The following is a 249,543-nucleotide window of genomic DNA, read 5'->3' on the forward strand; positions in this document are numbered from 1 at the left end:
TGACTTTCAGAGAACATTTCCTTGGCTTCATCTGGGTTCCAGGATCATGGTTCCTTCAAGGAAAAATGTAAGCTGCACCACAGGTCCCCTTTCTGTGGGACTCCATACCCAGGTCAGACATCAGACTCCTCAGAGGGCCAGCCATTCTCCCAATATGCATTGCCCTCTGTCCCTGCAGCTCACAGGCGCGTCCCTTCCACTTTTCCCTGTTCTAGAATTTCTGGCTCTGTGGAGCCTCCTTTCAAGGGAAGATAACTCCAACAAGGGGAATGGAGGGAGTTAGTCTTTGTTCCTTAGAAAAGGACAAATCCATCCATGGGTGATAGCTTGTGCTTTAAAGAGAGAACATTATGTTTTTACTGGAGAATGAGAAAATGAACTCCTCGGATGTCCACACAGGGTGTTTCCAGAGGGCACTGGTCAGCCAGGCCCTGGTGGTTAGTGAAGAGTTCTCTACAGATGAGGAGCTGCTTCAGAAATGGAAGCAGGGTGGCTCTCTGAAGCCTGTATTTAACTTCTCCCCTCTCAACCTGCTTCCCCCAGCTTCCATTCATACTCACGTCGGGGGCCCTGGGTTAGGGGTAGGGGGATCACCTGGATAATTCTGATGGAGCTCAGATCCCACCTTCTACAGAAAGGCAGACCTGTGATTAGTGCAAGAAACACCCTGTACTCCCTGAACACAACAATGTCACTGGCTTAGCACAGAGCGTGCCAGACTCCAAATGTCAATTCGATGCTGTGATTCCTAAAAATCAGTCCGACTTAATGACACAGTGTGAACACAGTCTAACTGCCAGATGTACAGCCCCAGCCTTAGACACACAGGCTGAACCCTAGTAGAGAGGCCAACCTACAGATTGATACATTTGCCCCAAGGACAGAGTCTGAGGGCCCTTAGACATACAGTGTCAGAAATGATTAGGAGATTGCACGGATGCTAGATTCCCGGCTGTGCCCCTTGACGAGCTAGATTAGTGCTAGTTATTTAACCGCTGAGCCTCAGTTTTCTGATATGTAAAGGGAAAATAATAAAGGTACCTACCTCATAGAGTTGTTGAAAGGATTTAATGAGTTAATATACATCACATAGGTAGGATGGGGCCTGGCATACGGTAAGTACAAAGTAAGTATTTGCCGTTATTATTTTTAACCTCTCAGTTTCAGGGTCCACATTGGAAAATGGGGATATTAACAATACCAATAAGGAGGCTGGGGGAATTAGCCTGTGGGACAATGAATATAAGGAACATGGCACGGAGCCTCCTCCACAGCACATACTCAGTAAACGTCAACCATCATCCTGTTGCTTCTGCCTGGGACCCCAGTCCTGCAGTATTTAACATTTCAGAAGCTCTAAGTGGGCACTCCTTCCTGAGTCTCTCTAAATGTTCGCAAACCTGAAGTTCTGGTCCCAGAGCCTTTCTCTTCTCTCCCCAGGTCACCTCTTCCAGTCTCAAGCTTTCTTTCTCCCTTTCTTTTTTCTTTTCTTTTCTCTTCTCTTCTCTTTCCTTCTTTTCTTTTCTTTTCTTTCTTTCCTTTCTTTCCTGACGAGTCTTGCTCTGTCACCCAGGCTGGACTGCAGTGGTGCGATCTCATCTCACTACAACCTCTGCCTCCTGGATTCAAGTGATTCACCTGCCTCAGTCTCCTGAGTAGCTGGGACCACCAGTGTGCGCCACCACGCCAAGCTAATTTTTGTATTTTTAGTAGAGGTGGGGGTTTCTCATATTGGCCAGGCTGGTCTCAAACTGCTGACCTCAGGTGATCCGTCCACCTTGGCCTCCCAAAGTGCTGGGATTACAGGTATGAGCCAGGGCACCCGGCCCCAGGCTCAGCCTTTAGATGCCATCTACAAGGCCCACCTCCTGAAAGTGTAGCTCTTACCCTGCCTGACCTCCCCATGAAAGCCCAACTTGACACTTGAGTTGGCTGTCTCTGTGACATCTCAAGCTCAATATGCCCCCAATAGAAAACTTGATCCCACCACAGCCCACCTTCCCCTCCTCTGCCACATCAGTTATTGATGCCACAGTTCACCCAGGTGCTCAGGCCCAGAGCCTGTGACTCTTCCTTGCTCCTCTCCTGGCGCCAGCCCTCACCTCCCACTCTTCCCCTTGCTCATTTGGCTTTGCCCACAGTGACATCTTTGCCAAATCTATCCCTATCAGAGGCCTTTGCACTTGTCACTCCCCTTGCAGGGAACAGTTTCCCCCAAATACCTGCACACCCACATTTACCAAAGCCCTTCCCTGACCATCCTGTGTAGATAGCAACATGGCCATTGCCCCTACCCCTTACTCAGCTTGATTTTCTTCATAGCATCACCACTACCTATTTGTTTGTTTGTTTATTCACTGTATTTGCCCGTCTGTCCTCCTTCACCAGACTGTAAGCTCCATGAAGACAGAGATTTTTTTTCTTCTTCGATTCCGAATCTCTACTGTCTAGAGCAGTACCTGGCACATAGTGAGTCCTCAGTAAACATTATCTGAAGAAATGCGCCTCCCTCCTATACCTCACTTACCAATTAGCAGCTTGGGGAAGTTGGAAGTCTCGATGTTGTGATAGTAGACCACAGAGGTGACAGCAGCCATGAACGCCATCCCGGCTGGCATGTACAGGTGGAGGTGGCGGGATTCGGTCACCCTGAGATGGGAGAGAGAAATAGACAGGATGGGGATGTTCTAAGTACTGCAACAGAGCAGCCCAGGCCTTGAATTCCGAAGGCTGAACACTGAACTTTTATAGCATCACTGTATAGGCTGCAGGGCCCTTTAGTTAATGGGCATATTTGGAGTATAGGCCGGGCAGAGCTGCCAGTACGTGGAGTAGAACTGGATATTTGGAGGTCTTACTGTGTGCTGAGCCCTAAGCACAAGGGTCGCTGGGATCTCTTGAGCAGTGCAGGGGCCTGTATGCCACAACTCACCCAGTGACAGTCCCATTTAACATGAACAGCATACGTCAGCATTGGCACCCTCCCCGGGGCTGTGATAACAAACTGATGAGAGTCAATATTTATGGAACATTTACCCTGTGCCAGGCACTGTTCTAAGCATGCGATATATATTAACCCACTTAATCTTCATTAAACCCCATCAAGTGGGTACTCTTAGTCTCCCATTTTATGGTTGAGGAAACTGAGGCATGAAGAGGCATTTCCAAGGTCCTGATTTTGTCTTCTCCCTCAGGATGGGGAATGCAGCAGTCAATATCAGCTCATATTCTTTTCACTTTAACTCACAGAGGCCTCTAGGTGGGTGGACCCTGGTCTGGGGGTAAGACCCAGAGGCAGCCAGAGCCTCCTCCCAGGCCTCAGTCTTCCCCGTGCCTGGTGAAGAGGGTCACCTTACTTAGTCATGATCATGCCCTTCCACAGCTCTCTCCTGCAGACAGCAAAACCCACTCTGCTCAGCCTAGAACGAAAGGCCCAGGCTATGTGGCCTCCAGCCACTTTACCAGAGCTGCCCAGCCTGCCCTTTCTGCTCCAGCCCTGTGGGACTCATTCCATTCCCAGATGGCCTGCTACAGCCTGATGCCTCAGTGCTGCTGTTGCCCACCAGGCTACTTCTATCCAGTGTGCCAAGGGTCCCTGCCCTTGAAACGCTGATGGTAGGGAGGAGGCTGCCATGCTCAGAGCTAACTCTTGGAGTCAGCAGGCTAGGGAAGTGATACCGCCAATGGACAGAGGCTGAGAGAGGACAAAGGAGAGGGTGGGCAACCAAGGACAGCTTCCTAGAGGAGGTGGCACCAGGTTGGACTTTGAAGGATATATAAGAGTTCAACAGAGAAGAAGGAAGGACATGAGGAGAGCCATCCTGTGACCCCAGTGGGTCTGGTGGGACTGAGGTGCAAGTGTAAAGGCAATGTGGGCTCTCCACCAAAGAGCATCTTCCCCTTATTCTGTGCCAGGAGGACCACAGGTTTGCTCCAGCAGCAATGTACCCAGCCCCAGGGGGAATGGATGGCGATTGGTTTAAGAAGTCATGCAATTCCATACCCCTTTGCCGGTGTTGGTCCACATATTCTGGCCAGTGAGATGTCAAGGAAAGAATAATCTCCCTCATAAAGGAGAAGCATGTCGGGAGAATGCCCTGTCTGCTCATGCTAAGCAATTCCCGGAGCTAGGCAGCCACCTTGTGACCATGGGGAAGATAGGCTGACACACAGAGGATGGTGTGGAAAGACGGGAAGAGGCTGTGTCCCTGAAAACATCAATGAGCACCAAACCAACTTGAAAAGGCAAACTCCACATTTCTTGTTTAATGAAATGGTAAATATTGATATTCTTTAGTGGATATTCTCCACAAAAGGTCTTCAAAGTAATATAGAAAGTACAAGAGAGACAAGGCTAGAGAGCAATCATGAATGGCAACACTGGGCACAGCCAACACCCTTTCCGGGGATCTTCAAAACTCTTGCCTCTTTACTCCTTGAAAAGATTTTGAAACACCCTCTACTCTCTCACACATTTTTAAGCTGACATCTAAACATGTTTTATCATATGTTGATATAAGTGCTTTTTTTTTTTTTTGCAATAGGAGGGAGAAATGCTAAAATTTTATAAGATGAAATAAGATGAGGATTAAACATAATTGAACTAAATATTTCATGGCACGGTTTCATAGAATAGTTTTTAGCTGCTTTGTTAAATAATACAAACTGAGTTAGTTAAGAAATTAGGTAAAGTTTTATATATGGGCTTTATCCAGTGTATGGTGGTCTGGGAAAATATTGTAGTTATTTTAAAAAATCTTCTTCACTAACTTATCCTGCTTTGATTGTTCTGAATTCAGAGCATCACGCACAGAAATAATACCCAAAGGAAGAGGAGAAGTGCTACAGGTTTAAGATGGCTTAATTATTCACTAAATGAGGCTCACTCTAAATCAAATCAGGGCAGCCTTAATCAGCCTCCACTCCCACCTGCCCCCTAAATTTCCAGACAGCTCTGAAAACCCAGGCTGGATTAGACTAGGGGTATCACAAGGGTCTGTGACTTCTCCTGTCTGCTCTTTTCCTGCCCTCACTCAAGCTTGCCATCCCTGGGGGTAGGAGCTCACAAAGACCAAATGACAATTACTCAGCTCAAGCTGATCTGTGCCCTGGGGGGAGATGGCCCTTTGCACTGAGCTAAAGCAGAGCAGCCACACACAGGAGGGGCTGCTGACAGCCAGCAGGAAGGCGTCCCTGGACTCATTCATTCCAGTTTCCTACATCCTGGGAATACACAGTCTGCCCAGTGCTCTGCCATGTCCCGGCTCTGCACCCTGTCCGTGCTCAAAGTTCATCCTCCACAGCCCCATGAGGCAGCCAAGCCAGGGACTATGATGCTTGTTTCACAAGGCCAGAGAGCAGTCATGAATGGTCACACTGGGAACAGCCACCACTCTGCCCACGGGTCTTCAAAACTCTTGCCTCTTTACTCCTTGAAATAATTTTGAAACACCTTATACTTTCTCACACATTTTTAAGTTGGCATCTAAAATGTTTTATCGTATATTTATAAATGCTTATGCGGCCCAGAAAGCCCAAATGACTTGTCCAAAGTCCCATAGCTGGTACACAGCAGAAGTGCTTTCTAAAGACCCAGGTCTTCCTTCTCCAAGGGCGGGGTGTCTTCCTCTGTCACCATCTGGTGAGTATTTAACATCTGAGGGCTCGCTGTGGCATTTGTGCTACTTTGGAAGGGGTGTAGGGGTGGGGGTGGAGGCGGACTTGTCACCTGCTTGTGTAGCAGTATGCCTTCTGGTCTTCTTGCTGGTCTGGGGACTTTGATAAGCAGGGAGAACTGCTGCCTCCAAGGCAAGCAGGTATTACAGAGATCACTGCTGAAGCCAGGATGCAGGGACACTGGGGGAGGGAAGGTGGGGAACGGGAGGGAGGATGAGGGAGCCTATCCCCTGCCATCCAACTACAGGAGCCAGGCAGTGCTGCAGGAGTGCAGTCTGGATAGTCTGATTGCAGCTCAGGGGGTGCTGGACCTCAGATACTCAAGCCAAATATCCCTCTCCTCCATCACTCCCTCTCCTGGCAGTCTCTCATTCTTGCTGCTTACTGGATTCTTCCTTAGTGAGATGGCTGCTCCAGCTCCTCTTCTGTCCTCGACTGTGGACACACCATTTCTGTCTGCAGTTATCGCTCACCTAGACTACTGCAATCAATGCTAAGTGACACTTCTATTATACCTCTAGCTTCTCCCTGCCTCCAGCCTGCGCTGAACACCTCTTCAGGTTCTCACCTAAAAGTGTTATGCTGATGACATCCCTCTTCTTTTCCAAACTGCTGACCAAATCCAACCCAAACATGCAGTCTGGGATTCACAGTCCTCCTGAGATGCCCCAACCTGGGTTCCCAGCCTCAGCCTCCATCGCTCCCCAGCCTGTGTTTAATGCTCCAGCCCCTGCGCTGCTCCCTAGCCCTACCTGCTTTTCTCTTTGGTGCCTTTTCTCTTCCCTCAGGCACCACAAGCTCTCTCTCTCCTTCCCCCTCTGTGTGTCAGAAACCTAGTCACCCTTCCAGACTCCGCTCCAAAGCCCTCTCAACCACGGAACTTGCCCAACTCTGCCTTCCTCTTGCCTCCCAGAGTAATTATTTGTAACACAGTTTCATTTATTTTCCTAAGGACCCAATAAATGTTTATGGACTGAATAATGTTTATGTTTATCACATGCCTTGCACTGTGAATACAAAGATGAACAAGACTCAGATTCTAACTCTTAGGCCTTTCTGACTCAGAAGACAGTTTTGCAAATAGACATAAACTTTAACATACAGTATGATCCGTGCTGTACCAGAGGTGGGAGGAGTGTGCTGTGAGACCCAAAGGGAAGGTAGGCATAGGGAATGAGGCCAGAGACAGGTGGGGCTGACTGTGAAGACCTTGGATGGTGGGCTGAGGATCTGAGACCACATCTTCGAAACAGCTGAGAATCAAGGAAAGGTCTTATGCAAGAGTGGGTGGCATGCTTAGATTTTTTTTTTTTTTTCCAAGAAGGTAACTCCAGCAGCTTGTAGAAGAGACCTGGCATTTTCCACTGGAATTGTGGCATTCTAATACGCTCTAGCATTATTTCACTGGGACTTAGCATGCAGATCCATGCTCCCTCCACTCTCCTGGACTGATGGCAGGGCCTGGGACTCACTTGTGTCCAAGCCCAGCTCAGAGAGGTTGGCACATAGGAGACATTGAGTTGCTGGATGTAGTAACAAAAGATATGGGCTTGTGGAATGCAGGTGAGCTAGCGTCTCCTTCGGCCTTTCAGGAAGTACCCTGTAGCAGATTCACTTTCCTGAGTCCTCAGACAGTCACTCACCCATCAGACAGGATGCCCTCTGCAATCTCACACACCAGGACGAAGAGCAGCATGAAAGTCAGGATCCACCGCAGGTTGTGCCCAGGGAAATGAAGCCACGTGCTGTGATGGATGTGCACCTTGGAGCTCTGACTGCCCCATCCTGCAGGGAAAGACAGTCAGAGGCAGGATGCCTGCCCACTTGGAGGAGGAGGAGGGTGCATGAACCCCAGAAGGTTGCTTGGGCATTGGGACCATGGTGGGGGTGACACCTACACATGAGAATCCCCAAGGTTGGTGCACACAAACTAAACGTCCAACTCATTCAGCCTGGTCCTATGCTGGTACCTCCCCCCACCACACCTTTTTTTCTTTTTGAGAGAGGGTCTTGCTCTGTTGCCTCTGCTGGAGTGCAGTGCCACGACCCCTGCTCACTGCAGCCTTGATCTCCTAGGCTAAAGTGATCCTCCAGCCTCCTGAGTAGCTGGGACTACAGGCGCACATCACCATGTTCAGCTAATTTTTAATTTTTTGTAGAAAGAAGGGGATCTCATTATGTTGCCCAAGCTGGTCTCAAACTCCTGGACTCAAGCAATCTTCCTGTCACAGCCCACCAAAGTGCTGGAATTACAGCCGTGAGCCCCTGTGCCCTGCCAAGGTACCCCATTATACACGCTAACTTCTTGTGTGACAAGTCATCAGGTTAATAAACCATTTGGTTGAGAACAGAAGTGAAAATGCTGTTCTTTTTTTTATTTTTGATGCACATACGAGCACATATTTTGTATGTTTTCTTTCTATTTCTGTCTAACTGTGTTTGTTAATAACTAGCAACTCTGCTTCTGCAGCAACCTCTTGTAAATCTAATTTTGTGACAATCTTTCCTTTCTTCCCCAAAGCTGTACATGAATTTTAAGATTTGCTTTTTTTCTTAAAGTGAATGAGCACGTTTTGGGGAGGCAGGGGACACCCTATGAGTTGATAGACTTGACTGGTCTGGAAGAGCCAAGGTCTTGGAGAGAGATGGGGGCGGGGGGACCTCAGTGGAGAGTCACGCACGATTGTCCCAGCCGTGGCCCCCAACTTTGCAAGCAGGGGCGCCGGGGTCGCTGGGTCGGCAAGTCTGAGCTACTTTGCGCAGAGCCTGAGAAGCTGCGCTCTGGAGACACATGCCTGGGTGGGGTGGCGGGGGAAGGGAATCCAAGTCCCTAGCTCTCGCCTCTCCTCGCCCAGGGCGCGGGCCCGGGACTGTCAAAGATCACGGACCACTGCGCGGCTCAGCCCGGTGAAAGCATAGTGGTTAGCGGGGCCTCCATCCCAGGCTCCGAAGCACAGGCTTCCCTCCTCCCTAGGCCCAGCTGCGGCTGAGTGGGAGGGTGCCTTGCGGGAGGGGTGACCCGGCTCCCTAAGCTGCGCCACGGAGGATGAGGCCCGACCCCTCTCCACTTCCCCACTGCGTGCAGAGACCTCCTCTTTCCCTTTCCCCCATCCCAGCTCTTGGCCCTGCAGAAGCAAAACTTGGCGATCCCGTGGGTCACAAACGTCAGCTGTGTTTGGCGCGGGATCGGAGGCACCGGGGGAGTGAAGGGATGAGCTGGTGTGCGAATGCAGGGACCGGCGGGCAGGACACAGGACAGGGGACCCCGGGAACGAGGCTGTCATGGGCCGGAAGGGGACGCCGAGCGGTGCGGCGCGCAGCGCCTCCTCCTCCTCCCTCCCTGCTCTCCCGTCCCCTCCTCCGCTGCTCGCCGCGCGCACTCACCGATGAAGAGGATGGGGAAGGTGATGAAGAGTAGGAAAACATGCGGCACCACGTTGAGCGCGTCCACAAAGCAGCCGTTGTTGAGGACGCCCTGGTCCACCCGGTAGGCGGCCGAGTGGTTCTCGCTGCCGCAGAAGGCCAGGGGCATGGCGGCGCGGGCTCGGGCTCCGCTGGCTCCGCGCGCCTCCCGAGCCTCTGTCCCTCGCAGCTCCGCCGCCCGGCCCAGCCGTCAGGCCCCCGCCCTCCCGGGCCCCGCCCCGCCCCGCCGGCCTCCCTCTCCCGCACCCCGCCCTGCACCACCACCTGCGGGACCGTGGGGACGGCTAGGAGCCCGACCCGCCCTGCCACGCCTGCGCCCGCCTTCCAGATATGGAGGCGCGTGCTCGCAGATGTTGCCTGGGTCGCTTCGTGAGTGCCCCGATGCGCGCGTGCGCTGGGGGCGAGGGGAAGGGCAGGCGGAGATGGGGAGTGGGGTGTGGGCACACTGGAGTCTGGGTAGGAAAGGAGGGTGGGGTGTGCAGAAGAGAGAAGGGTCCACATGGCCTGGAGTGGGCGGGTTCAGGGTCCCGAGCGTGAGTTCACCTGGGCGTGGTGCGGTGGATGTAGAGAGCCGAGGGACGGGGGGCAGAGTGGCGCAAGTCTCCACCCTACATGGACGAGAAAAGTGGGGCAGAATGTTACCTTGTGTTGGTGGTGGTGGGGGGTGGGGCTTGGGCGTTTTCAAAAGTGGTCCCAGGTGGGGCAATCCTAGGTACTACTTTACAGCTTATCTGGCACTTTCACACGAGGATCTCCCAGCACTCTTGCTAAGTACAGGTTCTAATCACTTCCATTTTTCTGATGAGGAAAACCAAGCTGCGAGGGAGCTGAAGGGAGGCCAGTAACATGACTTCCCCAAGGTCTCAGTTCCAGCAAGCAGGGAAGCATAGCTCGACCCCAGCTGCTCAGGTCCCCCGTCCCCACCCCCATCATTTGTACTCATGCCTCTGGTACATGACAACCCTACAGCGACTGGCAGACCAGTGGGTAGAATGGGTGACGGCCCCAGGCTGAAAAAGAGGAGCTTTAGAAACGCATCTGGCCAGACGGATGCGAGGCAGTGGAGGGAGACTGAAATTCTTAACCTGACCTGGAACAGGCTTAACATTTGGAGGACACCATGAAATTGTACAGACAACGTTATGCCTTCCTATACGTTCTGGAGAGATTCTCATGAGACTGTGCCCCAAAGAAGTTTATATCGTATGTAGAAAGAACAGAAAATGGGATTAGGGGGTTAGATTTAAGAAGAACTTTCCTAGAGAGCGTATGAAGCATAAATGAGCAAGTTCCCAGGAAGGGTCAGGGGAACACCAAAGGAAGACCCCTTCAGCTCCTTTGCCTACAAGCTTCACTGAGACTGCCCTGAGGCTGCTGAACCTGGTGAGCCCCTCCAGCACGCTTCAGCAAGGCCGAGACTCTGCCCAGGCCCTGAGGCAGAGGGCAGATGGGGTTAGGTGAACAGCCTTGGGAGAGCAGGGTCCAGGGTCTGAAAGCCTCAGTCTCTGACTTTGGAGAATTTCTCTGAAGCCAAAAGATGTTTCTTGCAGCATCAGCCAAAATAGTGAAAACTTGGTGGCAGTAAATATCCTGCACCAGGGACAGGGGTTAATTAACCTGGGAAAATGCAGCCGCTGGAACGGTGCTAGCTGAGTCTGTGTAGTCAATAGAAAAAGTTTACGAGATAGTGTCAGGTGAAAAACGGCAAACAAAATTGTGCTTCCCATGATTATAGCCGTATGAAATATGTATGGTTGCGTGAAGCCTGCAGGGAAAGGTCAGACTTGGAAATATGGTAAGGCAGTGCTCAGTATGTATTAGCTGCCGTCGCTGTGCTTATCATCATTCCTTTTCTTTAAAAATGAGACAGCTGAGGTTCAGAGAGATGAGATGACAGGCCCATGGTCACCCAGCAAGATTTTTTCTTTTAGTTTATTTTTCTTGCTTTCAAGTTTTTTTAAAAATATATTTTCTGCAATGTTGTTATTTTGTTTTGTAGTTACAATATCAGTTTTTCACACTTTCAGCAATGCTATCTTTCTTCTTAGCAGTAATAATATATTCACTTTCAAAGAACGGGGTTCCTAGTCCTGGCTCTACCACTACTAGTTGTGTGATTTGGGGGCAAGTTACCATTCTGCACTTCAGTTTCCTTATTTCTAAGTGGAAAAGATAATAATATGGACCCCAGAGGATTAAGATGAGATCATGGGTGTGAATGTGCTTTGCAAGTTGGGGAGATGGTCCCAGCTGCTTCATCCCCTGGGTGACCACACACGACAGCCCCTCGATCAATCAGGGTTATTTAATGGCCTCTCCCTCACCCCACATTGCCTGGTGCAACCCTCACACTTGCTTATTCCGGGTCATTTAAAATAAACAACAAGTCTGGTATTAAGGGAGCATCACCTGGGACTAAGAAAGTGTTAAGTCTGGAGTCTTGGGGACCCGTGTTTGCCATCTCCAGCACAAACTTACTTGTGACTGTGGACAAATTCCATCTTTCCCTGCACCTAGCTCTACATTGAGGACATGCACCACACTGCCCACTGTGTGGGTGGGAGAATTACTCTGAAAAGTGTGGAGTCAGGTGTGCACGGGGGCATGAAAGGACTTCCTTTGTAATATATGGGTTGTAATCCTGGAATCAGCCCAAATGCTCATCAATATGGGGCTGGTTCAAACAGACAAAACCCAAACAGACAAAAACCAGATATTGTCTGTACTATGGGATACTATGGAGCAAGCGCAGAGAATAGAGTTATGCTTACTGGCAGGGGAAGATGTCCAAGACACAGACGCAGAGCAGTGTGTCGCATACAAAATCATTTATGTCTGTAACAGGGTTACGCTTGCCTCTGTGGGGGAGGTGCTGGGTCTCTGGTGCTTCCCCACCTCCAGCGATGCCTCCTGCTTCTCTTGCTAGGGGCTGGAAGAAGGTCAGACTCTGGGAGCTTGCTTTGAGCAAGGGTAACCCCCCTCTGAGAATTCCCAGCCATTCTCCTGGCAAAATGAAAACTAGGGCTGGATTTCCGGGATTGGATTCTCACACTCACCGGCTACTGGGTGGGTGTGGCCTCAGACAGGGTGTAGCAAAGGGACTGGCGCAGAGTTTCAGAAAAGTCCTTTCCAGATCCCTTGAGCCAGGGGGGTTAAGGCTGCAATGAGACATGATCAGGCCACTGCCCTCCAGCCTGGGCAACAGAGCGAGACCCTGTCTCAAAAAAAAAAAAAAAAAAAATGTCCCTTCCAGCTCTGATGTTGTTCTGGCCTTAGTGCCTTTGTTTCTGTCTGGCTGACTAGGTGTGCCAGTGTCCCAGTGACCTTGGCAGAGAGGGTCATTACAATGACAATGGTGACATAATGGAGTGGGGTGATAGTTTAAGAAATGAACCCTTTCAAAAATCACAATCAACAGTGGGCTGGTTAAAAACAGACAAAAGCAAAACTCATGGTGTGATCTATACTATGGAATAGTGGGGAACAAGTACAGAGCCTAAGTTCAGGCGACCATCACTGACTGGGAAAGATGGGTCCTTTTCCATCTCCTTCAGGTGCTCAAAGCCTGTGTCCACAGGGGAACGTGGAAAACTGTAGAACCGGTAAAAGAGAGGACTGATGTAGAGACAAAATGTCTTAACTGAAACCTGGGAGGGAGAAGTGATCTCCTGTCTCATCTCCATCCTGCCCCATGTCAGGAGGAGGGAAGTAGAGAAGTTCTTTTGAGAGGGAGCTTGTGCCCAGCCTCCCTGCCTGTCTGTTGTAGGGGTGGCTGGGGGACAGCCACCAGAAAGGACAGGCTGTGTGTAGACTGTGTCAGAAAATCCATACAGGGGCTTTTTAGGTTTTTAAGAATTACTTTTCTGTAGAGATGGGGGTCTTACTGTGTTGCCCAGGCTGGTCTCGAGCTCCTGGCCTCAAGGGATCCCCTCCCCTGCACCTTGGCCTCTCAGAGTGTTGGGATTACAAGTGTGAGCCACTGTGCCTGGCTCACATACAAGGGTTGTTTTGAAGAAAAGTCTTCTTGTCCCAGGGCAGGGCCTCTAGATGACAGAGGCAGGGGACCCTCAGCCATATTTGAATGGGAAGGGTAAGGCAGGAACAAGATGAACCCTCCCCAGTCTCTTGGCACCACATAATTGGGGAGGTGGGGAAGGAAATCCAAGAAGGCCCAAGGTTAATGTTTTCTGCCAGCCTAGTGGGATGGAGACTTGATATAGAAATTACATAACGTTCTTGTTCTTGCCCACTTAAGTTTTGGTCCAAGATCACCCTCACCACAGTAACATAACTCAGAAGGATAACTCCCACGGATGTCCTGGTTGCTCTATACCCTTGAGGCCACTTAAGGTCAAACTCAGCATCTCCTTGCATCCTCTAAAAGAGCCAACTCCCAGTCCATTGATTTTAAAAAATGAAATCTTTACTGAGCTCTTTACAGAGAGCTGGAAGAGGTGTAATTCACACAACTCACAGCAGAAACTTAGTAAAATCCCCCATTTCTCCTGTACCCCCAGTGGTCTTCTCCTTTGTGTGTATCTCATATCTCCTCTTCCTTTCTTCCACACAGTATCTTTTTTAAAAAAACATGCCCCTTGTGACCCAGAGCAAGTCAGTATTTGCCTTCAGCTTGCTTACCCACTTAGGGCTTCTCAAGCAAGCCTTGCTCCCCTCCCAAGCTGCTGGTCATCCCCAAACCTGCTCTCTTTCTGGGAAGATTATTGAGGGGGCAGGGGTGATAAGATTTTCTCCTTTTTGTTTCACCAACAGTTGTTGAGTGCTTAGTACATGCCAACCACTTTACGTGTTTTAAATCTCACAGTAACCCTGCCTAGTAGTTACAACTATCGGGAGAACTGAGGCTCAGAGAGGTTAAGTCCCATTCCCTAGTCACACAGCTGGGGGAGTTGGTGGAGAAAAGAGACAAACTCAGCGAGGCCTGGCTTCAAAGCCTGTGCTGTTAACCACTTCCCAAAGGGATCCTGGGGGTACCAAGGATTTTTCTGCCTCTGAGACTTTGACTCCTGAGGAGGGAGTGCAAGGCCCAAAGAACAGACCTTTGGGGAAACCTGTGTATCTGTGCCTTTTGCCTATTCTCTGTGTTAGAACCCGAAAGAAAGGCCTAGTTCTGTCACTGGCATCCGTCCGGAGTCAGATGAGAAGATTCGAGGGTGAGGGGGCCCTGCTTCCTGGGGCCTTACCCCCGTGGGTGAAGCAGGCACACAAATGACCCTGCAGTGATTTGCTTTGGAGACAGCTGCCACTGCTGACGGAAGGAAATGTGTGTGAACAGCATGGGGACAGCTCTGGGTCTGACCCAATGCTGTGGAATCCCATAAGGTGTGCTGACTGAACCTGCTCCCTGCCCAGGGCCACACTGCTGCAGACTGTCCCTCAGGGTTCAGCCAAAGAGGACTCCGCTCTCTGGCCCAGCCAGGACCTTGACAGATGCCTCTGGCTGGCACAGCACGGCCTCAGCGGTCTGGGCCTGGAGGGTCCTGCTAGAGCTGGGGCTGAGGCCAGGTGATGCGAGGGCACTGCTCAGTAACTTCCCATTTCCTGTATGTTCCTCCCCTCTCCACAGAGGGACTTCAGCTCCTGTCCCCTGAGCAGAGCCTGCCTAAACCCAAACTCTGTAGTGGGGAGGTTTAGGTCCTGGCGTTATCCCTGACCAGCTGTGTGACCTTGGGCCAGTCAGCCTCCCCGAGCCTCAGCTGTCAAATAGGAAGAATAACCTCTCTCTTATGGAGAGTGTGTGTGAGAAAACCTGGCACACAGGAGACACTCGAGTCAAGCTTTTCCACTTTCAGGTCAGCCGAGGGCTTCTTGTCTGAAATCCCAAGATACTCACGGATTTTTTTTTTTTAAATAATTGATTGAGTTCCTGCCTAGTGCCAAGTCATTTATTACATTGTCTGGTTTAGTCACCATCTCTCTTTAAAGCAGGTAGTATGCTTGCTATTACCAAGTTGAGAATAAGGCAGAGAGAAAACCTTGGTTGCCCAAGGTCATCCAGCAAAGAAGGTGGCAGAGTCCAGGTTCCTATAGGGGCAGCCTTCTGAGATACAGGGATGGGCTTAGGCAGGGGTGGGATAAATGAAGAAGACAAAAGCGGGAGTGGAAGCTATCCATTTGGAAGGGGGTGTGATGTGGTGGGAGTCGGGACTTGTCTGGATGCAGTGTCTGCAGAGCAAGCCCCCTGTTCTTATTTATTTATTAATTATTATTATTTTTTTAATCTTTGTGGATACAGAGTAGGTGGATATATTTATGAGGTACATGAGATCTTTTGATAATGTATAATAATCACATCAGAAGAAAGGGGGTATCCATCACCTCAAGCATTTATCTTTTCTTTGTGTTATAAATAATCCAGTTATACTCTTTGAATTATTTTATTTTATTTTTTGAGACAGAGTCTCACTCTGTCACCCAGGCTGGAGTGCGGTGGCACGATCTCAGCTCATTGCAACTTTTGCCTCCTGGATTTAAGTGATTCTCCTGTCTCAGCCTCCCGAGTAGCTGGGATTACAGGCCCACACCACCACATCCGGCTAATTTTTTGTATTTTTAGTAGAGATGGGGTTTCACCATGTTGGCCAGGCTGGTCTTGAACTCTGACCTCAGGTGATGCACCTGCCTCGGCCTCCCAAATTGCTGGGATTACAGGTGTGAACCACTGTGCCTGGGCCCTCTTTGAGTTATTTTAAAATGTACCAATAAATTATTGCTGATTGTCACCCTGTTGTGCTATCTAAATACTAGATCCTATTCATTCTATCTAACTATAATTTTGTACCCATTAACCATTCCTCCCTTACCCCCCTCCTCCACCCTTCCTAGCTTCTGGTACTTCTACTCTCTATCTTGATGACTTCAATTGTTTTCATTTTTAGCTCTCACAAATAAGTGAGAGCAAGTGAAATTTGTTTTTCTGTGCCTGGCTTATTTTGCTTAACATAATGATCTCCAGTTCCACCCATGTTGTTGCAAATGACAGGATCTCATTTTTTATGGCTGTATAGTACTCCACTGTGTATAAGTACCACATTTTCTTTATCCATTCATCTGTGGATGGACACTTAGGTTGCTTCCATATCTTGGCTACTGTGAACAGTGTTGCAACAAACATGGTAGTGCAGGTATCTCTTCAATATACTGATGTCCTTTCTTTTGGGTATATATACAGCAGTGAAATTGCTGGACCACAGGGTAGCTCTAGTTTTAGTTTTTTGAGGAACCTTCAAACTGTTCTCCATAGTGCTTGTACGAATGTACATTCCCACCAACAGTGTCCGAGGGTTCCTTTTTCTCCATGTCCTCTCCAGCATTTGTTATTGCCTGTCTTTTGGATATAAGCCATTTTAACTGGGGTAAGATAATATCTCATTGTAGTTTTGATTTGCATTTCTCTGATGATCAATCCCCTGTTCTTAGACTTGGCTGGTTGAGTGCATGTCCATACATAATGTATATAGCTGACTTCCTTGTTGCAATGGACTGAGTGTTTATGTACCCCCCACTCCCAAATCCTAATCCCCAAGGTGATGATGTTAGGGGGTGGGGCCATCCAGAGATGATTACATCATGAGGGCAGAGTCCTCATGAATGGGATTAGTACCCTTATGAAAGAGGCCCCAGAGACCTCATTTGCCCCTTCCACCACATGAGTTTGCAGTGAGAAGACGGCCACCTATGAGGAGGCGGGTCCTTACTAGACACCAATTCTGTTAGTGCCTTGATCTTGAACTTCCTAGCATCCAGAACTAGGAGGAATAAATGTCTGTTGTTTATAAGTCACCCAATCTATGGTATTTTGTTAGAGCAGCACAAACAAACTAAACCACTTGTTCACTGATGAAAACTTGCTGTATAAATGGAGGCAAGTGTGGCTACATGTGAGACTGTGATTCTGTAGAAGACCCTTCTCTGGTACTTGGCCAGAGAAAAACCTCTCCACTCAGGGCAATCAGAAACCTGAAATGGAGAGAGAGTGTGAGAGAGAGAGTTAGGAGTGAGACAAACATGGAGACAGACTCACAGCCAGTACCTAGCATTTACCTGCTGTAAGATGACATTGCCAAAGTGTCTCCTCATGCCCCATGTTGAGCCAAAAGCTGTTTTTTAGCTAAAATTTGTACACTAAAATTTCAAATTGGTGAATATATTAAATTTGCAGATTGTTTTTATCCAGTGTGTCATTGAGGAGGTAATTATTTAATGATGCGAGTGCTCTGAGGCTTGGGCAGAGGACAGAGACTACAGAAGTTCTGTTTAGAGGAGCAACCCCAGTGGTTTGGAGAGAAGCATCACCTTTTCCACTGAAGCCAGAGAAATCATGTAAAATTCCTCTGCTGCCCCAGAGACTGGTTCCCTGGTGGGATGGAGTAGGGGAGGAGGGTGTTGAGGTGTTGCTCATTCCCCTAACTGGGGAAATAACCTGGCTCAGTCAGTGGCTGCACCAATGTGTAACTGAGACAGTCAGTAATAGGCATTTATTAAGCACCTGCCATGACAGCTGGGTTCCTCTGTAAGTCTACTTACAGATGCTAAGTTTTATGTTATGTGTGTGTATTGTACCACAATTTTTTTAAAGGATAAAAAAATTCTTATCTCCCCAAGGGGGCCAAAAGGTTACAGCAAGGGCTAGGTCCCCAGACTAAGGTCCCAAGGTGCCAGGAAGACTAGAATGCTCTCTCCCTACCTAAATCTCGAGGCATTTCTTTATTTTAATTTTTGTGGGTACATAGGAGGTGTATATATTTATGGGGTATGGGAGATGCTTTGATACTGAAATGCAATGTGAAATAATCGCATCATGTAAAATGGGGTATCCATGGCTCTCAAGCATTTATCCTTTGAGTTACAATCCATTATACTCTTTTAATGTACAATTAAATTATTGACTATAGTCACCCTGTTGTGCTGTCAAATACCAGGTGTTATTCATTCTTTCTAACTACTTTTTTGTGTGTGTGTACCTATTAACCACCTCCATCTCCCTCCACAGCCTCCCATTACTCTTCCCAGTCTCTGGTAACCATCCGTCTACTCTCTTATCTCCATGAGTTCAATTGTTTTGATTTTTAGATCCCACCAACAAGTGAGAACCTGTGATGTTTGTCTTTCTGTGCCTGGCTTATTTCCCTTAACATAATGGCCTCCAGTTCCATTCATGTTGCAAATGACAGGATCTCATTCTTTTTTATTGCTGAATAGTACTCCATTGTGTATATGAACCACCTTTTTTTCTTCATCTGTGGATGGACACTTAGGTTGCTTCCAAATCTTGACTATTGTGAGAGTGCTGCAGCAAACACCGGAGTGTAGATATATCTGATATATCTTACAGATACTAATTTCTTGGTTTTTTTTTTTTTTTTTTTTTTTCTTTTTTGAGACGGAATCTCACTCTGTCGCCAAGCTGGAGTGCAGTGGCGCGATCTCGGCTCACTGCAACCTCCGCCTCCCGGGTTCAAGTGATTCTTCTGCCTCAGTCTCCCGTGTAGCTGGGAATACAGACATGCGCCATCACACTCAGCTAATTTTGTGTGTGTGTGTGTGTTTTTAGTAGAGAAGGGTGGTGGCCAGGATGGTCTCGATCTCTTTTTTCTTTTTTTTTTTTTGAGACGGAGTCTCGCTCTGTCGCCCAGGCTGGAGTGCAGTGGCGCGATCTCCGCTCACGGCAAGCTCCGCCTCCCGGGTTTACGCCATTCTCCTGCCTCAGCCTCCCGAGTAGCTGGGACTACAGGCGCCGGCCACCTGGCTAATTTTTTGTAATTTTTAGTAGAGACGGGGTTTCACTGTGTTAACCAGGATGGTCTGGATCTCCTGACCTCGTGATCCGCCCGCCTTGGCCTCCCAGAGTGCTGGGATTACAGGCGTGAGCCACGGTGCCTGGCCACAAATTTCCTTTCTTTTGGATATATACCCAGCAGTGGGATTGCTGGATCATATGCTAGCTGTATTTTTAGTTTTTTGAGGAAACCTCCAAACTGTTCTCCATAGAGGCTGTACTAATTGATATTCCCACCAACAGTGTATGAGGGTTCTCTTTTCTTCACATCCTCGCCAGCATTTTTTTCCCTAAGTATTTACATTCAAAAAAGTTAGAGTGAAGATCCAAGATTTTTTCTATTCCTTCTCAAAGAAGCAAAGGTTTTTATATTTTTCCCTTCACCTTTCAGGAGAGGAGGCAGGGACGGCTGTCTAACTTCTGTATATAAATGGAGAAAACCATTGTTTTTGGTCTCTCACCAAGTATCCTGCCACTGAGGGAGGAGATTTTTTCCTGTAGGGTTTCAACACATCATGCAGGGATAAGGTCTGGGTCAAGAGAAGCTGACACACTTATTTACTGTAAGATAACTGACAAGAAATCTGTCTGTTCTACCTCCTGTATGCACTGAGGATAAAATTACTAAAGATGAATACTAAAACCTCAACTTGTACTTATGTGCGTGCCCACATGCACGCTTTCAGCTGGTGGTCTATTGGGGGTCCCTAGAGAAAGGAAAAGAGCTTAGAGGACTTCCAGCAGAGAGGAGAAATTGCTACAGGTATAAGTGCTACAGGAGTAAGTGCTGGGGCACAGTAAGGAACAACCCTATGCCTCAGAGCCTCCCCTTAGGAAGCTCCATCCTCAGGAGTGAGATGTGCCCCAAGCTGCTCTTTCTATAGCATTCATCCCAGATTTTAAGTTAATATTAATTTCAGGGCCAAGAACTATTTCTAAGCAGTTTATCTGTATTTCCGTTGATCCTCACAATTCCATGAAATAAATTCTATTTATACCTCCTTTATAGTTGAAGAAACCAAAATGAGATTTAACAAATGTGACTAAGGTCAGATTTCAGTTCTCACCCCCGGACATTTGGGGAGCAAGTACTGGAACCCTCATATCTTAGCCTTGGGGGTCCTGTGGTCATACAAGATCACATACCATTTTTCACTCCCAACTGTTGGCCAACTACCCAGCCCTGACAGCTGGGAGTTGGTGAGGGTTCCACATACCAAGGGAATGAACCCCTGGTGTCTTGGCCACAGGCCCCTTTCCGTGTAGGTCGCAGGGAGAGGAAAGGAGAAGAACAGGTGAAAAGGAGGAGAAAGGGCACTTCTGGGGACAAGGGTTCTCAGGGAACACCCCTCTGTGTCTGCCTTAGATCTGTTTCTCCTTCTTCGGCAACAGCCCCCAATTTTCCTTTTGGAACCCACCCTTCCCCTTTACCTAGTCCATGTGGTACTGGATGGGCTTACTCTAAACCCTGGCTACATGGGTGGGTGTGTGACCCAGGTCTGGCTAATCAGGGATGGCTACACCCCCATGTTGAACTAATCAGAGTAAATCCTCAGGATTTAGCTGGAACTATTAGGAAAAAGCGTGCTTTTCTCCCTGGGGTTGCACTACTTGGTAGAATACGTTTAGAATAGCAGAGGCCATCTTGGCATCATGTGAAAAGAGCCCATCTGGGAATGAAGCCAAACAGAGGAGTCCAGAGACAGCACACTGGTTAATCTTATGTGTCAATTTGGCTGGGCCACAGTACCCAGATATTTGGTCAAACACATCTAGAGATTGCTGTGAAGGCATTTTCTAGATAAGATTAACATTTAAATCAGTAGACTTATCCTCCATCATGTGGGTGGGCCTCATCCAATCAGCTGACAGCTTTAAAAGAAAAAAGGCTGATGTCCTCCTAGGAAGACAGCATTCTGCCAATGCACTGGCTTTGGCCCGGAGCTGCAATATCAGCTCTTCCCTTGCCTCCAGCTTGCTGGCCTGCCTTGCAGGGTTTGGCCCTGCTGGCCTCCACGATTGTGTGAGCCAATTCCTTAAAATAAAAATCTCTCTCTTGCTTCAATTTCTCTGGAGACCCCTGACTAACACAGATGGCCAGAATAGATACATCATTTTAATATCTTGATCCAGCCAAACCTGACATCATATACTCCTGGGTTTTTCATTTAACTGGTCCTCTTCAATTGGGTTTCTGTCACTTGGAACCCAAAGGGTCCATTTCAAGAGGGTGTGCTCACATTGACTGAAATCTCGTCTATGCGGGGCTCAGTGCCCTCCTTGGACAGGTGACCTAGGCCTTAAAGCGTGCATAGGAGTTCACATAGGCATGAGGAGGACAGGGTAGAGTGAACACGTGCAAAGACACAGAGAAGTGATGGAGCATGGCAGGCCAAGGAAACCAGAGAGGTTGATGTGGCAGAAGCAGAGGAAGTTATTTGGCAAGAACCGGGGCTGGAGAAATGCTCTGGGGGCCAGAGGATATAGAACTTTGAATGCCAGGCTGAGGGGCACACGAAATCAGATTCTGTACATCCTTCCTTTCTCATCTACTTGAAGCAGTATAGCACTGTGGTTAATGACATGGATTCTGGAGCAGCCCTGCTTGGTCTATACTACTTACTATTTAACCTCAGGTATGTTACTTAATGCCTTGGTGCCTCGGTTTCCCCAATGAAGATAACAGCATTGTCTACCTCAAAGGATTCCATGTAATGACTAAATGAGTCACCACACATTTAGAGTTCAGCATAGTGCTTAACAAGTAGTAAGCACCTAGTAGTTAGTAACAATCTTATTCCTACGAAGGCCAGTGGCAGGTTCCTGGGCTGCAAACCCCAGGCCCCAGAAAGACAATTGCAGCCCTCTACCCTCTCCCTGCATCAGGCAGCCCCACCTGCCTTCCCCAGGTGGCTGCTCTTGCCCGCTGTAGTTCTCACAGAGCCATGGCCAGCCTGGCCTCCAGAGAGCTGGAATTGTCATTGCAGCGACTGGAAAGAACAGGGCTCTCAGCTCTGGAAACAGATTCTTATCCACATCTTGGTCTTGGGAATTAGGCTGGAACTGGGTGAGAACAAGCTTCCCAGCCACACAGGCCCAAAGAGAGTCACAGAAGCACAGAGGCCATAAACTCAGCCCTTTCCCCTCTGACTCCCAGATACGGAGGCGAGAGGCTCAAAGCCAGCTCGGCAAACCCTGGGGACTAGCTGTGGAAAGCAACTTCAATGAGATGCGTAGAATGCCAAAAGTTCAGAGTCAAAGGGCATCCTCGGATTCCCAGGCTTTTTAGGTTTGTGCTTCCACTGGGTGGTGCAGAGAAAGGGCACCTCTGCCACCAACTTAGGGGGATCCTAACAAATCATTCCCTCCTTGGGTTCAATTTTCCTGAGCATCCAGTGATGGGGGGTTGCGGGTCTAGGGTGGCAAACAAGGCTCATCTTGTAGGCCAGATTTGATGAGTGGTAAGTGGCTGCCTCGCTGGCTGGTTAGACAGTGCTGGCCCATGGGCTGTCCTTGCCCTAGTTTTAGCCCTAAAATGCTCAGTCTTGGTCACTGAAGTGAATCCTGATGTCTGGTCTAGTCCTCCCACGGACTCCGGCCCCAGCAGTTTTCCTGCAGCTCCCAAAGCGAGTCAGGAGCTGATTTAGATTCTCTATACAAATTCTTTGGCTCTTTCCCTTCTTACCTGGTAAATGTGAGTGTCTGCTGGAGAGAACTATGCACTCTGGGTTCAATGTGGGACAACTTTCTAATGAGAGTTCATTTCCTTGATGACAATGAAGAAAGCGTCATAAAAAAGGAAGCTGAAGCCCATCATAGCCTACACACTTTGCCAGCCCTAGGTGACCTCCTGGCTTAGGGCTATGCCATCTACCTTCCCCACCTCCTCTCAGTCCCCCTTTCTGCCCTGCCCAGTGCTCATCCTCCCTGCCCTTCTCCTCTAATCAGGAGCTCAAAGCCTCTTTATCGTCTCACTCACCAAGTCCCGATAAGCGCTGATAAACTCATTCACTCCAGCAGCAGGTGAGTTTCTAATGGTAAGATTCCAGGCACTGACCAGCTGAAGGCCTCAGTAGAAGTTTTTGCAGGTCACAAGAGGAGGTGGCCACCACCTAACAGCAGAACATTCACTGTTCTTCAGTGGTGGGGAGAAGTGTTCTGCCAACAGTCTGGAATTTGAGACATTCCGATGGGAGCTGCCTTGCCCTCTAGAGCATATGGTGGAAATGGGAGCGCATAGTCTCTGGGACCAGAGTGCCTGGCTGGAATCACAGCTCTACTACTTCCTCACCGTGTGACCTGGGGCAAGTGACCTCACCTCTTTGTATATCAACTGTCTCTTAATAAAATGAGGTTGTTGATGATAATAGTATCTGCCTTATGGAGTTGTTGATGAGATGTATGAGCTGAGTGCTTAGAATAATACCTGGCACTTAGTCAATGCCATCTGAGTGTGGGCTGCTATCACCAGGCCCCTGAGAGGGCCAGGCATGAAGCCCAGGTGTTGCAGTTTGAAAGGGCAAACAAGGGTCTAGCCTACACCAGGCACATGGGTGTCAGCAAAGAGGAGCTCCCTCCTCTTACCTGGGTTTCAGAATTTTCTCCAGAGCCAGGTTAGGTGCTAGACAGGAAAACACAGGGAACTCGTCTGTGTGGCTGCTGTCTCTGAGTGCCAGCAATTTGAAGGTCACTGTGGCTTTGTCTTCATCAAGCACATCAGAAAGCCTGGCAGTTTCTCTGCTCCCTCTCTCTGTCCCTACCCACTGATTTCTTTCAGTCCCACATGGTAGTCACTGCATTTTGGTCTGAGCCACTCTCCCCTGCCATGATTCTGGGAGGTGTTGGAAGTCTGTCTGTTTTATCACCAAGTCCTCGGGATCCAGCTTGGTTTGCATCCATTGTGGGATGAGGTGGGGGATTCAGCTGAACATAGTGCTGAACCTGGGGGATGGGCAGTGGGTGTGTCCTCGAGGGGCTCTCTGCAGTGTCCTACCTCAGGAAGGGGTTTCCTGTGGTCCCCTTACACAGAGGCACTCTCCCTCAGACTGCCTTCTCTTGGGACCCCAGTCCACCTCCTTTCCATACCCAGGGTTTGGTGGGGGACGAGGGACGTCGTAGTCATCCTCTGGTAGGGGTGGTGATCATGACTTGCTGCCCACGGTCCTTGCTGCCTCAGCAGCCATGTTGGGTGGGATGTGACCCCACCCCCGGCCACAGTTGATTGGACCTGTGACTGGTCCCTAACTCAAGGGTCGCCCACTCAGGTGATTTGGCCTGATCAGATTCTACTACAGGAATGTGGAATGGGGAAACAGAGATGGGGTCAGGCGAGTCTTGCTGACACAGCCCCACTCTCTTCCTCAGAGTTAGCAGCCCTGGTTCCTGTCACCAGAAGAATTTTGATGTTCCGCCTGCTGGGCCCTCGAAGCCTTCCTGCCTCAAGCCCTTGCATCTCCTACGAGCTTCTGTGGGATGCACTTTCACGGAGGGAGTGGACCCTGCCATCTCCCTCCCTCACATGTTGTCGTGGTGACCTCAGGAGAAGCATTGGTGGCCGTGATGTTCTTGAAAGAAGCTGGGGCACCCCATATCTTGAGGTGACCCTTCAGGGCTCCTGCCTTCAGCTCTGCTTTCTGGAATTGAGCAAAATCCCTGCCACACAGACTTCATCTCCTACCATCTCTGCTGAGAAGACACTGAAGCCCAGTCCAGCCCATCTCCTGCTTTCTCAACCCTCTGCTCCGAGCCAGCCCTGGCCATCTGATCACATCCTTCATGTCAGACCCAGATCACAGCACTGGGATCTGTCTATCACCCTTGAATAGGGGCCACAAACCTTATGGTTTTTTGATTTGCAGCCTTGAATCTGCTGCCCAAATCCATACTCACTCCTATAAGCTGGAAAAGAAATGTTTATTTTATTAATGAGCTCAGAGTAAGGTATGCAGTGACAATCCTATCAGCAATTAGAGCAGAGGCCAGAGGAGAGGGATGGAGAGAGAGAGACTCCAGTGGGGTCTTATTAGGGTTCAAGGAAGGAGTCCCCCAGGGCTGGGAGAGACCGAATTCACTGGGCCAGAGGAAAGGAATGAGAGTTTGGATCCCTGAGATCTTCTCCCAAACGGCTGGCTGCTCCCTCTCCTCCATGTTGGCCTTCATTAGAGTGGCCCAAGCTGTTCCTTATCTGGCTCTGGTTCAGGGCCAAAGGGAGTTTGAGATTCCTGGGTGCTAGGTTCAGGTCCCAGGGATGCCGTCTGGTGTGTGCAGTATGGCCTCTCTCAAGGCTGGTCTCAAGGCTTTGTGTTCAGGAGGTGGGGCCGGAGCTCACTGTTTTCTAGGGGTGAATTTGGTTTCCCCTTTTGGACTTCAGAAGAAGGTCCTGTAGGGAAGCAGAAACATCCCAGGTGGGTGCAGGCCTTGTGGGTACACACTCAGCCCAGCCAGAGCAAGGCTCTACAACGGGGAGCACCCACCCTGGCAGTATGAGGCTCTGCCAACCTTTGGAGACCCCTCTGGGTGCAGGCCCCAAGTGGCTACACACCAGCCACAGCCACAGCACACAGGAGGCCAGGGAGAAAGCGGGAGGGACACCTGGGATGGAGGGAGGAGGAGACTAGGAGGAACAGGGACAACAGTCCCTTGCAAAAGGCAAGTGACAGAAAACATAGGGCCACGCAGGCCACCCCAGAAGCCATGGTCTAGCTGGCCATCTGTCTTGGGAGCATGAGGCCCTAATGTTTTAGGAAAGTTGTAACAGAAAAGTCAAGTCCAGGCTTGGATCTGCCCCAGATGCTGCCATCTGTGGCTTCAGGCCACACCAAACACCAGTTTCACAGCCACCTGCCAGCTCTGTCCACGGGCACATCCCTATCACAGGGGGAGAAACACATCCCACAGCTGGGCTCCGCGGTATATCCCACAGATAGAGCCCACAGCCAAGTAAGGGAAAAGGCAGAGAAGACAGTTTGTTCTGAGCACGGCTCAGGCCATGACAGGGCACAACAGGACAAGAGCAACTCTAATCCACCAACCCTGGTTCTTTGGACCAGCCTTCAAAACCTCTTAATAGCCCTGGTTCTGGCCAAGTGTGGGGGCCAGGGTGGAGCAGGAGCTCCCAGCCGGTTGGCATTCACAGGAAGGGGAATTTTCACATTCTGTTGAGGACATCTCTTGGGGGCAATTCCAGCCAAGCTTCCTGTGGGTTCCTTCAGCCCCACATGCCTGGTTCGAGGGCATTCTCCCACAGAGAATGGTGCCCAGGGCTTCATCCTGCTCATTTGGGTGCTGCTTGGGACCCAAAGCAGGTCCCAGGGCCGTGATGAGTCAGGACACCTGCGTCCCAAGCAAGTACTACAGACTGGGCTCTGTAGAGGGAGGGGAGGGCTTTGAGTCTGAGGAATTCCACTGTGGCCAATAGCAGACCCTGGGCAGCACTTCAGGGATGGCGCCTTGTGTACTCTCCAGACACCAGTCCAAAGAACCTGCTGACAGCGTGGGCAGCAGATGGCCACTGCACACAGCAGGGACAGACAGGGCCCTCTGGCCCGCCTGCCTATTCACCGTGGGCTCCAGCTGCAGGAGGAACCCGTGTCTGTGCACGGCAGCACGGTCTTCAAGGAGCTTTCGGACCGGCTGGGGGCTTTCTGCTGCGGAGGAGGGAAGAGAGGCACTATACACACAGAGCAGAGCAAGAAACACAAAACAGGCTTGGTTACTCCCAGGCAGAGCTCCCTGGGGCCTCTCCTTTCACTGGGCTCCTGCCTCGGGTTCTGCCTAGCCCTTGGGTTCCAGAATTAGGAGCTCCTGGACCCTGGTTTCTCCAAGACACGTGTAGAGCTCAGACTCGGCTGGCCACGGGGAGCAAGCAGGCCCAGCCATGACAGGGAGGCAGGGCATGGCCAGTGAGTGGGTGAGTGGTGGGTGGGTGAGGGCTAGGGAGGTGATGGGATGAGGTGAGGATGGAGTTGAGACACCACACAGAGGCAGAGAAACAGAGAAAGGCAGACAGATAAGAATGGATGCAGAACGACAAGGACAGAGGAGCAGGGACTCAGAGACAGGGATGGAGAGAAACAGGAAGAAAGAATAGGAGACAGTAAGAGAGAAAGGGGACTGGGATGAAGGGGAAAGAGGGGGGCCGATAAGAGGTTGACAGGAAGGAAGGAGAGGGCAAAAGACAGAAAGACAGAGAGGGAGGAGAGGAGAAGACAGAGAGATCCACAGGACAGAGACAGACACACAGGGAATCACAGAGAGACAGACTAGGCCAAAGCTCCCTGGAGATCCCACAAGGTGGGGACAAAAGCCTGTGGCCCTGGCTGCCTAGAGGCACAGTATGAGTGAATGCAGTAAGACATCAGGAAGACCTTCCAGAGAGTGAAGGATGAACACAGACACCTTCTAACCATCTACTAATGGGGTAGGGGATAGAGTTCTGAGTGGGGAATAACAATCCTGAGTCTTTGTCCCAACATCACTGCTTACTCGGTCTAAGACCTCATGCCTCAGTTCTCCAGAGTAGAGAAGAATTTGGACAAGACTGCCCGGGAGGCAGCTCAGACCCTGCTTAAGGACAATGACTAAGCTCTAGTCCTGGAGTTTTCTAGGAGCTCTGGCTATGAGAAGCTGTGTGCTTGGGCCATTCCTTCAGGCTGGGAGAAGGCTGGGGGTGGGCTGGAGAAAGGTGGCTGAGATTCTGGAGAAGGAAGAGGAGGTTTCAGGCTAGGTGGCTGCACATACTTACAGCTCATCATCATACTCCTTTGGGGGGCAGACGGCAACCACAAGGTCGATCCAGTCCTGTGGGGAGAAGCCGTGTGACTCTGGGGCACACTCAGTTGGATGGTGTGTCTGCTCCCGCACTCCGTCCCCATTTCTGGGCCCCATGGTCCAGGATCAGCCAGCCTGCACCTTCTTCCCATGGGCACACATGGGCCCCACTGTGGACTGCCATGGTCTGAGGATGTTTCTAGTCTCTGAGGCTTCGGGACTATAGAGGCCAGGGCTGCAAGGTGCTCGAATGACACTCAGCTCCCAAATGTCGATCTATGGACCGGGGACAGGCAGCAACCTCAGAATCACTTGGGGGAACTTCTTAAAAGTGTAGACTTACAGACTTGGCCCCTAGAAGTCAGGGGTGAGTCCTGGGAAATAGTACTTTTAACAACCTCTCTAGGTAATTCCGATGCACTTTCTGATGCACAACCAAGTGGGGTACTTCTGGCCCAGCTTTTTGATCCTAACACCTGAATCCCTTTTACTGCCATCCTTGCCCCTCATTCCCTCCTTGGCTTGGATGTATCTCCTGAAAAGTATCAGAAATATTACTGGGCCCCTCTACCATGAGCTAGTTCCTAATATTGAGCTGAAATCTCTCTCTCTCCCCGTCAGGACTTCCCTCCATCCAATCCAGGTCTTCCCTCAAGAATCAGAGAGAACACTTCTGCTCCCTCTGCCCTAATGCAGACCTTCAGATAATCAAAGATAGTCATCATGTTACCCGTGAGTCTTCTCTTCTCCACATCCCATCCTGTGGGTCCCAGGACCATCTGGTTAGCTTCCTCGGCACTGAACTTAATACCTCAGGCTCGGCTGCCTGCATACAGTTGCACAGGTTTTGCATTGCACAACGTGAGCAGGCACCATTCACACTACAGTCTGTAAAAGGGCACCCCCTCAGGCTGTGCAGTGCACAGCCTGGGCAACCTTATGCAGTGGCTCTGACCCAGGTGGGTGTCTAATGATCGCAGAGCAGATTCCCACCAGACCCTCCTTCATCCTGGGTTCTCTGCTTTTGTTAATGCTTTCTGGTAGCCCCTAGAATTCTCTTGATTCTTGTTCAATGTGCACTTAGAAAATACCTTAAGTGTTTTTCTTGGGTGACCTGTCATGCCCTGGCTTCTGGAGTCTGTTTGAGCCACTGGCTTTTTGGTTCCAAGGTCAGAAATTGACATTTATTTTTCTGAATCCCATCTTGTCAGATTTAAACCACTGGCTGGATGGGGTATGTGGGTGTCACCAAAGTGTTGCCTGGACCCCAGATGCCTGCCCTGGGATGCGGCATCTGATTGTGAGGCCTAGCTGCAGAGCCCAGGGTTTGAGGCAGGCAGGTGAGGGAGGAAAGGACGGAGGGGGCTTATTCTTACCCCACCCTGATTCCAGGCCTTCTGCAGGGCAGCCTCAGCCTCCGCCAGGGTGTAGTCTGTCACAGTCTTGCCGTTGACTGCCATGATCTCGTCCCCTTTCACAATGCCACCTGCAGGCAGATGAGGCTGATTGGCCAACAGGGCTGTATGTGACCCATGCCTGGCCCAGGGCTTGGCAAAGAGGGGTCATTGCCGGACCGCAGAAGAGACCTGAACCTGGGTTCTGAAAGGTCATGTGGACTCAGAAAGCATGAGGGGAAACTAGCTACCTGCTTAGTGGCTAGTCAAAGGGCATTTCATCCCTATCCCATCTACATCCCCTTACCCCAGCTCTGGAGAACCGGGACATCATTGATGATGAGCCTCTGTTACCACAGAGGGAGACAGACCTGCATTTCCAGCACAGTAAGAGGCCTGAGTCAATTCTGCCAGCCGGCCCTCCCCGTTGCCCAGTCACGCTGGCCTCTTCAGGTCCCTGAGCTGCCACTGCTGTCTCCTGCGGCAGAGACTTCATGTCGCTGTTCCCCACCTTGCTTTCTCTTCTTCTAGGTCTGAGAGGAAATGTCAGAAGGGGCTTCTCTGACCCCCACTCAGTCAAATGTAGATCTTGCCTGTTTTCTCATAGCATCCCAGTCTTTTCTTATTTGGCATTTTCCACAATTTGTAATCATTAATCTGTTTGTTTACTTGTTTACTGATGGTCTCTCCCACCATGCTGTCAGCTCCATGTGGGCAGGGATTGTCTTTCTGGTTCACCATAGTATCCCCAGCACTTAATATAATGCCCGACACAAAATAGGATCTCAGTAGATATTTGCTGAATAAATGAATGCTGTAATAAGGTGCTCTTGGAAGAGATGCCTGGGATCTAATACTTATGGGGAAAGCTGAGTTATAAGCTGAACAGAGCTACCCACTGCAGGATTTGTCAGTCTTTAATGTGCTAACATGCACTGCGGCTTTCCAACAGGTAGACAGATTGTGTGTCGTTTTCCACACCTCTTCGACATCAGAGCCCTTTTTGGAGGAATTTCTCCTGGTCCTGATGTCCACAGAACATTCTCCAGGTCACATTGAAATAGATCACCCAGGAGACTTGTGGGCATGAAGGCCCACAGAAATGTGGTGTATGATACTGACAATGGCGGCCATGGCGGCTTAAAACACGTGCTCCTAGGAAAGTCATCAGTGGCTGGTTATGTTCAAAGCGGTGCAAGACCAAACCACAGAAAGCAGTTGCCTCTGTGCAGGGCAAGGGGGGATGGGTGACTTTCACCTTTTCATTTTGTACAAATCCAAGACAGAGTCTCAGGGGTAATAAGGCAGTGGTTGGGTTAGGGCTTTGTAAGTGGGAAGGACCCAGGAGAGTCACCCATCCATCCTGGTCTCCTCTCTCTGCTAGACACAGCAGGCAGGTATCACAGAAATGTCACCAGGTGACAAAAGAGATGAAGACAGAAGAAGAAGGGGGGGCCTGGGTGAGCACTGATGGGTTGGGGCAGCTGCCCAGCTGGGCAGGACCCCCTTCTATGACTGAAATGAAAGCTTAGAGTGTGAAGTCACTGAGGGTATGGGTGCTGAGTTGGACTTGTACCCAGGGCTCCCAATGCCCATACTTCACCTTAGTAACCCACAGAGGCCTGGTTGCCAGCCCCCAAGGGCCTTTTCCCCTGTTTCCTGCCCCTTACCTCTTACCACCTCCATTCTACCTCCTACAGCTTGTGGTACAGCCTGGCTCCAGCCTAGGACTGCCTGGAAGGGATTTGCTCATAGGATCCCCCACTCTGGCCTGGGAAGGTAAGAGGCCTGGGGCTCCTCCTCCAAGGGCACCTACATCTCCACAAACGGCCACAAAGGACTCAGGAGCTTCCTTGACACGGAAGAAGAAATCACCAATGGAGGGGTTTCAGACACTGACAGGTGAAGAGGGTGATGGTTTGAAGCAAGAGACTGTGCCTGGGTTCTGCAAAGGTTTCACTCATCAGCAGAGGGTGTTTTTGTAGATAAGGGAAAAAGAACAAAACAAAGTGAGAAGAAAGACACAGGGTATGGGGGCCTCTGGCCCTCTGGGAAGGGACAAGGCTGCAGAAGACCTCTGACAGAGGTGGCACTTGTGCTGGACAGTAAAGCAAAATGACCAAACTGCCTGAATTAAATCCTGCCTCTGCCTTCTCCTGGCTGTGGGTCCATGAACAAATACTTTAACCTCTCTGAGCCTCAGTTTCCTCAGCTGTAAAATAAGAATCATAACAGAACCTGCTTTCAGGGTTGTTGTGAGGATTAAGTGAGTTAATATCCATGAAACGCTCAGACACAGGGCTGTGAGCCAAATGAACATTTTCTGGCACAAATAGCTTCTGGCTAGTTCTGGCCAAATGTTTGGCTCTTACCACCACTGAAAGGACAGGTAAGGTTTTAGGGGTTTCCATGTACTGCTCCTCTTCCTCAAAAGCCCTTTCTCTCCTTCGTGAGGCTGACATTGACTGACGTTCAGCTCACAGTTCACCCTTCTGAGGAGTGCTCCTGGCCTCCCACTTCCTCTTGGTGGGTTAGGGGCCCCTCAGAGTCCCCACAGCTTCCCTCCGCTCTGAGTTCCCCGTCAGCCCTTAGCAGACCATGCTGTGACTTTCAGTATGTGGCAATTCTGAGCCTGTCTCCAACCCTGGCTGGGGACTGCTGAGGGCATGGTAGCATCTGGCTTGGCTGTGTACTCACAGGTCCCGGCACCATCCCATATCCCCAGGGATTGGACAGGCAGTCGGATGAATGGACCTGAGTGGGAGGGCGTCTCTCCAGCACCATCAGCCCACTCCAAGTGGTCACCTGTTTGCTTTCCTGGAGGGCCCCGTCTAATCTCTGTTCCAGGAACAGAAAGCTGTTCCTGGAAATCAGTCACAAGATGGTGGAGGGAGGCTGCGGACACCAAGAGGAAAGTATCATCCCCACACCTGGGTGTGGCTGGTCCCCACTCACCGTGCCGCTCAGCAGCTCCCCCCTCGTACACAGCAGAAACGACCACCTTCCCAATGGGGGAGTCCACACCGCCTTCCAGGGCCAGGTCTAAGGATCCCTCCTGGTTAGAGGAAAACAGACCTTAGGGAGCCAAGCAGACAGCAGCCTGTGGACCCCTGGGCACCAAGGAGTCTCTTGACAGAGCCACAGTAAGAGCGGGAGAAGCCATGGGGCCACCGGCAGTGCCATCACGAGAAAACGTGGCCTCGGTGCCAAGTGGGGCCTGGGTATGTGGCCCTACAACAGAGGGGCATCTCCATAAGAGAGGGGAGGACAGTGGGGACCTGAGAGGCCACCCAGGAGTGACCTTGAGATTAGAAGTAGGGAACCAAGGCAGGAGGGGCAGGCGCAGAGAGGGATGGCGGCCCACCGGCCTCCACATGCCCAGGTACCTTCTTAATGCGTAGGAGCCGGACGTCCTTCCCCATGATCTGCTCTGGGGTGAACTACAGGGAAAAAGACAGTGGGAAGCTTTGAGCTGGCCTGAAGGATGGTGCTGGGGGTAGGGCTGGAAGAGGAATCCAGGCACCTATGGGACATGGGCCCCACAGAGCACATGGGCAAGGGGACCGTGCCCAGCCCCACCCATACTGGTCTTCAACTGGGGGTTCCAGGCCCCATGGGGACAGTGGACACACACACGTGTATGTGCACCATACAGTTCACACTGGAATGCCCTTTGGAAGGAACCTTCGTGGGAAGAGTAGCTGGGGCATCATTGGGCTCCTCTGTGCCCCACCTCATCCCAGGACCCCAGGGCCCGGAATGCACCACTATCAAACACTCTAACCCCACCCTGCCCTGTTCCTGGGGTTTCTCCCCCAGGAGAGAAGAGTCATCTCTTACCATGGAGTAGGGGTCGAAGCCTTCCTCATATTTCCGGAAATCCTGGAAGCAAAGGGAGGGCCTTAGGGCAACAGAGCAGAGGCCCTTGAGGGTCAGGGCCAAGGAGGAGGAGGGTGAATGGTCAGAATCCAAGGGTCAGAAGTGAGGGGCAGGGCCGGGGAAGGCGGGGCCAGGGTGGGGGATGCAGACAGGAGGCTGGCAGCCCCAGCAGCCAGGGCACTCCTGTGCAGGGACAAGCAGGAGGCTGAGGAAGACTTTAGAGGATCTCGACCCTGCCCTGCTTCAGCAGCACAAGCGTCAGGGGCTGCAGGGGCACCAGTGACCTCTAGATGGTCTGGAGAGGCAGCATCTGCCTTGCTGAAAGTCTCAGCCCAGCCTCAAGTCCTTTAGGCCCCACCTCATCTCTTCCAAGTCTCCACTGGAGCAGGCCCAGACCCTGGGGGATGAAGCCCAGGGTGTCTCCACCCAGTGCTCTGACCCCACAGGAGGGGACCATGCAGCTCAAGAGAAGGCTGTTCCTGGAAATCAGCCACAAGATGGTGGAGGGAGGCCGTGGACACCAAGAGGAAAGCAGGTGGTGTCAAGAAGCTGTGCTTGCCTGGGGCTTGGCAGTGTTCTCCTGTAATGCTCACCTAGAAGGCAAGAGGCCTCCCCAGATTCTGGGGAGCGCAGGTTGGCCCTTTAGCTAGGGGAGAAGGGAGGACACACAGCTCAGGGGACCTGGCTTGATGGGGGATGCTGTGGGGACAATGGCTCCAGGCTGTAGAAACAAGACAGTGAGGTGGCACCTGAACACATAGTGAGGTAGTGCCTGAACTAGGTGGCCTTCCTTGGGAGTCATACACAGTGAATGGGAGCCAGGGGCACCCCCAGGCTGAGGGGCCAGGATGCTAAGCACAAGGGCAGCGGAGCCACAGCTGGTTCCCATGGAAGGTGGGAGCGGAGGAGAGCCCCATGGCAGGCCTCGCTGTCTGAGTGGAGGCACCCGCAGCATGCAGGTCCCTAGACCACACCAAGTGTCCCCTGGGGCCCATGGTCTGCATGGCGGGGAGGCCACAGACTCCTCCATCCTCAGAATGCACCAACTAAGTTCCAGGCACAAGACGAGCACCAAATATCAGCAGACAGATCCCTAAGCATCTGCCTGGCATCCCTCCTCACTTGCCTTAATCACCCAGGCTCAACCCCAAGAGGCCATGAGCTTAGCTCAGCTTGGAGGCTACATCCAGGTCAGTGTGTGGGCAGCAGACAGAGGAGGGGGCACAGCGAATGCACGGGCAAGAGGGATCATTGGGCAGGGTGTGGAGTCGATGCTCTGTGACTTTGAGGGCCCTACTTGCTCTGGCTGTTTCTCCTGGAAGGCTGAGCACTGCTGGCTCTGGCCTCCTTGCTCCATGATCCTGAGAACAAGCTCTCAGGGATGAGCCAGATGGCAGGTACTTGTGTTTTGTGTGAATTTAGATCAGAGACTCATAAGTCACAGCAGCTGGTCAGCCCTTAAAGAGGCAGCCCAGCCCCGCATTCAACAGAGGAAGAAACTGAGGCCCAGAGAGGTGATATTCATGCCCAAGGTCACCCAGTCAGTGGGCAGGGGAGCAAGGGTTTGACTCCAACTCTGGAGCCTAGACTCTGCACTTCCCTGCCTCTCTCCCTGGGAGGGCTGTTTGTGCCCTAAACCGCCAGGTCCTGGAAGGCCTCTTTTGTGACGACAGTGCTTTAAGGCAGGATGGCGCAGTGTTTAAGAGCACAGGCTGTAGAGACCAACCTCCTGGATTCAAATCCAGGGATTGACATTAGCTGTGCCATTGTGGGCACATTTTCAAATCTCTCTGCTTCAGTTTCTCATAGAGAAAATGGGTATGAGAATAGCACTTACCACCCAGGGTTGCTGGAAAGATTAAATCGACAAATCCCTGGGCTGGGAGCAGCCTCTTTTGCTGACACCTGTGTCTCACTGCACAGTTGATACCGTCCCTCTGCTCCCTGCCTGTAGTCAAATCAGCCTGTGGTCTGATGGTGGGTTATCAGTGAGGAGGCTGGAGAAGCCTGGGCTGGCTGCAAGATCTCCCTCTGTCCTGGGGTTTCTTTCATTGGTGATGAAACAGCCAATCCAATGGTTGGCTCTGTGGAGGTACCCCGGGAGGCAGGTGGGTAGGTGGCTGCCTGCCTAATGCCGCTCAGAGGACCAGCAAGGACTTCTATGCCCCTGTGCATAGGAGTACCCTAGGCACAGGGAGGACCTCAGCTACCATCTCTTCCCTGACGCTGGTTCAGTGTCAGGCAGGGTTGGTGAAGCTGTGATCTGCCCGGAGGAGAAGAGGGGAAGGTACAGGGAGACACCTAAGCAGCCCCTTCCCTCTCTCCTAGGGCTGGAGCGAGGGCCCATCTTAGCCTCTGTGGGCCTCGGAGGGTTCCTCCTGCCCTGCTCCTCTCTGGACAAACAGCAGCAGAAGAGGTGAGTGCCCAGGGATCCTGCTGCTTTCTCAGCTCATGCATGGGGTCTTACAAGCCCTGGGTCCCCATCTGATATGAAATCCTCCCCAACCCCTGCACAAGAAATGGAGGACACAGCTCTGGCCTGACGCTTGGTGGCAGATGGGGCCGCTGTGGACCTGACCAGGTACTCCCAGAGACAAAGAAGTGGCACAGAGTGGGAGGGATGCGGGGTGGTGGGGAGACCCCCAGACACACAGTAGGTATCAGTTTACTTGTCTGAATGCTGTCTGATAAACCACCATCCTCTTCAACATCTCCTGTGGCTGCCAGAGGAAAAAAAAAGTTCCACACTGGATGTTACCAATAGGTCTTGTCTGCCCCCTGGTGCCAGGCCTCGGGCCTGCCAGCCTGGGGCTGCCCTGCCAATGTCCTCCCCGAGCAGACAGTCTGGCTTATGTTAAGGGCCTGCTCAATGCCCACAGATGCTACCCAGTTGTCGTCAAGCAGACACCACCCCTTGACATTAGCCAGAGACCATGACATGGATGCATCTGCAGGCTGTCCCAGGAGCAAAAACTTAGCTCTCTGGGGAGCTGACGGGACAGCTAAGGCCCAAAATAAATATCTCAGCTGTCCTGCCTTGACATTTGGATAGAGTTTCCTTGAAAGGGAAGTTAAAATTTTGACATGACTATCTTCTCACTGTGCATGGGAGGCCAGCCAGTGGTTGGCACCTCTGGGAGGTGCACACGAATCCCAGCTCCCTTAGCTGTCAGTAACTGAGGCTGGTGGACATTTCCCACTTCCCCAGGACCACACCTCAGACTCCCAGTCCCAGTGAGAGGTAAGAAGTAAGTTGGAGAAGGGGAGCGAACCTGCTCTGGCCAGTTCTCCATCCGAGGGTGTTTCTTGCCAGGCCACAACAGGCCTTAGGGCAGGGGCCAGGGCACCTGGAATCTCTGTAGGTTTTGGCATGATGGCAATGAGGGCAAGAGTGTGGGCTTTGGAGCATGAAAGGCATGAGGGTAAGTATTAAGTCCAGGCTCTGCCTGGGGCACCTGGTCCCCCTCTGGTAACCTCTCTAAATCTCCCTTTCCTCGAGTGTTAAACAGGATGATCACAGGAACCATTCCACAGTTCTGCTGTGAGAATTAATTGAGGCCTTGCTGAGCCTGGCACATAGTAGGCTCCTTCACAGGTCTTAGTGAATATTATTACTTTTAGACAGAGCTCCAGGCTGTTCCATCAAGTGGGAAACAGAAATTCCATTGGTCATGCCAACATCCACTTACACCCATGTGGCCTCATCTCTTGGCCAATAAGAAGGTTAAGAGATGGCATCTGTGATCTGCATTTTTGTCCCACCTCACTTGCCCTCCACTCCAGAGACAGCAGAGCCCAGGGGAGGTAGCCCTGGTCTGCTCCTCTAGAGACAACCTGGAGGGGACTCAAGGGGCTTACCAGAACTTCAGATTTCACAGCTGGCCTGTAGATGAAATTGGGCTCCTGGTGGACCATGACAGGTTTGGAGATGGTGGACACGCCAGGGCCTCGTGGAGGCTGTGGGCTTGGGCAAAATGTCTACAGGAGTTAGTTTAACAGGGACCTAGGTGAGGTCATGGTGGGGTGGCCAAGGCCAGCCATGCTACTTCTACACACATGCAAATCTACACCCATGCACATGCGAAGCCAGCCTGGTTCATTCAACCTGCTGGAGGTCCTGGGGCTGTGATCTTCGCAGAGAGATGAGAAGTCCATTGGCCACAGTGTGGGCTGAGACCACAGAAACTACTGAGTGGCTCTAAGAAATCAGATGCTTGAGCTAAAGCCTGGCTTGGGGTTGCCTGCAGCCAGTGTCACCCAGGAGACACACTTTCAGACCCCTCTCTCAGTGGTCATGGGTGCTATCCAGTGTCCCTTGTCTTTAAGGGCTGTCTCTTTGGCCACAGCTCCAGTCCCTGGACCACAGTGTGAAGCATCTGCTGTTCCTAGTGGGTAGGCACATAGTCTCTAGAGGCCATGGGGTGAGGACCAGTAAGAGTGGCATCCAGGGGAGCTGATGCAACCTGTCTGCTTGGCTCTAACCCACTTGATCTCCTTGGGCAATATGTATCAAATCAGTTCACAACCCTGCCCCAAGCCCTCCCAAGAGTCCCCATCCACTACTGAGCTCATTGGCCTGACCCCCAAGGCCTTTCATGAGCTTCTCTATCTTCCTTTTCAGCCTCATCTCTCACTCCTCACCACCCTCCTCACACTGCCTAGCTTTAACCTCAAAAAAATGCCAGGCTTTCTTGCCTTGAGGCCTTTACATGTGCTCTTTCCTTCTTCCGCTTCACCTCCCAGGTCTTAGGTTGGGCATCACTGCCTTCTGGAAGCCTCCCTTGAGCTTTCCTCTCCTCCACCCCTCTTCCTTATTATAGCACCTGTGCTTCCTCCATCTCCACCCTGATGGTGTGGTAGGTGCCTACTTTTCTTTGTTCCCCACCAGACTGTCTTGAGAAGGGAGACTGCAGCTGTCTATCTAGCAGGGGCTCCCAGTGCCCTGCATAGTGCCTTGGCATATAGTAGATGCTCAATAAGCATGTGCTGAATGAATAAATGAATGATTAAATAGTATGGTGAGCACATGGGACAGTGCCTGTGGATAGATCTGGCCCTGAAAACCCCCCTATGGCAGGTGCTGGTGTGCAGGCACAAGTGTCAAGCCAACACAGGCGTTTGTTTCCATGACTTGGGGCCTGCTGGTGGCTGGGCCGACTGTGTGGGCGTGTGGTCACTCACACTTCCTGCTGCAGCACTGATGACACCTTGCCAGGGGCATGCAGGGAAGAAGAGGGTGGGTGGTACAAGGGTGAGAGGTGGGCCAGATGAAGCCAACCAAACAACAATCCCCTGGCCTTTGAGGCTGGGACAACCCTGGCTTTGATGTCGCTTACGACATTTACGGTCCAGTTCTTCAGAGGCTCCTTATGTTGGGGGCTTTTTGCCTTCCCTGGGCTCTGATCAGGAACTAACAGTGGGAACTTCGTGATGCCTTGAAGAATCTGAGAAATCTGAACTCCGTCTTGAATCTTGACCCTGACTCAAAGTTTTGCTGAGACTAACTGAGATTGCTAAGATCCCAGGTTTGTAGCTTCACCCAAATTTTCTTGTACTCTGGACTATCAATAACCATAGTTAATGTCTACTGAACATGCACGATGTGCCTGCCTCTCTTGCCATTCTTAACTTAGAATGTGTTCATATATTAACTTATTTGATTCGAATAGGTAGCTGCCGTTAACATTCCTATTTTTGGACAGGGATGCCCAGGCTCAGATAGATGAAGTAGCATGTGTTCAAAGTCATCTAGCTAGTAAGTGGCAGAGCCAGGATTCAAACCCAGGCAGTCCGACTCCCTGCTACTCCAACTTGCCATATTTATGTTCCCTGCACTTACAATGCCCTTGCTCCCATCCTCCACATGTTGCCACCCCTCAAGGCTCAGCTCGTAAGCCCTCTACTCCACAGAGGTGTCTTCAACCTTCAGTTAGAATGAATCCCTCCCATAGCGCATGGCTTTTGCATATTTTATAGCAGAAGCTTGCCTGGGCAGCAGCTCATCCTTCAGATGGCAAAGTCCTGGAAAGCACAGGCATGTCAATTTCCTCCATATCCTCTTCAGCACTGCTCCCCTCTTCCCCTCACAGAGAGAGGCCCCAGGCAGGTACTTAATCAATGTGGAATCAAATTTGTTGAGGAAAAGCCTGCTCATCTTGATGGAGGCCACTTACAGAGAAAAATGTGCAAGGCTAACTCAGCCCTAGAAACCAGCTCCTGGCTGGGCTCTAGGGGAAGATGTCCCCAGAAAAGGCAGATTTCTTCCTATCGAAGCTGCAGGGCTCACAATCCCAACCAGAGGTCCGGAAAGGGTCCCTCTGAGAGTCTCCCGCTGGAAGCTGCAGCCTTGCTGGCATCTGGCACTTTCTTCACTCCCACCTTCCTTGTAAGCTCTCCTGAGTGCTCTGAGATACTTGTCCCATTCTCCATGCAGGAACTCAAATCCATGCAGGGACGGTTAATAAAAACCACTGGTCAGGTGCTATTGACTATGCCCTCCCTCAGCAACCCTGCTACCGTCAGCTGACATGAGATGCTTTTGCACTGACTCAAGCCTGGCCTCATGGCTACGGGAGCGGAATAATATTTTGCTTTTCCCTTCATGGGATCCAAGCTCCGTGTCTTCCTCAGAGATTGCATGTTTCAAAATAGTCTTTGGATTACGAATAATTAATAAGAAATATGTCTTTTTCAGAAAGACACTGTTCATCTTCCTAACATCCAAGAAAAACATTCCTATTCTTTTAATAGTAAATTATTTCTAGGAACTCTCTCTTCATTTTTTCTATAGCGGGAAATTGGCCAGAAATTTCTGGGTGTTACACTTCAAGCAGTGCAGTTGGCCAGTACTGTAGAAAACGGCACTGGAGTGTCCTAACACTGCATTTGATGGTACAGCGTTACCCGTGCCCTGCTTCCTCCTCCCCTCCCTTTTCTCCTGCTAGATCAGGAGTCATTTCCCACATTCAAGGCTTTCTGGGATACTATCAGGAAAGGACTGGATGTGACAGAGTGCTGGCTATTCATTAACATAGCCTTCCAAGTCCTGCATTGAAAGTTACCAGCCTACACTAGCAAAGAAGAGCCAAGAGAGAGCAATGAATATCAAATGGACACACTGTTGCTTACCCCAAAGGTCCCAGGTCATTCATCATACAATATAGCACTTCAAAATCAGTGGGAACCATATACATGCAGGATGTCCACACATGCACACGGAGGGGACATTCCTGGAAAATGGGGTGAGATGATGTTTCTTTCTGTCTCCACTCCCAGGAGCAGTGGAGGACATGGGAAACAGCAGTTCTCCCCACTCTTCCTACTTCCAAACATAGCATGCAGAACAGGGAGAGTACCTTTGGGGTGGGTGGGAAGCTCCGTTCAGGGACAGGGGAGTTGGTGGGCTTCCCACTGTGGTTCTTTGCCTCCCAGTCCTCCACTGGATTGCCTGTGTCCCCAGTGCGGAAGGGGTGGTTGCCCAATGCTTCTTCCAGTGCCGAGGGCAGTGGGCGGGTGGGAGTGAGGTCTTGGGTGGGAATGGATGGAGGGGGAGGGATGGGAATGGGGGGTGGAGTGCGCTGCACCCATGGGGAAGACGAGGCACTCACATGGCCAGATGAGGGAAGGACAGGGGGCGCTGGGACCTTGTGGGGTGGGTTGGAGGGTGGAGGGTGGGGCATCACAGGCAAGGCAGAGGAAGTCTTAGGGGGATAGTAGAACATGTCCAAAGGGATGTCGTCCAGGTCAGTGGTGTGCAGGTGCAGTCCGCCTGCGAAGCGTCTCAAGGGTGGGGCCAGGGGAGACACAGAAGGCAGAGGAGGTGGGGGCCCTGTGGTCATCTGGGGGGATTGCAAGGAAGTTCTGTAATTGTGACTCTGATTAGCGCTCCACTTTGCAATACATCGAGCACTATGCTCTTCTACTCTGTTTCTCTTGCTACTGGAGACCCACTACCTTTAAACCAGCACAATGGGGTGCCAGTCCTCTGCCACCTGGATGCCCAGCTGAGCCTATACTAGGCTGCTGGTAGAGAGTACCCAAATGCAGGAGAGCCCCAAGTTATGCCATCTGTGGGTGGTAAGGTGTTCACATAGTTCATCCTCTAAACTGGACTGCCCTTGAGAGTGTAAGGGGGACTCTTAGTGATGATGCCAGGACAACAGGCTTAACTGGGACTATCTCGGATGAGCTGGTACTTAGTGTCACTCTGGGAGTATACCCAGAAATACAGACATATCTCTCCTCCCCAAGAGGGGAGTGGGCTGATAGGGGTGGGCCTGGACAGTGGATGGGCACCTGTGAGGCTAGTGGCATTTGCTAGTTGCCATCTCACCTCCCACTGTCCCCCAGTGAATCATTCTGAAGGCAGCAGGAGGGTCTGTGTGGAAAGAAGGGCTCTGTTACCTCTGAAATCTCATTATCAGCAGAGGAAATCTGCTCGAGGCGTGTTTGACAGAGCCTCTCCACCCAATATTGAATCTTTTCCGATTCTTCAAGGTCTTCCCGCTCTGTCTCAGACACCTGGGACCCAGGATCGGCGCAGAAAGGAGAGGACAAAGGGCACATTTGAATAACATGTGGACAGAAATAGCATGAAAGCACTCCTTTAAAAACTCCAGAGTACTGTGAGGTGCATCAGCTATCTAGAAAGAGACCTGGGCTTGTTCCAACTGGCCCTCAAGGAGGTGGCAAGGGAGAAGAGAGTGGCGGGGTGTCAAGTTCACTAAGCAGAACTTGTAGGCAAAATCAGAAAAGGGGCTTATGTATTGTGAGGGATTAGCTGGATCCCGGATCCCCATGAACCCTGAGGCTCTTATGATTTTCCCAGAATGGTGTTTTTTAGCCTCCCCCAGCACATTCCAAGAGTTTAACTTGACTCTTTTTTTTCCTGCTCCATTCTGCCTTGCCCTCAGAAGCACAATCTTATTTTTAATTTTGTAGCTAATTTGTTCATAATGTCAGACCTAATGAATTTCACATTTTCCAGGACTTCTCTGGTTTTATAATCTAATCAAATTGGCATTCTGATTCATGGATGCGTTAAAGAGAAGCAGAAACAATGATACCTCCTACAGCCGGGGAGTTAAGGTTACCCATCTCACCTAGCATAGGAATTATTCATGGTGGAAGGTTGCTTTGGACATGTCTTCAGGGGAACAGCCTCAGATATATTCCCAGGATGATGAGGTCGAGCCTCAGACACACCCTATGTTGATGGGAGCAGCCTTAGACTCATAGCCTGATTAATTGGGAGATAGCCTCAGACCTACCAGCTGCACAAAGGGGTTAGTCTCAGACCCATATTCTCAGAGCCAAGCTAAGTTGGGTGGGGGGGTCTGGTCTTACAATAACCTGGGAAGGGAGGCCAGAATGATTCAGATTTGTAGACAGGTCAGTGGAAGCATAACTTCAAAGCTATAAGCAAGGCAGAAGGGTTAGCCTCAGACCATACTCTGAGTAGCCTCAGAGCCATACCTAAGATGGAGAGGCCTAGCCTTAGACTCTGGTGGGGTAAAGTGAAGGGGACAGACTCAAGCCTCTAAGCCAGGTGTATCAAGGGCTAACCTGAGACCTACCATCTGGTCAGAAAGGCTAGCCTCAGACTCACACCTCCCGAGCAAGGAGGCTGGTTTCAATTCCTAAGCCAGGAGCTAACCTCAGATGGCCCTGAGCAGGTGGCACGATCTCTCTCTCCAGGCTGGGGAGCAGGGAAGGGCTCACTCCACCCTGGTACGCCATTTGGGGAGAACAGCTCCAGCTGGTCCTCTGGGAGCACATGGGAAACGACCACATTGTGTCCTAGGGATGCTTGCCTGGCCTGCAGGCAGGACACGTACCTCCTGGGCCAGCCGGTTGATCTTTAGCTGCTTTTCCTTCTCCAGCATTTCCTCTTTCTCTTTGTAAAGCTTTTGCTCAAACTCCAGTTCTTTCTTATTCTTTCTCAAGTCCTGCAGGCTGTCATACTTGGCTTTCTTCTTATCTTTTCCTTTCTGAGTAGATGTGGCATTGTTTATATGACAAGGATTACAAATAGTGTCGACAGCACGGCACACAGGGCATCCAGTCCTCAGATAACACAGCCATCTCATGGTGAGCCCCTCCCCCAGCTCTGTCTCACCATACTGGACATCAGACCTCAGGTTTAGGACAGGAAGGCCACTGTTACCTACTGCAGAGTGGGAGACACATTCTCTTTACCAGCCAGAAAGACTGGCTTATTAGTTCACTAACTAACTGTGTGACCTTGGCTAAGTTCCTTAACCTCTCTGGGCCTGATTTGCCTCATCTCCAAAATGGTAAAAATACCTCCCCCACAAGCTTGCCACCCAGTGCCAATGAAATAGCATCTATGAAAGAACTTTGTAAAAGTTTTATATAAATAAAAATATAAAATAAAAATAAATAAGTGCTATATAAATAAAGGACATTGTGTTGATTTTCCAGTATCTGGCACATGCCTTCTGCATCATCTCATGTTCAGATTCACAGATGCATCCTGGGAGATTCCAGAGAAAATCTGGGAGGGCTGGCAAGCCTCATCTGTAGAGGTCCTGTCCTAAGCTAGAGGTGGTGGGAGTCACACTCAGACCTGGAGGCTCAGAGCCAGGGACATCAGATTTTACTCGCATGCTTAAACTCTGAACTGTTTCACCCTGGAGAGTCTAGACCCACAGTGTCCTCTGAACTGGGCCCCTTTACTGAGGGCTAGCTGGAAACTGCAGGACTGGGAGGCAGAGGACGGAGAGAATGGCTTAACTGCTTTATACTCACCATCAGGGTTCTAGAGGATTTGGGGAGGGACATGAAAGGCAAATAGACTCCTTATTTTTCCTGTAGGAATTAGACCCACCGAGCCTGCATTCCTGGCTGCTTCTCTCATGGGGTTGCAGGGAAGCCAGGGACTAAGGCAGGAAGAGAATGATCATTTATGAACTGCCTATGTGCCAAGGGATTTACACCAATGATCTCCTATGTAGGTTTATCCTCATTCTTTGGTGAAGGGGCTGAGGCTCAGAGAGGTAAAGTCCCTTGTTCAATGTCAGACATCTTGTAAGTGATGGTGCCAGGATTTGGACCCGAGTCTTCGAGGCCCCAGTTTTTCTATGGTGCCCTGATGAGCTGGGGCAAGGGAAACACGTCAGGAGGGAGGGTCAGCCCCCATCATGCACAGCGTGGAGGACACAGCGAACACTCAGGAGAGGGGCAGCAGAGACAGCCCACACCCTGGGCAATTTCTGGGGCAAAGAGGAAACTCCCTGTTCACTGAGCTCACTCACGGCCCCAACGAGCCTTCTGGGGATCTGCTCTTGAATTTCCTGAATCATCGTAGCCTCCAAGGCCAGGAATGAGGAACTGAGCTCCCTAGCAACGGACACACAACATTCATCCACAGCTGGAGGGACTTGGTGGGCCATTATGGACCTCTGAGGACTCTTCCTAGCTCCTCTTCTAAAGACACACACCTCCGTGCACTGCTAATGTGCTCTGGAAATGGTCACCTCTGGGACCCACCTCCAGAGCAGTGTATGAGCCTCTCGAGAAAATGGTTCTCACTGCTTCAGAGTGCTGTTTGGTTCCTTGCCTACCTTGTTCACTAAACTCAGTTGACAGATGAATCCCTGCCATCGTAGTAGAGATTCAGACAGCAATTTCCCAAGAGAAGACAGAAACATGGCCTAATGGTAGCTTGCTAGAGTAAGAGCCTGGCCTCCTCCAGGACCACCATGAGGAGAATGGCCATTCTGTTGCTTTTAAAAAGGAAAACTACCAGTGCTAAGATTATAGAGTCAGGGCTTCTGGGCGGGGTAGTAGTCAGTTTCTGTCTCATGCCCAAGAAAGTCACATCTGTACAGATGCAGAGGGCAGGTTGCCCCATGGCATTTCCCACTGATCTCAGACTAGCCCCCCACACGTTACTTAGCTGTGTGTGAATCTGCCTTCCCTGCCAGACGGTGGGCTCCTGCAAGTAGGGCTGGTCTGTATGAGTGACTTAAGCAATTCTGATGAAAGGGCTTAGTCAGAATCATGAATCCTTCAGGCCCCGGCATAAATTCTGTGGGGCCAAAGGCCTGGGAATCTTGAGCCCTAGAGGGATTTACTGCCAAGGTGGAAATAGAAGACACTGAATTTTTATATTATTATTATTATTTTCTTGAAACAGGGTCCCGCTCTGTCACCCAGGCTGGAGTGCAGTGGTGCAATCTTGGCTCACTGCAGCCTCCACCTCCAGGGTTCAAGTGATTCTCCTGCCTCAGCCTCCCGAGTAGCTAGGATTACAGGCATGTGCCACCACACCCGGCTAATTTTTGAATTTTTAACAGAGACAGGGTTTCACCCTGTTGGCCAGGCTGGTCTTGAACTCCCAACCTCAGGTGATTCACCTGTCTCAGCCTCCCACAGTGCTGGGATTACAGGCATGAGCTGAATCTTTCTATTTTTTAATAAGGGGAATTTATGCACAGATGATCATGGCCATAGATGCCCACTTGCATTTCCTGGGGACTTGGCGTTCCAGCTGCTGGGAGACAAAGAGTCTGTCACGGCTCTAGAAAAAATGATGATGGGTTTTCAGAGCCAGGACGAGGGGCATGGTTCTGTTGTCCTTTCAGCTGTCAGTTACATCCATGGCCTGTCAGTTACATCCATGGCCTGTCAGTTACAACATTCCTTTTGGTCCAGACTGAGAGGGGAGGCAGATGGGGCGACTGTGCTATTGATTTTACCCAGAAGCAATTTTTCTTTTTTTTTGGAAGTGAAAATGAAAACCAAAATGCCAGCTGTTTCTGGAATAAGTAGATTAAGGAATAGGGGAAAGGCAGCCCTAATTCTTTATCAACAGCACTTTCAAGGACATGATTTCTGATGGGAGGTGGTATATGGGGAAGATTCTAGTTCTTTTACGTTTACATGTTATTAGTGTCTGAAAAAGATTTGACATATCTGTCTCCTTTATTTTTTTGGGGGGGTAAAATTCTACGTGTGCATGTGTGTGTGTGTGTTTGTGTGTGTGTTTTGTCCTCTCTAGCTGAGTTCTAGTAGAGGCAGTATATAGAGAAGAATTAGAAATCTAACCCAATGAGGCATCCTAAGCCACCGAAGTCAGCCTGTCAAGTGAAACAGATAGTCTTATGAGACCAAGGCCTTTCTGAGACCAGGACAATGTGGGAAGGAATTCCCTGAGGAACTCTGTTCCAAGTTTATTCAGTGCTGTACAAATCATGATCTATTTTCCTAGATACAGGCATTTACCTCTGTCAGGAAAAATATTACTGTTTGTTATTTTAATAGCAATGTGCTGGAGGAAGGGGGTAGATTTTCCTGGCACAGTTAATATTCCCATTTTACAGGCAGGGAGAAGTTATTTATCCTCAAGGTCACTCAGCTGCCAGTGCTCTGGTTTCTGGGGGACTGACATCTTGCCAGAAAGCACTGGTCAAGTGATAACATCCAATTTAGCTCACCCAGATTTATGCTGTTGCCTGACTTCCAAATACCAAGTCATCTCGAATGTCCAATTACAGACGTTAACAGCAATGTTTTCACAATCAAATGTCAATGTGATTTAGAAAGACAAGGACAAGAGAGTTTTACAAGGCCTGGAGATATTGTAATAAGATTTAGAGAGAAAATTAAAGGTCCTAGAGATTGGAAAAATGCATTATCCTGGGCACGTGCAGAGATATTCCTAGGAGAGGGCTGTGCTTGGAGTGGGTCTCTGTCCTGACCTGAGGCAGCAAATCTCCACCTCGTCAGGCAGGCTGCATCTGGCACAGCCGGTCTCATAACATGCACTAGGTACACCCACCCTGATAATTCGCTCTGTCTGACCCCAAGCTTCTGGCCTTGGTCTCTAGTTCTACTTGACAGAGAAATAAGGAGAAGTTTCCTGCCCCTTTCCTGTGCCCATCAGGGCCGGCGCTGATGCACACAGTGCCAGATGGTACTTGGGTAGGTCTCACACCATGGATCCTTCTCCCGATGTTGCCTTTGCAATGGCACCCTGCCATTTGATGTCAGCCTGACACAGAGATGCAGATGGGGTTAGCCTTCCAAGTGAACAGGCCAAGTCACACCATTTAGTGTTGACAGGACAAGGAATGTTTGGGAAAAGCCAAAACCCACAGCAAACTCAGCAGCACACCAGCATAGCACCCAACCCTGTCCTACCTTCCGGATGGTTGGGAATTTGCCATCGTAACGATAAAACCACCCAAAAGCTATAAGAACACAGATAACAAAATGATGAGACACAGTTCAGCTCAGCCAGAGCATCCACGGGCAGCAGATGGGAGCTGGGTTCCCAAGCAATGCATGGCTTTGTGAGATGAACAGCACTGGCCGCTCCAACAGCGAAACTGCACCCTTTGTCCAGCTCTGCTTACCTGGCCTCGCGTTGGTTGCAGAATAGGCCTAAGACCACCTGAGAAAAGCCCCAGTTCCCAGGCCCTGGGTCACTCACAAATGCCTCTCCCCAGGACACTGGCTTCAGAAGTCAGGGCCAGAACATCAAAGAGAAAACCCCTTGTGGAAGGACGAGCTTTTCCAAATCACAGTCTTCACATACAAAGCCTTGTTGAAAGAGAACAAGGCCTTTTCTAACCCATGTCTGGTCCCTCCATACAAGAAATGGCTCAAGACAAAAGGGAGCCTGGGTGTCTGCCTAGAACTGTTGTTCGACACAACAAAACTGGCTTGTCTCATAGTGCAGGCCAAGTCCTCCACTTTCAACATTGAAAGAGAAGGCAGTGGCTGGGACAGCTCTGGGAAGGACAGCTCCAGCAGGAGTGGGCAGGAGATGTGCCCCCAGAAAACATATCCTCATCCAGGCCAGATAACCAGTGCACCAGCCCCCTTCCTTCCCTAGGCCACAGCTCCACAGAGTAATAACCCCAGTCTGAAGCTCCCTGGGGCCAAGAGCGATGGCTGAATTACCCACCCCGGACCAGCCTGAGTGCTGGAACAGGATGCTGAAAACCCCCTGCTGGACCAGACACTACCTCCTTAGTTGCTGGATTTGGGAGTGGTCTAGGGGGTCCTGGGGGAGGGGCCAGAGCAGCAGAGGGGGAATTTGGCAATATCTAAATATTCGAGCCAGCAGTTCAGTGGTACCGGTGTGCGACAGCTGATCTACCACCCTCGGCGTTGAGTCCTGTCCTCTATGCTTTGTGTACAGTGCTTGGGCCAAGCTAGGGCTTAGAGGAGCTTTACAGACTCTAGTGGCCCCCATACATGCTGGTCCCCTGAAGCTGGGTGTCTGCACTGTGGTCAGGAGGAGGCGGGCAGGGCAAGCAGAGCAGCCAGGCCAGGGAGCAAAGCGGGGGCGCGAACCTGCTCTCCCTGCTCCTCCGTGCCTCCATCCGGGTCATCTGTGGGCTCGAGCTCAGGCTCCACTCCCTGATCTACCGGGGAAAAGAGGAGGAAGCTGGTGAACCAAAAGGGACTTGGGAGACCAAGAGGCTGGAGAAGCTTCTCAGGAGTGTGGAGACCTGTGATCAGCTTCCTCCAGGGGAGTTGTGAGGTCAGGGGCAGGGACAGAGTTCAGGAGCGCAGAGCAAAGGTTTTTTGCTCTGAGATGGTGTATACAGTGCTTTCAACCTTAGTAGCTTTAGTTTATCTGTCTGTACAAAGGGCTAACAACAGGAAACTCAGATCTGAGGGCACCGTGAGAACCATTTTGTAGGATGTTGGGCTGAAGGCTGGGAAGTGCAGCGAGGAGGATGGGAATATCTGAGAATCGCACACATTTGAGGGCAAGGGGCTGCAATGGGAGAAAGACCCTCCTGCCTTCTGCTTATCACCCTTGCCTTGGAGCTCTGGGTCCCCAGGGGATGTCTGAACAGTGTGGGCAGCAGATGGAGGCTGAAGGTCCTGAGGAGGTGGGGACATCCCAAAAGGTAAAAGGGGCACCTGCAGTTAGGAAGACCTGAATTTTGACATAATGTGGAGAGAAGAGCAGACCCTCCATTCCAGTGTTTCCAGCTTGGACTCTGGCCTCCCTAGGACTCTGGAAGGTAGTGCACCAGTTTGCTTGTGAGCTGCTTTTTAATATTTTAAAAGCTTAACCGAACTTGCCCATTGGCCTATGCAAAGCCTGTTAAGTTCTTTGTCTCTTGGCTCAAATTACATTTACCCAACAGTGGAACCCTGATGCTCCCTTACTAACAAGGGCTACTTAATAAAACAATGGAACACAAATGATTATTTAATAGTTTGCCAGGAAAATAACCTCAACCTCCAAATCATGGGGTCTCTTGTGGTGGAGGTGAGGGAGATAGTTGATGGGGCCTTGGATAGGGAGAGAAGGTTGGAGATCTCTTAAACATCTCCCTCTTTCAAGAATCCCTCAGCTACTGGATCCTTAGCCAAGGTTGCCCCCTCAACTCCCATGTAACCACCTATTGCCTAAGCTAAGGGAAGGTCTGTTAGGAGCCTCCGTGGTGGTGTCCCGGCCTTCAGGGCTTGGCAAAATGTTGGGGGTCTGCTGGATCAGCCATGGGTAGGTGGGCTGCAGCAATTTTAAGAGCCCCCTGGGGCAGGTTGGGGGGCAGTCAGTCCCAGGCACATCATTAGGATGAGTGACTTCATTTTCTAGGTAAGGGATGCCCCATGTTCTTTTATTTTAAAAAACTGTAGGGCCCGGGGTCAGGCGCGGTGGCTCTTGCCTGTAATTCCAGCACTTTGGGAGGCGGAGATGGGCAGATCACCTGAGGTCGGGAGTTCAAGAGCAGCCTGACCAACATGGTGAAACCCCCTCTCTACTAAAAATACAAAATTAGCCGGGCATGGTGGCTCATGCCTGTAGTCCCAGCTACTTGGGAGGCTGAGGCAGAATTGCTTGAACCTGGGAAGCAGAGGTTGCGGTGAGCTGAGACCATGCCATTGTACTCCAGCCTGGGCAACAAGAGCGAAACTCCGTCTCAAGAAAAAAAAAAAAAAAAAAAAAAAAGCAGGGCCCACCCCTTGCAGGCATAGAAACCTGAGTCAGGTATAACCCATTGCAAACTGGGTCCCTGAGTTGAAGGGTGGTTGGGTAGGAGCTGGCTGGGGCCCAGACCTGCTAGACCATGCTAGCCCCCAGAGAACAGGGAGTGAGGCAGGAGGTGAGCTGGTTCAGGGACCTCACTGCATTTCCTGCCTTAGGTCCAAATGAGAATTAAATTGCTGGCGCATACGGAGACAGATAGAGGCAGCAGCTGTCCCAGCTCAGCAGGCAGGCGGGGGTCATCCATCCTGTGCTTTGTGGAGCTGCCTAGGATTACATTTACCTTGAGCAAATGCAAAATTCTTCGTCTTTTTATTCAAGGAGCTTGATTTGGTTAAAAAGCACTAAATAAATAACCAGCTAGTGAAAGGGTTATTATTTTCTTTTGTTCCTGAGAGGGTGTGTTTGCTGTGAAGCTGAGGCCGAGTTTCTTGGAAGGTACCAAATTGACTAGGATTACTTCCATGAGAAGCAATTAAAATCGATTTCTCTCCTGAAGCTCCTGTTTCACTCATAAGAGCAAATTAGCTGCCCGTCTAAAACAGGGATCATTCATTGGGAGCTTAGCTCTGGCTACATCCTCAACTGATACTGAATGTCATGGGGGAGGCCGATGAGAGGGTGCTTTGTCCTTCGGAAAGGACCAGGAGATGACACTGCCCTGCTGCCAGGAAGAAATGTGTTGGGAGCTGCTTGCCTGTACCAGGGAGGGGTGAAATGGAACCATCCAGATACCCTGCACCTCTTCCTTGGTGCAAATGGCCTGTGTTGGCAGGTTGACATTCCCATAGGTCTCAGATGTGACCCAAAGTTGGGGACAGAGCTGTTGAGACCCCATCACAGCATGCCAAATGACTGCCCCACAGCAGAGATGGGGAACCTGGGCTCTTGAGTCCAGATTCGCCCCTAGCTGGAGGTTCCCAGGTCAGCTGAGCACAATCAGCTGGAGTAAGACCTGTCCTGTGTCAACTATAAGTCAAAACAGCTGGAAGGCAGGAGTAAGGACCCAACCAGCAATCCTGGACTTGTGGTTGTCATGACCTCCGTTTTCCTCTGGCAGTGTGGGCTGCCTTTTAAAGAGGCATCTGGAAACCGGGGTTGAGAAGGTGGTCAGGGAGCAGGTGGTAGAGGCCTAGACTGAAACTGGAGGTGAGGATGTGGGACAGATGAAGAGAGGAGATGGTAAGGTGAATATGAGCTGAGGCTCCAGAATAGCACAGCCGCAGCCCACAGCTGGGTGTCTGGGAGAAGCTTCCTAGTCCTGTTCCTGCCTCCATCCTTGGAGTGGCGTGACAGTGGTCCACGTACAGGGATATAGGGGCTGGAGATACTTAGTAAGCTTCTCCCACAGTTATGAATCAACCTTGGACCATCAGAGCCCTTCTCTGATGTGAGCTCCTTCCTCTCTTTTTTGCTGCTGGCTTCACCCCAGTCCCTGTTCAGAACAAAGTAGGAGGAGGACCCGACACCCAAAACACTAGGACGGTAATCCCATGAGCTAGCCCACTTTTGCCATGGCCCTTATTCCCTCTTCAGCAGCCTGAGAGCCTGCCCGCATCAGTGTTGTGTGGGACCTGGGAGCTGGGTATGTGGAGCTGGCCTGTGAACAAGCGGAGCAGACAGATCCCTCCTACCTTGATGCTGGGGCAGATGGTCTCTGACCCACAGCTGCCCCTCCATAAAGGAACCGCAGCCCAGAGCACCAAGGGCTATCCACCTGGGGGTGGTGGTGAGGGGAGGGAGGGCCAGCATTTCTGTCTAGTCCCCTTAGCCTCTCCCCCGGCTCATGAAACTTACACTTTGGCTTGCGAAGGGGTACTGGGTGCACCTCAGCAGTGATGGTTTTAGGCAAGAGTAGCTGTTCCTTTGAGCCCCAGTCTTCTTCCCATTGCTTCTTAAACTTCTCTTCCTCCTCCACAATCCTGAAATGAGACCCCCATGCCTGTTACCGGAGTCAGAACCTTCATAGGCCCATCTCTTGCATTTCGGAGAGCCCCAACGAGCCCAGGGGAAGCCCTTGGTTCTAGCTGTGGTGAATCAAGCAAAGTCCCGGAGCTTGTATTCTAAATTGAGTGTGAACTCCACCTTGGCAATTATATGAGACTATGTTCCAGTTACTATAATATGACAGGCTTTACTACAAATAAAGGAGGACCCACCAGGGGATAGAGAACCAGGTAAACTGGTTCTCGAGGCAGCCTCTGGCTGACCACACTCCCCCGAGCATACTAATGTTCATGCACAGACACGCATGAGGCCGAGGTACTCACTGTTCCATCTCCTTCCGGTATCTCTCATTTTCTTCTGCTGCCTTCTGGGCAATTTCTTTTCTCCTTCTGAAACACAAATGCAGACTGGCATGTTTGGCCCTATGCAAGAGAAATGAACTCTTCCTTACTGTGAATTCTTGCTTTGAGAAACACTTCGAAATGATTTTTCTCCAGGCTCCCTTCCTAGGAGGCCTGGACAAGCTTTGGTTTTGGGGGACGTTATCTAACAAAGTCTAGGCCCCGTGCTCTTGTATGGTTTTGTCTGGCATGGCTGAGCAGAGACGCTGGGCTGTGGGAGCAGGGAAGCAGATCCACGTGAAGGCCACACTTCATGCTCCCTCCTCCAAATACTTAGGTAAGGTGACCGATGACAGGCGGGGCCTGGACTGACCCCAGGAGCAAAGCAGGGGCTCCTAGTCAGGCGGAATACTCCCAGCTAACTCTGTGATGGGGGAGATGGGGACAGCCTTTCCTCTTTCCTTTTCAAAATACATTGATTGATTGAGACAAAGTCTCACTTTGCACCCAGGAGTTCAGTGGTGCGATCTCGGCTCACTGCAACCTCTGCCTCCCACGTTCAAGTGATGCTCATGCCTCAGCCTCCTGAGAAGCTGGGATTACAGTCGCATGCCACCATGTCCAGCTAATTTTTTTGTGTTTTTAGTAGAGACACGATTTCACCATGTTGGCCAGGCTGGTCTCGAACTCCTGACCTCGAATGATCTGCCGGCCTTGACCTCCCAAAGTGCTGGGATTACAGGGTGTGAGCCACCACGTCTAGCCATGAAATACTTTTAAATGCCTAGAATGTATTTGGGTTTGGATCTTGACAGTAGTTTTTGATTTATGAATTGCTCACCCCATTTATTCTCTTAGGTCATCATTTCAATCGTCCTGGACAGGGACGAGCTTTATCACTATAGGCAGGGCAGCCCTGTGGGGACTTGCCAGATTGCCTGGGGGTGATCCCAGCTTGGCCACGTGTGACTTTGGACACAAGTGGCTTCACCTCTCTGAGTGTCAGTCTCCACACCTGTAAAATGGGGTTAATACTCTCTACCTCTACCTCCCAGGGCTATTGTGGGAATTAAGAAACATAAACAAGGCCCTAATACAACGCCAGCCTTATAGAGGTACTTGACAAATGTTAGCTAGTAGCTAATCCTAGCTAGCTAGAGCCTACTGCTAGTAGGATGCTTATTTTCCACATTCTTGGAATCTTGGAAGTCAGGGGTCTCTGCTCAGCAAGGAGGAAGGGGCCAAGGATGGATACACTGACCCACCACCAAACTCATCTGGTCTGAGGACTGGCCTCCAGGGAGGAGGAGGAAATTAGCTGGGGACACAGCAGGCAGGACACAAGCTAGGTGGGGTTGTATGGTGGGGCAGGGCATCCAGGGCTGGCTGCACTCACTGCCGCTCCATCTCCTGCTGCTCCTGGAGGATCTTGTTGGACTCCATCGCCAGCCGCTTCTGCATGAGGAGCTCCTGCCGCTGCAGCTCACGCTGCCGCGCCTCTGCCAGCCGCTCCCGGTCTGTCATGAACAGCTCCCGGCCCTCGTGGGAGAAAAGAGGCCCCTTGCTCAGCCCCTGGGGATCCCCTGCCACACCCTTGGGGGCCGAGATGCAGGTGGTCTTCTCAGCACCATCAGGCACAGTGGCTCCCGCAATCCCTGACCCAAACTTCTTGCTGGGCAGAAGTCCTCTCCCTCCGTCTGCTCTGTCAGAGCTTCAGGGAAGGAGACCTGCCACCCTGGGAGTGTGTGGCAGAGATCAAAGGTCAGAGGGGCTGGGGATGAGGGTCAAGGGGCTCCCACCAGCTCATTCTGGACTTACAACTCCAGCTACGATGGAGATGGTCAGGCTGCGGCTACTCTTCAGCACGTTCACAGCCTGTGGGGACAGAAGGACAGTGGATCGAGGCCTGACAGACCAGAGCAGTCCAGGCAGAGAGCACAGAAGGCCCCAGGCTTCAGGGTGGTGGGGGTGAGAAGTGGGGTGTGGAGATGACAAAGGCCAGCAGGTGAAGACCCCTACATCTCACCTCCTTGTGGTCCAGGTTAGAGAAGTCGATGCCATTCACTTCGACAATCTGGTCCCCTGTCTGGTGGGGAAGTGGAAAAAGATGAGTGTGTTTACGCTATCTGTACACTCGTTCATCTGCAGGACGGGCGCCCCCAGGGGTTCTGGGTCAGATGCTGGGTCTTCAAGTGGCTGTACCTCAGTTCCTCCTGATGAATGGAGCAGTTGGAAAGCTCTGGTGGAGCTCTGGGAGGGCTTAAAGCTGACCCTGGCACTCCCCTACTTCATAACTACCTTATCAACTATCAAATATTATACCATTACATGTTCTTTTTTTGGCTAAATTTGATGACACTTGCTTTAGAAATCACAGTTTGTAGATGCGGAAACTTTTGAGCTTCTCATTTAGCAGAGGCTGTGTTGAATCATCATAACAGAATAGCTAACATTCACTGATCACTTACAGTGTGCTTGGCACAGTTCTAGTATACATATTAATTACTTTAACCCACACAACAACCTTGGAAGAAAGGCTTTATTATCCCCATCTTATAGGTAAGGAAACTGAAGCACAGAGACATGAAGTAACTTGTCCAGAGAAGAGGTTAAGGGTTCCTGCTTTGGGATGAGACCACCTAGGTTTGAATTCCAGTCCTACCATGCTAGGTACACGATTTCAGAAGAATTATATACTTTCTCTGGGTCTCAGTTTCCTCATATGTAAAGTGGGGATAATGGTGGCACTTAATCCTCAGCGTTCTTGTGAAGTGTAAAGGGCGTGGAACAATGTCTGATGCAAGTGGACCCTGAAGGTCCGCTCTTTGATTATCATTATGACATTCCCAAGCTCACGACCAACAACCATCAGAGCTATGGAAGGCTGCAGAAGGGTCAAATGTCCCCACTCTGTGAAGCCTTCTCTGCAGGGTGGGTAGGGCTCCTCCTGATCAGTGACCGCCGAAAGAGGGCCATGTGGAAAGGCACCTGCCCCTGTCACCGCGGGATCACAGTCTGACCCAGTTTCCAGTGGGCCCCCACTGGGGCCGGCCCAGCGTCACTCACCTCCAATCCCACCTCAGCAGACAGGGAGCCAGGTTTCACGTGGCTGATGAAGATGCCAGGCTTCTGGATGGGGCCGCTGGAAATGCTGTGGGCGGTGGGAAATGTGTGCTTAAGATACAGGTCACTCATGAACTCAGGAATGAAGGCCCTCGGCTGCCTACCTCTTCAGCCTCTGTCTCCCCGTCCAGCCTGATTTCTACTGCTACCCTGGGCAACAGCCACAGAAAACTCCTTGTAATTCTTCCTACCCAATCTCTCACCTAATATACCTCATATGTTGTTTCTTTTTTCTTTCTAACGCTTTCCTGTCCATTCCTTAAGAACCAAATGCTATCCCTTCTATAAGGTTTTCAGCAGATCCTCTTTTTTAAAAAATTTATTTTTTAGAGACAGGGTCTTGCTCTGTCACCCAGGTTGGAGTGCAGTGGTGTGATCATAGCTCTCCACAGCCTCCAACTCCTGGGCTCAAGCAATCCTCCCACCTCAACCTCTTGACTAGCTACGACTACAGGTGCACACCACCATGCCTGGCTCAGATCCCTTATTCTATCCCAAGACCAAGCTATTTGCTCGGTTCTCAGTGCTCCTATGACATTTACGGCAGGGATGGCACATGTACTGTTATTACTCCCTCCTAGATTGGTGGCAGAAATCACTCACTGATCACAGCACTCTTTCCCACAAGCCTGGATATAGCTTTAGAATCCTTTTCAAAGCAGCACTCCAGGGAGCTCCTACTAATTGATTAGAGATGGCACCTATTTGCCATCCCGGACACAGAATGTAGTTCCATTTGAGTCCCTATCACCCTATATTATAACTGTTTATGTGGTTGGCTTCTAGATTAGGCTCTTGTCTCCCAGAAGGGAGGGACTTTTTATCACTTATGCTTGGCACAAAACATGGAATAAATGTGAATGAAGGGAAAGAAGAGGAATAACTCAAATCATAACAGCTAGTATTTACCAACTGCTTACTGTTTAGCAGGTACTAAGCTTGGTACTTTACTTTCTCCACAATCACCCTGTGATGTGGGAATTATTATCGTCAATTTATAGAGGGAGAAACTGAGGCTGCAAGTGGTTAAGTAACTGGCCCAAGGTTCCAGAGCTCTTAAGTGGGAAAGCAGGGCTGGAACTGGGATCTGAGTAACGGTGGAACCTGCACGCTTGAGCCCCGTGTGGCCCAGTATCTGTTTGGATTCCCCGTCTGCCTCTTAAGGAAGCCAACAAGGTAATAAGTGATAAGAGAACTGTGACAGAGATGACCAGCTGAACAGGCTCCTTTTGCAGTGACTCAAGGACCTACAAGGTAACATGATTCTGCCTCTAGGCCTCAATTTCTTCATCCGTAAACTGGGATCTATTAGAGATGCCCCTCAGTCCCTACAGGCCTGTCGTGAAATTCAGAGGGGAAATCAGGCACCAGGAAGTGTCATCACCAAGGCTAGGTGCGGTGCTTCATGCCTCTAATCCCAGCACTCCGGGAGGCTGAGGTGGGAGGATCATTTGAGCCCAGGAATTTGAGACCAGCCTTGACAACATAACAAAACTCCTTCTCTACAAAAAAATTAAAAGTTAGCTGGGTGTCATGGTGTGTTTCTGTAGACCCAGCTACTCAGGAGGCTGAGGTGGGAGGATTGCTTGAGCTGGAGAGGTCGAGGCTACAGTGAGCTATGATCACACCATTGCACTCCAGCCCAGATGACAGAGCCAGACCCTCTCTCTAACAAAAAAATACCATCACCCATGGACAAGTCACACCCCTGGTGGGCAAGGTTTCCTCAGAAGCAGCAGTGAGGAAGGGGAGGGTAATAGGGGCCTGCTGGGGTGCACTGGCCACGAATGACCCCGGGGCATGCCCACCACCCACCTGCAGCCAAGGCCCCGGGAGCCCACCAGGCTGATGAAGACCTTCTTCTCCTTGTTTTCCCGATTTCCGGCGGAGCCCAGGCTGCCTCGCCCCCCCTGAAAGGGAGATAGAAGCAGAATCTCTGAGTGTCCACATGCGTGCAAGCGGCCTCTTGAGCTCGTGGGATCTGCAGGGCGAGGACTGCTGAACTCACACCAGCCAGATCATCATTCTGTCCCTGGGGATGTGTCTGCACCAGCCTGGCCTGGCTGAGGGCCACTGCCCCACAGCAGTGTGCTGGCTGCCCTGGGGGCCCGTGTGAAGTCCCTGAGAGTGCATCTCTAGAGCAAGCCCTCCCTTTAGGACTGGCCGCCCATCCTTGAAGATGACCCCACCCAAACCCCATCACAGGAGGTCTGGCCCTTACCCCAGATTCTGACACAAACTGATCCACATACTGCCACTTGAGGGGCTCATCAGGAGAGCTGATGGGAAGGGAAAATAGATGGAAGGGTGGTTAGCGAGAGACGTTTGAGGAACCAGGCCCCAAATCCAGATCCACCATGTCTACAACCTCCAACCTCCACTGGCCCAGGAGCAGGGCTGGCATGGTGAGTGCTGGACCCCAGGGCTGTACCAGGACCCCGGGCCCACAGGGAAGAGTCGGCTTGCAGAGGAGGGGCCTCTCACCTCTTCACCGGGATCAGGCCAATGTCTGTGGGAGAAAGGCACAGGGGTTAGGACAGCTCCTCCACCCTCCCTCCCTCCCACCATCATGGAGCCCTGTCCTGCTCTAGTCTCACTCACGTCTCACTTTGATGGACACAGTTTTCTTGGTTCGGATGAGGTTGATGACCTCCTCATGGGTACAGGAGGAGATGGAATATCCATTGATCCGGACGATCTCGTCCCCTACCTTGACCACAGAGAGAGGCAGGGAGCACTGGCTGGAGGGAGCATCAGGCAGTGGGGCAGACTCACCACCAGATGCTCCCAGACTGCTATCCGGAAAAGGGAAGGGTGGCCATGCCATCCCCTGGAATAAGCCTTGATCTCAACCAACCCACCCTCCATCAGCCTGGGGGATCCCAGGTTCAGGTGGCATGTCCAAGCAGTCTTGCCGCCCCATTTTACAGATGGAGAGACCAGGGCACAGCAGGTGTGCAGCAGAGCTGGGAGAAGATCTCAGAACTCTCTGCACCCTCACCCTGGTGCCCCTTTCACTCCACTGGGGCACCATCAGATTCTGGATTCTATGCAAAGGGTGACCTTTCACTCAGCTTTAAGCTATTCTTACCGGGACTTTGTCCCAACCCGCCCCTAGGAAGTTGGCTCCCTTTTTCTGCTAATTGCTACAACACTGTAACTGAGTCAGGGTGGGGACCTTCTGTGACTCCTGACCCAAGCTCACATCACCGACACACACACACACACACACGATTTTTTTTTCCCCACCATATGGAAACTTGATGAACATTTTAACTCTGCCGTGGCCCTGACCTCTCAATTCCTATTTTGGGAGCAAGCAAAGAACAGTGGATGAGCACAGGGCTTTGGCATCAGATGTGCTGGGTTCAAATCCCTTCTTTTATTATTATTAGCTATGTGACCTTGAGCAAGTCTCTTGAACTCTCTGAACCTGTTTTCCTCGTCTGTAAAATGAGGAATACCAAGGTTGCTGTGAGAATTAAGTGAACTTGTGCATGTAAAGCCAGCTAGTGCCTGGCACACAGTAAGCACTCAATACATGAGTGTTATTGTTATCATGAGTTAGTCCTGATCCCTGAATACTCAGCTCAGATCTCTCTTTTCAGGGCTTAGGACACAGCGGATTGTGAGATAGGGACTCGGCCCTGGGCAGCCAGCCCTGGATACAGCGCCGTGGTGAGGTTGCCCCCTGCTGGACACTGCTGGCTCCTCCAGGCACCCTGGCCCTGGGATCAATTCTGGAGCTCCTCATTTAATAACCACAGAGCAGGAGGGACTCTCAGATGTCAGCTGAAACTGAGGCCCAAGGAAGTGAGGTTTTGTCCAAGGTCACACAGCCAGTAGCTGCAAAACAGAGACTGGCTCCTGGAGAGGTTCCTGTCTGAGGCCAGTGCAGGTCAGCTGGGGACTTAACTCAAAACACACATGCTCACCCTTTGGAGACTTGCTGGCATACGTGAGGGACGAAAGCTGGACTCCCTGTGGACCGAGATAGGTAGGGGCTGGGTGGACATACAGCCTCCGAGGGGTCCTCTAGGGTAACTCCTGCCTTCTACAGCACTCCCACAGAGTCACTTTCTCACTGTTCCAAGGAACGCTTCCTTCCCACTCTGGGACACAGACCCCAGTCTTCTCAGGGACCTGACAGGAGTGGCCAAGGGCTCAAAATGGCACCAGAGTGGGGGCACACTAAAGAACCCTCTAGGTTTCTGGGAACATCTAATTCAAGGACAGTGGCCAGACTAACTCCTTCCACCTATTTTTCACGATAACCCTGCAGGTCAGGAATTTGTATCTCTGTTAATCAGATGAGAAAACGGAGACTCAGAGAGGTAAAGTGACTTGCTCAAGGTTACCCCACTAGTAAACAGTGTCGTGGGGTTTGAAGTCAGGTCTCCCTGATAGACAAGTGGTGTTTCCTAGGTGTCTGGAAGCAGAAAAGACGGGCACCCTGCCAAGCCTGGCTGCAATTCCCTGCATCCTGCCCTCTCTGGATCCTTGCCACCTGTCAGAGCCCTCAAGTCCCACACAAAGGCAGGCATTACACTGTCCATGTTATGACAGGGACAACCAAGGCACACAGAATAATTTTCTAGGCCTGGAATATACAGCAAGTTATATGGTACACGCTGCCCTGTGCAAGGCAGAGGACGTAGGTCAAGTTAGGATATTCTTGAAAAAACAAAAAACAAAAAACAAAAAAAACCCTCAAGTATCTCCAGCAGGGGATAAGGGCAGAGGGGTGGATCCCCAGGACTAGGTCCTGTGGGAGGGTCCAAGTCCACCACTGGGGACCCAGCCTCACGGGTCAAATCAGCACAGGTCTTTAGCCCAGCCAGGCTGTATCTGAACCTGCCCTCCCCTGCCTTCCAGCATCTTCTCCCAGCTGCCCTCAGGCATGAGATCTCCTCAGAAACATGAACCCCAGACAGGTCAATGGATGCAGCCGTTTTTCCCCAAGCTCCTCTGAGTGAAGTTCCCTGTCTTATTCCTAAAGGGAATTTGCCCAGAACCTCAGTCGGAATGATTCCCACACGGCCCCTGGCTCAGGTTGCAGGATCAACTTTCCTTCCCCTCTTGCCGTGTGTGAAACCCTGTAAAGGGCCCTTTGTGCAAGGGCCACGATGATATAACGATCTGAGGGACAGCAGCACAAAGGAGAGATGAACCCGTCAGCTAGAGAAAGGGCCGATAATTCATAAGCCTGAGAAAGATCCAGGAAGGTAAAACTCTAGGTCTCATTAAAATACCCCAACGCCCCCAGTCATCGAGGCAGCATTGAGAACTGCTTGTCCTGGGAGAGCTCGCCCTGGAAAAAAGGCGGCCTCAGCTGACGCCAAGAGAGGAGCTCATTATGTGTTTTCTCTGGCTGGGTTTCTGAGCTGGAAAATGTGCCGCAGAGGAAAGAAATAATGAAGGGGCTGAAATTTCAGACACCACCAGCGAGCCGTGAGACAGGGATTTAGAACAAAGCAGTGTCTGTCAGCTCCCTGTTTCCACCCCCTACGCCCCAGTGTCTTGTACCATTAGCTTTTGAGCCCCTTGAAGCCCCAGCTTGGCAGCCCGGATTGGGGTGTTGATAACAAACCCACTGGAAGCTCTTGGTGACAGTGGGAGGGCCTCCTTTATCTCAACACACAAAAACACGGCCCTGGGCTCAGGTAGGAGTGAGACCTGGAGGTCTGCCCATCTCTGCTCAGGCCCTGAGGTGTGGGGACCCCAAAGGAGAGGCACCTGGGTTGCTGAAGAGAGATTTCTGGGCTTGGCCGTCAGGAGACCCAGTTTCTAATCCTGGCTTTGCCACTTACTGGTCTCTCAACCTCTATCGATAATTCTGTAAAATGGGAAAGATCCATTCAATGCATATAGCAAGGACTGCTTGTGAGAATGTGACCTGGCACATTCCAGGCATTTCTTAAATCTCCCTCTGTCTGTTCACTTACCAGACTCACAGCATTTGTGTGCCAGGCCCTGCTATAAGCACTTTCTACTATTAATTCATTTACTCATACAACCTGACGAGGTAGACAGTACTATCAGCAACTCATTTTATAGATGAGGAAATTGAGGTACAGGGTTAAGTCATTCCACCAAGTCACACAGCCTAATGAAGAGAAAAGCCAGAATTGAACCCGGCTAGCCCTGCTTCAGAGTCTGTGCTCTTTGGCATCACACTGCACCAGGCTTTCTTTCCCCCTGCTGGTAAAAGGCAACATGTCCAAAACTTCATGTGCCGGTGTCACCATGTTCCTCTCTTGGGGAGTAGGGGAGGTGGGGGGAAGTGCAGCGGCAGCAGTTGGAAGGAGGCAGCAGTTGGAAGGAGGCAGCAGCTGGAAGGAGGCAGCAGCCAGGTTTCCAGCTTCACTCAAGAAAACAGGCAATTGCCTGCGGCCTGATTTCTATGAGTCTAAGAACACCCGTCAGGATGCGCCAGCGTCTTCCTCACCCAAAGGCTCGGAAAAGTGGGTGACCACATTGTGCCACACAGCCTAGTGGATGAGTGAGGGGGAGGCAGGAGGTCTGAGGCCCTCGCTTCCCCTCCCTCTGGACTCTGCTTGCTCACCTGGAGCCCGACACTGTCTGCCTGACCGCCTTTGATGAGGTGGGAGATGAAGAGCCCACAGCCAAACTCCAGGCCACCACGCACGCTCAAGCCGAGGCCTTCGGGGTGCAGACGGTCCAGACGCACCTCCTTCAGCTTCCTGCCACACAGGAGAGGTCGGTGATGGTGCAGCCTGGCTGCCAGCACTGCCCCGCCCACTAGCGAGGAACTCTGTCCATCCCAGGGTGACCTCTCCACCCCCTGCCTCCAGCCTGGTGGCTTCCGCTGCACCTGGAGCGCCGGGGGGTCAGCTGATCATATTCCACCTGGTGCTTCAGTGGGATCAGGGGCCGAATGGCATCAAACAGAGGCAGGCGGCTGGGTTCATTGATGACCAGCTTCAGGTCTCCCACGAGCACGGCCACGTCCATGGTCCTGTGGAGATGCCGGGAATGCCTGGAGCCTCACCCCTGGCCATGACCTCAGGGACCCAGGGATTCCAAGAGGAAGCCATTTCAGCCACTGGGCCCAGGCTTAGGAATGGAGGAGACCACTCCTGAAAAGCCCAGAGCCCCTCACACTGGGCCAGTGCCTGAGAAGGCTTTGTTCTCTCATAAAAATGCCCCCAGGAAACCAGCCCGCTAGGGATTGTTGACCCATTTTGCAGATGAAATGAAGCCAGGATTTCAAACTCAGCGTGCCTATCTCTGATGTTGGGATCTTTCCAGAGGGGAAAGTTCTATGTGAGATGCTAAGGACTCCTCACATACTCATCATCTCCACTTGTATCTACTGCTAAGCTCTATCAGTTTCACCTCACCACAGTTCACGTGCCTCCTCCCTCACGCTGTTCAGACCTTCGACTCCAGCTGCCTGCCCACATACTCACTGTCATTTCATCTTTTCTCAGTGTAAGGCACTCCCTGGCTTAAAACCCTTTGATGGCTCCTTACTGCCCAGAGGACAAAGTCCACTCTTTTCAGCATGCTCAGGGCCCTCCATGACCTGTACCGTGGAGCTTCTCCAGCCTTGTGGCTATTTACGATCTCTGTGTCCTCCCAAGTCCTACTCCCCCAGGTTACTTATCCCCATTCACACCCTTGCTTTCATGCCGCCACACTTCGGCTAATGCTGATCCCTCATTCTGGAATGCCCTTCTCTGATATTCCACCTACCCAAATCTTTTTCTTTTATTATTTTTTTGAGACAGGGTCTTGCTGTCTTGCCCAGGCTGGAGTGCAGTGATGCGATCATGGCTCACTGCAGCCTTGACTTCCTGGGTTCAGGTGATCTTCCCACCTCAGCCTCCTAAGTAGCTGGGACTACAGGCATGCACCACCATACCCAGCTAATTTTTTGTATTTTTTTGTAGAGATGGGATTTTACCATGTTGCCCAGGCTGGTCTCTAATTCCTGGGCTCAAGTAATCCTCCTGCCTCAGCTTCCCAAAGTTCTGGGATTACAAGCATGAGCCACCGTGCCTGGCCCCAAATCTTTCTTATCCTTCAAAGCCTTGCTCAAGCCTTCCTGGTCCTTTCTCTTCCCTCTCAGTTGGAAAGGAAAACTCCTTTCTTCACATTTCTGCTTTTACCTCTACTTAGCAGTTATTTGATATAACTTAATTAGAGTTCTTTGTATTTGTAGGGTATATTCATCTCCCCTCACCAGACCACAAGTTACTCAAGGAAAGAAAGAGGATCTAATTCATTTCCAGATTTTGCATAGTGCCCAGCAGTGGCAGGAGCTTATAAAGTATACAAAATGAATCAAAAAGCAAGTGGGTGATCAGAGACATCTGATGCAAGGGCTGTGGCCAGTTGGCATTTCTTGTTCTGTTCCAACAATCACTCTCTATTGAATCTATCTGGCTACTAGACAGCCTATTCCATCAGACTGTAAGCAACCTGAGAACAGAGACCAATCCGTCTTGCTCACAAGTATACCCCAGCCCCTAGTACAAAGCCAAGTACAAAGTACTTGTATAAATAGTTGCTGAAATGAGTGAATGCTATGTCCATTTGATTTCCAGGAGCAGTCAGCATCCACCCTCTGAGCTCCTCTGTCTCAGAACAACCCATCCCAGGACTCCTTGAAGACAGAGGAACCCGAGTGGTCCACAGGAGCTGGACCCAGCACACTTACTGGTGGTACATTCGCAGCACATCATAGAGATAGTCCTTCTCTGCATCATTTTCAATCAGAAAATCCACCTGAAAAATCCAACAGGAGAATCACAGTTCCAGGCTCAGCACCCTCCATAGCAGACCCCAGGGAGGAGAGGTCACCCCCAGCGGCCTCCCTAGCATCTTTTCAGGGCTGGAGTTGTGAGGAGAGGAGAGAAGCCACAGGCCAGACTGCCCCTCTGACCCCAATGCATCAGACCTATGCAGACCACCCCAACGTGGCCACAGGAGTACTGCTGCCCCTCCAGATGTGGCCAGGCACCCCTCGTCCCCAGGTAGGGCAATATGTGCACACACGGGGATGCACACACATATGTACATATGTGAATCCCCATGTGACACGACACGCTGCCATGGCAGTGCTGCTGCTCACCCCCATGGCTGTGTCATCTGTGGCCAGAAGAAGCCCACTGTCTTACCTGATGGTGGCTGTAGTGCCGGATAAATGCTTTCAGGAAGGATTTGGGCCACTCGCTCAGATAGCACATGCCACCCGCCAGAAGCCCCTTACCACCGAATTCTTCTGTAACATCAATGCCAGGAGACCTTCACTCTGTCTTGTCCTGACCTTAGTTGGGTTGCCCTGAGTTCTGTCCACTAGTCAGTTTCCTGGCCACTCCTTCCACCTTCCCAGGCCCCTGCACAAGCCCTGCAGGGGGAGTCAGGTTACATCATTTCAACTTTGTTGACGTCAATGGCTGGGACTCTAAGGTCAGGTTCAGGAGTTGTGTCATTAGCACTTCCATCCCAGTAGGAGGCCCTGAACTCCACTCCCTGAGTTACCTCAGTGTGAATCTCTACCCTGTATCTTTGGGTCTCTCTTCAGCCCCAGAATGGGTAACAGAGCAAGATGGAAGCTTGAGGGGTCACTGGGTCCCTCTCTCCTCCAGCCTCCAGGCCCAGGGCCTCAGCCCTTCATAGAGAGGCTGCTGCTGGAAGTTGCATGCTCTCCACTGACTGGTCCTCAGAAGAGGGCCAGAGCAGCGTTACCTCTTTCTGTGGGTATCCCAAGGGTTCTGAAAGACCAGGGCAGTCTGTCTGTCCCACCACAGAGGGGACATGCTGGGCCTAGCCCTTGGGATTTCTGGCCTGAACAGGCGCTACAGAATGCAAATTTCTGGCCTGGATCTGGCAGTACTTCCTTCCCTATAAAATCAGGCTGAGCATTTCATTAAAGGTGAGAATAACTTAGGAGGCTTGACTCACAGCTTGGGTTTCAGTTGCTACAGAAGTTCAGCCCACCTGCTCCAAAAGGGCACCCTTGCTTTCTCGCTACCTCAGTGCAAGGAGTTCCCAGCTAGGGCTAGGCGCGGTGGCTCACGCCTATAATCCCAGCACTTTGGAAGGCCGAGGTGGGTGGATCACCTGAGGTCAAGAGTTTGAGACCAGCCTGGCTAACATGGTGAAACCCTGTCTCTATTAAAATACAAAAATTAGCTGGGCGTGGTGGTGTGCCCCTGTAATCCCAGCTACTTGGGAGACCAAGGCAGGAGAATCACTTGAACTCGGGAGACAGAGATTGCAGTGAGCCAAGATAGCGCCACTGCACTCCAGCCTGGGTGACAGAGTGAAACTCTGTCTCAAAAAAAAAAAAAAAAATGGAGCTCCTAGCTAGTTGACAGGAGATGGAAGCATCTGCTTGAGTGGGTGGTACTAAATCTTAGGGTGGGAGGCTGGCCTCTTGCATGCACCACCTCTGAAAGCCCATCTCTCTACATAGCATGGATTCTCTCACCCACTCTGCTTAGGCCTGTGGGGTGGGGGTGGCTCCCTGAGACAGGCCTGGGCTGCCCACACTGGACTGTGATGGAGGAGTCTGAACACTCCTAGCAGCAGGGGCCAGAAATATCTTTATAAATTCAATCATGTCGCTTGCTTGTTCAATAGTTTCTTGTACCCCAAACCAAACCTAAATCCAAACTCCTTACCTTGACTTATCAAAGCCAAATCTCCTTTCCTACCAGTCTTCCTGGCTACAAAGGCCTCCTTTCAGTTCTTTCCACAAGCCGAACGCTCTCCAGCCTCAGGGCCTTGGCGTGTGCTGTTCCCTCTGCCTGGATTGCTTCCCCCACTTCCCTGCCTGGCTGCCTCCTTTCCAGAGAGGTCTTCCCTGCTCACCTACCCAGACAGAACCCACTCCTGCACCCCGGAGATATTTCAATTCCATCAAAGATCGATGACGATTTGTAATTTAAGGTTTATTTTCTCTGTGAATTGTTTCCTCTGTCTCCTTTGCTGGACAGAAAAATCCCATGAGGAGAAAGATGAGGTCTATTTTGTTATAAATTCCTCGTGCCTAACACATAGTAAGCACTCAATAAAGAAGTACTGAATGAATTTCTCTGCCTGCCTCCTGGTGTGCTCACATGGTTCAGGTGGGAGGGAGGTAACCATGGGAACAGCAGGGGAAGGGAAATGATGTTGCCCCCATAATCCCCCATGCGGTGGCACCAGGAACTTTTCATGGGCTTTATTCCATTTGTTTATCACATTGGGGCCAATATTCTCACATCATGTTGCAGTTGAGGGAACTGAGGATCAGAGACGTTAAGTCAACTCACCCAGTGTCCCACAGCTAATAAGCAGAGCCGGGATGTGAACCCAAGTCTGACTCCAAAGCCCATGTTCTTTCTGCTATGCCACGACCATTGATTGTGACTCAGGCCTGGTAGGGGAAAATAACTCCCAAGGTCCCTTTAGGCCAAAATTTCAAACCCTTTGCTTTCAAGAACTCCTTTCCTATCTCTAAGCCCCATCTCTCTCCTCTGTACTGTTAAGAAAATACCTTTGGGTTGGTCTATAATGAGTGAGAAAATGAGACATCTTTTGAATGACTCTTTGAACCCAAGTGTTCTACTTTCTAAGGGGAGCATAAAAATCCCATCTGCTTTGGCTGGAGTGAGGACACCTTGACCAAAGACTTCTAGCCCAATTCTAACCCCGGGTAGTGACACAAGAAAGAAGACGGGAGAGGGAATCTCTTACTGACTGAGGCCTTAGGACTGAAGTTCTCTCCTATCCCTCTGCAGAAATGTACCCTACTGTAGCATTAGATTTCAGTAGTGAGGAACTGTCCTCCTTAGACCATGTTTATTGTGCATTAGGTGGAAAATTGAGGTAGAAGAGTAAGGTAACTTGCAATGTTAGGGTCTAGGGTTCTGTTTTTCTCCCTTCCCTGGGGCAAGTACAGATCATTTGGAGACGGTCTTGGTGGAAAGGAGCCTGTGTCTGCAGGTCCCAGGCTCCTGGCCCTTGTCAGCAGCCCTCCAGCACTGACCACAGCTCCCAGAGGTCTCATCCTACCTGTCTCCCGAGACAGCTGCAGAGCTCAGCTCTTCACCCTCATGTCTACCCACTGTCACTGGTTAGGTCAGTCAAACCCTGTCCTCAGTTCTGCCCTTGCTCATTTCTCCAGGGTCACCTCCACCACATCCCAAGTGGGACTCAGCTGCAGTGGAACAGATCCTTCCCCTGATACACTGAAATCTCCTTGTCCTCACTCAGAACATTCCATCTACCACCATGTCTGACTTGTCCATTTGAACAATTCTCTATAGACCATAACAGCTAACAGGGAAAATAGATCTGGTTTATGTAGAATACTCTTTACATATGAATCTAAGTGATAAATCATCAAAAACTTGAAAACTAGTTACACAGGAGATCCTGCAAAGGGAGGGATCATTCTCCACCCAGAAATATCTTAGAGAGACTCAGAGAGAACCGCACTGCTTTGTTCTCTGACCACACTTGAATGAAAACACACACTCGCACCTCACTCTTCAGGCAAAAGGCACCAAGAAAGAAAACTGAGAAAGATGGAAGCTTCTCTAAAGCCTGAACGTGCAGTAACAATACCACCATTACTTAAATTACTTTTTCTTTGTAATCTTCCCTGTGGTCCAAATCAAATTACTTTTCCAATATTAAAAAATTACATAGTGTCCTCTCTTCTGGAATGCTGCCAGCACCAACCCGGGGGTCAGCTTTGGGGAGCCCCTGCTCTAGGGTGCTTTGTACCATTCTCCCAGTACCCTGCGCTCAGGTACATACAAAGCGCCAGGCACACAGTAGGTCGGTCTCCCACACTCCTTTCTTCCTTCCTTCCAAACATGTTCTTCGTTTCCCTGTGGAACCCAGAACCATGTCATGCACACAGGTGCACGGTGCCCAGTGGCGTCTGTTGATGAAACGTGAACTCTATTTGCTCTGGTCTAGAGCCTTTTTTCTGACCTGTTGGCCCAGGCCTGGGTCACCACCTTTCCATTGGTCCTCAGCACATATATTCTGGGTCTGCCTCCCCTTAGTTCACTTCCAATTCATCACAAAAATGTATGTCCCAGCGATTCCATCTATCCACAATGGATGGCTTCCCTCCTCTCATGTGAACCCTGCCTTCATTTCAGATGAGGCCCAAGTCCCCTCTTCTAGAGTCCAGAGCTTCCTCACCTGCCTCCCAGCCTAAGGCTCTTCCTGTCTGGCTCACTTATCCCAGCCAGCCTCTCCCTACTGACTGTTCACTGCCTGAGGAACTTTACGTGTATTATCTTTAATCTCCTAACAACCCTCTGAGGTGAACGTTATCATCCCCATTTTACAGATGAGGAAATAGAGGCTCAGAGAAGTGACAGAACTGAGACTCCAACCTACGCCTGCTGGCTCCAAAACCTCTGCTGTTTTTCAAACCACCACATGGTATCCATTTACCAAATATAACTCCTTTGTTTTGCACTTGTCCATTACACATTTATTGAACACCTACTATGGGAAAGACACCAGTCTTCTTTCTCCGACTAGATTTAGAAAGCCTTTCCTTTTCTCGGATCTCTCTTGATATTGAGCACAGAAGCCCTAAAGGAGCTCACCATCTACAAATAGCTGTTGGGGATCTCTATTATCATCCCTGCTCCCCCGACCCCCGCCGCAGGCCCTGCCTAGATGAGCATTCGAAGACTGATGTTCCTCTGGCACTGTGCTATCGGTCTGTATGGGAGGAGGGGACAGGGAGCTTCTCCACCCTCACAATCTTCAGGCCGCTTGTCTAGGATATTGGAGGCAAAACCTGGGTTTGGCCATGTGGTGCCCTCCAGTCTCATCCCCCAGTATTCCCCCATATGGACTGACGCTTCAGGATGGCTGCAGAGGGGAACCATGGGACATTTAACTCAGGCAAATTCAACTTTAGGTATGCACCCAGCCAAACAGGGAGAAAGAGAGTCAGAACAAATTAAATAATGCATGTTGTTCCACTTGATGAAGTCTCCTTGGGCTGTAGTGGGGATTAAATGAGTGAGTAAATGTAAAGTATGTATAACAATGCCTGGGACATTTCAAGGTCTCCAAAATGTGTGCTAGATCTTTTCCTTTCATGCCTCCAGCCATCTCTATCTTGCCCTTTGTCCAGGGGGCTCTGTCTGGGCTCCCCTCCCCTCTGGTTTCCTGCTTTGTTCAGCCATCAGGAGGTACAAGCAGGAGATGAGAGGAATGGGGAGACAGGAACTGAGGCTCTTAGTCCCTGGGGGCTGGCTGCTGGGCCACAGTTAGGCAAGTTCCTCCGCCCAAGGCTGCAGCTCCTGTCTGGGCCTCTCTGGCAGTCCTGGTTCTCACCTGTTCTGGTAACCTTCCCTCTCCTGGCCCCTTCAGGGGTGCTGGCCTCCTGGATCTGGCCCCAGGGTGCAGCCTGTTGGGTCATTTAATCCTGCCCTTTTCTGCAGAAACTCTTCATAAAGATTTCTTGGCTTCCCCCTTGGACGAGCCACCTGCTCCCTGCTGCCACCCTGGTTAACCATTAACAGTGGTGGTACTAGCAGTATTTCTTTTCTGTGGACTCCTCCTCTACCTTTAAGATTCACTTCAAATGTCACCTCTTCTTGGTCAAGTCTTTCTTTAGGCTCCCCTACAAAGCTGGCCACATCTTTCTCTGTGCACACAAACAACTCTTTGTCCCCATGGGACACACTAAGCTGTGCTGAACTTTCTCCTTTTACCCCCCTGTCTCCCCACAAGCCTGTGTGTGGCCCAGACGCAGGCCTGGGTTGTGAGTGTGGTGGTGGAGCCAAAGAACCCCTTCCCCAACTGGGTCTGCACCGCTCTGTGCCTCAGTTTCCTTATCTGTAAAATGGGTACAAACATCTCTTTTTAAAATGGGATTTAATCACTAAGAGAGGCTAATAATTGTTTTTTAGTATTAATTTAATGAGTTAATAATTATGAAGAGTTTAGAACAGTGCCTGGCAAGTAGTAAGTCCTGTGTTTGTTACATAAAACTAAGTGTGAATAAGTGGATATAAATTCCATATCCACAGCAGTGGGTAGCTAGTGGCCCTCTGTAGATGTTAGTGGGATGAATAGATCCAGCCACACTTCTTCCCAGGCCTTCAGAGTGTGCATCCCAGTGGTACCAGGCTTTAGTTAACTCTTGTTTTCTTATTATCCATCTTCTCTTCTCTTCTCTTCTCTTCTCTTCTCTTCTCTTCTCTTCTCTTCTCTTTCTTTCTCTCTCTTTTCTTTTTCTTTTTTTTGAGACCAGGTCTCACTCTGTCACCCAAGCTGGAGTGCAGTGGTGTGACCACAGCTGACTGCAATCTCAGCCTCCAGACTCAATTGATTCTCCTGCTTCAGCCCCTCAAGTAGCTGGGACTACAGGTGCACAACACCACACTTAGTCAATTTTTGTATTTTTTGTAGAGATAGGGTATGGCTATGTTACCCAGGCTAGTCTCAAACTCCTGGGTTCAAGTAATCCTCCCACCTCAGCCTCCCAAAATGCTGGGATTATAGGTGTGAGCCACTGCACCTGACTTCTTTTCTTTTTCTGGAACCACTTTATTGAGGTATGCCTGACATGTAAAATGCTGTATATATTTAGTGTATACAACCTGATGAGTTTGGGGATAGACGTGCACGTGTGAAAGCATCACCACCATCAAGGCCATAAACAGTGCCCTTCATCTTTTCAGAGGCTCTTGACCTGTCAGCTAGTTTGTAGTATTTTGCCCAGTGCCTGGCACAGCAATCATGCCCTGCTTCTTCTTGTTCTCCTTCCTCACTTGCCGCTCCTTCTCCTCCAAAAGTTGTGGTGCCCCAGGCTCTGTCCTGGGTCTCCTCTCCATCTGCACCATCTCTCTAAGTGAACTCATCCGTCTCAGGGGTTTAAATACCACTTACACCCCCAAGGACCTACTGATGTTTATCTCCAGGCCAGACCTACAGCCTTCTCAGTCACCTCTAGTAGGTGTCTCAAACTTACAGCATTCAAAGTGGAAAGTTAGGTTTCCACCACCTCCTGCTCTGTCTCCACCAACCTGCTGCTTCTCCCCCAAATGTGAATTCACCCTTGATGCCTCTCTTCCTACACTCACAGCCAGTCCATCAGCAAAAACATGTATCCTGAATCTGACGCATTCTCACCCGAGTCCAAGCCCCTGCCTCTGGCCTGGGGTCCTGCAGGAGCCTCCTGACTGAGGTCCCCCTTCTACTCTTGGGCCCCTCAGTGGATTCTCTACAGGGCAGCCAGAAAATTCCTTTTAAATGTAAATCATTCACACTATAAGAAAATCCCAACCTAACCATGGCCTATCAGGCCCCTATCACCCCTCTGACCCATTTCTCACCATTCTCTACAAATGATTCCTCTGGGACACGCTGTCCTACTTGCTGTTCCATACAGGCAGGCATCTGCTGGCCTCAGCGCCTTCGCACTTGCTGCTTCCACTTTGGGGAACGCTCTTCTACATGTATCCCCGTGGCTCCTCTCCTCACTTATTCCAGGTCTCTGCTCAGACGTCACCTCTTCAGAGAGGCCTTCCTGACTGCCCACCTTGTTACTTATTATCTCTCTCCCCATCTTAGTTTATTTCTTCATATAATTTATCACTACCTGGCATTACACGATACTTTTGTCGATTTCCTTTTAACTGTCTGTCCTCCCCACTAGAATGTACTGTCTAAGAGAGCAAGGGCATTGTTTTGTTTTTCAGTGCTTAGAGTACTGCCTGGCATATATTGAGAACTCAGTCAATATTTATTGCCTATGTGAATGAATGAATGATTAGCAAATTCCTAGAGAGTGGTGGCTGTTTCTGATCTTCTTATTCATCCCACCAGGTCGTCCAATGCCTGGCCTCAGGCAGAGTACACAGCTATGCTCATAAATGTGTGACTGCTGAAGAGGCAATAAATACTTTTAAGCAAATGAGTAACCAAGTTCCTGCCATGTGCTGGTGCTGCGAACAGAGGAGCAGTCTCCTTTTGAAAGCTGCTTCTCTGAGGGAGAAAACAGTCTCTGACCAAGCCCTGCTCCCCCAAATCCTGGCCCAAGGTTGCTACTAGTTATTGGAAGGGCATGCAAGTGCTCCTGGCAACCTTGGGGTAACTTCACAAATCAAAAGGAGTTAATGCCTGGAGTCTGTTGGCTCATACTGGACACTCTGCAGGTGTCAGTTGGAAACAGTGTGGTTACTGTGGGCCCAGAGCAGCCAGTACTTTAATTGCTAGTTAGTCTTGTCTGTCTTGTGAGGTAAGTACCACAAACTCCATCTCACAGCTGAAGAAACTAAAACTCAGGGAGAGCGAGTGGCTTGGCCAAGGTCTTCCTGACAGTAACAGGGCTAAGATATGGTCCTAGTTCTGCTAACTCCAGATAATAAACAACAGTGGACATTTATTGAGGGCTCCCTAAGTGCTAGGGTCTGTTTAAGCTCCCCATACACATGTAGATCTCATTCAACATTCATGATAACCTTATTAGTTAAATATTGCTATCTCTTTTCACAAATAAGAGCACTGAGGCACAGAGAGATTAAGTGAGTTGCTCAAGGTCACACAGCATTTTCCATTATAACACACTACCTTAAATATTACCTCCAACAACCAAGGATTTAGATCATAAACCATTTCCTCCAAAACACTAAGGAAGGTACCCCTACAAAGCAAACAACAGCAAGCTGTAAATTTCTCCCGGCATATCTGAGTGCCTCCTCTCTATCCCCTGCTGCTTCATCCTCTCTCCCAGTTCCTGGATGATCCCCAACCTGGGAGGGGAAGGCTGTGGCTGTCTCCAAGGCAGCAAGGCACAAAGTCCAGCCTGGGCCTTGCCTAGCACATGGCGCCTGCCCTGCCGGCACACAGGGATATTAATAAGTAATGACTCTTGTGATGAGGAAGAGTAGGGCAGAGGAAACATGGAGGTCGGAGGCCCTTTGAAGCCTGTGGGACCTGGGGAAGAGGAACAGGGCAAACCCAGGGTCTGCATCAGACACCAGGGACCCAGGAGACGATTCTTGCAAAAGAGACAGAGTAGGTACCCCACAGAGTGAAGGCAGAAGACCTGACATTATTTCAGGCCAGGGGCAGGAAAGTGAAATTCAACCCTGAGTCTTGGGTTGGGGGACGGAAGGTTGAGCTCCTTCAAACTGGGTTGCCTGAAATCTACACTCACAATATGTCCTTAGCGGCTGAAATTTCTTCCGACATGTCTCTTTGCAACAGGATGTACCGGTGAATGCTGTCTCAAGCTCCCCTTGGCATTCGCCAGCCCCTAAATTCCTACTGAACTTCCAGCTATCGCCCACCCCTGGGAGCAGGACCAGGGATGCCCAAGACCTTGTTTTCAGGAGCCTTCTGCCAGTTTGAGCTGTCCCTTTGTGCCCCTACAAAAGCTTGGCCCCAACAGGCAGCACCCAGACATGGGTAATTACCAGAGTAGGGTCTGCTTCCCACCTACACCACCAGCAATTTGAGGGCACAGACTGGGTATCGCTGAGAGGATGCTCAAAACATGATTATTAAATGAATAATTGACCCTGGGCCCTTGGCCCCAAGCCCCTGCGGCCCCTACACTGGCTGGCTCCTTGGGCTTCCATCGGCCTCTCTATGGGAAGGAAGGGGTTAAAGACCCTGACCTTCCCTACCTGAGCTCAGTCTTCAGACCAGGAAGAGGTTTGGCTTGGTCTAAAGACACCGCCCCCCTGGGGTCTTTGGGAGAGCCTTGGGTCACACAGTTGTTAATAGTTACCTGCCCCTCAGGCAGGGCCTATGGGGAGATCCAGATTCCACCCCCACTCCCCCAACCCTCCGCGGCTTCATCCCCAGACTCAGAGGCATCCTAAGGCCTGGTGAAGAGGTCGGCTGGATATCTTTGATGACCCTCTCTGGTCTCAGGGCCTCAGCAGATTCTGCATAGCTTTGTGAATTGTTCTGGAAATGCCCTGTGTAAAATCCAGCCGCTTCCAGTGATGGTCCTTTCGGATCCCAGACCACCAGTGAAGCCCCTCACTGGGACACGCCAGGGTGGACCCGGCTCTGCCTGAAGGATCTGGCTGGCCAGAGCCCAGCTCCCACGCCCTCAATACCTCCTCCCTTCCTCCCCACCGCACCCGGGTTAGCACCAGCTCCTCAGCTACTTCTCAGGCCCTAAGAAACGCCCTTAGGCAGGCAGGGCTGAAATGCTTCTAACTTATGTTCTGAGGTCAAAAGGCAGAGAGAGAGACGTCTAGTTTGCCTTCTCCCAACACTCACCTCTCAGATACTGCCCCAGACTCTCTCCACATGCCTCATCAGCCCTGAGCTGGGGGCACTAGGAAGGAGAGGGACTTGCCCACAAAGGGGGCACCTCAGAGAAGCGGCCAAGACTGGAAGGAATTCAACCCCCCGAGACGTCCCCGCCCCTAGAAGGCAGAGGGAGAAAGCTTGGCAGAAGATCGATCTGTTTAGCAGTACCTGAGCCCGGAGTCCCCGTGTTCCCTCCCTCACTTTACTGGGGATCCCTGCTGCCAGTCAAACGACCTTCGGGTGTCCCAGCCCACCCAGAGCCATCAGGTGGGGCCGGAAAAGGGAGGGGCAGTGCCGGGGTGTCCACCCCTTACCCACCGCGCCCAGGACTCCGGGGTCCCAGAAGCCTGGGGCGCCCCGCAGCTCTGACCTTATGCCGGAATTCTCGGGCCACTTTTCGGTCCATGGCTGGGCCAGGTCCAGCTGTGTCGTTGAACGACCGGTTCCTTCGGGTGCCCGGCTGCCAGGAGCTGGAAGGAACCGCGACCGCGACCCGGCCAGCCGCCCTCGGAGCTGGGGACACGGCCTGAGCGCGGAGGGGCGGGGCCGGGCCGTTGTGGGGCGGGGCCGCTGCAAGGCTGGAGTTGCCGGTGCTCAATCGTCGCCTCCCCCTGAAGCCTGGGAGCAAATGGGCCCAGTGTGCCTATGGGCCTGTGGTGGCAGTAGCTGGGCTTCAAGCTGGTATTTCTCTTGACGTGGTACCTGATCACATGCGTTTGAGGAAAAAGATCGTGGAGATGTAGGGAGGAGGTTTGGGACTTTTTGTGATGACTGGAATAGAGAGATCCGGAAACTATTCACACGGGTGGGCAGGGGGCGGGGCAATCTAGTCCGTTTTCTCTGGATACTCCGGAGGGCTCATGGCCCTCCTGGACTGTCAGCCCTTGCTACGCCTTCACCTTCAACGTACCTTCTGTCCTAGCTTCCTCCTGCACTTTTCCACCAGGGAGAAATCAATCCTTGCTCTGTGAATTCCTTGGGGGCAGGGCCGGGTTTTACTGTGGGCCGCAGGGGTCTGAACCAGTGGGTATGGGAATGGCCCTCTCAAGTGATTTCCCCTCCCACCTTCCCTAACACCTCCACCCCCAACAAAACAAGACAAAACAAAACCCAAACCCAACACACTCCCATATCCATCGAAGCCTGGCGGAGCCTGGCAGTGACATTTTGATCTATGGCTGACCTTCACCCAGGGCCCAGACCCTCTGGTTCATTTCATTCAATTTGGTCAACATTTGCTTAACTCCTAGGTCTGGTGCTGGGTGCAAAGACAAGGATGAACCAGGCCTGGAAAGGAATGAAAGGAAAGAGGGGCTAGGAGAGGGGTGATAAAAACGTGTAAATCAGGGGCTGTTAAGTATGGGGCTTGTGCCTGAACTTAACCCAGGGAGGCACCTGCGCCCTTTGCACCCTGTCAAGCGCAGGGGCAGGGAGGTGGACAGCAGCTTACATCAGGTAACCACTTACAATTGTAACTTTGGGGCACCTAAACACCCCTCTGCATCCCTTTCCCCAATAGCTGAAGTTTTACAAGCACACTATTTTTGTTTGGGCTAAATTATTGCCTAGTTTAAGATGTAAATCCCTCTTGAAGAAGAGCCTTAAAATATGATCTGTTTTCTCACCTTAGTATTAACTATTAAGTCAGTGATAAAAGGGAAAGATTTGTGGGATTTTTGAATGGTCCAGAAAAGGCCACACAAAATGCATTGCCCTCTGACTTACTTCATTGATTCTCTACATTGAAAAAGAATGTCATATGGCTGTTTATTTTGTATTTAGAATCCTGGCAGAGGTGAGTGAATGTTCTTACCCAGGAGAATGCTGTTCACCTGCCACCCCAATCCTTATTTTACATTGGTCATCACCCCCACAGACTCCCTCCACCTTAAAATGCCCCCCGCTTTGTTTTGAGAATAGCATTGAGACCTGGTTCTCCTTTCCATGAATTTTTTTTTTTCAAGCTTCCTTGGAGACAATCAGCTTTTGCCTATTCCTTAACCAGTGTTCCTTAAGGCTGCATCCTTAGCTCTTTCCTCTTCATCTTCCTATCTGTGCCCCTAGCTTCCTCCTGTGTGAAGATAGCTATGTGTGCTTTCTTTACCACTATATGCCTAGAACAATGCATGACATGGAATCAATGCCAAACAAATTTGTTGAGTGAACGAATGAATGAATGAATGCATCTCAAATCTATGCCCTTGCCTAGGAGTCTACTGGGGCCAATACCACCACCACCACCACCAACACCATCATCCTATGTAAGACCTGGCATTTAGTTGGTGTTCCCTAAGTGCTGATGAAGTGAACGATGTACAGGTTCCCCAGGTGCTCAGTCCCATGTTTTCACCATTTTAAAATTCCTTCTGGGCAGACAGTGGACCTTGTTCACACATATAAAGTTGTTTTGTCAAAGTTTGGCCTTGATGGTGGCAACAACATAGGAGTATGAAACACATTTATTATTCAGTCGTCATTTCCTGAGCTAGGGCAGGAGATGGTGCTGGGCATTCAGAGGACTAAGGCATGATTCATTCCTTAGAGGTGCTCAAAACTGGTCATAGGATAGGGATGTGGAGACCCAGGTGGAAGTTGAGGTGGGGCATGGTGGGACATAGGCTAGGACTCCACAGGCTCTGCTATTGACCACTGACCCCTGAGTGGCATGTCCCAGGGCCGCAGCATGGCCCTCTGTAAAAGGAGAGGATAGGGTCAGACTCATACCCGCATCTTGGGTCTCTGGTATTGGGCTTCCAGGACCCAGGTAAGGGGAGCTGGAGTTTGCACAGGCTACCTCTTTGCTCCCCTAGAGAATTTAGGGCTGAATAATTTGAATCCAACCTCCCCTGGGGAGGCGTAGCCACAGGCCAAGAAGAGCAGAGGCTGGGTTATGGACAGGAGCCTAAATTATGGTAATAAGCTGGGCACTCCTGTCACTCTATAGTTCGGGGAGGAGCTGAGAGCCTGGGAGGAGGGGCTGAGGGAGCTCTGGGGCATGAGAGCAAGAGGGACCTCAGCTGCAGAGTGGAGGTGTGACCCTGCCTTGGCCCGGGGAGGCACCTTGGGAGGCTGGCCCTGCGCTCAAGTCCCCTGATCCCCTCGCGTCCCTATGGGAGTCCTGGCGTCTGTGCTCTGCTGGCTACTTTGTGTCTGGCTGCCCTGGGGTGAGCCGGCAGCCGAGTCCCTGCGGGTGCAGCGTCTCGGTGAGAGGGTTGTGGACTCAGGGAGGTTGGGGGCTTGAGGAATGAGAAATGTTAAAGGAATGAGGAATGGGCCGGGGCAGGTTGGAGAGAGGGAGGAAAGAGAGGTTTGAGGGACAGCAGAGGGACCCCCAGGAGGAGCGGTCAGGGTAGGAGGGACCCCGAAGCCAACAGAGGCAGGCCTATGACCTTGAGGGGAGATTCTCAAGCGAGGCTGGGTGGAAGAGACCTGAGATGGGGAACTAGAGAGTGCTAGGGGCCAAAGAGTGAGAGGAAAGGGGGAGATCCTGGCTGGAGAAGGGTCATCAGGAAGGGAGAGGAAGGATTTGAGAAGGCTGCAGGGAGGGAGAGTGGGGGAATGCCCAGTAGTGTGGGAGAGGCTTTCTAGCAGTGCGGCCAGATGATGGGAGGCCCCAACAAAGAGAAGCACAATTTGAGTGGAGAATAATCCCCCTACCCAGCCGCAGCACCCGCTCCATGGGGCAGTGCAGAGCCGCAGCCAGAGCCAGTCGGGGAACCCAGGTGAGTAGGTTGAGCTGTGGCGGCCCCACCCACAGCTCCCATCTGTATTTCTGGCATCAGCCACCCCAGGGCTTTAGCACTTAAGGTGGGATAGGCCTGGGGACTGCAGGGAGGCATAATCCATCCTAGCTCGTGATCCATGCCAGACTTGTTTTGCCTCCAGCAGCAGCCACCAGGAGGTGACCCTTGCCATGGGAGACACCATTACAGTGATGGGAGGCCAGGTAAGGGGGGTCTGGGGAGGGGGCTTCATTGGGCAGGAGCTCACGTCTGTCTGGATTTGAGGCTGGCAGGGAGCTCTGTAGATTACAGGAGGGGTCTCTGGAGTTGTTCAGAAGGAAAGAAACAGGTTCCTGGTATGTGTCTGAGGTGTGCAAGTTCATAAATCCCTTCTATTCTTTTTAATCTCTTGGGGGTCTGTAGCCCACTCTTTTTTTATTTTTTTATTTTTTTATTTTGGGAGAGGTGGGCACCAGGGCTCTTTCAGGAGAGAGCTGAGCTCTCCCTTCTGGCAGGTAAAACTAGAAAGATGAACGTTTAGAAGTATGGAGGTGTCTTTTCCCTGACTGACCTGCGAAGGCCCTCAACCGTGTCAGAGGCCCCTCTCCATACCCTGAGCAGAGCCTCAGGAATGCAGGCAAGACGAAAACTAGGCCACCTGGTGGAAGGTGCAAGGAAGGTTTGGTTGAGAAGCAGAGTCCTGAACTCTTATCCTTTGAGCCTTTTTATTTCCTTTTTTTTTTTTCTTGAGTCGGGGTCTTGCTCTGTGACACAGGCTGGAGTGCAGTGGCATAATCATAGCTCGCTGCAGCTTCGACTTCCTGGGTTCAAGTGATCCTCTTGCCTCAGTTACTTGAGTAGCCAGGACTATAGGTGTGTGCCACCAGGCCTGGTTGACTTTCAGTATTTTGGGTAGAGACAGAGTCTCACTATGTTGCCCAGGCTGGTCTTGAACTCCTGGCCTCAAGTGATCCTTCTGTGTCAGCCTCCCAAAGTGCTGGGATTAGGCATGAGCCACTGAGCCCGGCCTCTATCTTTTGAGTCTTGACCATTCCATTGCCCATCTTCCCAGGGTCCTCTGTGTTTGTGGAAGAGGCGGCAGTTTTGTTTTCTCCCTTTGGCAAACTTCTTTGGTCTCTGGATCAGGTGACTCAGGTCTACTTTCTAATCCTGGCCCACATTTGTCTCCCTCTTTCTATAACTACAGATGGACTATAAATTCCACCCACCTGCAGTTAGGTCTCCCAAAGCAACTGAGCCTCCGCTCAAGTGCCCCAGCCCCAGTGGTCAGCTCTGGGGAGCCCCTTGAGCCAGCAGGTTGGGGAGAATCGTTTATAACAGCAATGAGTCCCAACTCCTGCCCTTTGGAAATAGACATGAAGGCCCCAAGATGGAGTGAGGGGGGATGGTTTGGGCGTGCTTCTTCTCTGATGTGGATTTCCTGGGTCTTTTACTTCTTCTTTGCCCACTCTTCAGGCCCTAAGATTTAGAATCACAGTCAAATACCATTTGAGTTGGAAGGTAATGGAGTCATTTTTTTGTAGGTAGGGAAACTGAGGTGGGTGGATGACTTGCGGGGGCCTCACAATGAGCTGGTGGAGCAGTCTCCTGGCAGAGCCAGGCCGCACACACAGGACTTCAGGAATCCCTGTGTTTTAGTGGGGGAGATGACCCTTCTCCAACACTTCAGTTCCCGGCAGGCATCCTCCCGTGCTGGTTTCCAGGGTAGGCATCCCCCCTTTTCCTTGGGGAAGGGTCATAAGTGAGTGGATGAGGCAACCTGGGGAGGTTTCTCACACTGCTCCTTAGAGCAACAAGGAATTAAAATGGCCTCCCTCTAAGGTGACAGGAGTTGGGGGGTGGGGGACTGAGGCCCATGTACCAGGGATACTTCAACGGCTCCTGTTTGGAATGCCCTCTTCAAGAAGTGGGGGTAGGCCGCAGACCAGTAGGCAGCCAATCTTCACTTCAGTGCTGTCCTGCTTCTACAGAGCTCAACCATTTTCTACAGAATTCTTGTAGACAGGGGTCCATGAACTTGGGTGGGGAAAAATAAAAACCCATTGTTACTTACAGAAACCTCAATCCAACTGAAATTCAGCATCCCTTTCAGTTATTATTATAGTCTACAAACCACAAGAGTATTTGCAGTGTTTTTGACTGTCACCAATAGACATCACAGATATTTTCCAACCACTTATAGTTGTTGCTATCTCAAGATATCATTTATGTTCATTATTACTTCAAAATTTTGGCAGGGATAAGGCCCACTGCTAGATCTTTTATTTAATGAGTTATTAAAGAAGCACAAATATTACTAAATTACACATTTTATAAAATATTTTCATAAAATGACATGCGATATAAGTGATTTCCTTTGTAATCTTATCCTTTATTTTGTGTTTTTAAAAGCATTATCCTGAGAAGGTGTCCACATAGGTTCACTGGATTATCAAAGGGGTTCATGGCATGAAAATGATTAAGAGTACCTGATTGATTAGCCCCTGAAGGCTAATCATTTGGACAGGATTTAAGGAATCCTTTAGAAAATGGCTTTGACTCTTTGCATCTGGGGTTGTCTCATCCTCATAACTCATTTATCTGAGAGGCCACATCTGAAGTGGGAGTGCAGACTGAAGACACGAAGACTGAGTTTAATTACAGCTCTCTGGTGGCTACAGGATGTGGGTTATTTCCTGTGACCCTGCCCTCTCCTATTTCCTATCGTCTCTGAGGGCCCTGTAAGATAGGTTAGTACCCGGGTGGGAAGCCTGACTCCTGGGGCTGGGCCTGGGTCGGCTGGGTAAGGATTGCTAGGGAGAATCCAGGAACCAGTGACCAATGTAGGTGAAGACACCGAAATCTGGCTAAGATGTCAGAAAGATCTTGAAGATGAAGGGTGTGAGCGTCAGGGACGAGGTGGCCAGGCTGTGCCTGCCAGGGTAGGGTCAAGAGCTGAGGTTAGCTCTAGGCAACAAGGGTCTGAATATTTCCTACGTTCAAGTCCTTTGCCGGATGACAACGAGGGAGGATGACATGTGAGGTAAGTACCTACAGTGAGATTTGTGGCTTGCTGGCCCTGTGAACAAGCACATGAGCTCCACGAGGGCAGGGACTCTGCCCTGTTCACTGCACCTAACACGATGCTTGGCACATGGTTCTGGGGATGTCGTACAAATGAGGCTGAGCCTCTGAGGGAGGAGGAGCCAACTGTGCCCAGGATGCCTGTACCAGGTGACATCAGACACCTTGGACTGGAGTTCCCAAGGGCCAGTGTCTAAGTCATCTAGCCATGTGGTGACTGAACACCCATGTTGTTAGACAGTCCTGATTTCAGGCGGTTTATGTCTGGAGGACCATGCTCTGGGAGTTCTGTCTGGAAAATAGGGCTTCTTAGCCATACTTGGCCTGTCTCCTCCTTAGACCTGAGGTGTCAGGGCAGGAGTCCTGACTGGGAGCTGAGTTGTGAGGACAGGGGGTGTTGGTCTGTGGGAACTGAGTTGTGAGGACAGGGGGTGTTGGTCTGTGGGAACTGAGTTGTGAGGACAGCGGGTGTTGGTCATGGGAACTGAGTTGCTGTGGCAAGGGACAGCGGGTGTTGGTCTGGGAACTGGGATTTGGGGACAGGGGGTGTTGGTCTGTGGGAGCTGGGAGTTGTGAGGACAGACGGGGTGTTGGTCTGTGGAGCTGGGGTTGGCAAGGACAGCGGGTGTTGTCTGTAGGAGCTGAGTTGCCTTCTTGAGACAGGTGTTGGTCTGTAGGAACTGAGTATAGGGACATGGAGTATTAGTCTGTAGAGAACTGAGATTGTGAGACAGAGGAGTATTGGTCTGTATAGGAACTAAGGTGGCTGAGAAGGAGACAAGAAATTGGTGGTAGTCTGTAGGAACTAAGTTGTAAGGAGACAGAAATTGTTATTGGTCTGTAGGAACTGAAGTTGCTTGAATATGAGTATTTAGTCCTATAGGGAACTGAGAGTGTGAGACAGCAGGTGGTGTTAGTCTGTAGGAACTGAGATTTGTAAGGGACAGCTTGAATTGTTTATCTGTATGGAACTGAGGTGGCAAGGGGCAGCTGGAGTGTGGTCTGTAGGGAGACAAGTTGTAAGGACAAGTGAGTATTGTCTATAGGAACTGGGATTTGCTTGAGACAGAAATTGTTAGTCTATGGGAACTGAGGGGGTTGTGCATAGGGAGACAGAGGTATTTAGTCTATGGGAAACTTAGTTGTAGACAGCAGGTATTAGTCCTGAAACTGAGAGTGTAGAGATAGCAGGTATTTAGTCTGTAGGAAACTGGGGTGTTGGTTGAGACAGGTATTGGTCTATAGGGAAGATTTGTAAGAGACAAAGTGTTAGTCTATAGGGAGAACTGAGTGTAGGGGACTCTTGAGAGTATTTAGTCTGAACTAAGATTTATGAGACAACAGGTGTTAGTCCTGTAAAGGAGCAAGTTCTTGAGACAGAGGTATTAGTCTATGGAGAACTAGGGGTGTAAGGACAAGAGGTATTGAATGTAGGAAACTGTAAAGTTGCTTGGCAAGGAGACAAGGCAGGTATTGGCTCTATATATAGGAACTTGAGTATGGGACAGGTATTGGTCTATGGAACTGATTACCTCAGGAACCAAGCAGGTATTAGTCTATAGGAACTGGGGTGTGAGACAATAATTGTTAGTCTGTAGGAACTGGGGTGCTTGAGACAGTAGAATTGCCTACAGTCTGTAGGAACTGAGTTGTGAGGACAGTGGGTGTTGGTCTGTGGGAACTGAGTTGTGAGGACAGCGGGTGTTGGTCTGTGGGAGCTGAGTTGTGAGGACAGGGGGTGTTGGTCTGTAGGCTGCTGGTTTTGCTGTTCTTGGAAGAGCCCCAAAGGAAGTTTGGGGTGGGGGTGGCTGTGAGGGTGAGATGTTCACCTGACCTGGGGTGAGGGGCTGCCTTTGTTCCTTAGCTCTGCCTCATGCTCCTTATCCAGACAAGGGGATGGTGTGTGAGGCTGTGGAGGACACAAGGGTTTACTGGGAGAAAGGGAAGAAGAGGAGGCTGGCAGGTATTGGGGCACGGAGGGGAGGGGATGTATTCTAGCTACAGGCCTCATGGTCTGCCACAGAGATGCCACTTGGGAAGGTAAGAGCTGAGCCTTTGTTCCTCTGAGCCCAGGGCAGGCCTAAACCTTCTCCTCTGCCCGTCGAGGGGCCAGGCGAGGAGTGGCTGGGGCACTGAGGGTCAGGGGCTCCTCCCTCTAGAAGATGAACAAGGAGGGCTGTGGTCACCAGGAACCCTGCCCGGGAACCCGACCTGAGGTCAGCCCTCGATGTGTTCTCTTCCTCCTGTCTTCACAAGCAGGCTGAAGCCCCAGACTCTGTGGCCATGTCTTCCTGGGAAAGGCGGCTCCATCGGGCCAAGTGTGCACCATCCTGTAAGTGGCACCTTCATTGTGGCCCATGGGTGGGCCCTGGCAGAGGCCTGAAAGGGCAGAGGGCAGTGGGGCTTCCCTCAGGCCTCCATGACCCCTTTTTCCTGCTTGGCGTCTCCTTCCACCCACCCTGGCCCCGGCCACCATGCCATTCTGCATTCTCCTCCCTGCCTGAGGAGAGTTTCCTCTCTAGAGTCCGGTTCCTATGACCATGGCCCAGGACTCCCCTCTCACAGGCTGATTCCAGTGAGACTGTGCTTCATTATTTAGTGGTCGTTTCCCCCTCCATCTCACCCTGGTTCTGTGGCTTCTTTCTACTTCCTGTGGCATTGCCCTTCATCTTGTGTTTTCTGTAGACCCTACTCCCTGTCATGTGTCCATGGCCCACCTCACCTGTCCTAGGTCTGTGGCCTCTCCTCCCACCTGTCCTGTGTCTGTTCCTACCTCCTTCACCTGTCCTGTGTCCCTCACCTGTCCTGTGTCCCCCACCTGTCCTGTGTCCCTCACCTGTCCTGTGTCCCTCACCTGTCCTGTGTCCCTCACCTGTCCTGTGTCTCCCACCTGTCCTGTGTCCCTCACCTGTCCTGTGTCTCCCACCTGTCCTGTGTCCCCCACCTGTCCTCTCACATCATGGCTCCTTCCCTCGCCGCCCTCTGCTCTGCTTTTGTCTTCTCTTCATCTATGGTTGTTCTTGCTACAGGCCTCTCCTCTGTTGCCTGGTTATCCCCGTGGCCTCTTCCCTGAGTGTGTGGAGTGAGGAGGAGCAGCAGCTGCAGATCTCTGGGCAGTACCCCTGCTCACCCCACATGCTCCCCATTCTCAGTTCCGCCTGCCTGGCTTGCTAACCAGGAACAGCTCTAGGAACTGAAGGCCCAGGTGCAGCTGGCCTGGGGCCCACTTGATGCACATCGAAGGCAGATGCCCTGCAACCCCACCCCGCCTGCCTGCCAGGGAGTGGGCAGGGCTGTGGTCTGAGGCACCAGCTTGTGGGTGCCTCAGACCACAGCAACATTGAGGAATGTTGGGGCTGGGGCTGCCTATCATGGGGGTCTGGGTCCTGTGAAGCCTGAGAGGGCTGCCTCCCTGGGTTCTGGCAATCTCAGCTTGATGGGGCAATGCCTCTGTGTCCCCTATGCAGACTTGTTCTCCTGCTTCAATGGAGGCGAGTGTGTGCACCCGGCCTTCTGTGACTGCAGACGCTTCAATGCCACTGGACCACGCTGCCAGATGGGTGGGTCTGGGCTCCACCCCACCCCTGGGAAGGGACCACGGGTGCAAGGAAAGCTAGGGGGAAAAGGGGCAGCACTTCCAGGGCTGGAACCCACTGGCCTCTGGCTTGGTGCCCACTGTAGCTACACAGAGAGGTTCTCTTTTCTCTCCCTCAGTGTACAATGCTGGCCCTGAGAGGGACAGCATTTGCCGGGCGTGGGGGCAGCACCACGTGGAGACATTTGATGGGCTCTACTACTACCTGTCTGGGAAGGGCAGCTACACGCTGGTGGGGCGCCATGAGCCTGAGGGACAGAGCTTCTCCATCCAGGTGAGGCTTCCCCTGCCATGTCTGTTCAGGAAGGCTTCCCTAGGCTCTGAAGGCTGCGCTGGCCTGGGCTCTACTTGTCATAGTTAGAGAGACTGGCACCTTCCTCCTTGCATCGCCCCCCAGCTCCCACCCAGGCAGTCTGCACCTGGAAGGACCTAGGGGCTCCACAGCTCTTCCTCACCCACTCACTCTGGCCATTCATTCATTGAGCCACTCATTCATCAAGCATTTACTAAGTGCATACTGTACTCTCTTCTGGCATAAGGTTTGGTGGTGGGAGGCCCTGTAGACAACAACACAGATATAGTCTTTGTCCTCACAGAACTTATAGTCTAATGAAGAAAGACATCAAATCAGATGACTCATTTCAAGTGCAACTGAATGCTACCGAGGAGAAATGCCAAATGCTAAATGAACAAGTCCTGAAAACCCAATCTTGTTTATTGGGAAGGATGGTGACCTGGGAAAGCTTCCTGGAGAAAGTGACTTTTTTTTTTTTTTTTTTTTGGAGATGGAGTCTCGCTCTGTCACCCAGGCTGGAGTGCAGTGGCGCGATCTCGGCTCACTGCACGCTCCGCCTCCCGGGTTCACACCATTCTCCTGCCTCAGCCTCCCGAGTAGCTGGGACTACAGGCGCCCATCACCACGCCCCGCTAATTTCTTTTTGTATTTTTAGTAGAGACAGGGTTTCACTATGTTGATCTCCTGACCTCGTGATCCACCCTACTCAGCCTCCCAAAGTGCTGGGATTACAGTCGTGAGCCACCGTGCCTGGCAAAAGTGACATTTAAGTGGAATCTAAGGAATGAATTGGAGTTAGCCAAGTGAAGAGTAGGAGAGTGTGGGCAGACTTGAGAACATTCTGGGGAAAAACATCATTGGGTGCTAAGAAAGAAGAGTGCCTCAGAAAAATGAGGGAGGTCCTGGATGACTCAGTTTAGAGTCACCTCCTCTAAGAAGCCCTCCTGGATCTCCTGACCTTCCAAGCCGGCTGAGGAGCTCCTCACTGGGTAACTCATAGTTCCACATTATGACCCTGTCATTGTATTTCTCTTACAAAGGTCTGGTTTTGTGTTGATTTTCTCTACCAGCTTTGAGCTTTCTAGGCCAGGGGCCATGTCTTTCTGTGCCTGGATTGGTGCTCAGTAAAGGTTTGTGAAGTAAGGGAACACATGTGTGAAAGCCACTGTCAGGCAGGCCTGATTTTCATGCCTAGTCCGTGTGCTAAACCGGGAGCCACCTTCAGCCACAGCTCAATACCCCTCCACCTGGAGGAAAGTCTCTTTGGAGAACCAGCTCTGTTGGAGGGCACCTTGGTCAGTACTGAGTTAGGGTCAAGGGGTTGGGGGTATGGGGAGACCCCAGTGTTCAGTGTCTCCCCTCTGCTAGCCATTTGTGAGCCTTCTGTCTCAGGCGTGGACCTATGAGCCTGCCCTAGGGACCATGCCCTGGATGGGTGGGGAACTGCCACCAATTTTCCTTTCTCTGCCTCGGCCTATCACATAGCAGGGATTTTCATGATCCATCATGTGACAATTACTTAGACTAATGGATTGCCACACATTCATGGGTTACAAAATCAACTTAACGAATCACAACCATCATTAAAAAAATGAGGCAAGTAAAATAGAAAATATTGTAAGAATGCATTATGCATGATAGGGATTAGTATTATTTTGTAAAACTTTTAGTTATATGTGTATTTCTTATTGTGGGTCGTGGTCACAAAAGCTTGAAAACCCTTTAGTTAGACCATGGGGTAGCTTTCGCAGTTCCCACTTGTAGTTGAAGTGGCTCCAGCCTGCTTAATCACATTGAACAGTAATCTGGTGGAAGATGCGTTCCTGGGAAGGGTTTCCACACTTGGCAGGGATAAGCCCTGGGAAACTCTTCCCTCTACCCCACCCTGTCCTTTAGGTCTATGGCCTTTGAAGTCTGGGTTCTGTCTGAACGGGGGCAGAGGAGATGTGTGTGTGTGTGTGTGTGCGCGCATATGTGTGTGTGTGACAGCAGCTCAGGAGTGAGATGTGTGCCTATAGGTGTAGGGGAAAGCTACAATCTGTACCTGCCAGGGGCATGGGGAAAGGGGAGTGTGTGTACAGTGTGCACACTGAGAGTGTCATGTGAGAAATTTATGGAGTGTGTATAGATGTGTGTGTTTGTGTTCTGTATGAGTGTGAGATGGTGGAGTACGTCTGTTGGGCTTCAATCTGATGGGATATCCTGGGTAGAAAAAACAAAAAAGTTCAGAAATAGGCATAGAGAGATGGAATGATTGACTGGGAAGAGCCCTGGGATCTGAGCCATCCAGATCTGGGCTAGAATCCTGGCTCTGTGATTTCCTAGTTCTCTGTGTGTGTGGCCCTAGTTACTTCACCTCTATGTGAATCCATTGCCTCCCCTCTGTGATATATAGGGACTGAGCAAAATCACAGAGGAAAGGTGGTTGATATGCAGGGGACAGGCCATCAGCATTAATGGAAACTCAACAAGGTGTGAATCTCAGGGTCAGGCCGGTAGCAGAAGCCTGCAAACCAGCCTCTGAACTCCCTACTCAGGTGCACAATGACCCGCAGTGCGGCTCTTCCCCCTACACCTGCTCCAAGGCTGTCAGCCTCTTCTTTGCGGGTGAGCAGGAGATCCATCTGGCCAAGGAAGTCACCCATGGAGGTGCAAGGTAACTCTAACACCTTCCACATCGAGTTGTCCTATCTCTGACACTGGTGGTGGTGGATGGGTGAGCATCCGCTCTTCTCAAGCCCAAAGGAAATTGCTTTCTGGGGACAAACAGCAATTTCCACCATCAGGGCGGAAGCATACGGGCAGGTCACTGGGTTTCTTGCCAGTGGGGTCTGCAGAATGATTTTTTTTTCCCTGGAACTCTCAGATCTTGCGGATTTCCAGACAGCAGGCTTTCAGGAAAATAGAGTTTTCCAGCGAGTTGAGAGTTTGTCATGATAAGCACGCTTACTTTTCCCTCCCCAAATCTTCCCAAATGGATCATGCAATTTCTACCTTCTATCAGCAGATTCTGAGCACACTTTTACCCATTTCTGATGACACAGGGTCATTGTGAATGTCAGTTATCTTGCTGGGCCATCAGGGATGACTGGGGGACCACCAGAGGAGTGGGAACCCCTTGCTCCCACACTAAATTGCCACAACTGTGGTCCTTTGTGAAATCTTTCTTGCATCTCTTCCTCACTGTTCTTTCCTTTCCTTGATGTCCACTGTCACTTCTTGTTGCTGTCATGGGGTCTTCCTGTAATGACACTTCTCCCTGTCCTCATCTCCTGCTTCAGATCTGGAAACTGGATAACCAACCAATTGTTCTGGGGCTGAGTGTAAAATTGATGGCCTATAGGTTTATCCTGTGAATGAAGAGTTGGTAAATGGGTCTTGTGGCTAGTTAGACACTACTTCTGTTTCCCTTTCCTGATATTTTGCTGAGTTGAAGGTTGCCAAACTCCAGATTGGCTAGCGGTCCCTGTACCAGAAAAACTGGGAAAGTGGTCAAGCCTGCTGGAGCCCACCATCTTTTCTTGCACTCCTAGTTTTCCTCCTCTCTTGGCTTCTGTTTTCACTTGGTTCCTGCTCCCCACCAAAAAAATAAAGCAGATGTTTGCTTATATTCTGTCCTGTCTGGGAGAAAGGAACTTGGAGTCACTCACTCTAAGATTTATTCCTGCCTGGGAAATTGCCATTTTAAAAAACGTCTAAAGACAAAGGAATCCATGTCTACTGGTATACTTCCAGGCACCTGGGAATTCTGGGAATTCATGGGGAGGGGAAGTGGGAGCATTGGATCAAGGGTTAGGGACTGGGTGTTCCTTCGGTGAAGAGACTGGGTTAGTGGAGGTGTTGTGGATACCCTGAAGCTCTGGGATGTGCCCTGCAGGGTCCAACTGCCTCATGTAATGGGGAGCGTGCGTCTGCAGCGGCTTGCTGGCTACGTCATCGTGCGGCATCAGTCAGCCTTCACGCTGGCCTGGGACGGTGCCTCAGCTGTCTACATCAAGATGAGTCCAGAGTTCCTGGGCTGGACCCATGGGCTGTGTGGGAACAACAATGCTGACCCCCAGGATGATCTGGTGACCAGCTATGGTGAGGCGCAGACAGGTGGCCTCTGAGAGGTGTTAGTGGGGATTGGGGGACAGGTCAGGCTGGGAGGAGTTGGAGGGGACTTGGAACAGAGCCCTGGGGTCATGGTCATGGTATTAAAGACCCCGTGGAAGCCCAAGGGCCCCTTCCTAACAAACGTGTGTCCTTGGGCATGTTCTTAAACTACTGTCAACCTCAGGTTCCTCATCTGCAAAAATAGTCATAATAAGAATTCCCACTAGGGTTGTGTAGGTATCTAATGGACACTTTGCAGGTGGGATTGACCCTGCAACGTGGGGGATGGGGTGGGTAGGCAGGGAGCAGAGGGCTAGAGACAGCCAGGGAGAGAATTGGCCCAGCTAAAGACACCTATGGAGGAGTGGTAGGAAGTGAGTGAAGCGTTCAGGGCCAAATCATGGTGGCTCTGGCCAGAAGGGTCGTGACCCCTTTTGAACACCTACACCATACTAAACACTTTACATGCATCATCTCAAGTAGTCCTTGCATCAATCTCACTGGGGGATTATGTTCCCTATGGCAAATATGAGGCTCAGAGACACACAGGAACTTGTTCAGGCTAACACACCAGTTCTCTTTCCAGTGCGTGGTGCTGCATCCCCTGAGTTTGGAGCCATAGGGAGCTACTACAGGTTCCTGAGCATTCTTGGCTATTACTACCAAATAGCTTTTTCAGGAGAATGGCTCAGTTGGGAAAGCCTGATTGGGATGGGAGCTCAGGAGACCGGATTCTTCAAAACTCCTTACCCATCCCTTGGGATCTGCTTTCCCTTAGAGCCTTCTGTCCCTCCTGTACACCTAACCCCATCGCTGCCCCACCATGATGTCAGTTCCCTCCTCCAGGGAAGCTGACTGACGACGTGGTTGAGTTTGTGCACAGCTGGCAGGAGCAGGCCCCTAACCAGCCTCCAGGGCCCACAACCTCCTCCCTGCCTCGCCCACCGTGCCTGCAGCAGAACCCAGGAACCATGCAGGTCTGGAGCTTGGGGAAAGACTCCGCCACCCTAGAGCCTGACGTGCTCTCCAATTCTTCAAAAGCCACTGGCTGTGGGACCTGACTGGCTGGTGCCCTTGGCCCTATCCCTCTCTTCGCTGCCCTCCTCTCCCTTTTTCTCCAGTTCGAGTTGGGGTTCTCTGTGGGGCTGTGTGTGGCTTTGCCAGCCCCCAGCCCTGGCTCCTGGTCCCTTGCTCTAGGGCGTGTATGAGCAGTGTGAGGCTCTACTGCGGCCCCCGTTTGATGCCTGCCATGCCTATGTCAGCCCTCTGCCCTTCACAGCCAGTTGTACCAGTGATCTCTGCCAGTGAGTAGGGGTGGTGTGGGCTATGGGGAACCCTCTTGTATTGGGGTGAGTGCTCAGCACATGGGCCACCAAGCTGGGTGATCCCAGACACTGCCAGATCTGCTTCCCAAGGCTCTGAAATTCTTATCTGCCTAAGTGGGACAGAGTCACCCCATTCAACTGAAGCCTGGAAATGGGGCCAGACCCCATTAGGATCACACAACAAGTTAGTGGCAATGCTGGGACTAGAATCCAGGATTTGTGGCTCAAGTCTAGGCATCTGTTCACCTAGATGCCTTCCTGGGCAGCCTTTCCGAGTTGGGTGGAGAGGAGAGGTGCCCTGAAGCCCTGGCAGTCTCTATGGGATGGTGGCGGGCTGGTGGCACTTTGGGTTTTGTTCCAGTGAGACCCTTGGTTTCTCTGCACAGATCAATAGGCGATGAAGCCACCTGGTGCCGGGCACTTGCAGAGTATGCCCGGGCGTGTGCCCAGGCAGGGCGGCCCCTGCAGGGCTGGAGGACCCAGCTCCAGCAATGCAGTAGGTGCAGCCCAGTAGTGGGGCAGGGAGGGCTTCAGGCTGTGGGTGGCATTCCCAGGCCTCAGCTCAATGTCTTGTCCTGCTCAGAATCACAGTTGTCAGAACTCTCGGCCCCAAGGTTTTATTACCATGTGACAGATGAAAAAACTGAGGCTCAGAGTGGGAGGGACTAGCCTGGGTGATTCTCAGAGCCTCCCCTTGTAATTCCTTCTCCTTGTCAACTTCCTGGGCACCCAGTGCTCCCTCTGGGACTAGGGAGTCATGAAAATCAAAGCCCTGCCTCCCATCCCCACCACACAGCCTTGGGTAGGAGCTGGGTCCTGGCAGAGCTGGGGCCAGTAACTGACAAACCATGGACTCCCTCCTTCCCAAGCTGTGCACTGCAAGGAGAAGGCCTTTACCTACAATGAGTGCATCGCCTGCTGCCCTGCCTCCTGCCAGCCCCGGGCATCCTGCGTGGACAGTGAGATCGCCTGTGTGGATGGCTGCTATTGCCCCAATGGTATGCTAGGGGCAGACGTAGGTGCCTGGCACCATCTTTCTGGCCTGGCACAGATGGGCATCAAACAGGAGTTCAGAAGATGCCTGTTTGTGGAAGGAAGGAAGGAAAGGAGGGAGGGAGGAAGGGAGGAAGGAAGAAAGGGAAGAAGGAAGGAAGGAAGGAAGGAAGGAAGGAAGGAAGGAAGGGAGAGAGGGAGGGAGGGAGGAAGGAAGGAAGGAAGGGAGAGAGGGAGGGAGGGAGGAAGGAAGGAAGGAAGGGAGAGAGGGAGGGAGGGAGAAAGGAAGGAAGAAAAAGAAGGAAGGAAGGAAAGGAAAGGGAAGGGAAGGGAAGAGGGGAGCAAACAACAAATGAATAAATGATTTAAGGGAAGTGAGGGTGGGGATAGAACTGCAGCCTCTTGAGAGATTCGTCAAGACATTTGATTTCATAGGGATATTTAAATTAATCAGAACTGCGCTTCTTAAGGTGTGTATGAGAACAGGTCATTGGTTTATATATACATATACATTGGTTTAAGCATTGCTCTATATATGGGGACTGTATCTGTTTTTCAGTATATAAATTTGCAGCACATCTACAGTGTGCAACTCACTTGGCTAGGAGGATGGTTGAGATAAAAAATATAAAGATAAAAGCATTGACTTTGGGAACCAGAATCTGGTTTCAGAGATATGACACTCATATAACCAGTCTAGGGTATGATGTGGTGAAGGCCAGCTCAGGGGTTCAGACAAGAAGAATTACAGGAATTCAGAATGGGGAGAGGTTGTCAGGGAAGTCATTCCTGGAGGAGGTGGTGCCTGGTACCTAAGCTGTTTTCGATGTGGTGACAGGCTTTTGAGAGGTGGTAAAGAGAAGCTTGTGTGCAGGTTGGCAATGGGGTTGTGGGCAGTTCTCTGAGCAAAGGTCTAGAGGTGGGATTCTTTCATCAGGTGCTCACTTCTGGCCTGAGCCAAGGATTTATGGAGGAGAAAGTTTGGAAGTGGGTTCGGAGATGAAAGAAGTTAGACAAGGGGATCTTTATCGCAGGCCCTGGGGAGCCACAAATGGTTTGTGAACAGGGGCAGAGGTGAGTTAATTGGCCCTTTGCTGTCACTCTAGGGCTCATCTTCGAGGATGGGGGCTGCGTGGCACCAGCTGAGTGTCCCTGTGAGTTTCATGGGACTCTGTACCCACCTGGCTCTGTGGTGAAGGAAGACTGCAATGCTTGGTCTGTGTCTGCTGCTGGGAAGTGGGATGTGGGGCATGGCCACTGACGCTTTCCACGAGGGCTGCCCATCTGGGGTCTAGGAGTGCTAATGGCTGGCGTCAGGGCACTCACTCAGTACCTTTGAGTCCCAGGGGAATCTCGTGAGATCCAATCCATGGGGGAAATCTCTACCACCCATTTTAGAGATGGGAAGACTGAGGGCTGTGGGCCCTGCAGTTTCCCAGCATCTCGCCCAGGCCTCGAGGGGTGACCTTTTGCCTCCACGGTCTCTGTGTTTTAGCACATGCACCGCAGGCAAGTGGGAGTGCAGCACAGCTGTCTGCCCAGGTATGTCTGACCCCCACCTTGTACTAGACTCCCTTCCACCAGTCTGGTTTTGGGCAAGGAATCTCTGGGGGCCAGACTTGCTGTGGGTGGGGGTGTCACTCAGTTTCATTGGCTAAGCCCGGGCCCCTGTTTCCTCAGAATCACTTTGCCTAATTAAGGTCTGGCTCCAGCCCCTGCCAGGAAGGGTTTTCCAGAAGGAGAAGGCTTTTCCATGGGTTCCGTATATCTAAGGACCTTCCTGAGCTAGGAGGACTTGGACTAAGGCTGGTCCTCAAGGCCAGGCCCTGGTCTCCCCTCCGAGGGAGATCCCCAGGGCAGGGCTGTGCCTGTCTTCAGAGAGTTCTCTGGGAACAGGCCTGCGTCTCCCACTGCCCAGGGCTCTCAGAGGCCAGGCCTCATTCCTTACACTGCTCTTATTCTGGAGGGCGGGGTGCTGTGTCCTCCTCATGCTTGGAGCTTGCAGGGCAGAGTTCCCCTGGGGCAGCTCCCGTGGGTCAATGGTCTTTCTTTACCTCTCAGCTGAGTGCTCAGTGACTGGTGACATTCACTTCACAACCTTTGACGGCCGCCGGTACACGTTCCCCGCCACGTGTCAGTACATCCTGGCCAAGAGCCGCTCTTCGGGCACCTTCACCGTGACATTGCAGAACGCCCCATGTGGCCTGGTAAGAGCTGGGGTTCCCCAGGCCCGATCCACCCAGCTACTCCTGCCTACTGCCCCCGAGAGAGACTGGGACTTAGGACAGGGCTCAGGTCTTCCCACGGCCCATACCTTCTGCCTCTTCTCTCTGGGAAGAAGACTGGGTTCCAGCCCAAGCACCTCTGCTGACTGAGTCACTTCCCTTTCCCGGGCCTCAGTGGGTTTTTGGCTTTTGTTTTAGGATTTTACTACCTAAATATATATATTATATTCATGTGTATATATATGTACATATGAAAGTGTAACACTGGCACTACTTTTAAATCAATTAATTTATGAAACAAATCTCTTGTAGAATACCTGCTGGCATTGAAACAGTAAGTGGAGCTTGCAGTGAGCCGAGATCACACCACTGCACTCCAGCCTGGGCAACAGAGTGAGACTCCGTCTCAAACAACAACAACAACAAAACACACACACACACACACACACACACACACAAAGAAATGTAACGGTTATCTACAAAAAGTTAGTTTTGGTGGTTGGTTTCCTTCCATACTTTACGTGTCTTCACACACAAAGAAAATTAATTTTCAAACATTTTACATTCCACAATTTTTTAAAAAGTACACCATTTTGCACTGCTATGGTCTTTATAAAGGACTTGACTTAAAATTTCAAATAAAAAAGAATGAAGTTTCTAGGATAACTCTGTGTCTTTAAAGAGCACCCTTATACCGAACAATTTGAACTGGCATGCAGGCAATTTCTTTTGTTGTTGCACACTTGTATTAGGAAAATTACACCCATTTTACAAAAAAAAAAAATCCCAAAATATTTACTGAAATAAGCTCAAAACAATGTTAGAAAGACCAGTGTGAATGGCACACAAAAATCTCTTCCTTATAAATTATTAACTGGAATTTCTGATCATGGAGTGGACCTCAGTGTTTTTTTAAAAAAAATCTCTAAAATTGGTTTAATTCAACTTTTATCTTCTCTGCTTCGTTGGATTGCATCTTCAACATTTGTCCCTCTCTTCCTTCCTTCCTTGCTTCTTTCCTTCCATCCTTTTGTCCTTCCTTCTGCAAACATTGAATACCTATTTGCGCCAGAAGCTGAGCTGGGTCTTGGAGACTGGGATGAATTAGACATGGCTCCACCTCCCTGGGCCCTATAGTTTGGTGAGCAAGGCAGGCAAGTGAACTGTTGTAACTGGGCTATAGCCAGCTGTGAGAACATGGAGGGCACAGGGTGGATCTCCACGGGGGAACTCCTTGTTGTTGTTGTTTTACTTGGGCACTGGGTGACAGAGGTGTGAAGTGGATCCAGAAGGGCTTCCTGGAGGACATGACTCATGAGCTGTGTCAGTCACCTGTGAACATAACTGAGAAAATGGCCAACGTGCAAGTCTGGGGTAGATGGGGGTTTGTTTGTCTCTCAGCAGAGACTCCGTTGTCCCTGGGCTGATCATGCTCAGCCAACCCTGGAAGCCCCAGTCTGGGCTGTGCCCAAGCTCCTCCCTGTGCATCACAGCAGGAGCTCACACCCACAGCCAGGGCAGCTGCCCCACAGTCCTGCCTCCCTGCTGGCCTTGCTCCAGCCCCTAGCACTGAGGACCCTGAATGTGAGCAGGCATCAGCTGAAGGTGTCACTCCATGGCCCTGGGGACACAGACTGAACTGGATGAGGCAGAGGACTGGGCTTTCTTCTCCTTTTGGCCTGAGTGTCCCCCTCCCTTCCTTCTGCTAGAGAATGGCACGGCCCTGGCTTGGCTGCTCTCTGAGTCAGGAGGCTGCTCTTCCTCAAAAGTGGGGTCATTCCCATCACATCCTGAGGGTGGCATAAGACAAGACAGGACACATAGGCACAGCCCAGCGGCTCCTTCCCACTCACAGAATCCTGGGGGCTATTGGGCCTCAGGGTCCCTTACTCAGTATCCCCTTCTGTTTTTTTTTGAAGACAAGATCTCACTCTGTTACCCAGGCTGGAATGCAGTGGCGCAATCTCAGCTCACTGCAGCCTCAACCTCCTAGACTGTGTCCCTTCCCACCTCAGCCTCCCAAGTAGTTGGTACCACAGGCACATACCACCACGCCTGGCTAGTTTTTGTTTGTTTGTTTTTTTTTTTGGTAGAGTTGGAGCTTCATCATGTGGCCCAGACTCGTCTCGAACTCCTGGGCTCATGGGATTCACTTGCTTCAGCCTCCCAGTGTTGGGGTTATAGATGTGAGCCACCACGCCTGGCCATCAGCCCTTCTCTCTACCAGGTCTCTGATAGGTGGTGGGCCAGCCTTGGCCTGAGGCAACCCTCTTCTTTGTGGGACAGTGCCTCTTGATAGCAGGTTCTTTTTACCTTGGGCCAGCTCTCCTCCTTGTGACTTCACCCATGTGATGGGCCCATGGAGGGCCAGCCCTGTGCCAGCTCTGTGCTGGGCATGGTGAGGTTACGCAGAGTAATCAGACCCTGATCCTATCTCCAGGCTCTTGTGGTCTGTAGGGAGTCTTTAGACAGCTTCCATATAAGCTACAACACGATCAGTACCGTCACAGGGGAGCTTTATGGAAGGAACAGTCCTGCAGGTCAGAAAAAAGGATCAGAAAAAACCTCACGATAGAAGTGGCATTTGGGCTGAGGGACCTAAAAAGTGAGCCTAAAAATATTCATAGAAATCAGTATGCCTGGGTAAGGAGAGGCAGGGCACTCCAAGGGTTGATTAGATTATATGAGAAAAACAACGAGGTTGGAATATTCCAGGATCCATTAAAGCAGATGCAGAAGGACTTGGCAACTGACTGACTGTGTCTGGTGAAGTGGGGAGTGTGTGGGAGAGAAGTTAAAGATGAAGCTATGACTGCAGTCTTGGGTGACCAGCATGGAGTGGCGCGGGGACATTCACAGAGAGGATGATAATGACAATGATAAAGTATTTACACAGTGCCTTGAACTTTGACTAATTACTTTGCAAACAACATGTAATTTAAGTCTTAACATACCCCATGTTGTAGTTATCATTCTCCCCATTTTAAATATAATGAGACAGGTTGACAGAGGCTTGGGGCATTTCCGAGAATCCACAGCCAGCAGGAGGCAGAGCTGAGCCTGACCTAGGGTTGGAAGTTATCACAGCGTCTTAACACATCCACCCCAGAATCTATGCAGTGTTTGCAGTCCTCAAAGGGTTTTTTAAAGTAGACTTTATGTTTTAAAACATCTTTAGCTTTACAGAAATATTGCCAAGATAGTACCTAGAGTTCCTGTCTATCCTACAACCAGTTTCCCTTGACATCCTACATTAGTAGGGTACATTTGTTACAAATAATGAAACGATGTTAATAGATTACCATTAGCCAAACTGCATACCTTATTTAGATTTCTATAGTTTTTTACCTAATGTCGTTTTTCTGATCCAGGGTACCAGGTTACATATAGTCATCATGTCTCCTTAGGCCCTTCATAGATGTTACAGTTCCTCAGATTTCCCTTGCTTACGATCATCTTGAAAGCTTGAAGAATGCTGGTCAGGTGTTTTGGAGAATGGCCCTCTATTGGAATTTGTCTGATTTTTTTTTCTCATGGTTAGACTGGGGTTATGGTTTTTTGGGAGGAAGATCACAGAGGTAAAGTGCCATGTTCATCACATCTTATCCATGGTATGTACGATCAACACGGTTTATCACTGTTGATTATGACCTTGATCATCTGGTGTAGGTAGTATTTTTCAGGTTTCTCCACTGTAAACTTATTCCTTTTTCCCCCTTTCCATACTGTTCTCTTTGGAAGGAAGTCACTATGGGCAGCCCACACTTACAGAGTGGGAAGTTATGCTCCCCCTCCTTGAAGACAGAGAATCTACATACATTGTTTAGAACTTTTCTGCCAGGGAGATTTGTCTCTTTTCTCCCATTTACTTATTTATATCAGCATAGACTTATGGCTATTTATTTTATACTTTGAGTTATAATCCACTACACCTTTATGTTCTTACTTGAATTGTTCCAGCTTTGGGCACTGGGAGATCATTCAGTTGACTCCTGTGTCCCTTTGACATACCTTCATCATTGTGTGTGTATATGCTGGTGGTGGTGGAGCTTGAGTGTGTGTGTGTGTGCATTCACATCTTTACTTTCTGGGCCTATTAGATGCACCAGGCCTATCATGTATAGTTCCCGTCCCAGTCCTAGTATCATCCATTTCTCCAAAAATATTACTAGGCTCTCCTGGTTCCTTTTATTGGACAATGGTATTAGAATCAAGATCTGGGTATGAGATGTGCTCATTGCTACTGGGGTATGACTTCTTTTAAGCCTTCTTAGCTGACAGAGAAAGGAAATATCCTCATTATCTGTCGGGGACTGGTTCTAGCACCCCACTCCCCACAGATACCAAAATCCACAGATGCTCAAATCCCTTATGTAACATGGTATATAGTATTTGCATATAACCTATGCTAATCCTCCTGTATACTTTAAATCATCTCTAGATTACTTATAATACCTAATACAATGTAAATGCTAATATAAATAGTTGTTATGCTATATTTTTCGGGAATAATGGTAAGAAAAGTCTGTACATGTTCAGTACAGACATGAACATCCATATTTTTTTCCAAATATTTTCAATCCGTGGTTGGTTGAATCCATGGATGCGGAACCCTTGGATACGGACAGCTGACTGTATATGCATAACCATGTTTATCTTTGTATATACCCATAACTATAAATATTTCTCTATATAACCATCTGTCTCTATATGTGCTAAACATGACTTCATACTGATCATCCAATTCTAATCCATTCCACATGGATCATTCTAGCTTCCTCCTCTTGCTTATCTGTAAATACTCACACTAACAGTAAGAAACCTGGCCTTCACCATACACCATCCATTTACCTAATTGTTCAATTCCAGTATACATGTATATTCCTATTATTAATGTATATCTCTATAGGAAATAACTGTATCAACTAAAGTACAGTTTTCGTGCACAGTTTCTTTTGCCTTTAGTCTTATAAATTCCACTTATTTACAAAGTTACTTATGTCAACACCTTTCCTCCTACTCTTTTCACTGAGTTTTGTTTCATACATTTGTAATGCAGTTAGATTATTTTGTTGTCATCTACATTTCATGCTGGGATCCCCTCCTACATGGTTGTGAGAATTTGCCTACAGCAAGTTTCATTCTTAGTAAAGTTCTGTGGGCTTTTGCAGGTAAATGCAACCTCCAAAATATTTTATGCACATTTAAAAATCTGTACCCAACTGGGTAGGATTGGGTACAACCAAGTGTTGTTGTATCTCTATTTTGCAGAGGAGAGAACTGAGATCTGGAGAATTTAAGTGACTTCTTTAAGGTCTCATAGCTTTCAGTTACATTAGGATTTGAACCTGAAACTTTTGACTAAAGGGTGTGGGCTTTATTCCCACACAGGTGACATGTCCAGAGGGGACTAGAGGATGAGTGGGTTGAACAAAGAAGATGATGTTTTAGACACAATGATTTTGAACTGTTTCAGGGATTTCCTGTCCTCCTGGGCAGGAACTCAGAAGGATGCTTGTGGCTTGTTGCACAATGTCTTTCTTTAAAGTTTCAAGCCCTGATCGTTCTGTCACTTCACTGTGTCACTCTCCTGGTTCACTTTCTCTGGTTGGCTGTTGGACTTAAGATAAAGTCTAAAAATATTTCAAGGCTCTGCCTAAGCTGGCCTTTACCTACCTCTTGAACCTTTTTGAAAATTATTTTTATTTTTTATTTTTGTAGAGACAGGGTCTCTCTATGTTGAGCACGCTGGTCTTGAACTCCTGGGCTCGAGCCATCCTCCCGCCTCAGCCTCCCAAAGGGCTGGAGTTATAGGGGTGAACCACTGTGCCCAGCCTTTAACCTTATCTTAAACCACTTTGCCTGATGGGTTCTGGTCCCTTTGGTCTTCTTTATGCCCTTGAATGCATTAAACGACTTCCCATAACAGAGTTTTTGTATAAGTTGTTCCTTTTGCCTGGATGTCTCCTTCCTCCTCTTCTCTCTTTGCCCAGCTAGCTTCCATGCATCCTTCAGATTTCAACTCAAATGTCACCGTTTTATGAGCCTTGGTATTCTAATCTGCAAAATGGGGATGTTAGTAATACTTTCTTAATCAGATTGTTATGAGAGTTCAGCAAGTGAATATATATAAACAGATTTGAACAGCACCTGCACATACTAATTCCATATGAAAGTTAATTGTTGGTTGTAATATCCTAATAATATTGTGGCATTATTATGGCTTTTATTATTATGATAATTTTATGTTATTATCATTCCCTAGGAAGGCCTTTCCTACCTCTGCAGACTAAGTCTGGTTCAGTCATATGCTTTTCTAACACTCTACACCTGCTTATAGCACTGATCACAATTATAATTGAATAATCAACTTTGTAATTACTTATTTAATGTCTGTGTGCCACACAGTATGTAATTTCCATGAGGACAGAAACTTAGTCTTGTCACTGAATCCATAAAGTCTGATACAGTATGACTTGCACATATTTGGTGCTCAGTTAAGTGTTTAAATGAATGATTGCGTGGATGTTTTCCTGTGGAGGGAGGTATAAAAGGGGCCCAATGTGTGGCCATTTTAGAGATAGAGAACCTGAGGCCAGAGAATATTACCTCATTTCCTGCCTGCCTGTCAGTGGAATGCAGGATGTGACACATGAAATGAATTATAAAAATACCCATAAAGCGATGAAATTAAAGTTCTGGGTTGTGATGAGGTGGGGGAGGCCAGTGTTTCTCAGGCTGGACTCTGGGCCATCTGGGTTCCATCTCTGCTCTGTGTCTTCAGATAACCTGAGAGTTGACTATCATTTTTATTAGTGTTATCACATTCTGCCACTAACCTTCTCCAACCTGAGCCTCTGCCTGCTCATTCCCAGACGAGGGCATTTGGTTGGATGATCCCTGATATCCCTGGGGCTCTGTCTGTCATTCTGAGGAAACTGTCTCTCAAGCTGGGCTGGGGTCTCTGTCCCTAGAGGGCTCTGTTGTATCCAGCAGGATGGTCAGACCAATACTGCCCCATTGACCTTTCTATCTCTCCAGAACCAAGATGGAGCCTGTGTCCAGTCAGTGTCAGTGATTCTGCACCAGGACCCTCGGAGGCAGGTGACCCTGACCCAGGCAGGGGATATCCTTCTGTTTGACCAGTACAAGATCATCCCGCCATACACAGATGGTACAGTTTGGGGTAGACAACAGACCTAGTTGGGAACTGAGGGTTTGGACCTTTCTTCCCAGGCTCCGCTGGCTAAAAGGACTGCTACACTGGCAAAAACTCATATTCTAGTACTGGGTAGATCAGGATAGGGGACACTTTGGTTGCAAAAATGTGGACTCCAAAAATGTGTCTTTCTCCCACCTCAACAGGACAGTGGGCTTCCTAGTAGTATGATGGCTTCTCCTAACATGAGCATATGCGTGGGTGTTTCCCATCCTGACTCTCATAATTTGTTTATTAACTACTTGTTATACTGTCTGATTCCACAAGGAATTTATGTGTAGCTCATAAGAAACGCATGTAACAAAAATGGCAAAACGATTAAGAAATAAAAACCTAGCACCAGAAAGAAAGAAAACAACAGGGGCTCAAGGTTGGGAGGAGTGGGGATGCACTGGGTGTCAACAGGCTGCAGAAATAAATATAAACCATAAAGGGTATAAAATGTTCTACAATAAAATCTAAAATTTAAATTTGTTACACTTGAATCTAAAATTGTATCATAAGCTTCCATAATAAAACTGTGTTGTAGCCACTGTGAAGAGAATGGGTAGTTACAGAATCCTCCTTCTGCTAGAGGAGGAAACGTGTACCAGTTCCTTCGTGGGAGCAAAGCTTTAATTGGCACTTGATGCTAAAAAAAATCTCTCAGCCCAGGCTGCCATGGGAAGTTATCTCTGGGTCCTGATTTCATCACTGAACAGGGTTTCCTCAAGCCTCCCCAAACTAGCTTCATGGCAGGCACGGCTTCAGTGGGGGCGAAGACTGGGCCAGGTGTGGGAGTCTGAGCGCGCCAGGCAGGTGGTGGTGGTGGGCGGGGTGTGTACTGGCTGCCCTCCCACTCTCCCCTTTCGGATTTTGTGCCCAGACGCCTTTGAGATCCGTAGGCTGTCCTCCGTGTTCCTGCGGGTGAGGACGAATGTGGGCGTGCGGGTCCTCTACGACCGTGAAGGACTCCGACTGTACCTGCAGGTGGACCAGCGATGGGTGGAGGACACCGTGGGCCTCTGCGGCACCTTCAATGGCAACACGCAGGACGACTTCCTGTACGTAGCCCTGCCATGGAACCGGAAGAAGAGGGGAAATGGGCCCCTTAGCGCTGGGTATCTAGAGGCACTGCTTAAATGTCTCTCCCATGGGCCTTCACTGTGCCCAGCATGCACCATTAGTTATTTATTTCTCTACATTTACATTTAAGTATGTTTCTTTAAAGCAGCGGTTTACAGTCCTCTATGTGTGGAATCACCTCAGGAGCTTGTTAAAACACTGATTCCTGAGTCCTGCTCGTCAAGATTTAGGGTGGACTCAGGAATCCTATTTTTGATAAGCACCCCTAAGATTCCAGTATGGGAGATCTATAGGCCATACCTTGAGGAATGCTGTTTTAGAATGAGGTCTTAAAACCGAGTACCTCGGATGGACTTTGATTTGGCTCATGGTTTTGTTTGTTTTAATTGAGGTTGACACCACCTTTAGATGAGCGTAAGCCCCTAGTGAGCCAAGGACACTAACATTCCTACTTTCTAACCCACCAGGCAAGTATAACCCATATACCTTTCCTACCTGGTACTTGAAGGCTCTTGAGTTTGCACCCCGTGAGCCTCCCAATATTCAGGGAAAGGCTGTTTACTGTGAGCTGACATATTTGGGCACAGACATAGGTTAGGAACTTGGGAAGTTTCCTGGAAAGGAGAACAAAGGGTTGATTTTAAAGGCTGGAGCTTCTAGCCAGTCCTTCGAGTTACGTGTATTAGGGGATGCAGAAGAAACAGGGGAGGCATTCTTTAGCCAAAAAAAGAGAATTCAGATTTGCTGTGAAGAACAAGAACAAAATAAAGCTCAGAGCTTTTCAATGCATATACATTTAAAACTGTGGCATTCTTACTGTGCTTTGCCTGGTAGGGCTGATGTTAGGGTAGCTGGCCAAATAGCAGGAGGAGACCCTGGTTTGGTGTGTAAGCTGTTTGCCACTTTCCTAAATGTGACTTCTGGGTAAGAATATTGCCCTACCTAATATGGGTGCACTCATTGCCCCGGAACAATATATGGGCATGGTGGGTGCCAGACAGAACCTGAGCCCCATAGAGACCATGACCTCCCTCCACTCAACACCTACACCTGGGTTTGGTGACTCTTGGAGACTTGTGATGTCTAGGAAACATGCTCCTCCCCCTTCCTCCCTTCACTGTCCCTTGTATGATAATTTCCTACTGAGAGAGCCAAAGGGCGAGCCAAGGAGTTTTCAGGAACTGCCCATGGAGAAGGGGGGAGGAAAAAAGTCTTACCCCCATGGGGTTTGATACTCTTCATGATGTCCCTGTTTCTTTTTCTGACCTGAAGAGCTGGGGGTGGGGAATGAAGCCATATTCATTCCCCGCCCCAAGTGTATGGTCCTAGCCCAATTTGAGCCCTTTTGGGGCCTGTTAAATGTTGTGTGTGTGTGTGTGTGTGCGCGCCGTGTGCACGTGCATGTGCATGTGTACATCCATAACTCTATGTGTTTGAATGTGGCTGTGTGTGGATCACCTTGGCTATATGCATGTCTGGCATATATTTGTGCTCTGTGTGTGTGTGTTGAGAGTGTGTGCATATACATGTTATGTATTTGGATGAATACATGTGCTCCTCTGAGGGTGTGTATATGGATGTGTAGATTATGACTATGTGTGTGTATATGAGCAAGTAGGTGCTGACCTGGATCTATGCTATTTGTGCCCCTCGGTTCACATGGGCAAGTGTGTGAATATGGCTATGTCATGGCTGCAGGTCTCCAGTGGGTGTACCTGAGAGCACCCCACAACTTTTTGGCAATTCCTGGAAAACGCTTTCTGCTTGCTCCCCGCTGATCCCTGGCTCCCCACTGGACCCCTGCGATGTGCACCTGCAAGCCGGTGAGTTGGTGGAGGAAGAGGAAAGGCATGAGTGAGTGGGCTGGGGAGGACTGCTTTAAGAGAGATGAAAAGGGAACTCCAGACAGGAGGGTGCCGGCCAAATTTGTAGGAGTGATAAGAAAAGGAGGAGCAGCAGGGAGGGGAAAGGAGAGACAGTGAGGGCCAGGCAGGCAGGAAGCCTCATATTCTTCCACTATCAGATAAACACACACACCTTTATACTGGCTTCTCCATCTCAGGGCAAAAGCGGAAGTCGGCCCGTGGCCCCACCAGGCCCCACCCTTTTTGCCCATGCCCCCCCATCTCTCCTTTCTCACCTCCTACTCCCACTGCCCTCTGCCATGCCCCAGCTGCCCTGGCCTCCTTCTTGTTCTTTCTACAGTCAGGACTGCTCTTCTCTCTGGGCCTGTGCACTTGCAGTTGCCTCTCCTGGAATGTTCTTTCTGTAGACACACACATGCCTCAGTTCCTCACTTCTTTCAGATTTGTGCTCAAACCTCACCCCCTCACTGAGGCCTTCCTGACTGCCTGAATTCAAATTGCAGTTGCTCCTCCTGCCTCGCCTCACACTCCCCATGCTGCTTCTTAGCTTTCTCTCCCTCCTTAGCTTCTTCACCGTTGAAGTTTCTGTATGAATTTTTTAGTGACTGTCTCCTTTGACCAGAATGTAAGCTCCAGGAATTTTTGTCAAGCCGCATATTCACACTCAGGTGTACTAAACCACACCCATGCTTTCCCAGCCAGCTGTACACTGAAGTAGCTGCCTGCATCCATACTGCACGTGCACACACACACACACACACACACACACACACACACACACTCCCCTGAGCCCTGGGGAGAGAGAGAGGCTAAATCCTGGGACACCAGGTAGACCGACCCCTGACCGCCTGGCTCCTATTCCTCCTGCCCCAGCCTCCTACTCAGTGCAGGCCTGCAGCGTGCTCACAGGAGAGCTGTTTGCGCCCTGCTCTGCGTTCCTGAGCCCAGTGCCCTACTTTGAGCAGTGCCGCAGGGACGCCTGCCGCTGCGGGCAGCCCTGCCTGTGTGCCACGCTGGCCCACTACGCTCACCTGTGCCGGCGCCACGGGCTCCCCGTTGACTTCCGCGCCCGCCTGCCAGCCTGTGGTGAGTGCCCCACCCATGTGAGACTGGCCTGGAGGAGCCAGAGCTCCAGACTTGAGTGTCCCTTGCCCCTGAAACTCTCCACTGGGATGCCCTCCAGTCTCCTCCAGCCTGACGGCACCCAGAGCCTGCTTCTCCTCCTGCGCCCTCTGTCTCTGCCAATGGCCCCCATCCCCTCCGTCACTGAGGCATAACACCTGTGACCTGTGACTCAAGACTGCGTCTGTCACCCCTACTTCCAGTCCATCTCAAGTCCTGTCAGTCCTGCTAATCCCAAATTCACCCACTTGTCACCACCTCCACCACTCTGGTCAGAGCCACCTTGCACTGCACCTTTTGAAAGACCACTGGCTGTTGCCCTGGGGTTTGAGTACACACACGACTTCAGTGTAATGAGCCAGCCCCTACCTGTCCCTACCCTGACTCTGGGCTATGCTCCTTCCCATGTCTTCGTCACCTCTGTGCCCCCAGCTCTAGCACAAAGCCTGACTCTCAGTAAGCTTTTAGCAAATGTTTGTTGAATAAACGAAAAAGGCACTGTACTGGGAGTCAGGAGGCCTGAGTTCTGTTCTAGCCCTGCAGGTGACTTGCGGTGTGTCCCTGGGCAGAGCCCTGATTCTCTCTGAACCAAAGTTTCCCCAGAAGGGATTGGACAGGCCCACTGGTTCTTAACCCTGGCTGCATATTAGAGTTACCACAGGAACTTTCAAAAGATTCACACATTTGGGCCACATGGAGTATCAATGAAGACAACATATCTGGCAGTGGGGCCCAGGCATCAGCATCTTCAGAAGCTCCCCAGGTGGCTTTGATGTGCAGCCTGGGTTGAGAACAGCTGAACTTGATGGTCTCAGTGGATCTACTGGATCCCACAGAGTGTAGGAGACTCTGGGAGGAGCGGGACGGTGGCCACACAAGGAGAGGGCAGTCCTGAGTCTTGGGACAAAGGGAGCAAAACAGGCTGCTAGAGGGAGCACGGTTGACTTCCACAACCTGTGTGTGACACAGCCAGGGGAGTGAGGGGGTGGGAGCGTGTGTGTGTGTCCACACACCTGGGCTCGTGCGTGTGTCTATGTGTGAGTTACGGGGGTGGGTGCAGGGCCTTAGCGGGTGGTAATCTCCACCCCTTCCCCAATATCACTACCTCAGAGGAATGCCTTTTGGAGGAAAGAACCTGCCAGTGGTCTTCCAGGCTGAACTTTGTAGAAGGGCCCACCCGCTGCTTTGCCATTCCAGCATATTGGTAGGCAGTGGGACTCTGGAGTCAGATCTGGGTTCAGAGCCCGCCTCTGACCTTGACCTGCTGTGTGACCTCAGACAAATGTCTTAACTTCTCTGGATCTCCATTCTCCTCATCAGAATGACAGCCCCACTCCACACAACTGTGGGGATGAGGGAGACAAAGCATGTCTCCCCCCCGCACTGCAGCATTGTCCTGTGAGGCCACCAAGGAGTATAGCCCCTGCGTGGCCCTTTGTGGACAAACCTGCCAGGACCTGGCCAGCCCTGAGGCCTGTGGGGTTGATGGTGGCGATGACCTGAGCAGGGACGAGTGTGTGGAGGGCTGTGCTTGCCCACCGGACACCTATCTGGACACCCAGGCTGACCTCTGTGTCCCCCGGTGAGTGGGCCAGCTTGACCTCTGAGTTGGGTGGGCAGGTGAGGCTGGGGGACTCCAGGGCATCTGAGACTGGGGAACCTGGCTGGGCTTCTCGTGTCCCTGCTTTCCCTCACGGTTGCAGGCCAGACCTTGGTGGGTAAGGTGGTTGGGCTGCCTTCTTGGGGCCTGCCTCCCAGATCTCTCCTCAGCCTTGGCCTTTGGGCCATTCTAGCAGCTTCGTCACAAGACACAACAGCCTCACAGAGCCCAAGGGCCCTCTCTCTCCTCATTCCCCTCTCCTTCCACAGAATCTATTTACTTTCCGGTATGTTCCAGACATTTCTAGGACTTGGGAATTCAGCAATGAACCAAGCAGAGTTCAGCCCTCATGGAGCTCACATTCTAGGGTTGCAAGACAGACACATAAATGAACAGACACTTAATGGACAGGTGGCAACAAGAGCTGTTGAGCCAAGTAAGGCAGAGTAAGAGCAGGGAGTCCCATTCCTGGTGTGTTAATTGAGGTAGGCCTGGAAGCAAAGCCTTTCTGCTGAGGTGAGGTCTGAGCAGAGACCTGAGAGAGTGAGGAGGGGGGCTCCAGGAAGAGGGGGTGGCCCAAGGCCCAGCTTGTTCTCAGTGTGGCTGGAGGGCAGAGCAGGAGGAGGATAGTGGGAGGCAGCAACCCCATATCATCCTGGGGTGACTGGCAAGGTCCTTGGTCCCCTCCAGGCCTCTGTTTCTCCATCTGTAAAATGATACATATTCAATTGGTGGTCTTCAAATGGTGGCAGGGCTGGAGAGAGGCCCCTTTAGGGTAAATAGGAATCACTCATAGGCCTTCCCAAACTACAGAATCCTCCCTTGAGATCCAGACGTGTCCCTGGCGGCTCTCACCCCTTGATGTTGAGTGTTGCCAACAAAGGGGGTCTGTGTGGCTTACGTAGGGAGAGGGAGGTGGTTGTTGAGCAGCACTGGAGCTGGGGAGTTCCGGCATCCCGTCCGTGACTCACTGCCGTGCTCCAAGACCTGCACATGCCTGTAATCGGCAGGTTCTGTGGGAGCTGTGTGAGGAGGAAACAGCCTTTGCCCTTAGATGACCTGCACAAAAGAAGCAAGACAGCATAAGAATCCCTACCTCATAGAATCCCTGCAAAGAATCAATGAGATAATATATGCGGAGGGCCTGGCTGGGTGTCCCTGGCCAGAGGTCAATGTACTTAACAACCAGTACAGCACTGAGCAACTGGAATAGATGCTGGGCGTGAGTAACCAGGACACCTGCGCCAGGAGGCAGCACCAGCTGAATATCTGCCGCGTTCCTGACATGGCTTGGGCTCAGGAGCTGTGCTCCTGTTCTTACTGCCCCTCCCTTCCTCAGTCCAAATGAGGCTGACTGCAGGAGTGTCTGGAGACCAGTGACTGTCCTTGTCAAAGCTTGAATCTGGGACCCATCCGTGACCTCTATCCCTGGTGCCAGACTGGCTTTTCCGCTCGCTGGAGATGTGTCACATGTCACTGTAGATACCATTACTTTTCCCTGTGTCCTTATGCCCCTGGTTGGCTGAAGGTGGGGTCCCTGTCCTTGGCAGTCCCTGCCCCAGCTCCTGAGCCTGCTCACCTTGCTTCGCTCCCATTTTTTTATAGGAACCAGTGCTCCTGCCACTTCCAGGGAGTGGACTATTCCCCCGGAGACAGTGACATCCCATCCCTGGGCCATTGGTGAGCTCCATAGGTAGCAGTCTTCTTGTCCTCTCTTTAAAGGGAGGCTGCTGACTGAAGACAGTGCAGCTGAGTCTGTGAAGGGACACCCAGCCCTGCTCTGTGCAGGGAGGGGGGAGTGAGGATGTCTGTCTGAACTCTGCAGTGACCCGAGTGCAGTGACATGGGGTGTCTGGATCCTGCAGTGACTCAGTCAGCTAACCCCGGGGCCTCTCTCTCTCTCTGCAGCCACTGCAAAGATGGAGTCATGAGCTGTGATAGCAGAGCCCCAGGTAAGGGTGGCTGGAGGGGTGAGGCCCTTCTGGGGGCTCCACATGGTGAAAGAGAGTGGGGAGTGGAGCACTGATCAGGCTGTCGCGAGCCCACTCCAGGTTTCGCCCTACACTGGGACTTCTGTATTCCTTGCCCTCTTGGCAAAGACTCCAGTTTGGCGCGTGGCACCTGAAACCCTGTCCCAGCCTCAGCCCAACCCTAGTGGCTGTCCCTGCTGCTTGCAGAGGAGAGGCGGAGACTTTGTCTTCCTTCAGGGCAACTACCTGGGGCAACCACGTTGAGTATCTGGGCAGTTTCTTGACTTCCTTTGGGTCCCAATTTTCTCTGTCTGAGCTGTCATGTATCTACTGAGGTGGACTCTGCCCAGGACAGTGCTGGGTGTGGGGTCACAGAGGTGGGCAAGACAGCCTGGGCTTTTGAGACCCTCCTAGGCAACAGAGATAGGGATGGGGTGGAACAGTCGGGGGTCAACCTTTGAGAGGCTGGGAGGTGGGGTAGGGCCTGGGGGCTGGAGCATTCAGGGAGGGCTTCCTGGGATAGAGGAAGGGATCGGAGAATAATCATACAGTAGGTGGTTAGGAGCAGGGCCTCCGGAATCATCCAGCCTGGGTCCACATCTTCCCCAGCACTCACTTACTGTACAGCCCTGGGCAACTCACTTTACTTCTCTGGGCCTTCATTTCCTCTTTGGCATATAACCTGGATTCCTGCATCCTCCCCGTGTTTTGTGCATAATCCTGGAAGCGCTTTTCCTTTGGTCACTTCTGGCTTTGGATTTCTGGCTCTTTGGAACTTTTATCTCACCTCCTGTGCCTATGCCTTTCTCTCTGGTTCATCCCAGTCTGGGCATGGAACTCAGCTCCGTTTTATTAATTTTCATAAAAAAGATCACTCACACAGTATGAATGTGCAGGGCAGATCTTACTGACGGCTCAGGGAGAGAGGGTGCGTTCATGTCACAGAAATAGTGGTAAAAGGACTGTGACTGTCTTTGTCATTCAGAGTCCTCTGGCCCCCCTGCCAGACTGGTCATCCTCTTTCTAGCCCCTCTCCTTGTCCCTCTGGGGCACTTCTCACTTTATGATGACTTTGGGGAGGAGGAGAAGTGGCCTCACTCCTTTATTTGGAAAAATGGGAGACGATACTACTTCCTAGAGTTGTTGCAGGATTCAATATAATGATGCAGGGGAAGCGCCTGGAGCAACCTGGTATGGGGGATGTGCAGCGATGGGTCCTGGTGACCGTGGTCCCATTGTGTGACAGACAGCACAGATCCATCCCTCCCTCTGTGAGGCGTACCTGGGAAACCAAGCAATGTCCAGCAGCAGCCAGGGCGGGAGGAGGCTTCTGAGCCCATGTTTCCCTTCATCCTCCTGCTGCTGTCCCTGTAGCCCAGGAGCCCATACACAGGCCCCAGGGCCTCCGCTCCCATCTTCTTCTCTTCCAGCTGCTGCCTGCCCAGCAGGCCAGGTCTTCGTGAACTGCAGCGACCTGCACACAGACCTGGAGCTGAGAAGGGAGAGGACGTGTGAGCAGCAGCTGCTGAACCTGAGCGTGTCAGCCCGTGGCCCCTGCCTCTCAGGCTGCGCCTGTCCCCATGGGTAGGTACCCATGGTGTCGTGGGCCCGCAACTCTGAAGGCTGGCAGAACCAAGGGTCACAGGGTGGAGTAGGGGCAGGGAAAATTTCACATGGCCTTGTAGGAAGGCACTGGCCCGGGCTGGCCAGCCACAGCCATAATGGCCAGAGAGGAGTCTGGGAAAGAAGAGGGGCTGGTGATCCAGCCTGGAGTGTGACCTGGAGGAGAGAGCCCTGGCCGCTCATCTGTGAAATGGAACCATCATCACGCCTGCCACCGTAACAGGCTGCTGTGAGGAATCAATGAGCTCATTCAGTGGAAGCACTGAGTGGGGTATCTGGCACGCTGGGTGCTGCAGTGGGTTGGAGACCACTGGAGAGGAAACCCAGGTTCAGCTCTCAACTTCTTCCTCTGCACAGTTGTGATCAGAGACCTCAGGAGGAGGGTGGTGCCCCTAAAATACTCAAAAAAGAAGACCCCACCCAGAGAAAACTGTCTCATTCCCAGGTCCCCAAAACCCTGCCATTAAAGCTGTGAGAGCTGCATGAGTCAGGCTCTGTGGGCATGCCTTGCGTGGGCTGTGTACACTGAGGTGGCCCAGGGCCTGCACCCAGCTCTGCCCGTTCTCATTCCCAGGTCTGGGCTGAGAAGACAGCTGGCACCTCATCCCGTGCCTCGGCAACACCAGACTGTGCCCTTCAGCCTATGCAGAGATTAGTGGCCTGGGAGTTGTGGCCCAGGCCTGGCAGCCAAGGAAAATGAGATGGAGGTCAGGGCTTCTAGGGTAGGAAGGGAAGGGGACAGTCAGTTGGAGTTTTACTGCTTCTAAGACACTTTGATGTTACTCCTTCAGTCTCAGAGCATCCATGATAAAGAGGTAGGGAGGACCATGATTCCCATTTTGCAGATGAAGAAATTGAGGCCAGGGGAAGGGTTTAGGGAAGTGGTGCTCAAATAACCACGACTCAAACCCAAATCTCCTTACTCCAAGCCCAGTCGCTGGCCCAGAGCACATGAGGTCCAGGATCTGGTCCCCTACGCAGAGATCTTAATGTGGGTTGTGAGCCTGCCCCTTTCAGGCAAGAGTGCCTGAAAGAGAACCTGCAAGCGACCCTAGGCCTAACCACCTGCTGCCACTTGGGCCGCAGAGTGGCATGTGAGGAGTATCTTTGTCACTGAAGGCCCCTTGTGACACCATCCTGTGTGCACAGCCTGCCTCTCAGCCTGAGGTCAGGAAAAGCCAGGGTGTCTGCGGTCAGGAACCGAGGGTCACTCACTGCCAAGAGTGGTGGCAAGGCCACAGAGGCACAGTGGAAGGGGGGCCGGAATGGAGACTGGGAGACCAGACTCTGGGCTCAGTTTGGCCGATGACCCATTGTGTGCTGTATCAAAGGCTCTCCAAGGAGCTTACACACATGCCTCAGGGACTTATCAAGGTGAAATTGGTACAGTCTCAATTTGTAAGGGAAGGGCAGGCATTTCCTACCATCCTGGAACATCCTCTTGCTGGGATAGGGCTCCCAAAGATGCCCAACCATCCTTAACAATCCCTACCCAGGACCCTTGGTAACCATGATCACCTCTGTGTATGAGAGTTCCGACTGTCCGGCCGCCATGCCCTTCTCCATAATGTATCTAAGAATCTCCAAAGAACGGTCTGTGGCTGTCTGTGCACCTCTATATTTCTTTGCATCTGGGGTCTGAGCCAAGGGCCCTGGGGCCACTAGGCAGTGAGGCACAATGAGCACAGACTCTGGAGTCAGGCTTGAACCCTGGCTCTACCACTTCCTGACTGAGTTAATTAATTACCCTGAATCTCAGTTCCTTCATTTGTAAAATGGCACAGAGTAAACACTATGTGAGCAGATAGCATTGTTTCTTCTCATCTGGATCCCATGCATTTGCAAATAACCTCCCTGAGGGGTACCTGGAGTGAGAAGGTCCCCTACAAGGTAAAGAGAGGGTACTTTGCAAATTGAAGGCTCCTTGAGGACCGAGGCCAAAGCCTTGAGTCCTTGCATGCTCTTCCCCATTATGGGCACACAGCAGGTGCTCAGAGATGCAGACAGGTCTGCTAAGAGCAAGGAGGGAGTAATGGGTGGTGGGCAACAGGCCGCTGTGAGGAATCAATGAGCTCACTCAGTGGAAGCACTGACTGGGGTATCTGGCATGCTGGGCGCTGCAGTGGGTTGGAGACCACTGGAGAGGAAACCCAGGTTCACTTCCTGAGGGAAGACCCCTCAGGGAGTGGCTGGAGACAGGGCTTGGGGCTGAAGGAGGAAGGCAGTGAGCCAGTCCTTCACTGGTATCTGATGCAATTATTGGGGAGAGAGGGGCAAGAGACCAATATGTATTGTGTTTCTACTAGGTGATAGGCAGTGTGCCCAGGCCTGTAAGATTCTCATAATGACTTTCGGAGGAAGCTGTCATTATTCCTGTTTTAAGCTTAAAAAAAAAAGAGGCTTAGAAAGGTTACAGGGGCTTCAGGTAAAACGTAGTGAATTAAGCACGTGCTTTTTTTCTTTCCTGCTTCCTCCCACAACCACAGTGAAATGATAATGGGGTTAAAAGGTATAAATCCCAAGGGACAAAGAGAGAAGAGTGGAGAGGTCAGTAGTTTTTGAAGAAGGAATGTGGGTGGATGTGTAGAAACTGGCCTTCCAGAGGGGAAGGCCAAGGAGAAACAAATTGTACATGCATTTTGCAAAATAGTTTGGCAGTTTCTTATATAAACATGAATCTACCAGAGCACCCAGCAGTTCACCCTGAAGTGTTCATCCAAGAGGAATAAATAGAAGGGAGCGTGGGGGGAGGGAGACAGGAGGTTGGGTTGCAAGTCTGTGCAAGGAGGAGTTCAGCCTCCAGATCCCCTACTGCTTCCACTGGGGTCACACCACTACCCCAGCCCCATCCAGCAGGAGAAAGGAGAGTATCAGGAGAAACCAAATCAGAGACTTTGGTCTTGGAGGCACCAGGAGGGGTGAGATGCATCGTGGAAACAGGGAGATTCAGTGAAAACAAGTGGAATCCCAGCAAATGGAGACTTTTGCCTCCCAGCCCAGAGATGAAAGAGATTTCTTCTCTTGAAAATTGGCTGGGCCAATAGAACGACACAACAGAAACTGACATTTTGGGGGTTTCTCAACAAAATGGTGGGTCCTCCTTAAATAAGGAGCCTCCAGTCAGCTTTTGGTGCCTCACTCTTTTTTTTTTTTTTTTTTTAGGAAGTGATGCATAATTTATATACAGTAAATTACACGGATCCTAAGTACACCGTGTGTTAGGCTTTGACAAATTGATACCTGCTTATAACCCACACTCCTGTGAAGATATAGAACATTTCTGTCACTCAGAAAATTCCCTAATGTTGGTGCCCTATATATTCCCTAATGTAGAATATATAATGTTTATCTATTCTAGATACAAGACTTTTGTCAGTCCTTTCCAGCCAGTTCCGCCCCCACCAGCATTGCTCTGCTTCACATCAGCATAGACAGGTTCTGCCTGTTCTAGAACTTCATGTAAATAGAATCATACACTATATACCCATTTGGGCCTGGCTTCTTTTCCTTAACTCTTGAGGTTGATCTACATTGTTGCATCTATCAGTACTGTGTTCCTTTTTCTATTCCAGTAGTATTCCATTATATGGATACACAATTATTTATCTGCAAAGGCTTTATATATAATAAAATGTACCTATTTTTAGTGTATGGTTTGATAAATTTTGACATCTATGTATATATCATCACAATTAAGATATATAACATTTCTATCACCAACAAAGTTTCCCTCATACTCCTTTGTAGTCAATCCTACCCCTGTTAGTGCTAGGCAGACACTGGCTTTTTGTCACATACAGTAGTTATTTCTGTTCTAGAACTTTATGTAAAAAGATCCACATATATACAAACACACACACATACACACTCACAAACTTTTTTGGATCTGGATTCTTTAGCTCAGCAATAAAGTTTTCAAGATTCAAAAAAGAAAACAATTATTTATCTGCTCAAACATTGATGGACATTTGGATTGTTTTCAGTTTGGGACTATTTTGACTAAGGTTGCTATTTATTTCCTTTGGATGAACATTTCAGGGTGGAAATGCTGGGTCCTAGGATAGATTCATATTTATATAAGAAACTGTCAAGCTGTTTTTCAAAGTGATTGGACAATTTTACACTTCCAGTGTGAGAATCTGACTGTTCCACATCCTCTTCCAGTGTTTGAGAATCTGACTGTTCCACATCCTCTTCCAGTGTATGAGAATCTGACTGTTCCACATCCTCTTCCAGTGTATGAGAATCCGACTGTTCCACATCCTCTTCCAGTGTTTGCGAATCCGGCTGTTCCACATCCTCTTCCAGTGTATGAGAATCTGGCTGTTCCACATCCTCATTAACACTTGGTGTTTTCAGTCTTCTCCATTTTTGTTATTTCAGCAAGTACATGGTCCTACCTCATTATGGCTTTGATTTGTATTTCCCTAATGACTATGAGTACTTTTTCATATGCTTATTGGCCATTTGTGTATCTTTCTTTGTGAAGTGTCTGTTCTGGTCTTTTGCCCATTTTTTAATTTGATCTTTTTCATTTGATTGAGTTGTAAAAATTTTTTATATATTTTAGATACAAGTCCTTTGTCAGGCATATGTATTGCAAATGTTTTTTCCCAGTGTGAGTTTGCCTATTTATTTACTTAACGTGCCTTGAAGCATCTAAAAACTCCTGATGAGAAGTTTTTAATTTGGATAATGTCTAATTTTTTTCTTTTAAAAATCTCCTTCATTTCTGATGATGTCTAATTTATCATTTTTTTCTTTATAGTTAGTCCTCAAGGTTGCAAAGATATTCTCCTATGTTTTCTTCTAGGAGCTTTACAGTTAAATGTGATGGATTAAATCATTAATTTATTATTATTATTATTTTTACAGACAAGGTCTTGCTCTGCTGTTCAGGCAGGAGTGCAGTGGTGCCATCGCAGCTCACAGCAGCCTTGAACTCCTTAGCTCAAGCGATTCTCCTGCCCCAGCCTCCTGACTAGCTAGGACTACAGGTGTGCACCACTATACCTGGCTAATTTTTTAAATTTTTTGTAGAGATGGAGGTTTTGCTGTGTTGTCCAGGCTGGTCTCAAACTCCTGACCTCAAGAAATCCTCCCAAAATGCTAAGATTACAGGTGGGAACCACTGCAACTGGCCAGTTTTACGATTTTAGCTTTTACATTTAAGCCTATGACCTATTTAAAATTATTATATTTTACACATGTTGCAAAATGGAGTCAAGGTCTATTTTATTTTATTTTTTGATGGACATCCAGTGGTTGTAGCCCCATTTTTTAAAAAAGACTTTCATCTCCCCATGTAATTGCTTTGGCATTTTTGTGAAAAATTAATTGGCTGTATACACGTGGGTCTATTCCAGAACTATTTTCTGTTCCATTGATCTATTTGTCTGTCTTTATGCCAATATCCACTCTCTTGATTTATGAAGCTTTATAGTAAGCCTGGAAATCAGGAAGTGAGAGTTCTTCAACTTTTTACTTTTCTTTCAAAAAGTTGTTTAGGTCTTTGCATTTCCAAGTAAATTTAGGATCACCTTATCAATTTCTACCAAAAAAAAGCGCCTGAGATTTTGAATGAAACTGTGTTGAATTTATAGATCAATTTGGGGAGAACTGGCATCTTAGCACCAGTAAGTACTCCAAACCACAAATATGGTATTATTTTCTTGTTTATTGGTCTTCATTAACTTCTCTCAGCAATATCTCATAGTTTTCATGTAAAGGTTTACACATTTTTCATTGAAGTTTCATAGGTATTTGCTGTTTTTGTTGATGTTATAAACGGTATTATTTTATTAATTTTCCATTTTTTAATTGCCACAATGTAGAAATACGGTCGATTTTCACATATTGAGCTTGTATTCTGCAATCTTGCTAAATTCATTTATGAGTTCTAGTGGCTTTTCTTGGGCAGATTCTTTAGGATTTCAGTAAGTGATCGTGTCATCTGTGAATAAACACAGTTTTACTTCTTTGTTTTAAAGTTTTACAGCTCATATGTTTCTTGCCTTATTGTGCTGTATTGGACTTACAATACACTTTTGAATAGAAGTGATGGAAGTAAAAATCATTGCCTTTGTCTTGTTTTGGGTAAAGCAGTCAGTCTTCTACCGTTAATTCTAACATTTGCTGTAGTTTTTTTTGCAAATGATCTTTATCAGATTAGGGAAGTTTCTTTTTATTTCTATTATGCTGCAATTTAAAAAAAAAAAAATAAATGGGTACTGAATTGTCAATTGATTTTTTATTTATTTTTTTTTTTTTCTGAGACAGAGTCTCACTCTGTCGCCCAGACTGGAGCACAGTGCTGCGATCTTGGCTCACTGCAACCTCCAGGTCCAAGTGACTTTTATGCCTAAACCTCCAGAGTAGCTGGGATTACAGGCATGGGCCATCACGTCTGGCTAATTTTTGTATTTTTAGTAGAGAAGGGGGTTCACCATGTTGGCCAGGATGGTCTTGAACTCCTGGCCTCAAATAATTCTCCCACATTGGCCTCCCAAAGTGTTGGGATTATAAGCATGAGCTACCTCACCAAGTCTGTCAATTGATTTTATTTATTGGAGTATCATAGGATATTTTCCCTTTATTTTATAAATGTGGCAAATTACATTGGTTGATTTTTAAAATCTTAAACCAGTCTTACATTCCTGGGATAAACCCCAGTTGTGACTGATGTGTTATTTAATATTCTATGGTCTGTGGTTTTCCATACTTGCAATGTTTTTGTCTGATTTTGGTATCAGATATTTTGGTATATTAACTCTGGTCTTATAAAATGAGTTGGGAAGTATGCTTTCCTTTTCAGTTTTTGGAAGAGTTTGTTTAAAACTTGTATTTATTTCTTCCTTAAATGCCTGGTGGAATTTACCAGTCTTGGAAGATTTTTAACTTCAAACTGAATTTCATTCAAGGTATTGGGCTAATTCAGTTTACCTGTTCCTTCTTGGCTGAATATTTATAGTTTGCGTCTTTTAAGGAATTTGTCCATCCCATCTAAGTTGTCAAATTTATTCACTTAACATTGTACATAATATTTTCTTATTTTCCCTTTACTACCTGTAGAGTCTGTAGCATTGTCTCCTGTTTGTTTTAGATATTGGTAATTTGAGTATTCCTGTCCCTCTTTTTATCATTCAGTTTAGACAGGAGTTTGTCAATTTTATTGGTCTTTTCAAAGAACCAGCATCTGGTTTCATTGATTTGTCTCTATTGTTCTGTTTTCTATTTCACCAATTTCTGCTCTTATCTTCATTTCTTTTACTACTTACTTTGGATTTAGTTTGCTCTTGCATTTCTAATTTAGAACTTTGATTTTAATCCCTTCCATTGTATATCCTGACCTGGACGTTCTGGCCAGTTCAGAAGCCCTGAACCCCATTTTCTGTCTGCTCTTCTCAGTGAGACATCGTGCTGTGCTTGGATTCCATCATCCTGTACTGTAGTCCAGAAAGTACCTCCAGGCAGAAAATCTGGATACAGGAGCAACTAACAAGGGACTCCTTTCAGTATAATGCCTATAGCACCCTTTCTTTTTACCTCTTTAACCCATGTGCTTGTATTCTTTTGAAAAATAAAATAGGAAGGTTAAGTAACTTGTTTCAGGTAGATCCTGGATTTGAATGAAAAATTATTTATTGTCAAAGTTTGTGTTCTTAGCCCTGCCCCAGGCTGTATCCTGTTGATGCCTGGATCTAGCATGATGCTGTGGCCTGAGAGCTTTAATAAATGCCCTGAGGCATCCTTGTCTCCGGCCTGGGAGTGGTCAGATTTCATGGAAACCAGACTAGAAGATGGCAGTGCTGCAGCTTTGGGGCCTGTGATCTGAGAGCTCCATGAACAACCTGGGTAGGAGGGTCAGCACCCATATCCATGGCCTGTTCATTAGTATACAACTAGTGCCTAAGGATCAGCTGGCATCCACTTGGCCACTAGGGCTATGGCTGGTAGAGATAAACCTCGCTTCTTGATGGATGACAGAGGCTTTCAGGCTGGACCTAGTCCGTTACTGGTTTTTCCAATTACTGAGGTCCCTCTGAACCTCACTGGGCAGCAGCAGGATGGGCAGTGAATACACAGTCAGTCTCTTCTAGGGTAAATGCTGGAAGCCACCTCCGAGCATCCAGGTTGAGGCAGGGTCCTCCACAGATGGCAGCTATGGGAAGGGAGCTCTCCTGACCGCCTGCTTACTGTGTCCCTACAGTCTGCTCAGACACGGGGATGCATGTTTCCTGCCAGAGGAGTGCCCCTGCACTTGGAAGGGGAAGGAGTATTTCCCTGGGGACCAGGTGATGTCTCCTTGCCATACCTGGTAAGTGAGGGTCCCAAGCAGGCTTTGCTTTTTTGCTGGGAGGGGGCATGGATATGGGTGCATGATCAAGAGTATAGTCTAGCATTCCCCTTTCATTATGTTTGTATTCATGTTGTGTGTTTGTGTGTTGTGTGTGGTATAGGGGTTTGTGTACACATAGGAGTATATGCATACAAAGGAATATTTTTGTTTTTACATGAATATGTTTGCTCAGTCATGTATGTGAATGTGTATACATGCATATTTGTAACCATGACAATTTGTTCGCATATTTATATGAACATATGAGTGTGAGTGCAAATCCAAAATGCATATGTGCATATGTGAACATGCATGTGCATGGATGTATATAAAAAGACGGGCATTCACAAACTCAATATGTCAGTGAATATATACGATTAGAAATTTGTATATGTAGACAGGTGTGTTTATATATACTTTTGTGCATATGGAGGCATTTAAAAATGTGTGCACATGTATGTGAAAAGTGTGGCTATATGTGTAAAATGGCTATACGTATTTGTATTCACATGTAAGTGTAAATATCTATGTAAATGTGCATTGTGTTTGCTTGTGAATAGATACATTCTTGTGTATGAAAGTATGTGTGAGGGTATTTGTTTAGTAATGTAAGTATGTGTATGTGGGAGTGTGTGCACCTGGATTGGATTCTATGGAAACAGACTCGGGGCTGGTTCTGCAGGGCCTGTTCTGGGACACACAGCGGTGGGTAGGCAGTAGATAGACTCAGCTTTCTGATAGAGAGAATGCTGGGGGAGGGGATGAGAAATTATAAATGTGCCCTGATGCTGGAGAGTAAAACCAGTCACTGTTCCAATTTCGAGAACCCGCTAGGGGTGGCCTGAGGTGAGCAGGAAGCCCCTGGCCCTGGAACTCCAGGGCCCAGCAGAGAAGCTCAGAGAGGTTCTATCTCAGAGACCCATCTGGGTAGCTGGAGCATGGCCCCCAGTCCCTGTCCCATGCTGGGATTGAAACCACCCTGTTCCTCTGGCCTAGAGGAAGGCCATAGTGTTTCTTTCTGTGTTAGAAGCAGGGTCACGGTCAAGCCCATCTGCTCCAAGACTGGTTTCCTCAGATACATCAGAGTGCACTTGTAGGGTCGGAGCCCTGGCTGTCTGACCCCAGAAGTCCCTGGGTATAATGTTAAGACACAGACCTCTGCACAGGCTGTGTGCTCATTTTTTTTTTCTTGGGATTTTGTGACTGTGGTGAGCCAGAGCAGACCAGGTATGCCAGGCACATCAGGTGAGAGACTGGGGATGGCTGGCCTGGATTTGCCTAGGGGTGCTCAGGCCCTGAGATGGATTCGCTTCCATCACTTCACTAGACTCCAGACACTGTAGCAGCACCCTCACCCTCAGGCAGGGGATAGCTGAGTTACATTGAATCCTCTCCTGTGAGTGCATTGTGCTCATAAATCAGATCCAAGGCAGAGGTGGTGAGGAGTCTGGAGCCAAGGCCGAAGAGCTAGGATTATTTAGAATTTGGAACCCTGACTCGAAGAGGCATTTGCCTTCATAGGAGAGGCTGACTGGCCATAGGATGGGTGTCCTCTCTTCCATGGAAAACTAGGAGATAGACGGGCAAGTTTTTACTTTTGAACTCAGTTGTAAAAGTTCTACCTCCTAATACACGGACAAACCTCGACATTTGCTCTCCAAGGACCTGCCACTGTGGCCCAGATTCCAGCTGCTCTCTCATGGGGAGGTGGGTGCTGGAGATGTGTTGCGCTGGTGTGACTTGAGCATTTGCTGTGATCTCTTTACCAGGAGGGAGCCCGGCTGCCCATCTCTTCCCAGCTCTGCGTTCCATGTCGCCATGGTCTGCAGCATGGTCAGCCACAGTGGGAGTATTTCCAGCGTTTATGCATTTATGGCTGAGTCGTAGGTCATGTAGGTGGGTGAATGACAGGATGGATACACATACTTAGGAAGCCGCATGGACTCAGTGCATGACTGAGTGTGTCTATGGCACGTGATTGGAGAAAGCCTACCCCTCATTGTTGCTGTCAGACACGGAGCCCAGGGTCATGCCCCTTTACTTCCAAATATTTTGGCACTGAGCTCTGTGACTCTTGCCAACTCTACTCCTTCCTTAATTCTTGGAGATTTTGGTATCCATTTAGAGGTGCTTCTAGTATCTCCCGACATCTCAGATTCTTCATCCTCTCTTGCAAAGATCTTTCTCCATCCTAGTGGAGTGAGGGGTCATCTTGTAGATGTTGCCATTCCCAACAACTCACCCAGCCCATATCCCAGTGAGTCTCACCTCACCTTCTGTCTTTCTACTCCACTCCCTCTCTGACTCCCTCAATCCTGCACCCCCACAGGGATTTCTCATCCATGGTCCCTACCACCTCTCTGCTGCCTCTCACCCCCTCAATGTCTCCCCTTCTCTTTTACCTCATCCTGTGGTCCGGAACCATATTACTTCCTTGAATGCAGCCCCACTTCTCTTCCTCCTCCTGCTTTGCCCTACTTGTTTGGCAAAACCACAACCCTGGTGACATCCACACCTTTACTTCCTTTGTACCTGCATCCATGCAGCTGAATGTGACTGGAAGGATGCGCAAAACCCCACTGCCAGCTCTCATTTTAAATTCATGGGCTCAGAAGGGTGGAAAAGGCCCTTAAAGCTGATGGGCTCTCGGACTGTATTTCCTGGGTCTCCTTTGCTCTTTCATCCCGCTAGATAACTATTCCACTCTTTCTCTTCTCTCCTTAAAGCCCTGACACCTCCTTCCCTCTCATTCTCAGCTGATGATCCTGCTTCCTATTTCCCTGAGAAAATTAAAGCCATGAGAAGAGAACTTTCCAGGCTCTATACCCAAGTATTTTGCCTGTACAACAGATGAACTAAGTGTCCGTGTTCCTATCTAAAGCCAATTTCTTCACTTGTCCTCTGGGTCCTAGTTCCTCACTTGCCCACCCAAGGGCATCACTGCAGCATCTCTCCCTCTTTTCTCCCATATAAGCAATTTACATTCTCTACTGGCTCATCCCTATTGCATAAAAATATATTGTTTGAAAAAATTCCAACCTCCTAGAAACTGCTCCATTTCTCTGCTCGCCTTTTATTGCAAAACTCCCTGAACACTTTTTCTATACTTGCTGTTTCAACTTCCTGTTCTCCCATTCCCCTTTAAGCCTTTTCGGTCAGGCATTTTCTCCATCATTCCATCGAAACTATTCCTACTAAGGTGACCAGTAACTTCCATATTGCCATATCCAGTTTTCCTTTCTCAGTCCTCACCTTCCTAGACCCGTGGGCAACATTTGACACAGTTGATCACTTGTCCATTATTCCCTCCTTCTTGATACTTTCATTCGTGTGGCTTTTGGGACACTACCTCCTCTTGCTTTTTCTCTGACCTCTCTTCCTGTTCCTTCTCGGCTTCCTTCATTGGTTCTTCCCCTTCTCCAACCTCTTGATATTGGAGCAACCCAAGGGAACTCTCCTCCTCTGTATTTATACTCCCTCTCTTAGTGAACTCACCCAATCTCATGGCTACAAGGCCCATCCATAGGCAGAGGACTACCAGATTTCTACCTGTAGTCCAATCCATGCTTCTCAACTCTAGGCTCACACATCCAACTGCCTACTTGACATCACCATATGTATGTCTAATGGAGGTCTCAACTTAACATATCCAGAACAGCACATCTGATCTTCCCCTTCAAACCTGCTTCTCCCTCAGCCTCCCCTATCTGAGTTGATGAAGACTTCGTTCTTCCAGTTGCTCAGGCCAAAAAAAGGTGGAGTCAACCTCGTGTCTTGTCTCTCACTACCTATATCCAACCTGTCCACAAATCCCTTTGGTTTTACCTTCATAATACACCCAGAATCTGACAACTTCTCAGTCTCTCCACTGCTGTTACCCTACTCCAGGCTGCCATCATCTCTTCCCTGATGTGCTGCACTAGCCACTCAACTGGTCTTTCTGCTTCCCCTTGACCCCCTTGAGCTTAGGCTCAGTGCGGTAGCCAGAGTGGAACATAAATCACATAGTGTCATTCCCATGATCAAGTCTTCCAATGCCCATCCCCTGCTCCCATTCCTAGCAGGAGCTAACCTTCCTATAGTGGCCCTATTGGACCCATGTCACCTGACCCTCCATTGCCCCTCTGAATTCCTCTTCTACTCTCTTGCCCGTACACTCTCCATTTTAGCCATGTTGTCTCCCAAGTGTTCCCCAGAGCCTTTGGAGAGACTGTATCCTTTGTTTGGAACAACCTTCTTCCAGATGCCCATGAAACTAACTCTGTCACCTCCTTTACATCTCTACTCACATGTGCCCCAACCACCCTATTTAAAATTGTAACCCACTCCACCCACATTCCCAGTGACCTGTATCCTGTTCTCGCATAACACTCATTGCCTTCTAATGCACTATAGTACATACTCGCACTGCCTTATTACTTTTTATTTAGTGTATCTCTTCTTCCTCTAGAATAAACATTCCCAGAGGCAGACGGTTTTCCTTTTTTGCTGCTTTATTCACTGATGTATCACAAAATTTTGGAATAATGCCTGGGATATGGTAGGCACCTAATATTTGTTGAATGAATTGGTAAGTGAATGAACGGAGTGGTAAAGGGAGTATGGACTTTGGAGTTAAATAGATCTGGGTTAAATATCAGGTCCATTACTTATTGGCTGTGTCTTGTAACCTCTCTGAGCCCTGGTGTCTCCTGCATGAAATCACAATCTTGCCCTTGAGACTCCTGTTATAGGTTGGTGTTTGTTGACCCCTTTGCCAAGGGAGACAGTGCGCGTGCATTCGATAGGCCATGGCTCTGTCATGAGTATTCAGGTATGGGGTGGGTGTGCTCTACGAGCTGGTCTGGGCCTGTGTGTTTCAGTGTGTGCCAGCGGGGCTCATTCCAGTGCACCCTCCACCCTTGCGCCTCCACCTGCACTGCCTATGGCGACCGGCATTACCGCACATTTGATGGGCTCCCGTTTGACTTCGTGGGGGCATGCAAAGTGCACCTGGTCAAGGTGAGTTCCCAGATGTTTCTGCCCAGCTGGCTCCATGCAGACCTGTCAGGGCACCGTGGTGCTCTGGACTCCAGTCCGATGCAGAATTAGGTGGTCGGGAATCTAAGCCCTGAGTTGGGGCTGTCTAGAGACTAGAAGAAGTGCTGAGATGCAAGCTCAGGGCTGGATGGAGTTCACCAGTCCCGAGGTACCACACTGCCTGTCTGCTCACCATTATAATCTTGCTGTATTGGGTCCCAGTGCTTTTTTCTGTCTATAATAGCAAGAGCCAATGCTTTTTGAGCTTTTATTATATACCTAGGGGTCTATTGGGCCATATTTTGTGGATTATTTCACTTAAATATCACAGCAGCTCTGCAAGGTAAAGTTTATGGATCCCATGGTATAGATGTAACAATTCAGGCTAAGGGAAGTCAGGTAACTTGCCCAAGGTCCCCCATCAGTCAGTGGTAGAGCTGGGGTCAAGTTTGACCAAGAAATCTGACTGGAGAGTTGGTGTGCTTAAAGGAGTCACAGGTTATAATTTTCAGCTCACCTGGAGGAAGAAAACTGGTGATGTTGGGGGCACAGTGAAGGCAGGATCCCTACCCCAGGAGGAAGGGGCACTGCCATGGTGGAGGAGTGTCACAGACACACCCAGGGGACCTTGGTTTTGCTAATAGCCTATCTCATCTTATAAGAGTGACATCAATAATAAAAATAACATATAATAATAACAATGCCAAAACCTTTTATGGAAGGAATCCTATCTACAGGGCAGGCACTGTACTGGGGTCTTTCACATAACTGCAGTAAATCCCCACAAGATAAAGATTATTGACCTCATTTTATTTAAAAAGTTCTAAAGGTTACTGCAGTGTATATTAAAAACAAATATTCCCCTTCCCACCTCTTCTGTTCCTGTCTCCTGTTGAATAACCACTCCAGTCGGGGATGAATCCTGCAAGACCATTTTTCTGTGAGACATGGACACACGCACATACACACGCACACACACACACAGTTTGTTTAGTTTATGTGAATAGGATTCTACAATGTGCTTTTTTCACTTAATAGGATACCTTGGACTTGATTTCATATAGTTTCTACACACTTTTTTCTTTTGAACAGCTGTGTGGAATTCTACAGAACACCGCCCTCTAGTTTGTTTTATTTTTTCCCCATCGATGGACATTTAGGTTGTCTCCAATATTTAAATGCTGCAGTGAATACCTGTGTGGATGTATCCCCAGGTTCTTGGCAGTGGAATTGCTGTATAAAAAGCTATGTACATTTAAAATATTCAATGCCAGCAAATTCCCCTTCAAAAAGCTTACACTAGCATCAAGGATGTATGTGAGACAGTGCCTCTTCCCCGTACCCTATCAACACAATCATCCCTATTGTATATTTGTTAATACATTAATTCGTCAGATATTTTGGGGAGTCACTACATGTTAAGCACTACACTAGGCATCCAAAACCAGAACAGCTTCAGAGAACAGAAGTTGCCCAAAGTCACACAGCTCAGCAAACACAAAGTAGAAGTAGATTGAAAGCCGCTCCAGAGTGCGTGTTCCTCCACCTCTATACCTCTCGGCAGGATCTCTTTTCTCCCTTGTTTTATTGGACTCGCTTATTCTCTCCTCAGGGCATGTCAGATGTCAGCTTCTCTGTGATTGTAGAGAATGTGAACTGCTACAGCTCCGGCATGATCTGCAGGAAATTTATTTCCATCAACGTTGGGAGCTCACTCATTGTCTTTGATGATGACTCCGGAAATCCTGTAAGGCCCAGTGCCTGTGAAGGTTGTGTAGACAATTTACAGGTTACCAGGGGTTGGGGCAGAAGAGGGCTGAGGACTGGCTTCCTTACCACAGCAGTTTCTCTTGGAGAGCCACTGAGTTAGGAGCCCAGACTGAATTCCTCTTGGCCAGGGTCAGGAACACAGAGGCCAATGGCAGGGTATGAGGGAGGCAGAGGCATTGGTGAGGTCCTGGCTGCAGGCATAGCCGACCTGGGCACTTGGAGGCACTTGGGCTCAGGAGTGACCATCTCTGTCCCTCTAGAGTCCAGAGAGCTTCCTGGATGACAAGCAGGAGGTCCACACATGGCGAGTGGGATTTTTCACACTGGTGCATTTCCCACGGGAACACATCACCCTCTTGTGGGACCAGAGAACCACAGTGCACATCCAGGCTGGGCCTCAGTGGCAGGTACTTACATGAACAGTGACCCTCTGCTCCTGCTTGGGGCTGAGCCAAGCCCTGGGTGTCCTTGGGTGAGCTGTACCCTCTCTGAGGAGCCAAGAAGAGCATGCCTCTGTTCTCTCCTCCACCCTGCTCTGGGCCCCTTCTCCTCTGACATTGCTCCATCCCTCTTCAAACTGTGACCTCAGCAGTGACTTCTAGGTCCATGATAGACTCTTGGGCTCATGGGGATCCCTCTGCCTGTGGCTCACCCCTGGCATGCCTGCAACTGACCATGGTGTCCTCTCTCTTTTCAGGGCCAGCTGGCAGGCCTCTGTGGGAACTTTGACTTAAAAACCATCAATGAGATGAGGACCCCGGAGAACCTAGAGCTAACTAACCCCCAGGAGTTTGGCAGCAGTTGGGTTGCAGTTGAGGTAAAGCCTCTCCTCCAGGCTGGCTTATGCCCCTCACTCAGATGGGCACTGCCAGCACTGAACCTGGCCCCAGGTCAGGGAAGAGGGATGCTGGTGTGAGGTTTCTCCTGCAATATTCTCTCAGCCTCTGACTGCATCCCTAGCCCTAGACTCTGTCCTATGGCCCAAAGATCATGCATCATCTTGTCTCACAAATCCAGCTGCCCACCCTACCCTGGACCAAGCCCTGGCAGGGTGGTGGAAGGTTGAGCAGGTGATAAAGTCTGTCCCAGGAGAGATGGTCACTCATCATGATGCCCCCCGGTGCCTGGAACTAGGTCTGACACAGAGAAGAGACCGAGAAGGGTTGAGGCAATCAGGGAAGTCTTCCTGAAGGAGATGAGACTGGTGCTGGCACTTAAAGTTTGGGCCATGCTTAAATAGATGAATATATCAGCGATAAGATCTCTGAGAGGAAGGGCAACACTATCATAGATAGAAATGAGGGGGTCTGCCCCAAGGGACAATCTGAGAGATGTCCAACTGAGGCTGTCAATCTGTGAGCTGTGGGGGAAACAGCTCTGAGTTGAGAGTAGGAGACCTGGGTTCTTGTTGGGTCATCTATTGACTTTCTGGGTGACCTTGAGTACATCCCATCTCTGCAATCCTCTGCAAAGAGAGGGGACTTGGCCAAGAGAGAGCTGATGAATAGATTTCACTTCATGTGACAACTCTGATTGGTCAAAAAAGGTTGCTTGGGAGCTATATTGAGAAACATCCAAGGTCTGTGTCAAGCTCAGCTGGAAGGAAGACTGTGATCGATTATTTATGTCTGCCATGAGAGCAGCAGGGGAGAGTGGTGATGTGAGTGTTATATATTTGCCTTTCCTAGACTTAGTGATCTTAATGCCCTGCTGGGAAGTACACGGAGATGAGCTTATGTAGACTGGGGTAGGGGGAGCAGTTGGGCATGTCCTAGAGCTCAACTGTTCCAGGTGGGACAGGGCTGTTCTCACAGACTCTGAAATCCTGAGGTGGGACAAGGCTGTTCCCACAGCCTCTGAAAAGTGCACCCTAACACACCCCCATTTTAGAGAAGCTCAGTGGGTGACTAACCCTTGTTGTCCCCACACCCCCATACACATCATATTTCTCTCTTGCTAATCCTATTCGGCATACCATGGGGTTCTCTAGTGAAAATGTAGTCTAAGGAAAGAGATTCAGCAGACATCGGAAACATCTGCATTAGTTATCTACTGCTATGTAACAATTTTATGAGACCTAGTGGCATTAAACAACACTCATGTATTATTTCAGTTTCTCTGGGCCAGGAAGTCAGGACACGGCCTGACTTGGTTCCCTGCTTAGTGTCTCACAAGGCTGCAATCAAGGTGTCAGTCAGGGCTGGGCTCTCATCTGGAGGCTCCACTGGGGAAGGAACTGCATCCTCACCTGCTCACATGGTTGTTGATCACATTCAGCTCCTTGAAACTGTAGGACTAAAGGTTCCAATATTTTGGGGCCAGCTTTTGGCCAGAGACCACCCTCAGCAACAAGAGACCACTGACACTTCCATCCATGTGGGGTCCCCCAGCATGGCTGCTTGCTTCCTCACAGCCAGCAAGGGAGAGACTCCAGCACGATGGGCTCTGGGATCTCATGTTGGGAATTGTGTGATCACATACACATGGCCATGTCCATCCCATCACCTGAGCCATATTCTGTTGGTTTGAGGCAAGGCATAGGTCCCTTCTACACTCAAGGGAAGGGGATTTTACAAGAACATGAATATCAGGAGGCAAGGATCATGGCGGCCACCCTAAAATCTATCTGTCATGTCAGGCAACAGGCATTTGGCAAATAGGGAGGTCAACAGTCCTGCCTTTACCCCTCAGTGCCCAGACACCCTCGATCCTCGGGATACATGTGTCCTGAATCCTCTCCGAGAACCATTTGCCAAGAAGGAGTGCAGCATCCTGCTCAGTGAGGTGTTTGAGATCTGCCACCCTGTGGTGAGTGGACCCCAGCCTCGGCCCCTCCCGAGCACCCCCTCCACTTTCCTGGGATCCCTTCAGCTCTCAGACTCCCCCATGTCTCAGAGGAGACAGCTCAAATCTCCAGAGAAGATCTGCCTCTGCCGTTCCCCTGCCTCCAGTCGGCTCAGATGAGTCCGTCATATTTCCCCAGATGACCAGGCACAGACAACCAGGCAAACAGAGCTTGTGCCCTTTTCAAGCTCATCTTGATCTGGCCCTTCCTCCTTATCACGAAGTTCTTCTAAATGGTGGACCCAAAGCCCTCATGCTGAGGCACCACCTATTGCCTGTTCTGCCTCGGTGCATGCAGAGGAGGCTGGGGCTCAGCATTGCATGGCACCCTGCAAGCCTTGAAGGCTGCCGTCAGATTGGCCTTGGCTGTCTCTGGCCCTGGCTAGGCAGTTCAGGCTCTACCCCTGTTCAGCCACTCTCGGCTCCTGGATCAAACAGGCCAGACTCAGGAGAGAAGAGAGCTTAGTTCTCAAAAGTGGGCATCTGCCTGGACCATGGAGTTCTCGTTTCCTTGTACTTCTCCCTTCACATCTCATGAGACAGGACAACTCACCCTGTCCTGTGGTCCCTTCATGTTGGTGCTGGTAGCCATCAGCTGACAAGCTGCGGATCTGACATTTGGGATCTGTCCTTTGACCTCTGACTTCTGACCTTCTCCAGGTTGATGTCACTTGGTTTTACTCAAACTGCCTGACGGACACATGTGGCTGCAGCCAGGGTGGTGACTGTGAGTGCTTCTGTGCCAGCGTCTCTGCTTATGCCCACCAGTGTTGCCAGCACGGCGTGGCTGTTGACTGGCGAACCCCCCGCCTCTGCCGTGAGTGTCCCAGACAATCACCCGAGGGACAGAGTGTCCCCTGTGGGCATACCCTAGGGGTACTGGCAGTCTGTCTAACATTTATTGAGTACTTAGAATGTACCAAGCACCAACTGCTTTGGGCGTGTTATTCATTGAATTCTTACAACTACCCTTTGAAACAGGGCTATGTATTTCCTATTTTAGTTGAAGAAACAGCTTAGAGAGAGAGAGATCAAGTAACCTGCTCAAGGTTAGTGGTGGAGCCAAGGTTCATCCCTAGAGAGTCCAATGCGAACCCGTGCTCATAGCCACTTTGTTAGAAGAGTCAGGAGCCTAGACCCAGAGCTACCACTTGTAAGCTGTGTGACTTCAAACAAGTCACCCAACCTCTCTGGGGCTCAATTTTCTCGTCTGAGAAACAGGAATAGGCCTGCCCCCAGGTTGACTCTGAGGACCAAATGGGGTGATGAATATAGAAGTCCTTTGTCAGCTGAGATTCGCAGGTCCCATCAGAGGCAGCACAGATGATCAGTTTATTCAGAGCAATGGTGGTCTGCAAATGCTTTTCATTGCATACCCCTATCAAGTAAAATCATTTTGTGCACATACATATGCATACATAGATATGCATCCATAGATATACTCTTCATGTAAAATATGTAGACATATTTAAAAATTAATATTTAAAAGGTGAAAGAAAACATAAAGAAGGCTAAATTCTTCATTTCTTATTTTTTATTTATTTGCGCACACCAAAGGATTTTCCTGGTGCAAGCACCGCGCCTTGGGGTGTGATGGCCATTACACAGTCTTGCTCTCTGGGGTCAGACTGATTGAGTTCAGACCCAGCTCCATCGAGTTGGCCTGGGAGTCTCTTCACCTGTAATAGAGGGGTGAAGATAGCTGCATCTACCTTGTAGGGTGCTGTGAGGTTTAAACAAGGCATTGTGTGTACAGCACTTGGCACAGTGACCTATGCTAATGCGGAGGTTGTCATTTTTTCATGGACACCTGGGTACTGACATGTCCTGAGCCCTGACGCCTGCAGGCAAGATGCCAAAGGAAGAAGGTGGAGCAGAAGCACACTTGCTGAGCGTCCACTGCGTGCCAGGCCTTGTGCCTATGTGCATTACTTCATTTAATATTCAAGACTAGGGGGAGGTGATTGAGGTGCTTGCCTGGGGTACAAGGTTTGAGGGGGCACCAAAAATGCAGTAATCAAGAGAAATAATATTTTGATGTAATATTTCTGTAAAATAAAAATTGCTGCAAAAATACTGTGGTGAACAAACTTTCAAAGGCTCAATAGTATTAATGTTTCCTTTGGTCTCAGTCTCTACTCTGGCTCAGTGGGAGACTCAGTGGGAGACTGTTAATGATCTTGTCTTTATTTTTAAATTTTGATATTTTATTTGTCATGGTTTTTCTTGCATTAATTTTGATGTCTTAAAATATTGCATTAAAATAGTATTTATCTTGATTACTGAGATTTTTGGTAGCCTCTTAAATTTCACATCCAAGATGAGCACTTTGCCTTACTCTGGTCCAGGCCCTGGCAGATCTATGGGGCAGATGCCAGTAGCCGTCCCACCTTAGAGGAGGGCACTAAATTTCACTGACGTTAAGTGACTTGGTTCAGTATGCACAGTTGATGAGTGAGGGACGTGGGATTTGAACTCAGGTCTAACTCTAGAGAGCTGGCTTTTTAATGACTCTTGTTGGCTACCACTCCTTGACTGGGTACACCCTGGAAACCAGAAACTTGGCAATTTTCTAATTTTCTGGTTCAGCCTTCTGAGTCTGCAGATGGAGGGAGAGGCAGGCACGTAACCGCAGCCACACGGCAGGCCTGTCTCCTGACTGTACGTGCTCTTTCTGGAGGGTGACCCCAGATGCATTGACCTTGTGGTCTGGGGTGTGGAGTGAGTCGGTGGCTCTCTTCAGACCATGCCTACGTGTGAAGCATGCTGCTCCTAAGCTTTATCCCAGGTCTATCTGCCTGGCTCTTCATGGCTTTGCTGCTGGCTTTGGGGGTCTCCCGCAAGGTCCCGGGCACTCCCCAGTGGACTGAACATCTGCAGCTGAGGGGCCAGGGGAACAGGGTGTGGTGCTGGAGATGACCACTAGAGGGCGCGCTGAGACCACGCTTGCAGGAGCTTCTTACAGCTTGGCTGGTGGAAGCGCCTCTGCAGTGCAAGCGGCTTGAAGAAGCCGGTGATGCTGGGGGCTCCTGGTCCCCTTCCCACCCAAGGCTCTTGGAAGACCAACCTCCGTCTTGTGCTTGCATCCCTCTGGGGGCCTTCTGCAACATTTCTGATTAAAACTCCCACCCCTTGGTTCTAATCCTGCTCTTTGGCACCACACAAAATACACCCGCTTCTTTCCAACATTCATTCATTTGTTCATTTACTTGACACATCGCTGAGGTGCCTACTGTGGGCCAGTCTTTGAGCCTCATGCTGTCGGCCCAGAGAGGAGCCATTCTATTTACTTCACTTAAGACATCTGCATCCATGACCATCCCCAAATCTTGACATGTGGGAGGCAGGCCAGGCCCAGCACTTGGGGAAGAAGGGAGGCTGGGATGCTGGGGGCCTTGGCTCTGTCTGTCTGTTCCAGGCTCTGGGCTGGCTCTCAGGAAGTCCCTGTTCTCTCTCTTTCAGCGTATGACTGTGACTTCTTTAACAAAGGTAAGACCACCCTCCCCACGCAGAGTCTAAGGGGCCCAGGCACTGCCAGCCCTGTCCTGATGCCACACAGCATCAGCCATCCCAAGGCGCTGCTGGCCCTGGAAGAGCCCTGACCCGGGCTGGGAGGGCCCCCATCATGCAGAGAGAGCCCTGACAGTGCAGGGCCCAGGGGTATCCTGCACCTCTGTCCTCAGCAGTTCCTGCAGCCCCTGTCCCGGGCCCAGGCAGGCCGGCTCCCAGGGACTGTGCTCGGCAGGGCAGCCCCACCAGGAAGGAAAAACCCCATTCCCACCAACTCGCCAGCTCCTCCACCTTCATAATCTAGCTCATCAGAGCCACAGAACATCACCTTGGGTTCCCCGAAGATTTGCTTTTGGCAAAAGCAGACACAAATTGCCCTTTCTGAGTATGAGTGGAACAAAACATGTGGCCCGACACATTCATCTTCAAACTCAACCAAGGTCGCAGGATTCCGGCAGATGCTCTGACATTTAGATTAACGAGGGTGCAAACACAGGTCATAACCAAAGACCCAGGGGAGGTTAATGTCCAGTTTAGAGCCAATTCATCAATTTAATCACCAGGATTGGGTAGGTGGGATAGAGAAGGGCTGCCCAGGAGTAGTTTTTAGCACTGAACTTCATCCAGTTGGGCCAGGGTCAGACCTTGGCAGAGTGAAATGCTCATCTGATCCTCCGTGCTGTTCGCCTTTGACTTCCACTCCCCGACCCTCCTCCAGGGACTGTGCTGCCAGGAGCAGGCCTATGTGGGCAGAGGCCCAGAGCTTTGTCCTCAGTTGCCTGCATTATGAGATTTTGGCTTGAGCGTGGTGGGTGAAGTGGAAGAGAGAGACTGGAGACAGGATACCATCTGGGGGCCTGTGAGATGAGGGCCAGACCAGGGTGTAGCATGAGCATCCACAGGACTGCAGTTCTGCCAAAATACTAGTGCCCAGGGGCTCTTGATGGCCCCAGAACTTCAACTGGTAAAGGGATGAGCCTGCAATGGGGGATCTGTGGTCCCTGGGACAGACAGGATCTGTCTGACATCAGGCAAGACATTTCAGCAAGATGAAGCTGCTCCGTTTTCTCTCTTCCGTGGCATTTTGGGTGGCAGTAACTGGCAAAGGACAAGCTGTTTCTAGCATCTTCCACCTACCCACCCACCCACTCACCCATCCTTGCTCCGTTCTTCTACTAGCATTTGGTCTGGTCCTGGCCCGCTGGGTGCTGGGAAGTCAGTGGTCCCTGAGTCCTGCCACAGCGGTGTGCGGAGCGGGCTCACGCCGCCTCTCTAGCACCCATTGTGTTCCTAACTCCTCATTCAGTTGGTAGTTTCCAGTTGACCCCTCGTGGGAGTGTTTACGCCATGGAAATCCGAAAACCTACAAACCACTTTTGTTTGTTTGTTTGTTTGAGAGCTCGTTGTTAGCCATTTGCCAGCACAGCACTGCTTGTCTCCCATCTAGTGGGGGTGACAGATGTGGACCTCCCATCCAGATCCTCATCCGAAGAGCTGTAACTAGTATGTGCCATGCTCCAAGAGCTGGTGGGACACAGAGGAGGAGGGACAACATTTGCCATGTGGCAGGAGAGGGTGCAGGGAGAGCGTCACAAGGAGGTGACATTTGAGCTGGGCCCCAGAGGTTGAGTAGGCGTTTGCCAGGCACAAAACGGGGAGGACTACTCTGAGTGGGTGGAACGGTGTGATGAGATGTGAGCTGGGAAATAACACCACTGCTCCTTCCAGAAAGAGCAAGAGAAGTTCAGCATGGCAGGAGCCAGGGCGTGGGGGGAGTGGGGAGGTGGGCAGGGGCTGAGAGCTGAAGGGCTTCTGAATTCAAGCTGGGCTCTTTAGATTGTGTCCTGAGGGCCATGGAGAGTCACTGGTGCACCCCAGCAGGGGGCATGGCTGGGAGGGCAGCTCAGCAGCCGTAGGGAGGAGGCATTGGAGAGCGGGGACACAGCAGAGGCAGGAAGATCCCTACAAGGTGATTGTCCAGGAAGCCCATGTTCTGTGCCAACCTATACTGACAACCACAGGAATTATAAAGACTCAAAAGTGTTACGTGTTTGAAATAATTAGATAAACACTAACATGTTTATCGTCCCTCAGGCCTGGGGTGGGCAGAAACCTGGTCTGCTGTCTTCTTCCTGAGGACACCTTGAATAGAGCAGTGGCTGTAATGGTGAAGTTTCAGGCAGTGGGAAGGCTGTGGAGAGACACTGGGGGGCCCAGGTGCTCCCTGTGGGTGGCCTTCTTCCTTGGCTCTCTGTGAAGTGATTCAGGCACTGTGCAGTGGGTCTGTTCCTTTCAGGGGCTGGCAGCCTGGGAATCCTGTCCCTTCCTTCTCAGGGTCATCAAGGTCCCTGAGCTTGGGATGAAGGACGCCATCAAGAGTTCCTCCTTGGTAGCTTGCTCTCCCACCCCACTGCTGCCAAGGGGTGGGGCAGGAGGTATAGGAGGTGGGCAGGCAGGGGGGCCAGGCTGCTCACGGGGCCTCTTCTCTCCAGTGCTAGGTAAGGGCCCCTATCAGCTGTCCAGCTTGGCAGCCGGTGGTGCCCTGGTGGCCATGAAGGCGGTGGGCGAAGACATAGTTCTAGTGAGGACAAAGGATGTGGCGCCAGGGGACATTGTGAGCTTCCTGCTGACAGCTGCTCTGTACAAGGCCAAGGCCCATGGTAAGGCCCACCTCAGTCCCGCTCCAGCTCTTCTGGGAGGGAGGAGGGTGCTGGAGGAGGGGTGAGTGCTGAGGCCCTAAATATCTGTAGTGGCAGGGGAAATGGGGGCTCTGACAAGTGCCCCTCTCCCAGTTGAGATGGTGCTTCTAGGTCAGCTTCTTCTCTGCAGACACTCTCCATCTGCTCCCCTAACCTCCAGGGCAGCCAAGGCCCAGGTGTGCCTCTATACCTTGCTGTATGCAATAGCTGTTCCAGAAAAGCCAAGCAGCAGCTCTCCCTCCTCATGCTCCTCCTCTTCCTTCCTCTCGTCCGCTCTCACCCTCCCTGCATCTCTCCCTTCTTCCTTCCTCTCTTCCCTTTCTCTCTCAATGTCTCTTCTTGCCTCCCTCCCTTTCACTGAACCCTAATCCCATGCCAAGCACAGAGCCGGGTACTGGGAAATCAGGGATACAAGAGACACAGTCCCTGCGCATCAGAAGCCCACAGTCCCATCAGGGAGACAGACATGCCCAAAGGCAGTCACAGCACCTGTGAGAACACTGGGGAGGGGCCCCCAACTCAGTCTTAGAGTCAGGAGAGGCTTCTTAAAATACAGGATGTTCCCCTGAGAGCAAGAAGGAGTCTGGAAGGGAAACTTCTTACTTACTTAGTAAGCTAAGCTCAGGAGTTGGGACTTTATCCTGAGGGCAACGGGGAACCATGGAAGGGCTTTGAGGAGGGGAGGGGACATCCTGGCTCCTGCCCAGCCCCAGGCATGGCCAACATCCCTAGCGGTAGGTGATGTTCATGGCGGTGTGAGCCTGGGGAGGTAGGTGGTACCTGGCAGAATCATGTAGCTGCATAAGAAAGCCTGGGAGTGAGGAATCAGGGACTGGGCCACAGGAGAGCCAGAAGCACCACCCCCAAAGACAGCACTTCCTCTCTACACATTTCTTTTTTTTTTTTTTTTTTGAGACGGAGTCTCGCTCTGTCGCCCAGGCTGGAGTGCAGTGGCCGGATCTCAGCTCACTGCAAGCTCCGCCTCCCGGGTTTACGCCATTCTCCTGCCTCAGCCTCCCGAGTAGCTGGGACTACAGGCGCCCGCCACCTCGCCCGGCTAGTTTTTTTGTATTTTTTTAGTAGAGATGGGGTTTCACCGTGTTAGCCAGGATAGTCTCGATCTCCTGACCTCGTGATCCGCCCGTCTCGGCCTCCCAAAGTGCTGGGATTACAGGCTTGAGCCACCGTGCCCGGCCCTCTCTACACATTTCTGATCCCCAGATCCGTGCGTTCCTGCCTGACAAAGGTGTCTCACCACCTTCCAGATGTGGCAGGCCATCTGCTTAGTGAGGCTTTTCTGTTCTCCATCCAGTATGTTAGTCTAGTAGGTTATGTGTAGTCCAGAGGGGGTGTTGCCTTTCCACTAGGTTTATGGGCATGCTAAGCAGGTCCCTGGAGTCACCTGGCTTTAGGGGATGTCACTGGGGGCAGGATCCCAGAGGCACTCCAGTCCAGGCTCCATCTCAGAGTCAGGCGTGGGTCTCACGGGCCCAGTGGGGACCCAAGCTCCTCCCTCTCCCATCCCATACTGCTTCTCCTGGGCTATACCCAGGGTCCTGGGCAGCCAAGGAAAGGTGCCTTCCAGGTGGGACCTAGGGTGGCTGCATGGAGGAGGTGTCCCTTAAAGGATGGAAAGATGGTTATGCGAAGAAGTGGAGAGCAGGAAATGTCACAGAGGGGAGGACTCAGCAGTCACCGAGGCCCAGGCTTCCCACTCTGGGGAGTCACCACCACAGCCTGACAGAGGTCCCTGGGGTGCTAGTGTTACCTGAAGATTTTTTTGGGGGAGAGGTTACTTATTTATTAATAATCATATGTTGCCCTTCTGTAGGACTTCTCATGTACCGGCACTGTTCTAAGTGCTTCATGTGTAGCAACTCATTTAATCCTCATGACAATCTTAGGAGGTAGGGACTATTTTGTTCCCAATCTACAGATGAGGGAGCTGAGGCCCGGAGAGGTTAGGTGATTTACCTAGGGCACAGTGCTTGTTAGTGACAGGTGCCAGCCGTTTGGCTCCAGAATCTTTCATTCAAACTCCTCTGCCATACTGCCTTCCAAACCGAGGCATTAAAGAAGAAATACAGAGGATGGCAGGTGAAGTCAATCGAATATTTACAGTACAGCCCCGGACTCTGCACCTCAAGGTCTCTGCCCTGTTAGGAGGACAGCAGGGAAAACAGTGGAGAAGCCTTGATCCAGGTCAACCCTGTCTTCATGAAGGAGGAAGCCAAGGCCCAGGGAGGAGAAGTGACTTGCCTGAGGTCACGCATCCCGTAGAGCAGGCTGGGGCTAGCACTCAGTGCCCTACCACGCTGGGCCGCCCATGCCGGGGCCTGCATCCCATGGGTGGGGCCGGCCCTGTGGCGGTGAAGATGCTGGGCTCTGGCCTCAGCCTGCCTGCATCCAGCCCTGCCTCCCTCATCCACTGTCAGTGTGACTCTGGGCCTCTCTTCCCTCCTCTGTAAAGTGGGAATAGTAATATCACCACCTTTTAACCTCTCACAGCAATGTATTCTCTCCCCACCCCACAGCTGCCAGGATGGCAAGCTCCATGAAGGCAAGAATTTTCATCATTTTGCTCCCTGTTGTGGCCTCAGTGCCTAGAACATGGCCTGGCCCACAGCAGGTACTCAGTAAATATTTGCTGCTGAATGAGGGAATTTTTCACTTCACAGGGTTCTCGTAGGAATTTTATAACCTGCAGGCAAATGGCTTGCTTAGCACAGTGCCTGGCACGTAGTAAGTCATGTGTAAACAGCAGCTGTGATTATTAACATGAATAATGAAGCCTGTCTCCGTTACCTGCCATCTTCTCTCAGCTGCCCAGGGAGGTGTAACAGGGACACGGTCATCCCTCCTGGGGACACAGGGGACACATGGGAGGGGCTAAAGATGCACCCGCCCAGCACCAGGCTGTGCCAGGTGCTTCACACACACCTCATTGATGATCCCTCCAACAGCCCAGGCATGAATGTGCTTGCCCACATCACAGCCAGGGTGGTAAGCTGGAATTCTGGCCCCGTGCTCACCCCCTGCGCCTGCTTGTGGATTTGGGACTTGAGGAGACCCATAAGGCCCTGTGCAGGGGAAACTGCCCACTGGGCATCAAGCCGCATGCCCTAGAACTGGGCAGTTATGGAGACCGGAGAGGGAGGACAGAGACGAGCTTTGGGTCTCTAGGCAAGCTCTCTCTGGGACCCTCTCCCTATCTGTGGGTTGGACGAAGGGCTGCCAATGCTGGCCCTCTGGGATCCTGTGAGAAGCAAGACCAAGCCGGGGACCCTATAGCCTGACAAATCACCAACCCCCAGCCTGCCCCACATGTCCAATGCAATGCAACCATCAGGACAGCTGCCTCTGTTGTATTCGCTGCTGGATCCTGGGTATCTAGAATGGTGCCTGGCACATTGAGGGCACTCAAACATGTTTGCAGAAGGAGGGAAGAATGGAAAGAGGGGTGCAAGGGGGACAGAAGGAGATAGTTCAGTTACCTTCCCGAGGCTCAGCAGTTGGGGGATCTCTAAGCCTCCACTCGCCTTCAGGCAGAGATGGTGTGAGCAGAGGGACAGCTGGCAGGCAGAGTAGGTGAGCCGGGGGCCGGCGTAGGGGGCAAGGCCCGCTGGTCTTCAAGTGTGCTGCCGTCCAGAGTTGTTGAGAGAGCAGATGTGTGCCAGGATGCTGTCCCCACAGCCCACCAGTCTGGACCTCTGCCTGCACTGACCCTCTCCGTGTGGTTCTCTGCAGACCCAGATGTAGTGTCCCTGGAGGCAGCAGACAGACCCAACTTCTTCCTTCACGTCACAGCCAACGGGTCTCTGGAGCTGGCTAAGTGGCAGGGCCGTGACACCTTCCAACAGCATGCCTCCTTCTTGCTGCACCAGGGCACATGGCAGGCAGGCCTGGTGGCCCTGGAGTCCCTGGCCAAGCCCAGCTCCTTCCTCTGTGCATCGGGCCCGGTGCTGGCCCTGCGGCTGTACGAACACACAGAGGTGTTCCGCCTGGGCACGCTCTTCCGCCTTCTGGGTAGGTGACCCCCTGCCATTGCCCTCGGCCCCTTGGCCCTCTCAGTCCACTGCTCTTCCCACCCTGTCCCCACCTCACCCTTCCAATTGCCCCTAAGAGGCAGAATCCTCCTTCTCTTGGCACAGGGGGCCACATGGGTGCCACCCTGAGATGAGAGGTGGCCCGGCCTCCATGTTAACGGCCTAGGGAGCCACGGACAGTGTGCTTGGGGTCCAGCCAATTTCCTGGGTCCTGCCTGCTGCCACAGGCCAATTACACGGTCTAAAAATACAGCAGCCTTTGTGGAAGTGAGGGGAGGTGTGATTCTGGCTGCAGCACACGTAGCCGCTGGCTCAATTTTCTTGCTGTTGGGGTCACATGCCTGCCCCATGAGTTCAAGGACTGTCACAAGGGGGATAGGTCTGGGGACCAGCAGCCTCATCTCTGAATGGAAGGCCCAAGCCCCTGGACAGGGGTGGGGTGACTCCCCAAACTTCCACCGAGGCCAAGGGGGTCCAGGGCCTGCCCTGCCAGCTGTGTCTGTCCCCAAAATATTGTTCTCTGCCTAAACCCTGGAGTTTCTTTACTGTTTTCTCTGTCTTGCATGGGGCTTGGGGGTACTTGTGTCTGTGGATGGATCCATTTGCATGTACACATATGGAAATGTGTTTTCAGCCAGCCTCCTCATTTCATCACCCACCCCACCCAAGCCAGGGCTGGGTGAGCTCATTCTTCCCTTCAGCGGTTAGCGAGTCTGCCCTCGAACTTGACGTGGGACAGGTTTATCGCCGGCCATGATGACAAGACTTGCTCATGATGGGAATATTTGTGTCCCTTTCTGGAAGACACTGGGGCATGAGCCCAGACTTTGAAGCTGGACAGCCTTGGGTTCAAATCCTGACCCCGGTCCTAGACACTTGGAGGAGAACCCCTATCTCCTTGACTTGGTTTCTTCACCTGTGAAATGGGGATATTTGTCTGAGAAGTGTGCTGTGAGGACTAGCTGTGTCTCGTGGCCTTTGCCCAGGGCCTGGCACATAGTAGGTGCTCCCCAAATGTAAGTTACACTCTCCAGGCTTTTGGAAAAGCAGGTTTCTTCACAGCTGGCAGCAGTGTTCAGGTTAGGGCATCTGGAGGAGCTGCTGGTGGGGGCTGCTCCCTGGAGCCTGCTTCGGAGCCTACCCACACCTCCCTGCTCAGGCTGTGTGTTCAGAAACTGGTCACTTGTGCCGAGGTAGCCTGGGGTCTACTTGTCTGCCTCCAAGCCCCCCATAGGCTGCAGACTTTTCCCTCATTTGTCAAGGTGCTAGTCACAGGGCCTCTTTTGAGAACATCTCTGAAAACCTGTCATTTTCCCAGCATCATCTGTGCCTGGGTTTCCTCTTCTCTAAAGTGGGGGTAATAATAGCACCTACCTCATAGGACGATGGTAAGGTTGAATGAGTAAATCCGTGTGAGATATTTCGGGTAGCACCCAGTGCTGTTTAAGAGTTAGCCCAGCTGCAGGGGCAGTGAGGGCGGTGCTCTAACGACCTGCACCCTCAGACCCTAAGAGGCTCTTCAGGGGGTCCTCTGGGAACAGAGAGGGCTGAGCCTGGGGAAAAGCACCTCCCTTGCAAGCTCTCGGGGGCCAGGTGCCCAGGAAGGCCTTGGGCTAGAGGGGAAGGGATCCCCCAGTGCCTTCCCTCACCCCGCAAAGGAGGGCCTCTTGCCTCCATGGAGGTCTACAATAGCCCTGCTAGAGGCAGGGCAAGGAGGAGGTTACTGTGTCCTGGGATGCGGGGAAAGCCTGGGCACCAAGGTCCCAGAGGGGCAGGGTGGGTGGCAGGGCATCCCAAGGGAGAGATCAGGGTCCAGGCCTCTTCTTTGGCCACCTTTCGAAGCCTCACTCCAACTGCCAGGGCCAGAGCTTCCCTGTCCTCAGTCCTTCCCTGTCCTCAGTCCTTCCCTGTCCTCAGTCCTGCATTCAGTTCCCAGAGCCCCGTCCCCAGGATACCCCAGGCACTCACACCAACCACGGTGAACACAGTTTCTCCTTAGCGTGGTTTTTTCCCCATTCACTTTCCCTGCATGGGTCCATTTATCCCCTCCACAGAATGGGGGGACAGGGTTAAGCTCTGGGACTTCCTCTGTGTCTTCACCTGACCCAGAGTTGCTGCCCCATCTCACTTTCTAGATGCCAAGCCCTCAGGGGCTGCCTATCCAGTCTGCGAGTGGCGCTATGATGCCTGTGCCAGCTCCTGCTTCCAAACCTGCCGGGACCCATGGGCAGCCAGCTGCCGGGATGTACCCAGGTGAGATGTCAGGGGCCGTGGGCATGGAGTCAAGGTGCGTGCACCAGTGTGTGTGTGCACTCACATACACTTGTGTATGAGTGTTTCACATGTTGAGTGTATGGGGATGTGTGTACCAGGGTGACTGTCTTTCCATATATGCACATATGTGAGCACATGTGAGTATCTATTTGTGCATGATGTGCGTGCAGCAGAGCCTTGTGTGTGTTTGTGTGTGTACTACTACAACTGTGCATTCATTGTACACAGTTGCATGTATGCAGGTGTTGTGTGCAGCTGTGTGCATGTGTGAGGGCGTATTCACTGATGTTTGTGGGAGTCTCTGTGGGTGTGTTCGCATGTATGTGTAAAAATTTAGGCGTCCTGCAAGGATGGAGGGGGTACATGAGACCACGTGAGAATGTGCCCAGGCCAAGACACATGTGAACATGTACATGAGTGTGTGCAGAAGTGTACCTTGCTTGTGTGTGTGTTTCCCTCTCGGTCTGAGGGGTAGAAGTGTGCAGGAGTGTGCTGCATACATACTGGGTGTGTGTGCTCCTGTACATGTGTGACAGCATCTCTAAGGAGGGTCATGTGTGTGTACATGTAATAAGCACATGTGTGCACACATACGTGTCATAAGAAAGGATAAGGCCTGTGCTCAGTCGAGGGAAAAAGAGGTGGCTCTCCCTGTATTCCAGGCCACTAACCTGCTCCCTGCTCTGTCCTCAGGGTAGAAGGCTGTGTCCCTGTGTGTCCTGCCCCCAAGGTCCTGGATGAAGTCACACAGAGATGTGTCTACTTGGAGGACTGTAAGTGGCCCGGACTTCTCGTCCTTCCCTCAGATTTCCTCTAAGTCCCTAGGGTCTCATTGAGCAGTCATGCCTCAAAGCTCCCAGGTCCCAGAGAAGCAAGATCAGCACAGGGACCTTTGGAAAGAGATACAGGCACAGGGGAGGCACAGGCCTCATCCGGTCTATTCGCCTCGCTTCACAGAGAGGAGAAATGAGGCGCAGAGTGGGGTCACATGGTGAGAAGGTGGTGCAGCCAGACTTAGACCTGAGGTCTCTTGGCTCTGTGGTCAGGGTCTGAGGTCGGGCAGAGTTCAGACCTGCTGACTTCTGGCCGTCAGAAGCTGCCCTCACCCCATCACCAAGGGTGCCAGTCCTCAAGCCCCACACCACAGCCCTGCCCACCGATGACCCCCTGGGGCAGCAGTCACCCCGCCTTTTGAGCCTCTTCTCTTGTCTCCGCAGGTGTGGAGCCAGCAGTTTGGGTTCCCACAGAGGCCCTTGGCAATGACACCCTCCCTCCCAGTCAAGGGCTGCCCACTCCCAGTGACGAGGAGCCACAGCTGTCACAGGAAAGCCCCGGGAGCCCCACCCACAGGCCAGCCCTGGCCCCAGCTGCCCCACTCCCCACAGCCCTGAACCCACCAGTGGCAGCCACTGAAGAGCCAGTGGTGTCTCCAAGCCCCACCCAGTCCACCCTGCAGCAGCCACTGGGGCTCACTGCCTCTCAACTCCCTGCCCGTCCCACAGAGGCCCCAGCCAGCAAGGGAGTGACTGCCAGCCTCCTGGCCGTCCCCCACACACCAGAGTCCTCATCCCTCCCTGTTGCACTGCAGACACCCACACCTGGCACGGTGTCAGGTGCCGTGGAGACAACAAGGGTGACTGTGATCTTTGCAGGAAGCCCCAACATCACAGTCTCCTCCCGGTCGCCCCCTGCCCCTCGCTTCCCGCTCATGACCAAGGCTGTGACAGTCCGAGGCCATGGCTCCTTGCCTGTCAGGACGACACCCCTACAGCCCTCCTTGACAGCAAGTCCCTCCTCCAGACCTGTGGCTTCCCCTGGAGCCATCTCCAGGTCCCCCACCTCCTCGGGATCCCACAAGGCTGTGCTGACACCTGCAGTAACTAAGGTCATAAGCAGGACAGGGGTCCCCCAGCCTACCCAGGCCCAGAGTGCTTCAAGTCCGAGCACCCCTCTAACTGTGGCTAGAACAGCAGCAGAACAGGTTCCTGTCAGTCCCCTCACAACCAGGAGCGCGGAGATGGTGCTGTCCACAGAGAAGGGCGAAGCCGGGCACAGCCAGCCCATGGGCTCGCCTGCCTCCCCACAGGCACACCCACTCCCCACTGCACCACCCCGCACAGCCCAGCATACCACCACGGCCACCAGGTCTCCAGCTCTGCCCCCAGAGACCCCAACTGCCGCCAGCCTGTCGACAGCTGCTCATGGGCTGGGAGCCACACCCTTCGTGTCCCTAGAGTCAATTGGTCCATCCCAGTTCCTCTCTGGCCTGCCTCCCGACACCAGCTTGCCCCTGGCCAAGGTGGGCACATCTGCCCCAGTGGCCACCCCTGGCCCCAAAGCCTCTGTCATCACCACTCCACTCCAGTCACAGGCCATGACTCTGCCTGCTCAGACACTTAGCCCAGCACCACGTTTCACTCCCGCAGCAATGACCCAGGCATACCCACCTGCCCACATAGCACCCTCGGCAGCGGGCACAGCTCCAGGCCTGCTGCTGGGAGCCATGTTGCCAACCTCTGGAGTCTTGCCTGTGACTGAGGGCATGGCCTCCACGGTATCTGTTGTCTCACGAAAGGGCACCACAGGGAAGGTGGCCATCCTATCCCAGCAAGTGTCTCTGCCCACCTCCATCTATGGCTTTGCCCAGGGTGGGCCCACAGAGCTCATGCCTGCCACGAGCCACCCTCTCACCCCCTTGGTGACTGAGCCCGAGGGAGCCCAGGCAGGCACAGCTCTGCCAGTGCCCACATCCTATCCCCTGAGCCGCGTCTCAGCCAGGACGGCCCCCCAAGACAGCACGCTGGTTCTGTTGCCTCAGCTGGCTGAGTCCCATGGAACCTCGGCAGGGGCTCACCTCGCAGCAGAGCCCGTGGACGAGGCCATCACAGAACCATCTGGGCGCTCAGCCCCAGCCCTGAGCATCGTAGAGGGTTTGGCGGAGGCTTTGGCAACCACCACTGAGGCCAATACATCCACCACCTGTGTTGTGAGTGATTTGTCAGGGTTCTGTTCCCCCTTATGTGACCCCTCCCTTCATCCCTTCCCTCTTCCCTGCTAGATGGAGTTTTAGTTGCTATCCTCATTCCTGCCCCAAGCTCCTGGTCCCTGAAAAATTCTCCAGTCTCCTGTTGGCCCCAATGCCATAGCAGGGTTCCACCTGGCCCATCTAGGCCCTGGGGGTCAGATTGGATGGCCTAGTGTGATGCCCAGGTGACAATGTGTGTGTGCTGGTGTGTGCCTTTTGTGAGTCTGCTGTGTGCGTTTGTGTTCACATGTGTGAGACAGTATGAGCGCTCGTGTGTCTGCATGTGTTCTTGTGTGTGTGATGAATGGTGTTTGAGACATCCTCATGTGCATCTTTGTGCCTTTGTGAGAATCTGTATGTGTGTGTCTGTGCGTGTGTGTGCGCGCAGGCTTGCGCAGGTATGCTAGGGTTTCTGTGAGTGTGAACTAGTGTATATACATGCCTGTGTACCCAGACCTCTCAGCGCAGGCCAGGCAGATCTGTAGAGGTCTCCAAGAATCATTCCCTGACCTCCGAGCTCACACTAAGCACAGCGCCAGGCCCCAGATGGCTTGTCAGTGGGTGGGGGGTGAGGGCATCTTTCCCTAGAAGGTCCCTTGCTCCACTAGGGCCTATATGTGGGAAGGATTGGGTGCCCTCATGGCTTGCAGGGTGGGCTGTAGCTCCTCGATGGGCACTCACACTTCCTCCACTCTGTACCCAGCCAATCGCCGAGCAGGACTGCGTCCGCCACATCTGCCTGGAGGGCCAGCTGATCCGCGTGAATCAGTCCCAGCACTGTCCCCAGGGCGCTGCTCCCCCTCGCTGTGGGATCCTGGGCCTCGCCGTGCGGGTGGGTGGGGACCGCTGCTGCCCACTCTGGGAGTGTGCCTGTGAGTCAATGGGATCAGCGGAGCCTTCTGCATCCTCCCTGTATCCTTACCCCAGCATGACCGCCACCCCTGATCTATGTGCCCCAGACTCCCCTCCTGTGGGACCCCGACCTGGCAGATTTCCTACGCTTGTGACCTCTGATCTGTGTGATGCCTGGTCTGAGCCACCCTCCAGACTCCAGGCCTCTGCATCCATCCAGGAAGAGGACCAGGAACCTGCCCCATCTTCCTAGGCGGCCTTGGTCTTGGAGACATCCACCGATTCTTCTTGTGCCCTGTCCCTCCCCCAGGCCGGTGCTCAATCTTCCCTGACCTGAGCTTCGTGACCTTCGATGGGAGCCACGTAGCTCTGTTCAAGGAGGCCATCTACATCCTCAGCCAGAGCCCAGATGAAATGGTCACCGTCCATGTACTGGACTGCAAAAGTGCCAACCTGGTGCCTGCCCCATACCTCCCTCCCTGCTGGGGACTAGGAACTGAACTAGGATAAGAGGGGAGATGGAGCAGTGAGCCAGGGTTCCAGAGGCAAAGAGAGATGTGGAAGCCCCCCTGAGCTCCCTCTGTCTCCAGGAATGGGCAGGGCCTCCCAGGTGACGGCTCCCTGGGAGGCTGGGGGAATAGTTGAGTGGAGTGTGCTGCCTCCTGGTCCCAGCCTGTTCCATTCCCAGTTTGTGCCAGCTTCCTGCCATGTAGGAGGGATGGTACGGAAGTGCAGAGGAACTGGGATGTCACTCCAATGGTGTGGACCGAGGTCATAGGTGCTGGCTGCAGGGAACTCCTACTAGGATGTCCCCATAAGCCAGGTGGAAAGAAGTAGCTTCTTTTCTCTTCCTCTTCCTCTTCTCTTCTCTTCTCCTCTTCTCTTCTCTCTTGTCTCCCCTTCCTTCCTTCCTTTCTTTTTCTCTTTCTTTCTTTCCTTCTTTCCTTCCTTCCTTCTTTCCCTCCCTCCTTCCTTCCTCCCTCCCTCCCTCCCTCCCTCCCTGCCTGCCTTCTTTCTTTCTTTCTTTCTTTCTTTCTTTCTTTCTTTCTTTCTTTCTTTCTTTCTTTCTTTCTTTCTTTCTTTCTTTCTTTCTTCTCTCTTCTTTCCCTCCCTTTCTGCCCACCCTTCCTCCCTCCCTCCCTCCCTCCCTCCCTTCCTTTTTTCTGTTTTGGTCTGGACTTGCATGAGGTCAAATGGAACCAGAACTGTTCCATGGGATCCTGGGCACCATCTGCCCAGCCTGATGGGAGCCCCTGGCATAGTGCAGGGGGGAGTCAGGGGAGACTGTACGCACATTTGCTGTGCCCACTCACTTGGAGGGGGGCAGAGGACAGGGCTCCAGGTTGATGAGGGCTGGGTTCTCTCTGCAGGGACACCTGAACTGGCCCCCATTCTGTCTGGTGATGTTGAACGTGACTCACTTGGCCCATCAGGTCACTATTGATCGCTTCAACCGAAAGGTGAGTGCATCAAACAGCCAGCCTCCAGGGCAGGGCCACAGTCAGCTGAGGGGCAGGGCATCCAGGGGTGGAGGGGCTGTGAGGCTGAGTCATGATTCAGGGCAGGGATGGGGAGGGGACCTTTTTTTAAAAAATAATGCAAAATTAGGTATATTTGGAAGTGATTATAATTAGAATGCTTGTGGCCACTCCAGTGTCAGGGGAGGAAGTATACCAGGAGGGATGGGATATTGTTGTGACAGAGAAAAAGTCGGAAAGGCAAGAGACAGTGGGTTTAAATATTTGTGGCTAAAATATCTCACTTTTGCAATTTTTACAAAAACCTATGGCCACATGAGCACATTACTACCAGGGCCCCTACCAAGAAGTGAGGAGCCCTGAATTTAAGCTTCATTGGCCTCACTAAGTCACCTTTGTCAAGGAGGCCGGGGTATCCAACAACAGCCCACCCTCATATGGGCATCCTCTTCAGAGGGCCCACCTTTGCTCCTCCCAACAGGTGGGCAAGGGGAACTGATCTATCTCCTCCTCAGGTCCCAGAGTTGTAACTCTTTCCCCAATTCCTGAGCCTCAATCTGCAGCCTTCCTTTTGGAATCTGCTCTTAAACACAGGGTGCGGCACATTTGTGGCACTCTTAGGAACGGGGTTTCAGACAGTAGATTTCCCATGGGATGGAGGCTTGAACAGAAAACTCCCTGAGTTTCATTTCTTAGTTTATAAAATTTTTCCATTAAAAAATTAACATATACTCTACATGCAGTAAAATTTACCCTATTTAGTATACAATTCTACAAGTTGTAACAAGCACTTACAGTCACGTAACTACCACCTCCAACCATGATATAGAACAGTTTTATCATCCCAAACACTACCTCCTGCCTCTTTGTTGTCAACCCCTCCCCCACCTGCTGACAACCATTGTCTGCTGCCCCTATAGTTATGCCTTTTCCAGAATATCGTATAAATTGACCAGAGTATATGGTGACATTCATCCTCATTGTTGCACAGATCAGTAGATTAATCCTTTTTCTTGATGAATAGTATTCCATTTTATGGATGTACCATAGTTTATCCATTAACCAGTTGAAAGATATTAGAGTTGTTTCCAGTTTGGGACAATAACAAAAAAAGTGGCTGTAAACATTTACATACAGGTTTTGTGTAGATAAAGCCCCCAGGAGTAGATTTCTGGGTTGAACAGGAAGGACATATTTAGCTTTTCAATACTTGCCAAACTGTATTCCAGAGCGGGTACTTAGCATTCCCATCAGCAATGGATGAGAGCTCCAGGAGCTTCGCATCCTTGCCAGCACTTGGTGGTGTGTGTTTGTTTATTTGTTTAGTCATTCTAATAAGCGTCAAATAGAACCTCATTTTGGCTTTAATTTGCATTTTTCTGCTTACTGAAGATGTTGAGCATCTTTCCATGGGTTTATTTTCCATGGTATATGCTCTTTGGTGAAGTATCTGTTCAAGTCTTTTGCACATTTTAAAGATCATGTTGTTGTATTGAGTTTTGAGAACTTTTCCTGTGTATTTTGGATATGATCCCTTTATCAGATATAAATCTAATTTTCCAGTGGTTTTCTATTCACCTATTAGTGTCTTTCAAAAGACCGAAGGTTTTTTATTTTGATGGTGTCCAGTTTATCAGTTTTGCTTCTATGAATCATGATACTGGTGTTGTACCTAATGAACCTGGCCCAAAGTCACACAGAATCTCTCTTATGTTTTCTTCTAGAAGTTTTATAGTTTTAGGTATTACTTTTATGTGTATGTTGCATTTAAGGTTAATTTTTGTAAATGGTGCAAAGTATGAGTTGAGATACATTTTTCAAATGTGAATACTCAATTTTTCCAGCACCATTTTTTGAAGAGACTATTCTGTCTTTGAATCTTTATTTAAAAACCAGTTGGCCAGGGACAGTGGCTCATGCCTGTAATCTCAGCACTTTGGGGGGCTGAGGCGGGCAGATCATGAGGTCGGGAGTTCGAGACCAGCCTGGTCAACATGGAGAAACCCCTTCTCTACTAAAAATACAAAATAAACTGGACGTGGTGGCACACGCCTATAATCCCAGCTACTCAGGAGGCTGAGGCAGGAAAATCACTTAAACCCGGGAGGCAGAGGTTGCAGTGAGCTGAGATTACACCATTGTACTCCAGCCTGGGTAACAAGAGTGAAATTCTGCCTCAAAAAAAAAAAAAAAAAAAAAAAATTAATGTTTGGGATTATTTATATACTTTTTATTTTGTCCTATTAATCTGTCCTTTCACTGATGCTACACTGTCTTGATTACCCTTACTTATTATTAAACCTTAAAATTAGGTGGTATTGTTTTGTCTTTTTTTTTAGAGACAGGGTCCTGCCCTATCATCTAGACTAGAGTACAGTGGTGCAATGATAGCTCACTGCAGCCTCAATCTCCTGGGCTCAGTAATCCCCGTACCTCAGTCTCCCAAGTACAGGACAACAAGTGTATGCCACCATGGCTAGCTAATTTTTAAATTTTGTATAGAGATGGGGTCTCACTATGTTGCCCAGGCTGGTCTCAAATTCCTGGGATCAAGGGATCCTCTTGCTTCAGCCTCCCGAAGCGCTGGGATTACAGGTGTGAGCCACCGTGCCTGGCCTAGCTATTCTAATGCCTTTAACTTTTCGTAGAAATTTAGAATCAGCTTTTTTATTTCTACCAAATGTCTTCCTGGGATTTTGAGTTTCATTCAATATATAGATTATTTGGGAGAAGAATAATTCTTAACATTGGTGAGTCTTCCAGTCCATCAATATGGTTCATCTCTATTTTTTTATGGCTTCTTTGATGTTTTTATTGTGTTTTGCAGTTTTCAGTGTGAGGATCCTACACATACTTTGATAGACTTATTCCTAAATAGTTTATATTTTTTGGTGCTATTGTAAGTAATTCTGTTGTTTTTGTTTTTCTTTCCAACTGCTGATTACTAATGCAAATGCAACTTATTTTTGCACATTGAGCTTGTGTCTTGCAATGTTACTAAGCTCAGTTATTAGTTCTTATATTCTTTGGGTTTTTCTACATAGGCAATTATGTCCTCTCCAAATAAAGACAGTTTTATTTTTTTCCTTTCCAATGGGTATGCTTTTAATTTATTTTCTCTCGCCTGTTGCACTGGCTAGGACCTCTAGTGTGATGCTGAATAAGAAAGGTTGAGAGCAGTCATCCTTGTCTGATCTTAGGGAGAAGGCATTCAATCTTTCACTGTAAGGCATGATGTTAGTTGTAGGCTTTTCACAGATGTCCTTCATCAGGTTAAGAACATTTTCTTTTATTCCTAGTTTTCTGAGAGTTTTTTATTACCAGGAGTAGATGTTGAATTTTGTCAAATGCTTTTTTCCATACCTATTTGGATAATCATGTTGTTTTTCTTTTTAAGATTATTAATTTGATGAATTACATTGATTTTTGAATGTTAACCCAGTCTTGCCTTCCTGAAATTAACTTCATTTGTTATATTACCCTTTTTATACATTTTTATATCCTTATGATGGGTATTAGTCTAAATTTTCTTGTAATATGATAGTTTACTATTGGTAGCAGAGTAATACTGGCCTCATATAATGAGTTGGAAAGTATTCTCCCCTTTTTAAGTCTCTGGAAAAGTATATGTAGACTCGGTAATATTTATTCCTTAAACATTTGGTAGAATTCAACAGTGAAGCCATCTGAGCCTGGATTTTTCTCTGGGGAGATTTTAAAACACACGTTCAATTTCTTTAGTAGATGTAGAGCTATATTGGTTATATATTTCTTCTGTGGTAAGTTTGAGTAGTTTGCATCTTTCACAGAATTTGTCCATTTCATCCAAGTTGTCAAATTTATAGACATTAAGTTGTCCATCATATATTCTTGCTATACATTTAATTTCTGTAGGATCTGAATCTATGTGCCGTATCTAATTCCTGACATTAGTTATTTATGTCTTCTCTCTTTTCCCTGACAAGCCTGGCTAGAGGCTTATAAAATTTATTGTCCTTCTCAAAGAATGGCTTTATTGGTTTTCTCTATTATTTTTATGTTTTCTATTTCATTGATTTCTGCTATCTTTATTATATCCTTTCTTCTGCTTACTTTAGGTTTAATTTACTCTTCTTTTCTAGTTTGTTAAGGTAGAGGCCTATGTCATTAATTTGAGACATTTCTTCTTCTATTTTTTTTTTTTTTTTTTTTTTTTGAGACCGAGTCTCACTCTGTTGCCCAGGCTGGAGTGTGGTGGTATAGTCTCGGCTTACTTCAGGCTCTGCCTCCCAGGTTCACGACATTCTCCTGCTTCAGCCTCCCGAGTAGCTGGGACTACAGGCACCACCTAGTTTTTTGTATTTTTAGTAGAGACGGGGTTTCACCGTGTTAGCCAGGATGGTCTCAATCTCCTGACCTCGTGATCCACCTGCCTCGGCCTCCCAAAATGTTGGGATTACAGTTGTGAGCCACCGTGCTCGGCCTCTTTTTCTAATGTAAGCATTTAGTGCTACAATTTTCCCTGTAGGTATTGATTTAGCTGCATCCTACAAGTTTTGGTATGCTGTGTTTTCTTTTTCAATCAGTTCAAAATACTTTTAAATATCCCTTTTGATTTTTATTTGACCCATAAATTATTTTAAGTGTTTTATTTAATCTTCAAATATTTTATAATTTTTCAGATGCCTTTCTGTTATAGATTTCTAATTTAATTTCATTGTGTTCATAAGACATAATTTATCTAGCTTAAATTCTTTTACATTTAGTAAGATTTATTTTACGCCCAAGAATATACTCCAAGTAAATGTGTATTTTATTATTGGGTGGAGTATTCTATGAATGTTAATTAGGTCAAGTTGGCTGATAGTGTTGTTCAAGTATTCTAAATTCTTACTAATTTTCTACCTGTTTATTCCCAGTTATTGAGAGATTGTTGAAATATCTGACTATAATTGTTTTTTTGTCTATTTCTCCTTGGAGTTTTATCAGTTTTTACGTACATATATTGAAATTCTGTTATTTAGGTACATAGCATTCAGGATTGTTATGTCCTTTTGGTGAATTAACTCTTTTCTTCTTAGGAAATGGCCATTTTATCTTGGTAAAATGTCTTTGTTCTGAATTACACTTTGTCTGACTTGCCTGTAATAGCTTCTCCAGCTTTCTTTTGATTGGTGTTAGCACGTATACCTAATATGTATATCTAAGATGTATCTTTTTTCATCCTTTTACTTTAACCTATTTGTGGCTTTTTATTTAAAGTGGAATTTTTGGCCGGCATGTAGGCTCATGCCTATAATCTCACTTTGGGAGGTTGAAGCGGGTGGATTGCTTGAGCCCAGGAGTTTGAGACCAGCCTGGGCAATATGGCAAAACACAATCTCTACTAAAAATATATATATTAAAAAATTATCCAAGCATGGTGGCACATACCTGTAGTTCCAGATATGCAGGAGGCTGAGGTGGGAGAATCACCTGAGCCCAGGAAGTTGAGGCTGCAGTGAGCCATGATTGCACCACTGCACTCCAGCCTGGGTGACAGGAGTGAAGTCCTGTCTCAACAAACAAACAAACAAACAAAAGTGGGATTTTTGCAGGGGGTAAATAGTTGAGCCTTCAGTTTTTAAAGATCCAATCTGACAATCTCTGCCTTTTAATTGGGGATGTTTATACCATTTATGCTTAATTTGGTTCTCAACATGGTGATGTTTATATATTGTTGCTATTTGTTTTCTGTTTGTGACATCTGTTCTTTGTTCCCTCCTTCTTCCTTTTTTTGCCTTTTTGGATTGTTTTTAATGACTCCATTTCATCTCCAATGTTGGATTATTGTCTGTACTTTTTTTTCTCCTTTAATGGTTGCTTTAGATATTACAGTATGTAATTTTACTTTGTCACAGACTAGCTACAAATAATATTATATTGCATCACATACACCATAAGAACTTTATAACAGTATACTGCTAATTCCTTTCATCAAGCCTTTGTGTTATTGTCATAAAATTTACTTCTATATTTATTATAAACTACACAGTAAATTGTTATTGTTTTTCCTTAAGCATTTAATTTATCTTCTAAAGAGATTTTTAAAACAAGGAAAGTTGATATTTACCCACGTATTTACCATTTTGTGCTTTTTATTCCTTTGTGTAAATCTAGATTTGCATCTGGTATCATTTTTCTTCTGCTTGAAAGACTTCCTTTGACACTCATGTAGTACAGATCTACTGGTGATAAATTCTTTCAGCTTTTGTATGTCGGAAGAAGTCTTGGTCTTTCCTTCATTTTTAAGAAATACTTTCACTGGGTATAGAATTATAGACTGATAATTTTTTCTTTCAGTACTTTACAAGACTTTGCTCCTGTCTTTTTTTTTATTGAGGAGAAATTGACATAACATAAAATTAAGCATTTTAAAGTGAACAATTCAATGGCATTTAGTACATTCACAATATTGTGCAACCATCGCCTCTGTATAGCTCCAAAACATTTTCATCACCCCAAAAGGCAACCCCATACCCATTAAGCAGTTTCTTCCTATTCACCTCTCCTCACAATCCATGAACTGCCAATCTGCCTTTTGTCTCTGGATCTACGTATTCTGAATATTTCATATAAGTGGAGTCAGACAATATCTGTCCTTTTGTGTCTAGCGTCTTTCACTGAACTCCATGTTTTGGGGGTCCATCCACATTGAAGCATGTATCAATGCTTCATTCATTTTTATGGCTGGAATAATATTCCATTGTATGTATATACCACAGTTTGTTTATCCATTCATTTATTATGGACATTTAAGCTGTTTCCATATTTTTGGTTATTTTGAATAGTGCTGTTATGAAGTTCCATTATCTTTTATCTTGCTTATTTCTGATAAGATATCTGCTGTCATTCTTTGTTCCTTCATACATAATGTAGTTTTTTTCTACCCCTTTTTGCTGCTTTTATGATTTTCCTTCTATCACTGTTTCTAAGCAATGTGGTTATGATAGGCCTGGTAATTCAGTTCTCTTTTGGGGACTTCAATGATTTCAATCCTAATGTGTGTTAGGATACTTGAAGTTGACCCACAGATCACTTATGCTCTCTGTTCATCATTTTCTTGGGTCTTTTATTAGTCTGTGCTTCATTTCAGATAGTATTTATTGCTCTATCTTTAAGTTCATTAATCTTTTCATTTATAGTGTCTGAGCATATTAATTCCATTCAGTGGTTTTCATCTCAGACATGATATTTTTCATCTGCACAAGTTTGATTTGGGTCTTTTCATATCATGAACATCTCACTTTCTTCTGTTTTCCTCTAGTTTCTTCAGCATGTATAGTTAAAACAATTTTAAAAATAACTGTTTATATTTCCTTGTCTACCATGTGTGTCATTGATTTTTTCTTTCATTATAGGTTGTATTTTCCTGCTTCTTTGCATGCCTGACAATTTTTTTAAATTGAATTCCAGACATTGTGAGTTTTGCCTTGTTGGATGCTGGATATGCTTTCATTTTATTTTTGAAAATATTCTTGAGCTTTGTAGTAGTTATGCTACTTGGAAACAGTTTGATCCTTCTGAGGCTTGCCTTTAAGCTTTGTCAGGTAAAGCCAAAGTAGCCTTTATTCTGAGTGTGATTTTATTCTTTATCCTACATACCAATTCCCTGCTACTAAAGCAATACCCTTCTGCATACCCTACCTTATACTCCACATATTAGGAGGTTTTTCTATTCTAGCTGGTGGTAGCCCCAACTATTCTCAGCCCTGTGTTAGCTCTGTGGATTTTTCTGTCTGTTCCTTTCAGGTGGTTCTTTTTCTAGTCTCAGGTAATTTTCTCACCTGCATACATTGATCAATATTCAGCTGAAAATTCAGGACAGGGTCAGGACAGGGTTGGAGGGGGATTCTGCAAAGCTTCAGAGCTCTCTCTCTCTCTCTTTCTCTCTCTCTGTCTACCATGCAAACTCTAGCTACCTTGGCCTTTATGAACGTCCATCTCTTGTCTTCTAAACTCTAGGAAACCACCAGGCTCTGCCTGGGTTCCTGCTCCCTGCACTGCAGCCTCTAAACTCTCTAAGTAATAACCTTTGGCAATAATAAGGCTTGCCTCATTTGTTTCCATTTTTTGTTTTCAGGGATCACTCTCCTGCATTGCCAACTGTTCACATTGGAAAACTGTTGTTTTGTATATTTAGTCAATTTGTTTGATCATATAAGGCAAGAGAGTAAATCCAGTTCCTATTACTCCACCTTCGTCAGAAATGGAGGCTTAAGTCCTTAGTTTTTAACCTTTTATTCTTTGTCCTTGCCTGGACTTCAAGTCCTGTGAATGCAGGCGAGGCTCCTCTCTGGGCTTCAGATATGTATGTTTACTCCCAGAACTCAGAGAGTCCTCATGGATCATGAAGCCCAATCCCCTGTCTCTACGAATAGGAAGGCTCAGGCTAGGAGAGCCAGGGGCTTTCCTAGGGTCACAAAGTTTTCTTTGTGACTCCTGGGCTGAGGCTGCGTCTACATAATAGTTCATGTGCTGCATAATTTGCTGCATAAAACAGTCTAATCCTTTTTTAATTTTTAATTTCTATGGGTAGATGGTAGGTATATATATTTATGGGGTACATAAGAGATTTTGACACAGGCATTCACTGTGTAATAATCACATCATGTAAAATGGGATACCCATCCCCTCAAGCATTTATCCTTTGTGTTATAAACAATCTAATTATATAATCTTTTAGTTATTTTTAAATACATAATTAAATTATTATTGACTGTAGTCATCCTGTTGTGCTGTCAAACACTAAGTCTTACTCATTCTTTATAATTTTTCTTTTTACTCATTAATCATTCCCATCTCTCCCTCAACCCCTCCACTACCCTTCCCCTATGTCCATGAGTTCAATTGTCTTGGTTTTTAGATCCCACACATAAATGAGAACATGTTAGGTTTGTCCTTCTGTGCCTGTTTATTTCATTCAACATAATGACCTTCATTTTCATCCATATTGTTGTAAATGACAGAATCTCATATTATTATCGCTGAAGAGTACTCCATTGTGTATAAGTACCACATTTTCTTTATTCATTCATCTGCTGATGGACACTTAGGTTGCTTCCAAATCTTAACTATCATGAACAGTGCTGCAACAAACATGGGAGTGCAGATATCACTTCAATATATGGATTTCCTTTCTTTTGGGTATATACCCAGATTGCTGGATCATATGGTAGCTCTATTTTTAGTTTTTTGAGGAACCTCCAAACTGTTCTCCATAGTGGTTGTACTAATTTACATTCCCACCAAAAGTGTGAGGGTTCCCTTTTCTCCACATCCTCACCAGCATTCGTTATTTCCTGTCTCTTGGATAAAAGCCATTTTAACTGGAGTGAGATGATTTCTCATTATAGTTTTGATTTGCATTTCTCTGATGATCCGTGATGTTAAGAACATTTTCATGTGCCTGTTTGCCATTTGGATGTCTTATTTTTTATTTTATTTTATAACTTTTAAGTTCAGGGGTACATGTGCAGGTTTCTTATATAGATAAACTCATATCGCAGGGGTTTGTTGTACAGATTATTTTGTCATCCAGGTATTAAGCCTAGTACTCATTAGTTATTTTTTTGTGCTCTCCTTCCTCCCACCCGCCACCCTCCAGTAGGCCCCAGTATCTGTTGCTCCCCTCTATGTGTCCATGTGTTCTCATCATTTAGTTCCCATTTATCAGTGAGAACATGCAGTATTTGGTTTTCTGTTTCTGCGTTAGTTTGCTAAGGATAATGGCCTCCAGGTCCATCCATGTTCCTGCAGAGGACATGATCTCATTCTTTTTTATGGCTGCATAGTATTCCATGGTGTGTATATACTACATTTTCTTTATCCAGTCTACCATTGATGGACATTTAGGTTGATTCCATGTCTTTGCTATTGTGAATAGTGCTACAATGAACATATGTGTGCAGGTGTGTTTATGATAGAATGATATATATTCCTCTGGGTATATACCCAGTAATGGGATTGCTGGATCAAATGGTAGTTGCGTTTAAGGTCTTTGAGGAATCACCACACTGTTTTCCACAATGGTTGAACTAATTTGCACTCTCACCAACAATGTATAAGTGTTCCCTTTTCTCTACAACCTTGCTAGAACCTGTTATTTTTTGCCTTTCTAATAACAGTCATTCTGACTGGTGTGAGATGGTATCTCATTGCTGTTTTGATTTGCATTTTTCTAACGATCAGTGATGTTGAGCTTTTTTCATATGCTTATTGGCTAAATGTAAGTCTTCTTTTGAGAAGTGTCTGTTCATGTCCTTTGCCCAGTTTTTAATGGGGTAGTTTGTTTGTTGTTGTTTTCTTGTAAATTTGTTTAAGTTCCTCATAGATACTGGATATAAGACCTGTGTCAGATGTATAGTTTGCAAAAATTTTTCCCATTCTGTAGGTTGTCTGTTTACTCTGTTGATAGTTTCTTTTGCTGTGCAAAAGCTCTTTAGTTTAATTAGATCCCATTTGCCAATTTTTGCTTTGTTGCAATTTCTTCTGGCATCGTTGCCATGAAATCTTTGCCGTTTCTGTGTCCAGAATGGTATTGCCTAAGTTATCTTCCATGGTTTTTGGTTTTGGCTTTTACATTTAAGTCTTTAATCTATCTTAAGTTAATTTTTGTATATGGTGTAAGGAAGGGGTCTCATTTCAATCTTCTGCATATGGCTAGCCATTTATCCCAGTACCATTTATTGAATAGAGAGTACTTTCCCTATTGCTTGTTTTGGGTGACTTTGTAGAAGATCAGACAGTTGTAGGTATGTGGCCTTATTTCTGGGCTCTGTATTCTGTTCCACTGGTCTATGTATCTGCTTTTGTACCAGTGCTATGCTGTTTTAGTTACTGGAGCCATGAAGTATAGTTTGAAGTGAGTAGCATGATGCCTCCAGCTTTGTTCTTTTTGTTTAGGATTGTCTTGGCTATTCGGGCTCAGTTTTGGTTATGTATGAATTTTAGAATAGTTTTTTTTTCTAGTTCTGTGAAGAATGTCATCGGTAGTTTGATAGGAAGAGCATTGAATGTATAAATTGCTTTGGGCAGTATGGCCATTTTAACAATATTGATTCTCCCTATCAATGAGCATGGAATGTTTTTCTGTTTGTTTGTGTTACCTCTGATTTCTTTGAACAGTGTTTTGTAGTTCTCCTTGTAAAGATCTTTCACCTCCCTGGTTAGCTGTATTCCTAGGTATTGTACATTTTTGTGGCAATTGTGAATGGGATTGCCTTCCTGATTTGGCTCTCAGCTTGGCTATTGTTGGTGTATAGGAATACTAGTGATTTCTATACATTTATTTTGTATCTTGAGAGTTTGCTAAGTTGTTTATCAGCTGAAGGAGCTTCTGGGCTAGAACTATGGGGTTTTCTAGATATAAGATCATGTTACCTGCAAACAGATAGTTTGACTTCCTCTCTCCCTGTTTGGAGGTCCTTTATTTCTTTCTCTTGCCTGATTGCTCTGGCCAGGACTTCCAATACTGTGTTGAATAGGAGTGGTGAGAGCGGGTATCCTTGTCTTGTGCCAGTTTTCAGGGGGAATGCTTCCAGGTTTTGTCCATTCAGTGTGATGTTGGCTGTGGGTTTGTCATAGATGGCTCTTATTATTTTGAGATATGTTCCTTTAATACATAGTTTGTTGAGAGTTTTAAATCTGAAGGGGTGTTGAGTTTTACCAAAAGCCTTTCTGCACCTATTGAGGTAATCATTGGTTTTTGTCTTTAGTTCTGTTTATGTGATGAATCACATTTATTGATTTGTATATGTTGAACTCCTCCTATTGCCTCCTAGAGATAAAGCCTCCTTGATCGTAGTGGATAAGATTTTGATATGCTGCTGGATCCAGTTTGCCAATATTTTATTGAGGATTTTTGCATCGATGTTCATCAGTTATATCTTCTTTTGAGAAATGTCTATTTCAAATTTTTTGCACATTTTTAAATCAGGATTTTTTCCTATAGAGTTGTTTGAGCGCCTTACATATTCTAATTATTAATCCCTCATCAGATGGATAGTTTGCTAATATTTTCTCCCATTCTATGGGTTGTCTCTTCACTTTGTTGATTGTTTTCTTTGCTGTGCAGAAGCTTTTTAACTTGATGTGATCCCATTTGTCCATTTTGCTTTGGTTGCCTGTGCTTGTGGGGTATTATTCAAGAAATTTTTGCCCAAACCAAAGTCCTGGAGAGTTTCCCCAATGTTTTCTTGTAGTGGTTTTATAGTTTGAGGTTTTAGATTTAAGTCTTTAATCCATTTTGATTTGATTTTTGTATATGGTGAGAGATAGGGGTCTAGTTTCATTCTTCTGCATACAGATACCAGTTTCCCCAGCACCATTTATTGAAGAGACTGTCTTTTCCCCAATGTGTGTTCTTAGCACTTTGGTCAAAAATGAGTTCACTGAAGTTGTGTGAATTTGTTTCTGGGTTCTCTATTCTGTTCCATTAGTCTATATGTCTGTTTCTTTGTTTGTTTTTGTTTTTCAGACAGAGTCTTACTCTGTCTCCCAGGCTGGAGATCTTGGCTCACTGCTACGTCTGTCTCCCAGGTTCAGGTGATTCTCCTGCCTCAGCCTGCCAAGTAGCTGGGGTTACAGGTATGCAGCATCACACCTGGCTAATTTTTGTATTTTTAGAAGAGACAGGGTTTCACCATGTTGGCCAGGCTGGTCTCAAACTCCTGACCTCAGGTGATCTGCCCACCTTGGCCTCCTAAAGTGCTGGGATTACAGGCATGAGCCACTGCACCCAGCCTATATGCCTATTTTTATGCCAGTACCATACTGCTTTGGTTACTATAGCTCTGTAGTATAATTTGAAGTCAGGTAATGTGATTCTTCTAGTTTTGTTCTTTTTGCTCAGAATAGCTTTGGCTATTCTGGGTCTTTTATGGTTCCACGTATATTTTAGGGTTGTTTTTTCTATTTCTGTAAAGAATGTCATTAATATTTCCATAGGGATTGCATTGAATCTGTAGGTTGCTTTGGGTAATATGGACATTTTAACAACATTGATTCTTCTAATCCATGAGCATGGACTATCTTTCCATTTGTGACTTATTCAATTTCTTTCAGCAGTGTTTTATCATTTTCATTGTAAAGCTCTTTCACTTCTTCGGTTAAGTTAATTCTTAGATAATTTAGTTTTTCTTGTGGCTATTGTAAATGGGATTATTTTTTGATTTATTTTTCAGATTGTTCACTGTTGGCATACAGAAATGTTACTGATTTTTGTATGTTGATTTTGTAATCTGAAACTTTACTGAATGTTAAAATCAGTTCTAATAGGTTTTTGGTGGAATCTTTAACTTTTTTCCAAATATAAGATTATGTCATCTGCAAACAGGATAATTTGACTTCTTCCATTCAAATTTTGATGCCCTTTATTTCTTTCTCTTGTCTGATTGCTCTAGGTAGGACTTCTAATACTATGTTGAATAACAGTGGTGAAAGTGGGCATCTTTGTCGTGTTCTAGATCTTAGAGGAAAGGCTTTTCATTTTCCCCCATTCAATATGATACTAGCTGTGGTTCTGTCATATATGGCTTTTATTATGTTGAGGTATGTTCCTTTTATGCTCAGTTTTTTTTTTTTTTAGGATTTTTATTATGAAGGGATGTTGAATTTTATTGAATGCATTTTCAGCATCATTTGAAATATCATATGGTTTTTTTGTCCTTTATTCTGTTGATATGATGTATCACTTTCATTGATTTGCATATGTTGAATCCCACTTGGTTGCAACTAATGATCTTTTTAATATATTGTTGAATTCATCTTGCTAGTATTTTTTTTGAGGATTTTTGCATCAATATTTATCAGAAATAATGACTTGTAGTCTTTTTTTGATATGTGCTGGTCTGGTTTTTGTATCAGGGTAACACTGGCCTCATAGAATGAGTTTGGAAGTATTCCCTCCTCCTCTGTTTTTCAGAATAGTGTGAGTAGGATTGGTATTAGCTCTTCTTCAAATGTTTGGTAGAAGTCAGCAGTGAAGCCATCGGATCCCAGGCTTTTTTTTACTGGGAGACTTTTTATTACAGCTTCTATCTCATTACTTGTTATTAGCGTTTTCAGATTTTGTATTTCTTTGTGGTTCAATCTTGGTAGGTTGTATATGTCTAGAAATTTATCCATTTCCTCTAGATTTACTCTTCTACTGGCATATAGCTGCTTGTAGTAGTTGCTAATGATCCTTTGAATTTCTGTAGTATCAGTTGTGATGCCTCCTTTTTCATCTCTGGTTTTATTAGAGTCTTCTTTCTTTTTTCTTAGTTAGGCTAAAGGTTTGTCAATTTTGTTTATCTTTTCAAACAAACTTTTAGTTTCATTGACCTTTTGTATTTTTTTCATTTCACATTTATTTCTGTTCTGATCTTTATTATTTCTTTTCTTCTACTAATTTTGGATTTGGTTTGCTTTTGCTTTTTTAGTTCTTTAAGATACATTGTTACATTATTTATTTGAAGTTTTTCTTCTTTTTTGATATAGACACTAATAGCTATAAAGTTCCCTCTTAGTACTGCTTTTGCTGTATCCTGTAGGTTTTGGTATGTTGTGTTTCCATTATCATTTGTTTCAAAAAATGTTTCAGTTTTTTTCATAATTTCTTTATTGACCCCCATGACCTTCAGGAGCATATAAAACAGTCTATTCTTGAAGGGAGGAGATTAATTCATTATAAATACTTTAAAATCTTAATCTTCTTATATCCCATTTTTTTCCGTGTAAAACTATTATAATAACCTATAGTACATCCAAATTTAACCTTCTTAATATGCAGAAGAGGTTGTAGCCTTGAATTTAAAGTGTTTGTGAGAATTAGAATGTGTTGCATGTTTAACAAATATTGAGTGAGCCCCAATTTACGTCAGGCCCAAAGGCAGGTGTTGGGGATTCAAAGGTGAATCAGACATAGTATCTACCCTTAAGAAACTCAGTTCACTGGAGATCTTGATGTGGAAACAGATTTCTGTCTTAATGGTCAGCACAGAGATGAGGAAAGCCCAGAGTAGGGGTATGTAACCCCAAGGCTGGGAATTTAGGGAGAATCTCCCAGAAGAAATGATCTGAACAGAATCAGGAAAGAAGAGAGTGATTGGAAGGGCTCAGGATTTGTGTTTATTTGGGCATTAAGATGCAGCTTGCCTCCTGTTGTTGCATTTCTTGTTTCATTGTATTTTTCCAATAAAAATATTTTTAGAATCCTCCCATGCCACTTTGGACTGTGATTTGGCTGCCTGTGCCTGAGACAGAGCCTGGCACATAGCAATGCCTAATAAATTTTTGTCAGATGATGGGTGGATGGATGGATGAACAGATGGATGGATGGATGGATGGATGGATGGATGGATGGATGGATGGACAAGCTGTGCTCACACTGAATTCCCTCCCAAGGTGACTGTGGACTCACAGCCTGTGTGGCCACCCGTGAGCAGATATGGGTTCAGAATTGAGGACACAGGCCACATGTACATGATCCTGACTCCCTCACACATCCAGATCCAGTGGCTCCACAGCTCAGGACTCATGATCATGGAGGCCAGCAAAGCCAGCAAGGCCCAAGGCCATGGCCTGTGCGGTGAGGTGGGACCCAGCTTGGGGGAAGGGAATGATTCCCACTTCCGCCTCTGCCCCCAGACATAATTCCTCCTGGAGCAGGAAAGGCTGGGACAGAATACCAGGCCAGAGGTGGAAGCAGCAGAGCTGCCAGGGCAGGGAGGCCTAATGTCTTGTGTCCTGGGGCCAAAGCTGCCAATAGGGAGATATAAGAAGGCTCTGGACTCAGCAAGTTGTCACTTCAGCCAGGATTGTCTGTCAGCTTCCCTCACAGCCTTCTAATGTTGGATAATCCTTTCCATCTGCATGAGCCTGGTCATTTCACAAAGCACTTCCACACTCTGATCTTATTTATTCCTGGTCATCCACACAACAGCACTGAGAGATGGCCATGAGTATCTCCACTGAACTAAAGAAGAAATGGGGCTCAGAGAGATTAAGGGGCTTACCTAAGGGCACACAGCGAAGCTGCCACAATACACAGAACTAATGCTCTTCAGACCATAGCATAATTGCAGAGTATGCCCTAAGGGATTGAAGTATTCTCATAAGGAAAAGAGGTATCAGACAAGCCTGGATGTGGGCTCCTGCTCATTGTGGGGGCATAAGCACATGGACACTCATGGGGCACTCCATGACAGACCACCATGATTGTGATGATGGGTGAGATAAAAAACACTTATAACACACACACACACACACACACACACACGTACACCCTCCATCCTCCACCTGCACCCCTGGTGATCATTCACACATTCACATTCATGCCTGTCTGCATCCAAATGCCCTCCACACATGCACTAACACATGCAGTTCAGCTCTATGCTCATTCTTTGTGCAACACATATTTGCCATGTGCTAGTCACTGGGGAGAAAACAGTGAATGAAACAGACAAAATCCCTGTTTTATGGTGCTTCTGTTCTTAACACAAACACTTCTTACACACATGCCACCATCACCACCACCACCACCATCACCATCACTACCACCATCTTTTTCTCATCATTTCTTCCTTCTCCTCTGTTCATTCCCAGCAAAGAGCACTGTGGTCAGCAGTAGCCTGGTGAGCCGATTCCTCCCTAGGATACCTTTGTGTCATCCCTCACTGACTTAAAGCCAAGTCCCAAAGTGTGACCATGGGAACCACTAATAATATATTAATAAGAGCTTGCCTTTAATCATGCTTTATATTCGCAGAATTGTGGTTAGAGGTGTTAGAACAGAAGTCGGATCATTTATATCTCCATTTTATTTGAATGAACATTTGATACCTGGGCACCCTGCTAGACAAACTTGAGGGTTGCTGAGACAAATGAGAATCTAAAAGAAAATGAGTCTTTGCACTCAGAGAGCTACAATCTTTTATGAAAGGCTGACATGCAAGCCAGTGACTGTTACACAGATTTTGGAATGTCATGGATGGTGCATCTGAGGCATCCTTGAAGGAAGGACATCTGAGAAAGTATTTCAGACAGAGGGAGCAGCTTGAGCAAAGTTGTGGGCAGGAAAGTGTGTGTCTGGAGCATATAGATGGTAGACGGGAGATGAAACCAGAAGTTTAGGTCACATTAAAAGCTAGGACCGATAAACTTCACCCTTGCCCCCATCTCAGTGCCTTAACACAACAGAAGCTTATTTCCTGCGTATGTAAGTTCCCAAATGGATAGCAATGATTCAGAGACCAGATTCCTTCCATCTTCTGGTTCTGCCATGTCAACATGAGTTTCCAAGTTCACAGGAGAGGAGACAGGTGGGAAGGTTTTATGGACTAGGCCTGGAGGTGGTACTCGTCACCTTCACTCACATGCCATTGGCTGGGACTCAATCATATGATCTCACCCAGCTGCAAGGGCGTCTGGGAAAAATACACTGACTGCCCAGGAAAAAGAGGGAACGGTTGTTATAATTAGCTAGCAATCAGTGGTAAAGCAGATTTCTTGGGGAGTAGCTTTTTATTTTGCTGTAATATAGCAAAACTTATAAAAATTTAGAATCTGCAAAGATAGTATAAGGTAGTGTACACCTTTTACCCGGATTTACCAGGGTTCACATTTTGCCCCATTTGCTTCTCTCCTTCTCTCTCTCTCTCTCTCTGTATGCGTGTGTATACATTTTTATATGCACACGCAATCCATATATATATATATACAAATTTTTCAGAACCATTAGAAAATAAGTTCAAGACATTGTATCCTTTTACCCCTAAATACATGTGTATTTCCTAAGTACAAAGACATTTTCTTTTGTAGCAGGTTTCCTAGTTTCCTTTCACATAATTTCTCTCACCTATAAAATGGGGATAATGGTATTATTGACCTCAAAGAACTGTGAGGAATACAAAAAGTGAGAGCTGACAACATGGGAGTGGTAGTGATGATCGTGGCTGGTGGGATTGTTTGGCCTCTTTCAGGTATCTGTGATGGAGATGCAGCCAATGACCTCACCCTGAAGGATGGCTCGGTGGTGGGTGGGGCTGAGGACCCTGCTCCCTTTCTGGACAGCTGGCAGGTGCCCAGCTCCCTGACCGCAGTGGGCCAGACCCGCTTCCGCCCAGACAGCTGTGCCACAACTGACTGCTCGCCCTGCCTTCGCATGGTGTCCAACCGCACCTTCAGTGCCTGCCACCGCTTTGTATGTGCCAGCTGAGTCCAGCATTGGGGACACCTCCTGGGCTGTCTGGGGATGGCAGCACCTACCTGCAGAGGCTCATTGTTCCTTCTGGGCAGGGAGGGGAGGAGCTGGGCACTGGGATGTGTGACATCTGAGTAAGCAGCACTGCCTGATGCATATGCCCAGGTGCCTCCGGAGTCATTCTGTGAGCTGTGGATCCGGGACACCAAGTACGTGCAGCAGCCCTGCGTGGCCCTGACTGTGTACGTGGCCATGTGCCACAAATTTCACGTGTGCATCGAATGGCGGCGCTCTGACTACTGCCGTGAGTTTGCGGGGCAGGGGGACCCTCCATTGTGACTGTTGCTCCCATCCCCTGTTAAAGTGGGAAAAGGCTCCCAGACCCAAGTTCATGTATGCTTTCTAGCTTTAATCATTCATGGATATATGTACATTAGTAAATTTATAAATATTTTATATGTTTAATTTACATTTAATTTTTATATTGTATAAAAATACATTTCATAGTAATGAACACATATTTATTATGAGTCCTATGAATATATTAACACATAGTAATTGTGTTGTTATTTTAGTATTTGCTTTCTTTGAGTCTCTTCTCTGTAAGTGGAGACTGTAACCATTGCCCCTGCCCAGGGTGGTTTTGAGGATGTGGGGGAATGTGTGCCAAGTGCTCACACAGACCTGCCCCACGGACACCGTCCTGCACATCTTAGTTCCCTCTGCCTCCTTTTTGCTCACCTTTCTCTTCTTCCAGTCTTTCCCCTCCTTCCTGCAGGAAGGAAATGAGATCTGCCTCCTCTTCCCCCAATTAGGTTTGACTGGTGGGGTCCACTGGGGTGGCCTGGGCTAGAGTAGCTTGATTTATAAATGTAAACACATCCAGAAAGGCTGGGATTGGCTCACAGGAAGGTCACACCCGCAATATGACAGGTAAAAGAGGAAAAGACAAGAGTCCTCTTGGGTTGTGTTCTTCAAAGTGTGGATCCCAACTCAGCGGGTATGAAATCAATTTAGAGGGTCAGCACCAGCATTTTAAAAAATACAATAGAATAGAATAGAAAATACCAGTGTGTATTGCTCATAGAAAGTTTAGTATTATTTTGTAAAAGAGATTTTTTATTTTATATAGAAGCGATTTTCAATCCTAAATACCCTTTGAAATCACTCAGGGAACTTGAAAAGGCATGGGCCTCACAATCAGAGATTCAATTGGCCTGGGGTGGGGTCCCCACAATGATACCTCAAAAACTCCCTAGGGATTCTCTTGTAGTCGAGTTTGAGGACCACTGTTCTACATGCTTGTGTGTATAGGGCCACAATGTAAAATCTACTTTTTACAATCAAGAAAGTTTGAAAACACTGATCTAGAGCAAGAGATTGGCAAACCTTTTCTGTAAAGAGCCAGAAAGTAAGTATTTGATGCCTTGTGTGCCATATAGTCTCAGTCATAAGTCCTCAACTCTACCTTTTTAGTACAAAAACAGCCTTAGAAAGAATATAAATGAACAGGCATGGCTGTGTTCCAATAAAACTTTATTTGTGAAAACAGACAGTGGGCTGGGTTTAGGCTGTGGGCTGTACTTTGCTGAGTCCTGATCTAAGGAAGGAGGTGATGTCACCAAGCCCTTTGACTTATGTACTCTCTGCTGAGGTGCTGATGACACTCTGAGCCCCCTCCTCATCCCCTCCTGTTCTTTCGGCCCTCAGTGGGGAGCCCTGCCTGGGGTCTGAGGTAGGCCTGGTGCCCACTGTGCCCCTGCAGCCTTCCTGTGCTCCAGCGACTCCACATACCAGGCATGTGTGACGGCCTGTGAGCCACCCAAGACATGCCAGGATGGGATACTAGGGCCTCTGGACCCAGAGCGCTGCCAGGTGCTGGGCGAGGGCTGCGTCTGCTCTGAGGGCACCATCTTGCACCGGCGCCACTCTGCACTCTGCATCCCAGAGGCCAAGTGTGGTAGGTTCCTCCCCTCCCTGAGCAGGGGCCTCCAAAGCCAGCCTTGGTCTCACCTCCTGTTACCCATAGCTGAGGCCCATCTGCATCCTTTCAGGTCTGCTTAGGGGTGGTCAGTATCCCAGGGAGAGTCTAGCCTGGGAAGGTCTGGGCTCACCTTCCTCACCTCGCACCCTTCCATTCCCCTCTGCAGCCTGCACTGACAGCATGGGGGTGCCGAGGGCCCTCGGGGAGACCTGGAACAGCTCCCTCAGCGGCTGCTGCCAGCACCAGTGCCAAGCCCCAGACACCATCATCCCGGTGGATCTGGGCTGCCCTGATCCCCGCCCTGAGAGCTGCCCGCGATTTGGGGAGGTGGCCTTGCTCCTGCCTACCAAGGACCCCTGCTGCCTGAGGACTGTCTGTGGTGAGTGTCCGCCTTTACTTCCTTGGATCTCAACTGTAAAACAGTTAAAACAGCTATAAAACAGCTATCCATCAGCCCTGCACACCAACCCTGATAGATAGGACAAGGCCTAGGAAAAGCAAAATGTCTTGTAGGGGGTGAGCTGGGAGGAGGGGAGAGCCCTGCCTGGGGGCAGGGGCAGAGGCGCAGGAGTCAGTGCAGGGAGTGCTGTGGAGCCAGGCAGCCTGGCCACTCTTCCTTCCCCACCTGTAGCCTTGTGGCCTCAGGCAAATCATTTCACATCCTCTGTGCCTTCTTTCATTCTCCCGGAACATGAGCTGATGATCGGGCCCATCTTTGGGGTTGCTGTGAGATGGGGCACGTGTCAATGGATATTAGCTCTTGCTAATCTTCTGTCCCAGCCCTGAACCCTCGTGTGACCCTCAAAGGCCTCATCTAGGAGTGTGGGTCCTGGGGGCTGGGAGGAGCAGTGGGGGGAGGAGTGGGCCAGGCGTCCAGGGTTTGGGCAGTTGTCCAGTGCTCTCCACTGGAGAGCAGTGGGGACATCCGGCCCCGAGGTGACAGGCCCTGTGGTCCCCGGGGCCAGTGTGTAACCAGACCCTGTGTGAGGGCCTCGCCCCTACCTGCCACCCAGGCCACCGCCTCCTCACCCACTTCCAGGAGGACTCCTGCTGCCCCAGCTACAGCTGTGGTGAGAGGCCTGGGGCGGGGAAGGTGGGGGACGGACTGAGGGCAGTGTGGGGAGGACAGCTCTGGGAGCAGGGGCTCAGGTGTGGCCAGGCAGGTTCCTCTCCCAGCACCTAAATCCGGCCTTTTCCCCAGAGTGTGACCCAGATCTCTGTGAGGCAGAGCTTGTCCCCAGCTGCCGACAGGACCAGACCCTGATCGCTGGCCGCCTGGGGGACTCCTGCTGCACCTCCTACTTCTGCGGTGGGTCGCCGCCACTAGACGCCAGCGCACACAGCCGGATCACAGTTTGCTAGCCTCACCCTTGTGTCCTTGGGCAGCTGGCAGGAAAGGCTAGGGGTCTTCAAATGGGGTGGGAGAAGGGAGAAGGACAAGCTCACTGTCCAGGAAACAGGGTGGGAGGAAGAGAACACTGACCCTGTGTTCCCCCTAGATTACTGAGCAAGAGGAAACAGGTGCTTGTTCCGTGTAAATGTTTGGGTGGACATGAGAACTTCCAGATTCTGATTCCAGAATGAGTCACATGAGACCATGTGATGCTGCCATTAGTTAGCTCCTACCACACCTGGGTTGTTGAGGAGCTCCCACCCCCAGCAACGTGCTGTGTGCCAAGCTCCTATGTGGGGACTGCTGTGACAGCATTGACCCTCTTCCCCCTCAGCCTGTGGTGACTGTCCAGACCCCATCCCCGAATGTCAAGAAGGGGAGGCGCTCACCGTGCACAGGAACACCACAGAGCTCTGCTGCCCTCTGTACCAGTGTGGTGAGTCCTGGCTGGGCACATGGCTGGCTGTGGCGGGAAGGACCCTTCACAGAGTCCCCACCCTGGGACTAATGGGGGTTGACAGGGAGCAACAGAGTGCTCCCAGGTGGTGAGCTGTGGAGGGCCGAGCAGCTGAAGCCAGGACGAGTGCAGGCCCACCTGAAGAAGCCAGGTCACACTGTCAGGCTGGAGGGTGGGAGGTCCAGGTCTGTCCCCTCCATGGAGGCCCCCAAGGACCAGACAGAGGCTTGGGTTGAAGGCAAATACTTGGGTCCCTTCATCCCCCACAGCACTGATAAGAAGTCTTCATTCCCTGACTCACCCAAGGCCCCCCTTCAGGGTCCCTTTCGCCACTGTGTCACCATAGTGCCTGCTCCTGGAGGCTGTATCACAGAAGGCCCCGTGTTGCAAAGCCTCTGAAGCTCTGTTATTTTGTAATGACAAATTAAAGTATAGTTTTCCCAGTATTTTTCTAGGGCCTGGTACCTGTATATATGATACTATACATACATGTAGACATGGGTAGTATGTGCATATCATGTGCTGTGTTCATAGTACCTTGATATAGAATGCGCTGTGTACATAGTACCTCAGTAGTAACTGTTAAGCATAGTGCAGCCAGCATTATGGACTGTAAGTAAATCTAATGGATGAAAATGAACAAAATGGTTCCATTTAAATTTTATTCAATTTACAAAAATTGCTTTGCACACTGATAATAGGAGAAGCATGAGGTTTTTTCTTACACAGAGTAGGAGAGGGGCCTCCACCAGGACACCCAAGGGCTGCCCTGATTGGTTCAATGTCAAGAGCCACCTCCGAAACAATGTAGGCTCCCATCCCCTGAGAGTTACCCAGATTACCTGGCTGCACCTGACCAGGAGCTGGTTGGTCCACTTGCCACGGTATTTGCCAGAGTGATGTGAGGAGAGATTCACTATCTTTTCTCCTTCTCTTCACGTTTCTTCCCATGTTTCTCGGGAGGCAGCCTAGTCCTGTGGATGGAGTATGGGCATAGTCAGTTGGTTTCCGAACCTCAGTTAGGCTGTCTACCAGCTGTGCGGCCCAGGGCAAGTGCCTTACTCTCTGAGCCAAGGTTGCTCATTTGTAAAATGGTGATGCTAGTATCTGCCTTGAGGGGCTGTTGTGGAAATTAGAGATAATTTATGTGAAGGACATAATGGTCCTTGGTATGCAGTAGGTGCTCAAAAACAGAGGCTGTTGATATTATCACTTTCTCCCAGTCTTCATCCTACTTTTACTGTTACAAAAGCACTGTATATGCCTTGTAGAAAGTACAAATTCCAACTAAATGCAAGAAAATGAAATACCACCTTCCTACCTGCTAGATAATTCCACTGCCAATGCTTTAATGGATACATATCCTTCCAGATTCTCTCTATGGCTTTATGTAGATGTGGTTTACCAAAATCAGCTCATCCTGGGCATACTCTTTTTTTAACTGGCTGTTTTCAGTGAACAATCTCTACCTTTCCACGTTAATATGTTTTCAACTTGTCTCATGCCCAGTCCGTGTTTCTTCCTGTTTGTCCAATCCAGGATTCAGTCCCGGACAATGCATTATAATGACGTGCCTCACATCTCTCTTAACCTAGCACAGGTCCCTTTTCCTGTGTGACCTCCCACTGTAGAGTCCAGGCCATGACCCTGCAGAGTCCCCGCTTCTGGACTTCGCCAGTTGCTTTCTTTTGGAGCTGCTTTCCTTGTTCCCTGGGCTTCTCTGCTTCCTAAAACTGAAATTTCCATCTAAGGCTTGATGGGTTCAAGTTAAAAATTTGGGGCTGGACAGTACATGCATAAGCTTCATAGCACATCACATCGGGTGCCACACACTATCTGGCTGAGCCACTAGAATCGATGTTAACATTGGCCCAGATTAGGGTGATACTGTAATCCTAAGATCTCTGCATCTTACATTTTTCCTCTTCCAACCAGAAAATAACCTATTCCTTTGACACCATAAAAATGCCCTTCCTCATAATTTTTTGGAACATCATTTGATAATCCTTGCTTGTGACAATAACTTTATTAGTAAATCAAGTAGCTCTTAGAGTTTTCAGATCCTCACCTTCCGTGCTGACCTTTGCCCCTCCCCTATCCACCAAAGTGTTGCACCCAGGGAGTTCCCTCACCCCTTGCCTTGTTCTCTCAGCAAATGAGAATGGCTGAGGAATCCTGAACTGAGAAAAGTCAGCCTGAAGACAAGGAAGAAAGGAAGTGTGGGCCCTGCAGGGTAGTATCAGCTGAAGCAGGGCAGGCTCAGGCGGGCCCCAAGTGGATGAAGTTTCCACAGGGTGGGAAAGGTTGTGTTAGACAGAGCGGGATGTTCCCTGTCAGCAGACCTTACCCTAGTGGCTGGCTTTCCTTGGACCACCTCTTGCAGGGTGACTGCAGACTGGGGAGGCCCAATTTAATGAGCTTGAGGTTCTGACCCTGTCATGTCACCAGTGCCTCACAGGCACAGCACCACGACCTGAAGTAGCTCCCTGGGGAGACTTTGGGTGCCCAGACTCTTCCCTGGGGCTCCGAGGACAGTGGGGGTCACTAAGGAGGAGCTGGGGGTAGCCCCTCCTTAGCCAGTGTTGCCCTTCTTAGGATTCACACCCCCAGGTGCCTGTGACTGATATGTTGCCTGCCTCTTCTCCCCCACAGTGTGTGAGAGCTTCCGCTGTCCCCAAGTGCAGTGTGGCCCGGGCACTGCCCTGGTGGAGGTGTGGAGCCCTGACCGCTGCTGCCCCTACAAATCCTGTGGTGAGTCCGTGGTCAGGACAGCCTCCCCACTGGGAGATCCAGTGGCCCTGCTGAGGAGGGGTTGGGGGAGCCTGGCCCACCACTGTCCACTCCTCTCAGATCCGTCCCCTGCAGGGTCTCTAGAGGAAGCCACAAGAATCAGCTTCCTCCTGCATCCGCACTCCAAGTGCTGAACATTCCTATAGCCTTTTCTCTCCAGGGTAAAAGAAGGAAAAATCAAGTTTCTCATTCCAAAGAGGGCTTCCATCTTAAAAAGTCCTTACTGCAGCAGGGCGCGTTGGCTCACACCTGTAATCCCAGCACTTTGAGAGGCCCAGGCAGGTGGATCATGAGGTCAGGAGTTCAAGACTAGCTTGGCCAAGATAGTGAAACCCTGTCTCTACTGAAAATACAAAAAAAAATCAGCTGGGCATGATGGCAGGTGCCTGTAAGGAGGTGGAGGTTGCAATAAGCCAAGATAGCGCCACTGCACTCCAGCCTGGGCGACAGAGTGAAACTCCATCTGAAATAAAAATAAAAATAAAATAAAATAAAATAAAAGAATAGGCTCTGGACCAGGTGGAGGGATTAATCCAGGTGACAAAAGGAAACCTGTGATTGGCCCATCTGCCTATTTATCCTTGCTCCACACCCAGTGGAGAGCTTGGTGTTCAGAATCCATCACTGCCCACCTGCCTAACCAGCGGAGCTGCAGGCCTCCTCCTGCCCCCAGGGATGGAAGGAAGCTGAGATTTGGGCCTCTCTCTCTTCTCTCCCAAGCCTGGCCTGAAGCTGGGTCTTCAGAAGACGGGTTGTGCCAGCAGTGAGAGGTCCAGGGTACCCAGGGGATTTCTACTTGAACATCCCTAATGAAGTGGGGCCTGGCCCCTTGTGTTTTTCAGAGTGTGACTGTGACACAATCCCGGTGCCCCGGTGCCATCTGGTATGGAGACCCTTTTCCCCCAACACCCCCTGGTCTGCTCCCCTTTCCTTTCCTCTGTATCCCCTCCTCTAGAGAACCTGCTCCTTTAATCTAGTGCAAGGAACCCATGGTTGCAAGTTAGCATTCTTGTCCCAAGCTCTGCCACTGGCTTTCTGGGTATGGTGCCCTCCTTTGTAAAATGGACATAATCATGCTTTAGAGTTGTGGTAAGGATTCACTACAATGATGATGAAAATTATCATGAAGATGATAGTGATGATGCTGATGGTGGCAATGATGGTGGGGACAGTGAGGAGGATGGTGGTGGCTATGATGGTGATAGTGCAGTGACGATGGCGACAATGCAGTGATGATGGTGGTGTTGGGTTGGTGAGGATGGTGGTGATGGTGACAATGGTGATAATGCTGATGGTGGTGGTGGGAGGACGGTGAGGATAGTGGTGGTGGTGACAATGGTGATAATTCGATGACAATGATGGTGATGATGAGGATGATGGTGGGGGTGGTGGTGGGGACAGTGATGATGGTGGTGGTGGTGATGGTGATAATGCAGTGATGGTGGTGGTGATGGGGATATAGCGGATAAAAGTAAATAGTAAGTAATATCATCGTAAATAAAATATCGTAAAGAATATGTCGTTATAAAAATAAAATAAATAAATAATGTAATATATAAATAATAAATAAGTAAATAAAGAGATAAATAAAGATAAAAATAAGCTAATAAATAATAAGTAGTAAAATAAAAATATCATAATAAATATGTATGTATAAAATAAAGATAATCGTGTGTGTAAAAATGTCTCCCATAATAATAACAATGTAAATATGTAATAATTATAAGTAACAAAGTAAAACAAGCAAAGACAGTAGATAATGCAATAAGTAAGTAATGTCTCTATAACAATAAAGGTGAGTGATGATATTAATGGCAGTGGTGGTGAGGTGGGGATGGTGAGGATGATGATGGTGGTGAAGATGATAATGGCGATGATGATGATGATGACAGTCATGATGGTAGCTAATGTTTATTAAGAGCTTACTAAGTGCCAGGAACTTTCCTAGGCCTTTCATGTGTATTATTTATTGTCACAACAACCCTGTGAGGTTGATTCTGTTGTTTTCTCAATCCTACAAACAAGGAAGCTAAGGTTAAGGTCATGAAGCTAGTATATCACAGAGCCAGAGCCGACACCCAGGAAATTTGTCTCCAGAGACAATGCCCTTAGCCACCAGGCTGCATGGCCACTGAGGGAAGTGAAAATACTTTAAGAAATGTGAAGTCATGTTTAGAGTCCTTTTCTGAATTATATGTAACCCTCACACCCCAGCACACATTTCCTCTCACTCTGACCCCCATTCCCCCTTCCTTAAAATTGCTGAAGAAAGGTGAGAAGTACTGTGAGCCACCCAGGGCTCTGTCCCTCACTGAGAAAGGGGAGGACACTGGACAGTGCTCCTCATCGGGGAGGCCTGGGAGTCACACTGGGACTGAGCTTCCAGGATGCTGTGGGGCCCCAGGCCTGCCAGCCCCCTCCTGCCCACCACAGGGAGGGACTGACATAGAGAGGGGTCCAGGTGGCAGACTGCTCCTGAGGGCCAGGCTGGCCCCCACCCCAGGGTGCTGACTGCCTCTGCCCCACCCAGTGGGAGAAATCCCAGCTGGACGAGGAGTTCATGCACAGCGTGGACAATGTGTGTGGCTGCGCCAAGTACGAGTGTGGTGAGTGGGGGAAGCCTTGGGGCAGAGCCAGGCAGGGGGGGCATGGGTGCCTGGGCTCTAGATGACCGTTGCCACCCTGCATGCCTATCCAGTGAAGGCCCCAGTGTGTCTGAGCCATGAGCTGGGCGTGATGCAACCTGGCCAGACGGTGGTGGAGCTTTCAGCAGATGGCGTGTGCCACACCTCCCGCTGCACCGCCATGCTCGACCCTCTCACCAACTTCTACCAGATCAACACCACTTCCGTGCTGTGTGACATCCACTGCGAGGCGGTAGGGTGTCGCCCAGGGTGGGGTGGGTGGTGTCAGGAGAGCTAGCCTGGCAGACCCTGTGTGCTCCAGGAATCAGAGGGGCCCTTGAAGCTGCCCTAAGCCTCCAAGACAAGTCAGAGGGGCCCTCAGAGACCTCTGTAGAAAGTGCCAAGAAAGGGACTGGGTTGCGAGAGGCCAGGAGGAGGACAGTAAGGGACAGATTTAGTGCCTGGCAAGGGTGGGTGTTGACAGAGAGAGCACACACTTATTAGGTACCTATGGAATGCCTGGCACAGTCCCTGTCCCTTTGGTTTGCATGCTTGTATTGCTACTATTTGGTGAGCACTTCTTCATGCCCAGTAGTTAGGATGGTGACTGGCTTCTAGTAAGGGCTAATAAATATTAGTTGGATAAAGGGGGTTAGAATTATTCCCATTTTTCAGAGGAGACAACTGAGACTTAGGGAGACTCTGTCATTTGTCAAAAGTCCTACAGGAACTGAGACTCAAATGGAGGTCTGTCTGGAATGAAAACTGGCATCCTACTTAGCAGAAATGTCTTGGAAAGGGTGGAGATGCCCTTTGCTGTAAGGGAGGCTCAGGGTAGATACAGGGATGATTAGCTGACTGTGACAGAAGGGGGCTGGGAGCTCCTCTTCCCGAGTACCTACAAAGGACCCTTCCGGACTCTGGGGTCCCTCATAGATAAGCAGGCAGTGGGAGAGCCAGGGTGGAGGTGGGCAACTGGCTGAGGCGCACCCTGCCCTGGCCTGTAGAACCAGGAGTACCAGCACCCGCGGGACCTCGCTGCCTGCTGTGGCTCCTGCAGGAATGTGTCCTGTCTCTTCACCTTCCCCAATGGCACCACCTCCCTGTTCTTGGTAAGCAGCCCCCTCGCTGCCCACCTAGGAGGGTGTCCCAGGAGGGGACACCAGGACTAGGGCCCTCTCTGGCTCCCAGGCCAGGGCTGGGTACAAACAGGCTCCCAGACCCTATGGGTTTGCTCAGGCTGTCCATCTGGCCACAGCCCCCATCACCCACTTCTGTGCCCTCCAGCCTGGGGCATCCTGGATTGCAGACTGCACTCGCCACCACTGCAGCAGCACTCCCCTGGGTGCCGTGCTCGTCCGCTCTCCCATCAGTTGCCCACCGCTCAATGAGACCGAGTGTGCCAAGGTCAGTGCCTCCTTCTCCACTGAGGCTGTAGGCCAGGGGCATCAGCTGTCTCGCTGGCAGTGGGGTGGGGGTCCTGTGAGCAGGAGTGCAGGAGGAAGGGCTCCCTGGAGCCTATGCCTGCACTGCCACCCCAAATCCACATCTCTCTCTGCATTTCTTTTTGCCCTGACCACATCACACCCTGCCTCTTCACACATCACGTGACCACATGCAGGTGTGCACAAACACACACTGTTACATGTTCTAGGCACATTCAGCCAGACACCAACACAGGCCACCAGCCACTCACACACCACACCCTCCAGGGACATTCACATCGGCATGCCAATGCACACACCACGCATCATCACACCTCAAAGCACTCATATAAGCACACTCTTGCACACATGCCACGCAGATGCAGTTCAGTCCTCTGATGGCTGGTGGGTGTCCAGCACTGGCATGGGCAGCTGTCAGTATGGGCGCACCTCAGAGAAAAGGATTTCCTGGAAGGCTTGGGGTTATTGTTGAATTATTAAAGTCCCTAAGATTAACAGTGGACATTTGAAGATTTCTGACTCTTCTCTAGAAAACAAATATACACAGACATTCAATGATACTCTCATACACACACCCACACGTGCAAAATCACACATGTACACACAGATACTCATGTATATGCTCACAAAATCGCACACACATACTGAGACCTGCCCCCCAACACACACTTATGTAGAAAGAACTGTCCCGTCCATTGTTTTACCCATTTCACTATAGAGGAGGAGGGCTTTAAGGGATACTTGCCCCCATTTTAGAGATGGGAAAACTAAGCCTAGAGGAAAGGGATGATTTGTCCAGGGCTGAGGTAGAGCCCAGGCCACTGACCCAAGTGGGTGACCCCTGCACCCCTCCTCTCCCTGACCCTTTGTGCTGGGAAGCACTGGCAGTGGGGTAGGCAGTGGAAGGCATGAGGGGAGCTGCCCCAGGAAAGATGGGAGGCCCTGCACCATCTTGACCCAGGCTCCTGCCCCAAGGGGGCCACGTGCAGCTTTAGTGCCAACTTAGCCCCTGTGGCTCTCCCATGGCCTGGCAAGGGGCCTATGCTCCTGCCCTGGGGCATCACAGGGAGAGAAGAGTCAAGACTCCTGTACTCTGCCTATTTCTGGGATCTTGGCTCCTGGCCTGGACAGGGGTCTCCACACCTACCTCTCCCGACTTCCTCTCTCTAGGTTGGGGGCTCCGTGGTACCTTCCTTGGAAGGATGCTGCAGGACCTGTGAGTGAGCATGGTGGGGGCCCAGGGGTGGGGGGCTTTGATGGGGGCACAGGGTGTCATGTCAGGGGACAGAGGACCAGGTTCCTGGCCTGGCACCTAAAATGATAGCTCTTCTGGTCTGAGTAGATGAAGGGATAACATCCCCACCATGGGGCTCATGGCACTAGCGCAAATATGCAGAAGGCTGGAGGCCATGTGTGTGTCCTTGTTCTCATACAAAGCCTCTGCTCCTTGTCAGAGCCAGAGGACATTGGGGCATAGCATTCAGGAGGTCAGTAGTTCACCAGTTACTTTGCCTTCTCCTGCCCCTGCCAAGGCTCCCAGCCCAGATGCTCCCACATGAATTCTCCCGTGGTCAGACGCCCTGGTCTTGGAGGAGCCTCCTGGGTGGGATTCAGACCTTCCAGTGTCCCTGACAGTCTGAGTGTGAGCTCTGTGCACCTGTCCTGATACCTGGCTCCTGGAGCCCTGGCCACCCAGAACTGTAGCCCCCAACCATGTGCATATGCACATCCCAGTCAGCCTCTGCTTTGCACCACCTTCAATCCCCCACCCATATCTTTCCCCTGTGCCTGCCCTCCTCCTAGGGTGCTCAGACCCCATCTCCAGAAGGCAGTAGAACTTGGGGCCCTGTTATGTGCATTTCATATACTCCAAGAAAGTCGGACTTGGGGCCTCATCGGCTGATCCCTGACCCACAAACTCATGTTCCCTGAATGTCCCGTGTGCCCCCATGTGACCTGCACCCCATGTCCCTCTCCCCAGGTTCCCCGGGGACCCTGTTTCCCGTGGTCCCCGTTAGTCCCGCCTCTCCTCCACGGGTTAGTGTCCACTGTCGCTCAGGTACTCCTCTCGGAAGCCCACCGGACTGGAGGCAGGCAGCCGCGTTGCTATGTCCAGCAATGTCCCTTCTGCTAGGTGGCCCGAGCTCTGGGGGCAAGGGAGGGGGAGGGCCCCTGCTCCCCACCTCTGGCACAGGCCATTGGGCCTGCAGTGCATGCTGGGTAGTGAGCTGTATTAGCTGGGCTTGCATGGGAAAGCTTCAGCAGGGCCCGCTCACCTGGCGCCCACCAACACCCCAGACCGCCACTGCTTTGCTCTTGCTGGTCACTCAGCCAGTCTCAGTCCAGGACCCAGAGGGCCATGTCAGGACAGCCCTTAGTTCTCCTGCCTCCTGGAGCAGAGAGGGAAGACAAAGTGGACTTAGCTCTGGCCAGAAGCCATCTAGCTGGTGTAGTAGGAAACCTCTGTGGTGAGGCTCAGAGACCAGAAGAAAAGATTCCATTCCATTTCTAGAGGGATTCCTGGGGTTACAGAGTGAGTGCATGTACCTGGCAAATATTAGTGGAGCTCCAACTATGTGCCAGGCACTGTTCTAGGCACTGTAGAGCCTTGTGGAGCTGACATTTAGTGGGAGATACAGAATAACAAGTATAAAAATATATACCTCACTTGTCCCCAGATGCTCCTCTGCCCTAGCACAGAGTCCTCAAGGGGGCCCTGCTGGCCTTCCTGCCTCACCTGCTCACACTGCTCTGTCTGTGCCTTCCTAACTCCGCCTCCTTCCAGGGCACTGGGTTAAAAGGCTTTCCCTGGAAGGGGAGGGGTACTAATGCATGGGTGCTAACGCCGGAAGAGAGACCCTCCAGCATGACACTAACTGCCTGGGGCTGGCCCATCCTACTGCCCCTAAGAAGCCTGGTCTTGGACCACAGCTCCCTTATCCCCTTGTCCCCCCAGGTAAGGAGGATGGGCGCTCCTGCAAGAAGGTGACCATCCGCATGACCATCCGCAAGAACGAATGCAGGAGCCACACCCCTGTGCGTGGTGCCCACAAGGCAGTGGGGCAGCAAAAGATGGGGATGGAGGGGATTTGGGGGTGTGAGCGCCACAGACTACCTCACTGGCCTGCCCATTCCAGGTGAACCTAGTGTCCTGTGATGGGAGGTGCCCATCCGCCAGCATCTACAACTACAACATCAACACCTATGCCCGCTTCTGCAAGTGCTGCCGCGAGGTGGGCCTGCAGCGGCGCTCTGTGCAGCTCTTCTGTGCCACCAATGCCACCTGGGTGCCCTACACCGTGCAGGAGCCCACCGACTGTGCCTGCCAGTGGTCCTGAGGCCTGGGGGCCTGGGCTAGCTGGACCACCTCTGCCGGCCCCACTTCGTGTTTCCAGCTGGCCCAATGTGAATGGGGGTATTAAAGGTGGTAGAAATCTGGCACGTGCTGAGCATGGAATGGTGGGAAGAGGTCATAGGAGTAACCAGAAAGGGTCACCCCTTCCCATCCTGGCTCCCTTTCTGGGCTCCCCATTTTCCACATGTGGGAAAGTGCCATAGCTGAGGGCTCAGGGAGCTCACCTTTGTCCCTGGCTTGAGATGGAAAATGGGCTCTAGGTCCAGGAGCAGCACCCTCTGAACCTCTGTGACCCTGGCCACAGCTCTTGGTGGGGGGTGGTGAGAGCTGTGGGAAGGTGGGATGGTGCATGGTGCTCACACGGGAACCACAGCTGGACCCAAGACCAAGCACAGGGGCAGGATGCAGTGGCCCATTCTCTTGGCCTTTTTGACTACAGAAGAAACCAGACACAGTAAAAGGAAAGAGGGTTATACCTGCAACACTCAGGCTTGCAGATAGCTGCCCAGAAGGAGTTCCCAAAAGCAAAGATGGTGGATTCCAGGGCCCAGGTTGTCTCACCAAGATCTGTGAAGTCAGAGTGAGCTCAGTGACCTTCATGTCCCCTGTAGTCCAAAGAAAGGTGCCTGGTGTCCTGGTATTGAGATGGTAATTCAGGAAAGGATTTGGAAGACCCAAGCCTGTACCCTTACCCCAAGGCAACCTTCCCAGCAGGCAGGCCGGCCTTGTGAGGTGGTGGTGGGGGAGTGAAAGCCTCAGCGAGGGTCCAGCACTGCTTATTTAGGATGCTGGTTGACGGCCCATGCCTCTGAGACCCTAGGTTGCTGAGGGGGTACCTTTAGCCTGCAAATGCAGCTCCAGGCTTTGCAGTGCACCTTTTCTCCAAGGCCATGACAGAGTCGGGCTCAGAGGAGCCTGATTATGGGTTTTGTGGCTCAGCCCATGCCAGCCTCTGTGCTCCATGGGACTGTTTAGCAAGAGAGTGTCTGTTGGTGTCAGTGGAAAACACAGCCCCAGGCTCCCTGAGCACTTGTGAGAGCCTTGTCACTGAACCAGAGTGTCCCCTAAAGCAGGGCCAGAGCCCCTTTCCACACCCCACTCTGCAAGTCTTCCACCCCTGTGCCACTTTGTGCCATGTGGATCCCAAGAGCATGAACATGACGTTGTACAGGCCCCAGCACTGCCCTGTGTGTCTGAAGATGTGGCTGGACGCCCCTTGAGGTGAGGAGGCTGTGCCAGGATGGCCCCCTGCTGTTTCCAAGCCTCTTTGTGCGCATATTTGTGTTCTGTTTATGTATCAATAAACCACAGGAAGACTTCAGGCTTCTGAGAATCTCTGAGGGAGCCAGGTTTACTTTGAACTTGAAGGAGTATCCACTGCGAAGAGACGACTCTATTTTATGGCCCTGGACATCAGCACCACTTCTGCCCCATCGATCCCAGCACCATGCCCCACTCACAGCAGAACCATTGGTGGGTGTTTGCTGGTTGGAATTGAATGGACTGGAGACTGGCTTCTAGAGGAAGGGGATGAGGAGAAAGATGAGGACATTGGGAGCTGGGGAGCTGGCACCCAGGCGAGGGACTGAGGAGTGATCGTGGTTCTGTGGGCCCAGAGACAGATGCTTCTCACAGGAGATGTGGATGAGGCAGACCCAGAGAGTAGGTTTCATATTGGCCTCTTAACATTTCTGTATTTCTTTCCTTGTTGTTCTCCCAATGAGCTCAGTACGTTTTTGCAGCCATGTCAGCTGTGGTAGGATTAAGGAGCACCCAGGGACAGGCTCTCAGTGACACTTCACCTGTGAAGGACCATTGGGACACCTAAGGAGAAAATGGGAGGGTGCTTTCCTGGGTTGTCCCATGTGGGAAGGAGAAGGAGGGGGCTAGGAAAGCACCCCTCAATAATAGAAAAAACTCATAGAGGTGTCAGTGCTTACAGTGCAAGAGCTTCACCCTGCCTAGAGAGGGTAGAACATCTTTTTTTGAACGAACACTTTGAAGGCTTGGCTTTTATTTCATAAGTAAGCTCTTCTTATGGTGCATCTGTCTGCTAACATGGACCCTGAGTCTTTTCCTAATGAAAATGAATTTTCCTAATGAAGCTTTATGGCTTTGTAAGTAGCACATTACTAAATAATCAATGGATCAAATAAGAAATCAGAATGGAAATTGGACAACATTTTGATCTATGTAATTTTGAAATTATGACACATTAACCTGTGAGATGCAGCTAAAGCAGTACTTAGAGAAACATTTATAGCCTTAAATGCATACATCACACTTCTTAATTTCTCATCATTACAGCCAGAGATGGGTGGGACAAGGCTTCCAAATTTCTCTATAAGGGATGATGATCCATGGCTTGTAGTCGGTTATCTCCTTAGCTACACACACTCCCTAAATCAATAGTTTTCAGAGTTTTGAACTCTGATTTCAACAGACCATGACTTTAAACAGAACATGGCTGTTAAAGTGAACTGGGTTTAAAATCCTGGTTCCATTATATGGCAAGATGTTTTGGCTGAGACATAAGGAAGTTTTTAATAGCCATTACTGGCTATATAGTGTTCCTGGCTGTTCATTCCTCACCTCATGACCCTTCCCATCTGTTTATGTCCAGTTATGGGAAAGCAGCTTTTGAACAGGCCACTCCTCATCAGCTGTTGTGTAGACAGAGGCAGAGGGCACCAGGTTAAGTCAGCCAGCCTTGGCCTAAACGTCTTCCTGCAGTCTCGATTCAGGAGGGTGGCTCCAGGCTTTCAGATGCCTGTTCCCCACATCCGACCCATTTTTGGTGACCTAGTTTCAGTAACCTGGCCCTCCTTGGCTCCAGTTGGCAGCAGTTCTCAGCCCTCTTGCTGTACTCCCACTGTGTCCTCTCAGATGGCCATAGCTCCTGGTGATCACATCCTACTGTTGGAGTCCCAGCATGCCTGGATATTCCCCCTGGCCACCTCACCTCCACTCCCACTCAGGCAACCCTCCTGCCTTCTCCTACTGGAAGCCAACTTCTCACTCTAAACTTTTGGTCAAAATTCCCAGTCCTAGTCTCCTAGATCTCTCCTGGGGATACTGAATTTTTCTTTCAGGGTAAGACAATTTAGTGAAAGATTAAGGAGAGGAAAATCTCCAACCCCGCCTTCCAATGTGGGGAAGGCAGGAAACAGTGAAGACTTTGAACCTTAATTAGTGTTGTCTACTGCCCTCCAAAAAGCCAGTGCCAGCAGTGTTTATGTGAGTGTTCATATCAAATAGATACAATTTGTAGATGGTGATTTAAATGTAAAATATACATCTCCTTTAACTAAGTCATCCTATTTCTAGGCAGCTATGGAAGGCTGAATAGTGGTCCTCCAAAGATAGATGTCCATGTCCTAATTCCTGTATCTTGCGAATATTTATATTACATTACATGGTAAAAGGGACTTTGCAGATGTGATTAAGGATCTTGAGATAAGAGGATTATCCTGGGTCATCCAGGTGGGCCCAGTGTAATCACAAGGGTCCTTATATAAGAGAGGCAGGCAGGTCAGAGTCAGAGAGAAAAGACGGGGTGACAGAAGCGAGGTTGAAGTGATGTACTTTGAAGTTGGCATAAGGGGCCACTGGCCAAGAAATCCAGGCAGCCTCTGGAAGCTGGAAAATCAAGGAACTGGATTCTCTCTTAGAGCCCCCAGAAGGAACACAGGCCGGCTGGCCCCTTGATTTTAGCTCAGTGAAGCTGATTTCATACTTCTGACCTCTACAACTGTAAGAGAATAAACGTGTGTGTTTTAAGCCACTAAATGTGTGGCAATTTGTTACAGGAGCAATAGGAAACAGATAGCACCAAAAGAAAGAATTCCTACAGAGGCATGCGCCAGGATGTTTATTGTAGCATTGTCCTGAGTGTTAAAAATTAGTAACAACTGCAAATGCCTGTCAGTAGGGAAGGATTAAGCAACCTGGTACAACCATGCTGGCAAATATTATGTAACCCTTTTGGGTACTGACTTGCTGGGCTCTCCAGGATATGTTAAATGATGACAGGAAATTGTGGGTTGGTTCACACAGAATGATCCCTCCTTTATGCATCTGTGTGGGTAATACACACACACAACACACACACACACACACACACACAGGTCTCATTCCCTTCAACAGTTTTCAGGATTGAGGAAGGTCCTTCCTGGCTGGTGAGCCACCAGCTGGTTCAGTGGCAACTTTGGTCCTAGAATAGCCTTTTTGGATCCCAGGAGATCCTCAGAAGAGACTAGAACAGACTGAAGGCCCTAGGGACATCTGTGGCATCTCCCTCATTCCTATTTCTTCCCACACTCTGTGCATTACTTAAAGCTTGAGGCAACCCCAGCGGCCACACACAGGTGAGGAAACAGAAGCCCGGGACCAGCGGAGCCACTGAGAGATCGGTGGCCGAGCAGGGCGGCTGCCCAGCCTGCAACCCCCTGTGACGTATTTGCAAACACGAGGAGTTTTGAGCTGCAGAACCATCCCATTCTCCGTGGTGCAGGCTCAAGTTCCCGCCCCGATTTTCTGGGCTTAATCCTCTTCCTGTGGAAATCAATAAGGACATTGTGATGGAATGATTCACGTTCAAGGTCAGGCCGGAGCAAATTGGAGGCGACATGCTGATTTTACTACCCTTACTGTGAGGAGAGCCAATCCTGCTCACAGACCCCTTAACCCTTTCCTTGTCACTCTGGTAGGCACTGTCTGCACAGGCCCCCTCCCCAGGCCCAGGTCCCCCTGGCCTCCTCACCCATGTGTGGTCCTTTCATTTACATTTTCCCAAGGCTCTGACCACACAAGGCCTTGGAGTCTTGCACACTTGTCATGGTGGCTTGGGGAAGGCAGACGACAGGTTCAGAAACAACTTCAAATTAGAAGTCAAACGCTACATGTCTAACTTCAGCTTCATTGATAACACCCTGTTCCTCTCCCCTCACCAGAGCTGTTCCCCTTCCAACCCCTTTTCCGAGTTCCAGATCCCTCTTCCCTGCTTTTCTGGGTTGTCCCACATGGGGAGGTAGAGGAGAGGAGACCAAATTCCTCACTTATTTTTTTCACACACAGCAAGTCAGGTCTTTTCTGAGGCTCAAACATGATAGAAGCTTATTCCTTCCTCTTATTAAAGAAAACACCCAAAATAAGTGGGTAGCTAGAGCTTTGTGTCCAGAATGATTTAGGGATCCTGGCTCCTCTGTCTTGAGGTTCTACCACTTTCAGTACGGGCCTCCCAGAGTCTCTATGGTCTCAGGCATCAGCCAGCCGAGGTGCAGGGAGAGCACGTGCTGGAAGCTTGCAGGGCCCAGGACTGAAAGTGCCTCACTCCCTTCCATTCGGGTTCCACTGGCCTGAACTGGCTTGTATGGTCACATCTCAGTGCAAGAAAGGCTGGGGAATGTAGTCCAGCTGCGTGCCCAGGAAGATGGGTCTGGTGGGCAGTGCTGTCTCTGTGAGGAAGTGGAGAGAGTGAGGAGGACAACACTAGGAAGTGTGGCTGGAAAAGAAGAGATAGCGCATGAGTTAGGGGAGGACTTGAAGAAGGCAGTGATTTGACCATATGCCCTGGAGAAGCCAGTGGAAAGAGAAAGGCTTTGCTGTGGAGAGAAGTCAGGGTCTCAGAGGGCCACAGCTGGCATGAGGAGGGACAGTGATGACACAGATACCTCTGGCTGGGCAGACCCCGCCTTAAGTCTTTCTTTATCTCTGTGTTCCCAACATGGAACACTGAGGACACTGGAGAATAAGTGTGAACATACCTCTAAGCCTGAAGGTGTGGAGCCCAGACAGCAAAGAGTTAAAGGGTGCAGGGGTGGGCAGAGCCGGGGAGCCAGGTGCTCCCCAACATACTGTGCGGTGCCAGTTAATCCCCTGCAGCAGGCAGGAGGCCTGCACAGCTGTCTCTCCCGAGCTGGGATTGCATGCTTCCCCCTCCCTCTGCCACCTCCCTGATGCCTCCAGCCCTTTGCCCAGAGAACACAGCACCCCAGAGATTGGGTGGGGGTGGGTGGAGATGGGCAGGCAGCATGCTGGGTAACTGATCCAGCCCCTGCACCCTTGGACAACTCATTCTCTAGAGATAAACCATTCTCTAGGTTTGCTTCTCACTGGCCATGAAGACCCCACCTCTCCCAAGCCAGCCAAACCCAAACCTTGTAGCTGGTCCTCCCACACCGTGTCCATTCCTGCCTCTATGTCTTTGCCTCACCTGGAGTGCCCTTTTTCTCCTCTCCCTCGGCAGCTCCTGCCTAGCCTGGAGAGCAGCTACAACACAGCAGCCCCTAGGAGTCCTCCCTTTGGCCTCTAGCCCCCCAGTCCTAGTTTCTGCTTGACTGGGGCTTCCCATGCCAGCCAGTGTCTGCGCTCTGCTCAGGGAGGGGAGATGCAGGTCTGGCTCCAGCCATCATTAATTTATTCCCCCAACATTCATTCACAACAGATGAGGCTGCTAAGGCTCAGAGAAGGTAAGTGACTTGCACAGCTTAAGAGTGGAGGAATTAGGACTCAAACTCACACCTGTTTAACTCCAGGGCCCACACTCACACTTTCTCAGCCCAGAAAGAGACTAAGAAGATTGCTGGGTGCCTGGGAGCTCTTACTCCCTCTTACTCTGGGCTCCTTCTTCCTGGAAGCCAGAGGGAGCAGTGGAAAGAAGGTTCTAGTCTCTTTGGTCAGTTAGCAGTTGTAGAACATTGACAAATTTTAAGCCTCAGTTCCCCATCGTGAGGAGGAGCAATAAGTTCTGCGACAGGGTTGGCAAGAGGGTCAAGTGAGATCATGGATGGGAAAGGGCTGGACAACTGCAGAGGCTATGCTAATATGTGAGGCTGCTGGGCTGAGCCAGGGAATCCCAGCCCAGCTGGACCCAGGGCAAGAGAAAAGCAGGCACAAAGAGCCGGACTCAGTCCTAGCCCACCCTCCATCCAGCAGACTCAGGGCTCACTGCTAAACTTTTGCCTCTGTGAGCCCTATCCAGATGTGCCATCTTGCCTCTGTTTGACTGAAGCAGGTCACCATTTATGGATCCTTGGAGCTGATCTTTGGGATCTAGTAAAGGGCCTGGATTGTGGAGTAGGCTCTATCTCTGAACAGCTGTATGATTTACACTTTCTAAGTCTTAGTTTCCTCATCACTAAAATGGAAATGAGAGTCTGGCAAAGTGATGGTGAGAATGTTTATAGATAGAGTCCTGGCCTATGGTAGGCATTTAATAAATAGAGCTATTGTTTCCACCATGAACCTTCTTTCCTAAACCTTGAGGATTATCTTTAAACTCCTCATTTTCGGGATTAGGAAACTGATACCAGGAAGTGACAGTGACTTACCCAGGTTCTCACTGCAAAGTGAGCAATGGTGGAGGCAGCACCAGACTCCAAACCGAGTGCCCCTTCCATTGCTTCTGCAAGAGAGTCTTCCCTGAGCTCCAACCTAGGGTGGGCCTCCCTGTGCTGACCTTATAGCCTCTACTATCTGAGTCGCCCACTAGGTCTTCCAAAAGCCCCGTCTCTATCTGAGACAGGAAGTTCCCAGGTAGGACCCAAGCCGCCTGACGGTAACTATCACCTAGCTGGATCCTTTCCAAGGTGTACAGACTCAACTAGGGAAGCTTACTTCTCAAGGGGCTTCCTAGGACTTGCTAAGCTGGGTGACATCAACTTCCCAATGGAGGGGAGAAAGAAATAAGAGAGGGAAGGGTTAAGGCTCAGCAGCTGGGACAGGCAGGCTGCAGACGGCCCAGCCCAGTGCTGGGGGGCCTGCACCATTCCATTCCTTTGCAGATCAGTTACACCCAGCTGTCTCCCTCCCCACTGCCAGTGCCCCTCGGATTAGGCGGGAAAGGCTCCCCGGCCTGCGGCCTGCACACGGCCCATGGGGAACAGCGCCTGCAGCCCACGCCTCCACGACAGCTGCTGAGTGTCAAGCAAGAACATAGATCAGTGGGATCCTGGCAGAGGTGCCCCAAGCCCAAGCCCTGCCCCCAGCATGTGCAGGAGGGGCTGCCCGAGGAGAAAGGGGGTCTGTGAGGGATTTGGGAGGTACAGGGCAGAAATTGCTCCCAAAAATATCTCCTCTGCCCATGTGTCACTGTGCCTCAAATTCCACCATTAAACATCTTAAAAGTCTGGGTCTTCCAGAGACACCAATTAAAAACTACACCCCATGGAGTAGCTGGCATTTTGATGCACTGTTGATAGGAATGTATTGGTAAAATTTATGAACATTTAATTTTATTTTACAAAGTATATATTAAGTCCCTCAAAAATATCTTTTCGTTTTTCTCAGTCATCTCACTGAGGACTTTAACTTAAAGAGGAATTTAACTTAAGGAAACAGTTTATAATATGGAAAGAATGTGGGCTCAAGATTAAGAGAAAACACAAACTAATGTCATGAATACTCTCAAAATACTCACAAAAGCCAGATGAAAAAATGAAAGAAATTTTAACACTAGAAAATATCTGCACCTGTATTGGAAAACATGGAGCAGTTCCACAAATAGGTCAGAAATATGAAATTTCTGGAAGTTATAAAGCAAATGGGAGGCAGCATAGTGTATAGGTAGAAAGATGTCCAGACTCTAATCCTGGTTGCTTTACTCATGAGTTCTGTGATGTTAACAAATTACCGAACCTCCCTGAATCTCAGTTTCCTCAACTGTGAAGTTGGAACAGTAATTACAATAATTGTGAGAAATACATGAAGATTAGAGGAGATCAGTTTTGGTAAATATCCCTGTGATCGCACCATCAGAGGACCATGACCACAGAAACCACCATCACCTGTGAGTGAATGGTTATGGTATGTCTCCTCCAGCCACTTGCCTACATAGCTGCTAAGAAAACCCTCACAGTACCAATTCTAATTAATCCAGAATTTTATTATACATATTACCAGTCGTTTAAAACTCATTATCTATTTGAAAAGAATGGACAATGGCAAAATGGTGCCCAAGTTGAAATGGCAGGGTAACTTACCCACAATGAAAAGTCAATCGATTCAAGGAAAAGGAAAAGCATGAACAGTATTCTAATTAATATTCCCAGGATGATCCATGAGGATACTGTATCTAAAAAATAGGAGGCTAATATGTTAAAGTACCATCAGAAAAAAAGTTTCTAGAAATTAAAACCATATATAACTTCTGCTTCCACCACAAAGAGTACCTGGTACTCAACCTACCCTGCAATTGTAAACAACTAGAAAATTGGTGAAAATACATGACATACATGTTTTCAGACGTGGGCAACAGGCAGTGCAAGGCTAGGATCCCACAGAGAAGGGAAATAAGTTAAGTATTAATAAATCTTACTAGAAAGTTCCAAATTCTGCCTGGATCATTTTCTGGAACAAGAAACAGGGAAGGGCATGTCCAGCAGAGCAGGGTGGTCTCACTGAGTTGAAGACAGATCAAATTCAGGAAGTCTGAGGCAACTGAAATTTGTAGGGCAGAATACCACAGATGAGGGAGCCATGTAGAGAAAGAACTCCGGAAAGTTGCATATATTAAGGCTGTGGCTGAACATTAAGTTGCACATGTGTAGGCTGAATATCCGTAAAGATAGGCAAAGAACCAGTGGATAACTGTAAACTGAGCAATTCTTGGAGCTTTTGCAGAGCTGAGAGACATTACATATCTTACCATCCAAAGTAAAGAGACCTCACTGAACATCCCAGGACTTCATTTAGCCTCCAGAAATGGTCATAATTTCGAAGAAGGATTAAACTACACCTAGAGTAAAGGCTACCCTAAAGAAGCCCTAATTAAGCTTTGAAAAAAGCCTCAAATTGACCATGCTGATACACAGTAGCTATAAGACGTAAGAAAGTCTAAATATTCTTTAAGGGAAAAAATTCAGACATTCAGCAGCATAGTATTAATAATGTCTAGAATCCAATTAAAAATTACTAGACATGCAAAGAATCTGGAAAACGTGACCATAACAAGGAGAAAAAAAAAACAGTCAATAGAAACAGACCTAGAAATGACAAAGATGACAGTATTAGCAAACAGGGGCTTTTAAGTAGCTATTATACATATGCTTAAGAATGTAAAGAAAAACATAAGCATGATGAAGACAGAAATGGGAGATATTTTAAAAAACAAAATAGGAAGTCTAGAGATGAAAATATAAAGTTTTAAATGAAATGAGATTAATAACAGATTAAAGAGTGCCAAATAAAAGATCAGTGAACTTGAAGACGTAACAAGAGGAACTTTCCAAAATGAATTACAGGGGCCAGGCATGGTGGCTCATGCCTGTAATCCCAGCACTTTGGGAGGCCAAGGTGGGTGGATCACTTGAGGTCGGGAGTTCAAGACCAGCCTGACCAACATGACGAAACTCTGTCTCTACTGAAAATACAAAAATTAGCCAGGCGTGGTGGCACACACTTGTAATCCCAGCTACTTGGGAGGCTGAGGCAGGATAATCACATGAACCTGGGAAGCGGAGGTTGCAATGAGCCAAGATGGCACCACTGTACTCACTCCATCCTAGGTGACAGAGTGAGACTCCATCTCGGAAAAAAAAAAAAAAAAAAAAGAATTACAGAGTGATAGCCAAGAACAGGTGGCTCACACCTGTAATCCCAACTCTTTGGGAAGCTGAGGTGGGTGGATCACTTGAGGTCAGGACTTCAAGATCAACCTGGGCAACATGGCAAAACCCTGTCTCTACCAAAAATACAAAGATTAGCTGAGTGTTGTGGTGGACACCTGTAATCCCAGCTACTTGGGAGTCCAAGGCAGGAGAATTGTTTGAACCCAGGAGGCTGAAGTTGCAGTGAACTGAGATGGTGCCACTGCACTCCAGCCTGGGCGACAGAGTGAGACTCTGTTTCAAAAATAAGGTAAAAACAAAACAAAACAAAAAAACAAAACAAAAAAAAAACAAAATGAATTACAGAGTAAAAGAAAAACTGAAAAAAAAAAAAAAATGAACAGACCCTTAGTGACCTATAAAACAATACGAAGAGCCCTAAACTCCATAAATTTAAATCCCAAAGGACAGAAGGGAAAGAAAAAGTATCCTAAGAAATAATAACTGATTCCAGAATATCTAGATAACTCCTAAAGCTCAACAATAACAACCAAAAACAAACAACACAATTAAAAAATGACCAAAAGACTGGAATACACATTTCTCTAAAGAAGAGATACAAATAGTAAGTATATGAAAAGATGCTTAGCATCAGTAATCACTAGGTAAATGCAAATCAAAATCACAAAGACATACCACTTTACACCCATTAGGATGTTTATTATTTAAACAAACAAAAATTAGAAAACAAGTGTCAGTGAGAATATGAAGAATTTGGCAACCTTGTTTACTGCTGGTGGGAATGTAAAATGGTGCAGCTGCTATGGAAAACAGGATAGTAGTTTCCCTAAAATTAAAAATAGAATTATCATATGATCCTGTAATTGCATTTCTGGGCATATGCCCAAAAGACTTGAAAGCAGAGACATAAACACGTATTTGTACACCATGTTTATAGCAGCATTATTGGCAATAGTCAAAAGATGAAAACTACCCAGGCATCAATCAATGGATGAATTGATAAACTAAATGTGGTAGGCACATAAAATGGAATATTATTCATTCTTAAATAGGAAGAAGTTTTCTGACACATGCTACTCTTTGGATGCAAATTTAAGACTTTATGCTAAATGAAATAAGTCAATCACAAAGACAAATACTGTATGATTCCACTTATATGATGTACTTAGAGTAGCTTAGCTTAGTGGTCACCCAACAATTTGGATAGAAGTTATTCCTAACCATTTCAAAACTCACAAGGTTTCACACTCTGCCCATCAGCCTATATGTGGGTTGACCAGTGCACCTCAAATTGTAGCCATGCCACAGACAAAAAGGTAAACATATAGATCAATGGAATAAAATTGAAAGCCCAGAAACAAATTCTCACATTTATGGTAAATTGATTGTCAAAAAGTGTGCTAATACAGTTCACTGGGAAAAAGAACAGTCTTTTCAACAAATGGAAAAACTGGATATTTACATGAAAAAGAATGAAGTTGGATCTGTTTCTTACACAATATACAAAAATCAACTCCAAATAAATTGTTGGCCTACGTGTCAGAGACAAAACAATAAAACTATTGGATGAAACTATAGGAGTAAATTTTCATGACCTTGGGTTAAATAAAGCTTTCCTAGATATGACACTAAAAGCCCAACTGACAAAAGAAAAATAGATACTTCTAATCTCATCAGAGTGAAAGCTTTTGTGCTTCAAAGGACGACATAAAGGAAGTAAAAAGATAACTCACAGAATGGGAGAAAATATTTGCTAATTATATGTCTGATAAGGGACTTATATCCCTAACATATAAAGAACTCTTACAAATCAATAATAAACAACAACAAAATAACCCAGTTTTTAAAAATGGGCAAAGGATCTGACTATGCATTTCTTCAGAGAAGATGAACATATGTCTAAGAAGCACAGGAAAAAAGGATCACCATCATCAGTCATCAGATAAATGCAAATAAAAACCACAGTGAGATGTCACTTCACATCCACTAGGATGGCTGTAATCAAAAAGTCAGATAATAACGAATGTTGAAGAGGATATGGAGAAACTGAAACCCTCATACATTGCTGGTGACAACGTAAAATGATGCAGATACTTTGGGAAACAATCTAGCAGTTTCTCAAAATGTTAAACATAGGTTACCACATGATCCAGCAATTTCACTCCTAGTATAGACCAAAAATAATTAGAAATATATGTCCACACAAAAACTGCATATGAATGTTCACAACAGCATTATTCATAATAGCAAAAGTGTAAACAACCTCAATGTCTACTATCTGATGAATGCATAAATGTAATTCCACACAATGAAATATTGTTCAGCCATAAAATGGAATGCTATACTGATAAATACTACAATATGGATAAACCTTGAAAACATCATGCTAAGTAAAATAAGTCGGTCACAAAAGACCACATATTTCATGATTCCATTTATATAAATTTTCCATAATTGGTAAACCTGTAGAAACTGAAAACTGATTGGTGGTTGCTTGGAGCTTGGGCGTGTTGCGGGAAATGGAGGGTGACTACTAATGTGTACTGGGCTTCTTTTGGGGTGATAAAAATGTTCAACAGTTGATTGTGATGATGATTGCACAATCCTATGAATATAATAAAAAACGTATAATAAAAACCGTAGGTATGCTTTAAAAGGGTGAATTGTGTGAGATGCAAATTATACTGCAGTAAAACTGATATATACAGTTATTTTACAGCAGCAAATGTCAGACTGGATAAGAAAAATAAGAACTATGTATATGCTGAATGCAAGAGACAGGAACCAGAAACAAATAATTTGAAAGGAAAGAGTACAAATTTTTATATTCTGCACATAGTAACCAAGAGAAAGCTGTAGATGATATAGTAACATAGGCAAAAGTAGACTTTAAGACAAGAAATATTCCTGGAGACAAAGAAGGATGTTTCATAATGATAATATGCATTAAGAAAGTACAACAATTATATATGTAAAAGCATTTTGCACCACAGTTCCAAAGTATATGAAGGAAAACCTAACATAATTGAAAGAAGAAATAGATAATTCAATAGTTGTAGTTGAAAATGTTAGTATTCCTACCAGAAAGTAGTAGAAAAACTAGACAGAAAATCAGCAATGATATAGTGGACTTAAACAACCCTGTTAACCAATTTGACCTAAATAATATATATTGATCACACCACTCAACAATAGCAAAATAAACACATTTCAAGTGTTCAATAACACTTTTATTGTGAGACTATTAAATAAGTCTCAATATATTTTGAAGGAATGTTATCATACAAAGTATGTTCCCCAATCATCATGGAATTAAGTAAAACATCAACCAAAGAAAAAAATCTTGGAAGTTTCCAGATACTTGAAAATTAACACACATTTTTAAATAAAATAAAGTAAGAAAATTCATTCAAAGTAAAATAAGGAAAAATTACAAGTAAAACTAGAAAATATGTTAAACTGGAAGAAAATGTAACCAAAATATATCAAAAATTACGGAATGCAGGTAAAGTAGTTCTTAGGGGAAAATGTATAGTTTTAAACACACATTAGAAAGAAAGATTCAAAACCAATAATCTAAGCTTCTCACTCCAGAAGGCCATAAAATGAAGGCTGAATCAAATCCTAAGCAGAAAGAAGTTAGTAAACATCAAAGCAGAAACTGATAAAATAGAAAACAGAAAAGTAATAGAAAAATAAATGAAAATAAAAATATACTGTTTGAAAGTCAACAGGCTGGGTGTGGTGGCTCATGCCTGTAATCCCAGCGCTTTGGGAGGCTGAGGTGGGAGGATTGCTTGAGCCCTGGAGTTGGAGACCAACCTGAGAAACATGGTGAAACCCTGTCTGTATCAAAAATACAAAAATTAGCCAGGCGTGGTGGTGCATGCCTGTGGTCCCAGCTACTCTGGAGGCTGAGGTGGAAGTATTGCTTGAACCTTGGAGGTGGAGGTTGCAGTGAGCTGAAAAGGTGCCATTGCTCTACAGGCTGGATGACAGAGCCAGACTCTGTCTCAAAAAATAAAAAATCAACAAAATTGATAAGCTTTTAGCCAGACTGACCAAAAATGGAAGAGGAAATAGGCAAATTATTAAACTCAGGATTAAAGGAGGGAACATCAAAACAGACCCTACAGAATTAGATGAGCGTACTATGAATAACTTCATGCCAACAAATTAGACAAGTTAAATGAAGTGAAAACATTATAAGAAAGATATAAATGACCAAAACTGACTCAAGAAAGAATAGAAAACATGAAAAGACATACATCAAACAAAGACATTGAATTAATAATTAAAATTATCTCAAAGTAAACCCCAGGCCCAGATGCCTTCGCTGGTGAATTCTATCTAACATTCAAGGAATAAATAACACAAATCTTACATAAACTCTCCCAGAAGAGACAGAAGGAAGGAACTCTTCTCAACTTATTTTATAAAGTTGGACAAAGACATGACAAGAAACAAAACAACATTCTAATATTCCTCATGAACATGGATATAAAACTCCTTAGCAAAATATTAGCAAACAAAATCCAGCAATGTATAAAAGAGATTGTACACTATGACCAAGTGAGATTTATCTTAGTGATGCGTCTTAGTGGTTTAACATCTAAAAATCAAGTAATAAACAATCAAGTAATACACCATATTAACAAAATGAAGAGCAAATTCTACATCATCATCTCAATATGCACAGAAAAAGCATTGACAAAATCCAGCATTCATTGATGAAAACAAAAACCTCTCAAAGAACGAGGAATAGAAGGAAATGTCCTCAACCAAACGAAAGGCATCTACAAAAAACTTCCAACTAATATCACACTTAATAACCAAAGACTAAATATTTATCCAGAAAGCTTGTAAACTGAACAGGATTTATGGCTTGTCACTTCTATTAAATATCATACAGGAAGTTCTACCAGTCAATAAAGTAAGAAAAAAAAAACTAAAGGCATAGAGTGGAATGACAAAAGTAAAAACTATCTTTATTTAGAAATTAGAGGATCGTCTACGTATAAAATTATAAGGAAATTACAACACAAAAAGCTATTAGAACTATGACTAGAAAGCTACCTACTTAGTAGGGTAATGCAATACAACCTCAATAAGCAAAAATTAATTGTATTTCTGTTTTTCTTTTAACTTTTAAGTTCAGGGATACATGTGCATATTTCTTATGTAGGTAAACTTATGTCATGGGGATTCATTGTACAGATTATTTCATCACCCAGGTGTTAAGCCTAGTACCCATTAGTTATTTTTCCTGATCCTCTCCCTCCTCCACCTTCCAGTAAGCCTCAGTGTCTGTTGTTCCCCTCTATGTGTCCATGTTTTCTCATCATTTAGCTCCCATTTGTAAGTGAGAATATGTGGTTGGTATTTGGTTTTCTGTTCCCGTGTTAGTTTGCTAAGGATAATGGCCTCCAGCTCCATCCATGTTCCTGCAAAGGACATGATCTCATTCATTTTTATGGGTACATAATGTTCCATGGTGTATATGTACCACATTTTCTTTATCCAGTCTACCACTGATAGGCTGATTCCAGGTCTTTGATATTGTGAATAGTGCTGCAATGAACATACACATGTATGTGTCTTTATGATGCAATGCATTTCTATATGATAGCAACAAACAACCTAAAAGTTAAATTATGAAAATAATTGCAATCACAATAGTATAAAAAAGAATAAAATATTTTGGAATACATTTAACAAACATGTAAGACTTATATGCTGAAAATTACAAAGCATTGCTGAGAGACTTTTTAAAAGATGTGAATGACTAGAGAGAGATACCTTGTACATGGATTGGAAGACTCAATATTGTTAAGTTGGCAGTTCTCCTCAATTTATCTGTATATTCAATCTAAATCTTCATCAAAATCCCAGCAAGCTTGTTTGGTAGAAAGTGACAAGCTGATCCTAAAATGTATATGAAAATGTAAAGGATCTAGAATACCTAAAGAACAAAGCTGAAGAACTTAAACTACTTTATTCAAAACTTATTATAAAGCTACATTAATCAAGACAGCATGGTGTGGGCCTAAGAATGTACATAAAGGTCAATGGACTAGAATAAAGAGTCCATAAATACACCCATACAATAATAATAAGTCAAGAAACTAATAAGAACATGAGCAAAAATTTGAAATGACACTTCACCAAACAAGATACAGTCATACATCTCTTAATGATGGGGTTTCATTCGGAGAAACACATTGTTAGGTGATTTTGTTGTGCAAACATCTTAGAGTGTATTCACAAACTTAGATATTATAACCTATTACACACCTAGACTATATGGTATAGTCTATTCCTCCTAGGCTACAAACCTGTACAGTGTATAACCGTACTGAATACTGTAGGCAATTGTAACACAATGGTACATTTTTATGTATCTAAACATATCTAAACATAGAAAAGATTCAGCAAAACTACAGTATACAAGATAAAAAATGGTACATCTAAAAGCTGTAAAAGACACTTACATGAATGGTGCTTGCAAGACTGGAAGTTGCTCTGGGTGAGTCAATGAGTGAGTGATGAGTGAATGTGAAGGCCTAGGACATCACTGTATACTACTGTGGACTTTATAAACACTGTACACTTATACTACACTAAGTTTATTTTAAAATATTTCTTTATTTAATAAATTAACCTTAGCTTACTGTAACTTTTTTACTTTATAAACTTTTTTAACTTTTTGACTTTTGTGAAAACATCAAGCTTAAAACACAAACACACTGTACAAAATATTTTCTAACTTTATATCCTTAAGTTATACTTTTTTTCCATTTGAAAGTTTTTTTTTGTATTTTACTTAAAAAACTTTTAAATTAAAAACTAAAACACAAACATGCACACTGGCCTAGACCTATACTGGGGCAGGATAATCAATATCACTTTCACCTCCACATCTTGTCCCACTGGAGGTATTCAGGGGCAATAATACACATGGAGCATCATCTCCTATGATAGCCATGCCTCCTTCTGCAATATCTCCTAAAGGACCTGCCTAAGGCTATTTTACAGTTAATTTTTAAATATATAAGTAGAGGAGTATACTCTAAAACAATCATAAAAATACAGTGTAGTGAATACATAAACCAGTAACATAATCATTTATTGTCATTGTCAAGTGTTATGCACTATACATAACTGTATATGCTATACTTCCATAAGACTGGCAGCACAGTAGGTTTGTTTACACCAGCATCACCACAGACATGTGAATAATGTGTTGCACTATGACATTATGACAGCTACAACATCACTAGGCGATAGGAATTTTTCACCTCCATTACAATCTTATGGGACCACCGTTTGTATATACAGTCCATCATTTACTGAAACATTGCTGTGCAGCACCTGACTGTATGATAGCAACTAAGCATATGAATGCACATGAAAAGATTCCCAGCATCACTGGTTATTAGGGAGATTCCAAATAAAACCACAAGGAGGTAACACTGTGCACCCTCTAGAATGTCTATAAAAATGTCTAAAAGACTGACCTAGCAAGTTTTGGTGAGAATGTGGATAAATGGAACTCTCATATATTGCTGGTAAGAATTTAAATAGTACAGCCATTTTAAACATTTCCTAAAAAGTGATACATATCTTTCCATAGGACCCAGAAATTCCACCCCTAAGTAGATACACAAGAGAAATGGAAATTTGTGTCCCCCAAAGACTTGCCTGCAAAATTTCAAGGGGGCATTATACATAATAATGTGTCCTTATTGGAAACAACACAAATCTCCATTAAGAGATGAATAAACAAACAAATATGATATACACTACAATGGATTACTACTCAAGAATAAACAAGAAATGAACTATTAATACATGCAACAACATGGATGAGACTGAAAAACATTGTGCTAAGCATGAGGTGCTGCATACCAAAGACTACGTACAGTATTATTCCATTTATATGAGATTTATAGAAAATTCAAACGTATAGTGACAAAAATCAGATCATGGGTACCTGACGCTTGGGATGAGAATGGAATTGGTTGCAAATGGACAGGAGGAAAACTTGGGGTTGGGTGGGTAATATAATTGTTCTAGAATTGATTGTGGCAATGATTGCAGAACTATGTAAACTTACTAAGAGTCATTGAACCATAAACTTAAAAAGGGTAAATTTTATATTATCTAAATTATACCTCAGTGAAAATATGTTTTTTAAAAAATAACCCACTTTAAAACAAAAGCAACAATGTTCCATATGGTAATTTATATAGGAAGAAGTAAAATGTATGATTACAATAACACACAGGATGGAATGGAGATATACTGTTGTAAGGTTGTATAATGTATATTGTTGCCCATTATACATACAATGGTTTAATAGTCAAGGGGGAATATTATATGAAGGTATAATATACTTCAATTTGAACTTAATTGAAGTATATTTGCAAATATTTTATGAGCCATTATTACATACTTCATTTAATTCTGTACTTATACTATGATATATTTACATACAAATTACATATTATATATAATATATAAATTATATACCTCCAACAGTATTTGAAGGTAGAATGTGATGTGATAAAGATAAGTTAAAGATGCTTATTTTAAACTGTTTTGCAATCACTTAAACAAAAGAACTACAGCTAATAAACAAATGGTGGGGATGAAAGGGAATCATAAGCAATAATTCCTCTAAATGAAAGCAGGAGACAAGGTAAATAAGAAAAAAAAACAGAGTAATAGAACAAATACAAAACACATAGCCAGATGATAGATTAAAACCCAGTTATCATAGTATTATATTACAGTGTTATATTATGTTTAAAATAAATGGTCTAAATAATCCAATAAAAAGAGATTAAAATTGGGCTTTTAAAAAAGGGTCGAATTATATCTGTCACAAGAAACAGTTTAAATATAAAGACACATGTCAGTTAAAAATGAAAGAGTAGAAAAAAATTTCATGCAAATGCTAATCATAAGAAAGTAGATATATTAATATATTAATATCAGAGCAGACTTCAGGGCAAAGAATATTCTCAGAGATTTTTTAAAAGGTTATCTCATGATGAGAGAGTCAATTAATCAAGAAAACATACAATCAATAATTTGCATGTACATAATAACAGAGCTTCAACAAACATGAAGTAAAAAATAATTATCATTATAGTTGAAGATTTCAGCACTCCTCTACCAATAATTCATAGAACAAGTAGGCAGGATATCAGAACAACACTATCAACCAACTGGACTAATTTACATTCATAGAACATGCCATCAAACAATAGCAGAATACTTATTCTTTACAAATGGACATGGAATACTTGCAAAGATAAACTATATTCTAAGCCATAAATCAAGTCACGTAAGTTTAAAAGAATGCTATCTTTTTATGATACCACATTTTCTCTTACCACAATGGAATTAAGTTAGAAACCATTAATAGAAAGATTTCTGGAAAGCCTCAAAATACTCAGAAATAAAACAACACACCTTTAAGATACCATGGATCAAAGAAGAAATTAAAAAGAAAATTGTAAGTAATTGTAAATTAAAACACAACATGTCAAAATTTGTGGGATACATCTAACATTATAACACTAATTGCCTGTATTAAAAAAGAAGAAAATCTTAAATCATTGATCTCATCTTCCACTCTGTGTGGCTAGAAAAAGGAAATAAAATTAAGTCCAAAGTAAGCATAAAAAAGATAAAATAATAAAGTCAGAATTAATGAAATAAAAATGGAAAAACAATAGAGAAAAACCAATAAAAACAAAATTTTGTTTTTTAAGAAGCTTGATAAAATTGACTTTCCTGGAGCATAACTAATCTAGAACAAAAGGGAGAGAGGAACATCAGCCATTAATGAAGGGACATCAATACAAATTCTATAGACACTAAAGAAGAATAAAATACAATTGTGAAAAACATAATGTCCACAAATTTAACAACTTGGATGAAATGAAAATGGAATTTAAAATAGAAATAGACAAATCAATCATTATAGTTGGAGACATCAAAACTCCTCTCTCAGTAATCAATACAATAAGTAGACAGCAAATCAGTAAAGATATAGAAGATCTGATCACTACCAGTCAAATCGACTTAAATGACATTTAAAGAAAACTCAACCCAACAACAGCAGAATATTCACTCTTCTCAAGTGCAAATGAAATAGTCACCAGGAGAGAATATATTCTTAGTCATTAAAAACTTCAAGAAAGTGCTTTAAAAATTTAAATTATATAAAGTCAAATCTCCTAAAATACAGAATTAAACTAGAAATTAATAACAAAATATCTGGGAAATCCACAAATATTTGTAAATTAATCAATGCATTTATTGTCAAAGAGGGTCAGAGAGGAAATTGTAAGACAAATTAGTAGTTATTTTTAATTGAATGAAAATCAAAACACAATATGCTGAAATTTGTGGGGTGCAGGTAAAGTACAGTGTAATTAATATTTATAGCATTAAACGCCTATGTTTTTTAAAAAGGAAGACCTTAAATCAATTTTCTAAGTTTTCACCTTAAAAAAATAGAAAAAAAAAGAATAAATTAAATCAAAGCAAGTAGAAAGAGGGAAATCATAAAGATAAGAACAGAAATCAATGGAATTTAAAAAGAAAACAGTATAGAAAAAAATTAAGGAAATCCAAAGCTGGTTCTTTGAGAAGAGCAATAAAATTGATAAAATTCTAGCCAGTCAGATCAATAATAGACAGATGATACAAATTATCAATATCACAAATGAATGAAGGGACATCACTACAGATCCCACAGACACTAAAGGAGAATAAAGCATTATTGTGAGAATATAATGTCCATAAATTTAACCACTTAAAAGCAATACAAAAATTTCTTGAAACATACGAACAACTAAATGTTATTCAAGAAAAATTAGACAATCTGAATAACACTTTCTATTAAAGAAATTTAATTAATAATTTAACACTTTCCAACAAAGAAAACTCCAGGACTAGATAGCTTCACTGGCAAATTCTATGAAATATTCAGGAAGAGATAGTAACAATTATATGCAAACGCTTCTAGACGATTAAAGAGGAAAGAATACTTCCCAACTCATTTTATGTGGCAGGCATTATCCTCATTCTAAAACCACAAGAAAATTTTATGAGCAAAACAAACTGCAAACCAATATTCTTCACAAACATAGTTATAAAAACCCTCAAGAAAATACTGGAAAATAAAATCTAGCAGTAAAGAAAAAGAGTAGTATATCATCACCAAGTGGGGTCCCAGTATGGAAGGTTAGTTCAACATTTGAAAATCAATGTAATTTGCCATCAACAGAAGAATAAGAAAACCATAACATTACCTCAATAAATGCAGAAAAGGCATGAGACAAAATTCAACATTTATTTATGATACAAAGTCTCAGTAAATTAAGAATAGACAAAAACTTTCTCAATCCAATAAGGGGCATCTGAAAAAACCCTAAAGGTAGCATCACCCTTAATGAGAGACTGAATGCTTTCCCTTTAAATTTGAGAACCAAGTTAGGATGTCTTTTCTCACCACTTCTATTCAACATTGTACTGGAAGTTCTAGACAGTGAAGAACATCAAGAAAAAGAAATAAAAGGTATACAGATTGAAAAGAAAAATAAAAAATAAAAACCATCTCTAATTCACAGATGACCTGGTTGCCTCTGAAGAAAATTCTAAAGAATAGACAAAGAAACTATAGAACTAATAAGTGAGTTTAGCAAGATTGTAGGACACATCAATATATTATCAATAAATATTTTGAAAATAGAATTTAAAATAAGTACTGTATTAGTTCAAGCTTCCATAATAAAATATCATAGATCAGGTGGCTTAAAAGACAAAATTTACTTTCTCACAGTTCTGAAGGCTGAAAAGCCCAAGATCAAAGGGAAAACCAATTTGGTTCCAGTTGGCAGCTGTCTTCCTGGCTTACAGAAAACTGCCTTCTCTCTGTGTCCTTACATGGGGCAAGTGGAAAGGGTGGGAGTGGAGAAGACAGAGGGAGAGAGCTTCCTCTTTTTCTAAGCCCACAGTCCTATAGGACCTATTTTAACCTTAATTATCTCCTAAAGACCCCATCTCCACATAGAGTCACTTTGGGGATTAGGGTTCCAACATATGAATTTGGGGTGAGGGGGGATGTAGTTTAGTCGACAGCAAGTACCATTTACAAGAGCATCAAAAAGCATGAAATACTTAGTGTAAAGCTTACAAAATATGTGCAAGATGTATATGTATAAAACTACAAAATGCTAATGAAAGAAATCAAGGAAGAACAAAATAAATGTGGTTTTGGATTGGAAGACTCAGTATCATTAAGATGTCAATTTCATCCGGGTGCAGTAGCTCATGCCTGAAATCCCAGCACTTTGGGAGGCATGTGGATTGCTTGAGCCCAGGAGTTGGAGACCAGCCTGAGCAACATGGTGAAACTCTGTCTCTATTAAAAATACAAATACAATCATGTCACCAAGGATTCAGCTTCTTTCTGTTACTCAGCTTTGCCTTACTCCATTTAATAATGTGGTTACCTCTTAGTTGTAGCTGCCAGCAGAAAGTTTTTTTTTTTTTCATTTATTCAGTTTAATGGGAAAGAGAAAAATAATTTCTCCCCCACTATGGAATATACATCTTTCTCTTGAGTCTTATTGGGCAACTTTAGGTTACATGCCCATTTCTGGACCAATAATAGTTACCAGAAGAACCCTACGCTTATTTACTTAGACCAGAGGTTGGCAAACCATAGCTCATGGACCAATGAAGTCAGGACATAAGCTAAGAATGGTTTTTGCATTTTTAAATGGCTACAGTGTAATGGTTATATAATTACCCATGTAATAGCTTTCATGTTGTCTTTAAGTCTTCAAAGCCTAAAATATTTACTGTTTAGTCCTTTAAGAAAAAGTTTGCCAATCCCTGGCTTAGACTAATTAGGATCTACCCCTGATGTTGGGGGTGAGTTCAACTTTCTCTGAAGCCCATGACTACGCAGAGGACAGGTGGATATCTGCATAAAATTGGATTTCTCTTTGTGAAGGAGAGGGTTGATAGAACTGGGTAGAAACCAAGAGTGTCCACTGTAGCATAAATGATAGCCATATAGTCAAATCTCATGAAAACTCAGGTGCAACCATTTAACAAGATTCACAGAGTCTCAAAAGTAGTTTGGGAACTGGGAGGTCATTTACAGTCCCGTGCTATCTTTTATTTTGAGCCATTTATCCTCCAGTCATTCCCCAATCCTCTTACAAACTGGTCCTTGGCTTTGGCTCCAACCCACCCCTCATCCCCAATCTGTGGAATCCAGATCTATCATGAGACATCTTCACAACAACCCTGGCCCCCTTTGACTGTGGATACAACTCGGTCCTTGAATTATGACCCGTGGAGCATCTTTTATGCCTGTAGCTTGACCCACACTAGACAGATGCAGGAATGGGAGTGTCACTGCCAGGTTCTCATCCTGGCCCAGCCACCAACTCCCTCTGTGATCACTCTTTCCTCCCTGGGCCATAGCACTCCTTTATATACAGTAATTGGGCTGTACTACATGTTCCAAGGTGTCTCCTAGCTCTGACCTTCCGGGATTCCTGGACTCTGAGATACATCAAACTCTGTCCACTGGTTAAGCCAACACCCTATTTTGCATTTGGCACACAGTCATTCAACACTGGTCTCCTGTACTGTACAATGAATGTGGAAGGAGGAAGATAGAAGAACAAGCTCAAGAACCCCTGGCTCATGGCCTTGAAAGCCCCTCATTTCAAGCATAACAGGTCAGCTTTTGCCCAGACTCACTCCCTGACACACAAAGAGAGTTGGCCTGGTCTGCAGACACACATGGGGATGGGAGGAGTAGAAGTTCCAGGAAATAGTTTCCAGGGATGTGGGACAAAGAGAGGAAGGACTGGGGTGATGGATGGATATTTGGTGGCAGATGAGAAGAAAAAGATCGGAGATCCTGAGGGATCAGAATTGGTCACCAAAAAGATTTCTGCTCTCTGCCCCTCCCTCAGGGGCTCTGTTGGCCATTTCCACTTCCAGCCCCTCCCCACCCCTACTCAGCATCCCCTCTTTCCTCATCCTGAGCCTTGCTCCAATTTCAAAGCTTTCTCTGGCCCCAGCTGCATTGGGAAACCAAGGAAGGGAGAAAGCATAATTTTTAGTCCTGTTCTGGGGAGGGGGCATAAAGAAGGGGCTGGGTGGAAGACAGAAAACGAAGTGGAGCCTTTTGAAATGAAAGCCGGGCCAAGCTCATCGGAGATTAATGTAGGAAAAGCCCCACTCGTCTGATAGGGCCCAGATGGTGGGCAGACTTACAGGGGCTGCTGACAGATTTTGATGGTCCGCAGCCTGCCTCCAGCTCCTTGTCCTCATCTTAGAGAAAAAGAAGCAGGCCTATTCTCTTGAGAATCTTGGGGCTGACCAGGGCTGCCTCCAGACCAGGTGGGGAGTCCGAGCTCTGACCCAAATGTTCCGTACTACAGCTGTCTGCACACAGGCATGCACACACTACAAACACTCACACACCCAAAGGGAAAGCGACAGACATTTGACCCAGGCACTTTCTTCTGTGGGGAGCCCAGCAAGAGGAGAGAGATCCCTGGCTGGCAGTGGGTGGGAAGAGGATGGTGACCACCATCATGCTTCACAGCTTCCTTCAACCCTCTGTCATGCCTGATCACTGTCATCACTGCCCATCTCTTCCCTTCTCTTTCTAGTCCAGCTCCTCAAAGACACTGTCTCCGTTCACCGTCCTCCACTTCCCCAGTTCCCACTCAACATCTTGCTGTCTGAATTCCACTCTCCACACCCTGTGGAAACTACCCTGCTCTGACCACTTCATTCCTGCATGTAATGGACACTTCCCGGTCCTCAGCTGCCTGGACCTCTCAGCATTATAGGACGTAGTGACATCTCCTGCCTTCCTGCTCTTTCCTCCTTCCTCATCCTAGAACATCATTCTCTCCTCATCTCTTTGGACGGTTCTTTCTCTGCTTCTTTCACTGGCTTTTCCCCTTTTGCTTTTTCATTGCTTTTCTTTCCCTTCCTTAAAAATAGGGGCTCCTCTTGGTTCTGTCCTTAGGTCCTTTCTTTCAATACACATTTCTTCTCCTCCAAAGGCTTTGAACACCAACTCTGGACTGATGAGGCCCAAAACAAGCTCACAGCCTCCATCTCTCTCTGAGCCCTGACCCATCCACTCATGGGCCTCCTGATATCTCTTCTTAGGCACCTAAAACTCAACGCGATCTGAACCACAGCCCTTATCCCCCTAGCTTCTCCTCCTCCTGCTTTTCCCGTCTCAGTAAAGGACACGCAATTGCCAGAGTCAGAAACCTGCGACTTATCACACCTCTCACATCCTCTTGGCCCACAGGGCCTTTGGATTCTACCTCTTAAATGGCACTCGGACTCTTCTTCCCTCCATCCTCAGCCCTTAGGTCCCCAAGCCTCTTCCTTCCTCTTCTGGAAAACTACAAGCAGCTCCCACCTGATTCCTCAGTCTCCATACTTGACCTTCCCCAATCTGTCTTTCAAAAACATTTCTGAATCATCATTCTCTTGCTATCCTACTGCCCCCTTCCCCAGCCCATTCAGCTTACGGGATGCAGCCCACACTCCATACCCTGGTATTCGGGACCCTCCACATGTGACCCCAGTTTACTGTCCTAATTGCTCTCCTCCCTCTTCTGCACTTTGCCACGCTTATGCACCCTACGATTCAACTGCACAGACAGAATCCCTCTCTACACCTTTGCTTTCACTGCCTGAAATTACTTTCCAGTTTCTCATCTGGAAAACCCAGATGCCACTTCCTCCTGGAAGTCTTCCCTTATTCCCCAAGGAAAATAACTCTCTCTTTTCCCTGGGCTCTCAGGACACCTTGCACATGTCCCTAGGGCAGCACTTACATTGACTTTTACTTCACCCCTTATATTTCTTCTTCCTTGGTTAGTCTGTGAACTCCTTAAGGGCAGAAACAGTGTCTGAGTCATCTTTCTATAGCCACTTCTTAGCCCAGGGCATAGAACACAATGGGTGACAGAAAAATATTTGATGAACGACTGAATGATTTTATATCAAGTATTGTGACTGCCTTCTTGAAGCCAAGTCAATATTAGATTTATTTCTCTGTACTGAATCTGGGATCCTGAGGACCAGCCTGGCTGGCCTTGGATGGAGCAATAAGGCAAGGCAATTATTTCCAAACTGAGTGTTTTCACTGGCATAAGCAATGGTGTGGTGAACATCATAGTGCATAAAGATATTTCTGTGTTTTTTATTCTTTCTTTGGGACAAATAAGAAAGAAAGCAATCAGGCTGCCTGGCTTTTTTCTAGAAAGTGATAGGCCCCCTTGCATGGGATAAGCTCCTCTGCATCTTCTCTGGGAACTTACCCTGGAACTTACCAGAAACCAGGGTAAATGATGTGTCTCGTCAAGAAGTTATAGAATATGAGCACCAAGGAGGCTTGAGAACAGGATGGAATGATCCCACTCCACTGTGTGTGATAATCTATGTGTCAGGGAAGGGGAGCAGTTTATCTAAGATTATCTTAGACAATCTTGGCTCAGACTAACTGCTAAGCTGAGCCTAAGAACTAGGATTTTCCGACTGCCACACCTTACTCTTGCTCCTGCGTCCCATGCCTGCCTTGGAAATGCCAACACTTAACAAAGTCTTAAGAGGGGAGGTTAGAGATGGTCTCAGGAAGGAGCAGAGGTTGTGGGAAAAGAATATGCAGCGAAAGTAGAAGCCCGGAGGATGGGAAGCAGCGGACTCTCCCCAGGAGGCAGCCCTTCAAACCTTCTTCATTCTTCTGTCCTCACAAGAACATTAGCTTAGGGACAAGGGAGGTAGGGCACTAAGACACTTAGAGGATGCAGTGGAAGCACTCTGTCCTTGTTGTTATCATTCTTAAGATAACAGGCAACAATAATATACATTTAATTGTCTAAACTTCCCAAGTATCAGGTCACACTGTTATTTTTTATCTTCATTTTACACCTATAGAAACAGGCTCAGAGAAGTCAACCAACCTGTTCAAAGCCACACAACGAGGATTCCAAAGCTTACAGAATTAACTGCAATCACAGAAGTTCCCCAGTTTCCAGGCAGTCTTGGGCAAGGTCTCTGTTGAGCAGATCAGGAAGACAGGTGCCCTGAATCCTGAGCCCTCACCTCTTACAAAGAATTGTTGTGAAGAATAAAAGATCTATAATAAACAAACTCACACATATATGGATACCTGGCTTATGACAAATATACCAGTGCAGTGCAATAAGGAAATGATGATGTTTTCAATAAATGGTGCTGGGTCAACTGGATGTCCACAGGGAAAGGAGAGAACGTTGACCCCTACCCTGCCCCACCTCACACCATACACAAAAATCAATGTCAGTTGGATTACAATTTGAAATATGAAAGGTAAAAGAGTAACACTTCTTAAGTAAAGTATGGAACATCTTTGTGACTTTGGTGTAGGTAAAATTTTCTTGAATAGAATATAAAATTTGACCATATTAAGATTAAGAATGTGTTTTCATCAAAAGATACCATTGAAAGAGTGAAAAGGCAACACATCCAGAGAATGAGAAGACAAGCCACATACTGGGAGAAAATATTTGCAAAAGATCTAGCTGATAAAGGACTGTTATCCAAAACATACAAAGCACTCTTAAAACTCAATAATAAGAAAATGAACAACCCAATTAAAAAAATGGGCAGAAGATATGAACAGACACTTCACCAAAGAAAGCACAAGGATGGCAAGTAAGCATAGGAAAATATTCCCAACATCATATGTCCTTATGCAATTATGGAATTGCAAATTAAAACAGTGAGATAATACTACACGTCTATTTGAATGGCCACAGTCCAAAATACTGACAACACCAAATGTTGGTGAGGATGTGGAGCAACAGGAACTCTTATTCATTGCTGATGGGAATGCAAAATAGTACAGCCACTTTGGAATACAGCTTGGTAGTTGCTTACAAAACTAAACATACTTTTACCATATGATCCAGTAATTACACTTCTTAGTATTTACTCAAATGAGTTAAAAACTTATGTCCACACAAAAATTGCACATGGATGTTTATAGCAGCTTTATTCTTAATTTCAAGAACTTGGAAGAAACATGTCCTTCAGTAGGTGAATGGATAAATAGACAATAAAATATTATTCAGAACTAAAAAGAAATGAGCTATCAAGCCATGAAAAGACATGAAGAAACTGTAAACACATATTACTAAGTGATAGGCAGCAATCTGAAAAGGCTACATACTGTACAACTTCAACTATGTGGCATTCTGGAAAAGGCAAAGCTATGAAGACAGTGAAATGATCAATGGTTTCCAGCAATTGGGGAGAGAGAGAGACGAAAAAGTAAAGCACAGAGGATTTTTTGGGCAGTTAAACTATTCAGTATGATGCTATAATGGAGGATACAAGTAATTATACATCTGAAAGCCCACAGAATGTACAACCCAAAAAGTGAACCCTAATGTGAACTACAGACCTTGGGCAATAATGATGTGTCAATGTGGGTTCATTTATTGTAACAAATGTATCATTTTGGTGCAGAGTGTTGACACTGGGAGAGAGGCTGGCCATGTGTCAGGCTGGGGCTATATGAAAACTCTCTACTTTCTGCTCAGTTTTTCTGTAAACCTAAAAATGCTCTTTAAAATAGTCTATTTTTTAATTAAAATAGCAGCACAGAGTGGGAGAAGGTATTGTGTTCAACAAAACATTTGTATTAATCTGTTCTCACATTGTTATATAAAGAACTACCTGAGACTGAGTAATTTATAAAGAACAGAGGTTTAGTTGACTCAGTTCCACGGACTGTACAGGAAGCATGGCTGGGGAGGCCTCAGGAAACTTAAAATCATGGCCAAAAGTGAAGAGGAAGCAGGCACATCTTACATGACCAGAGAAGGAGGGAGAAGAGGGAGAGGTGCTACACACTTTTAAACAAGCAGATCTACGAGAACTAACTCACTATCGTAAGAACAGCAAGTGGGAAATCCACTTCTGTGTCCAGTCACCTCCTACCAGGCCCCTCCTCCAACACTGGAGATTACAGTTTGACATGAGATTTGGGTGGGGATACAAATCTAAACCATATCAGCACTCATATCCAAACTCTTGCAAATCAATAATGGAAATAAAAAAGACAACACAATAAAAAATGGCAAAAGACTTGAACAGGCACTTCTCAAAAAATATCCAAATAATATCAAAGTAGCCAATAAATGTGTGAAATTGTACTCAACTTCACTACTCATCAGGGAAATGCAAATTAAACCACCACACAATGCCACATTCAATATCACTAAATGGCTAGAAAAAAGATAGAAAATATCAAGATTTGCTAAGGATGTAGAAACCAGGACTCCGTAAACTGCTACTGGGAATATAAGTCAGTATAACCACCTTGGAAAACTCATTTGTGGTATTTATCCAAGATAAACTTGTGCCTACCCGAAGAATCAAGTTATACTGTATGGTACCATTTAGATAAAGCTCAAAACCAGGCACAATTCTTTGTGGTAATGGAATATTTCTGTATTCTGATCGTGGTGGGTAATTTACATGAATCTATACATGTTATAAAATTTCATGGAACTGTACCCTGAAAACAATGAGTGCATGTAAAAACTGGTGAAAATTGAATACAGTCTGTAGCAAAGTTAGTAGTATTGTATCAACATCAATTTCCTGTCTGATGATATACTATAATTTTATAATATAGGCTGGGCACTGTGGCTCATGCCTATAATCCCAGCACTTTGGGAGGCCGAGGTGGGCAGATCACCTGAGGTCAGGAGTTCGAGACCAGTCTGGCCAACATAGCGAAATCACGTCTCTACTAAAGACACAGAAATTAGCTGGGCATGGTGGCAGGTGCCTGTATCCCAGCTACTAGGGAGACTGAGGCAGGAAGCGGAGGTTGCAGTAAGCTGAGGCCATGCCACTGCACTCCCGCCTGGGTGACAGTGAGTGAGACTGCATTTCAAAAAAATAAAAAATAAATTTTGAAAAAAATTGTAATATATCATTGGGGGAAGCTGGGTAAAGTGTACACAAGAACATTCTGTACAACTTTTGCAACTTCTTGTAAGTCTAACATAATTTCAAAATATAAATTTTTTTTTTGAAAGAAACCAGACACAATTAATTTGTAGTGCTAGAAGTCAGGATAGTAGTACCCTTGGTAGAGTCAGAAGTGTTGGAAGGGGACACTTTCAGGCTTCTGTGTGTGTTGTTATGGCCTGTTTCTCAATTTGGGAGCTAAATTACACAGCTGTGCTCATTTTGTGAAAATATATCAAGCTGTACATTTATGTGCATTTCCTCTGTGTGTATTAGACTTCAATAAAACAGGTTCTTTTTAAATAGCAACGATATGCTTATAAAGGGCTCAGCACAGTGCCCAGCACATTCTCAGTGAAAGTGTTTTTCTCTCTATCTGTGGCTGTCTCATACCTTCCTCTCCTGTCTACGTCTTTCTTGTGTTGCTTGCACTGTGCAGGTGAGCACGTTTTATGAAGTCCTTAGCCCACAGGACTACAAGGGTGGGAGTTCCAAGCAGACGTTTGGGGAATAACAAGACCTTCTGGCAGGAGGAACAGACCACAATGTGATGTTCGCCATACCTCCATCCAGCACTGAGCACAATATGGAGAGCTTAGTATAATAACTGGGCACATTACTAACCACCAATGATTGCATTGGTTCACTGCTGAAAACAAAATACGCTTCCTTAAAAAAAAAAAAAAAGTAAAACGAATATCAAAAATATAACAATCAAACAATATTATCTTGCTATGAAGAGCTTTATACAAATGACAAAGAGTATGCTTTGATTTTGCAATTCCAGTTGGGAGAGAGGCGGAGGTTCCAGCTTTTTGAGCCTTTTCATTAAACTGTGCTACCCTCACAAGTTGAGTGCTGCCTCCTATTGTTCCTTAAAGGTGTTTTTTGTTTGTTTGTGTGTGTTTGTTTGTTTTTCTTTGAGACGGAGTCATGCTCTGTCGCCCAGGCTGGAGTGCAGTGGCGAAACCTCCGCCTCCCAGGTTCAAGCAATTCTCCTGCTTCAGCCTACCAAGTAGCTGGGACTACAGGTACATGACACCATGCCTGGTTAATTTTTGTATTTTTCAGTAGAGGCAGGGTTTCATCATATTGGTCAGGCTGGTCTTGAACTCCTGAACTTAGGTGGTCCACCCACCTCAGCCTCCCAAAGTGCTGGGATTACAGGCATGAGCCACCACGCCTGGTCAAAGGGTCTTTATTTTTAATTTGGAGAAAGAACATTCTGCCAAAATCAAAAGTGTTAGGAATTGTTGAAACTGCAGAACACACAACAGAAATGCAGGTACTCGGGTTGTAATATTTCAAAGTAACTCTCTTGGCAAATTCAATTTTAATTTTTTCCGTTTGCCTTTTTTATGATTTTGCACAGAGCAGCATTGATCATAATTCTGGAGGGTTACTTGAGAATTGTTTTTATTCCTTTGGTATGTCTGCCACACTGGATTTTTCTCCCATCTTTTAATGGGATTGGTGAAATGCAAACAAAGCCAGTAGCTGTATTTGGCCTCTGAAACTCTGTGTCTCAATTACAGGATGAAAAATGATGGACTATAATCCTTTCCCCCAAAAGAATCTGCAGATCAGAGAACCATCCATGCTTTGGAGCATATGACAAAAAAATATATAAAGTACTATCCTTCCAAACAAGAGAGTTTTACGATGTGGGAAGTGTGATTTAAAACAGTTGGTTGTTACATAGCCTTTAGGACAAGGATGTTGTCCACTGTACATTTTGTAACAGGATTATAACTCATGCATTACAACTCAACTATGCTAGAAAATACATTATTGTTCTCTATATGTTTTCAACTTGTTTGAAAGTCTCCAAATGAACTGAAGGTGGGGGAAGAATTGTACACTCCAACTCTTCAAGTTAAAATAGCCTTGGAGTAAATGCAGACTCTTTTGGTGAGTACTTCAGGTCTTCAAGGTACTCATCACTCACTCCTTCCTCTCTTCCCCTTGAACGCTATAGAGGCACTGACAAGAAAAGGGAGTGCCTCATACCACAATGGCATGGAGGAGGACCTGTGGTCTAAGCCATATGGCGCCTGCTCACCTCGGGGAAAGGGATAGATCAGTCCACCTCGTCGCTAGAAGTGAACCTCCGCCTTCCCTTATCCGTTGCTGACCAGTCTCAGTCTGTGCCCTCAGCACCGGCAAATGACTCGGTGATTACATTCTGAAAGATAGCCCTCTCATTTTGCTATTCGGCTCCTGCTCAAGCTACTGACCCTCTGAAACTCAGCAACAGCTCCCACCTAAACCCCAGCTTTGGACCACCTATTCCCAGCCTCTTGTAATGGGAGTCTTCCGACTTCCAAGCCATGGGGGTCCTTGGACTTCCACACCATGGCAATCTTTAGACAGGCCTGCCGATTCTTAATTCTCGTCACCTTTTCTGCTTGCCGCAGCCATGCAGATGCTTCTGGATCTCTTTCAAAGCATGTGAAGGCTGCTTCGGGCTATCAGTCTAGACACAATGTGCAGCATATGAGTGGGGCAGGGAGAAAATGCAACCACAACACAAACTCTTGTAGCATTTCCTCAAACTTGGGAGTGTGTGGTTTTATCAGGGTATCCATCCTCTCTCATCTCACCTGTATGCCTGGACTAAGGCAGCATCCTGATCTTATTTTATCCTTTCAGGAAGAGCTCTCTGCTTCCCCTTCTGTCTAAAGGGACTTCCCTTACATCATCTCTTCTTCCTTTCCTACTTCAGCCCAACAGCCTGAAAGTTAATGGGAGAAATGCTATAGGACTGAGGCTGGGCGCAGTGGCTCACGCCTGTACTCCCAGCACTTTGGGAGGCCAAGGCAGGTGGATCGCTTGAGGTCAGGAGTTCGAGACCAGCCTGGCCAACATGGTGAAACCCATCTCTACTAAAAATACAAAAAAAAAAAAAAAGATTAACCGGGCATGATGGCATCTGCCTATAATCTCAGCTATTTGGGAGACTAAGGCACAAGGAATCCCTTGAACCTGGGAAGCAGAGGCTGCAGTGAGCTGAGATTGTGCCACTGCACTTTAGCCTGGGTGACAGAGTAAGACTCTGTGTCAAAAAGAAAAAAGAAAAAGAAATGCTGTAGGGTATAAACCCAAACCACTTAGAATAGAAACATATATCAGGAGGGTTTATTTTTTAAGTTGTAGATGATCCTTGCCATGCAGTTCTGACAAAGTTTTCGATATACTTTCAGGTAACAAACAGCCAAGTCTCAAAGGGCTAGCAACTACTATAGCATTTGTCTTTGCTAATACTCATACAAACATTCAGATTCTTCTGGCAAAGGGCAGGCGAGAACCAGTTTTCACAGCGCCTCACAATATACTGACCAGATATATATATATTATTTTTGCACATAAAAATAATACAGGCTATATTATTAAAGGCACACAAAATATTATTATTTGCACATAAAAACAGGCTATATTGTTATAGCCTAATCCAAATATTTTAGAGTAACAAGTGCAAAGGAAACGTTCTTTGTCAAAATCAAGTCTGAATTCCAAAAGCTGATTTTGACCAATATAACTATTTCTTGTGCCCTTTTTGTAAACCCACTGATGCTTTTATCTTTATCAGTATAATATATTTTGGTCTTGTCACTGCTTAACCAATTAAAGACTAGTAGGATGGCAATTAAGTGTTATTGGGCAACTGGCAGATAATCATATTAATAGAACAGTGCAAAGATGCGTTTTAAGATACCTTAGAACTCATGCCTGTAATCCTGGCACTTTGGGAGGCCAAGGTGGGCAGATTACGAGGTCAGGAGATCGAGACCATCCTGGCCAATGTGGTGAAACCCCATCTCTACTAAAAAATACAAAAAGTTAGCCTGGCGTGGTGGTGCACACCTGTAGTCCCAGCTACTCAGGAGGCTAAGGCAGGGGAATCGCTTGAACCCAGGAGGTGGAGGTTACAGTGAGCCAAGATCGTGCCACTGCACTCCTGCCTGGTGACAGAGCAAGACTCGGTCTCAAAAAACAAACAAACAAAAAAGGTACCTTAGATCTTACCTCCTTTGTTGTAATAATTGTTACACATCCTGATTCTGCAGTCATGTGTTGCTTGAATCCAGATCCTATATCTGAATCCTATGTAAGTGGGTGTTTGTTTCTTTGCTAATGCTTTCATGCTAATTATTGAGTGCTTTAGCATAAGTAATAGCCCATAGTATTGCCCGCTCTGACTCATGTGGGTCTTTCAGAGTCACTGGTCTTAATGCAATGTTCTTATATATCCTGCTGCCCCTCTTGGGCCTCTGGCTCACACCTGGAATGTCTGCCTGCCCCTTGTCAGGGACAAGCCCAGGTGGGACCTGATGCTGGGGCTGTCCTGACCATCATCCAGGTCTGCACATTGGTTGACCTTTGGAACTGAATATTTAGCTGCCTTAGGATGAGGCTGGCTCTTTATTGGTCTTCAAGTTTCCTTCCTTCTAAACACACAGGAAAAATAGTTAACATTTATTGAGAACTTATTATGTGCCAAATACTTTACAATCATTATTTCATTTCATCCTCACAACAAGTCCTTGAGGTATGTACTACTGATATCCTTATTTTATAGCCAAAAACTGTGAGGCTCAGAGAAGTTAAGTAACCCATCTGAAATCACACGACCCACAAATAATAAAGCTGTGATTTGAACCCATCTAACTCCAGAGCTCTTAGCTATTATAATTGGAGCACAGAAAAGCTAAATAGTTTGTCTACAGTTATGAAACTAATAAGTGGCTGGGCTAGGATTCAAACCCAGGTCTTTTTCACCTGCAAACCTTTGTTTCTAAACCCACAGGACAGGGAAAAGGAATGAAATAGGAATGCTCACATTAGATCTATGAGAGCAGCATGGATTCAGATGATCAGAGCAGGAACTAGCCTAGAAACTGGATGGAAGGTTTATGAGAGCTGACCAAGCAGAGATGCATTTCAGCTGACTGGATGGTAGGACTTACCAATCAGAGAGCAAGGGCTTTGGAGAGCATATGGTGGACCTGACCAATGAGAGCTGCGTATTGTGACAGATGGGTGATTAAACTGGCCAGTCAATAACTGAGAAAAGGGGATTATTCAGTGAAACTGACCAATCACTTAGTCACAAGAAAGCCTGCATCTCTGTGTTGGGAACTTGCTCCTCGGAGAGGTGATCTGACCTAATGGCAAAAGGCCACTCTGGGCTCTGCCTGGCGCCAGGGTTCCAGGAAACAGGTCTGAAGCCACTCCCGTGCCAGCAGCAACTGCCAGCGCGCCTTTGCTCATAGATCAGCCATGAGGTCAACGGTTTGAGTGACTCACCTCGTGAAAATGAGGCAGCAGTGTTGGGCCTTACTGTTTCTCTGTAAGCATTCAAATTGATTTTTCCGCCTGGTTAAATTCCCCCGCTTTGTTTTTATACAGAGGCTTAGGATGAGACTGGATATAAGGTCCAAAGATACTACCAGGTAAAACAGCCTCCTGTCCCATGTCATGCAAGATCCAGGCTCTGTGACCACTGAAACTGACTAACTGAAACCGCAGTCAGTTGTCATCCCGGGACAGCCTTGCTGATAGTCACTTCCTGAGACAGTCGCACTAGTCAACTGGCAGCCCGGGGAAGCCATTACCAAGAGCCTAGAGGCGTTTCTAACCCCCTCCTAAATCACCATATTGAGTGAGGATCCCACCTACTGCCACAAATGTCAAGAAATCACATCTCTTCAGGCCCTCACAAACCATGGGATGCCTCCCTCTTGGAAAGAAACTTCAGGAGCTCCAGGAGTTTGATATGTGGAGAATCTCCAGAGAAGGAAAGGAGGCCCCACCTGCTGCATCCCTTAGAATTTACCTTACCAGTAGAAAAGATTTTTCCTACTGATGTCACTGGGTGTCACTCCCTCCACCCTTCATGGTGCTGCCCCCCAATTCAAATAGCCTTCTTGGCATAGGCACACCATCTTGGTTTGAGTTGCCCAGAAGGCAGAGCCTGAGACAAGGACTTGCTGTATGTGATCTACTTGGAAGGTGATCTGAGGACACAGATAGATAAGAGTAGCGAGAGTGAGACAGGGAGGTAGGAAAATCTAAGATGAGGGTGTTTCCTTGGAATCACGTCTATAGGTGTAGGGGCTCAATTCTTCTGGAATCTCTGAAAAGTTTATAGAATGCCTCCAGCAGTGTGCACCTGGCAGGTGATACCTGGAGTCTTTATCCACCATCTCCCCTCCCTTATTGGTTGAAAATTGTTTCTAGGGAAGTTAACTGCCTTGTGCCTCTGGGCAGCATTTGCAGGTTGTAAGCAAGCTTCTGTGGCATGGAAGATCTCAAATCAGAATCTGGAAAGACTCTGGCTCCTGCTTGCGGTAGGACATTGAGACTGAGCCCAAGCTCGCGCAGAACTGTCCACTACCGCTGTGGCTAAAATCAGGGGCAGGCCAGGGGCTTGTGATGCAACACTAGAAGCTACACAAACTCAACAGAACCTTCCTAAACAATTTTCTGAACTCTGAGAGAGAACAATAGGGAAATAAACTCAAAGGGAGGAAGAAACAGGAACCAATGTACCTCACCCAAACTGGGGTATATGTTATTCCACACTTCTACCCAAAAGGCATTGAAGAAATACCTACTGACTTTTGAATCCTATAAACTTGGGTGCAAACCCTGACTCTGCCACTTGGTAGGTTAGTAGCCTTAGACAAGTCACCTGACTGCCCTAAGCCTCCATTTCCTCAAGTGTGTAATAGGGATTAAAATACTTACCTTACAAAATAATTGTCTGCAAAGCCCTTGGGACATGGTAGGTCCTTTCTCAACAAATGACCACTCTTACTAAAGGGCAGGCACATTTTCACACCCTCAAAGACTCATGCCAGGAGCCAGCTCTGAGCTCCAGGCTGCCCCAAGGGAAGGTGGCCATTTCACCTTCTCTAGATAAGAGCTGCCTGGCATCTCAATACTTTCAAGACCAAGACCAGATAGTGATATGGCCCCCGCTGTCCTCGCCCTCAGAACTCTAACAGAACCATTTCTTGTCCTAGAGATTTGGCTCAAACCATTTAGAAGGTACAGGAGAAGTAGGTCTGAGTGAGATACAAAAAAGTCCAGGCATTGAAAAATGGAATGATGTGGAAAAGCGCAGTCTTTGGAGAACTATCTTGACCTTTCCCTCAACAACTGAAGAACAAAATGAAACTTTCCTCTATAAAAGTTTGTTTCGTGGTCTGGGTTTCCTTACTGCTGGGTGAAGCAAGTAGGACATGGTAAAAAGCAAACTCAGATTCCAGAGGAGAGTGTCTCCATGTTTCACAGCCAAAACATCTGTGTTCTTGGATTGCACTAAAAAATGACAGTATCTACAAAAGGTATTTTAAAAACTTATTTGTCACCCTTATTTCAATTGTTTCCATATTTCCATTCTTGTAACTCTCCAAATTTATCCTTTAAATGACCTGAAATTTGACTTATTTAATCTGGGTCAAAGAATCATGTGCGTTAGGCCGGGCGCGGTGGCTCAAGCCTGTAATCCCAGCACTTTGGGAGGCCGAGACGGGTGGATCACCAGGTCAGGAGTTTGAGACCAGCCTGGCTAACACGGTGAAACCCCGTCTCTACTAAAAAAATACAAAAAACTAGCTGGGCGAGGTGGCGGGCGCCTGTAGTCCCAGCTACTTGGGAGGCTGAGGCAGGAGAATGGCGTGAACCCGGGAGGCGGAGCTTGCAGTGATCTGAGATCCGGCCACTGCACTCCAGCCTGGGCGACAGAGCGAGACTCCGTCTCAAAAAAAAAAAAAGAAAAAGAAAAAAAAAAGAATCATGTGCTTTAGTCCAAAACCCTCCTTCCCCTGACCTCCTCTGCTTTGGGTGTCTAGGGTTAAGCAGGAGCCTCCATATCCAATCCCATCATGCAGACAATAGGTCTGCAGACAAACTTCTCCAGGAGAAGCCAGGAAAAGAGTCCTGCACTAGGAGGAGAGAGACCAGGGCTCTGCTGTGAACAAGCATGTGACCTTAGGCAGGTGCCTCACCAATCTGGGCTCCAACTTTCTTTTCTTTAAGGTGAGGGGCTTAGACAGGAGGTGCTCTGAGAGTCTGTGGATGTTATCCTTGTGGGCTTAAACAGAGGTCTCTGGACAGCCAGGATGTTCTGAGCCCCACCATGGCATCCCTGGCCTGGCTAGGGGCTCCCGCAGGGCAGGATCACATTGCCCCAGATTCCAGGACTGGCTGCGGCACAGACCCAGGATCAGGTAACAGATCCATCCAGCCTGGACTGGCTCAACCCCTCCACTACAGCCGCAGCTCTGGGGCTCAAAAACCAGAGCTAATGCAAGCCAGCTGGAGGCTGGGACAAGATTGATGAAGGATAGGGAGAGGATTTGGCCAGGGTTTTTTTCGGCGCAGGAGGGTGGTAGAGAATAATTAGTCCTGCCTGCTTCCCAGAGGCCCCCAAGCTGAGCAAACTTCATTAATTGGGAACCCCCAGTGGGGAATTCCTGCTCATGACCCAGAAAAGGAAGAACTCTTCAGGAGTTAATTAGTAGTGAAAGTGCCAATCAGGGAAAGTGTTTAAACTATTAAATGTCTGAGCACCTGTTTACCTACAAACAACTGATACAGCAATTATCTGACCATCAAAGCAGGTCCTCTATGATAGTGATTACCAACCTCGGGAGATCCTGAGGGTCACCTAGGAACCTTGTTAAGCATCAGTCTCCAATGCAGTGATCCTGACTGGTCAGCAGGAGTGAGAAGCATTGCTCTAAACTATCCACTAGCCCAGGAGTTCTTGACTCAATCTCAGTGGCTCCATGTATCAATAAGCAAGAAGTACTATTACCACTAGTCTTTCTATAATTTATTTAGCATTTACTATGCTAGGCCTTTAGCATTCATTGTCTTTTAATCCTCATAGCAGTCACGTGTGATAGGTGTTATTATCTCTTGTCTACAGAAAATGACGTAATTGAGCTCAAAGAGGGGAAGAAACTCATTAGGTAAAATAAAGTTAGTAAGTGGCAGAGATTTTACTTGATCCTAGATATTTTGACTCCAGAGCCCAAATCTTGGCTGCAATGTTTTTAATGATCCCCAACGTCTTTCCTGTCCTTTGAGTGATTAAGACAAGATTGTTATGCTTTTGAGGACAGTCATAGCGCTATTCAAGATATTATCCATAATACAGATGGGAAAACCAAGTCTCCAAAAGGGAACATTAATTGATTCAAAGAGTTCAGGCTTATGGCTCCCATGTTTGGGCCATTTTCTGTTAGACAAAGCTATCACCTGGAATTATGAACTAGAAGGAAGAAGAGATGCTGGCCTCCAGTGCCAAATATCAATGTGTTGCACTGCTATTCAAGAAGCAGAGCAGTTTAGTTAGGAGCATTGGGCTGTAATCATATCCATCCTACCAACCCCAAGTGTGACCTGAGACAAGTCACTCCACTTCTGTGGGTCTCAGTTGCCCCATCTGTCAAATGGAAATGCCACTGTGTAGTCTGCCTTCCGCCTTGTGAGTGGAGAGTGAATGAGAGGAGGGTACCAGCATGGTGGACGAGATCGCTCCAACTGCTGTGGAACAGCTTTGACTCTAGGGGGCCTCTCATGCGACTACATGACAGCTTAGAGCTTGGCAAGATTTCTCTTTGGACCAGGGCCCCAGAGTCAATAGTCTCCTTTCTGGGTTTCAGGAGGCTAAAGAAAATGCTTCCCAATATTCTCCAGAAAGCTGGCAAGATGGTTGACCAGTTGGCCTTCTAGGCCTTCTTTCTGTGACACTTGGATTTGACCTTATTGGCCAGACAGGCCTTGCAGCCCCACCCCTCAGACCAAGGGCAGCCTTCTCCAGAGCCACTCTTACCTAAGGGCACCATCCGGATGCCTGCCTAGTTCCCTTCCGGCCCTGATGTAGGCATGAGCCTCCCCCACCGCCTGCTCACTGCTCACTCCTCGGCCGCCAGCCCAGCAGCTGTTGCCTCAGATCAGTGTGGACCATCTAATCCCCTCTCCAGAGCCCTGGCCCCCTCCTCAGGCAGTAAATTAAGGAGGATGTAAGAACAGAGGGCACCAGCGTCAGCAGAGCGGCATCCAAAACATCCTCCCCAACCCGCGCCTGAGTCACAGGGCCCTGAATTGGCCCCTCTCCTCCTGAAGCAGGGGAGGAGGAGGCCAGGACAACCAGGCCTGCGGGAAGAAGGAAGCAAGAACCCAGAGGAGGGAAAGGGCAGGGGGCTTATAGAGAGGAACCAGGCCAGGCTCCTAGGGGTGTTCCAGCTCAATCATTTTTATTGTGACTCTGGGAGACCCCAAATCTCTACTCCAGAGTGATACAGGACAGGGGGCCCAGATGTCAGTTTCTTATTACCACCTGACTTCCAATCCCGTCTATTTCACATGCCGCACCCACCCCAGACTGTTGTGTTTCCATTCCTGAAATGGGCAGAGAATAGCCAGCCGACAAGGGTCAGGAACACCTCACCCAGGGGCCCATCCCAAATCCCTGTGTTGAGGGGCTGGGCAGCAGAGGCATCTCTGGCAGCTAGCCTCACCTCCTGCCCCTGAGAGCATGGTCTACAGGACTGGCCTAAAATCCTATAACTCTCTGAATTGAAAACACCATCTAACACTCCCTATACAGATGGTATGCTGGGGCCCACACCAAGAGCTTTCCAATCTGACTCCAAACTATCAACAAACTGAAAACGGAGGAAGAGGGAGAAAGATGGCCAAATAACTCTGGCATAGCATCCACAAGTATGACTCAGAAAGAAGGGCAATGTGGGGATGCTGCCCTGTTTTTCAGAGATGTCACCTGGAGAAGAGGCTGATGAACAATGTAGTGACAGAGATCAGAGTAGGATGATAAATCCCCGGGGCTTGAGATTTTAAGTCAGCAAAGTCAATGCACCTTTCCAACTTCACCAAGGTGTAGTAGGATAAAACTTGCTCCTCAGAAACAACATAGAAATTTTCATGGGCACAAAGAAAATGAATTTGTTCAGGGGAAGGGAAACAATCCTATATGTCAAAAACACCAAGGATTGTGTTTTGGGTTTGCTTTAAGTATCATTTATATGCTGATGACTGTCAAACGGCTATCCTCAGGCCAGATCTCTCAATCAAACTCCAAACTCATATCTATCAGCCTATGTGGTATCATCACTTGGATATCCAATAGACCTCTCAAATTTAACCTATTCAAAACTAAATTCCTGATTGCCCACAAATCCACTATATATACAGCCTTTCCCATCTCAGCTTATGGGTAACTCCATCATTCATGTGGCTCAGGTAAAACCTTTGGCACTATGTCTTAATCTTTTCTTTGTCTCCCCTTTCTACTCCTAACACATCTAGTCTGTCATGAGATTCTATTAGCTCTGCTTTCAAATACTATATTGAAAAGCTGACTACTTCCTACTCCCGCCCCTGTCACTATGGTCAACCAAGCTATGGTTGTCTTGCAGCTAGCTGGGTTAGTGTAGTACAACCCCTCTCTACAAGTGCTTTTGCCTCTGCCCTTGCCCCAATCTCACACCCCCACCCCATCTATTCTCAGCACAGTAGCTAGAAGACTCCTTTTAAAAATCTAAGTTAGGGCTCGTAACCCTTTGCTCAAAGTCTTCAAAGGCCCCCATTTCTTAACCTAAAGCCAAGGTCCTGGCAATGACTGCAAGGCTCTGCATGGTCTGGCTCCACTAACACTCAGACCTCATCTCTACTCTCCTCCTTGCTCTGCTCCAGGTGCACCAACCTCCTCGCTGTGTCTCAAGCCTGACAGACACGATCATGCCTTAGGACCTTTGTTGTAACTTTTCTCTCTGCCATGAATGTTCTTCTACCAGATATCCACCATTCCCAACTCCTCACTGTCTTCAAGTCTGCTCAAATCTCAGCAGGCCTTCCCTGACCACACTTTCACTGCAGTTGAACCTTCCCACCTTCTGGATCCTGAGCTCCTTTACCCTGGTTTGCTTTTTCTTTTCTTTTTAAATTGCTTAACACCAACACTCTTCAAGTATATAATTCACTGTTGTATTGACTTTATGCTTGTTGACCACTCTGCCACCTAAAACGTAAGCCTCTTAGGATCTGTATGTTGTTCACTGCTGTATCCTCAGGGCCAAGAACAGAACTTGGCCCATTCATGAATGAATGGAGTCAATCAATCAAAGTTGTAAAGTGGAGAGGAATGTCCTCTAAAGCTCCCCTGGGCACATCAGAGAAATGGAGTTTGAGATATTGAAACATGTCCTAGGGCTTGCCCAGAAATGTATTTTAAGAAGTGATGGGGTCTCCATACATCTGGATGTCCTGCTACAAGGGACTTGTGGCTGAATATCAAACATATCTCAGACCTAGAGGCACCTTTAATACAACCATACTTATTGCTGATCAAATGGAAACTGGCAAAACACCAGAAGCAGCTTATTACCAATATTCATCTGGCTCACTCCATGTCTGCTGCGCTGTTCGTACCTTCATAGCTGAGTAAACTGCCCTGGTTCTTGACTTAGCCCTGTGCCCTAACTTTGGATGCTGTCCTCACACTCGCAGCAGTCCAGGTCTGCCTTATGAAAATGTCATTTATTGCTTTCTTTGGCCACTCAACTCAAATGGCTTATTTTTTTTTAAGTCAAGTTTTGCTCCATTTCCATTTTTACCACCTGGGTAAAAGAAGTCACCTAGATGAGTTTTCTATTGCTTTGTAACATACTACCGCAAATTTGGTGGCCTAAAATGATACCCACAAAACATCAATTGTCATTAAGGAAATGTAAATCAAAACCATGATGTGATTCTACTTTATACCCACTGGCATAGTTCTAATAAAAAGGACAGATATAGCAAGTGTTGGTGTGGATGTATTCCCACTGTACACTCCTGGTGGGAGCTTAAACCAATGAAGTCACTTTGGAAAACAGTCTGACCCTTCCTCAAAAAGTTGGACACAGAGTTACCATGTGACCCAGCCATTCCACTTCTGGGTATATACCCAAGGGAATTGAAAACATGTGACTACCCAAAAACTTCTCATAAATATTCATAGCAGCTTTATGCATAATAGCCAAAAAGTAGAAACAGCCCAAACCACATGTCCCTTACCTGATGAATGGAGAAATACAATGTAGTATATCCATACAATGGAATGTTATTCAATCATAAAAAGAATTGAAGCACTGATCCACGCTACAACTTGGATGAACCTTGAAAATGTGCTAAGCAAAAGAATTCAGACACAAAAAGCCACATATTGTACGACACCATTTATGTGAAATATCCAGAATAGACAAATGCATAGAGACAGAAAGTAGATTACTGATTTCTGGGGCTGGGGGAATGTAGAGTGATTACTTAATAAGTATGGGCTTTGTTTGAGGGCAGGGGCAATGAAAATGTTTTGGAATTATATAGAAATGAAGGTTGTATAATTTTATCGCTATATTTTTAAAAACACTGAATTGTTCACTTAAAAAAAATGCCCATTTATTAGCTCACATTTCTGTAGGTCAGGAGTCTGGGAGGGCTTGACTGAGTTCTAATTTCAAGGTCTCACAAGACTGAAATCAAGGTGTTGTGGGGTGGGCATGAGACATATTGCAAGAATCTGCTTCCAAACTCATTTACTTTGTGGGTAGATTACTGTCCTTGTGGTCATAGGACTGAGGTCTGTATTCCTCACTGGCTGGCTGTCTCTCAGCACTTTAAGACTACCTGCATTCCTTCTTATATGGCCCTCTCTTTTTCAAACCAGCAGCAGCACGTCGAGTCCTTCTTATGCTCCGAATCTCTCTGACTTCCCCTTCTGCCACCAGCCTAAGAGAGTTCTTTGCTGTTGGTGACTCAAGAGATTAGATTAGACTCCCTCAGATAATCTCCCCTCTCTAAGGTCAACTGTACCATACAACATAGCACGGTCAGGGGAGTATCACATTTACAGGTTCCAGTGAGTGTGGAGTCTTGGGAGCCATTCCTAGAAATTCTGCCGTTACAGCATCTGAGAATTATTTTGGGTAGACTTGCTAACAATTTGATCTCCCGGAAGGAGTAAGCATTCCCAAGCACCTGTTCCATCCACATGCTGGAGGTTCCATGAGTTACTCCTTTGTCTCCATGGTCCCCAGGCCAGTGCTAGCACATAATGCGTGCTTCAGTGAGTGCTCATTGAATATTTGCTAAATTGTTCCTACCCTGTGAGGGGTCATTCATTGTTTACCAGGAAGGCAGACCCATACAAAACCCAGGAAGCTCAAGAGGCTGAAAGCCATAAGAGGGAAGGTAAGTGCACGTGGTGTGAACACGTGGGAGGATGTGACATGGGGAATGGTTTCTTCCGACCAGTTAGATGAAGACAGGTTAGATGAAGACAGGTTTCTTCTGACCAGTTAGATAAAGAAAGTAGCCCAGTCATTTCTGAGCTTGTGCTCACAATAGGGGTTATCCATAGGTGTTATTCATAGGGGTTATCCATAGGTGCTCACCATAGGGGTTATCCACATGAGATATATGCCAAGCATGTCACCATTTTTGGAAGGCAACTCTCAAAAAGTGGGGGGAGAAGGTAAATAGGCTCCTGTGAGCAAATGTGCTATTCAAGGGTAAAATAAGTTTAAAATTTAAATGCAAATGATTCCCAGAAAAAAAGAAAAGTGTGGGACAAGCCAGGGGTAGGGGGGATAGTAGCCTGAGAGAACAATATAGAATTATATAAACTCTGCAGAGTGTCCTTTGATGCTCGCATTTATTCTTTCAGCAAATATGTACTGAGTGCTAACCATCTACTGAGAGCACTGTGCTAGGCACAAGAGTACAGGGAGAAGCCAGGTAGGAAATGCGGTAGGCAGCCTCTGCGATGGTCCCCAGTCATCCTTGCCTCCTGACACACTGTAATCACTTCCCTCTGAGTATGAGTATCAGCAGAAGTAGTGGGTTGTCACTTCCACGATTAGGTTATAAATAGATGCAGCTCTGTTTAGGGTGCACGCTCTCAGTTCACTCACTCTAAGAGAAGTCATTTGCCATGTTGGGAGTCACCCCATGGAGAAGCCCACATGGCAAGGAGCATCAGCTCCAGCCAAAAGCCACATGAATGAGCTAGACATGGATCCTCCCCTGGTCAAGCCTTGAGATGACTGCAACCCCAGCCAACACCTTCACTGCAGCCTTGTGAGGGACCTGAGCCAGACTGCAGCTAAATTGCTCCTGGATTCCTGACCCACAGAAACTGTGCAACTATAAATGTGTTGTTTTAAGCTGCTAAATTTAAACAGTAATAGATGATTAACATAGGAAAGATTATAAAAGAGATTATAATACTCTCTATTAGTTACAATAAATAATATATAGAGACTATACACCAAAATCAGAGATAGGACAAACGCCTGAAGCTGAACCAAAGAGATGGCTTCTGAAAAGGGAGCAGGAAAGGAAAGGACCCAATGGAGTGAGACTTAGGAAAATACTAATGGCAGCAGAAAAGGATTTCTTGAGTTTTGCTCAGGGTAAGAAAGGGAACAAAGAAGGCTTCTGTTGGGGCCGAGGGTAGTAGAGAAGCAGAACTCTCCAGCTTCATCTGCAGCTATTGTCTCCATAGGGTCCATGAGGCTCAAGCTGTTGCATTCCTTTCTCAAATGTGGCCAAGAATGGAATTAGGTTTGGTTGGAGCAGAATGAAGGAGACGTGGGGAGAGATTGTCCTAGAGCTCAGAGCTCTGCCAAGTACATTCTTCTCTTTAGGCCTGAGAAATCCCACCTTGAGTCCTGGGAGCACATGAGGTGAAATGGAAGTTGCTGGTGACCTTTGAGATCTGGGGGATGAGAGGAGGCAGACATTGCCTTCATTTCCAGAAAGAATAAGGTGGATCCCAAGACACACAGACCAGGATGCTGATGTTGATCTGAGGAGAGGGTCTAGAACAGATTCCAAAGGGATGATGTGTGAGCTCCAGGACCCAGCCCAGAGTTCTCTAAACAACTTAGGCCCACCCTTACCTGTTTTCTTGACTTTTAAACAGCAAAGAATCAACAATCATTATCAAGATAAAGATAAGGCTGTGAAAATGGCATGTCCTGGTTTCATCTGGGCAATTGATACAGCCTTCATAAGTGGAAGAAAAATATGATCAGGATTGTTTGTAACCATTTGAATAGTTATGGCCAGAGATGACTAAAGGAATATTATCAAGGTATTCCCAGGAGACCCTCAGCCCCTCCTGGATACTACTACTAACAGTTAACATGTATTGTAAATTTCCATGGTACTGATAACTGTTCTAAGCACTTTCCATGGATCTTCTCATTTGAGTCTCAAAATCCTACGAGATATAATCAGCTCCATTTGACAGATAAGGAACATCAGGCGCAGGAAATTTAAGTAACTTGACAAGGTTACACATTAGGGTATCACAGAGCCAGGACAGGCATCTGGTGATCCAGACTTAATGCCTTTGCTTTAACCATGTGGCCCTATTGCCACAGAGATGTCAATGCCAAAATTCTCCACCTGGAAAGAAGCAATTTGGCTCAGACTGCATGAGCATGAAGCAGGCTCAGATGTGGGGTGTGCATGCATGCAGCTCTATATTAGCATGTGACTATGTGTGCAGTGTGAATGTGCATATGCATGATACGTGTGTGCCGTGTGCTCTGAGTCAGGAGGTTGCCGGGAAAAGCTGAAGGGAGAGGAGTGGGGCACTGAGAACAGTGCCCAGGGTGCTGGGAAGCAACAAGAAGTTGGTCAGTGGGTCAGGCAGCCGGTCACCCGAGCAAAGAGGGTGACAGGTGGGCAGGGCTGTCGGGGGGGACTAGCCGGCTCCCACCTGCTAAGGCTGTCCATCAGCACTAATGCTGGCAGTGCCTGAGGCCAGGACCCCCAGCAGGCCAGCCTCAGAGACACACCCTTCTAGGAGACATCCGTCCCAAGGTGGCAGAGACACCAAGTCCTGGCCCAGACCTAAGCAACCAGGTTCCACCCCCTTCCCTCTTACCCACTCTATGCCAGAGGCTAAAAGCTGCCTTGGCTAGCTCAAACCCTGAGAGCTAAGGGATGTGAAGGGTTCTGGTGGGGACACATGGCCAGTGGCTGTTCTTCCATATTCATCTGTCTTTAATATTCAGATGAAGGGAAGTACATGACCTTGCTAGTGTTTTGGGGTAGGAAAGGCAAGAGGGTCCTCAGAGGTCATCTAAATTACACTTCTTTATTTTTCAGATAAGTAAAACTGTGATTCAAGGAGGCCCTGGGATCACCTGCGAAGATCCTGGGATTCATCAGGGGTCTGGTAAGAGCTAGAAGATTCTAACTGAAGTTTGGCTGCCTGAAGGGGACGGGAGTCTTGCCTGGGTATGTCAGCAGGTGGAGGCTGTGGGTAAGTGTGGTGGGGGAGGAGATGAACCTTGGGGCTTCACAAATCCAGGTAGGGAGGGAGCCAAAGTCTGGCCAGCTGAGCAGGGCACAACCCGCAAGTGAGAGGCATAGAGAGTGAGGGAGCTGGAGTCCAAGTCATGATCTAGTGGAGGGGCAGGCACAGAGCTGGCAGGTGGTGGCACCAGGGCAGGGCTGGGCGCTGCACGTTCAGCGTTGGAGAGTCTGGGATGGGGCTTGTGACTCCCGCGGGCCTGAGGACAGAGATGGAGGCCGGTGGGCAAAGCGGGGAGGATCTGGGGCGGGGCCGTGGGGGTGCTGGCGAGAGACTGGGGTGCGAGCACAGGGTCAGTGGGCGGAGAGGGACTGGAGAGCGCTGGGCCGGGCAAGGAGGTGGGAGCCGCGCTAGAGCGTGGGGAGGGGGTCCCGCAGCGGGCGCGCGGCCGCAGGGAGGGGCCGGGCCGGGGCCGGGGCCGGGGCCGGGCTGGGGCTGCGGTGAGGGGAGGCGCGTGGCCGGCCGCCCCCAGCTGTGGCGTCGTTCAGGCCCGGCTTAGCGGGGCCGGGGCGAGGGATTAGGGGCAGTGGCCGCACCTGGCGGGGCGGCCGCAGGGCTAATGCTGTGTGACCGCCGCGGCCCCGCCCGACAACTGGCTTCCTCTCGCCCTGGAGGGCTGTGGGCTCGTTAGCCCCGCCGGCGTGTGCGCGGGATGCGGCTGCGGGCGGCGAGTGCACGTGTGCCACGGGGGGCCCTGCGGCTGGCGCTGATGGCCACTGGCTGCGCCCAGCTCCAGGAGGTCCCAGGAGTGAGGCTGCCCCAGGGGCAGCGGGGGCGAGGGGACACTTGATTGTGTGCCCTGTGAGCTCTTGTCACTGTGTGATGGTGTGGTCCCGGGGGTCTAACTGAGGGTGCCTCTCTGATATGACAATCCCTGTTATCACCCTATGTGGACCGTGTGTCACTGTCCAGGACCTTAGCCCATGTTCGGAGTATCTCTGTAACCAGAGTGTCTATGGGACACCTCCATATTCTGAGTGTGTATAGGGATATTGGGAAGAGCTTCCACCTTCATTGGGACCTGCTGCTCAAGTTCCTTTTGCAGACACACCTTTGGGGCGCAAGATCCCCTACAAGCTCCTTCCCAGCAGCAATGTCTCAGCCATCCATCCCGCAGGGCCTCAGACCTCTGGTGCTGAGATGGAGACTGTGCCTAAGTTCTGGCACCTGGCTTCCTGCCCTCCTTAAACCGAGGCCTACTCCCTAAGCCCATCCTCATCCCAGGCCTAGCTCAGGGGCCCCAGACATGCTTTAACATGTCCCCTTTCCTACTAAAATAATTGGATCTGAACAAAATTTGTGTTGGAACTGAGATGTTTTATCTAATCTTGTAGATGAGCCCCCAGGCCTTTGCACCTGCTGTTCCTTCTGCCTGGAAGGACACCCACTTCCCTTTCCCTAGAGCTCAGGAGCCACCTCCACTGGGAAGCCTTCCCTGCAGCAACCCACTCCACACCATTTTTCCTTTTCCTTGCAGAACCTTGGATCACACCTGGCTCCGGCTATTCCGATGACATCTCCATCTCCTGGAGATAGTTGCTGCATGAGAACAAAGGCAGGGCCCAGACGAGGTCTGGAGGCATAAGCAGCAGGGATATGTGCACTGAGCTGAGGCACTGGGCAGGCAGAGCCATCGCCCTTGCCCCTACCATGAACCCCTAGAGAGAGGCTGCTAGAACCTTCATTTCTAAGAGGCAGGAGGGTCTGGCTGCCTCTGCCTCTACTCACTCCCCCATAGACACACAGGCCTTCTCTCCATCCAGGGAGCACATAGCTGCCAAGAGCAGCCCTGCCCCCACACCAGGCTCCCCAGCAGTGAGGAGCTGGGCTGGGCTGTCCTCACCCGCCCTCCTGGCCTCACCCTGGCCCTTTCCTGGCCCTGCCTGGGGATGCCAGGACCCACAGCAGGTGCCCGGACAGGCTTGGGGATGGAGAGGGGGCTGGGCACAGAAGGCCAGCCTCTGGCCAAGAACAGAGCTCATGGAGAAACAAGTTCCAGAATCCTCTTCGTCCTCCTTTTCCCCACCCACTCTTTACTTTTGTTAATAAATATAGCTACCGTTTACTAAGCACTTATTGTCTTCCTTTGCACAGTATTTGACACTGTATGTGCATTGACTATTTAATCTAAATCAATCCTGAAACATAGGTATTACCATCCTTATCTTTCTGATGAGGCAGTAGAAATTCAGAGAGGCTAAATCCATTGTCCGAGGTCACCTGACTGGTCAGTGGCAGAGCCAAGATTCACACCCCACATCTTTCCATGTCCTTGTCCTCCAGCACTGACCCCAGGTGCTGCTCTCCTCACCCTAGGTGGTGACTCTCTGTTATACCTCTGCCTCCCACATTAGCATGGGAGCTGTGGGATAGCAAGGACTGTCCTGTCCTCTCAATGGCCCCAGTGAAGGAATGAAGGAATGCTTGAGGAATATTACCTTGGCTGTTAGAGGGCACAGAAGGGTAGTTACACACATGGGCTCAGGAGCCCAAGTGCTGGGGTTCAAATCTCAGCTCTTACTTGCTCTGTGACCTTAGGACACTAGTATTTCTGTCTCAGTTTCCTCATCTATAAAATGGGCTGGATAATAATATGCTGGTATTGAGGAGATTGACTTAGGAAAAGTTCCTGTCCTATAGTAAGTAGTGCATGTGTTAGATATGACTCTTAGTATCTCCCACTACACTAGAATGGGCCCTCTCTCTGCTTGTATCCCCAGCACTCAGCACACAGCTTGCCTATAGTAGGTCCTTCCCTTCCTCATCTATAAAATATGACTAAAAATACCCACCTGCCAAGATTAAGGGGATGTATGTAAAGTGCCTGGCACAGAGCAGACGTTGGCATCAGTAGTAGCACCAGCTGGGGGTGGGTTGTTGGTAGGATAATGGGGTGGGGGTAGAGCCAGGTTGGGCTCTCCTGAATGCCCCATTTTTGGATCCAGAGGCAGAGTCTTCACCCAATGTCCCCCTTTTGCCCGTGTACCATTCAGGCCCTTGTACAGAGTACACACAAGGCCTCACTCAGACGGTGGCCTCTCCACTATGTGGAGAAACCCCCACGCCAGTGGGTACCCTGGGGCTGAAGTGCCTCATCTTCACCTCTTCTAGATCTTCCCCCAAGGGACTGGCAGCTTAGTGCTTTGAGAATGGAGCCAGATGGACAGGAAGGCACCCAGGAGATCATCCCAAGCCAAACTTATTTAGGAGCAGAGTCTTGTCTTCAGATAAATTCTTAGGTGAAACCCTGATATGTAAAGCAGACAGAGGGGCCATTTTGTTGCCATAAATTAATTTAGAAGTTCACGTGTATTACTGTTATTTCTTATAAAGTATGCTGTACTCACCAGCTACAAAAGAGCCTGGCACACGGTAGGCCCTCGTGAAAGAATTGTTGAATGAATGGTCAATCGGTGGAGGAAAAAATACAAATCTGTGAAATAAGGGGGTAGGTATGTATGATGATTGGTGGATACTTCTGGTCCAAAATTCTAATCCAACATTTGTGGAATCCCTATAGCACTTCTGAATGGCCCAGGACTCCAGAGAACACAGTTTGAAAATGACAAGTTCTCCTTTTGGTGGATGAGGACACTAAGGCCAAAGGGTCAGAGGCAGAGCCGGGCTAGAAGCCAGGCCTTCCAGTTCCCTCTCCGAGGCCCTCCGAGGCCCCTCCATATGTTGCATTCTAGGGCCCTGGGATGGGGTTCTTTCTGTCCCTTTCACCCTGGCTGGGACAGCCTGTGTGCCAGGGGCCGCCATCTCGCTCAGGCATTTCCCACCAGCCTCTGCCCCAAACCTAAGCCAGGCAGGAGCCAGTTTCCTCCCACTGACTCCAGGATAGGCTCTGTTCCTAATGTCTGTCATCTGGGCAAGGAAGGCCCATGGCCCAACACCCCTCTTGGAACCATGGGGCCCCAAGTGGCAGATATCCCCAGTGAGTGCCAGATTAGTAGAACCTACTTGGTGGGCGAGGAGCAGGGCGGATGAGCACTGCCACTGAGGGTCTGCCCAGGGGTAACACCCAGGAACGCCCCAGAACATGGGCCCCACAGCAGTTGGGGGCATTTATGGGCCTTCCTGTAAACTTCTGAGAGGGTAACTTTATCCTGCTTCTTTCGGCCAAGTATCCTCCTCCAGCAGCTGGTCACAAAGCTGGTTAATCTCCCAGAGTGCTCAGCTTAAAACCCGTGACTCACAGCACAGCCAGTGTGGGGGAGGGGGTGACCGCCTCCAATACGTGGCGCCCAGAGTCAGCTGTTCTGGGGCCTTCTCTGGTTTCTCCAACTGAGTCCTAAGGTTTGGGGCCTTGTCTTCCTTCCTGGAGTCCTGCTTCTCACTGACCCCCACGTACAAACCGTGAGAGGTCAGGGCCCTGGGAAGAGGGCCAGTTCCAGGCCTTGGCTTTGGCCAAGCCCTCAGGCTATCCCAGAAATGCCCAGCAGGCATTGGCCTTCGGGGAAGGGGAAGGTTTCAAGTGTAACTCTGGGAGGGGTTGGTCCTGAAATTGGGGTCTCTGCCTCACCTGCCCAGACCTGGAAAAATTCTCTGCAGCCATGACCCTCTCATCGCGGATCTTCAGTCCCTGTCAGCATGTGACATGAAACCTGGGTAGGGTGGCTGAAGTGAGCTAGCAAAAAGTAACACAAATGACAAGGGATCTCTGACTTGAGATCAGCAGAATAAGCACAAGTTGAGTCAGGAAGAAAAGGTGGAGTAGTGTTTTGGCCTTGGAGAGACATGGGTTCAAATCCCAACTCTGCCACCTACTAGCTGAATAGCTTGCCTGAGCCTCTGTTTCCTCCTCTGTAAAACTGGGGTAGTAATAGTACTTACCTTGGCGAGCTAATGTGAGAATCAAAATCTGTTTTCCTGCTTAGTGGGTGGGAGCTATTAATATTATTGCTGTTATTGTCATCATCGTATTGCTCAAAAAGCAGGAGAATCCATTTTCATTTGTCAAGGGACTTATGTTTGTATAGCAGGAGGGAAGCTAATGGTCTGAAAGGATTTCAGTGACTCCTCTCACTTGGCAGGAAATCTATTCTGATGAATATGACTGTGTAAATGATAAGGGAGTATCTGCCAGCCAGTGGCATCATGCTTGTTATGGTTGAAGACCTACCCCAAGAAACAGCTATAGCAGATACATGACGGAGGCTCCCACTGGTACCTCTACTGAGCAAGGCACAAATCATGTGCTAACCCTTGCTCCTGTGGTGCCAGTCATTCTCAATACCTTCTACTCCATCTGAAAAGTCCCATATATATCCAAAGATTCCTGTAGGTAAGGAGGAATGAACCACTTTATAAGTTCCTGTTATGGGCCAGGCACTATATTAAACACATATATTTGACCATATCTAACCCTTGCAGCACCCCTCAGGATGGGTGTACTATTATCTCCATATGGTGGACCAATTACATTAATGAACTTAGTTCTTCACTCCTCCTTGTATTCATACCCTTTGCCTTATGATTTTGCAGCTCTTCATATCTGGAGGCATATTGTGTATTTCTCCACGTCTCAGTTCTGAGTTCAGCCATGTATCTTGTTTTGACCCATGAGATATTAACATATATGAATCAGGCAGAGGTTTGGGAAATGTGTTTCTGCTTGCACTGTTGCACCACTACCATTACCATGAAAACACGCCTAGGCAAGCCTGCTGGAGGTGAGGCCTATGGAGCACAGCTGAGTCGCCCAGTTCCTCAGCCAAGACCAGCCTGAGCCAGTCAAGTACAGCATGTGAGTGAGCCCAGTAGAGCCTAGGAAAACAGCCCAATCTAAATAGCCAACCTGCAGACTCAGAAACTAAAGGTTTATTATTTGAAGCCATTGGATTTTGGAGAGTGGTTTATTACACATAATTATCATGGTAATAGATAACAGATACATGCCATTAAAAAAATAGACTTTATTTTTCAGCGCAGTTTCAGGTTCACAGTAAAATTGAGCAGAAAGCACAGACAGTTCCCATATACCCCTGCACCTACACATGCATAGCCTCCCCCAGTGTCAACATCCTGCACCAGAGTGGGACATTTGTTATAATCCATAAACCAACATTGATGAAACTACATATCATCATCACCCAGAGTGCACAATTTACGTTAGGGTTTACTCTTTGTGTTGTACGTTCTATGGGCTTTGACAAAGCGATAATGACATGTATCCACCATTACAGTATCATACAAAATAGTTTTGCTGCCCTAAAAATTATCTGCACTCTGCTTATTCAACCCTCCATCCCCTCAGCCCCTAGTAACCACTGATATTTTTATTGTCTCCATAGTTTGGCCTTTTCCAGAATGTCCTATAGTTGGACTCATGCAGCATGTGGCCTTCATCTTTTTAGGACAAAAGAGAGGGAGATGGAAGGAGGGGCAGCAGGGCAAACCCTTTCACCTCTTCCTCTCTTACTTGGGCATGGACTATAAAATTGCAGCTATAAGTATTGTAGAAGCTTGTGTGTGTGAGACCTGGGCTTAAATATTGGGAATTCACAGAGGCTGATGGGTGTTAGATCTCTCCAACATTCAGTACGTAGGTCTGATCATTGAGTTTTGGACAGGTAAGACCTAACAGTAGCTGCTGGGTTTGTTTGGTTATTTATTTATTTATTGAGAGGAGAGAGAGAGAGAGGCAGAGAGAGAGAGAGAGTCTTACTCTGTCACCCAGGCTGGAGTGCAGTGGCACTATCACAGCTCACTGCAGCCTCAACCCAGGCTCAAGTCATCCTCCCACTTCAGCCTTCCAAGTGGATGAGACTACAGGTGCTTACTACCATGCCCAGTTAATATTTTTATTTTTAGTAAAGATGGGGTCTCACTATGTTTCCAGGTTGTACTCAAACTCAAGCCCAGACTCAAGACCAGGCTGCTCTCAAACTCAAGCTGGATCACCTCAAGCAATCCTCCCACCTGGGCCTCCTGAAATGCTGGGATTCCAGGTGTGAGTCACCATGCCCAGCCAGTAGCTGCTGACTGAGTACTCACTATGTTCCTAGCTCTGTGCTTTAGATACACTTTTCCTGCATTCTCCTATTTCATATCCACAGCAGCACTTTTTATTTTATTTTATTTTATTTTGACACAGGGGCTTGCTCTGTCACCCAGGCTGGAGGGCAGTGGCATGATCACAGCTCATTGCAGCCTCAACCTCCTGGGCTCAAGTGATCCTCCCACTTCTCAGCCTCCCAAGTGGAACTACAGACACATGCCCCCATGGCCAGCTAATGTTTTTGTATTTTTTGTAGAGGTGGGTTTTCACCATCTTGTACAGGCTGGTCTCGAACTCCTGGGCTCAAGAGATCCACTAGCCTCGGCCTACCAAAGTACTGGATTACAGACATAAGCCACCACGCCTGGTCACACAACAGCACTTTTTAAAATGTAAGTTAATATTTCCACCTTTCATATGTGGAAATGGAAGCTCAGAGAGACTGAGGGACTTATCGAAGTCACACAGTCAGTGGCAGAGTCATGAGTACACCCTAGGCAGTGTGACACCACAGCCCACTTGACTCCCACCACTTCCCTGCAAGGGGCACTCACTTCTCATCTTCCCTAGAGGTTACCCCAGAACCTCTACTTCCTCCTCAGGAACATGCCATGTGTCTCCCTGGGAGACAGCCACCCAGCCTCTTGGCCTTATCTGCAAAATGAGAAGAGCATTTCTTATTTACCTAGCAGTAGTCAGCTTAGTAAAACAAATACTTCTTGCCTCCTTTTTTGTGTTCACATAATTTCCTGGGCATATCCCAGCCACCTCACTTACCACATACAATATACACCTTACTGCCTAGGGCGCATGTCGTTGCCAGACCCATCATAGGTAGACATATCAGTAGGATACAGATTAGATGACTGTGATTACAAAAAGACCTAAAAATTTCAGTTTATTCTTTGCTTACATAAAATTCCAGGTAGGTAGTTAAAGACTTATGTGGCAGCTTGACAATACCAGACACCCAGATTCTCTTTCTTTCTCATTGCTCTGTGGATCTTCAATCTACAACTTCCATCACATGATCTAAGGTGGTATATTAGCTTCCCATTGCTGCTCAAACAAATTGCTACAAACTTAGTGGCTTAAAGCAATTCAGATTTATTATCTTACAATTCTGGAGGTCAGAAGTCTGAATTGATTCTTAGGGAGCTAAGATCAAGGTTGGCAGAGCAGTGCTCCTTCTGAAGGCTCTAGAAGAGAATTCATTCCTTGCCTTTTCTGGCTTCTAGAAGCTACCTGCATTCCTTGGCTCTTGGCCACATCACTCCAACCTCTGCTTCCATAGTTACATTTTCCTCTGACTCTAACTTACCTGCCTCCTTCTTTCCCTTATAAGGACTCCTGTGAATACACTGGGCCTACCTCAGGAATCCAGTATAATCTTCCCATCTCGAGACCCTGAATTTATTCACATCTGCAAAGTCCTTTTTGCCATGTAACATAATGTTTTCACAGGTTCTAGGGATTAGGATGTGCACATTTTGAGGAAGAGCCATTCCTCTGTCTACCAGATGGCCACTCCAGCTCCTGCTAATCACCCACATACCAACCAATGGGGAGAGGGAAAGAAGGCCAACTCCTTCCCCTCAAAAGTCATAACTAAGAAGTTGCACACAAATTACTCCCACTCATACCCCATTGGCTACAACTTAGTCACATGGTCACAGCTAGCGGCAAGGGCATCTGAGAAATGTAGTCTTCTGCTAGATGGCTGTGTGTTATGGACTAAACTGTATCCTGCCCTGAAAACTCATAGGTTGAAGCCATAATCCCCAATGTGACTGTATCTGGAGATAGGGTCTTTAAGGAGGTCATTAAAGTTAATTAAAATTGTGAAAGTGGGACCCTAATCCAATATGACAGGTGTCCTAATAAGAACAGAGACACCAAGGATGTGCATGCACAGAGAAAAGGTCACTGTGAGTACACAGTGAGAAGGTGGCTGTCTGCAAGCCATGGAGAGAGGCCTCAGGAGAAATAACCTTGCTAGCACCTTGACCTTGGTCTTCCAGACTCCAGAACTGTGATAAAATAAATTTCTAGATTGAAGCCACCCAGTCTGTAGTATTTTGTTACGGGCTGCCCAAGTTGACTAATATACCACGTTTCCAAGTAAAAATTATATCATTATGTTAAAAAAGTGAGGTATGGATATTGGGGGACAACTGGCTGTCTCTGTTGTGTCTCTAACCAAACAAATGAATGAGTGATGCATACTCCATGTGGAGAAATCACAGCATAGGATGGAGGACTGACCAGAAAATAGTGTGAATCTAATATGGAAAATGTCATGTTAGAAGCAATAATAATAACATTATGGAGTCACTTACTGTGTTTGCTGTTTTACATTCTTTACTTATGTTTATGTATTTCATTCATATAATACATCCTTACAGATGAGGAAACTGAGACACGAGGACAGAGAGAGGGCACTGAATCAGCCTGGAAGCCAGAGATCTGGGGCCAGGCTATTAGAAAATCTTCCTTATGGAGACATTCTGAACTGAATCTTCAAGGACAAGTGACAGAGTGGGCCATGAAAGGAGAGGGGAAATTCCTGGAAGAAGGAAACGGCAAGAGCAGAATTTTGGCCACGTAAGTCATCCTGTTGGAGGAACCCATATTACTTCCCAGGGAACACTGAGCCATGTGGCCAGAAGATAAGTAGAGATGCATTCTGAAAGGCCTTGAATGCTATGCCAGGACACTAGGACTTTATTCTGGAGTCAGTGGGGAGCTGTGAAAGGGTTATGCAAGGGGGACACTGCTAGATTTCTATTGTAGAGTCATCAGTGCAGGGGTAGTGTTGGGACCAACTTAAAGGAGACTGAGAGACAAGGCAGAGACACCAGCTGTGAGGTTGCCACAATAGTGGAGATGAAGGCTGTTAGGGGCCACCCTACAACAGGGTAATTGAAGCAGAGAGATGAAGATGACTTCAAGAGATATTTAAGAGATGAAATCAGTAAGACTTAGTGGCCGATTAAATGAAGGTACAAGGGAGAAGAGGTGGGAGATTATGCCTAGGTTCTTACATTGGGTGACAGAGGAGGTGTGGTGCTATTGAATGAGAGAGAAAAATTTCCTGAGGACAGGCTGGATTCCAGGGGAAGGCAGTGAGCACATTTGGGGACATGATGAATTAGAGGAGCTTGTGAGATATTCAGGTGGAGATGTGAAATAGACAGTTGGATACATGAGTCTGAGGCTTGCAGGTGAAGGGTTGCTGGGGAAATGGATGTGAATAAATTTGTCTGTGTTCAGGTGGTGGATATGTCTTGGAAATGAATAATGAGTCCACAGACAGTGAAGGAAGTATGGCCAAAGGTCAGAACCTGGAGGGAGCATGATCACTTCAGTGGCAGATGGAACATGGGAAGACTGGGAAGTAGGCTTCAAAGGAATGGTCAACGGTCAAAGCAGAACCAGAGAGGATGTTGTCTTGGAAACTAAGGGAATGGAACATTTTGAGCAACAGGACATAGTCATCAGTGACTTTAAAGGGCATCCTATAAGGCAAGGAGGGAGAAATGTCCCCCCAGCAATAATAAGGTTGTTGGTAGCTGTTTTGATGAATAGATGTCTCATCCACTTCCCTGTCTTTAGCAAGTGAATGTGAAAGCAGGAGAAGAGGAGGAGTAGCCAGCGAGTGGAGATGCTCTAGAAACTTGGTTGAAGATACCTAGGCATTATGCGCCCGTAAGGGAAGAACACAACATCTCCTACAGAGCAGTCTTACCCAAACAAATCAAATCTGCATCTGACCAAGCCTCTATCCAACCAACAGTTTACAGAAAATACAGAGAATGGGTGAACCTGTTAAAACACACCATAGGGATGCAATCTAAAAATCCCAGACTATAACAAACTGCAGAACAAACAACCCAGTTTCCCAGTTTTTTAAAAATAAACAAATTGCAAGGGGAAAAAAGATATGGAGGGAAACTTATATGTAAAAAGACAGATCAACCAATCACAATTGCAGTGCAGACCCAATTTGGATCCTGATTCAAACAAACAACCAAAATTTATGAGACAAATGGAAATCTGGCTGGATATTTGCTGGCATAAGGAATTACTATTAATTTTTCTAGTATGCTAATGATATTGTGCTTATGTTTTAAAAAGAAGTCCTTATGTTTTAGACATACATAATCAAATATATACAAATGAAATTATGGGATGTCTGAAATTTGCTTCAAAATCATACTAGGGGAAGAAGTAGGCAGGGCATTGACAGGTCGAGTTTGGACATGGACTAATGGTTATGGGAAATGGTAATGGGGTTCATAGTATTATTGTGTCTATTTCTGCCTATGTTCAAAATTATTCATGAGAAAGAGTGGAAAAGCTTTGGCTTGGAATGGAAGAAGAGGCAAGGAAAGGCCTGAAAGGATGGAGAGTAGCAAGACCCCAAGACCAGATGTTTCTTTCTCCCCATGTTCTCCCCATCTCCCTGCCTCTCCCAAGTTCCTGGGACAAGCCCACTCCGAGCTCCCATCCCATGATAGCTAAGGAGGAACAGAGATCCAAGACCCCTGAGTCAAATGGGCCAGAGGTCAGAGGTCAGGGCAGAAACAGCCACCACTTGATCACGGAGAAACCAAATCAGTGCCAACCCCTGGGGTCCTGTGCCTGCCTTTGTCCACCATTGGTGGGGATGTTCCTGCTTCAAAGGCATGAGGTGGCGGAAGTTCATCCTTGTTCCTTCAGAGATTCCTGGGCATAAAAGGGCCTGAAGAAGCCCATTCCCTCTTTCCAAGATCTGGGATTCAGAGTTAACCAGATATGTAGAAGCAAGAGATAAGTGTTTCTGTCCCAGAACCTCCATATCTAAGCATATGTGAACCCTAGGCAAGTGGCTTACCCTCTCTGGGCCTCAGGTTCCAACACCATGCAACGATGATAAATGCCACTGGTGTTGGGGCAGGGCGGGGAGACTAGCTGCTTAAATGTGAACTCTGCTGGACCTCAGCCTTCTCTGGGCATGCCTTAGCAAAGAACTGTATCCTTGGGCCTCCCCCAACCCCTGGTCCTGGCCCTGCCTGCACCAGCCTCTCTGCATCTGTCATCAGCCTGCTCTGCTCCCCTTTGGCCAGGCTTTGTTTGGGGGTGGCTGGCAGGCTGCCCGTGTGCATGGTGGAGACAGTGACGCCTGCTGCTGCAGGCAACACTTCACAGGCTGCATCATCACCCACACTTCCAGCTGCCCCCAACCCCACCATGACCCCCAGTTCCAAGAGGTCCAGAGTTCAGAATAACCAGGACAGGCTCCCAACATCCTCATCCCCACCCCACCCACTGCTTGCCCATAACTTCCATCCCCATAGCTTCCATCCAAAGAGAGATCAAGCAAAGCAAGAATAATTCTCAAGCTCCTACTGTGTGCCCTGAGACAGGCGTGATGCAAGCACTGTGTATGCCTTGGCAACTGAACCCTTACATCCTCCTACGTAGGTGCTAGAACCCAGTCACATTTGACAGCTGGGGGAAAATGAGACATGGAGAGGGGAAGTGACTTACCCAAGGTAAGTGAGGAGCAGACACAGCATTTGAATCCAGATGTATTAGACTCCTAAGTCCAGTGGAGATACCTGAGGAACATAGCCGCAGCACTGGTGGTCCAGTCTCCATGTTGGGCAAGCTCAGCACCATATTCTCCTAGGCCAAATTCAGATGGACCCAGGCAAGTTGTGCTCCATCTTTGGGAGAAGAAAAGACTATGATATTCATGGTCCCCCAGTGCTCCTTTGTGGGGACCCCCAAATTAACTGCTTTCCAGTCTGGGGAACAGGCTTCTGATCTCATGCTGGGCCCTCGCCTCACACAGCTTCTGCTTCACCCCAGGGCTGGCCTGTGTGGTGTACCCAGCCCTATGTGGGCCACGTGGATGGAGTCAGAGGATGGGCAGCTGCCCTCCTGCCCAGAGAAGGGAGGCCCAAGAGGGAGGCTGAGAAGACAGGGAGAAGCAGGGACTCTGCAAGACCTCCTGGTTCCTGAGTGTATATGGAGTCAGGCATCCAATGCCTCCATCCTACATGTGAAGAAAGTGGGACCCAGGAGAAGACAGAGCTGAGAGAGGGTCACGCAGCAGGGTGCAGCACAGCGAGGTGAAAACCCTGGTCTTCTTGCTCTGGTCCGGGCTCTCTCCACTGTATGTAGTCTCTAGCCTCTCACTGCAGTCCTCTACCCCTGCCATGACACACCTTGGGGGGTCTGAAGCAAGAGGTCTTAAATGATCCAAGGAACCCTGGATCCAGTGTCAGCCACCTGAGGAACATCCCAACACATGTTGTCATACCTTCAGGCCTTCACCCATGCTGTTCTCTAAGCCCGGAAAGCCTTTCCCTACAGCAGCCCCCCACCCCCACCCCTCTTGGGCACTCCTACTCATCCTTCAGTAATCTAGAAGAAGGATAGCAATATTTCCTCCTTGGGGAACTCTTCTCGGGTGTCCACAGGAGAGTTCATTGGTCCCTCTGGGTGGTCCTGCAGGGTGTTTTGATTATTCATTTATGGATTGCTCTTTCCCCAGTAGACAGAACTCTCTGAGGCTGGGGACACTGTCTGAATCATCCTTAGATCTTGCTGCACCTAGCCTGGGGCCTAGAAACAGAGTGGGTGTCTGGGGAATGCTTGAGGGGTTGGGGGAGGTTAGGCCTGTTGAGGCAAATGGACCATAAATCACCTTCCCAAGCCAGGGGGAAAGCAGCAATCCAGGAGAGCTTCACGGAGGTGGCAGGACGGGATGTAGGACGGAGGCAGACCACAGACTCGCAGGCAGCCAGGGCATCAGTCATGAGACCCTCTGCCCTCTGTTCTTCTGCCAGAAAACCCCTGTCCTGGGTGCTATTGGCCAGGGATGAGCAGGTTTTGGAGCCAGGGGAATCAGGCTTCTCCAAGGCATCCGGTCTCCACTCAGAGGCATGTGGCTGGGGCAGCTGCTGGGGGCTGCAGCTGGTGTCTGTCCCAGAGCCCAACGGCTGTGTGTGCCTTAATCCCAGTCCCTTGGTGCCCCCCAGGCTGGCAGGTGGGCTGATGAGGCAGAAAGGAGGCAACAGGAGAGGGGTGGAGAGCCTAGCCCCCTCTCCAGGTCCCCACAGCCACCCTCTGGATCTTGCTACATGTGCCACCCCATCACCATGTCCTCATCACCAGCTCTCCCCTCAGCCCTGAGCTGCTCCTCCCTCAGCCCTTAGAGGGAGATCTGACCTCCTTGAGGTAGGAAGATTCAGCTTGAAAAGTTCAAACTGGAAAATACGAAGAAGAGATGAATGTCATGGCATATATGCCCCTTTGTGTCTTCTTTCTGGATGGGCCAGGGGATGTTTAGGCACATAGGTGGAGACAAACATTCACACTGGGACCAAGGTGTGGACGTACCTGACTTAGGTATATGCGCAGGAATATGGGCAGGTGGGACACATCTGTGGCGTGCACATGGCATGTGAAGTGTGTGTGTTCTGTAGGAGGAGTGCACAGCATGGAAGGTATACACATGTGTGAGGTGTGCATGGAGTATGAAGCACGCACAGTATATGAGGTGTAATATGTGTAATATGCACATGGTGTGAGAGAGGAAATGTCCCATATGTGGGACATACTGATGTTGGAGGTTTACATGGCATATGAGTTTACATAGAGTGTCAAGTGTATCTGGAGTATTATGTGTACATGGCATGTAATGTATAAACCATGTGAGACTTGTACATAGTATGTGAGGTAACACGGAGTGTGAAATGTGTGTGTGTGTGTGTGAGGTGTACATGGAGTGGGATATGTACACAATGTAAGAGATGTACCCAGTGTGTAACATATTCGTGGAGTGTGAGGTAGATATGGCACATGACAGACATACATAGTGCTTGAGATATATGTGGTATGTGAGGTGTACAGAGAGAGTGAACTGTACATTATGTGAGAGGTATACAGTATGTGAGAGGTGTACAGTATATGGGAGGTGTACAGTATGTGAGATGTGTACAGTATGTGAGAGGTGTACGGTATGTGAGAAGGGTACGGTATGTGAGAGGTGTACAGTATGTGAGGTGTACAGTATGTGTAGAGAGGTGTTATGTGAGAGGTATACGGTATGTGAGAGGTGTATGGTATGTGAAGTGTACAGTATGTGAGAGGTGTACGGTATGTGAGAAGTGTATGGTATGTGAGAGGTGTATGGTATGTGAGAAGTGTGCAGTATGTGAGAGGTGTACGGTATGTGAGAGGTGTATGGTATGTGAAGTGTACAGTATGAGAGATTATGCGGTATGTGAGATTAATGGGGGTATGTGAGAGGTGTGCAGGGTATGTGAAGTGATGCGGTATATGAGAGGTGTACAGTATGTGAGGTGTACAGTATGTGAGGGTGTACAGTATGTGAGAGGTGTACGGTAGGTGAGAGGTGTACGGTATGTGAGAGGTGTACAGTATGTGAAAGATGCACATTATGAGAGAGGTAGGTGGAGCATAAGGTGTACATTATGTGAGAGGCATACAGGGAGTGTGAGCTGTACATTCTGTGAGACGCATCCAGGAATTGTGAGGTGTACATTATGTGAGAGGTATACATTATGTGAAAGATGTACATTATGAGAGAGGCATGCAGGGAGCATGTGGTGTACATTCTGTGAGAGTCGTGCAGGGAGCACATGGTATGCATTCTGTGAGAGGCATGCAGTGAGTGTGTGGCATGTATTCTGTACGAGGCGTCGAGGGAGCGTGTTACATGCATTCTGTGAGAGGCGTGCATTCTGTGAGAGGCATGCAGGGGGTGTGTTGCATGCATTCTGTGAGAGGAGTGCAGGGAGCATGAGGTGTGCATTCTGTGAGAGGAGTGGGGAGCGTGAGGTGTGCATTCTGTGAGAGGAGTGCAGGGAGCGTGAGGTGTGCATTCTGTGAGAGGAGTGCAGGGAGTGTGAGGTGTGCATTGTGTGAGAGGTGTGCAGGGAGCATGAGGTGTACATTGTCAGAGAGGTGTGCAGGGAGCATGCACTGTACATTCTGTGAGAGTTGTGCCCAGTGTAAGGTGAGCACTGTATGTGACTTGTCTGCAGTTTATCAGGTGCACATAGCTATGACACCACAAAGGCATATGGAAGAATGCAGGTGAGGACAGATTGTCCTTCCAAGAAAATGTGCCTGTCAGCTCTGTCCTGGATTCACATGCTGGACCCATGGCACAACCTCCTGTGTAGTGTCATAGGCAGAGGAGACAGAGGGACATCCTCTGGCTTTTCAGGAGTCCTTTTGTGCATAAAGGAGAAGGCAGCTTTGAGAGGCTGCCTTCCTCAAAGAACTCAAGGACAATGTGCTCTTTGAGGAAGATCATAGGTTGGTAATATTGTTTTTACATCTGACTTAAATCCCTCATGCTGCAAATTGAATTCTTTTTTTTTTTTTTTTTTTTTTTTTTGGTGCTTTCAAATGTGAAGGTAGTGAACTCTCCTTTCATATAGACCTCCTGACCCCAGGAGCCTAATGTCTTTAGGCTGGAAGAATAATTAGCACCTTCATGAGCCCTGCCTGCTTGAACACTTCTAGTCATTAAGTTATTGTCACCTTATTTGTGTTGTTTAGTAAACAGCGAGTGTGTATTTCCAACCCCAGGAATCCAGCCCCACAAAGACCACAGGGCTCACCTCTGAGGCACGGAAAGGCTTTAATTACATGAAGAATAAGCTTGAAGGAGAGAGACTGGATGAATGAATGAACGCCTCAGGTCTTTCCAAAAGCCCAGGCATCAGTGGGTTCTTAAGCCTGGCCTCAGCTTCCCCTACCTGCTGGGCAGTCTCAACTCCTGCTGTTTTCACTCACCTGGCTTCCCAGTACCCGGGAAAGAACCCGGAGCGACAGACATTGTGAGGGCTGCATGGAATGTGAGGTGCACGTGGCATGTGGGGCCTGGTGGGGGAAAGAGCTGGGCAGGTTGCAGGGAGGGTCCCCCCACAACTCCACGCTCACATGGGTCACATCCAGGGCCCTTCAGCCTCTTCCCTGGGTAGTAGCCCACCTTCACCTCACATCCTGAATTGGGCTAAAGCTTAGTTCTAGATGAATTTATAATTAAATTTAAAAATCACATCTAGAGAATTCTCTCTTAAATTTAAGGACTACGTCAGTTTTGGAGGGAGTTTTAATAAACCTCTTAAAGAGGGGAATAAACAGCTCTAGCCTATTATGCCTAGTTCTTCAAGAATCTCTTGGTTTGTAAGATATTCTTTCATTAGAAGTAACAAATTGGCCAGGTGTGGGTGGCTCATGCCTATAATCCCAGCACTTTGGGAGGCCAAGGCGGGTGGATCACCTGAGGTCAAGAGTTCGAGACCTGCCTGGCCAACATGGTGAAACTCCCTCTGTAATAAAAATACAAAACAATTAGCCAGGCATGGTGGCACGTGCCTGTCGTCCCAGCTATTCAGGAGGCTGAAGCACGAGAATCTCTTGAACCCCAGCAGTGGAGGTTGCAGTGAGCCAAGATCCTGCCACAGCACTCCAGCCTGGGTGACAGAGTGAGATTCTGACTCAATTTAAAAAAAAAAAAAAAAAAAAAAGAAGAAGAAGGAGAAGTAACAAATTGCCCATCAAACCCCATCCCCAAACTTTATCTCATGCCACCCCATGCCCCACCCGCAGCCCCCACAGCACCAGGCATCCATCCTGGGAGGGCAGGAGCCATGCCTGTCTGTACCCACAGAATCCTCTGCTCCTAGCAGAGGCGATTGTCCCATAGAAGGTGCTCAATAATTATTTTGTTCTCTCTGCGGGGAGCATTCTTCCCTGATGGCCACACGGCTAACTCCTAAGCTTCTTTTAACTCTTTGCTCAAATGTTACCTTGTCAACCTGACCACTCTATTTAACACTATAGCTGGCCTCACCCTGGCACCTCAATCCTGCTCATCTTGTTCTGCTTGTAATATTTTTCTGCCTGTATCGCCTTCTAACATTTATATGTTTTAGTTATGATTATGTGTATTGCTTATTGTCTGCCTTGCCCCGCCAGCATGTCAATTCCACAGGGACAAGGAACATGGTCTGTTTCGTTCTCCACCACATTCCCAGCACCTGAATAAATGTTTGTTGTATAAGTGAATGAATCATAGACTGGACAACTGAGAGTGGGACTATCCCCACCCCCCCAGTTGTGCCCTGCCCCCACACCCTGCACACTGGGAGGGAAGGGCACATGCTGTTGGTGGTCTTCCTGTTCCCTCCCTCCACAGTGCGGACTCCTGTTCTTCAACTCCCAGCTCAGCTGCAGACTCCCGAGCCCTGCTTGTCTGTGGGAGGCCGGAGAGTACCCCCAAAGCGGGAAATGTGGCCATCTGTGGGGAATCTCTGGGACCCTGTCCCTAATCTGGGACCATGTCTATATACTGGCAATATCACAGTCCCTCCTGACCAACCCAGACTGGGCCCAGAGAAGGATCTATACCCACGTAGTGGGCAGATTTAGGCTTTCCCAGGGAGCAAGGTTGGCAGGGGACAGAGGGGAGCAGGGGCACTCAGGGTGGACCCAGGAACAGGAAGGGAAAGGCTGGGGACAGAGAGGGGACCTGGATCTGGCCCTGCCCCACCAGGCCCACTCATGCTTTTACCTTCTAGCCCTTTGGCGCCCCCACCTCCCGGTCAGATACGCAGCCTGTGTCAGCCCAAGTGCAGAGCCACAGGCCCAGCCTGGGCAGGGGCAGGGTGCGTGAAGACTGGGGCAGGTGCAGGCTGGATTGGGTTTCCAGAGGCTATATATATAAAGGCTGCCGGGAGCCCCAGGGCCACTCCCTGAGGGCACAACACTGTGGGGGCCCAGCCAGGCCCACATTCCTTTCCAGAAGCCAGCTCTCCATTTATAGCCCCTGGGCAGGCCAGCCAAGGGAGCTGAGTGGGGAGGACTGGAAAGGGCAGAGGGAGAAGGGGCAGCCCAGGCAGCACTCCCTCCCCACTCCCCACCAAAAGAGCCCCTCATCATGAAGACAGCAGAAACCAAGCCCAGGGTGAGGTGTGCGCTTGCCCCCAGGCACAGAGCCTATCATTCTGGTCAGGCCTGCGTTGAGGGGTGAGGGGGCTGCCAGGGGACCCCCTCAAAATCCCTCAGCCCATTGCTAGTGGCCCCTCACAGAACAAGTCCAGCACCTGTGGACAAGGGGCACCGTTGACTAGACTCTGCAGTATAAGAGTTTGAATTTTTTCAGCTTCCAAACTTGGTATCCTTTTTCCCTCTGCCCCCAACGCAGCACTGGTACTAAAAGGACAACATGTTTGAGGTTGGACATACTTCTCCCTGCTCTGTGGGCAGCAGGTATGAGATGATGGTGTTGACAAACCTCTCTCCAAAGAGGAGACAGAACCAGAAGGGTGATTCCAGGCAGGTGTGGATGCCAGGCCTGGAGAGGTCTGAAATGGTCACCGAGTTCAGTAAGTTCCAATCTTCTTTTGAGCAACAGAAACCTGGTAGCAAACAAAAATCCCACTTGAAAGCCTAATATAAAAATGACATTTTACCACTAGAATGTCTGTGTGCTTTAAAACAGCACTTCCTAATTATGGAAGAAGATGTAACTACAAATCAAGCTTAAAACTGTCAGAGCAGTTTAGATTTATAAGCCACAAGTGATAAAATATTAAATGTGTTTGGTAAGTTCAAACATATAACATTTACTTATTTATTGTAAAGACAACTTGATGACAGTCCTGAAGAAGTTTTTATAAACACAAAGCACAAAAAGCAAAGTTGTAATCACTTGTCTCAGCATCCAATTTATTTTGTAGTTTCTAGCTTATTCAGATTTGGGAAAAATCTAGATTTGCATAGATAAGTGGTTTGAATAGCTCACCTGGGAATCTCAGAGTACTCTTCAATTAAGTAGACTCATTCATTCATTTGCCCAAGAAATATTTATTGAGTGCCTACTATGCACCAGGCTTTCTGCTGAGCCTTGAGCAAGTAGGAAGAAGTATTTGTTTCTAAATCATCAATATAACAATTGCTTACATTCCTCATTGTGAGTATAGTGAAAAAACAATAAGAAGACACATCGTAGATGCCAAATTTCTCTATAGTATACCACTACAATATTGCAGCATGCCATGTATAATGCCCAATGTAAGAGAACATGCCCCAGGCATATGGGGTCTGAGCCTTTCCTGGGAAGAGCAAGTGTAATAGAACATGGATGTCTAATCATGTATGTGACTGCCAAGTTTTGAAGAAATTCAACCATCTTCATTGATGTCACAGTTCAAGAAGTTGAAATATATGCACAGAGATCCAAAGGGCATGAGGCCACTCAATCATTCATTGGACATTTATCAGGTGCCTACTGTGTGACTGCCACTGTGATGGTTTCTGGAAATGTCATTGTGAACAAAATGTCCTTGGCTTCATGGGGCTAAGTCAGTCATGACCAAACTAATGAAGAAGATTATAAAGAGTGGCAGTGCCTGGAAGGAAATGAACAGGGTGGCGTGACCCAGAGTATGGGAGGCAGTTATCTTAGAGGGAATGGTCAGCGATGTCCCAAGGAGGCAAGACAATCTATTATATAAAATGCAGTCAATCCTGGGGAAAACCCAGGGCATAATGCTATGAGTTTAGAGCAGCAAGGACAAGGCCCCTGTTTAGAGTGGAAACAGGGATCCTGTTTAGAGTGTTAGAAGACGAGAAAGGAGGTCAGACTAACTGGAGTAGAGCAATCAAAAAGGATGGTGGCTCCAGGTGTAGTAGGAGTCACAGGCTGAGGCTAGCTCATGCAGGGCCTGATAAACCAGGGGATTGAGATGAGATTTTACTTTAAATGCAAGAAGCTGCTGGGGAATTTGAAGCAGAAGGATGGCATAATCCCATTTACACTGCAAAGGTCTACTCAGGCTGCTATGTAACCAATGGATTATATTGAGACTAGAGAGGAAGTGAGGAGGGCAGCCAGGTTATTGTGGTCATCCAGAGCAGCAGTGTGACAGTTTAGTCCAGGATGGTGACACTAGGGATGGACAGACTTGAGACAGGTCTTAGAGGTAGAGTGGACAGCTCTTCCTCATACCCAGACTTCTCCTCAGGAACTCCAGCCTCAAAAATCCCCCTGCCTAATCCACACTTCCATCTGGATATCCAATATGCATTTCAAATTTTGCCCAAACCTGGACACTTAATCTACCACCCACAAACCTAGTCTTCCCAGCTCCATTCTTGCAGGAATCATCCTTAGCTCCTTGCTTATCTCACTGCCCACATGCAATCATGAGTAAATATTGCTAGCTCCATCTTGAAAACATATATCTAGAATTCAACCACCACTTGTCACCAGCTCCACTCACTGGAATTATAGCAATAGCCTCCTAATTGGTCTCCCTCCTTCTGCCCTTTCCCTCCAGTAACCAGCCTGGGAGGCCGAGACGGGCGGATCACGAGGTCAGGAGATCGAGACCATCCTGGCTGACACGGTGAAACCCCGTCTCTACTAAAAAAATACAAAAAACTAGCCGGGCGAGGTGGCGGGCGCCTGTAGTCCCAGCTACTCGGGAGGCTGAGGCAGGAGAATGGCGTGAACCCGGGAGGCGGAGCTTGCAGTGAGCTGAGATCCGGCCACTGCACTCCAGCCTGGGCGACAGAGCGAGACTCCGTCTGAAAAAAAAAAAAAAAAAAATGTAAATCAGATGGTGATATTCTTCTCTTCTGCTCAAGCCCTCCAGTGGCTTTCCATCTCAGAATATAATCCCTTTTCTCTCTCACCCCATTTCCCACTATCCCTTTTACTCACCCTGCTGCAGACATATGAGCCTCCTTGCCATACTTTGAAACTGCCAAACAGAGTCCTGCCTCAGGAACTTTGCACATGCTTATCCCTCTATCTGGCCCTATATATCTCCAGGTATCTGCTTCCAATTCTCTTAATTCAGGTCTCTGCTAAAATGTAGCAGAGAGGCCTTCTCTGATCACTCCATAATCTTTGTCACTGTGTCCCCCTGCCTTGCTTTTTCTTCATAAGCTTCTAAACTCCTGCCATCACATACTTCCTTGTTATTTGTTCATTGTCTGTCACCCTGCTTACATCGACAATGTAAGTGCCAGAGTCTTGGTTTTGTTCATTGCTCTAGCCCCACACTTGGACTGTAACTGGCATATAATGGATACCTAACAATATGTGGATTTCTGGGTGACCCCCTGCGGCTTGGGTGGGGTGAGGCCAGGACTTTGCTGCCCTTGCCAGGATTTAGAGTTATCATCACTGCTGCTCCATGACATAGACGTCACTGAATGAACAAATACAGGTGGTCCTATGGAGTAAAGCGAGGTGAGTACTTCATGAAGGGAGACCTTCAGCACCACTACCAGCAGCAGAGAAGTGAAGAAGGTAGGACCCCAAAAGAGCCCTCCAGGTTTTGTGGGGAGGACTTCTTAGGGTCCAGAACCGCCAGCTAGGAAGCCTTCCAGAAGTTAGTGGGAAAGGCACAAAGATCACTCCTGCTTAAATTTCTGGTTTCCAGGAGGGGAGATCCAGGCAGGGATGTATGGCCAACAGAGATTCCTAGCCAGAGTGCTGAGAGGACTGTGTGAACTGCATATTCAGGAAGAGGTTGAGAGGCCCCCATGGGGGTGGCCGGTATGCTGAGGCTTGTATGGGAGCCAGAGTTCCCACATTCCATGGGGTGGTTGCCTCCTCCTGTTTCCAGCCTTTCCAGTGAGGCTGCAGGAAAGAGACACAGCTGAGGCCTGGAGACTACGTGGGACTCTGTCAGGGCATGGTGCCACGGACGAGTTGTAAGCCTTGGGGACGTAGCATCCAACTCTGAAAGCCCCTTGCTCGAATAACTCTACATCACTGCCTGAGGGCTTCCACATCCTTGGTCTCTTCAGACTCTCATCCCCACCACAATTACTCCAAGAAATTACTGTCATTCCCAAATCTATAACTGGAAACTGAGGCTAAGGAAGGAGACAGGAC

The 249,543-nt window shown here is 48.0% G+C and overlaps 3 protein-coding genes across 15 annotated transcripts in view; 1 reads left to right on the forward strand and 2 right to left on the reverse strand.

Annotated features, from left to right (window-relative positions):
• The window catches only part of ABCC8 (ATP binding cassette subfamily C member 8), an 84,088-nt gene extending 74,823 nt beyond the window's left edge, over positions 1-9,265 (reverse strand). For 9 of the 10 annotated variants that reach the window (XR_637411.4, XM_021925992.2, XM_021925991.2 and 6 more), the window contains exons 1-3: positions 9,061-9,251; positions 7,320-7,461; positions 2,528-2,649 (exon numbers count right to left, since the gene is read on the reverse strand). Coding sequence is in view for 9 of the 10 variants with exons in the window: in XM_021925992.2 (XP_021781684.1) it covers positions 2,528-2,649; positions 7,320-7,461; positions 9,061-9,208 (412 nt within the window). In the remaining variant the exon portion in view is untranslated. Of the gene's footprint in view, positions 1-2,527; positions 2,650-7,319; positions 7,462-9,060 lie in introns of all 10 variants that reach the window. The other variant, XM_009186480.4, reaches the window with a different exon arrangement.
• A 15,524-nt stretch (positions 9,266-24,789) lies between these two features.
• On the reverse strand, positions 24,790-75,148 carry USH1C (USH1 protein network component harmonin). Of its 4 annotated transcripts, XM_009186479.4 has the most exons (26): positions 74,978-75,148; positions 64,016-64,083; positions 62,165-62,308; positions 61,895-62,033; positions 57,931-58,039; positions 57,814-57,838; positions 57,551-57,608; positions 57,145-57,239; positions 55,273-55,357; positions 54,233-54,292; positions 54,025-54,081; positions 53,603-53,745; positions 52,189-52,254; positions 51,716-51,840; positions 47,104-47,153; positions 42,774-42,926; positions 41,341-41,457; positions 40,293-40,775; positions 36,796-36,915; positions 35,607-35,657; positions 32,899-32,940; positions 32,445-32,498; positions 32,014-32,113; positions 29,041-29,150; positions 27,639-27,694; positions 25,282-26,564 (listed from the first exon to the last, which is right to left on the reverse strand). In XM_009186479.4, the coding sequence occupies exons 1-26, from the start codon at positions 75,011-75,013 to the stop codon at positions 26,246-26,248; spliced, it is 2,865 nt and encodes a 954-aa protein (XP_009184743.2). In that variant the 5' UTR covers positions 75,014-75,148; the 3' UTR covers positions 25,282-26,245. The 4 variants fall into 4 exon arrangements, with proteins under 4 accessions (XP_009184741.2, XP_021781682.2, XP_009184743.2 ...); XM_009186477.4 differs by lacking the exons at positions 25,282-26,564; positions 35,607-35,657; positions 36,796-36,915; ... (2 more) ...; positions 42,774-42,926; positions 47,104-47,153 and adding exons at positions 24,790-25,274; positions 48,265-48,335; XM_021925990.2 differs by lacking the exons at positions 25,282-26,564; positions 35,607-35,657; positions 36,796-36,915; ... (3 more) ...; positions 47,104-47,153; positions 74,978-75,148 and adding exons at positions 24,790-25,274; positions 48,265-48,335; positions 74,776-74,795.
• Positions 75,149-75,600: 452 nt separating this feature from the next.
• Positions 75,601-188,769, forward strand: OTOG (otogelin). The gene is made up of 56 exons (XM_031653354.1): positions 75,601-77,810; positions 78,269-78,329; positions 78,493-78,553; positions 83,670-83,745; positions 84,881-84,973; positions 85,128-85,282; positions 87,841-87,959; positions 89,181-89,386; positions 90,245-90,375; positions 90,596-90,702; positions 91,110-91,219; positions 91,593-91,721; positions 92,823-92,931; positions 93,212-93,258; positions 93,778-93,923; positions 100,983-101,115; positions 102,026-102,203; positions 103,924-104,048; positions 104,964-105,176; positions 106,602-106,794; positions 108,418-108,492; positions 108,721-108,764; positions 110,213-110,366; positions 118,615-118,722; positions 123,606-123,744; positions 125,375-125,509; positions 125,793-125,939; positions 126,230-126,349; positions 128,224-128,340; positions 129,037-129,193; positions 131,839-131,865; positions 134,379-134,546; positions 138,333-138,611; positions 140,767-140,884; positions 141,599-141,678; positions 142,123-143,891; positions 144,634-144,802; positions 145,093-145,238; positions 146,153-146,242; positions 161,666-161,849; positions 164,242-164,462; positions 164,628-164,766; positions 166,228-166,422; positions 166,613-166,825; positions 167,412-167,516; positions 167,648-167,755; positions 168,174-168,275; positions 170,949-171,047; positions 171,929-171,969; positions 173,617-173,692; positions 173,785-173,963; positions 174,718-174,822; positions 174,998-175,117; positions 176,326-176,371; positions 178,112-178,191; positions 178,293-188,769. Exons 1-56 carry the CDS (start codon positions 77,717-77,719, stop codon positions 178,491-178,493), a joined length of 8,742 nt encoding a protein of 2,913 aa, XP_031509214.1. The 5' UTR covers positions 75,601-77,716; the 3' UTR covers positions 178,494-188,769.
• Positions 188,770-249,543: the final 60,774 nt, after the last annotated feature.

This window comes from Papio anubis, chromosome 12, assembly GCF_008728515.1.
Source record: "Papio anubis isolate 15944 chromosome 12, Panubis1.0, whole genome shotgun sequence".
Lineage (NCBI taxonomy): Eukaryota > Metazoa > Chordata > Mammalia > Primates > Cercopithecidae > Papio > Papio anubis.

What these genes read in the sequence shown, in the direction of transcription:
- USH1C (XM_009186479.4), bottom strand. Translation starts at nt 75,013, where the DNA reads ATGGACCGAAAAGTGGCCCGAGAATTCCGGCATAAG. An exon ending in GTGCTGCGAATGTACCACCA is followed by an intron (nt 62,309 to 64,015) that starts GTAAGTGTGCTG and finishes GCATCTCCACAG; the next exon opens with GACCATGGACGTGGCCGTGC. An exon ending in AAGGAGTATGATGATGAGCT is followed by an intron (nt 26,565 to 27,638) that starts GTAAGTATGTGC and finishes CTGTGTGTATAG; the next exon opens with TGCCTCTCTTCCCTCCTCCG.
- OTOG (XM_031653354.1), top strand. Translation starts at nt 77,717, where the DNA reads ATGGGAGTCCTGGCGTCTGTGCTCTGCTGGCTACTTTGTGTCTGGCTG. An exon ending in TGTACCAGTGATCTCTGCCA is followed by an intron (nt 90,703 to 91,109) that starts GTGAGTAGGGGT and finishes TTCTCTGCACAG; the next exon opens with ATCAATAGGCGATGAAGCCA. An exon ending in CTGCCCTCTGTACCAGTGTG is followed by an intron (nt 168,276 to 170,948) that starts GTGAGTCCTGGC and finishes TCTCCCCCACAG; the next exon opens with TGTGTGAGAGCTTCCGCTGT.